Raw genomic sequence first — 266,113 nt, forward strand, 5'->3', positions numbered from 1 at the left:
CCCCAGACCCCAGCCTCAGGCAGGCAGCACCAAGGCTTTGGTGGCTACCTATTTTGCCGAGGACGTGGAGTCGCTGAACTGCGACCCATTGGCCTATTGGGCACCCCGCAGCCAGGGTTGCCCAGGAACACCTGTCCTGTCCACCAACCAGTAATCCAAGCAAGAGGGTGTTCAGCATTGCTGGGGATGTAGTGACACCCCACTGCACCTCCTTGGATCCTGGTTTGATGGAGCAGCTGGTGTTCCTGAAGGTGAACCTCCCACTGCTGTGGTTCCCTAAGATCCACCTGCAGATGGAGTAAGTGCCATCCTCCTCATTCTGTCTACACCTATTTCCTTTTTAAAAAAAAAAAATCCATTTAATGTCCACTCTCAGAGCTGAAGGCAGCACTCACTGCATCACCAGCCAGCAGGGAAAGAACATCTCCCTGCTGAGCTCCTGTGCCCAGACAAACTTGGAGGTATGGGCTGGGGTTATGGGGAAGGAGGGGACCCCAGGTCATGGGCATGACCTAAAACTGCACCCTGCTAGGGTTGGGAGGCTTGGTGGGACTGCTGGCGGTGCAGCAGCCCCTAGGAAATGCCAGGGCCGAAGACCCCCCCTGGTGAAAGCTGGGTAAGAGGCACCATAACCTCCAGCCACCATGTGCACACACAGTCTTGGTTGAGGAAAGCCTAGACCTGTAAGATCTTTGAGAGGCCTGAGGCTTGCTGGTTGCAGTGGAGTCATGAGGGTCCAGGTGAGCTTAGCTGCCTGGGATGCCATCTGCAAGTCATGGGCTTTTGGGTTTAAAAACCCTTTATAAAGCTGAGGAAGCATCTAGTTGGTGTGTGTCTGCTGTTTCTGGATGGAAGGAATAGTAAAGAAGCCAGAAGCTGGCATGCAATGCAGGCAAGAAAGCCAGGCAGTGAAAATGTAAATTGAGGTGTCAGGGGGTTGAGTGACAGGCTGTGGAAGTGGGGGTAGGGGGAGTGAAAGGGGGACGTAGCAAGTAAAAGTAGAGAGGTACCTGTTACTACTTGTGGAGTCAGGTGTCAGGCAGGTTGTAGTGTGTCATAAATCCAATGTCTATATTGAGTCTATGAGTTTCTGTATCTAGGAAGTTGATGAAGTGAAGTTTATAGGCCCATCTGTGAAAAGTGGTTTGTAAATTCAAACAAGGACCAAACCTCACTAACCTCATCACCAGAAAGCCAACTTCCTACAGCCCAAAACACACTGAATGGATCCAGACCAAGCCATGACAAGAAATGCAAAACCTGCCAACATACCTCCAGTACCCCCATAAACTGCGCACCAGAATCTATTACAAACAAAAATACCCAATTACCTGTGGGGGCACATTGCTCACAATAAAACCACTCTGTCTCCAGTCTCTCAGTCCTGATCTTCAAAGGGAATTTACAAAAGCTTGCAAAGAAGAATTTCTTAGACCAACTATTCAGTTGGTCTAATAAAAGATATCAGATTTACCCTAAGAACCTTGTCTGGGCTATGTCCTTAGACCAACACAACTACAACCTACACCCCTTAACACACACAAGTGACACGAGTTTTGCTTTCAGCAGTTTGAGGTGCAATTTCACAGAAACCCCTGCACCACTCTGCCTGAAACCTGGTAGGCCTTCCTCATACCCCCATGAGGGGCTATGTATGTGGCAGGACAGGCGTTAATGAGGGCAGCCATTTAATGCCCTGCTCTCAGAGGTAGAGACGGCAGTTTAGCTTCTCACCAGCCAGCAGGGGAAAAACATCTCCCTGCTGAGCTCCCGTGCCAGGAAGAACTTGGAGGTATAAGGGTTGGGGCTATATGGGGAGGAGGAGGCCCCACATCATCCTGGGCATGACTTACTGCACCCTGCCAGGGTAGGGAGGCCTGGATGGGAGTGCCAGTCGTGCGACAGCCCCAGGAAATGCCAGAACCACGAACCTCCCTGGTGAAAGGCAGGTAGGAGGCACCTGATAACCTCCAGCCACTGCAAAGTCCTGGCTGGGGAAAGCCCAGACCTGTAAGATCTTTGTGAGGCCTGAGGTTTACTGGTTGCAGTGGAGTTGTGAGGGTGAGAACAGGGGCTACCATCCCTGCAGTTTTCATCCTGCTGCGCCTTAACACATATACAGTCATACGTGACTCGAGTTTTGCTTGTCAGCATCTTGAGGTGTAGTTTCCCAGAAACCCCTGCACCTATCTTCTTGAAACATGGTAGGCCTCATGCCCTCAGAAGGGATGACCATCCCTATTGCTCTCATCCAAATCTGCCAAAAAATGACAAAGTTATATGTATTTCAGTGATTCCCCATTATAGTTTATGGCCAAATCACTAACTCTGAATCAGTGCTGAATCTTCCATAGATGATTTGGCCAAATTGATTCGGGACAGTGATCCGATGAGATCATTTTAATGGTGCATGCTATATTGATGCTGTTAGATATGTAAACACCTATACATGATTCACTAGATAACCCCAGAGATTTCAAATAGGAATCCACAGTGTCAAAACATTCTGACCTGTTGTGGGCTTTCTGAGTTCCTTACAACAGAAGAATTGCCCTAGTATTTTTATGTAGTTAGAGTAGCCCGGGTGGTACGCGGCTGGTACCTCCTCTTCAACTGGAGGGATGTTAGTGGGTGTGTGTGTGCTGTGGGAGCGTGACTTCCTAGCTTCAGGACAGCTTACCTCCCTTTCCTACAGAGCAGAGCAGAGACCAGGGACATTCAGTGATGCTTAACTATTTACAGATTTAATTTTACAATACAATATAGAAGTTATAAACATGTACATGAATACATATACATACATATAAATAATTATTTACAAATGTAGGTTTACAAAGACAATAACTCTTATTAACCCTAAACTCAGGCAATCTCAGCTGGATATGACAGACAAAGGCACTAAATTAGTACAGGCCTTGACCCTCTTTGGCCTTCCGGTTAGCGTGCAGCCCCGGCCCTCAGCAGGGCTCTCCAGGTGGCAGGCAAGGGAACACTCAACGATAAAACACAGATTAGTCAGTAAATCAACAAATGAAGACCTGGCAGCGATAGAACAATAAACTGAACATACATAAGTGAGATTATATCAAATAAGATACAATATATAAAGATAACCGACACAATGAATTCAGATATTGAGTTGGGGCTGTGCTAGCAGGCCCTAACAGGCTAATTATAGCAGCTCATAATCCTCTCATAATACAACAATAAGGACGCAAGTTTACTGCAAAAGTCCCATCAATACAAGGAACAAGAACACAACAATGGCACAGCAACTGTGCCCAAAGAAGAAATGATTCCAGGGGAAAGAACCGATTACCTTAAAGAAACACTATCACCCTCCCTTAAGTCACACAACTAGGATGGGCCCTGTAAGCATGAAGTGACCCTTAACAAACAGGGCCCTTAACTCCTCCCTTCACACAAAAAGGGTTCGTCCAGCTGCCTGTCATGGGGCTTCCCTTCAAGCACCCAAATGGGGAGGGCCTCTCCTTCCCTGTGGAAATCCTCTTCTTGTCCCCTCATTGGGACTGCAATCCTCTTCCCAGGTGACTCACAACTGCCAGCAGTTCTGGCGGGCTAAACTTGTCTCTCTCTGTGGGTTGGCTGCGGGGGCTTCCTCCCTCGCTAGGGTAGTCGACCCCCCACTGGTTGCCACTTGCTGCAGGAAGGCCCAAGCTGCCTCATGCAGCCACAGGGCCTGTCAGCCCTCTCCGGCCCTGTGCACTGATTTGTACACTGGAGGGGTGATTGTCTCATGCAGGGATGGGGACCCACACTGCCTCATGTAGCTGCGGTGCCCCATCAGCTCTACTCAGCTCTCTCAGCCCTATGCACTGCTCTGTGCACTGAGGGCTCCTGCTTTGTGCAGGGTTGGGGACCCACTCTGCCTCGTGCAGCCGCGGAGGTCCTGTCCATTCTTCAGATCCTCCGTGCACCGGCCTGTGCACTGATGCCGCAGCTCTTTTCCACAGCAGGGCTGAGACGCAGCTGCCTGCTGCTTCCCACTTGGTGGAAGCATCTTCAGGGCACTTCTGGGGCAACTGTTCTGCCCCACTGGTCAGCTCCACCAGCTCTTCTGCAGCCTGTCTTCATCATCCCTCACCAAAGCTGCCTGAGTGCTGGGTATACGGGTTTTATCTCTTTTGGTGGCTCCATCCCCCAGATTGGAAGCAGACCAATGGGAAACCCTGAGGGGTTAGTTCCCCCCCAGGTCCTCTTCTTCACCTCATCCCTAGGTCAGGGCAGGGCAAGCCTTCCTCCTGCCTTATCCTGATTGGTGGGGAAGGGAAATGCCCCCACCAATCAGCCTGAGTCATTCGGCTCAAGCCGTCAAGCCAGGCTGCCACTGGCAAGTCTGCCACATCAGAAAAGGAGTAAAAGCTAGGAGCTGGCATTTTCCAAGTGTCTTGAGTCTAAAAAAGTTGAGGACCACTAATCTAGACCTACATGTACAGAAACCTCTAGGAAAGTGGGAGGGCAATAACATTTTTGACCAGCAGGACAAACCCTTTCATATAGTAGATATGAACCTCTGGCTTGCATCAAGATCCTATCAGTATACTTTTGAGAAGTTAGGAGCCTCATTACCTGGCACTGGTATGAAGCCCTCCTTCCTCCTAGAGTACATGAGCCTGTCTCAACAATGCTCTGTGTCTATGTTACAGCTCCTGCCATTGCAGCAACCAGGGGAATTACTGGTGTTTGCAAAGCACCATGATTATCGACATTGGCTGTATATTCACTGGCAAGAATGTGCGTATTTGTGTCGGCGGGTCTTTTTTTCTTGTCCCACCACAAGACTACTAACTCACATGAAGTATTCTGCACTAAAATCCTACTGTAGACAAGATACTGAAGTTTCTACCTTACTAGTAAACCCAGCTGTAGATGGGAGATATGGTACTGACTTGTAATGACACATACCCAGTGAAAATTCTGGGCCTTGAATATGGTTGCTTAATGGGAAGAAGCATATTAATCAGACTTGTGCTTGTGATGATAACATATTTAACCAGCTCAGCTGGTATGATGATCAGGGAAGGCGTTGTGTCTCTCTACAAGTATATAAAGTTATTTGCATAGCTATGCCTGTCCTATAGATAACAGCACATTAATAAAGTACAGGAATTCCACATGTATGCATATAAATTCTTATGAATATTTTTACCTATGTTTTTCCACATGGGATCATCAAGTTCAGTCTACAATATTTTGGGGTTAAGTTACAACAATGTACAGCCACTTGACCCTGAATGTAAGCATCCACTCAATTTAAACCATATTGACACCTATATTCATTTGACATCACACCTTTAGTTTACTTGCCTTCATTTTCCTAGGTATATCTGTACAGAAGACCCTTGAATGTATCTTCTTCTCTGATTTTCATTTGCTTCTTGCAGTGTCCATAGACAACATGCATCCTTTCCTCCTCCAGAAACATGTGTAGATCCTACTGAAGTTGCCCTATAAAGATTCTAAGGCAAAATAGTAGCTGACACTACTATTTAATCAGAATGATGGGCTGACAGCCTACTGAGAGCTCAGTGCAGAATATTTTGCTCTCTCCAGCTAAAATCATGGGGAAATTGAAGACGGGACCAGTTAAACTTAGCAATGTGAATACCCCAGACTTAGGGAAAGAAAGATTTGGGTATCATCCATATTTCTGCAATGTACTCAGTATTCCTTCACACTCCCTAATATTGAAAAAAAAGATCTTGTTAAATATGAGAAGTAGTTATTATATGTTCATCTACAATGAACGAGATCTGGAAAATGTAAATAGTGAACCCAGGTGGTAGTATTTTTGTAAGGAAAATCAATGGCGATCAAAGAAATTGTACTTGTCAGCAGCCTGAAGAAATATTAACAAGAGGAAATACTTGTCATGCATCAGGCTGCTCTGGGCAAGTTCTGGGATGAGTTTTGTTCCCAGGGAATTGGAAATGGAATGCGTATTTCCTCATTTTAGAGTATTACTTGAGATATTTTGAAATAGTAGTAACTTCCAGACTTCAAAAGCTAGGTTTAAAAAGAAATTACAAGGCTTGGCGCTACAGTGAAGAAAATGCACCATTGTTAGGAAGAATAAAAACTACATTTAACCTACAATCTTATTGAAACTCACTTTACTGGTATTTCAGTTATTAAGTAAAATCCAATTCTAAACTACTTTTCTAAATACTTGAAACTCTGCAAGGACTTGTCCAACTCTCTCTCTCTCTCATTTCATAACAAGCTACTCCCTTCCCACTCCTTCTGATTTTGGCTTTTCTCTCTAAACATTGGAAATTGCTCCTTCACTTGTATTGTCCTATGTATCAGATCACAGTTTTTCTCTCCCTCTTTAAGATCCACCAAGTAATTTCTTCCATTTATATTTTTTCCTCCAAATCTCATTCTTTATAATCTGTAATCATATTGGAAATGAGCCTTATCTCTGGATTCAGAAAATAACAAATCTGAGTTGGAAGAAGACCTTAGAAAAATGGTCTGTGTATAAGTAGAGTGACAAGGTATACTACTAATTTAGTAATACCATAACACAAAGACCCCTGGGCTAGATCTTTGATGGGGTAAATGACAAAAAAGACAAAGTCATCCTTATCTGGATCTGTTTGAAACACTTTTTTATGCTGTTTGATTAAAAAGGCAGTGAACAGTTCTATTACTAGTAGGTAGTGTAAGAACTACCAAGATCTCTGGCTTTTATTTTCAGTACCTGTCCGTGACATTCCCAACAAGCTAGTTCTGATCTTGACGTGCCCATATTTACAAGATTCACTGGAGAGGAAAAAGGAGGAAATTCAAATGCAGTCATCTGCAAAATAAATTGTTAGGACTGGATCTTCCTCACTTTGCCAAATATTATTAGGCAGCAGCCCACTTAACATGTACCGCCCATGCAGCTTGGCTTCCAGAATAAAGCCTGGAAAATAAAAACAAGAAAGCTTATGTCAAATAATGATTATCTGAACCTCAGAATATGTGCCTATGCAGCCATTATATTTTACATGCCACATAGACTTCTAGTGACACCTAGTGCCCACAGTGTTATTGATACAGATCTTAAAGTTCCATTTCTCTTCAGAAGGCACTAGGGGCAATTCATTTTGAATGGATTGCTATAAAATAACTTCCATGAAAAGCTACATAAGATATCCTTTGAGACTGAGCAAGTCCTGTAGATACCAAAAATGCAAAACTAAGGAGAAAAATGTTTCTTTCTGAACTTTATGACCCCTGAGTATTGCAACACCTGTGATGGTCCAGGTCTTGTAGGATTTGTTAGAAGCATTAACTCTGACTGTCCTTGCCTTTCCAGATTACTTAGATACATCATTAAATCATGTGGATGGCATACCTGCCATGGTTACTTACTGCAGAACTTCAAGAAAATGAAATTGTCATGCAATAGGGGACCTGCTGAAAATGGAAGGGTGAGAGAAATCGTTGTTTGTTCAGTTCTTTTAAAGAAACAGAATCCATGCTGGAGGATATTTGTGAGAAAACTCAGCATGACTACATGGCATGACACAGTGCCATGCAGAGACAACCAGATGAACCTGTGAAAGCTCTAGCTTGTATTCCAAAGTCAGTGCCATGAAAGGCAGGGTCAGACAGATACCCAAAATAGCTCTGCACATACTAGTTGTGAAACCAGAAGCAGTAGTTTAATGTTGAGCCACGGTGAATAATTCCATTTTTCAGCAGAGCTATAATTGGCCCCAGTGCCGCACTTTGTTAATGTGCCATACTTACCATAACTAGTGTGTGAAAACACTGCATGGCACTATGCCATGTAGACATTCCCTGACTCCAGTATCCTTAGATCGTGTCTCTGCTTGATAGGTAATTCAGGTTAAGATAGGGTGCAAATTAAAAAAAATAATAGGGATTCCTAAATGCCTTTCAGTGTTTATAGGCTTTTATGTCTCAAGCAGTCTGTGTAGTCATATATAATGGAGTATCTTTCTATGAAGTTGGATATTGTTTCTAAAAGATCTTCCTAGAGCAGCATGGTTCCAAGGGGATCCATAAAGTATGGGAATATAATCCCTCTTTGCTGTAATTCCAAGTATGAGAAAAAAAAGAGAAGTTAAAAGGTGGAGCTTCAGTCTTCAATCTGTATTGTCTGACTTTCAGGTACTCAGTTTCCCAATCTTGCTATTGTACTGATGCTCCCTGTTTGTTTTTAGAAAAGGAAAGGAACAAGACTGGCTGCGCAGAAGATTTTTTTTTGATCTAGTGCTGTTTGAGTTTACATTTCTTACACGTGTGATTGTCCTTAACTAAAGTCTTGGAGCCTGGGTGTCCTTGATTGATGACTTGAAGAACTACCTACCTTACGCTCTAGATTACCTCAGAATTTTAACATCCACAAAATGGTAAAGGCAAAAAAAGAACCCAGCATTTAAACAATTTCACAGCATTGATCACACCTAACCTAGTCTGCTGGACAGTTATTTTTTTCACATTTCTCTTCATGTTATCTGAATGATTGAATGTAGTACCCAAATTACTTAAAATACTGTAGGTTAGGAGTTGCAAAGAAACACAACACTTCACTCTAGTTACTAGAGTCTAGTAAATAGCCCCATTGACTTCCATATGAGTACAGTTAAGCATATGTGCTAAGTGCTTGTAGGAAAGGGCTTCAGGTTTGACTAGTAACAGTTAGAGTGCTTTAAACTTCCATTTCAACCTCCATTTTAAATGTTTTAGGATGATAAATAAAAACTAAATCTTACAAGTAAATTCTACCATGTTTGTATGAAATCTCTTACTGTAAACGCTTAACTATAACACTCCTGAACCAGGTTTCTTCAAGCTTCCCCTGCATTTATGATTTACATAGCATGTACAAAACTATGCTCAACAAGTAAGTGGAAGGTCTGATTCAGATTTTGTGGAAATCAGTAGAAAGATTATTACTGAGTTCCATTGGCTTTCTAATAGGCATTTAGCTTGTCTTCCCCATATTCTACCAGTCATTATTGCATTATCTGTCCAAAAATATTTTAAATGTATGAGGAAAGAGTGTGCGTTTAAAGCATACAGTAAGTTTAATAGGTTGTTTCTGATATTGGGTCAAACTTTTACAGAACAAAAAAAAATGGCATGTGACAAAGCATGGAAAATTTCACTCTGGCTGAGAATTTTTTGAAAAAGAGATATCAGAATGGAACCTGAAATTCAGCCACCTAGAATGCACAACAGCCAAGCCAACTGGAATACTGGGACCCTTCCAGTTACAGAAATACATTCTAATCTATATGTAAAAATATAACTGCTTTCAGATCATGTTTCTGATGATTGAAAGCAATGTAACTGTATGTGTATGAATTCTTCTACACTTGAGGCTGCCAAGAATGCTTGCTAAGACATTCTTGACAAGTAAAATTTGCTTTCCTGCTTGCAACCAGTAGGATTTAGCCAAACTCCTCAGTGTCTATTTGTTTTTTGAGAAATGTGGGTGATCGTTGAAACTCAAAAACACATAATGATGAAGTCTAGCTTAATAATTGGGGAGAAAGTCTGATACACTAAGAGTTACCTATTTTTCAGCTAAGCTTTATTCACCTGTGTTTTTCATTTGCAGGTCTCTCTTAGACATAACTTAAGGACACTAATTATACAACTACTGTTGATTACAAAATTGATGGGTATAAGAAGCGAAAGAGAAAGAGAAATTTCCATTAAAGTCAGTCAGAGTTGTTTATACAAAACAGCTGTATAAATGAACTCCAGATGTTTCCAGCTGGTCCACAGATGTTTCCAAATGAAACATCAGAGAAAATCTGCACAGAATATTCTCGTTTTCCTCTTTCACTCATTTCTACTCTACTTTCTCAAGTACGTTCTCATTCTCTCTCTCTTCTCCACCCCCCCACCCCCCATGAGCACACTGACTTCTTGGGGTATCTACATCAATGGTTTCCAACCTTTTTAGGTTCAAGGCACCCCTTGTCAGACTCAAAACACCCCTTGTTAGAAAATGCCAGCTTTTACTTTCACTTGTTTTTGATTATAGAAAAAGAATAGAGCAATTCTTCTGCTGCAAAGAACTCAGAAAAACCACAGCAGGTCAGAATGTTTTTGGCATTGTGGATTCCTATTTGAAATGTTTGAAGTTATCTTGTGAATCACATGTAAGTGTTTGCACACTTACTGCTAATATTACCTTTTAAAGGATTTCATGGAACCCCAGGGTGCCACAGCTCCCTGGCTGAGAATCACTGATGTACATGGAATGAAGTATGAGGCTGGGATACCTGAAATAGCTCTAACCAAGCTGGCTGGAATAGCACAGTTGCATTAACTGGGTAAGAAGCCCATCAAGAGGCAAGATATAGTAGTCTGGGTGGAGCCTAAACTCAGAGGTGTGACAGCGCAGCTCTGTACCCAGGGTAGCCACAGGTGCACAGGTCAGTGTGAGCTGCTGCCATGCCAATTGTGATGGTGGCTATTTTTGCGCTCCACACAAAGACAGCACTCAAGGCTGCTGCCCCAGTAACCCCCTCCCCCCAGTTATGTTACTGTCTGACCTAATATGTCTACGCTACCTAAGTTAGCTCTTTCAGAGGTCTGCCTTTGGAATCTATCACAGAGGTCAGGACATCTGCACAGATTTTTACCACCTCTTGTCATGGAAACAATTTTGGGCATTTGTGGTGGAACAAGGGGAGTGGACGTCTATTTGCTTGGGCTCTGTGTCACATAGACATTGTTATGGTGGCACAAAGGTGACGTCTTTTTGCAGCCATACTCTGCATGTGCATCTCTGTCTCATAGTTTCATAGTGGTTTGGGGGCTGGAAGGGACCTTACAGATCATTGGGTCTAGCCCCCTGCACTTGAGCAGGAAAGACTGCTGTGATCAGATGACCCCAGCAAGATGGGCATCAAGATGCTTTTTGAAGATTGCCACAGGGTAGATCAGTGGCAACGCATAGTGCACCCCCTGAGAGCAGTGGTGAACACCCTGACAGCCAGTGTTCCCCGCTTGCAATGGGCAGGGGGGCAGGTGGGAGCACTGGTGCCCCCCCTGAGAGCACTGGCCGGAGAGTGGGGGCACCAGCAGAAGTAACCCTGGCACTTCCAGGCATGCTGCTGGCACTTCTGGGTTGGTGTGATTGGCCATGGGCCCCACCCCGGTCTCTGACTGGTCACTGGTGGGGCAAGTGCCCCCCCCCCCCCCCGACTTAGGAGGCACCAGTCACCCATGGGGTGGATGACTGTACCACCTCTGGGGGGAGCCTGTTCCAAACCCTCAGCACTCGACTTGTAAAGAAGTTTTTCCTTATGTCTAGCCTGAAGTGATCCTTAATTGGCTTGTGCCCATTATTTCTTGTCCTTCCCTGGGGGGCTTTGGTGAACAGATGCTCCCCCAGGCCCTGATGTATGCCCTTGATATACTTATAGGCTGCCACCAAGTCCACTCTGAGTCTTCTCTTCTCCAGGCTGAACAGTCCCAAGTCTTTCAGCTTCTTCTCGTATGACCTTGTCTCTAGGTCTCTAATTATGCACCTGGCTTTACTTTGGACTCTCTCGAACTTCTCCACCTGAAGTGCAGCACCCAGAACTGAATGCATTACTTCAGCTGCGGTCTCACCAAGGCTGAGTAGAGCAGGACATGAACAACGCATGCCCCCGGTGGCTGGGGGGGCACAGTGGCGCTGGCGGCAGCAGGAGCACGGCGGCGGTAAGCGGGGAGCTCCTGCAGATGCTGCCAGTGCTGTTGGCACCCCAGTGTTTCAAAAGGGGTGCAGAGGCCTTTTCATAGGGGGTGCACTGCTGTGTTCAGGGGGTGCATGTGCACCCACGTGCACCCCCTATGCATCACCAATGGAGGATGACATCCTTAGTTTTGCTTGAAATGCCTTGGTAGATACATGCCAGTGTTTGATTAGCTCTGCCAGCTATGGCATCACATTGGTGGCTTATGTTCTTTTTGTTGTCTATCATGACACCCAGGTCTCATTCAGATGTGGTGCTAGCAAGTGTAGCACTGCTGAGCCTGTAAGTGTGTTGTGGATCATTTCTCCCCAAATGGAGCACTTTACATTTCTCTGTATTAAACGATATCTGGTTGAGGTCTGTCCACCTCGCAAGCCTGTTCAGGTCGGCTTGTATTGCTTGCCTGTCTTCAAGCATGTCCCCTGAGGCCTTTTATTATTTTTATACAAATTCCAAGCATTAGTTTATGTTCAGCCACATCAGAACAAAGAAAGGCAAATAGCACTTCCCAAAACTGACTCATTCCAGTGGCAGCCCAAACTATCTTGGTATTAGTGGCTCTGAGAAACCACAGTAAGATACTTCAGAAAACATCACTGGCAAGTAAAGAGCAGAATACTGATTAGATGCTTTGATGTGATTAAATATCATTATAACATGTATTCTAATGTATGGCATGGAGGTATCCTGTTCCCCTTGTCTCCTTGGCAGTTCCAGGAATTCAGGGATTTCTGGAGCCACAGGAGAAAATGTCTCCAAGGGCTACTCCACCCATCCTTGTTTCTGATTTACTTTCAGGGGGCCACAGAGATATGAACAGTAGCAGGGGTTCAACTCCAATATTGATGCAAATATTGTTTATTCATAATATTATATTTATTTATTATTGTAATGTTTTGTTATGATGGGCTTGCTGTGTCTTTTTATTGAATTTTTACTCATGATGTCAAAGGAAAATGATTGCTTAAATATTTATACTTTAGTTAGTTATCGGATTATATGGAATATTGAAGGCAATTAAAAAAATCCTAAGAGATCCTTGCTTTCTGTCAACTTGTCAGGCCTCCTAGTGTCAAGGAAAATAATACCTCTTTAACTATATATGCTATTCCCAGGTGTGTTTATATCACTGGCATACAATCATACATTACATCATACCATCTAAGCAGTATTCTGCTGTCTGCTTGCCAGAATGCAGCTCTGCAATTTCAAATTTGCCTTAACATTCTATATTAGTTTCTTTTATACTACATTTTGAAAGACATCCACAAGCACTTGTTGTGATTCATGCTTTGGAAGGAACATTTGAAAAGAGTCTTTAACTGCAAACTATATGTACTAAAATTGAAGGCTGGCAATCTAGAAACCATTTGATCAAAACTGAAAACACCCAGCAAGATTGTCCTTAGCCCATTGACAGTGGTCAGCAACATTTTCTGATGCAGGGCTAGAATGACACAGCTCAGGTTTGATGAGGGTCAATGCTAGTTCCTGTCCACTGCTGCTACTGCTTCTCTCACCACTGGGCTATGGTAAAGCCCCCCACTTCCCAGCTGCAGTGTGGGTGGAGGCTCCCACTGTCAAATACTACTGAAACACCTGGCTCCATGATCAAGTCTGGTCTGTGGACTACAGGTTGCAGATCCCCGCCCAAGATGCCAGTCTGGCTCAAGGAAACAAAGTGCATAATTATTTATATTTTTGGAAAAGTGCTTGTTGTGTGAAAAAGCGGGAGCTTCTTCTCTAGTCAGGAACACAGAGAAGCCATGCTTAAAGAGTCTTTTATTTAAGATAGAAACTATGTCACAGAAACCTGCCTTGACTCAAGCATGATGCCACTGTTATATGACTAGAAAGAGGTTTTATGTACAAAAATTACAAGAGCCTATGGTATTACAACTCATACTAGCATAAGAAGTCATTTGAATATAAAAATATAGGACTAAAAAGGGATTAATTAGTTACTTGGTAGTATTTAAGCAACCTCTTACCAAATGCAGAATGACAAGGGACACCTGAACAAGTAAGAAGAAGGCACAATGACTTATCTTATGCCTAAATTTAAAGACTCTTTAAGAATTATTTAAATTTAAAAGCTTATTTTGGGAACTGAAAGATCTCTGCATAGGAAATAAGAAGGTTTGGACTAATTTAAACTCCAGTTAAACCCAGATGAACCTTAAGGGATGTCTCAGAAAATGGGCTGATTAAAGAAAGAGTTAAAATTCTACTGTATAAAAGTTACATACTATATTGACTAGAATCCAAGACAAGGTTTTATTTCCCCATTTAACATGGAGGGAAAAAAGTCCCTTCCTTTGGATTTGAATACAAGGTGGTGAGGGGGCAGGTGGCAGCCATGACTGACTGGCCCTGACCTGGGGTTGGGGTCAGAGCTGCAGCTGCTGCCCATGCCCCTCAGTCTGCCTGCCCCACCATAGCTTCTGTCCCCCCTCCTCTCTCCCCTCCCTGAAGCTTGCCCTCTGGCTAAAGCCCTGTTCCAGCTTGGGGCATGGAGATAGTAGTTGCTCTAGTCCCAAACTAACCTGGTGTTGGTGGCTGCAATGGTAGCAGTTCTGGCCCAGGCTCTGTCTCCAGAACCCAGTGGAAGCTGCCACCACTACAACAGCTGCTGCTTGGCCAGACTAGGGCTGGCACAACCATGTGCTCTGTGCCCCACATTGGAGCAGGGCTGGAGTCACAAGGTAAGTAGCAGCTAGGGGGACAAAAGCAGTGGAGGGTGGCAGGCATCGGTGGAAAGGTGCCAGGGAGCGTAGGCATGGTGGGGCACATAGCAAGTGGGGGGGCAAGTAGTAAGGGGTGGAGGTGGGGGAGGCAAGTAATGGGGTGGGCAGCAGTTATTGGAGTGCCCAGCAGGCACAGGGGAGGCATGTGTCACTGTTGCAGGCATTGGGGGGTGCAAGTAGCAGGTGGGGCAGATGCTGGTGTAGCAGGCAACACAGAGAGAGGTAAATTTGGGGCACACCAAGGGCAAGCAGGCAGAAGTGGGGGCAAGGGACAGGTGTTAGATTGCTTGACTCCCCCACTACCTGCTCCCTCTACCTACCCCTGCCCCTATCACTGCTTTCTCTCCTACAGTGGTGGGGGGGAAGATATTAAGACACCTTCCAATAGATAGATTCTATATCTGGTAAATTATAACAAATTTATAAATTTTCCATGTATATAATCTAATTAATAGGGGGGTCATCTTAAATGCAGAGTTGTCTTAGAGTCAGGTAAACATCGTACATGAACAAGGGTAGCAGGATCAGGCCCAGCTCTAGTAAGAGGTACGTTCCACGTAGAATGCAAGTAACAGTTAATAGCTGGCTAGTGTCTTTAAGACAGTGATAATCAAATTTAAATAAGGATAATCAAATGTCATGACTCAGGCATTAAGGTAGCTGCTTCTGGCATCAGAACAAAACATGGCTATGTGCTGCATTGTACAACTGTGTAGCTATATTATTAAAACTTTGAGGGACCAAAAATCTATTTCAAGTACAGTAAAACCTTTAAGATTGTCTGTCTATGGTATGTTACTACTGCTATGATACCCCACTGGAAAAAATACTGCTGTATGTGGGAGTTAGTGAGCTTTTTTACTGCAGGCGTAAATTTTATAATGTATGTTTTCCTTATTTTATGTCCCAAATGCTATACAGTGACAATGAAGGGAGGGAATGAACATTGTCTCTTTCTATTCTCTATGCATATTCTCTTTGGTAAGCCCCATAAATTGCCCTCTCTGTTAAGTGCTGTCTGATAGATAGAGGGATTCTTTCCCTTCTTTCATTGAATGAATTCCTTCATCTGTCAAACAGATAATAAGGGTGATAATAAGCTTTATTCTTCATATATGTCCCACATATTTCCATGTACTTTTTTGGATAACTATGGAGATAAAGGATTATTGAACTGATTGATATATCATAGCTTTTGTTATAAATCAATGTAATTTAATATTCAGTATTTTTGTAAGGCATTCACTTCTGAGGTATTAAACATCTTTCAGTACCTTTGATGGAATTCCAGCTTTCATATCCATTTGTTAAATAACACTTGAACATTTAGAGTTTGGTCTTTAAGCTGCAGATGTCTCAATGACCAAATTTTATTTAAACTGGTGAAAATAACTGCTGTCTTCCCATTTCAAAAGATTATTTTCTTTTGGATTTTCCAAAGGACTTGCATGCTACTGACAAAATAGGTACACTGGCTCCTCTTATTATTCTTCTGCCTATTACAGTAGTGCTTGAGTTGGGAGTTGCTAGGGTTCTCCTAATTGTTTGTTTTTCATATATGATTAACTCTGTCTTGTGATAGTAGACAGTTCTTTGGTCTCTGTTTTAATGTTGGCTCAGCTGTTTCTTGAAATGTTCTCTATTGTTTTATACTGTATACTTTTATTCACAAACCTTCCCTCTTCCATTTTATGAATTCTGGGTCCTGAGTTTTCCTTTATAACTTCACAAACACTGAACACAAAGGACACAAGAAAAACAGACAGACAAAATAATTACATCAATCGCATCCCATTACAATCTGATTGAAAGAGTTCAAAAACACTTAATTGCAATGTACCTCCAAATAAACAGTAATTTCCTGTAAACATATGTCCATGCACAAATGTTTAAAGAGACATCAGTCATTTAAACATTGCATTTCTGCTGGAGTATGCTTTTCCTATTCTTGCTGTAAGTAATATCTAAAATTACTATAAATAAGAGATTAGAGGAGGGAAAATACATTTCAGTGTATTTTACTTCACATTCAACAACACTTTCTGTATACACTTATCTCCACTGTTGCCCTTCTAGTTTCAACACTGGTTATGAACCATTGATGGCTGTCATTAGGGCTAACCCCCAGTATGGACAAGCCCTTAAGAAATTCAGCAAGTGTTATGCCCTTCAGCATCACTTGGTGAAAATATCAATGTGCATTCTAGCACAAATGTATGTATAAATACCCATCTTCATCACAAAGATCAGGGCTATCTCTGAAAATATAACCTTTACTAGAGTAGCATATAATGTTTTTCATCGCTAATATGATACCAAATAAAACCTGATGGCTGACTTGAATATTTCAGTTTCTCCACTGATGCATTTCCCTTTATTTGTCTTGAAATATTTCTTTTAATTTATCTGTTTGCTAGAACATTCACTTGCCAAAATAACTTGCATAAAGTTATTCTCTCAGAATATAAACTGTCTGTCTTGCAGCAAATCAACTATTCCATGTCACTGCTGGCCTTGTCTCTACTGGCAAAATGGATTTGGTTAATAGAATAGTGTTTGCACCTAAGCATCCATATTGCCAAATATACCTATGTTCCAGCCAGATTGTTCCATGGAAAACTGGAGCAGAGGTGGGAGTGTCACAGAGATTCCTAGACTTATACAGAAATCTCCATCTGTATTCTGTCACCTCTGGCTCAGAACCAGGTATCATATTTTCTCACATATAACCCATACTTTTCCCACAAAACCAGCTAGGGAAAATTGGGTGCACATTATATGCAAGGAAAAGGGATCACCATGGGGCCAGAAATTTGGTGGGCATGGGGCAGCATTAATTACTGTGGCTCTGGGAGTCCAGCAATTAATTCTGCTACTGTTCCTGCCCTCTGCCACCAAATTTCTGGACCTGTGAGGAGCTCCTCTCCCTAACTATGTGATTAGGTAAGCATGCAGGGTTGATATGTGGCCCTATTTGGCATGCCAGGTCCAACCCAACACACAACCTTGAATCTGGCATACCAGGTGTGACCTCACAGGAAGGCTCTGGAGCCATGTGCTGGGTTGGACCCAGTGCACTGAGTACAGGACCACATGCTGGATCTTAAGCCACACGCTGGCTCCAGAGTCATGTTCTGGGTCTGATCCTGTGTACTGGCTTTGGAGTTGCACACTAAGCCTGGGTCTAGAGCAGGGGTGGGCAAAATGCAGCCTGTGGGCCAGATGCAGCTCGCCAAGCCATTCTGTCCGGTCCATGGGGCCTCTAAAAATTTTAGAAAATTAATATTAATGTGCTCTGGGCTGCCTATCATGCAACTCTCGATGGCTTGCCAAAACTCAGTAAGCGGCCCTCCACCCAAAATAATTGCTCGCCCCTGCTCAAGAGCCACATGCTGGGATTGATCCAGACTCAGTGCATGGTCCCAGGCTTGGTGCATGGCCTTGGAGTCAGCACAAGGGGTCAGACTTGATGTGGCTCCAGAGCCACTGCACAGTCCCAGGCTCAGCACACATCCCTGGAGGCAGCACACAGGGTCCGACCTGGAACATGGCTTTGGAGTCAGTGTATGGCTACAGATCCAGCATGAGATCCTGGACTCAGTGCACTGGGTCCAACCTGGGATGCAGGTCCAGAACCAGCTTGCTGGGTTGGACTTGGTGCATAGGTGTGAACCTAGTGTGCTGGGTTGGTTTGTGGGCCCTACTGGTATGCAGGGCTTACAGCAGCCTTGGGAGCAAGCTTTGCTCCCTAGTTGCTGCCATTCATTCACCTCAATTTTTTTAGGCTTCCTTTCAAAATCATGGTGTGTCCTATATATAGGGGTGTGTTATATGCAAAAAGCATGGGCAAGTGTCCTGATGAGTGGAGAAAAACCTTCTGAACCAAGCCATTGATTTCTGATTGTGGGAAGACATTTCTGCAGCCCTCCCTGGTCTTATACTGCCAGACTCTTGCTTTCCTTCTCTGCCTCCCTCCTTCCTGTCTGACTCCTTTCCCTTCTCTTTATTACTTGCCCACCCATCACTCTAGGTAGGATAGAAAAGCATCACAGGGAAGACCTAAAGGGCCCAGCCTGTTAAAAGGGACTGTTCCGCTTTGATGTGATGGGTGCACATAGATGAACTAGGCAGAGCATCTCAGAAGCAGTACTATTTGCTCCAGCCTTTCCTCCTCCTCTTTCCACTTGACCCCTTTTGGTCCCAGGGTCATCCCAGGGGATGGGGCAGCACTTAGTGGGGAGGGAGGGCCCGTACCAAGGCCTCTGGGGCACATCTTGCCAGGCTAAAAACAGTTTAATGTAGTCCTGATTAAAGGGATATGACTTGCACCAAAATAGGTGCAGACCAGCACTTTACACTGCCCTTTAAATAGCAAGTAAGTTGCATTAGGAGGCAAAGTGTTAATTTGGATAATTCACAGGAACTTGATATGGGGAATCAAGCTTAGTTGTCTGTAAGGTTTGGATCTGATAAGGCCCAGAGTGCTCTGATGCCAATTAAACCTGTTGCCTATGGAAACAGACATTCCCCCATGTCTCATATGTGCCGCCATAATTTTTTTTATGAGGACGCAAATGCTGAGCAAATAGACAATGATGCATATCAAAGGAAAATCAGTGACACAACAAATGGTCATAGACTTTGCCACTCCATTGTGGGAGACTTCTTTACCTCTGTGGCACTTTCCCTGCTCAATCAGACCCCTGTCTCCTGCCAGGCTGAGGTCCTGGGACCTCCTGACCAACCTCCTCCTTGCCCTAGCCAGACTCGGGATATACCTGACCGGGAAGGAGGACTGCAGGGCCATTTTCCTGTCCCTGATCTGTTCACATCTCCAGACAGAGTTTCACTGTGCAGTGACCACTGGCTCCTTGGACACATTTGAGGACCAGCACACACTGTTGGATGTACTCTGCTCCATATCTCCCCTTGCTGCACTGGTTTTAAACCTGTGACCTCACTCATGTCCCTCTTTTCTCTTTAGTTGCCCCCCGAAAGCAGCCAATGTGTTCCCAGGGACCAGAGCTGACCCTAGGGGGATGCAGGGCCTGGGGCAAATCAGCCTGTGCGGGGCCCCCTTAACACTGCATGGGACTGTGGTACCCCCACAAAGGCGGGGTCTTCTTCTGCAGTGCAGGCTGAGCCACCAGCTCCAGGCGGGCCCTGCAGGAGAGGCAGAGGCAGTGGCTCCGAGGGGGCCCCCCGAAGTGTGGGGACCAGGCCGGTCACCCCTATTTGCCATACCCTGGAGACAGCTCTGCTAGTGGCCTCCCTACTAAAGGAGGCAGCGTTTTATCTTGATGGGCCCAAGCCCACAATCCATGGGGCACATGAAAAGGCTGAAGGGAAAAATGCTTCCCTGCAGGTCTGGCTGGGTGGGGAAAGCCCTGCTCTCCTTCTCCAGCCAGACTGTGCAGAGGTCTTTGCAGGCTGCCCAGGGGGGTCCCCTGCAGAGGCTGGCTACAGGGGATTGTCCCGCTTGCCCGGCAACCAGATTTCATAGATTTCATAGACATTAGGGCCGGAAGGGACCTCGGAAGATCATTGAGTCCAGCCCCCCGCCCAAAGGGCAGGACGTCAGCTGGGGTCATAGGATCCCAGTAGATAAGCATCCAGTTTCATCTTGAAGGTGTTCAATGAAGGTGCTTGAACAACCTCCGGTGGCAGGCTGTTCCAGACCTTGGGGGCTCGGACAGTAAAGAAATTCTTCCTTATGTCCAGCCTGAAACGATCTTGTAGTGGTTTATGACCATTCGTCCTCGTCATCCCTTGGGGCGCTCTGGTGAACAAACGTTCCCCCAGATACTGGTGGTCACCCCTGATAAACTTGTAGGTGGCCATCAGATCACCCCTGAGCCTGCGCTTTTCCAGGCTAAAGAGCCCCAGGGCTCTCAGCCTGTCATCGTAGGGTCTGCTTCCCTGACCTCTGATCATGCGCGTGGCTCTTCTCTGGACTCTCTCAAGCTTCTCCACATCCTTTTTGAATTGTGGAGCCCAAAACTGGACGCAGTACTCCAGCTGCGGCCTCACTAAGGCCGAGTACAGGGGGAGAATGACGTCCCGGGATTTGCTTGAGAAGCATCTATGGATGCAAGCCAGCGTTTTGGTCGCTTTACTAGCCACAGCATCGCATTGCAGGCTCATGTTCATCTTGTGGTCAATGATGACCCCCAAGTCTCTTTCTTGCATAGTGCTAACCAACATAGCACTGCCGAGCCTATAAGGATGCTGCGGGTTTTTTTTCCCAAGGTGGAGAACCTTGCATTTATCGGCGTTGAACACCATCAGATTCTCATCCGCCCACTTGCTGAGCCTGTCCAGGTCAGCCTGGATCATCCGCCTGTCTTCTGGTGCGGATGCTTTGCCCCAAAGTTTGGTGTCATCAGCAAACTTGGCCAGTCCGCTTCTGACTCCAGTGTCCACATCATTAATGAAGATGTTGAACAGTATGGGTCCAAGGACAGAGCCTTGGGGGACCCCACTGGTCACAGGACACCACGATGACTGACTTCCATCAATTACTACCCTCTGGGTCCGACCCCGGAGCCAATTTTCCAGCCAGTGGATCATGGGGGACCCAAGGCGACAATTGGCCAGTTTCTCCAAGAGACGATCGTGGGACACCAGATCGAAGGCTTTTTTGAAGTCAGGATATATGACATCAATCTCTTCTCCCTTGTCCAGGTGATAGGTCACCTGGTCGTAGAAGGAAATGAGATTGGTCAAGCAAGACCTACCCGCAACAAACCCGTGCTGGCTATCCTTTAAGATGTTGGCGTCGGCCAGTCCATTAAGGATGGCCTCCTTAATAAACTTTTCTAAGATCTTCCCCGGGATAGAAGTCAGGCTGATGGGTCTATAGTTAGCCGGATCCACTTTCCTCCCTTTCTTGAAGATAGGCACCACGTTGGCCTTCTTCCAGTCTTCGGGCACTACACCAGAGCGCCAAGAGTTTTCAAAGATCTGCGCTAGAGGCTGGGCTATGATGCTCGCCAGCTCCTTGAGTACCCTGGGGTGAAGATTGTCAGGGCCGGCTGACTTGAAGGTATCCAGCTTCTCAAGATGTTCCTTCACAAAGTCAGCATTAATGGAGGGCAGGGGATCACCCTCACCCGGACTTCCCTGTCCTGTAGCGGGCATGGGCGTCCCATGGGACTGATGAAAGACCGATGCAAAGTACCTATTTAATAGGTTGGCTTTTTCCTGGGCGTCAGTTGTCAGTTGCCCGAGGCCCAATGAGTGGCAACCAGATGCCCGAGGCCCAATGAGTGGTGCTGTGACGGCTGGCCATGCTTCATCCAAGCCAAGTTTCCTGCCACACGTCACATATATTGCGCCTCAGAAGGGTGAAGCGCGAGGGAATTACTACAGTGTAAAAAATAGACTCTCCCGGCTCAAAAAAAAGAGCCAAGGGGCTGCAGACTTAGGGCCTGAAAGCAGGGCTGGATTAACTCTTTAGTGGGCCCTAGGCAAACAAACTCGTGGGTCCCTACTTAGTAGTGCATATTTAGATATGTTTTCACTCAATAATTATAGTGTGTAAAATGAGCACTCTCGCGCCCCTTCTTCACTTGGTGCCCTGGGCACGTGCCTCGCTTGGCTGCGCCCCAACCCGGCCCTGCCTGAAAGCGGGAGACAGGCGGGGCCGGGGCCGGGAGGAGGGGCGGCGCAGTTGTACTTCCAGGCCATGCCGGCGCCCGTCGCCTACGGCCCCGGCAGCTCCGGCCGGCGCTGAACGGCATGGGGGTGCGGGCGCGGCTGCTGCGGGCTGTCATCATGGGCCCGCCGGGCTCCGGCAAGGGCACCGTGTCGTCCCGAATAGTCAAGCACTTCGCCCTCAAGCATCTCTCCAGCGGGGACCTGCTCCGCGACAACATGCAGCGCCGCACAGGTACGAGCCGGGCGGCCCTGCCAGAGCCGGGGTGCGCGGCTGCTCCGCCTTGCGTCGGCGCGCCGCGGCGCTGGGAGCGGCCCTGGCCCTGGCCCTCCCTGCCCGGCCCGTGACACCCGAGCTCGGGGCTGCTCCTGGCCGCTTGGCTGCAGCACAGCCCGCTGCGCCCTCTCTGGCGCCTCTCAGCTCGACCCTAGCCCTTGGCGGGGCTTTGGGGGCCTTTTACACGGCCTCGCAGTGCATCCACCCAGATGGGACCCCACACAGTGGATCCCCAGTGGGATTCCCCATAGAGGATCCTCCTGAATGGGACCCCCACAGTGGATCCCCAGGTTCACCAGGTTGGAATGTCCACAGTGGATCCCCCTGGATGGGGACCCCTGCAGCGGATCTCTTGGCTTCACCTGGATGGGGCCCACCACAGCAGATCTCCCCCGGTCCACCTGGATGGACCCCCCCTGGCAGATTCACCCAGATGTGCCCCAACAGAACCCCTGTGGCACATCCATCTTTCCAAGCTGGACCATGGATTTCTTAACAGGTGTTTTCTGGGAATGAGCCCTCCAGACAGAAAACAAATACAGTCCTGTCCAGTCTACAGGGTTTGTTTTGGGATTCCCTCAGCCACAACTTCCTCCTCCTGGTTGCCTGCAAGTTCTGGGCCTGTTTAGCAGCCCCTCATTCCAGCTGTTTGTCTCCATCAGAGCAGGCAGCTCTTACGTGGCCAAGGGTCTGAGATTTTGTTCATTTATATTTTTTATATTTTTTTAATTCACGCCAGTTTGGGATGTTCAGGTTGGGGCCTGTGTTGTGTGAAGCAGGGGGAGAGTTTGCTGGAGGTCCCAAGCACTGGTGTGTTTGACAGACTTCAATCCAGTACCAAGCGCTTCTAAAATTGAGGCCCAAGTGACTTGTGTTGAACGTACAAAACTGGGACATCCATAGTTGGTGTTTCTGAAGACCATGGAGTGCAGAGTGCTCTTGGTTGCTTTTATGGGAGCATAAAAGCAAAGGAATCGGGGAGAGAAACCCCCAAAGAAACAGCAGATCCTTTTCTTTCTCAGGAGCTCTGGAATGAGAGATGAGTTGGTTTAGGTGACAAACCGCACCTCCCGCAGGCGTGTCCTATTAAGTAATAGCCTTCAAAAGTGTTGAGGGCTTGAAAGACCCATCTGATGTGGACAAATATATTTAAGTGTGAAAACATAACACATGCCAACATTTTGTAGGCAAGGGAGAGGGTTTAGTGTCCTAAATAACTATTTGAAATAGTCTCAGTACTCAGTGTTTAAAAGTGGTGCTTCTTGGCAGCAATACTAGTGTCTTGGGGTTTTTGGAGAATTGGTTGTCAACTGATAGCTAGCAAGCACCATGTATAAATGGAAAGAGGAGCATGTAGATAAGGGGTGACCAGTCTGCAGTACATGTAGGACAGGCAGCATCTGTGCATGGCATATGACAGACTGGGGAGGGCACAGGCAGTGGCAGAGAAGGCAGGAAGCACATAAGCAGAACAGTCAGGGAGCAGAGCAGTAGATTGGGCAGGGAAAGGGGATCAGAGTGGCATTTAGGGATGATGCAAAGCTAATTTGTGGCACCTGCCAAAAAAGTTGGCCCCCACTGATGAAGATCATATCCCCTCCATTCCTGATCATGTAGCAGTGACTGTAGATGCCACAGGGATGCTTACATGGACAAGTAATGTTAGGGAACCACATTTAGCTTTATATTACCTGTAATCCCTTTTCTTGGCCACCAGTAGGGAGAACCAACAACATGTGTCAGATAAGGGTCACAGAGCACTTCTTCTCCCCACCCCTGCCCTTTCCCAAGGTCCCACAGGTTTAATAATTTCCTAGCTGTTTGCTAGGCTAAGTGAGATTGATAAAGCACAGTCCTGATATCGCAGATGAAGTGTTGGCAGCTTTAAAGCACACCAGGCTTCAATAGAAACCAGTAGCAAAGAGTTAATATTCATTGCACACACTTTTGAAATAGAAATGCTTATCAATGCTTTAATTCTCTTCTTTTTTTATTATTGTTTTCTAACTAAAAGAAGGCCTGAGTGTGGCTGGAGCATACATGAAGTATGGTTTAGTTAGAGCATTTCGGCTTTATTAGTCTGCAGAGGTCTTGTTTTATTCCCCCTTATGTGTTTGCTTTGGCAACTGGAATGGAGCTCATTTAACAATTAATTATCCCTGTGGAATATTTGTTTAAGAGGCTTTTAATGTCCTGCAAGTACTGGGATATAAAGCGGTGTTCAGCAAATTCAGGCTGGTAGTGAAGGGGTGATCAGCAGTAATTGTACTTGGTTCTTGTAGTTTTTACATTAAATGGTATTGTAAACTTGACCTTGGGTTTGTTATGTGTACATTGATTTGTGGAAAGGGCTCTGAAATTCTTCCAAACACACTGAGATTACATCTACATTGCATTCTCCTCAGTGGGCCCAGTCCAACACCACTTGAGTGCTGGGTGACTAATAGTGGGAGCTGGGTAAAGCCCTAATGTAAGAAAAAGTTTAAAGCAAGCTTCCATGGCTTGGAGCCCCACACACCCCAGTTGAGGGGCTCCCAGGTGTGGCAGTCCTTTGGTTCTAGGGGTTTTCGGCAGCCCTGGGGTGGAGGGGATCGCCCCTGCAGTGATCCTTTGGCCCTGGGGGTTTGCCAGGGGTCATACTACAGAGACCCAGTGTCTGCAGCTGTTGGGCTCTGGGTCCCAGAGTCCATAGCTGCAGGGGCTGAGCAAACCCTGCCTGGGCAAGGGGCACCCCAGTGGCTGGGAGACCTCCGCTAATGGGGCTCCCAGCCGCAGGGCAGAGCCTGCTACACGTGCAAAGTAAAGCTTGATAACAACCAGCTATAAAGTTAATACAGATTTTCAAGGTCTGACTTTATAGCTGGTTAGAGCTTTTTATTGTGTGATAGCTCTTTGCATGGTAGCTGGTCTCCAGGTGATTGCACAATTAACCAGTCAGTTGCTAGATACCTGTAATGTGTAGAGGAGACCTGAACTTAACCTTAATTCTAATTTTAAGTGTCTTTTCTTTTTCCACAAACCACTGGATTGTACCAGCTGTGACTGTTTTAAAGAATGCTCAGACTTGGGTGCAGTTTGTTACTTTAAAAATTTTTAAATGTACCCAGTTAGTTTCATAACTTAAAAATGATTTGTTTAGCTCAAAAAGATGAGCTAAACCAATCCTTAACTGCTGCTTTTTGTAGTATGGACATGGTTCCTTACATATCCTTAGATTTGCATATGAGCCACTTTTCATTGAAAGAGAGCCACTAATTTTTGCAAAACCATTTTGGGTAACGTGTGAACACGTGGTTATTGTTAATGTTCAACATGTTAGCTTTCAAGAGCTGTGTAAATAGTAACTACTATTGTACCACCTATGCTATACCAGTTCTTTAGAAGATAGCAACTCAAGATTTTTGGCTAGAATATTGGCTTTCTTCTAGCACGTTTCTGAAGAGATTTGTGCGTCTCTTTTCTGTAGATTAAAAATTAGTTTGGGGGAAGTTGAAAGATTCTGTCTTTTGAAATTGGTTGGTTGACTTTTTTTTTTCCCCCACATCTCTTTCCCCCATAAGTTTTATGTTTATGCTTCAGATGAGTCTTTCCTTTTGTTTTTGTGGGTTTTTTTTCCAAATAGTGGTATTTGGCCTGTTAGATTTACTTTACTGCATTGTTTAACTTTTAATTGGAGATGCATTGGCAGTGCAGTGGCACTTTTATTGTCACTGTCCACTTACTGTCATTGGTGCTCATTTGTAATTTATAAATGTGCATAAAAGCAATGTCCTTGTCTCTTATGATATAAATTAGACAAATTGAGGATCAAAAACACAAAAGGAGAGAAGCATTGTCAGTTCAATGCATTTTCTTATTTTGTGTGGTTGTTTTGCTACTTTCAATAGCAAAAGTTTTGGATGCAAGAGCAGGGTCAGAACCAAGTTTTCAAATGGATAAGACAGGACTGTATAGGAAGAAAGAAACTGTGAGTTAATGAATGCAAAGCTGATATAGAAATACCTTGTGGGGGAAACTTGAGGGAGGGAGGGATGTAGCACTGAAGTAGCTGAAGCTGTGGAAGAAGAAAATGACTCTTGCAGTAGTGTTCTTGACAAGCTGAATAGGTGAAAAGAGAGGCAAAGAATGAGAGGCAAAAGTTGAAATGAGATGGAATGAAGTCATGAAACCAGATATTTTTTGATGGCAAGATGAATAAAGGAGGCAATTGTTAAGGGAGACAATAGAAGAAGATTAGGTGTGTTGACAGCCAGGGACTTGAGGAAGAGAAATTAATGTAGAGGTTGAGAGTCAGAGACATATTAGTGGGGTAGCTGGATATTTAAAAAGACATGGAGAGGATGCTGGAAATAAAATTAGGAATTTAGTTTTCAGAAAGTTGCAGAATGTCAAGGATGAGATGCAAAATTAACAGAATGAGAAGGGTTATGGGCAAAGAGGTAGATATTTGAGGTGTTAAAGTGGTACTTGAGGATGTATGTCTAACTAGGCCAGGGGTAGGCAAAATACAGCCCGTGGGCTGGATCCAGTCCACGAGGCCATTCTATCCTGCCTGCGGGGCCCCTAAAAAATTTAGAAAATGAATATTGATCTGCCCTTGATTCCTTTTTAAAAAATGACAGAAACCAGGGGCAGTAGGACCCAGGGGAAGCCTGGCAGGCTCCTGCAACAGCAGGGCCCACCTGGCCCTGCCCCAACAGCCAGAAGCCCCAGTAGGGGCTTCTGGCCTGGGACCATGTGGCTGCCCCAGTGTGGGAAGCGCAGGTAAGGGCGGGGGAGGACTGCGGGCAGGGAAGGAGCCCGGGGAAAAGCGGCCCCTCACCCGCCCTGTGGCTGGCGCTCCCTGCTGCAGCCGCTTGCAGCCCATGCTGGGCTGTCCCGAGCAGGCACAGGCAGCCCCATGCAGGCTGAGAGCAGCTGCAGCACAGGGCACCGGCCACAGGGCGGGGAAGGGCCTCTTTTCCCATGCTCAGCATCAGGTTTTAACCTGCCCCTGCTGCCAGCCTGGGCCACGCTGGCTCCAGACTTGTCCGTTGGAGCACCTGCGGCCCCCCAACTTGCCATGCTGGGAAGCGTTTGCTGCTGCTGCTGCCCACCTAGAGCTTGTGCGCTGGGCAGCCCAGAGGCAGCAGTGGCAAACACTGCCTGGCGCGGCAAGTGGAGGGGCTGCTTTCCTCTGTGCTGAACAGCTGCTGCCGCTGCAGTGCAGCCCTGATGGGCGAGCCCGGAGCCGGTGCAGGGCCCAGGCTGGCAGCGGCTGCGGGTTACAAGCTGGTGCTGAGCATGGGAAAAGTGGCCCCTCACCCTCCCCGTGGCCGGTGCCCTGCACTGCAGCTGCTCGCAGCCTGCCTGGGGCTGCCTGTGCCTGCTCACGACAGCCCTGCATGGGTTGCGAGCAGCTGCAGCAGGGAACGTGGGCCACGGAGCAGGTGAGGGTCCGTTTTTCCCTACACTCAGCACCAGCTTCTTACCTGCCGGAGAGCAGGGAGTTGGGGCTGTACGCTGCCCCCTGCCTGTACTGCAGGGCTGGGGGGCACTGGGAGTGAGCGGGTGCACAGGGCTCATACCGGGCCCAGAGCAGGGCAGCAGGAGTGCAGGGTCCCAGCTGGCAGGGGCTCTATGGAGCCGGGCCAGCTCCCCCCTCTCCCTGCTGGTGCAGCTCAGCTCAGCTCCACAGACCCCTGCCAGCCTGTGCCCTGCTCTGGGCCCCACTGGTGCTGGCCCTGAGACATTGGTCCCAAGTGACCAGGGGGCGGGGCACCTGTCAAGGGTGGTGCTCAACAGCTTGCCAAAACTGGGTAAGCGGCCCTCTACCCAAAATATTTGCCTACCCCTGAACTAGACAAAGGACTTCAGTGTAGTATAGCAGCCTAAGTATTTAGAAGTACCAAAACTGCTCTAGGGCAGGCCTCTGCATGGGCTACCCACCTGCTTCTCAGGAAATCATGGAACCATGTGAATAGGTAACCACATCCAGGGGATGAGTGTAGAAAGGGAAAACAGGGGCAGAGCCCTAAGGAACATCAGCACAGAGAAATCGAGAGGAAAAGTTGCTAAAAGAATATTCTGAGGGAGTATTTCTTCAGGAATGAGGAGTACCGGGGGCTGGGACAATTATGGAAGTACTAGCAGAAAAAAAGATTCTTAAGGCAAAAACCAGTGGAGAAGGTATGGAGAAAGAGGAGAGTGAGCGCCTTGTAAGATCTCCTTAAAGGCATAACACTCCTATGTAAGAAAGTTGGGGTTACTTACTTTTTCACAAAGAAGCAAACCTCTTGGAGGTTTGATGCATGGAAAAGACACATTTCACCATTCTGTAGCAGGTATTATTGGGATAAACAAAATCATCAAGTTTTACAACTGTTGACAAAACTACATAAAATTGAGTAGAGTTAGACTTTGCCTTTTCAGCATTTGCTGCCTTGTTAAAATCTCTTCTGAGGGTTCAGTTATTGAAAAGAGTGCAACAAATGTTTTTGAGAGTCCTTAGCAGTCTGCATTTATTACTGGGTTCTCCTGCTTTGGAAAGAAGAGATCCTATGAAGTCTTTTCTCTGTTGCTAAGCAACTGTTTCCTAATGAGCATAGAGTTTGTTCACTCCAGTGTGAAACTTGCCACAACCCTGCTAACCCAGGGTTCAGCAACCTTTTTGGACAGAGTGCCAAACCCACCAGCAGCCTAGACTTGTAAGATGTTGGTGTGCCAAGGGTGAACAGTGAGGGGGAGCTGCGAGGGGCCTTGTTGTGGCAGTGTAGTCCTGGCCCCTTCCCCACCATCCACCGTGAGGCGCGTGTGCCCACCATTAAGCCCGAGCTGCTTGCAGCAGGCAGTGAGGAGGTTGCAAGGAACTGCACTAGGGTCCATGGAGCCCTGGCCTGTTTTGTTGCTAGCATCAGGTACACACGTGCTCCGGGCAGTTGGTGGGGGATGGGCCGGGGCTGCACTCTCATAACAAGGATCAGGCCCTTTGCGGTTCCCCTGCTGTCTTCCCTGAAGCGCAAGTACCAAGCAAAATACCTTTATGTGCCACACTCTGGCACACATGCCAGGGGTTGCCTACCCCTTCATTAACCTGTTGCATAAATTGTAAAGCGATCAATTTCATCATGCATTAGGCAGGAAAGTAAAATTACAATGCCCTTAGGTCCAGAGCTTGCTGTTTCAAGTTCTGCCTTCTTATCAGAAAGCCAGTTCTGTCTAGAGCTCAGACCCTGTGTACACATAATTTGTACCAATGTAACTCTGCAAGGAGACATGTGATTTTTTTTTTCTCTTTGTCCTCTGTATTGAGATAGTGGTATAACCTGTGGGGCGAATGCTTGTACCAGCATAATGCTTATACCAGAACAGCGTCTTCCTTTTCCCAATCCACACTTTTAAAATGCACTGTTCCAGTATAGTTAGAGATGTATAATTTGTGTTTTCTAGATAAAGCCGATCCTACTGGCCTGTGTGATAAATTCCATTGCTACGGTAGCTAAAGTTGCAGTAGGTGCTTGAACCTAGGTTTCAGTTTCAGCAGTTTGGGCCTATTTGTATCTGTGATCTCAGCAAAGAGAATTCCCCATGCCTCTTATTTTCAAGCACTCCAGCAATTATGTAGTAAGGCAACAGGTGGAACTGTTAATCATTACACACTTTAAAACTGCATTTTAAAAAGGGGTGAATGTCTCTCTTTAGCCATTTGGTACTGTGGTTCCCTTGTCCCTTTTACTACTCCCAGAACTAGTTTAAGATGGGATCCCTGCCAGGTGGAAATGACAGTAAGGAAGGGAAGCTCTCCATATCTTTACTGCAGCTGGATAAGCTAGGCAAACCCCTAAGAAGGGTGTGATGCCAGCATTGAGAGCTGGTTTCATGCTGATAATTACAGCCTTGATAAATTATTTGGGCTGGACATAAAGATGAGAGGAATAGAAAGATGAGTAAATAGAAACATATCTGGTTTTCTGAAATGTTTGAGAGCTTCCCAGGGGGCTAGATGCTCAAGACCAGCCTTGTCTTAGCTACCCTTACCTAGTAAAACACCCCTTTGAAGTGGCCATACAATGCATAGGGTGGTGTGAACAGCCACTATTAGTCCAGCAAACATCACAGTTATTGACAATGTAAAAATATGTTTATTAAAGTTTGGTAGGCTTTAATGCCTTTAGTCATAGACCCTCTGTTTCTAAACTGTGCCCTCTTCTTTGACCTTTCAGCTAAATTATCATTTAATGCCTGCTGTTACTTGAGATCCCTTGTGGGTGGGTGGAACAAATATCATTTCATAAACTGAAGGAACCCAAATGCTTATGCCTGAGGGATAATGTTGCCACTGACTGACCCCACCCTGCAGTTGCTTTGAGAAAGTTATACTGGTGAGCTAGTGTAGTTTTAATGCAACTTAAAACTTAAATTAGGTTCCCACAGCAATCTGTGAGACAGAAGACTGGGTAGCATGGGAACTCGAGTCAGATTGAAGATGACTGTACTGTAAATCAGCTGATCTACTCTTCTGTTCTCCCCTACCACCAGGCTTTTGGGCCTCCATCAGAGGGTAATCTCTGAAGTCCTAGCTGTCCTATTCAAGGTTGTGGAGGGAGACTTCCTTCCACCCGTTCATGATGAAAGGGTTCTTCAGACCCTGGTAACTTTATTTAGCTCACTAGGATGGCAGATTCCACGAAGGCTGGGTCTTCAAGTTTTCTTTCCCCTGTACAACATTTAGCAGTCTGCCAGTACTTAAAGTAGGATAACAAAATTAACAGATGAGGGAAATCCTTTTTCTAGTGTAATCAATGTGAGAGAAAAGCCCTGACTTTTGGAAAATAATGGACCAAACATACATCCTAGAAATAGGAGGGAACACAGGCATAAAGAAATGTCTGCGTCCAGGATGTTTTGATTTTTAAGCCACCTTGACTTTGAATCGGACTATTCCTAGATTGTGGGGATATTTAAAAACTGGACCTTATTTTGCTGCCAGTGCTCTATCCCAATATCTAAAATATTTTTTTTCAGTGTCTAGTTGTAAATGGAAACTCATAATCTTAATTTAAGGTAGACTTTAAATTCCTGCTCTTCTTTTTACTGCTGCTTTATAAATGTGAGAGCTATTTGTTCCAGTTCTTGAGCGTATTACTTTAATTTGAGGCATCTTAGATTTGCTAAGGAAGCAGGTAGTAATATTTGTTTTTTAAATGGGAAGCCTTCTGTTGTATTTATTCAGATTCACATATGTTCCCCCATTGTAGTATTTTGCCTCCTAGTAGCAGGTCATCAGCATTTGTTACTGAATTATTTAAAAAAGACAATAATTAGAAACTTGCAGGAAGGTTCCAAAAATCTTGACTTTTTGGCATTTGAAATGTTTAGCCCCCTTCACTCTCGTGTCTGGAGTCCTGGAACTAGATCGAGGTGAAGAAAGCATCTAAATTAGCAATAATATCCAATTCTGCAAACCTACCAGTTATAAAATCAATGCAAATTCCATCCAAAAACCTCTGGCCTGATGGCTTGTGCATCAAGCCCATAACTTCTGTTTAACGAACATACATTTGCATTGTGGTAGAATGGTGCAATTTTCTTAAAAAGGGAAATGGCGGGTATCTAAGCCAGTAGAAGGAAGTACTGAGTAACCTTCTAGTACCAGCAGTGTAGGGAAAACCAGTAGTGTCCACAAACTATTTATGAAAGTGTGCATCACTTATAAAAACCCTCTGTAGGGTTCTTTCTTAAATGCTGACAGAGTACTTGAAATGTTAATCTTATCTTTATGAAAAAAACAGCATCCCTCCAAGGGAAAGACTTTAACATCTGCTATATTTATGATTTAATGCTAAATTATGTTCAGCAAAATCAGACGTTAGAACCTAGTTTTCATGGCAGGTAGTCTGGGGAAGGATTTAGGCTATTTTTAGTTTTATTGGACTCGAAACATTTCTGTTCATGATCCGTTTCCTTTTTCTAAAGAGGCTTTAGTAGTAACGTTTCCTGTTTTTTAAGTCTGAGGGACTGATACTGCAAGCCTTTATGTACATGAATAAAGTTACTTGTGTACATAGCCACGCTATCGCCATTGGAACTGTAGACAGGTTACGGTCTCATCTGTATGCATGCCCTACCATGGTTGCATGTATGCACTAGAGTGCAGAGACTACTGCCTTAGTAGCACCCATGCAGGGTGGATGCGCCCTGCCTCTTGTGCCCTGTGCCAAGGGTAAAAAAGGGCAGTGTACACTTCCTATTCCTCAATTCCTTTCAAACATCTTGGTTTGAGACTAGGATTCCCAAGTCTGATCCAGACTGCATTTTTGGTCTGTTGCCTTTTCTTTTGTGTTTTTTTATTTTTTTATTTTTACTTTCTTTGGTTCAATTACACACTTCTTCCTGGTCTTTGTCAACTTTTTTTTAGACATCTGAGGCTTTTTGGCCTGTGCCATGTGGCTTTTCTATCAGAGTGATATTCTGTTTTTTCCTACCTGTCAGGCAGATTTCTCCCACAGCCACCAGTATGGCTTATTCAGGGTGCCTGGTTTCAAATCGTCCTCCTCCTGGTGATAGGATTATGCCTACCAAGGATGGAGGTGTTAAGTGTTTTTCCATTCAAGGAAATCCCATCTCTCTGAGAATCGTGCTACTTTATAAGTAGTTTATGACCAGGATCAGAAATGATTATGAAGCTAGACCCCAGTTTTACCTCTTGGGTTAATCCCTGGGGTCAGTCTCTGACCACGGAATGCAGGATTTAGCTGGCCATGGATTCTTTCTTGATAACGAATCTTATCAACCCCAAAGAATTCCTCCTCTTTTAAGTGTAGACATAGGCTTGGGTCCAGAAGGACATCCCTGTCCAAGACTCCCAGAATTTTATCTTGCTCGTTTGATCCACCTGATGAGGGTTCTTTCCAGCACCATGTTCTGCAAGGCCTGAGGTATCTCTTTCTATGCTGGATGCAGAAGGCCGACATAGGACTAAACCTTTCTGGAAATTCCTAATGGTGGTTTGCTGTTATAAAACAAATGTTAAGAGGCACAGCTCTTAAAGACTGTTTATGTGGACCAGGGGTTACATCAAGGTGTTAAAAAATGCTAAGATGTAATCGCCAGTTGTGCTTATAGCACATTTTCTCTCCCTTCACACAATGGCCCCCTCAGAACTGAAGTGATTCTGCTGGCCTCCCATTAAAATGTTTCTAGCCCAGGCGTATGCAAGGCAGACACCTGCAATTCCATGTGCATCTTCATCAAGCATAATGCCATTTGTGAAGGCTTCCAGAGTAGATGCTGCTTGTAGTAAAGAAGTCTTCTTAGGCACTATGTGCACAGAGACCTGTCTCCAGGTGGACTGCATCTGGACAATTTTGCTTGAAGGAGAAAAGAGTATCGCTTATTAGTAAATGGAGTTCTTCAAGATGTTTTGCACATGAGCGTTCTGTATCCTCCTCTTATTCAGTCCTTAGCATATTGGGATTATGTGGCTGAGAGGAAATTGTACACTGGGAACCACCCTTTTTGCCATTGGTGTAGAGCATGTGGAGAGGCAGGACATGTGCCTGCTACAAAAAGGGGCAAAAGTCTCTGAATCTAAGTGCTTGAGGTGTGCATAGCCTTACAATGAATGTGCACATGGATAATATAACTCAAAGAACTCCATTTAGTTACCAGTAACTCCTCCACATGTTTGCAGGATCAGGCCCTAATTGATCATCTGTGGGTGTAGTGATAAGGAGAAGTACTAAATTGTAAGGTGTGTCAGTGCCAACTTGCAGCTCTTATGAGTTTGGGTTGCTTTGGATCAAACCAAATTGTATATGGATTTCTGGGCTACTGTACAATATTGATACATTAATGTGAATTTATCTTTTTTTTTGTAGAGGTTGGTGTTATTGCCAAGACCTACATTGATCGAGGGCAGCTTATTCCAGATGACATCATGACACAGCTGGTGCTGAGAGAGCTGAAAACCTTGGAGCAGTACAGCTGGTTGCTGGATGGTAAGTTAGAGGGTAAACCTGTGCCAGAAATAGAATAACAGAATTATATAAAATTAGGGTTGGGAGGGACCTCAGAAGGTCATCTGGTCCAACTCCCTGCTCAAAGCAGGATCATCCACAACTAGATCATCCCAGCCAAGGCTTTATCTAGCTGGGTCTTAAAAACCTCCAAGGATGGAGATTTCACCACCTTTCTGGGTGACCTGTCCCAGTTCTTTACTACCCTCCTAGTAAGTGTGCGGGCCGGGTCAGGCCCCAGGCCCTTTTCGTTGCTCTGCACGCGGGCTGTGGCCGGCAGCCCGGGCAGGCCGGGTCGGAGAGGGTGGGCACCGAGCTAGAATTAGGCACAGACACGTAACGGTTGATTTTAAGATTGTTTACTTACACCGAGATGGTCACAGTGCAGGCTGAGAACTTGCTTGAGTTGCGGTTACAACAGAAAACACGAACACACGTGGAGTTTGCTAGGCTCCACGCAGACAGAACTCGAACAATCACGTGGAGTTTGCTAGGCTCCACGCAGACAGAAGTCCGGATGTCCAGGACAAGCGCGCATAAAACTCGTTGTTACGTCTTATAGAAGGTTCCATTCGAAGACGGGAAGAGGTGGGCGGTGGATCAGGCCGCCAAACCCCTCTGAACAACACGCAGGGTTTCTATTACCCTGCCGCACACACCCAGAGTCCCCACGAGATGGATGCGGAGTCCTCTTTGGCTTGGGCGGAAACTGCTCAAGCCTCTTATACGGCTAGCAGGCCAATCGCTAGCCGCCACATGGGAATAACTTAGCACTAGCCAATTGCGGGGCACAAATTTGCATGCGAAGAGCGGGAACTCCTTTGCACCGTGCATTTCTGTGTTGCAAAGGAAATGCACCCTGCAAAGACCGCTGCAAAGTGGCGGGAACACTCCTTTGCACGCGGGTTCTCTGCGCAGCAGAACTCCTCCGTGCAATGAAGCTGTAAATCCACGGGGATAATTCTTAGTGCTGAAGCATACACAAAAAATCAGACCTTTGGGTCATGACAGTAAGAAAGTTATTTCTAATATCTAACCTAAAGTTCCCTTGGTGCAACTTGAGACCATTGCTCCTTGTTCTGTCATCTGCCACTACTAAGAACAGTCTAACTCCATCCTCTTTCAAACCCCTCTTCAGGTAGTTAAAGCTTGCTATTAAATCCCCTCAGTCTTCTATTCTGTAGGCTAAATAACCCCCGTTTTCTCAGCCTCTCCTCATGAGTTGTATGCCCCAGCCCCACTTCCATTGCCCTCCACTGGACTTTGTCCAATTTGTCTACATCCTTTCTGTAGTGGGGGCCCCAAAATTGGACAAGTACTCCAGCTGTGGCCTCACCAGTGCTGAATAGAAGGGAAGAAAACAGGAAATACAGGAAATCTGCTTGAAAGGGATGAGGTTGTGAATTTTGTGACAATTAGTGGGCACTAAGTAATTACACTAGGGTTATAGGGGTCAGATGTTTGACAGAAAATGCTATATACAACTTCAACTCTTCCCACTGTGCATATGCATTACAATATTTTATAATCATGTGATCACATATTGCTATGTATTTTTGCTTTTCCTGCTGGATCCCTCCCTTGATCAATGCATGGGTTTATCCTTATGAAATGGGATAAGGAAACTGAATTGATTAGATGAACTCTGCATCTAATTTCTGGACACATTCTGTGCATGATTGCAACTGCACGTATCGAAGCATGCAGTGAAATAGCTGAAAACATGCTGGGCTCTCACTGGACAGAAGGATGGTATGCAATGAATGAGGCAGTGGATCTATATTTTTGCTTCAAGCTGTCCCCCACCCTCTACCTAGATAAATAAGATCTTTGGGGCAGGGCTTTTAGGCTGGTCACCCCGGCTGAGTTCAGTAGGGATTCACTAAGCATGTAAGTGCTGAACATGCTTATCATACTCTATAAATAATCGTCTGAGAAACCCCAATTCTGTAACTGTAGTTCATCATGCTGATGGAGCAAAGTATAACTTTCCACTGGCTGAAAATAGTTTACTGGCCTTACTGAACCACTACAGCTCTAGCTTCCATAGTGGAGGGGGAGAGAAATGATCTTGGAGCACAATTTCTTTTTGCACAGGTGTGGTACTCTGATTAAAAAAACCCAGTATATGCTGAGGTAAAGAAACATGTGCAGACTCTGGAAGTGAATGGAAAAGTACTGCATACAACAGCAGATAAACTATTTTCAATAATACGTTGTTGCATACTTTCCACTTATATCAAAGTTCTTTAGTAGTGATGTTCAAATAGCACCTCATTTTTCCAGTTAAATATATGGAAACACAAGTTGGCTGCATATTCGACCCAAAGACACGAAGTGAGTCAATAGCAGAGCTGAGAGCCCTGGTTCTTGCTCCATTTAGACAACTTCTTTGGGATTTGTCATTCCCTTTCTGGCAGTAAACAACTGTTATTTAAACCAGCCTCTAGGATTGTAACATATACATTGTGCATGCGTGCTGACACTCTTAAGTGAATCAACTTTTCCCTTTGTGGACATGTGATTAAAATAACATAATAGATGTAAGGCCTCCCCAAGTCTTTTTTACCAGTGTGCTTTGCTGTAAGGGTCATTTGGCTAATGAATTCCCCTTATTCTGGTGGTAGGGTGGTCATTGATCATTACCACTTCAGAAGGTAAGCAAAAAAGAGCTTTCTTTAGTTTTTGCCCACAGGACCTGTCTTTACAGGGAGATTTGCTGGCATAGCTATAGTGGAATAACAGATTATTCCAAACTAATTGTCTGTTTGTGAGCAGAAATTATTCTAACATATCTGTTGAGGGAAGAGTTCAATAGCTGTTCTGATTTGGTTTTCCCATGTAGCTAAACTCTTAGAAGCAGATGCTGAACTTGCTGTGAGAATAGCTTGGCTCATTTGCTCTCTTTTTCCTTTCAAAGTGCACCAGACTTACTCAGTTACTTAGAACTGGTTTATTAGTTTAGAAATAAAAGTTATCTGCCTAGGTTCACAAATATGGTTGAGAGCATAAAAATCAGCATGTTTTTAGTTTGATGTTTTGGGTGTGACAACACGGGCCTTATACAGGCTAAGTGTTTTTATTGACATTGTCAAATCAAATTTGAGATGCAGGACATTTTTAAGGTAATGCCTATAATTTTCTTTAAGGTGAATTCATTCTTTGAATATCTTCAGTAACTTTTGAGATGCCCAAGAGTGAATATACCCATTATGGCTTCTGAGTTACCTACTTGCACTATCTTGCTTTTGCAGTACCCTGGCAGTAAATCAGTTTTATAACAAATGTTTTTAGGCACAAGCTGGTAAGATATATATCCTTTTCATATATATGAAAAAGGAAATGATGGCATTTCAGGACCTTCACTCTGCTTTGGGAATAATTAACAAGTGAGACCAGGAAAATGGAAGGGAGGGGAATGGCACTGGCTAGGGGAAAACCTGAAGTCTTCTGTCCCACATAGCATATTATACCTATCATTTATGTGGTTTACGTTTTAGATTGGCTGGCATTTTCTCTTGAATCCAGTCTACTCACATTTTGTAATTTAAGTCTGCCTTTGGATTTTTACTGGCTTGCTTTATTTATTTATTTATTTATTTATTTATTTAATCAGGCTTTCCTAGAACGGTCCCACAGGCAGCAGCTCTGGATAAGACATGTCAGATAGACACTGTGATTGATCTAGATGTTCCATTTGAGACTATTAAACAACGACTCACTGCACGATGGATCCATCCTACTAGCGGTAGAGTCTACAACCTCGAATTCAATCCTCCTAAAATCCATGTAAGTGATGCAGTTCTTTTTTGTTGCAGTAGATAAACTGCACTGTGTTTCTGCTTGGGATAAGTAAGTCATCTTCTTTTGCAAGACCACAGAACCTTTCTGCTAACAGTTCCTCTCCACTAGGATAACATATCTGTGTTGGGAATGACTTGAGTACTTTCACTACCTCTCTGTGATTAGAACCAGCAATGTTCTGCAGAAGATATCCCCCTCATCTGTGAGGGAGAGGGAGGGAGGAAACTGCACCAATCTCTCATAGATCCTAGCAGCTATTTAATAAAATATTGCTATCAGACTTTGGAAGATTTCAGCATCCTAGAATTGACCTGATACATGACAACGTAACTAATCTGTTCTACAAATGGCAGCTCCTACACTTTGTAAAATCTAAAAAGGAAATTGCAGAAAATGGAAGTGTTGTTAAAAACAAAAATAACTACCATAATCTTGGACCTTCCTATCTTGGCTGGTCCCATAGTTTCTCTCTGAAGTCTATTCTGCCCACACTATGAAACCTTTCTTTTCCAAGGGACCCTTCTTATTTAGGTGAATCAGTGAGTTAATAGATGCAGGGAGTTGGAGCAGCACACTTAGCCCTTTTTCTGAAATATTAACACTTAAAAGGGTGTGGGTGTTTAAAACACATACTAATATTCTGCAGCAAACTGTTTCTGTAATTAGATGTTATTTTCTCTCACATTGGCATAATTAACATCTCAGGTTCACAGTTGTGCTGTGGGGATTAAAAAGGTAGATCTGAACTAATGAAGCACTCTGCAAGCTGTACATTTTCCTTTCCCAGCTATTTGTTGAGAACTTTAATGAATTTGCACAAGTAAAAGCAACAAAGCCTGGGCTGTGTTTCATCCTCATTCCTCTCCTAACTTTATCTTGAGTTATTTTTTACGGGGAGAAGTGTAGTTCTAGGAGAATCAGAAGCAGGCTTTTTTCACTTACTGATGCTGTTGGGGGGGGGGGGGAGGGTTTGTTTGCTTGAAAGGGTTTCACTCTCAATAAACTTTAGGATTTCAGTCTTTCAGAGGAAAAGACCTAGTTGAGAGAACCAAACCCCTCCCTTCTCACATTAGTATACTGAAATTGAATGAAAACATTGGTAGTGTGAAGAAACTCTGCCTCTATGTGGTTAAACATTTGGTACTTCACTCATGACTACTTGCAGGGAGTCTGGCTGATCTTGGAACACAACAGAGCACTGACTTTGATCTGTCAAACTCATTTTGGAACCCATTCTTTTGCATAATTAAGTAGAAATTCACCATACCTGAAACTAATTTGCCCTGATTTGCAAGTTTTGAACACTTGTATAAGACTCTTGTGGATTTATGTGATGCAACAGTTTTGGCTCTGTAGGTTTTACAAATAAGTTTTAAACTGCTTACCTTCAAGCAAAATTATAGAGCCATGTCAGTTGACCTGAAAATGAGTGATTGAATACATAATGCATATTACAAAATCCAAGCTTTGCAGTAATGCCAATAACAGAGAAGCTATGTTTAGATATCACTGCATTACCTTAAAGATTCTTATACCCAAAATTAATTTCAGCTCACATTGCTTAATGCCTTTTTTTAAAATGAAGTTTATGTCAAATGGAATTTTTTCACTTCTTCATAAATATGGAAACATATGGAATCCTTTCCACAAGGGCACTTCTGTCCTTTAATTTGTACACAGATGACTTCAATAAATTGTGTGCGTGTAAGCAAGGACAAAATTTGGCCCTGCAAACATAGCTGGATTAAGTTGTAATGATTCCCACTTTGGCTAGCAGAAACTCTTTCCTTAGGCCCTTGTTTCAAATACCTGGCACTCTATATTAAAGCTTGAAGTGCCTCTGATAAATCAAAAATGTAGTTTAAGAGAAAACATTGCTGTAGTTGCCATGTGAAGGCTCAAGCTTTGTTTGCTCTTTTTAGATGCTGATCTGTGGCTTTCATGCTGTCTGCTGTACAGTAATTGTAAGTTCTCTTCCACAGCAACAAAATGACTATTCAGCTCATCACCTTAATTTTTCTAGAGGCCATAGATCATATCAGCCTTTTCTGAGTTGCATGTGGCCTTGTTGAAACATTCCAGACATCCACTCTCCATACATGGAGTTTCACAATGAATAAAATCCAAGGAGTAATAGTTATAACTTCATTGGGCATGTCCCTGTGAGCAGGAACTTTAATTTCCCTGGGGATAAACAGCAGTGGCATGATATGTGCTATTTGTCCCCTGAGAACATCCATGAATGCACGCTCTGCTGTGTGGCACGTTGCCCCAGATGGGGTAGGGGAGACTGGGGCCCAGGGCTGGTATCTGGAGTGTGGCTCCAGAAGCCTTACTGGGGGCCTTTGCGGGCTGCAGTGAGCCTGGCTGACACCTGGAGTATGGCTCCAGCCAGGCTCTGGTTTCATAACTCAGTGGACATGCCCACTGAGTTATGCTCCATGCACTTAATGTCTGAGACTGTGAAGAGGTATGCTTTTAAATTGCTGAACTGTACTGCTTGAAAGTACATTTCATTGCTACTGATAAGATATGGTTGGTGATCTCACTAAGTTGAAAACTAATTTTTGTTGGACTAAAAACAAAATTATACAAAGGCTACTTAAATAGAGTTATATACTGGTGTTTGTTTTAACCCACAATTAGGGCATTGATGATATTACTGGAGAGCCACTTGTACAGCGCGATGATGATAAGCCAGAGACCATTACCAAAAGACTGCAGTCTTACGAGGCACAAACAAAGCCGGTTCTGGATTATTATCGGTAAGGAATAAATAATTGAAACATTTATTTCCACATTAAAATGGCAAGGAATAACTTGTGTTTCTCTCAGATTGCAGAGATCCCACTGTGAGGAATATAGTATGGGTACCTCAGTAGCAAATGGAGTCTTTCATCTACCTGCCAAACTAAATATTAGTTAAATCTGTAATGGTATATGCTGTCATTATGGGTGCATCCCTACTACTAGATGAACAAGAAGTATGTTTCTTTTGTGTAGCATTCTTTACTGCAGTCAAGAGGAAGTTTTATCACTTTAGAATCAGAATACTCAACATATTAAAGCAATGGCAGTTCCCACAGCTATGGAGATCTTTCATTAGTCATTTCTTCCAGAAACTTTAATTGTATCAACTGTCTTCCACGGGATCTGGTAGCAGAAAGTTCTGTCAGAGGATTAGAGGCCAGTGTCTAGAAGTGATGTAAGAGCAAGCAGAACAATTCTGTAACGAACACCAGGATTTGATATTTGGAGGAAAACAGCACTGTAATGTGTTCGTATAGCTGGTACTTTTTAAGAAAATAGTCTGCTATACTGTAGAGGGCATAATGGAGAGAGTAGTAATCAAGGCTTGGAAAAGCTATTCTTCGATTCCAAGTCTGTTCCCTTAGGCTGAGGTGGTCTGGCAGGTAGACAAGCTTCTATATAATGTTAGCGTGCTGATGGATTACCAGGTCAGTTTAGGGACATTTACCCATTACTAAATTGATATTTTGTCACATTAGAACTACGGCCAGAAACATTCCCAGTTTACAGATGTAGGACATCATACAGAAATACTGTTGCAGTCCTTCCCTGCATGCTTTGTATAAGGGGGAGAGAGTCTTCCAAGGTGAGTGGGGTTGAAGAGAAGGCGATTTGTGTCAGCAGTGGCTTTTACTAACTTCAGTAAATCACTCTGTAGGCCCAGCCCATCTGTCTCTTCAGATCTCATTGCAGAATGTGTAGCTATATTGTCATGATGAAATATACTCTAGATAAAAATGTGGCTATCAAACTTTTGACAGCTCATCTACTTCAAGTTGGTGCTTTTTCACTTGTGCATGCAAATGTGTATCTGATCCTTCTTGCGTAATAACTTGTACTGTTTGACTATATGTAATAATAAAGGAGGATTTTAGATTAATGTTGCGCTCATGGAACAATGGTCTTAATATATTACCTGCCTTCTTTAGAGTCATCTCTTCCTTCATTCCTTTCTTTAATCTATATCCTTCCTGGTCCAATAATACCTTCCCTCAGTGTTTTTTGACCTGTAGAGAAGACTGGACCAAAATGGCTAATATGATCATTCTCTTTGTACCACTCAGACAAAACATACTTAATTCCTGTAGCTGTAAGGTTTTAAAAAGGTCTTCTTGCAGCCAAACCCTTCTGCATACTGAGAAGACATTGGTACTACTACACCTCTACCAGGGCAACCTTTGAAGTTATCTTTGTACTCTGAGGTAGCAATGTTAAACATCATGGACAGATGATAGACTTATTTCTTTTTCTCTGTAGGAAAAAAGGTGTGTTGGAATCTTTCTCTGGAACAGAAACCAACAAAATCTGGCCACATGTCCATGCTTTTCTCCAAACCAAGTTGCCAGATGTGAGCCAGAATGAAGCTGCCTCGCAGAGATGAAGTTGGTCTAATCTTTTGATGATGAGAAGATAGCTGCTGTCGCACACATTTCAGGAGTGATTCCCTCTACAGTAATAAAAGTTTACAAAGATGATGTTTTCTCATTTCTGCTAAGTGATGTTCCAAATTGATCAATAAGTAAGATCTAATCTATCATTCTCTTTTGTGTAATAATACTTTTTTGCACTTACCTTTGTATTCTCATTTTAATGATGTACTTTTATATCAAATGTACCTAATTTTTGTAAAACAATAATCATAATTTAAAGAAAAACAACGGAATTCTCATGTCTTTGTATAAAATATAGTTATTAAGAGTAGATATGTTCAAGTGACCCTTGCTGTCATAGGAATCAACCATTGCGGTCTACCAAGAAACTTTCAGCAAATATAAGAGAACAGTTTTATATACTGTAGTTGTTGGCTTCTATTCAAGAAGTGGCTGAGATTATCAAATAATTGAATGCCCCTCCTCTGAACTGGATCAATACAGGATGCAAGTCACTTATTGACATCTCCAAATATTAGAAGGTGCTGCTACTGATACAGTATTGCACTCTTCTGCCTCCTTAGCCTAACTTTTGTAGTTAATGGGAGGAAATAAGAAGTTTATGATAACGGGTAAGGAATCTATACCTCAGTTGCCTGTACAGCCACAGTATTCATAACCACTCTGGCCTATATTGCCAACAGTCCATTTAGAAAGCAACACAACTCATTTTCTCTTAGCATCTTACAATTAAGAGGGGAAAAAACCTTGATAGCTGTATTACTTAAAGATGGGGTTTAGGAACTACATTGGACAGCAAGTCAGACAATTTTATTAGTCATGAATTTGTAAATCAAGGAAGCAGAAGACTGAGACCAATGGAACCTTGGCTTCATTCACAGCTTACAGTAATTAGAGAGTTCCCCCGGAAGGCTTTAGCTCCCTCCTTGTCAAATGGACAAGTGCAAGAGAGTTCCTACAAGAGTGAATTGCAAGGACAGACAAGTTCAATACTATAGCTATAAACTGTTAAAGTAGTTGAGGGTTAGGGTGCGGGGATGAGGAATACAAATGCAGAATTAGTTTCTTGGAGGGGAGGATTTGAACTTGTACAACTATAAGCAAAGGGATCTAATTGACAATATGCATCTTGAGAAGTACGACTAAAATCTGAGCCTCCTCTTCCATAAAATAGCTTCCTATGCCACATAATAAAGTCCTGCTGGTCAGGACAGTAATTAAGCATAGCACTAAGAATTCGACAAGAAAAAGGACTCATCTTCCGTCTTTTTCTTAAATTCATAAAAAGCAAATTTGGGGAAAACCCCCCCACAAATCTTGACACTGATGCTAGGTACAGACATTCAAAAAGCTTGAGGTGGAATCAGTCTAAGTTATATGGTTTACTGTAAGCAGCATCAATACTGAACAGAACACTTATTCACTGTGGTGGGGGGCAAATCAGACCTGGTTCTGCCATTTTAAACTGGTCCATGTTACGCCAAACTTCTGTTCTGTTACAGGTATACACTGGTTTCCAATCACTTATACTGGTAAAAGTGTGATGTCTGTATTTGGCCTAAGCATCCAAGCAGTAAGTTTGAAGATGTTAAAATTGTCACACAATAAAACTGTTTTGTTACAGCAAATGATATCCTGTGTCAGAGTTGTGAGGGAATGGAAAAGTCTTGACAAATGCATTTTCTAAACTGGCCTAGTTAAAGTAGCTGTTTTTAATGTAAAGTATTTTGGGTAAAATTTTATTTATGCATGTTTGACATTACAAAACTGCCCTTTCTAACATCAGTTTCATTCTACTAGGTTATAACATTATCAGAATGCCAAGGACCTAAAACAAGAGCCACAGCAAGCAAGCTACACAGTTGGTGCAGAAGAATGTAACTTTAATCCCCACCATTACTACTGAGTTTACAGATCAGTCATACCCAAGAATAGTTGGCAGAGAAATGTGCATTATACAATTTGCCATTTTTGTTAACCAGAATCAGTCTTATTCTCATATCAGACTAGACTGATAGAAATGGTCAACAGCTCAAATTCCAGAGCGATCCAGATATTCTAACCACTGCTACTCTGCTCAAAGAACATACCTGACCATGTTTTCAGCATCACAAGATCCTGAATTCATCTCTCTCCCTCACTCTTTGAAGTAGTCAGTAAAAGCTGGCACAGGCATCAATTCAACAGTCAATCCAGATGGTTCAGATCTACGGATGGAGTAGTTGGCTGGAGACCATTCTGTGACTGAGGTCTTTGCTCTTCTCTCTTGCAGCAACTACAAGCAAGTCGTTCCTGCTCCTGCATCCCCAGGAGCTGTAGTTGCATATATCACATAGCAGGATTTGCTTTCACCACCTTTCAGTCCTGGCACATATTCTAAATTGTCCACTGTAGAATTTGGAAAGCTTTCCACTTCTTGTCAAGGTAAGGCTACTGAGAGTAGCTACTGTTTAAAACAGGTGGCCCATGAGGGGTTAATGTGGCCCACAGTTTCCTACCCAACTACTGTTTCCCCCAACACACTGTACCAGTGACTGTGATCTCTAGTTTCCCCCCCCCCCACTCCCTTCCCAGCTTCTGCTTCCTTCCTCTGCACCTGGGTAATGCAGCAGGAGATTGCAGTTAGAGCAACATAAAGCTCTCAGCAGGGGACAGGGCCAGGCTGCTCATACGAGGCATGCAGCAGTAGAGGGATCTGGACTGACCTCCCACAATGTAGCAGGGGGATAGCGGCTCACAGGGTGAGCAGCCTACACAAAGCATAGTCCCCACAGTCTGTGGCCTATGTGACCCTGGGCTGCCAAGACATTGTACAGCTGTGGTCTAAATTAAGTTTCTAAAAAAGGACCTTGACAAAAAACAGTGTGTAGACTTGCATCCAAGCATGCACCATATGGAATCTAGAGTTGGACTGTTTAAATAGAGATCAGCTTCCTTCATGCAGTTGTTGGAACATTCCTACATAAAACCTTGATTTGTCCAGTGCTTCACTTTGACCTCAGCATTTCTGGCAGTTGTCAGGAAGGTTTATAGATCTCACACAGCTTTTACTGCCAGAAGCTGTAGTTGACCACCAACTGCTAGTGCTTTCAACTAATCCTTGACTTCTTTCCACAAAGGCAGTGATTCTCAACCTTTTTGGATTCAAGGCACCCCTTCCTAATTTTTGTGAATTGAATGGCACCCAATTTAAAAAAAACTAGTGTATATATTAGTGCTTACTCCCTTGCAGAGAGACTAGGCAGTAGGGATGGAGAATTGTCCAGGCAGGTGCAAGCCTGAGCCTGTGCTTATCTTATCACAACACCTTTCAAAGGATCTGATGGCACTGTGTTTGAGAATCACTATGCTAAAGTGATCACAGGTGTTCTAAACTGGTGTCCTGGAAACTTGAAACCAAGCTGTGAAGTTACATTTTGTATCTTGGCAATATCACTGCTGAACATCAAAGAATGGCTTGTAGCAGTAGTGCGCTCCATCTAGGGCAACTAGATTGGAGGATTGTGGACTTAACTGCATGACAGGTGGGAAAGAAGCTGGCTGTGGGGTAGGACCCAGAGAGTTCTAATGAATGGATCGGTGTTGTCCTGGCGAGAAGTGGTCAGGGATCAGTGCTTGGACCAGTTCTTTTTAATATCTTTATCAATGATGGACTTAGACAGGCTAGCAAGTTGGGCGGATCAGAACCAGATGAAGTTCAATGTTGAGAAACGTTAAGCGCTTCACCTGGGGACGAACAATCCCCAACACACCTACAGGCTTGGCAGTGCCAAACTGACTAGCACCATGACTGAATGGGACCTAGGGGTAATAATAGACCACAGTATGAATATGAGCCGTCAGTGCAACGCTGTAGCCAGCAGGGCAAATAATACTCTGGCATGCATCAATCGGTGCATTTCAAGCAAAACCAAGGAAGTGATTCTTCCACTTTACTCAGAATTGGTGAGACCACAGCTAGAGTACTGCATCTGGTTCTGGGTGCCGCACTTCAACAAGGACGTGGTAAAATTTGAGAAAAATCCAGAAAAGAAGCACCTGTATAATCAGAGACTTACATGGCCAGCCATACGAGGAAAGGCTGAGGGACCTGGGACGTTTCAGCCTAAAAAAGAGGCTGAGAAGGGACTTGGTAGCACCTTACCACTACATCAGGGGAATACATCAGGGGCTCAACTAACAACTGTTAACCATGGCACCCTTGTGGAAAACTAGGGGTAATGACCACAGAGACTCTTGGAAGACCGTTTCAGGCTTAACATTAGGAAAAACTTCTTCACAGCTAGGGTGTCCAGACTGTGGAATAGCCTCCCTCCAGAGGTGGTGCAATCACCTACCCTAGAAATCTTCAAGAGGAGACTGGCCAGTCACCTTGCTGGGGTCACTTGACCCCAGTTGTCTTTCCTGTCTAGTGCAGGGGGGCTGGACCTGATGATCTTGCAAGGTCCCTTCCAGCCCTTAACAATCTATGAACAGGAGGGCTACTTTGTCCTCTGGCATGTCACAATGCTCTAGTCCCTGCACCCCCCATAAGGAAGGGCAAGAGTAGGGCAGACAGCCAGTGAATGCTCTCCTGTGCATTAGGATGTCCTCAGTAGACCCCTTAGCCCAAGGGGCATGCAAGCAAGCCTTCTCTCCAGTCAGGGGCCTGGAGAGGATTCCTTGTATGGCTCTAGGAGGCTAGTGAAGACTGCCAAGTGCATAAGAGTACTCAATGGCTGCCTGCCCTGCTCTCCCCATCCAGATTTGGAGGTGGGGAGGGGTTGCCAGAGAATCTAGCACCCCCCACCCCTGCTTTAGGGGGCATGCCAATGTTTCAGGGAGCACTTCAAAAGGAAAAAGCTCATTTTATGAGTAAAATTCATTTTCTGAATTGCTTCTTCAGCCATGCATATCAGTTTGCTTAGTGTTCCAAGCATTTCACATCTGTCCTGTCCAGGGCCTAACCTGTAATTTCCCTACCATAATGCTGCTTTAGTATTGAAAGAAAAACTCATTCTCTTTCATGATCAAATAAGGTTACCCCTACCAGAATGCACCAGATGTGAAGGGGAGAAGGGCTAAAACTCCCTGATTCTTGGGCCAGTTTTGAACCAGTACTGGCAGCTATGTATTTTACAGACCGGGAATAACTCTAAAGAACTTTACTGCATGTACTTGCTGAACAAGACTGGCTACAGAAATTCTTCTAACTTGTTCCCTGCACCAGTGGCTACATGGCAATTATACAGGAATGCGTTTTGCCTGCTCCACACTATTTAGGATATTCCTCAGGCTGATTTCCAAATTCTTTGTACCACCTGAGAATGAAGGGGTTAAGAAAGCAGTACCTGTTGAAGTGTGTACATAAATTAGCCATTTCACTGTAAAACGGTGATGCAACAGGCGCTAGGTGACTCCCTGTTACTATGAGAAATCAGGGAGAGCTAAACCACACTGGAACAGCCCAGATGTAAAAGATAACATTTTCAATACAGCTGCTTCTACCTGTAAAGGTAAGTTGGAAAAGCTTAATAACAGCACTAGGTTGCAAAGACAAAGGCATCGTTAGGAATATAGTTCTGGAAACAGTAAAAGTTTGACCTGTGCAGAACCCTAAAAGGGATCTGGAAATTTCCCTCTCACCGTTCTTAGACCTCTTCAGTTGACCACTAGAAATTCCACTAAATTAAAACTCACTTCCCCCCCCCCCCCCGAGTTTAGTAAAGTAATACACCCATAAGCTGCCAAAATCAACCGTCTTCAGTCAGTGTTTGGCACCTGAGTTTCTTCATTCCTGGGAGAAAGCTAGGAGTTAGGCGCTGGTGGATCTCACCAATGTTCCCCCTAAGGAGCAGCGGTCCGTGAGCATGCCACCTCGGTCCGGTGTGGGACACTTTCCGAAGGGGGCTGGAGGCCAGAGGCTGGGGCTCCGGAACCCGGGAGGCCAGGGGCTGAGGCTGGGGGTCGGACGCGGGCTTCCTGGCTCCGGTGAAGTGCTCCACTCCCTCACATCAGGGCTGGGGAGTGGAGCGCTTCCCTGGAGCTGGAGGAGCCCATGCCAGCCGCCTGCCCCAGCCTCCATCCTTGCCTTGCCTCACCTTGGGGAGGAGCCGCTGCCTGCCCCAGTGAGGCTCTGCCAGCTCCAGGATACTGCTCTGCTCCCCGGCCCTGATGCCATGTGCCTCCTCGCTCCCCGAAGCCATGCGGGGGAACTGTGCAGTGTCCTGGAGCCGGCAGAGCCTCACTGGGGCAGGCAGCAGCTCCTCCCCAAGGTGAGGCAAGGCAGGGACAGAGGCTGGGGCAGGGGACTGGCGTGGGTTCCACCAGTTCCGGGGAATGGAGCACTTGCTCAGAGCCAGTGGAGCCCATGCCAGGCTCCTGCCCCAGCCTCTCCTGGTGTGCGGCCTTGAAAAGGCTGTGCGCAGCCACACTTTTAGTTGTGCGCGGTCGCGCGTGCACGCACCTTAGAGGGAACCTTGGATCTCACCCTAATCAAAATACCTTAAGTTTCTCTCTATTCACTCTGTCATTAAAAACCTCAATTTTTTAAAAAAATTGACAGCACATGCAAGAAAGCGTCCGCTTCTCAGTAATTCTACCACTGGAAATGCCAGTCCAGGCTCAATTCTAAGCAGTGAATTAGATTTGTGTCAGGCTACTTATGCTTTAGAGACAATCAGAAATAAGTTATTTTGACTGAAAGCAAGAGGTAAAATGTTATTCACTGTAGAAATAAAAAGTCAATATTTTAATCTCAGCCACCCAGATCTGTGCTGTGGATACCAGATATTGATTTATTGCTATTAATATAATAAAACCAGGTTTGAGCTTACTATGTCAGCAGTATAGCACAAGTACAACTGTGATCTCTAGTATTCATAGAGTGAGACATGGCCCTGTCTATAATAAAAGACTATAGCAGATTCCACCAAGAATCAACCACTTCTTGTAAACATTGGATTTGTGCAGATTTGTTTGTCATACTTTGATTCCTAAAATTAAGGATAAAGGCAAGTTTAGTAGCACAAAAAACATCCAGTTTCACATTCGGCAATATACAAGGAACCCTTCTTTTTAAAAGACAACCGAAAACCTAGCAGCACGTTTTCAAACAAAATTACTTGTGTTTCTAGATTACCTTCCCTCCAAAAAACAAATGCCAAAAGTAAAGTGCAGTACCCATAAAAATAAGTATCAAGAAAATAGCCATGTTCTTTCTTTTATAATAAAAAGAGTACTTGGCCTCAGTCTTAACAATACTATACTGTGTCCATCATTTTGGATTCTTCATCATCTTTCTGTACCACTGAGTTTAAACTGCAGAGACCTGTGTTTATGCAGCCTTGTAGAGTGCCTGCATTCTGCAACAGATAAAGAAAATAAACATTGAGAAAATATTTCTAAACAAGTATACATTTTGAGATCCTAATTCTGCACCTTTGACAACTGTTTAATTCCTTTTCATTGTTTGCATTTTTGCAATTAAGAGACAAAGTTTTAATGATGATACAAAAATGTGTGCATAACTAGTACAAACGGTAAGAAAACAGCTTAAAATGCACCACCCAGTTTTTAAATTCAGGAAGTCACATAACTTTTATATAAAGCTTGTATTTAGTTACGGAGGCTAGGAACTGCAATAAAAATATCTGTGTACTAAGTTACCTTGCACTCAGAAAGCAAATATAGTAAATTAAGTACCTTGATCAAAATTATTTCAAACCCAAGATTTAATTTGACCTGTTCCTCTGACACAACTTAAAAAAGTAACCATTTCCCACCCTCCCATTTAAACCATACTTTGTAAGCCTGAGACAGAGGTTGTCTGTACTGAAGTCCCTGTATTTCATTAGGGCAGCAGTCAGCAAGTTTAAGGGTGTGACCTAGACAGAATGTGCTCAGGTCAAAGGAGAACAGATAGCATGGGGAGAAGTGACTCCTGCTGGAGATCCCTGCTGCTGAAGCCCCACATCCACAGGCTGGATCAAATAGCTCTGTGGGCCAGATTGCTGACCCCTGCATTAGGATACTGTGCTGTCCTTTTACTAGACTCAACTATCTTTGAGTGTAGGCTTCTACTGATGAAGCCATAGACTTTTTTTTTAAAACACCTGGGAGCTCATTTCACCTCTCCTAATGCAGAATTCCAAAATTATGTATTTACACACAACAACAAAAAGAACCATGTGAGAGGGTAGTATGATTAGTTACATAATGCAACTTTTCCAGCTATTTGAAGTGGAAAATTACTCATAAAGTAGGTTGAAGATACAGATTTAATTGGATAGGATTGAATTACTAGGTAGTGAATTAATTTGACCTTGTGCTTTGTTGCTATTTGAAGTTTACAAGATGGAGTGTTTTTGAGCAACAGCTTGCCTTAAATATAAATAAGAGCGCGCATGCTTTGTTATTCCCAGCAAATGGTGCCTTATTTTATTTCTTTATTTTATTCCCCCTATAAAAGGCTGGGATAGTTTACAATAAGAAAACCCAAGATAAATTATAAAAACATAAAATATTAAAATAAATATGTAATAAATAAACTCCCCAGATAGTGCCCCAAAATTAACAACTGCTAAAAGCCTGTTCCAAGCAAAGGCCTTACAATGCTTTCTTTACTTCATGCAGTCCTTTTTAAAATCAAAGGTACTACTTCACATAAAAGGAGGCAGAATCTCGTCACAGCAAAATTTATTTAATAAAAACCTACCTGTGGCAAAGACTCTAACCCTCCCACAGAACCAAGACCAGCATAGAAACTGGGATTCTGTACCGACATAGCTTGAAAACTGTGCGACTGGGAACAGATTCTTACTCTTGATTTGAACGCTTCGAGTTCATTTTTAAAAGCTTCGATATAGCCTTCTTCTCCTGCCTGGAAAAGAAAAGGTTGTATATTATTAAATATTCCCTCAGTTTCATAGCCAACATTTTACTTGAGCCAAAAATTTTACTAGGCATGCATTGTAAAAGAAAAATGTTATGTAACAAAGGACAGATGAGTAAAGCATTTCATGTAACATCCTCTTTAGATGAAAATGTTTGGGACAAAACTAATATCACCTTTGTCATACATTAGCTACAAAGAATTCAGATGGATTTATATATTCATAACAGTTTAAATATTTTGGTCTGAGACAGGAAGACTGTTTGTTACAGGGAGCTATATGACAACCTGATTTTGTTACCCTTCTCTCCCCTACCCTATCCCAACTGCCCTGCATCACTGAAAGTGATACTGACCACACGGTACATGCAGTTCTCTCAGAATAGTATTTCCCTGACCATAGGCTAACCACTATGGGAAGATCCAGTTATCTTCACTCTTCATCCAGGGCTTCCCTGCTACTTGCGAATACAGCTATCCAGGCCGATAATGCTGCACCTGGTTGACTTCAAAGGATTACTGAGGAGAGATAAACAGTGTGCTTTCCTCAAGATGTTGAGCAGCCTTTCTGGCACATCAAGAGCCCAGTAGCTTGAGACATTAGTCGTTAAATTATCTCCTTCCCTTCGTAGACAGTACAATAGGAAGATTGCCTGTCAAATCTCTCTCTCCTCCATATAATTCCTTTTTTTTCCAGTAGAAAGTATTGATTCTACAGGAACTCTTTTCTTTCAGTAAGTAGAAGTGGGAGATAACTTTAATTCTTTTATATATAAATAATATAGGATGAAAATTAATTATAGGATTATATAACAGTAAATATACATTTGCTATATATTCTGTTCCCTCTGCTGGACAGTCCAAAGTGCATAAGAAAATCCATTGGGCCTCAGTTCCCAAGTCTAGAATTACACAGACTACTGTCAACAACCCACCTTTGCCCTTAGCCTGCAGTCAATAACCTAGTCACATATTTAGCTTCTGGCTGTTAAGGAAAAAATCTCAGCTATTTTTGAATCCCACGTGGAAAATCCTAGGGAGCCTCCTAGCCTTGAAGAGAAAATACAACTTACTTTGGCTCTCTGGAAAAACAGACGAAAACAGCCTCTGGGATCCACATTACAACTTTTGGCCATTTCTATGATGAACTGCATCACAACTGCCTGGTGTGCTACTTGTTCCATCAGAGCTCCTTTCTGGAAACAAGGAAGTTACATAGTTGAAAAAGACTTTCAGCAAGTGTGCAGCTACAATTTTAGGAGTACTTTCCATCTGAACCATGAAGAGATGAGAATTGGCACTTGGAAAAGTAGAAGAATTGATAATAAGTTGTAATGAAGAAAGAGATTTTGACCAACAAGGTAACTAGAAATGTGGGGCAGTAATAGGTCACATTAAATGGCTTATCAACTTGAATCACCTTGCTGTAGGAAAAATTGCACTTTCATACAGACTCAAGCAATTTAAGATTTGTCCAATACCTGTTCAGCTTCTAGATGAAAACACCATAAAATGAGATATCTAGCTGTTTCTTCACATACAAGGTATGGGTGATCTGATAAAAATCTCTGACTATCATCCCATCTGCTCAGCATGCCTAATGAAAAAAGAATCAGAAAAATCAAGTGTCATATACCCGAAAGCTTGGCAAGAAGAAGTTTTCCAACTATTTGAGTCGGTCTAATAAAAGATATCAGATTTACCCAAAGAACCTTGTCTGCCATTTGTATAAGAACAATTTATTCTTCAGAGCTGAGAGATATTTTAATGTAGCAGAGACCATAACTACCTTCCGACTGGTATATATTAGCACAAAAACTTCTAGACACTTCACTGCAATCTCAGAGGTAGCGTTCAAATTAAATTAAATTTAGCCTTTTCCAACTCTTACGTGAGCAAACAACCAGAACATTACAGATCGTACGATCAGACAAACACTACAAGTAATTGAGACCACTTATTAACGAAAAGCCTTTCAGAGCTAGCAGGTAAGGCATGAAACAAAACGGACAAACAATGACGTATGTGGCTTGTTGAGGATTTTTTTTTTTGTTATATAAAAAGTTAATCTTTGCAAGGGAATATTAGTCCAAGGGAAAAAGTCAAATGAGAAAGAGAAGGCATTGTTGGGAAAGATAAGGCGGGGAAAGGAATACAACTTTGCATGCATCCTCTACAGTATGTGCAAGTGTGCAGGCATTTACTCAAAATTCAGGTCATGAGACTAGGGTTTGTTTTTTTTTAAATACACAAACTGGTTTTAATTATGAGATTTGAATAGTATTGAGGTCCATTTAAGCTGTGGGTCCAGTAAGGAGATGCAGTGCTTCGTCATTCTGTATCATATTTGTGAATACAGCAAATTGGTAAATTACTGAATAGTCAGACATAACTGCTTCAAATTTGTTCCTAATGAACATATGGCCAAAAATAGCAAACCACGTACAATTTTTTGCACTTTTCAGCAGAAAGGTCACAGACAAAAAGTACATTTAAGACGCATATCTCTTCTTGCTTGTCAGGCCATATAGATTGAAGTCTCCACTGTCTCTTTTGTGTCTGTTCAGTAGCTAGAATAGTTCTGTTGCTCCACTGCCAACGTAATAGATTAATTTAAACTGAGAGAACACTAAAAACTGTCTTCTGATGGGGTAATATTTTAATATTTTTAGTTATATGTACAAAGACAGCAGGAGGAAGCTGCATCTTGCAACTGATTTGGATACATAAGTTTATAACCATAAACTCAGCTGAACAAGAAGCCAAGAGATTTACACAGCCAGTATTCAAAGAGGTAAAATAAAGACTCAGTAGACACACTGCTGCAACAAGACTGTTCCTGTATCATCATCTCGTGCAAAAGATCTCAAAGGCAGACCCTGAACCACTGGACACCTGTGGAACACTTCTTTGCAGGCTGCAGAAAAGCTAGCTAGCCATATCATGCTGACTCTCTATGTTCTCAGCTATTATATTTTACTGAAAGACAGTGAAATCTGAATTGTTAAATACTTTTGTACATAAGCTGTTGCTTTCCTGGTTGCAGGGAGGTTATGCAACCAGGAGTGGAAAGAGGTGACCTACCCATTACTAAAATACCATACTATGAAAAAAGCAAAAAGAACTCTGAAATTCCAGAATATTTTCCATAGTACAGCTTTCAGTTTCACACAGAAATGAACAATTAACTTTAGCTTTAAATATTTCTCATTTTTACCAAGGTCATTATATTAGGTTTTAAGTTTTCTGAACACAAGAGCAATAATAAAGACCCATTCAATTTACAGAATTTTCTGTTGAAGGTGACTGAGTTTCAATACTATAAGACAGTACACAATGGGCAATCCTATCATAACTATAAAAGACCAATTCACATGTGGAAAAAAGGAGCACAGACAGATTTAAAAATCAAGTTTCAGCTGTAGAATTAGTGACATCTAGTGGATAGTTTGCCGTATTTGGATACACAGTAATGGTGTTCCATGGCATGTGGATCCATGTCATCTGGCCTACTGGGTTCTGCCTAGGTCCAGAAGTTTGGTGGCAGCAGAGCCGTGGTGATTATTGCTACCATATTTCCAAAGTCCAAAGCTAGATGACATGGTTATGTGTGCTGGATCAAGCTGGGGTGAGAGGCATAATCTGGGTATGCAGGTCTGGAGCTCTCCTGCTCGGATTGCATCCTCATGCCAACCCCATACTGGATCAGGCTCAGGGAACAATCCCGTGCACTGGATCTGGCTTGTGTACCAGCTCTGAAAGGTTGGGCACTGCTGGGACAGACCATTCTATAACTCACTTACTATGAATAGCTGTTAGCTTGATTTAAAAGCTTTTTCTTTTAGTAAAACCATTGTGTCTATTAAAGTTCTGTCTTTGCCATGTAAGCCATAAAGGCAACACAGAGAAAGACAAAGACGCGCGCGCGCGCACACAGTACACAAGGCAACACAGAGAAAGACAAAGACGCGCGCGCGCACACACAGTACACAAGGCAACACAGAGGAAGACAAAGACGCGTGCGTGCGTGCGTGCGTGCGCACACACACACACACACACACACACACACACACACACACACAATACCAAGCACTTTTATAGACAGGATTTGACAAATACATCTGTTAGTACCCAATAAAACACAGTATTCCCCCATGACATTTGGAAAGGAGGGTGCTGATCAAGATGGGAAAGGAATCATTAATCAGTTTCTAAAGCATTCAATGCCAATGCAGTGCCTAGAGGCCAATACCTAACTATCATTTTTCCCAAGCAACACTGTGAAACAAACAAGAACTGTTCACTCTGCAACAAGTTTTATGAAAACCTAGAGTAAGAGCATAAGCAGGTAAGAAAGAAAGACTCCCCCCGCCCCCACCCCGCCAAAAATCCCACAGTCGCAACATTCTCTGGAAGCAATAGTGATTTTCTCCTAGTCTCTCCTTGCTTTTCTCCCCAAAGGTGAAACTCTCAGCCTTGAAGGTGCTTTGTGCTCAATGCAGCAGAACAAGTTTACAAGAGTTTTTAATATCTGAACTGTTAGAAATTTAGTCACTCAGCTGTCATTCCCATGGACAGATACACTTTCGATAAACAAAGGAGCCAATGTTTACCCTTCAAAAAACCAACCCATCAAAACTTAGCTTGTCATTGGTCTAATATCAATTTCCACAGAACTGCAGGTTAAATCGCTAGATCCCTTCTTTGCAGAATAACAGATCTGCCAAGCACTGAATTTTATTAAAAACACTTAGTCATGGTGGAATCCAGACTTCTAAGGATGTAGTTTCCTCTCCTTTAAAATGACTATTTTTTCTTTTGAGCATCAAAAATAAAATCCCAGCACCCTGATAGGCGAGAAACTAGATGCTGGTCTCTGCTAATCATTGGTGCTGCCCATTTTGTAAGAAAAATAGAAAGAGTCTAGCTACACCCAAAGAAGGAATAAAAACTGCAAAAAATTGGGAAAAAAGTATTCTTACCAAAGTATCTGATCCTTTGTTCATGTTTCTGCATGAATGATTTAGATGCATCTTCATCTTCTACCTCTTTTCCTGTATTTTGATTAATAAAACTCTAAGGGGAGGTGGGAAGAATATGTACGTTAGTTTCAATTACACAAAAGCCTTCACTCTGTTTTCAACTACGTCAGGCTAGAAATATCATTTTGATAGAATCATGGAGATGGAAGGGACCCCAAAGGATCATCGTGTCCAGCCCCCTGCATGAGCAGGAAAGACATCTGGGGTCAGATGACCCCAGCCAGGTGACTGTCCAGTCTTCTTCTGAAGACCTCTAGGGTAGATGATTGCACTACCTCTGGGGGGAGCTTGTTCCATAGTCTGGACACCCTAGTTGATGCATTCTATTTAGTTACTTTAGCACACATAAAAACATGATGGGAGACGTAAGATTTTAAACAGCTGAAAATGGAATTACACCTCTCAATGTCTGATCCTGTATTGGTTTTTGAAATAGCAATATTGTGCTTCAAAATGTTTCCAACACTGACAGATAGAAAGTTATGCATTTCTAAAACAAAGAATTGGTTGTTTCCTTTTATATTATTTAGTATTTGAAAGCTTGATACTGTAGACAATTGAGAGATGAACAGGAACAAGGTAATACTGGAACCAAATGCTATCATTTGAACCAATTGTTTTGGACTGATGAAACGTCTGACCCCGACTAGCCAGCGTAAACCATCTTCCATGTTTGCTATATCAGCAAAGCATACACTACTTGGTAGTTATTAGAATAAGTAAGAAGCACACCCAACTAAAGTCTTGCAATATTGACAATTTCAGGATTTAAAGCATGCTCAATAAATTGTAGTGAGAGGTGCAACACAAATGCCCAGATTCCGCTACCGGTGCCACGCCTCCTATTTTTACCTAGATTTATGGAAGTTGGTTTGTACCTTATTAAATACTTCCTTGCTAACAGAATCAGTGCAAGAGAGATTCTGTTTCTCTCTCTGTATTAGCGCTGCTTCTTTTTGTCTCCATTCTTCCTCCCGCTGCCTCAGCTCTGAAGCTTCAGTCTGTGCTTTGGCATTTTCCTGATCCAAGGACTCTGAGTTGTGCAGCGCCAAACTCCCGAGCTTCTGCTGGGCTTCCGCAAGGTTCCACTTGCACTCCACGGAGCTCTTCACACACTCCTTCTGCTTTTGGCAAGCTAGTTCAATCCCATGGCTATATATCTGTATGAAAACACACACACAGTTACATAGGGAAGTGGAGAGAACTGAGGTACTGTACACAGAGGGATACAGTTAGCTCCACAACTGAATCCTGACATAGCAAAGCTTTTATATTCTGAACAATGACTAAGCATGGCATTACAGCAGGAGAACGTTTATCTCAGAGTTTTACCCCTCATATTTGATCAATATACAAAGAAAAATATTTGCAGCAACTCCCAGCCTTGTGAAATGACAGACCGTGCATCAATCGCTGGTGGTGAGCCTTTTCCAAGGTGTAGCGATTGTTATGATACACAAAGCCAGGATAAATCTGCTGGCTCGCTCTCCCCATTTATTCTGCGGTGCTGGCCAAAACCAGAGTATCTGTTATGGTCATGTATGCTGCAGATGGCCCTAACGCCACATTAATGAATACTGTTTACGCCCCAGAGGTCAAGTATCATATTTTTTTAACATGCCGTGTGGCGAGAAAACACATAAAAGCGTGACCTCGGGGAATCTTCCGGGAACCAGAAAACAGGAGAGACGCTTTGCAGCTCAAGGCCACATTGGCGCTCCGAGTCACACCGGGGGCGACGAGAGCTGCAGTGATCCTCAGCTGCTTTCGCTCTGGGCTCTGCACCGGGCCAGTCTCCCTGTACCCCGACCAGCTGCTCGTTCAACCTCACCCAGAAGCCAGATATGAAGAGGGAGCTGAGAGCCCAGCCCCCGCTCGAGCAGGGAGTGAGCGGCACCCCCAGCCCAGGCGCCGCCCGGGGTGGGAGGGGGGGGGCGCTGCCTGCCCCGACACCGCACTGCCCTGGGGGAGGGGCGGAGCGGGGCGGGCGGTACCTGCGGGTGGGCGGCAGCGGGATGCGCCCCGCGCTCCTCGTCCCCGCCCCGGCTGCTGCGGCCCCGGGCGCGCGGCGGCCACAGCGCCATCCCCGCCCCTCTCCCCACAACAGATCCGGCAACCGGCGCCACCCGGGCCCGCGAGGAGCCCCGGCCGGAAATGAGGCAGTAGATACTTCCGGCAACAGACTTGACCTCACCGCGCACTGGCCCCGCCTCCTCGCCCGAGTCATGTGGGCCGCGCGTGCTTTCCTGCGCATGCGCGCGCAAGTGAGTGGCCCGGGAGCCGCTGTCTGAGGGCGCGCGCATGCGTAGTCCGTTAGTCTCTGGCGCAGGGAGTCATTGGTTGGCGCAGTCGGGGCGGCACAAAGCTCGAGATGGAGAGGGCTCCGAGCTGCTGGGCTCCCATTACCACCGTATATGACGTTTGCGTGACGTCATACTGCCTGCCATGTACGTCATAGTTTATAGTAACATTCGCTGAAGATATTACGGCTGCAGTGCAGCTTATTTTCAAGATGGGACCACCCTGGCCACGCGGGGACAAAATTCCCGTGGCATATCTACGTGCATGGGCGTTGCTCTGCTGCGCCGCCTTCCTGCCCGCAGAGGGGGCGAGGGCCCCTCGCAGCCGTCTCTGGCTGCGGGGAAGTCGCCTAGAGCCTGGCCACCTATATTGACACCCTTTTTAAACACCCGAGGGTGGGGGTATCTACTGCAAACATAACCTTAGGCTGCAACCCATAGCTGAGAGCTGCCTTGGCTTTTTTTGTATGTATACCAGGCTCATTGTGTAATGCACGCACACAACTATCAGTTGTAAAGCTGCAATACTTCGGAGTTTCCGAAATGAGAGCAGCGAGTCTCCACCAGGTGCAGCAGCACCCCAGGCTGCCTGGAGATCCTTTCAACTGCCACAGGGTGCCACACAATGGCAGCACTGTTAGGTGTCCAAATCCGAGTCACAAGAGAAACCCAGGGGTTTCAAATAGAAATCCACAGCTGTAGCCTTTTGGGGTTTTTTTCACAACAGAAAAAAAAGATGTCATTTTTTTCTGTAGTGAAAAAAAAGGGCGGGGGCTGGGGACGAAAGAGCTGCCAGAATCTGTGGGGTGCCTTGAATCTATCCAGGAGTGCCCCAAGTCTATCCATAAATGCTTCCTGTCTATCCAGGGGTGCCCCAGGTCTATCCAGGAGTGCATCCAGTCTATCCAGGGGTGCCTTGAGTCTAAAAAGGTTGTGAACCACTAAACTAGAGGTTACTAGGCTGATTAGGTGCAGACTTCCTAGTGTGTGGCAGGGAGAAACAACCAAAAAAGCAAACTAAAACAACAAACTACCTTGTTTGCCTAGAGACCACAGAGAAAAATATCCTTTGCGAATGAACATGTTGGGGGAACATGAACATTTCCCCCCTCCTGAAGGTTGGGACTGAGGGGCTGGGAATATGGAGCAAGTCCTAAAGAAACCTAAACCATCACATGCCCAGGGTGACACAAACGCTGCCCCCAACAGCACAGCTTGCACCCAGGCCTCACCCAAAGCCAACACAGAGGCAAGTACAGGCCTGGCAAGTGGGACTTTGCCTGGTGCCACCATCTTAGGCATGGCCTGCTACGTGCATGCCCACTGCCACACCTTGCAGCTTCTGTGGTAGGCAGCGGGGTGCAGATCTTCAAGAACCATGTTACACATACTCCCCTCCCCCCCCACACACACTTGTGTGCACGCACATGGCATGCAGATGTCACCTGTGCAGGCAGCCTTGCACACGCACGCCCTGACCCCCCACTCCCAGACCGCATGGAGCAAGGATGGGGAGATTTCTTTCCCTGCCCGCACCCCTCTCCCCCAGCCCGCCGGCCGTGTCCGGGCAGGCGCAGAGCTGGGTGCCACTCGCCCGCAGGGGGCGCCCAGCTTCTGAAGACCGAACGTTGCAACATTTGCGTTTCCATGGCAACGGGACGCTTCCCCTCCCCCCTACTATCCAGGGAAGAGCAGCCCAGGGGCCGCCGGCGCTGGGCCGGGGAAATCCCCCTCTCTGCCCCCCCTGCGGAGGCTCCGGGGTCCTCCCACCCCCGGCGCCCGACCCCGGGGCGAGATGCCTCTGAAGGTGGTGGTGGAGCTGCAGATCCACGCGGTGAGGGGCAGGGCAGAGGGTGGGGAGTGATGCTGCTGGAGGTTTGAGCTTTCCTAGCAGAGCCCGCTGACCTGCGTTGCTCTGCCGCTCTGAAATCCCCACGGCTGGAGCAGTTTTCCGCGTTACTGCCACCTGGGTGTTATTGCTTCCCTGCTCTGCAAAGGGAGCAGGAGGCCGCTGTAAGTGTCCCCCAGCTGCCCTCACAGTAAGGCTGGGATGAAATTACCCTACACAGGGTGCAGCCATATGCCACTGCCTTGCTTTTTTTCCATGGGTTTAGCTCATCAGCCACAAGACTGCAGAGGTCTGTTTTGGTCACAGGGATACACAATGTGTTTTATAGTTTCATAGTTGTTTGAGGGCTGGAAGGGACCTTACAGATCATCGGGTCCAGCCCCCCTGCACTTGGGCTGGAAAGACTGCTGGGATCTGATGACGCCAGGAAGATGAGTGTCAAGATGCTTTTTGAAGATCGGCAGGGTGTCTCAGGGGGCAAGTGTGGAAAGCCAAGTGTATGGCAGCTAAGGACGTCTGTGTGAGAATGGAAGAATTGCTGATTTAACCTGTCAGGATCAAACATTGCATTAGTTCAGCGATCCTCAACCAGGGTGATGTGAGCTGTTAAGGTGGTGGCAGGGTGCTTTGCAATATTAGCACTGGGAGGTATGCAAGCATCTATATGTGATTCACAAAATAAACCCTGAGATTTCAAACTGGAATCATGCTGACCTGTTGTGGGCTTTCTGGGTTCTTTGCAACAGAAGAATTTCTCTGCTACTTTTCTGAAGGCAAAAAAAATGATTGGAATGGAAAAGCTGGACTTTTCCAAGAGGTGCCTTGAGGTGAATAAGGTTGAGAATCACTGGTTAAACAAATGTCAGGACTCCTCTAATTGTGCATTTGTCTTTTGGAGGATTATTGTGGCTGTTCAGAGTCTACTCAGAAGAGATTATAGTAATCTGTAGCACTTTGATAGGTTTTGCCAGTAGATGGAGAAATAGCTCTTTTAAAAAAAGTTTCTTTTAGCTGCTAGCCTTCCAGTCATCTCCTTCAGATATAATATTTCAGTGTCTATTAAGTAAAAGGCTAATATCCAAGAAATCTGTCTGGTTGCATGAATACAATTGTTGGGGAACAGAGATTGCCACATGGATAAACATATGGAATAGACCTCTCATTCAAAATTTCTGAAGTAAAGGAACAAACCCAAAGAAAACATGTTGAGGCCTCATCCTGCAATACTTCCTTGATTTTCAAAGCAATTTTGCGGGAGTCAGGGATTCGATGGTTGGAGCTTATCTATGTATTGTATCTGTTTATCAGCAGTATAATGTATTAGTGATGGAATACATTAGTTGACAGAGGAAAACAATACCAAGAATCAAACAAATGAATTAGTATTTGGTTGAGGGACTCTGAAAACAGTGCAAGAACTACATGGCAGTTGTTGCAACTGTGTATATTTTAAATCACACTGCCTTTATCTCTGGAGCATATTTTAAGGACAAATTCCAAAGGTGTAGAGTAGTCATGCCATGCCATGCCATGCCATGCCATAATATGCAGTTATAACAGGTATTTTGTTTTTGAGTTTATGAATCCAGACTCATGGATAAAGATCCATTCTCAAGGGTTTTCAACTTCATAGTCTTTCTGGTACAACACTGCTGCTGAAAAAAATCAGGCAGGCAACCCTGGGCACTCTACACAAGACATTTATTGCAGAGGTGCTTAAAGTAATTAGTTCTGCAGTAAAGTCTCTTTATCTACATGTCCAGCCCTATTAGGCTGGGGTAAACTAACTCTGCCATAGATTTCTTTAGTTTGCAGCAACACATGTGTAGATGCTGATGGGACTGGCTGGGGCACAAGAGTGCTTCAGTGCGGGGGCTGCCTGCTGACTAGCCCTGCGTGGAAGCACCCTTGTGCCCCAGCCAGCCCCTCCACAGCATGTTGAGCTGGGTTGGACCAGCCCTTGGCTCACAAGCTGACCCCCCAGGGTCTTTGCCAGCTGGGTCTGCTCCGACCCTGCTCAATGTGCTGTGGTCCTGGGCACACGTGTAAATGTGTTGCCCAGGAGCAATAAACTCTGGCATGATAAGTGTTGAAGTTAATTGTGTTGTATTAATTGCATGTATAGACATGCCCCCTGACTATTAAAATGATGCAACATGCTAAGAATGAAAAAATGATGCAGAAGTGTTCCGGTTAGAATACATGCCAAAGATGGGGGATTCAGAAGTGTCATGGTAACTTATGGGCACAAGTTGCATTTAAAGTCTTGTGGTAACTTCTGATTGTAAATTAACAGAGGGACTTTGGCATATCCCATTCCAGAAGCCCAGATCTGCCTTTCCGTACACAACTGTAATTTCTATTAATGTAACTGAAGGCGGAACTGGGTTCTAAGGACACATCTACACTGCCTCTGGACTGTGCTGGGGAGTGTTGGGGATGCCTTCTCTGCACATGCTGGACTCCAAAAGAGATGCTCTAGGCATGCATGCCAGTACACTTGATGTTTTAGGTGTGCTTACTCCTGTCATAAGGCAGCTGTATTACATCCATTTTGGGGTGTAGTATGCTCAGAGTGAGGATGCTGCGCTCGCTGTCACACTTCCCAGGGACTGTGATAGAGAAACTCCTGTTGACTGCTTCCATAGGAAAATCAATGGCATAGACACTGAGCTACCCTCTCAGCTGTAGCAGCGATTCTTGCAGATTGTGCTTGATGCATATTGATGACAGTGTGGGGAGGTATGACCAGGAAAATTCAGATAACCATGGTTGTTTTCTTTCTTTCATAAGGTCACGTGCCCTGGTGTGTTCTTGCCAGAGAAACATGGCGTTTACCTCAGTGTCTGCGTCCTGGGTCAATACAAGGAGACAGACTGCCTTCCTCCAATTTTTCCCCTCTTGTTTCATGAGAAGATGTGGTTTGAAAAGGTGATTTTCACTTGTTATATGATTTAGGCTTGAGTCTCTACACTACGACATTCACTTATTTGATTTCAAGAAGTATTTTTGTTCTAATTTACATGTGTTTGTGTAGCGTACACAGAGGTGATTGCACAATAGCTTAAAATGAAGTCTTACTCTTGTATATAGGGTATCCATAAAATCCTTGTGCACGTCTACATTTTAATAACTTAGGTTGTACGTATGACAGAAACAATCTGTAAACAGCATTTAAAAGCAAATTTATTAAATTTTTAGGACAACTAGAGTACACAGTGCTAGACTTCATAAGTAATAACGAATTTATTCTTAAATAAGATGGAGCTCTGTGCCACTATGCTCTGAATGTACGACAGTTTCTAAATGATGTTTTTCCAGAGAAGTGGCTAGGCAGAGGTAGACTAATTGATTGGCCACCTCGTTCACCTGACCTACCGCTGTTGGACTTCTTTTTATGGGGACATGTTAAAAGTGTAGTTTACTTGTCAAAACCATGTTCTTTGGTAGAACTTAGGGCTAGGATCGCCAATGCAATTAGTGCAATAACTCAAGAGCAACTGGGAAACATTTTCAAGGAGTTGGAAGATCGGATTGAGCATGGTATCATGATGGATGGTGGTTATGTTGAAGTCTAGCATTGTGTACTCTAGTTTTCCTGAAACTTTAATAAACTTTTTTAAATGCCATTTTCAGATTGTTTCTATCATATCTACAACCCAAGCTATTAAAGTTTAAAAGTGCACAAGGACTTTATGAAGACCCTGTATTGTGGGGGAGGATGGTGGGGGACATGGAAGGGTGGGTCTAAGTTTATGGGGGGCTGTAGGTGTGTGGATAAGTGGGGTGTGGGTGGGTATGGGGTTTGTGCGGGAAATGTGTGGGGGGGAGGGTGGCTGGGGTATGTGAGGAGGTGTGGGTGTGGGGGCCTGTGTGTATGGCAGTGCATGTGTGTGGTGGGGTGTGCATGTGGGACTCACCCTATGAACACACACACATACTCTCTCTCTCTCTCTCTGCCTCCCTCACTGCACACACACAGACTGTCCCTCATTGCACACAGGCGCGTGCACACACACACACACACACACACACACACACACACACACACACACACACACACACAGTCTCTCCCTCCCTCATTGCTCTCTTTTTCTCTCTTCCCCCATCCCTCATTGCAGAGATGTGAGCGCACACATGTGCACACACTCTCTCACTCCTGGCCCCAGGGTACCAGCACGGGCCTTATGCTCCTGCAGTCCGGCAGGAGTGTGGGGCATGTGGTGCTGGAGCAGCTGGTGGGCATGCAGGGAAGCAGTGAAAGCTGCGGCAGGCAGAGGCTTCTGGGTAGGGGGGCAGGGGTGAGAGGGGGTTGGGGATGGGGCGGGCCTGGGCTGGCCTTGCTACTGAGTCCTGCCAGCTCCCCCTGGGTCCTACTGCCCTTGTCTCCTGTCAACTTTGACAGGCAGCCAGGAGCAGATAAATACAATTTTTAAAAATGTTTAGGGGCCCCGCAGGCCAGATAGAATGGCTTGGTGGGCCGGATGTGGCCTGTGGGCCATATTTTGCCCACCCCTGCTCTACAGTTTGAACCCTGTATGGTCATTAATACCTGTACAAACTGGGTGTAAAACTTTACAGCTAGAGAAGTCTGTTCTGATGTCATTTTAAATTCACTTTCTGCACAAAGGAACAGGTTTTGTATTTCTACAACCCTTTGCTATCTGAATTTCTTTTGACAGTAGTGACATTTGATGGATATGGACGAATGATTAAATTGCAGTGGTGTTAGGTAATCTTATATAATCTCAGAACAACAGTGGCATATTAGGATACTTGCTCTGAAATAATTTTGTTGAAAACTTTTTTTCTGTGGAAACAAAACAATATCTCCTTTTTTGGATGACTATCTTTGTTCATGATTTTCATGATACCAGCAGACAGATAACTAAAAATAAAGACCTAAAGAAGTGACAGATAAATTCCTTTACTAATATTTCATGTGCCATTTTAAAATCTGCAATAAGTGAGAATACAAGACTTCATCTTTAATTTTCTTGGGAGCAAATAAGGCTTGGATAATTGTAAAATGTCTTGAAAAGGTTTTGGAAATACTTTGCTCTGTGTCTATGCTGCAAATAAATTTCTTGAACATATATTCTTTTAAAACAGATGTAATAACACTTGTGTCTCTCCCTAGCGGTCTGTTGAATACCTTGAAATCACTATAAGAGTAATTAGGTCTTAAGTGTTGTTCCTAGTCCCCCTTGTTCTTTCTGTAGTTGTTCTTGTTCTGCTCTTTTAGAAGAACCCAAGCTCTGCTTTAATTAACTACTCTTTTGCCATTTCTAGTAAAATTCCTTCCTCTAAAGGACATGGTGGTATTTCCCTCTCTCCCTAGGCTGTGGGGAGCATTGAAGATGAGCAGAGAATGAATCAATAGACACAGGGGCCTTAGTGGACCCTTTTAATGTTTTCCAATAGAGAAAAGTGCTTTCTTACCTTGTGTTATTTAACTTAGGGTAACTAACACAAGGAGGAATCCTAGTGAAGACAAAAACAATTATAGTTTTAACGTGTGTCCACATGTCAAGATAAATCCTAGCCTACCTTTTAATCTAGGGCCCAAGGGCCTCATGTGGCCTGCAAAGAGTTAATTTGTGGCCCCTTGGCTCCTACCCAGCCACTGCTACCCCCATCACTGCAGCTGTAGTTGCAGCTGGAGTCACTGGCCTTTCCCCCTCCTTCTTCCAGCTTCCATTTCCTGCCCCTGCCCCAAGGGGCATTGCTGTGTGATAGCACAGCCCAGAGGGTGCCAGGGGAGCCTGTAGCCTGGTATACTGGAGCAGCATGATGCAGCACTAAAGTCCATGGTCAAGAAACTGAGGGCGAGGCTGGGGTGCCTGTACATGTGGGGCAGTGATGGGGGTGGGGGGTGGGAGAAGGGGGACGTCTGTGCAGTGTGCAGCCCGAGGGGCCTGTAGCTTGCCTTTGCTGGGGTGGAGCATAGGGGTCACAGCCCCGTTACAAATTGGTCAGATCAGCCTTAATCCTTACTTAAACTTCGTACTAACATGAAAACTACAGACTGGCTTATCTTTACTGTGATTTTATCTTGTGCTAGTTACCATGTGTTAGCTAAAGATTTTTTCTTAGTGAAGATGCACTTTGCTTTGGTCTCTTCCAGAAAGACTGTCACTAGTGTACTGTCCTGCAAGCTTCAGCAATACCATATTTTCTTGCATATTACATATTCTGGAATATAATATGCATCTTATTTTTGAAAGGCAGAATGAAGAAAAAAGATTTTTCCAGAGTTACAGCTTCATAGTGCAGGGACAGAACCTATTCTTCAGCTGATTTACCTTCCCTTTCCTGTTTGACTAAAGCTGCAACCCTAGTTGCTGCTGAAGACTAGTCTCTATGGGTGGATCTGTGATTCTGAAAAGATCTAATAAGTTTCCAGAGCTATGAAATTGGAGGCAAGAGAGACCAGGAGCAGCGAGTGGACAAGAAAATTGCCACAAAAAAGCTTAGCTTGATTGGTGGAACACTAAGACCATTACAAAGGAGAGAAGATCATTAACACCTGTGGAATCAAAAACAATGATCCATTAAGTCAACTGATTCTCTTAGCTGCATGAATAATAATGTCACAGTTGCTGCAGTGTTAGCAAGAATCAAAGCAGGGTGCTTCTATCCTGGGCAAAAAATCAGCTTCCCTGCTTAATACATGCACTCCAATTTGATTTGAGGAGGGGAGTGGGGTGTGTAGGGAAAGAGGGGAAGGGGCAGTTGTGTGTGATTTTCAGGGGAAAGTTCATGTTATATATAAGATAATCTGGTATTAACTGAAGCAAGAGGTGAACACATTGGATGGGAAGCAGAGAAAAATTATATAGGACTTATCCAAAAGATAAAAATGAGCTCCAACTAACCCCAGCTGCTTTAAACAGGTGCAATGCCAAGGGTAGAACCAAGGTCCCATGAAAGTCACTGGAAAATCTCACATTGACTTCAAGGGGGCAGGATTTCACCCCAAAGAGGGAGAGTTGTCTCTTTTAGGGTGGCCCCTGAAACTTGTGATTAGGAGTAGTGGGCTGAAATTAAGCACAGCACAAACATTTTTATTTATTTTATTTTATTGAAATAGTCTGGTTTTATGTATGGTATTTACAAATTATTAATTGTCTCGGACGGCCAGAGCCGACTCGAGGTGATCTAATAATTACTCGTTCGTTGGGTGGGCTGGTGAATAGAGAGGCCAACAAAGCTTAGTTGTTGTAAAACTTTACTTACGCCGCTTGTGGTTACGACGAAAACGGTCCGGTCGTCTGAACAACTATGTTAGTTGTTCCAGCTGATAAGGCTCAGGCTACCTCATCTGTCCACAAATCAAGCCGGCGGGGATAGGGTACGTCTGGGATTGCGCTCGGTGACGGGGAGAAGAATCGATAGGTGATCAGTCTATCGATCAGCTCAGCTGCAAGTCAGATCTCTTTTAGAAGCACTCTGCAGCGTGCTCAAAGTTCTCCGACTTGGGTGGAAGTCGCGCGAAATTTTAAACAGCTAGCAAGCCAATCACTAGCCGCCACATAGGAATAATTTAGAACTGGCCAATAGCGGGACACAAATTTGCATTCGAATGGAGGGAACTCTCTTGCATCGGGGTTTTTCTGCTGCAACAGAAAACCTTTTCTTTGCAAGAGGCTCTCATGTGGCAGGAAAATTACATCGTGCCGAGGCACCAAAATCACTGGGTTGTGACATGCCCCCTTGCCAACGGCACAACTGGAATTTTAGACACATGGGCGCATCATACGGCATCTTTGTTTCGGGATTTACTGACCTGGCAAAGCTTTAACAACCAATAATATATATATATATACAAACAAACAATTTGATAGACTGGTCTTTTCAATAACTTTGAACATATAACAACAACTGTTGATCATCGTCTGATTGGAGAACATCTGCTTGGGGCTTCCTTCATCTAGTAGTCGGTCCGTCTTCTCCTATTAACAGACAACGTCAATAAAATACTTAATAAAATGAGAGAAAATAGTGTTATAGCTAGTCCTGAGTGAATGAACGTTCGCTGTCTCAGTGTCTCCTTCACAACCATCACTCTATTGACTCGAATGAACGGTAGTTTGGTACTCGATGAATCTCACAATCGGGCGGTTGTGGGTTACTGCTTTGCTGGAACTAAACCTGTGAAGAAAGAGAACAACAACACAAAACAAAAGAGACTTATGATTGAATTCACTGTAAGGATACTGGGTGAACGTCGGAAGGGCGAGTCATCCAGTTGTGATGAACAACAATAGGAGGACAATCGGGCTTTTCTTCTAATTGAACAGAATAGGTATTAGGATATTGTCCCGACTGTTGAACGGTTCCTTTGTGAACTTGTGGATGAGACTGATGGGGGTGTGGTATTGAGATCCACACTAACTCATCTGGCTGGAACTTGGGTTCCCAAGGTGGGGGTTTCTGGACATTAGTTTCATCCCATAACGGTTTAGCGGTGTTCAGTGAGATGAGAACATCATGATTGAATTTAGTCCAGTTTTTAAATGTCCCTCCTTCTCTGAGGCGAAGTTGTTCCTTGTACAGACCTATGTGTCTTTCCACAACGCCGTTGGACTGTGGGTGGTACAGCAGATGGAGATGCCAGGCTACATTGTGAAGACGAGCAAATTTGTAAATATTTCCCTATTGTTACAAGCTTCGCAATAATACCCATAGCCTCTGCCATGTCGGGAGGTTCCATCTGAGGCCATCCACACCGGGGCAGAAGTTCCATACAATGTAGGGACCTTCTCCTCATCTTCTGGGCTTGGATCAGGTGCCGTGTCTTCCAACCTCCAACAATGCCAGTTGTAATGGTGGGTAAGCACTAGCGTATTCCAGGTCTTAGACTCCCCCTGAAAATGTGGGTCGACTCTTTCCGCATCCAGCAAGGGTAACAATGTGGCACCGGGAGCGCGTAATGTCCCATGCCCCCTTGCTAAAGGCTCCACCAGTTGTTCAGCTAGGAGGATTTTTCCTACAGCTCCATATCGATGTTGTGCCACTTGAAGCGTCTTATGGGCTGTATATACTAGCTCATTGTGAGGGTTATGTGCGACAGTCCACACGTGGTTTGTGGTGAACCCAAGGGTTACGGTTAGTGACTCACCCAGATCGATGGCATGGAGTGATGTATCTTTAACTGTGGCTAGCAAGCAAAGCAGGTTCTGCTGGTCTCCTTTCGTCCAGGGCGTGGACTTTCGAGATTTGTTACGGATCTGTCGCTGCAATTTGGTGAGGAGTACCAAATCACTAGGTCCAACATAATGCCAATACCAATTCAAATGACCCAAAAGCTGTTGGAAGTGCCTCTTAGTAGTAGGGAAGAATGTTTTTAATGGATCGATGTTAGGACCCTCATGCGAAATTCCGTGGCGGATGGAACCGATGTATCGAGTACCAAGGAACGTAATGTCATCTACAGGATGTAGGCTTGACTTTTCCTCGTTGATCGTCCATCCCTCACTCTGAAGGTGAGCGACTAGTTGATTGACTATACTAGTAACTACGGAACTATCGCGACCCATGATGGCAAGATCATCGACATAACTCCAAATTTTCAATTCCTTCTCTGGGGGAAGAGAGCATGAAGCTTGAAAATTCTTTAGGGTATTATTCATGGCTTCAGTGGCTAGTGATGGAGCGTTGCGATATCCTTGTGGACAGACCGTCCACCTGTACATAATGCCATCAATACACATATTTAGTATTCCTTCTGGGTCAGTTATCGGGATGGAAAAGAACATATTTTTTAGATCCAATGTGACTCCGACCCACTTACTTTGTTGGAACTGTGCCATCTCAAACATACATTGTGGCAGAGTAGAAAGATTAGGTTTTTGAAGTACTTGACACCTTTTGTTGACTTCTTTATAGTCCACAACCAACCGGGCTTCATTAGGCTTTCCAGGTTTCGCAACTCCCCATCCTGATGACAGGTAGGTGCTGGCAGTTACGGTCTTAATACAGCCTCGTCGCTCGAGTCGCCGCAGGAGGTCAGTAAGGGACTGTTTTAGAGGACCCTTAGTTGGGATCGGTCGATATCGCCAGGTGGAGGTGTTACGAAGCATTGGTCGATACCAATCCTGTTCTGGGATAATAATGGGTAATGCCTGTAGCACTTGTTCTTTAAGGTCAAGTGCTCTTATCTCCGGGATCCCTAAAATGTTAATGCCCCCTAGGACAGCCTCTAGAGGGTATCGGTGGCCTTGGACCCAAAATTTGACCTTCGTTGTGACAGCGATAGCATTAAGCCCTTGCACCTTGATCGTTTTGGTGGTCTTTTGATGAGGTATCATTGAGGTAATCACATTGGTTTGAGCTCCAGTATTGAGAAGGAAGAATGCTTGTTGTTGGTCCTCCGGATCGGTAGGGTTGTAAACAGTGAGTTCGGCGTATGGTCGAGAATCAGTGGGGTCAGGTTTGAGCTGGAGAAGGCCGCCGGCGGAGCCGCCGGCCATTACTCGTTTTTTGATGGGTCCTCGAATTTGAATCCTAATGCTTTGGCCAGACGAGACTGGCCCCTTTCTCCCAAAATTCGTAACTGAGTCTTTGTAAGTCCAGAGTAGGCGAGGAGAAAACCAAACATGTTCCTTTCCTTTGTCGTTCTTTCCTTTGGGGTTCTTGGAGGTGACCACCATGGCTCTCGCCGGGGGGTATACTCTTGATGTCTAGGTCTCAGTGTTTCGGCTGGGTATGCTGAAGGTCGGTCCCTTATATTATCAGAAGCTTCTTCACCTTGCTTCATAAGTGCTTGTAGTTGTGGGAGATGGCCTAAAAGATTTTCCACTGGTTGACCTGCCATTGGGTTCAAAAAGAGTCGGAGTGTAACGGCATTTGCTCCTCCGTACACCTCCACGCAGGCATCTATAGCTTCCAGGGGTGTTGGAATTGCCCCAGGGTCCGATAGGTGGCGGTGAGCCTATCTCTCTTTGCATTGTACGGCTGTTAGTCCCATTGGATTTGTTCTCGGGCTCCACGAGAGATATGACACCCCAACTATAGCCAGGAGGAGTTGCTCTGCAGTAGCCTTCTGTGGACGACCTTCGTGCCAGGTGTGAAATTTGTGGGTTACCTGTCCCACTACGAGCACCGGGAGCGGGATGGGCCAGTGGGCACTGTCTGTGACCACATTCAAGTCAGTAGCTCGCCCTCCGCTCCATGCCGCTTGTTGGGTCAGGGCACTTGCTTCTTCCTTGTCTAAGGTGTCAGATCCAAATTCCACTATTAATCGTCCTAACTACATGGCCAAGGTTTCTTCTGGTTTTATTTTAGATTCTCTACAAAGTTCCTGAATTTCTGGTCGGGTGCGTGTGCGAGAGATAACAGTGGTACGCGTAGTACCTTCTTCATCCGCAATATGCTTCATCACAGCTATCGGGTGAGCTGCGGTAGAGAAAGAGTTAAATTCTTCATCTGGGAGCGTTGGGTACATCCCTCCTCCCATTGCCCCCTCCCTGTGGCAAGGAGGTGGGGCCGTTGGGAACGACATCGCCTCAGGGGGCGGAGTCGCTAGGCGGATCCCCGCCGGGTCTTCTGAAACTCTGCCCCTCTTTTCTGGGTTCCCCGGATGGCTTGCACTTCTTCCGGCGCCATTTTCTGCTAGCGGCATCATGCGGCTGGTGCTTTTGATAAGCGCCGCTCCGGAGCTCTTTGCTGTCCGCTCCAGCGACTCCTTACCCGCCGTATGCATCTGTGCTTCTAAATTTGCGTATTCCCTTAGTAGACTCGCTACTGTACGGAACAGCACATTCATCATTTTTCCCTTCTTCCATTTAGTTAGACCCCATCTCGGCACATGACGGCCCTTAGTTTCCAAGTCCTCCCGGAGCTGAACGAGGAGCTCATGGCCCCGCGACTCAGGCACCAAATCCGGACAGTTGAACCAGTCCGTGGGGGTGGGTTCCCCTCCTTCCCTTAAGTATCGAATGCATTGAGCGAACTCCTGAGCGGGGGTCAGCTTTTCTACCTTCTGTGCTTTCACCCCGGCTAAGAATATGGTTGAGGTTTCCTCCGGGGGTCGATAATAGACCCAGTCGCTCCCCATTATGCATCCGAACTCCCCAAGGGATAGCTTAGTTCTCCATTCCTTCACTACGGCCTCTTCTCTCTTTACGGAGAAGTAACCATCAATATTTCTTTCATCCCCTTCTACCGCCTGGTGGTAAGCGATATGCGCCCATAGATCATTGGCATTCTCTACGTGGCGTGTCCCGGTGCGCCAGGGGCAGCACCCGATTAGGTTCTTCTTTATCACCATGCCCTTAGATCCCATCCTTGTCGCCATGTCTCGGGCGGCCAGAGCCGACTCGAGGTGATCTAATAATTACTCGTTCGTTGGGCGGGCTGGTGAATAGAGAGGCCGACAAAGCTTAGTGGTTGTAAAACTTTACTTACGCCGCTTGTGGTTGTGACGAAAACGGTCCGGTCGTCTGAACGACTGTGTGAGTTGTTCCAGCTGATAAGGCTCAGGCTAGCTCATCCGTCCACAAATCAAGCCGGCGGGGATAGGGTACGTCTGGGATTGCGCTCGGTGACGGGGAGAAGAATCGATAGGTGATCAGTCTATCGATCAGCTCAGCTGCAAGTCAGATCTCTTTTAGAAGCACTCTGCAGCGTGCTCAAAGTTCTCCGACTTGGGCGGAAGTCGCGCGAAATTTTAAACAGCTAGCAAGCCAATCACTAGCCGCCACATAGGAATAATTTAGAACTGGCCAATAGCGGGACACAAATTTGCATTCGAATGGCGGGAACTCTCTTGCATCAGGGTTTTTCTGCTGCAACAGAAAACCTTTTCTTTGCAGGAGGCTCTCATGTGGTGGGAAAATTCCACCGTGCCGAGGCACCAAAATCACTGGGTTGTGACAGTAAAAACCAATAGAATCACCACCTCAGACCTTCTAACTCCTTTTTAGGGGATTGTCCTGTATTTGGAATGACTGCAACCAGTGAACTGATCCTTTTCTTCTGGGACATGGCCTGCTGGATAGAACAAGACCCAAAGTGTTTTCAAGACACATGTACCCCGCTTCCACTTGCTCCTTCTAGTAGAATTTTACTAATATTAGTGCAGAAGTGGAAAATTTCCTGATAAATGTTTGCCTTGTAAGGCTTAGATTCCCTTCTGAGTTCAAGACTTAGATTCCCTTCTGAGTTCAAGTAGGAGGCTACACTGTATGTTATTTAGGTTTAAACAACTATGATTTTTATGATTTTATGTAACTCTCTTTTTCTCTTTTTCCTTCCCTCCCTCCTCCCCCCCCGAAATTATTATAATACTTTCTTGCTGACATAAATAGGTTTGTAATATGCTAACATAGGCATTACAGTATATCATCAGCTATCTGTGTCCCTTTGGAAGGCACTTGTTCAAAAGCAATTCAGATAGTTGAAGTCAAATAGGTAAGACTAACTGTGACAGGTTCTGTGAGAAGTACAGCCATTTCTTTTTATTTACCTTTATCTCTGCAACATCTGCTGACTTATGCCATAGTGTTCACTTATCAAGCTAGTTCAGGTCCCAGCCTTCAACAGGTCAATAGCTTTTAGGTTTTTTTTCTTCTGTTATACTTTTCTCTTGAGCTTTCTTGCCAGTTGGCCTACAGCAGTTAGTTACATGCATACAAGTGCCAGATCAACATGACAATTGCTAGATTACTGTTTAGATAACTGAGGATGTATTGTATCATGATTTGATTGTACTTAGTTATGACATAATGAAGTAAAAGATATATATTGAATATATTTTAAAATGTTTCTATGTACTGATATTATTAAAATGCTCTGCTCTTTGTATTGATACAAATTAATATATTTTGTATTACTTTCCTGTAGGTTTTCGAAAGTGCCACAGATCCTGCTGCTGTAATGGAGATGCTGGAAAGTAAGTATAATTAAAAAATATATGTATTCAGTTTGCATGTGTGATGAGAGACAATGTAACTGCTCCAGATGGTCACAGATCAAATCAATCTGTCCATCTGTCTGTCTCTACCTCCATTCATCCAGCCTAGTTGCAAGGCTAGCTGCACATTTTTCCCATTCTGGACCTTTCAGGGTTCACCTCTGTGTAAGCAAGACCTCAGGCCTTTACCTCCTCTGGCGATTGCTTCTTGTGTGATTTTTCCCTTTCTTTGACTGGGACGTGGGCTGCAGAACCTCATGTACTAACCACATTTACCCAGCAGGTCTAACTGGTTTCAGTACCTGTAGTTCTTCCTTTAAGAGTTTGTGAATGGTGGTGCATGTATAGAACCAATGTTTTGGGGATCAGAGAATTTAGGAAAAAAGATTTTAAAATAACAGTCTATATGCATGGCTGTCTTATATGTCTGCCATCCCCTGGACTTGCCTAGATGGGCTTAAGTTCTTCAGACAGGTGACTGTCTCCCGCAGGTAACTATCTTAGTTTCAACAGCTTTCCAACAACTACCTACCCTCTTGTAACAGCCAGTGTCCCTTTGTTTTTATCCTGTCAAGGCTTTTGTCCCTGTGAACCAAACCAGAGCTCTGCAAGATGTCGAGTCAATGGCTGTCCTGTCTTCCTATAACAATCCTTAGGTGCTAAACATGGAAAGCTTTATCATGAGCCATTGTTTCTTCCCCACTACTTTCCTTGCAACCTTCTGTTAAATTAAACCAATATATCCATGTAGTAAATATCATCATAGCCGGTCAAGAAACAACATTTGTAAACAGTCAGTCTTCGTGTTGTTACACAAAACCTTTGTTGTTGTTGTTGTGCTTTGGGAATATTGTGAATGCATTCAATCTTTTGAGCTCCCTTGACATTTATTTATTTTCTTCTAGGCAATGTGGCGAAATTTGGATTAACTCAACTAGTACCTCCAGGTAATGTGGAAGGAAATAAGTATTTTTTCAGAACAGTGGGTAATTAGTTGAAAGTAGGAATGCAGTGGATTTAACTTTGAACACCACCTGCCATGTACCCCTGCCTAAGTTTTGTTTTTCTGGCATGCCAGCACTCTGGCACCTTACAAGGTAGACATTGTGGTTTTTTTCAGCACTCTGGCCAAAAAATGTTGCCTACCCCTGACTCAGACCCATCCCCAGCCCACCAAACCCACATCCTGCAAGTTGCTGTGGGTTCTGGTTTTATTAGTGTTTGCTGATGCTGGGAAGTAAGGAAGTAAGTTGTGGTGGGGGAGCGGTGGGCAGGATGGGGTGTAGGTTCGACTGGGGGGTTGTTTGTCTGGAGGTGGGGAGGGTTAGGGGGAGAGAGTGCTCCATTCCCCCAAGTCCCCCTGTAGACCCCACCTGATCCCCCCAAACCCTTCCGGACCCTAGCAATCCCTGCCCCACGTGGACCCAATCCCTGCCTATGAACTGCCCCTTCAATCTCCCTGTGGACCTCCTGATCCCCCCATAGCCTGCTTGCCCCCCTGATTCCCCCAACTGCCCCCTGCTAGCCCTCCCCATCTCAACTTATCTTAGATCAGGTATCTATTTTTAATGCAATCTAACCTACCTCTAACTTTCCCCAAAGTCTCTGTGGAATACTTTGGGGTAACTGCATTTTGTCCATTTATGATCCTGGTGTAAATGCCATTGTTATACATAAGCAGGTATAAATTCCCTGGACATGTTCTGAGAAGTGTGTGCGTGCAGGGGCATGTGTTTCCCATGGGACAAATAGCAGTGGCACATATTTCTGCCACTGCTATTTGTCCCCAGGCACACCCGTGCATGTGCATTCTGGTGTGCAGCAAATTGACCCAGGTGGCATAGGGGAGGCTGGGGGCAGCACCACCTGGGGTTTTGGGGGCCTCCCAGGGCATCAGTGGAGTTGAGACGGTTGCTTAGAGCCTGGCTGGCAGCCAGACTATGGCTCTGGCTGGCTAGGCTCCATTTCTGGCAGTGAATGCTGCTGCCGTGTGCGCCACACTGCTTTTTTTAGCAGCAGTTTTTTTTGACACTGGGATCTCCCATTGTCGAACAAAACAACCATGCTGCAAAGTAGCAATGCAGCGAATGGGTGCACATGTGCTGCATATGGTTTGCAGCACCTCAAACAGATGCTGCAAGCTGCACATACACACTTATCAGGATGTGCCCCCTGTGTTCATTTCAGATTTTAAACTTGAATTCTTCTGTTGTTATTGCTGTAGCTCTGCAAAAAAAAAAAAAAAAAAAGCAATTAGAGTGTTTCTTACCATGAAAAAATGAAAAATTTAAAACTCTTCCTTCATTGACAAGATGACTGGAAGGAGTTCTGCTCATTTTTTTGACAAATCCCATTGTAACCCTTATTAGTGAAACTGAGAGTGCTAACTCCAATTTGTCTTTTTTACAGTTGAACCTGGGCCAGCACCAGTTCAGTTAAACTGGTTATAGAAATGGTTCTGTTTTATAGCATAGAGAAGGCCCGGGTAGGGGATCTGTCAGTGCCAGGTTGTGGCCACTCAGGTCCCAAACTGAGACCAGAGAAAGCTACTAAAATGAACCCAGCTATGAAAGATCAATGTAAAAAGGATTAAAGATCTTGTTATCTTTAGCACCCTTTATAGAAGTTTTCTTTCTTCAGATTATTGCTTTTAAGAGGAGAATCTGCAGATTACAGGCACTGATGGTCAATCCACAATAAACATCATATTTCATAACGACAAACTAAATTGTGAATTCACCCAGAGTTTTTAAACAAAAAACAATTTAGGATTTTCAGTGCATGGTATGTGTCTTCCTACTTGCATTTTCCCTCAAACTTCACAGCTTTCCACAGAAAGTCAGATGGCTCATCATAGATGGTGAGACCTGTCAGAGGCTCAGTAGGCAGAATTAGACACTTGATTTTCATAACTACTTAGCACCCTTTAGTTCCCAAGGTGGTCATTCTAAATGAAATGCTGGCTACTTCATTTACATGCCTACTCAAGTGCTAAAGTTTTTTTGGGGTTTTTTTTTTTTTAAATCTGTTCCTAATCCTTTTAATAAATCCAGCAGTTTAGATTTCTCTACAAAGGCCACGTGTAAAGTTCAGATTATTTTAGTTCATTGTGAGTGGGTTACAGTCTTTATAACTGAAAGTTGCAGATCCTGTCCAACCAGAGGAGTAGCTAGTTTTATGGTTTGTATTCAGAAAATGCTGTTAGGAGTAATTTATAGAGCCACAATCTGGAATTCATAGTTTTGTGAACAGATATTTTCTTGATACTTCAGCAAATTTAGATGCTGGTTTCAGGAAGGCAGTACCTCTACTATATTTTTAAGAAGTGTTGCTTTCCAGACCACCTTCTAGTTTGGTCATTCCAGCGTGAAAGAACACAATGAAATGAAGCCGCAAAAGGAGTTACTCACCACAGTAACTTTTGTCTCTGAATATATTGCCTACCTAGAGCAATACTGACCTTCCTTTTTCTCCTCTGCTTCAGAGCTCAATGTCGTGGGCTTCTGACGGCAGAAAGAATTATAGCAGCACTACAGATGTAGGTATTTATACTCCCAGTCAGTAAAATGTTGGACTCAGCAGTGCTTGGAGGGGCTCCATGGTTGTGTGGCCAAGTATGCAACTCCCACAGTGTGTCTCTATGGATGGAATACATTCAGACAATAAAAGTTACTTAGGGAAGTAGCCCCTTTTACTTCTCCTGACACTTTCTGGTGCCAGCTGTACTAAACAACCATAAGAATGTCAGTGTCACTTTTATAATCCTATTACAAACTTTTCTGTTTTTTTCATATATATAGACAATTAGGTTAGTAGAGTGTAGGGGTGCACTGATAGAGATTTTTGGGGCCAGTATCGATAGCCAATTTTTAAGGAGGTATATTGGCTGATACTGATCCAATTTCCAATACACAGCCTGGTAGCTTGAAGAGCAGTGTCTGGAAGGGGAGCAGGAAAGGAAGGGGTGTGGGGGATGCAGATCGAGGCCCCCATGGTGAGGGAGGGAGTGGGGCTGGGGCAGGGGCTGGGGCAGGCACTGCCCAGCTGGGGGGGAGAGGAGGGTATGCACCCCAGGAGGGCATGGGGGTGCATGTCCCCGGATCTACATGGGGTGGGGCAGGCTGCCACTGTGGGCTGAGGCTGGGGCTGCACGGGGCTTTTCCCAGTGGGGGCTGGGCTGGCACTGGGAGGAGGGCTATGGGGGGGCTGGAGCCACCCAAAAATTCACCATAGCCCCCCTAAACCCCTTTCCAGTGCTGCCTGCTCTGAGCGCAGCCCAGCCCAGCCCCTGCTGGGAAGAGCTCTGGCCCCAGCCCCCAGCGGCACCCTGCCCTGCCCCATGCAGATCCAGGGGGTACACTCCCCCATGCCCTCCCAGGGTGTGCGCAGCAGTGGGAGCCACCCCTATCTTCCTGCACTGCCCGGATGAGCCGCAGCTTCATCCTGCATCCCACCCTGCTCTGGCTGAACAGCACCTGCCTCAGCCGCAGCCCCAGCCCCACTCCCTCCCTCACCATGGGGGCCTTGATCTGCCCTTCGCCATGCCCCTTTTCTTCCCCATCCCCCTCCCCTTCTACCATGACAGACTTACCAGCTGCATGCAGCTCTCCATGCTTTTGGGCTGTGCTCCTCACCACCTACATGCTGCGCTGTGGCTGCGCACATGCACGGGGCATTTATCAGCCACATCAGACTGATTTTCAATAGTCAATTTTCTTTATATCTGTGCCGATACAATATTGGACCGATGTATTGGTGCACCTCCAGTAGAGTGATTTTCAACCAGGGTGCCATGAGATTCTTTTAAGTATGCCATGCAATGTTAGCACTTTTTGGTGTACAAACACCTAAACATTATTCACAAGACAAACTCAGAGATCTCAAATCCATAACATCAAAAACATTCTGACCTGTTGTGATCTTTCTGAGTTTTTTGCAAGAGAAGTATTGCTCTATTATTTATTCATAGTAAAAAAACGAGTAAAAGCTAAGAGCTGGCATTTTTCAGGATGTTTCTTGAGTCTAACGAGGGGTGTGTTCAGTCTAATGAGGGGTGCCTTGGGACTAAAAAGGTTGAGAACCACTAGATTAGTTGTTAGTACAGTAATTTGAAAAAGTGCATTTATAATATGAATTCTGGTCTCTCTTAGGTCATTGACAGGATTCCTGTTTTAAGTCAATAGAATTGGGATTTGGTCCTGTATGCTGAGACACAGATATTGTACATATTATATAAAGGTCATACTCTGTGAAGGCCCATTTTGAATGTTGGGAGGTGCTGCATGCATTTGTTCTCTTGATAGCGTCCATAATAGATGACACTCACCTCCAGCATGATTAGGTCCTAATATAGGAAGAGCAGGGATAGATTTTAGTTGCACAGCTTTGGAAATTCTCTGCAGTACAGTGTGATAATGTGCATTGTTGCAGTCATTTCCATCCCAAAATAGTTTGGGGCACTCGTGACAAACTGAGTGTTAAAGATGGCATCAAGCGCCAATGTTGCTATGCTAAGCCAAGTCATTCATTACAAATGAAAGCATAAATGGACTTGCTGCCTTCTGCCTCCTTCATTTCACTTTCAAGATAGAAACATTAATCAGGAGTGGAATAGTCAGAGCAATAGAAATAAGGCTAACAAGTCATTTGATTTAAAAGCAGTGATTTTCTAAGTCCCTGATAGTGAAGTATGACCTTACTGGATGGAGCCTTTCTTACAAATTAAAAAACTGAGCACACAACAAAACATGAGTATTCACTGTTGATCAGTGTCTCTGTTGTTGCAGTTTTCTTTGTAGTGGCTATAAGGCATGTAAATAGAGAGTTTCCTATTTACATTTTGGTTCAGGGTCATATACAAAAAAAGGATGAAATGCCAGAGAATCCTGAAGCAGATCTGTAGGGGTATCGCTTCCTTTGACACTGCTGCTGGGACTGCTCTGTGTACTGCTGACAGTCTTCCCTAATGTAGAAGAGGGGCAGCATTTCTCAGATCTCAGAGGGTCCCCTGATCAGTGCTGATGGGCTTACAGAGGCCTTGTCACAGACTAAATAGAAGGAAAATCAATCCTGGAAACCGTTTTTGCTTTTCCCCACTTTTTCCAGTAGGGGACGATCTTGCTTTTTATGAAGAGAGTACTCGAGATTTTCTTTTCCCTGAGCCCAAGCTGATGCCTGCGTATCCTGGTGTGGACAGAGAGGTATTGATGAAAACGGCTCCTGGTTTTCCAGTAAGTTGCCTCCAAATGGCATTTGCCATGTGTAGCTGAAAAGGAGAAAGAAGGAGAGATGTGGTCCATTGGGCAGGTGGTAGCTTTGTGAGGATTTCAGTCTGAGACATGAATTTGAACCACTCTTGAACACAGATATGCTCAAGTGATTGCATGGTCATTACAGGGTCTTGGAAAAAAGTTTTAAATATCTATCAGTTGGAGACCAATTAGAGCGGGGACTGGGAGTCCAGAAGCAAAGCCCAAGATTTCCTTTCTTGTCAGCTGCTGTGAAGGGGCAGAATGCTGGTTAGCACCCAGTGCAACCCATTGACTGTAATTGGGGACACCTGCTTTATTATCCATTTCCTTCCCTCAGGCATGCCCTTAGTTTACACATCATCCTTTTTGGGAGGGTCTTTTCTCCTGGTAAATTTCTTGGCATCTGTCTCTTCTGCTGCTCTTCAGCACCAACGGCAGAAAACAACCGACAACATTCTCATCAGTTTTGCTAACTGCATTATGCAATGGAAGCAATAAAACTGATCAGAGTTTTTATTAATTTAATAATTTCATTCTGGTACTGCTTGGCATAGCTCTGAGCACCAGCAGACTTGCTGAAACAGCCTCGCTGTGGACTCAAGACTTCATTGGTTCATGTTCAGAAAGTTATCTTCATTCCCATAAGGTGCAGAACAGTAGTTGGTTTTAAATGAAAATTTAAATGCTACATAAATTGATGGCTTGAGCTTACACCAGGCTAGACTTTTTATTCCTATTGGGAAGTTCTACGTAACATAGAGATACTTTCATGGCTCCATGTACAACTCAGCCATGAGCCCAACTAACTATCTGTGTATAATATATGTTCTGATAAACTAAAGGTTATACTTATGTTTTATTTTAACTCAGTCCTTAACTTACAGTTGAATTACTTTAAAAATACCTCACCCATTCACAGTTAATTCAGTGTTCTTTTATGAAAGATATTCTGAAACAGGATGCAAATGCCAGTCACAACTGTAGTCTTTTATTTAGTGTATTAGGTAGGTCAAGAGGAGATAAGTCTGGATTTCATCATGTGAAGTAGTTTGATGTACTGCAGAAAATTGAAATGCTTTTACTATTTTTTTCCACAGTAGTAGGAAAGGAATAATTTTGTACTATTAAAATGGTAAATGAGTTCTGTTAAGTCTTTGAATGGTTTTATTAACCTTAGTTTCCTGATGTTTCCTAGAATTATGATTAAAGACCATGAATTAACATTGCACTGATTGAGAGCTAGAATTCCTGTTCATACTTCCTTCATGATATTCTGTTCTCTCTCTCTCTCATCATAATTGTTGGTGGAGAGAGACCAAAATGACTTCAACTTCACCAGTGAAATTCAGCAAAACAAGGGCTAATTTTTCTTGCTTATTTCTGATTAAGTTGCTTGGTCACACACATCCTAAAATTTTTCACAGGGGAGAAGTGGTCAGATGATGGGATTGCCCTGAAATCCTGATAATTTAACTAATTCTTCCTTTAGAAAATTAACAGTAGCCACTGTCACAGAAGTTTCTTTTTTCCTGAGTATCTTCATTTTCTCAGTTACCAAGTTTACTGCTACTGATGTTGTTCCTTTACTTTTAAAGTATTTCCAGCTCACTTGCAGGACAAATGCTGGCACTTCATTTCCAAAGGGACATTTGAATCGCAAAGATTTGAGTGTTTAAAAATAGCATGTTGCCTTTCCTCATGCTGATATTTCAGTTTGGTCAACTACCAGTATTAGAATGCAGCATTAGATTTAGTTACCTGAAGTGAGGTTCCAGTAGCACTGGCAAAGGTTATTGCCGAAAAATAGCCACATTTGGATTGAAGCTTCTTAATTCTGATAATTTTTATAATACTGTACTTTATTTTTGGTACCACATTGGTCTCTTTTATTGTCATTCTTAGTTTTATTCATTATTACAATCTCGGTGACATTTTAGGTTTACTTGACTGTTTTATTTGGTGTGTGTTGTGTCTGATTGCTTCTGCTAATTCAGTGTAATGGTTTTACAGTTTAGTTATCTTGTTTTTCCAGGCTTGCTCTCGAGCTCTTTATAATTCTCTGCAGAGTACATTGCATTCATTCTGTAATTTGACATTATTTACTGCAGTTGTCTAGATTCTCACTGTTGTGTATATGACATACTACTAACACAACACTCAGCTTCAGTGGCCTTCTCTTACTCTCATTTATATTTTAGACAAGATGGTTTGTTCAGTTACAAAATTGGATGAGTAAATCATTTGTGTCCTGGGAAAGCAGAAGTCAAATGTACTGTGGTCGATCCCACCAATGATCTTCAAAATTTGGGTCAAATTGCTAATCCATGTAGTGTTCCTGGCTGGTCCTGGATTTCATTGGAAAGTCTTGATACATAATGTGGCTGTATTTTTATACAACACTATGACTTGATTTTTCTCATTTCATAGAGAAGTAAGACTGGGAAGGACCTCAGGAGATCATCTTGTTCACTAGTTATAACATATAGCATCTAGTGACTCAACCTGTATTGCAGGGCCTGGGTCCATAGTCTATCCTTGCCTATCATTACTGCATTTCATGCATTGTCTCTTTTCAAGGCTTTGTATGAATAGATCGAATTGTTAATGTCTCTGAACAGAATATTTAGTCCTGGAGTAATACTGATCTTACATGTTTTTACACTGGTGTAAATCTATTGATTTCAGTACATTTAGATGAATGCAGAATCATGTCCACTGACCCATTTATAAGGTTTGGGGTTACTGATAAATCAGTACATGGGCAAACAAATGAATTACTTTTACTTATCAAGGCTCAGGAATTTATTGCACATCAGCTGCTCCACAGTAACTGTTTGTGTGCCTGCTCTTACCCTACTGTAAGAGGAAACTCTATTGCAGTGACATATCCCTGAATGAAAAAGTGGAAATTCACTGCAGTTGAATTTCCACTTATGATGGGGTAAGAACAGGCACAAACATTTCCTGTAGAGCAGCTGATGTGTAGTACATTCTTGAGCCTTTTTAACTTAATGTAGTTCATTTGCTTGTCCATTTCCTCAGATGACAAGAAAATGTGATCATATTATTAAGCTTAGATGTTCTTAAGGTTGCTGTTGAAGGAGTTCTCTGTCCTAGGCTCTGGCTTTCTAAGCACAGTCTCTATCACTGCTTTCATAACCAGGCTAGAGTTATTGAGCCACATCTGCCACAATGTGTCATCAGGAATCAAACAGCCACATCCTGTGGATTCCATCAGGATGAATCAACAGAAGAAACCTGCCACTTGGTTACAGTTTGATTTTTTTAGCTGTTGTTTCTAACAAGGCAAGCTGTTGTCTAATGTATAGTGAAGCCCACTGACTTTTTTGCAGTGTGTCTACAGTCAAACTAATGCATGCTTAATACAGATTAAAGGCACTCAAGCTATGTAAGGGCAATGTCGAAGTTGCCTGTTTAATGCACTCAGATATGGAAGTGTATGAGTTCATGCAACCTTAACATACTACTTGGAAAAATGACTGCAGTGTTGGTTTTATGGAGTTTCAGTTTATTGTCTCAAAATGAATTGTGGCCTCTATGTGCCTTTAAAAAAAATTACAAAGATTTTTTTTGTGACTGTCAGTCCTGAAAACTTGTGTAGGGCAAAGGCATTCTAGTCACTCGTCACAAGGGAATTCTAGTCATGTCCCCTGGCTATGAAGCATTTTAACATGGCATTTCAATCTAAAAATAATTGCTCAAGTTGTTGGTTTGATTCTCTCAGGTAAATTAAAATGAAACACTGTGGCTGCTGTCCTTATTCCTCGGGCAATTCCTCCGTGTCTGCCTCCTCTGCTGCTCTTCAGCACCAGCAGTAGAATACAACCTTACTGCCTGAGGAATTTCTTTGCATTCTGCTTTCTTTGTTTTAGATCAGTGTGAGAGGGTCTTTCATTTCTATTCTGTTTTCAGTGTGTCTGACTGTCCCTTGGCTTTTTGTCTTTTATCCTGCCTTTGATTTTCATTTAAATTTGAAAGCAACTCCCACCACCAGTCTTGAAACTGTGAATCGGATCTGTGAATGTGTAATAATGCTTTCCAAAACCAAGAAACAATCCAAATACTCCATGATACTAACGTGCAATAATATTATGGAAAATGTTTAAGTGAGCATCTAGCAATCCAGATCTGATCTTAAAGCCTGACATAAAGCCCACTGAAGTAAATGGAAAGTAAACTCGATTTCAGAGGCTTTGAAACAGGCCCATTCAGAACAGGACAAATTGACTGCTACATTGATGCTGCCTGCTATCACTGTGGTTGTATTTGTGAATGTGTTCTTCCCAATTCCCATTCTAGTCACTACAGAATACCTGTTAGGGCTGGAAGGCTGCTGCATTTGAACCATTGACTTATTCTACATGAATTCTTGGAGTGTGCTTTCCTGCCTGTTTGTCTGTGGGCTTGTTCAATTAGGTTTAATTCATGTGACAAACCACATAATGGTCTTGAGTAATAACTATTTCCATCAAGAGCAATATGTCCTGAAAAGCGGGTGGTCTGGTAGCTAGAAGCTTTGTTAAATGTGCTTGTACTCTGTCATTTGTTGTGGATTTCACTGGTATTTAAGTGTAATTTTAGAGGTAACCACTAACATAGGCCTTTCCTTTTCCTTCTCACTCAGTACCTGGGTTAAGTGCTTTAATGGCTGCAAGTTGTACATTGCTATAATGGTCTGATTCTATTTTTATCATTAAGCTGCTGTGTAGAGAAAAAAGCACTGAAACCAGATGAAAGGTGATTGCTGTAGCCTAGTGAATCTGGTGTCTAAATGCTCAGCTTTAAGCAGGAAGCCAACAAAGTCTGAAGGGTGTTTGCTCCTTCAGTTTTGACACTGGGAAGGCATGCCTAAGAATCTTCAGCAGGCAATCCACAATATGAATATAAGAGGTCAGTGTGACGCTGTAGCCAGTAGGGCAAATAATGCTCTGGCATGCATCAATCGATGCATCTCCAGCAAAGCCAAGGAGGTGATTCTTCCGCTTTACTAAGCACTGGTGAGACCGCAGCTGGAGTACTGCGTCCAGTTCTGGACACCACACTTTAACAAGGATGTGGTAAAACTTGCGAGAGTCCAGAGAAGAGTCACCTGTATAATCAGAGACTTGAACAGCAAGTCACATGAGGAAAGGCTGAGGGACCTGGGACTTTTCAGCCTAAAAAAGAGAAGACAGAGGGGGGACTTGCTAGCAGCTTACCGCTACATCAGGGGAGTATATCAAGGGCTTGGTGAACAACTGTTCACCAGGGCACCCTTGGGGAAAACCAGGAATAATGGCCACAAGCTCCTGGCAAGCTGTTTCAGGTTCAACATTAAGAAAAACTTCATGGTCAGGATGTCCAGACTGAGGAATAAGCTCCCTCCAGAGGTGGTGCAGTTACCTACCCTGGAAATCTTCAAGAAGAGACTGGACAGTCACCTTGCTGGGGTCACCTGACCCCAGTTGTCTTTCCTGCCTAGTGCAGGAGGTTAGACCTGATGATCTTCTGAGGTCCCTTCCAGCAGTATAATCTATGAATCTGTAACAGGACAGCATAGAACAGAGGCTGAGGCTCAGAGTAAAATGTATATGAATGTGCCTTCTACACAAGGAGCGCTCAAACTGTGCTATCATAATTATGTTGTTAATTTATTTGCTTGTTTTTGTTCTAGATCCAGATAAAGGCTTAGTAATTAAGGTAAAGGCCATGACTGGCTGAATGGATTTTGGAAGACAAAGCATAACTCAGTCTTGAAACTGTCTTGATCTCAAGTTGAATGTCTCTATATATACCAATCAGTTGTTTAGAACTAAATTATCCTGTTGGGAAGACCAAATGTAATGAGAGAGAGGAGGAAACTCATTGTTCTTAGACTATTAAGCAGATGTAGCAAGCAGAAGGACTTGCTGATGCACATTTAGAAAGGTATAACCAGGTCGTTGTACAGAGCTTTCCTGCTCACACTTGCCTGTGCACAGACTAGGACAGTTTGTTCCTGGCCAGATGTATGTTTCTTGGAGCTATAAGTCTACCTGTATTGCTTATAGGTCCCTGCCTTTCACTTCCTACTCATTTCAGGTACCACTTCTGTGCCTTCTCTTTCCCCATTTAATTGCCCAAGAGTAGAAGCAGGTATAATTTATTCTTAATGTTTATGCAGTTACTGTCATGTGACTGTACAATTAGTGTTTTGAAGAAATAGGAATGACAATGACTAGAGATTTTGAAATTGAGTGCAAGTGAACAGATTGTATTTATTAATTACAGATGGTAATTGTCTTTCACAGTATTCATCATTGTTTCACCTGCCTCAAAAAGAAAACTGGCATTCTGCTGTCATGGTAGTTTGGAGGTATAGTTGGATCACCGTGGGCCCATTAGGAAAACTGGTGTTTAGTAAATACAGCCGTTAAACAGGAAAGAACTTAACTCTCCAACAAAGAAGTAAAGATAATTCTATTGAGGTTTCCTCTCTGCTCTTGAGAAGTAATTTGGCAAACAGGATACCTCTCTGAAATTATGCTGGTATCTCAGGTGTTTTTCCACACAGTTGGCCTTGTGCATCATGTGAAGATTAGGCCCATAAAGAAGGACCATTATTTCCCTGCTCAGTATCATGTTACTAGCATATGCTGCATATTGGTGAATTTGGTTGCCACATTACCTTGCGAACTTGTACTTAATTTACTAGCTACCATTAACCTTCTGTCTCTTTTGCTTTTAGTGTTTCCTTTAGGCACTTTTGATTTCATTGCACTTTTGATTCTCAAGTAACCATGAAGAACCTTGATGAAGTGCCAGTGAATTAGAACCGCTGTTGCTCATTACGCTGCTTGATGAATGTCTGTAATGTGTCCACAGTGACACTATTTTTAGTGACTTCATCTCTCTTGTTTCTAAGGGAATTGCACCAAAAATAGAGTTTTCTACAAGAACAACCATCACAGAGCTTCCACGTCAGTACAGGAAGCCAATTCGTGTAAGTATTTTAATATAAAGGACACAAACATGGCTCTGGCCCAGTGCTCCTGTTGCCATTTAATTTAGGTGTGTTATGAAGCAATAAAAATGGTTCTTGGTCCACAAATTACTCTGCTTACAAAGTCAAATCTTTTAATTCCTCCCTCAGTTAATCCACTGTCACAAGTTGTCTCATTTACTCAGGGTGATTGCCCAGGAGTATATTGTTGATCTTTCTGGAGATCTGCCATTGCAAAGAAATGGATCTTGCATTGTCTTCTAAAAGAGGCAAGACTTGGACTAATTGTGATCTCTGGCTTGGAGAAGTTTCATGGCCCATAGGTGTTCTCCGAGTCTTCCTGTGAGTGCTTTACCTTGCCTGCCATTGGTCGCACACTATTTCCTTGCTTCCTGCAGCCTAGCAGTGCAGCCTCAGTTTTATTTGAATTGAGCTTTAATACGTTCTCTCTTATCCAAGAGACCATCTCTCATGACATGTCATATTCACCTGTGTGGTTAGGCATAATGAAGACATCATCTTTTGGGATTCAGATTCTGCAGTCCTTCCTGTGTAAATATTCACTCTAGTCAGAGGGATTTTTGTTTAAGTTAGAAAGCAGCCTTTGACATACACAGAGTTGTGTTTCCTTAGGACTATGTCCTAAACTATATTACAGTTTTCCTCAAGCAAAGTCCTAGTCAGTCCAGGACCTTAGGATCTCAGCTATACTCCTCAGTCCTCCTGAATGCTGTTTTTAGAGATGTATATGCTCTTACCTACTGTTAAAATTCAGAAGCAGCTAAGGAAGATGAGCACCCTTCAGCATCTTGCAGGAGTGAGCCCTGAATGAGAGCCTATGGATCAAAGGTAAAACTGATATAAAAAGAAATGCATAAATTCCTACTCACTTCTTTCTGTTACTGGCTTATGGTCACTGTTAGAGAACCTGTGCCTAGTGTTAATTTGCAGCTAAATAGATCCAAATTCTATCTTCAGTGGCATCTATGTGGCTTCTGTTGACCTGCACTTCTATTCAGCCTACTGTCTTCTGGTTTGCAACCTGCTTCTTTTCTGATAATTTTGTAACACTTAATTTATCTAATAGGGCAGAAACAGAACAAGGATACAAAGATCTGCATCTGTGTCACCCACACGGAGGAGTATTTCATCTACACGATGTAAGACAACTAAGAAAAAAGATAAGATCTGTAAAAGACTGACACGATCATTAAGGTCTCACTCCCCTTCTCCAAATGCTACAAAGCTCTGCAGAGAAAAGCAGCTGCAGCTATCTAGGCTAAGCCTGGGGTCTGCTGGATACAAGGCAGGAGCTGAAGTCAGGCCACCATTTGTAGTTAGACATGTAAGTCTTAACATTTCCATACCAAGCTAATATTTTTTTTGAGTGTGCTGATGGCAATATGAGTTACTTTCATTACCCTTTCTTATAATACTAAGATAAGAGAAGACCCAAACAAATTAAGCAATGGCAAATTTTGAAAGGTAAACAGGCTAATACCTCATACAAAAACTCATCGCCCTCAACAGGTCTTGTAGCCAGCCAGGCTGCAGGATTCATAAAGAGATTAGACATTGATATTAATAAGAATAATTTCAAATTCCATTAAGATAGGATAAAAAATAGAAGAGATCACTTGTGGGTATAAGCTATCCACAGCCTGACTGGGGTTAGGAAGAAATTGTCCTCAGGAGTAGGTTACTCTACCATTTTTCATTATATAGGTTTTGTACCTTCCTCTGAAGCCTCTCTGATTGGTTATGCCCAGACAAGATACTGGACTAATGGGCTGATGATGTGACAACAGTTAGCCATCCCTGTATTTCCCCTTTATGGCTTGTAAAACCTAATCCAATGGCGACTGAATCCAGTGAAAGGGCTTCCAAGAGATTTCCAAGAACTTTTCATGTGAAGTTCTCAAAGCATATCATAAGAATGTATCTAATTAGTTAAGTTACTAGTTACTACTAACTCGGTAATTAAATGGTTAGTACCATAGGGCACCTGTAGATGTGTGGGGACACTGCTCTGATGTGCTGTAATTACAGTGCATCGGAGCAGACTCGATTAATTGAGTCTCCTGGAACATGCTAATTGGCATGGTCCAGTAGCCTCCACATCTCATGTATTCAGCATCCCCTCACTTCAAAATGGTGGCAGGGGTACTTTGACTAAAGCTCGTTTGATGAGCTTTAGTTAAATCACCCCTGCCATCATTTTGAAGAATGGGATGCTGAATACACAAGATGCTGTGGGTGGTTTAGAGTGGCTCTCAGAGCTGCTTTAATTAAAGCGGCTCCCAACCTCTGGAGCACGTGTAAGGACGCCCATATTGTCCTCTGAGGGCTCTGTGTGTATAATACACACACATGCACACCCACATATGTATATGTATATCATACAGAAAAGAAGAAATGTTAAGGTTACTTATCAATAGTCATAAGATGATAAACACTGTAGAGAAGCCTGAATTAGAACTCAGTATTTCCTTCCCAGTTTTAATCCACTGATTTATCTATGTATAGTTTTCATCAGTTACTAGTCCTTATTTATTTTAAAACATTGTTATAAATCTTTAAACCTTGTTGCATTACATGAAAAGGGTTATATTTTATTGATCTCACTGCATGAAGATATAAGCAAAATCTTTGGAAATTTTTGGAACTGTTTTAAATTCATTTTAAGGAAAACTGAAATGTCAAGTCTGACACCTAGTATCTCCTTTATGGCAGTATGGTCTACATGTCAGAATCATTGTCCTCAGTGACACATCTACCATATCTTTCGGCAACAATACAAATCCTATTGAAGATTTACTATCAAATGATATGACACCTCATTGCTAGACATGTTAAAGAAGGAGGTGAACAAGCAGATGAGATATAGTTAGAGACAGATAATGCCCACACCTGGTGTTAAACTTCAATATAGTCAAGGAAAAACTAACAGAAAATATTGCTTGAGGTAGCTATCTAATCATCAGAGGGAAAATGGATGGAGACTTGGTCTTCATTGGCTACAGGAACAATCAGTTAGTTACGATGCTAATTTTTCGGGTTATCACTTATTGCTACTCATCAAACAACCATTGTTCCTTAAACAGTAATTGGGAATCAAGGGGCTAATCTATTCATGAGGCTCTAAAATTCTTATCTGCTGTGAGAATTTATTAGTTAATCTCCAGTTCTTGTTCCTTTTAATAATGACTACTGATTAGGTGGTTAATATAATAACACAAAGTTTCTTTAGAATGAAGTTGCAATGATGTTAGATTAACTACAAGAATATCTTTAAGGGAAATAGTTATTGTGACACAGAGAAGCATTACATGAGCAGGGATATATTTTATTGATTTCATTGCTCCCTTCATGAAACAATGTTTTAATTACAAAGCTCAAAGGGCTAGGCTGTGAGTAGTTTGGACACTGATTGAAGACAGGCACTTCTCTTCTCACCTTTAAGGCTGGATCTGTGCGAGATGAGTCTTTTCAGCGTTTTCTCAAAAGCTTTGTCAGACATGAGTGCTTTCTCTGCATCTTTAGAATTTCTTCTTAGGATGAAGAATTGCCTGAAAGCACTAAAGGTATTATTACATGTTACTATTTAGAATGTAGAAAGCTTTAATACTTGCTAAGATCATAGTACTATACTGGAGCCTCAAACTGGCTAATTTTCAGTCTTAGCTGCAGAATTGCACTTGAGCCAGTTCAAGACTCTTGTGTGGTATAGGGACTGGCAGCCAGTTCCACAGGAGCCTTACTCTACAGGAGCCTTTTAAAGGTTTGCATTCAGTAAGGAGGCTGGGAGCCTGACAGACAGCTTTTTGGGCTCCCCCCACTGCACCATAGTTTTACTGGTTAAAGGCTCTGGTGTGGTACAAAGTCTGGGAGCTTGACAAATAGTTTTGTTGGGCTCTCCCCCAGACACCGCAGTTCCCTGATAGTAGTATCTCTGGGCAGTAGTCCAACATTAGCTCAACATGTGTTAGATAATAGATTCTAGAGATACCTTCCACTAGAAAAAAACTAACTTTACTATGCTATGATGGCACTTAGCACACACTTCATTGCTTGAATGCTTGGATGCTAGCATTGTAAGTGCAGTTAGCACATGCCGAATGTAATGTGTGACAGTAGCTTTTGGTAGCATTCAGCCCATTACCTGAACTAGTGACCTAAGATTCATATTCCCCTTAAAACTCTTGAACTCACATTTTCTTATCCTGTCAGGCACAGGCATCTCTCATGACAGGATCTGGATTTCCTGGAATTTAACTGCTGTGTGATGACTTCTCACAGTATTTTTAACAGCAATTGTATTGCCTTTGGAATTAATGGGATCAATAGTGCTATGCAACAGGCATTAACACAAATGTCCCAGGATAGCTTCTCACTTAAAACCCTTATAAAGTCTTCACTTTTAGTATTCAAGATGCACAAGGTGACCCTTATAGTTTCATAGTTTCATTGTAGCTAGGGTCAGGAGGGACCTGAACAGATCATCTAGCCTGACCCCCTGCCACAGGCAGGAATGAATGCTGGGTTCACAAGACCCCAGACAGGTGATCATCCAACCTCCTCTTGAATTTGCCCAAGGTAGGGGTGAGGACCACTTCCCTGGGAAGTTGCTTCCAGATTTTGGCCACCCTAACTGTAAAATATTGCCTTCTGATCTCCAACCTAAACCTATTCTCCATCAGCTTATGACCATTGTTCCTTGTCACCCCAGGTGGTGCTGGGAAGAAAAGAGCTCTGCCTATTTGCTGTTGATCCCCCTTGGTGAGCTTGTAGGCAGCCACCAGGTCCCCCCTCAGCCTCCTCTTGCTGAGGCTGAACAGGTTCAGGTCCTTCAGTCTCTCCTCGTAGGGCCTGTCCTGCTGCCCTCTCACCAAGCTGGTGGCCCTCCTCTGAACCCTCTCCAGGCTGGCCACATCCCTTTTGAAGTGCAGCATCCAGTACTGGACGCAGTAGTCCAACTGTGGCCTGACCAAAGTCGCACAGAGGGGGAGTATCACCTCTCTGGACCGGCTTGAGATGCACCTTTGGATGCATGACAAGGTATGGCTGGCCTTGCTGGCTGCGGCCTGGCATTGGCGGCTCGTGTTCATCTTGGAGTCAATAATGACTCCGAGATCCCTTTCCGCCTCTGTGCTTTCAAGAAGGGAACTCCCCAGCCTGTATGTACGCTGTGGATTCCTTCTCCCAAGGTGCAGCACCCTGCATTTGTCTACGTTGAACCCCATCCTATTCTCATCTGCCCACTTTGGTAGTCTTGATCAGTGCTATCAAGATTCTGGATTTGAGTCTGCTCTACTGGTCTCTGTGTACCCAGAGCATAATCCATTCAAGCTTTCAGGAACAAAGCATAAAGCGTTTTTACTTTTCAGACAGGCAATGGAAAGACAATCATCATCCTTGCCTGGAGAAAGTAGTTTTTGGAACGTGGAATGTTTGTGTCCCTTATGTCTGCTTCTAGTACTGCATTAAGCAAGAGATCAAATAGTCCCTGTAGCAAGTTGGTAGGGTCTTCATTTGTGCACCTACACCATGCTAAGAACTCCAGGCTCCCTTTGTCTTTTGCCTCACAGCTTGGATAAATGTGGATTTTGTTTTCTGGGTGGAGAGCCTTCTCTGTCTCAACCTGATGATACCAAACAGTCATGTTGTTTCTTTTTCTTCCTTTTCTTCCATATTTATGCAGTAAATTGATTTATAAAGACAGAAAGTAATGAGTCATTTCAGCAGTCCTCTAGTTTTTCATTAACATTTCTCTGAGCAACAGTTACAAACATGACTACTATTTTTTTAACATATGCAGCTGTAGCTAGAAGGAAAAGGTCTGATTTTAGAATTATTATTGCTGGAAACATTTGAATGTTAGTGCATAAGACTGAAAATAAAAACCCAGACCCAAACGTGAAGTACTAGACTATATTCCTAGACCTCATATTAAATTTTTGCTGCCACTTTTATCCAAAAGTTTTTCATGATTTAGAATGCCCTTGGTTTTTAATTAGATAGAAGAGACAAAGTGAAAAATATTTTAGATTATTTTTTAAAAGGTCTGTATTGTACAGTGTTTATTACTTTCCCTCTTTTATATATTTTGTTTTTGTGGGAGAGAGAGAGGCAGACTGATGGACAGAAAGAAAAAGAATAAAAGAAAGAGGGTTTATTTTCTTTTCTTTGGAGATTGCCAATATCATGTTCATGGTCAGACCTAGTTTTCATAGAATAAGAAATTCATTTTCATATTATTTTTTTCATTTCCAGGTAGACAGTAATAACCCATTTGGTGAAAAAAGTTCTCCAGAGTTACCTCATCGAAATGTGAAACAAAATATGAGACCATCAAGGGATTCTCTTGAATTTCAGTTGAAACAAGGTATTTAAAATTTGTTGTTAAGAATAAGGTAATGCTAACAACAGGAATAATAACACAAATTATCCCAAGCAGTTCTACAGTTTTTACAAACCAGTCCAGCATCTGCCATTTCCATTTCAGAGGGACTGTGCACAGAGTAAAGCACTAGTCAGCATGAATGATGGTGGCAGAATCTGGGCCAATATATAGAAACTGTTTGCTCACTATTGAATGGTGAGTATCTCTAGGTAGAAGAACGTGGCAACTCTTGTAGCACATATCAAAACTACACAATTGTTTAGCGGAGGAAGCGATTGCTTTTGTATTGTACAATACAATAATTCAAAGAAAAGTGGGTCTTTCAGGTGTTTCCTTTGTTGTTCACTGCACAGTATAATTTCCATTATTATGTGCTACTACTATCAAGAAATGTCTTCCCTGACAGCTTCTTCTGAATTTCTGTTGCCTTCAGTGGGGTTTGGATAGGCCCTGTGTTACCATGATGGTAGAATCAGTTTTCATACTCCATTTGTTCTTATCCTTGTCCTGTGATTAATATAATCATATATAATGATAATGATAATAATAATAATAATAATAATATAGAATTAATATTATGATAAGCATGTTGAAATGTAATGAAGCCATACAATGAAAGGGAAAACTTTCCCAAAGAGTCAATGATAATAGTGCCGTTCTGTTCTCAAGTGCCACCTTTTTATTCAGACAAGGTTCCTTGGGTGAATCTGATATCTTTTATTAGACCAACCCAAATAGTTGGAAAATAATTATTAAGCAAGCTTTCAGGTTCAAAAACCCTTCGTCAGGCTAAGGAAGTTTCAGCAGTTGGTGTGTGCTCTTCCTAGATGGAATGAAAAATAAAGAAGCCAGAGGCTGGGCTGGTATGCATACAAGACAGGTAGTCAGTGAAAATGTAGATTGAGTCATCAATGGGTGAGAGACAGGCTGGGGGGGGGAGAGAGAAGGAGGATGAATAGTGGAGAAGTACCTGGGGAGTCAGATGTCAGGCAGGTTATAATGTGTCATAAATCCAATGTCTATATTTAGTCCATGATTTTTAGTATCCAGGAGGTTTATGAAGTGGAGTTCATAGGTTCGTCTCTGGGAAGTGTTCTGTAAGTTTCCTTCGAGGATCAGGACTGAGAGATTGGAGAGAGAGTGGTTTTCTTGTGAGAAATGTGCCCTCACAGGTAATTGGATATTCCTGTCTTCGATGTATTTCCGGTGTGCATTCATTCTGGTGTGCAGTTGTTGTTTGGTTTCTCCTACGTATTTTCCATCAGGGCATTTGGTGCATTGGATGAGGTATATTACATTTCTGGAGGTGCAGCTGTAAGATCCAGGGATGCTGATGGCTCTGTTGTGGGGTGTAGTAATTGTGGGGGTGGTGGAGATGTGTTGGCAGGTTTTGCATTTCTTGTCATGGCACCATCTGGATCCTTTTGGTGTGTTCTGGACTTGAGGAAGTTTGCTTCTGGTGATGAGGTTGGAGAGGTTTGGTGCTTATACACTTCATCCTCACACACAACAATTTTACTTTTAATAATCAACACTTCCTTCAGATGATGGGAACAGCTATGGGCACTAAAATGGCCCCACAGTATACCAACCTTTTTATGAGCCACCTGGAAGAAGACTTCCTCAAGAACTGCACCATCAAACCCTTGCTATACTTAAGATATAAGGCCCAAAGAGAATACAGTCTGAATCATAATCCTAACTCTCTCATCTTGCCAGTACCCTGCCCCCTTCTTTATGCCAACTACATATTGGTTAAGGAGTAAACCTGGGCCACAGTGGGCACGTCTACATGTGCATTAATGCACCTTTTCTTATGTGCATTAATTTAGTATCTTACACTGGAAGTACTAAATTTAATGTGGGAAAACTGCAGGAAAACTGCAAGAAAAGCACAGAGAAGCATATTCCATTGTACATAGCTTTTATAGATTTAACAAAAGCCTTTGACACAGTTAGTCTGTCAGGGCTTTACACTGTTCTGAAGAACCTTGGTTGCCCACCTATTTTGCTGAAGCTTGTGAAATCCTTTCACGATGGCATGAAGGCACCTGTAATGTATGAAAAGCAAGAGTTTGACTCATTCAACATCAACAATGCAGTGAAGCAGGGCTGTCTACTGGCTCCCACATTGTTTAACATTTACTTCTCTTTCCTCCTTCAACACACATTCCATGATGTTCGAGAGGTTGTCTATCTTAGTACTTGACACGACGGAGGACTCTTTAATACTGCAAGGTTCAGAACTAAGACGAAGGTAAAGGAGATCATCGTAAGGGACCTGTTGTTTGCAGGTAATGCATCCCTTGTGGCTCACGGTGTTGATGCCCTACAACATTTCATTACTAAGTTCTGTGACTCATGAAAAATCTTTGGGCTAGCAATAAGCTTGAAGAAGACTGTTATCATGCACCAAGGCTCATCAGATCCAGTTCCAGATATTACAGATGAACTTGTCCTGATGTTGTTGACCAATTTTTCTACCTTGGCTCTACTGTTACCAGCAATGTAGATCTTGATGCTGAGCTCACTAGTAGAATCAGCAAAGCAGCCAGGAACTTTGGTCTTTTGCAAGACAGAGCCTGGAACAATAACAAGCTGTCAACTAAAGTGAAAATCCATATTTATGAGACGTGTTTTCTCCACTCTTCTGTATGACTCAGAAACATGGATGACCTACACCAAACATATCAAAAGACTAAACAGTTTTCATATCAGATGCCTGTGTAGAATGCATCAAATAAGATGGCAAGACAAGGGTGACAAATGTGGAAGTGTTAAATCGTGTTGGTGTCTTAGAATGAACTACTGGGTTCAGAAGATTCCCCATGCTTGAACAAAGGACGTACTCACGGTTGTTCTCACTCTCGCAAAGCTTTATTTAAGGATACTCGCAGAGGCAGGCAATAAGACAGAGCAGAGAGGATGATCACTTCACATCGGCTCTAGGCAGCAGCCGCTACCCCGCATAGTTCCCCTGGCCCCAGGGTGTCTCGATCCCGGGGATGCGATAGCCTGTGCCGGGCTCTGTGCAAGTCTGGATTCTCGTCGGAATGTGAGGAACTCCCGTAACTTAAGAATGTACAGTTTATATAGTCTGGAGTAAATAATGCTTTCTCGAACTAGGGATTTGGTTATCTCAAGCTAAGAATTTGGGGATGAGTCGTGATCCAACACACCTGGTGTTTACCACATTCCGCTTTATTACAACATTCTACTATCTAGGTTCATGGTTCGGTCACGCTCACAGAGCAAAAAGCTATGCGCTATAATACCGGCCTACTATGGAGTCAGCATACAAAACTCTTGCTATGAGCATTAAGCAAAGTCCTTACTATTACAGTTGGTATGTCATTCATGGGAACATTGATTAGTAAGTAAAGACTCAGGTGGCTTGGCCATGTCAAGTGAATACTGGATCACAGGATCCCGAAGAATGTGCTGTACTCTGAAGCTCAGGAAGAGTCTAGAAAGAGAGGCAGACCGCTGCATAGATTTTGGAATGCTTGCACAGATGACTTAGCATCCATTGGAATCTCTGTGGATGATTTGGGAAAGGAGTGCAGAATGCTGCTTTGGTTGGTGGAGTCAGCTTACAGATGGAGTGAAGCTCTGTGGGGCAGACTGGGTCAAGTTTTATGATGACCAGCATCAGAGGAGGAAAGAATCTGCTGCTCAGATTCAGAACATTGCTAATGTGTGGGTGGGACTATCACTTGCGCATTGGACTCAGCAGCCATCAAAGAACTCATCAGCACATACACCACGCTCTGTAAAGAGCAATGGTGCCAATTGAGTCTGCGTTTGCATGCTTTTTTAGTGACGCCTAATGCACAGTAGACTATTTTACTGCACAGCAGCATAATGTCACGTTTTTATATGACACTTTAATGCACAGTAAAATAATTAATCTACTATGCATTAAAGTGCATGGGTAGATGTGCCCAGTATTTAGCACTTTGTTTGTCATCTGCAATAACCTCAAAGTATTCATTGTGTATTAGTTCTGCCATGGGAGGTATAGAGAAACTAGGCCAGCTGTTACAATTCTTTTGGCTGTTGTATAAGACCATAGAAACTGTAAGTGGCAAAGATGATACCCTACAAGAACCGTGTTGGTGCGATTCCTTTCATAGTTAAATGTTAATACACATATTACAGTAAAAGTAGCTATGACAAGATGAACTGTTAATAATCACTCATTGAAATGTCTTTTTTTTCTTTTAGCATTATCTTTTGATAACTGTGAAGCATCAAATACCTCAGTTAAGGTAATTTAAAAAATAACAAGTGTAAAATGAGCTCTCTTAATAGTTTAATCTACATATTTCAATAGGAGAATTCAAGTGAGGGGAGTAATGGCTAAAGCTGATTTTTTGTTATGGAAAATTAGGAGAAAAGTCATGCTCTGGTTATGGGAAAATGAAAATAGTTCATAAATATATAGAAGAAATCTCAAAAGTTAATGGCTCACATTTCCTGGAAAATCCCTTATTTTCCAGTACAAATGGTTAAAATTAATTTAAGAGGAAATCCCTGGCCTGGACCTCTACTGGGCCAACATTGGTAAATACATTGGTAAAATCCAGCTGACAAGAAGACTGAACCAAGTGGCAAAGACCCACATCCACACTGCAGTTAGATGTTGCAATAGCACACATAGACCTAGGTGAGTCAGCTTTAAATCTTATTCTTATTCTGTTGAAGCCAAGATACCAAGTACTTCTGTGTGGACTAGCTGCCCAAGTGCAAACCCATGGTCCTGAGCACACTTACCTCTGTAGCCTTACCTCTGTAGCCTTACCTCTGTACCACTTACCTCTGTGCTGATGCACCTACACTGTAGCTAGTCCCCAAAAAATCTGCATTAAAAGTAGTTCAGGTATATCTACATGTGCTACAGTCAGACATCTGTTAGGGCCATAAAAAACCTCATATAGAAGTCATAGCCAAAATAAACATACAGTTTTAGTGATGGAATATAGGGCCATTTTTATCCATAAAGGGTATGTCTATACTGCTTCTGTTGCTCTCTGAAGGCACTGCTATGAAGCACAACTGATATGCACCCTGGGCACTAAAGGATCACCAAAGTATAATCAACCCAGTGTTTAACATGGAATTTGCCTCACACAGTTCAAATTAACTAAAATCTAACTTTTATTGATATATTAAATGTTATTTTAATAACTTCTACATAGAAAGATAGAAAAATACTTAGTCCAATGGTCTCACCCACTCCCAGATATTGCTCTACTTGACAGAAAAGGTGGCCAATCAGTTTCTGAAAGTAGAAGATGGTCATCTGTTGGTACTGGCTGTTTTTCAGTCCAGATGTTGTTGGATGCCATTATACACTCAGCTTCCTTGTTGCCTCCATTTTATGCTTTTTCTTTAACTTTACTCCTCTGGTTACTCTTAATTTCTGGGTACCATTAATTGGTTCCCCTGTGATCATCATACTGTTCATGTTTTTATCCTGTCAGCATATTCCTTTGTTCCAGCAAACCCATCACATGCACACATCTTAATTTGGTCTTTTATTAGTGTCTTAATTTGGGCATGCCCCAGACTTCTAATTTGGTCTGACCAACAACTCCAGAAATTCCAAGGGCTCTGCAATTGGGCACTGTCCAATTGGTCTCCACTTATCACCTTTCATTAACATATCCAATCATGTCATCCCTCTGATTTAGTCGGTTTGTGCCAAGTTCAGTTAATTTGAGCTAGTAACAGGGCCTACATTTCACACGCCTGTGTTGATAGTGCTGGAACATAAGCTGCCTGTGAAAACAAACTCAAGGCTAGCTGATAATGCAGACACAAGCAAAATGAAACTGTTTGGAGACAAAAATCTTAATAATGGCAGTGTGGAGTGCCCTCCAGATGACTTCATTGCCTCATTTATGGGCATGATGTGTACCAAGGAGTGGATTGTTGGGGTCTGCTTCTTGGTGTGGAAAACATATACATACCCACACTAAGTGATCAATATGAATCTCAGATGAACAGAAAGTCACTAGTAATTAACAGGTTGGAAAGTACCCTTTTAAAAGTAGTTAGTTATCCTAGTCTGGACATTGGGGTTATCCTCCTCAGCAGTTTTAGCAGGTCAAAGGTTGGACTGAACCTAGGTGGCTCACTGGGTTAGCATGGTTGAGGTATGCTGTTGACCTCAAATGTCAAACAAAAGATGCTAGTCATTTAGCTAGCATCACATCCAGTTATCTTTGATGCCCCTTCCTGAATTACCAGGTATACCCACTTACAGCTAGGTCAATGAGAGCAGCCTTCAGCATGAGTTTAGAGAAAGTTCCTCAACAACCTGGGGTGTTAGCTGGGACCTTAGCAGGATACCTTAACTGCTCAGTCACCAGGCATCAGCTGTATCAGAAAGATCAAAAATAAATAAACATAGAGACTGAACTTCTCACATGTAGGCAGTTTTTACGGAGTTGGGGTGAGGCACCTGATGAGATAATGTGGGCTTGCATTCCAGTTTCGCAACACTCAAAGGCCATTTCCAGTGCCTTCTGTCTACTGCCTTTCAAAAGTGCTAAATTGACTTTAAAATATTTAAATAGCATTTAGTGCTGACGAAAGGCACAAGCTGAGAAAAGACTTCAGGTTCTTTCATTATGTCCAGAGGCATCCACAGGTAAAGCAAAGAATTGCAAGGTTCTCCTGTGTGAAGTACTGTCCTACAAATAAGTCAAAATCCAAGGCCACCTGAAAAGGGGAAAAAGTTTATTATTTTTCAGGCTTATTCACTAAATGTAAAACCACCACAATCATGATACTTTCCCCTTATAATTTCATCACTGGTTCACTAAATATTGGGCTGAGACCACCACATCATATTGCACAAAGCATCAAGCTGCCATCAGATAGTGGCCAGTCATCACAAAGCAGGCCAGAGCACCCTCGAAGTGAAAAGTCCTATATCTTGTTACTAGTTTTCAGGGTCATCCAGGTCCTTGCAGTGTTTACTCTTCATTCTTCAGTAAATAAGAGGGTCCTGAAAAAAATGTATGTTGGTATAAAGTAAAGTTGCAGATTTGACAAAATATCCATGGAATTAAGACAATTGTAGCATATTTTTCAAGCCCCGTCACACTACTATTGTTAACTAATGCAGCTGTTTCCTCCTAAAATAACAGTCCCATTTTTCATGATGTCTAACTGATATCAAAACAAAGCATCCTTCCTCATCCCCTCACCCTCCATTGGTTTCAAGTGACTTTGTCAAAGAGAGACTGTGTTTTTTGTTGAATGTTTTATCTTTGGGATTCCCCAAAATTCCTATCCCAGAGCCAGTTCTGTCCTGGATAAGATGATTTGTAGATAATATTAAAGGAATTGAACATCATCAAAGGATAATGACATGCTGCTGTTAGATGAATATGAAGGCATGGGTAAATTGTTCATTTCCAGAGCAGGAGACAATGATTTTGTGACATCATTCTGTGACAATGACTTTATTTCTGTTATACCTAGTGACATGTGTACATTTGTGTTATTTTAGCTGTTAGATATTCATGTATCAGAACATTCTAATTCACTCGATATGTTCTGTCTGGCTTAGAGAACTAGTCCATTAGGCTAAGAGGGTAGTTGTTTCAGTAGATCAGGAGGTGCCTTACCATCTTTTGAGAATGGGAGAGTTCTAAATCCTACTTTAGATTACTAGTAGAAATGAGTTTGTTGTTCTCATTTGCCCATAGAACATAGAAATACACACAGGTGGGTATTTTGGATCAGAATTAAAATAATCTGCAGAAGGTTCCAGTGCCCTGACTTGTATCAGTCAACACAGCTGTCATATTAGTCCCTTGCACTGTAGTCCATCCACAGATTTATAAAAAAAGACTGCTTTAAAGCATTGGGGGCAACCTTTCTGGCAGAGCCCCACACACTCCCTGGGCATGTCTACACATGCATATTAATATGCTTGCACAAACTCCAGAGCTTATTGCCCCAGAGTTTATTGCTCCTGGGTGCACGTCTTCACATGCGCCCAGAACCCAGAATCGCAGCGCGTCGAGCTGTGGTGGAGTAGCCCTGGCTGGCAGGAGGTCCAGAGGGTCAACCTGCCAGCTGGGGGCTGCTCCTGCCCAGCTCAGCTCAGTGTGCTGGAAAGGGCTGGCTGGGGATGACAGTGTTTCACTGTGGGGCTAGCCAGCAGGCAGCCCCTGCACTGAAGCACCCTCATGCCCCAGCTAGCTGGGGCAGTGTCTACATGTGTACTGATACAGAGTAAATACTCCACAGCAGGATAGTACTTGTAAATGTACTAGTAATTAGTAAATTACTGTGGAGTAAATTAGTTTACTTCAGCCTAATGGGGCACACGTGGAGACACATGACATTTACTGCACAGCTAAGTAGTCTACTGTGCAGTAAACATCTTGTGTAGACACGCCCCTTGAGTGCAACTGATACCTTTCCCTTGCCTGATCTGTTACCCTGCTTTCCGCTCACTGGCCTAGCTGTCCCTGTGTCCCTTGCTGCCTCCCGAGTCTGCTGTGTACTACAGACAGATTGACCACCCATGCTTTAAAGAATTAGAAACTAATTTATCCAACAGAGTCTGTGACCAGGTGTCAGTATATAGGACCATTTAGGAGAGCAATGCTATTGAACTGACTCACATGGATAAGCCAGACTCAGTAGGTACTTTCAGTAGTTGCCCTGGAGTGTATAAGACTGAGGGCCAGCTCCTATTCCATATATTAGACTTAGTTACCTAATTACAATCGTATTCTACTCTGCTTGAGTTCCTGAACAACTGTTAGTGCAAGAGGTGGGTGGGTCCTCCTCCTCACTGATTTTTTTTTTTGTGCATCTTAGTCTTAAGGTTAAATTGACTTCATGTTCCAAAAGTAGATGCATTATTCTAAAACAGGCCAAGACGTATTTAGAACACTACTATAGAACCATCCTGCTTTTCCCTCCCACAGGATACTACGTTTTTACTAGTAAGATTGTTTCTGAGTAATAGAAAGAAGGAAAATAATTAATTTTACTAACATTTGTCAGTGAATAATGGTGGAATAATGGAATAATTCAGCAGCATGATGGAATCTGCTTGCTGCTATTAATTATGGATTACTGTTGCTAAGAGCTTCTTTGGTCCAAACTTCCAGTGAGGCTCCATTTGCTTGCATAAGTCTGTAGTTTGACTGTAGGTCTTTTCTACATTGGCCATTCTGAGCTTTTGACCTGAGCCTGATATCGCATCCTCTTCACTTTCTCCTTCTTTCTTCTCTGCCGTGGTCCCCCTCCCTGCTGCAGCTTGAATGCTAACTGAAGAGTGATGTTTCCTTGTTCCACAGGTTATCAGGGAGCCAGATGAACAGAACACATCTGAACATGATTCATCATCTCTTGACACCGATGAACTTGTAAATTATTCACATTCTCCCACTCAAAGAGATTCAGCTTTTCAATGCACAGCTTCATTTGCCACCTCTCAACATCACAGGTCACCAAGTCCTGCTCAGAGTCACTCTCCTCCCCAACACAGGTTATTCATTTTAAATAAAAATCTGTTACTTCAGTGACATTGTGTTGTCACGGGGAGTAGGGAAATGCTGAATGACCAGAAATATTAGCTTTCAAGCTGCTTCCTTGGGAAAGCTGAATTTATGACCCCCAGATAAATTTATATGGAGCATTTGTGATGGTACTCAGGGGGTATTACTCTGAGTCATAGGGCTATGGCAACACATATAGGTACATAGGAGTAACAATATAGAAAGAAATTAATGGTCCAGTATCACCTGTCTTTGACACTAACTAGTACCAGGTACTTCAGAATAAGGTCCACAAAACCACATAGTGTACAGTTAGAGAAAACTGCCCAAAAAGGAAGCTGCTTTCTAACCTCCATTGATTACTGGTTGTGAAATGTGAAGGTTATATCCTTCACTGATTTTTTTTTTTTTTTTTTAGTACTGACTAATATAACTACAGGTGGTCTCATTATCCATAAACATAGCTTATTATTTTTATATTTTACCAAGCCTTATATCTCAATAATATCTAATGACAGTGAGTTCCATGAGCAAATTCAGCATTGTGTAAAAAACAATGAACAACAAATGTGTTTCCTTTCATTAACTTTACATTTGTTGCCTGTTGGTTTCATTGCATGCCCCGTTTTTCTTGTGTAACCGCCGGGCCTCAAACATCTTACCTCGGGCTTCCTTGCTCCAAGGGTTTGCTGATATGTGGCTTGCTGTCGCCGGTAGCCTTCGGGGAGATCTTTCTGCGCGCTGCAGCCCGCCCCTTTCTCGCCTGCCACGACTTTGATCTCTCAGTGGGTGGGGCTTCATGTAGTGCGATTACCCTCTTCAGCTACCTGCATCGTAGGTGTCTTCTGCGAGGCTCCTCCTCCCCTACACCTTGCCCTTACCCCGCCTGGCAGATCTTGGGTATTTCTGTTGGTGCTTGCATACTCCCTCAGGCACGCCACTAACGAGCTCACCCTTCGCTCAATCTCCCTATTGATACACCTCAGCCCCTTCTGACCTGGGGTAACACAAAAGAAACAAAACTCTTTCAAACTTAACTACGGCTTACTGCGCCTAATGTGAGGCATGACCCTGCCCCTGTTAAACCCCCTGGTGGGGGTCCCGTCGCCCCTCCGCGTATCAACCGGGTCACCACTCGTGACTTGGTACACTAGCCCTCTCTTTCCGTGCCAGCTGCTCGCCACTCTTTGTCCAGTATCTCCCGGAGCAACCCTCTCTCCGGGTTTTCCCTGGCTTGTAGTCCTCTCTCTGGGTCTATCCTGGCTTGCAGCCCTCTCTCCGGGTCCTCCCTGGACCACAGCCTTCCTTCCGGGTCTTCCCCGGACCGCAGCCCTCTCTCTGGGTCTTCCTCGGGCCGCTGACCCCTCCACGTTGCCGAGGCTCTTACCCCGCTCTTTCCCGGCTCACCCGCCGCAGCTGTGTTGTCCTCCGGCGTTGGTTCATCCCCGGGCTCTTTTACTCCTCCGCTGTACACGCCGGCAGTCGGCTCCAGCGTTCTGCGCCTCCAGCCGACTCCACCGGCCCAGCTTTCTCCTGGCAGCCACGTGCGCCCCCCGCTCCTCGCTGTGGTCGGCTCTTTTATCGCTGCCGGCCGGTGATTAGTGATGGCGTCACCCGCCGTCCGCAGGTGACTTGAGGCATTGTCCCGGCCGTGAGCGGGCTTCTTCGGCCGTCCCTGCTCCTCCTCGCATCCTGCGGTGAGTAATTTATTTTTTCCCTTTTCTTTTCCCTCCGCTCTGCCCTCTGTCTCTGGCTCTGGGGTTCCCTCCATGAGCTCAGGAGTTTCCTCAGTCTTTCTCTGCCTGTGACATCTTGCATAATGAGAAAGGGCAGATAGGCTTTGCCTTCTCTCTACCATTCACTTGTCCTTATTTCTTTCTCATATTCCCCAGTTATTTCACTTATAAAACTGAACAATCTTCTCGTGTAAAACTGAACAATCTTTTGAAATCTTCCCTTTATACAGAGCTTTCTTTCAGTCTAATTCATATGTTAACATATAGTAATTTGTTATTAAGACTATCATTGTTGTGTTCAATTCACCCATTGCCCTGGGCAAAACAGCAAGATTTCAAAATATGTTTTCAAAGAATGGGGAAAATGACTGATGGTGCCACTCCTATCTGGGCACGTCTACATGAGATGCTAACATTGCAGTTGAGTAGTTCTACTGCACATTAGCATAGCTAGCAAAAACCATACTAATGCACAGTAGAATTACTCTAGTTCGCATTAGCATTACATAAAAACCATTTGTCAGCACTGATGTACAGTAGCGCCGATTACGGTGCATTGAGTTTAGTACCTGGAATTACAGGTACTAAACTCAATGCACCATAATTATGGTGTATTAATGAATGTGTAGACATGCCCACTGTGAACCAGTTTAATCTTCAGTCAGTGTAGGGTATGTATTGTAGCTCTTTTGTTCATGAACATAAGAGTAGATGAGACCTGAAGAAGATTGAACTGCATTCAATAGCTTGTCTATATGTATCCAGGGAAGTGGTCCTCGCCCCTACCTTGGGCAAATTCAAGAGGAGGTTGGATGATCACCTTTCTGGGGTCTTGTGAACCCAGCATTCATTCCTGCCTGTGGCAGGGGGTCAGGCTAGATGATCTGTTCAGGTCCCTCCTGACCCTAGCTACTATGAAACTATCTTAACCATGTGATTGATCCAATAAAAGATATCACCCACAAAAATCCTTGCTTCTTGCACATTGGGTAAGGACATTTTCATGGGAGGAGGGCATGAAGTCAGGTTGTTCTCCTGGTGAGTGAGTTTCCACACTAGTGGAATGGTCAGAATTCTTCAGTGATGTGAGGATTCCTTTGCCCCAGGACAGAATCTGCTGTTTCTGCAATGCTGCCAGCTTTGACTCCAACCATGACTCAGGAGCACAATTTACAATCCCAAATTCAGTCTCCATCTTTGGGGTTGTTATTCTTGAGGAGATGAGGGAACAAACCTGATGAGTCTCTGCAGCTTTATCCTGTCTTTTGTAAATCAGCAACCATCTGCCTCAAGACAATGTATCTGATATAAAATTATTGATTAGCAGAGATTAGGAAAATAATTTTTCAGCCTTTCCAATTTCTAGGCAAGCCCCATAAAAAACACCCCAAAATTATTCTGACCTTTGGTTTACATAATGAAGAAGCCCTGAGAAAATTACACACATCTAAATCTTTTTCTTTGTCACTTGTTTGCAAAAAGAGAGAGATTTGCTGTATCACCAGCATGTTGTCAAAAGTTGATCGCCTTAGTTAAATGGGGAAATTGCTTGCCTGGGAGTGCAAGAAGAATAATTTCTCTGGTGTTAAACAGAACAGGCAGTTCAGAGCTTAGAACAGTTGTCGACAGCCACGTCTTTATATCAGAGGAGGCTGCAGCTAGTTAACTCTGTTCTTACTCGTGTTTTACAGAGAAAAATGGAGAAAGCTCAACGCTCTAAAGAGCACATGGAAGACATAACGAGAAGGAAATTAGTTTATCTTTTCTTAGTGAAATTGAGCAAAATGTACTGTTAATGCTATTTGCATTGCATCAGGATCTGTTGTGTCAAGCACTATACAAGCATGGGAAAAAAAGACAATCTTTATCCAAATAATTCACAGTTTAAGGAACAGCTGTGTTTCTGCTCAGCTTACTGACAATACAGGGCAGTGCCTGCATTTCGTACAAACATACATTCAAATGTGCACACATCAGGACAGAGTATTTTGGATATCCACCTAAATAATTATTAAGTCCCTTTTCCTTTGGGGCTTAGGTTAAGCAGGGTGTTGTCTACATGTGTGGTGGATTGCACAGTTGTCACTGCATAGTCATTTAGTACTTGCTTAACCAAGTACTAAATGACTGCACAGTAACCGACATTACTGTGCAGTCCTGTCTCCGCACGGTTATTTTTAGACACTACTGCACAGTAGTGTTGCCATCATGGTTTGTGTCCGGCAATGCTGTGGCACTGTAGGAACGAGCTGCGGTGCAGCTACAGTTGTTACTGCACTGTAGCGTCTCAAGTAGATGCTTCTGCAGGCACTTAAGCATGCAAATAGCCTCAATTTCATTCCAATGAATTTACTTTCTATTTATAGGAAGTTTTACTTCCTATTTATAGAACTATTAAATGGATACAGGAATAGGTCCTTTTGGGAAAAGTGAACATTGCCTGGCTTCAGATTTAGGATAAATTAATTTGACCAAACTACCCTCTATTACATATCATGTGAAGATAAAGCACCAGTGAATCTTCTGGATGCCATTAACATCTAATAATCTCAGGGTTCTAAAGGTTCCTCTAATATGGTTGCCTTTGTAGATGGGACAAACTCTACTATAAAGATTTGTAATTAGGTGTTGAAACACCTTTTAGTTATACTGCAAGTGTGCTATTAGGGTTCAGTTTTTCATAACCAGATGGCTAAATTTAAAAAACATAACTATCCTAATCCTGTATGAATGCAGGTCAACAAGTACTAAAGTAGCTGTGATTATTTCTAATTATTAAATCATCCTTTTACATGCTATTTCTTTAAATTTAGCTTCCCTTTCCTCATACTTCTCCAATGGTTTTCTAGCCTGCCCCAGTCCATATGTTGGTCTCTCTCTTGGCTGACCACTCTCTAAATATTGAATTAAGATTGGTGACACCAACAAGGCACCCAGCTTAATTAATGAATTAGGAAAACAATAATCCCTTATTTCACAGATACAACAGCACAATTTGTCTACAGAGGTGGACGTTTTTTACTAACCCAACAAAGTGCAATTCTTGGATGAAACATTGAATTTATGGCCTTAAACCATATTTATATGATTTTGTGCCTGTTTTGCAAACACAGATCATGGACAGATGAAACATTTACAGTAATGTTACTGACATTACACCGGGGTGAAAAAGTAATGCATAGATGACACAGACCTTTAAGCTTGGGTAACTTCCCCCAATTCAGCGGAGAATAACTCCTGAGAGAATGAAGGGTAGAACTCTACAGGTATTAGGTAAAGTAGAGTAGAGGGATAAAGGAAGAATGGCTTATGAGAAACCAGCTGCAGGTAAAGCCCCTCTCTTTGGAAAAAAAAAAAGATTCTGAGGGAGACCAAAGGAAAGTAGGATAAGACAAGGTTTCTAAAGATAAGGAAGGACAAAGCATGATAGATGAGAAAGAGAATAAATGATAGGGAAGGAAATGTCTGTAAAGCCCCAGTTCAGCAATTGTCTTAAACAGATACCAGATTTTAAGCATGTTAAGTCAATGAAGGAATCACACGATGAAATACCTTACTGAATTAGGGTCCTTGCTAAATTATATCTATTAAGGTGCTTTATTTGGTTACTTATATATTTCCTTTCTTTGTCCTTTTCATGAAAACATTCACTTAAGAAAAACACTGCCAAAACATTTCTGAGTCTTATTTCAGTTCTCTCCTCTGAAGAGTCTTAGGCATTACTTTTCCCCAGTAGAAACCATGAACATGCAGGCATTCACGTATTTTCTTCCAGGACAAAAATGGTGGTTCTAGGAGAAAAATAACCTATTTCTGATCCCATACAGGTCAATCCTGGGAGAATTTCTCCTGGAAGAACAAAAGCCTAAACACATTCTCACTACTTGACTCCTCTGGGAGGGCCAGGGGGAGTTGAGTGGTGGAGAAATGCTTCCTGTATCTTCCCGAGACTGGGGTCACCCTGGTCTTTGGAGGGCATGGGGAAAAACTGCTGCTTGCCCCCTCCCAGTCCAGGGATTGAGTGGTGAGGAAAGGCTCTCTTGCCATTCCCTAGAATGGGATCGCTCCAGTCCGGAGAAGGCACAGGGGACAGCTGTTCTCTCACCGCCCATAGACTAGAAGGGGAGAGGAGGAAGAGTTGCTCCTTGTTCCCTACTCACTCCCCAGACTAGAGTCCCCAGTCTTAGGAACAGGCAGGAGGGGTTTACCGGCTGCTACTCTGTCATCAAGATCATTGGAAGTCAAGCAGAGGAGCAGTTGTCCCTTGCCCCCTGCCCACTTGTCAGGCCAGGGTCCGCAGTATGAGGAGTGGGAGGGGAAGTTTTCCTGGGCTGAATGTACAGATGAAATGGACCTTGATAAGGTAATCTATTCCTTCTCATGGCACTGAGGCAGGTTAAGTTTAGAACAGTATTTTTCTGACCTATTCATAAAAACCACATGGGAAGATTCCATAATATCCCTAGGTTGCCTGTTCCAGCGTTTAATCACACTCCCAATTAGAAAGTCTATCTTAATATTTAATCTCGATCTTTTTCATGAAAATTAAGCTGGTTGCTTCTTGTCTTATTCCTCCCTAGGACATTGAGGATATTGATCAACATCTTTATAACAACTTTGTAATGCATAGGGGACTGTCTCCCCTCAGTCTTCTCTTTTCTAGACTATGGAAACCAAATTCCTTCAACTTCTTTTCAAAGTTCATTTTTTCTGAACCTGTTAATACTTTTGTCACCCTCATCTGTATTTTCTCCAGTGCGTTTGTTGAAAAATGATGCACAAAATTGGGCCCACTACTCCCATCTGAGACCTCACCAGTGCTGAGTCAAATGGAATACCAGTAATTACCATCCTATACCTTAGATGACACTACTAATATATTCCAGATGAGATTTTTTTTTCTTTTTGCAACTGCATCAGTCTGTTGACTCGTATTTCAGTCTGTGGTCCACTGTACTCCTCAGATCCTTTTATGTTGTGCAGTTGTCTAGCCACTTATTTCCCATCTTGTATTTATACATTTGATTTCTCCTTCCTATGTGTAGTGTTTTGTATTTATTACCATTCAGTTTTATCACATTGATTTCAGACCATTTCTCCAATGTTTTAAGATTATTTTGAATCCTTAACCTGTCTTCTAGAGTGCTGTCAACCCCTCCCAGCTTGCTATCGCCTGTAAGTTTTATAAATACACCCCCTTTTCCATTGTGCAGTTGTTAATGAAAAGATTGAGCAGAATCAGGCCCAGGACAGACCCCTTTTCTCTCAGTGTGATGGCACACAGTTGATAGCTACATTTTTTTTCAATCAGTTGTTTCTTCAACTGGTTTCATCTAGATATTATTTTTCCAAGTTGCCTATGGGAATATCATGGTGACTGTGTGAAAAGTCTTACTAATGTCAAGACATACCACATCTACTGCTGCCACCATCTTCACTAGGCCAGCTGTCCTGTCAAAGAAGAAAATTAGGTTGATTTGACATAATCTGTCCATGACTGATCCCTGTTGACTGTTTTCAGTCACCACTATGTGCTTCATAGATTTCATAGACATTAGGGGGGAAGGGACCTTGTGAGATCATCGAGTCCCGCCCCCCTGCTAGAGGCAGGAAGTCTGCAGGGATCAAATGATCCCATCAAGATAAACATCCAAACAGTTTTTGAATGAGTTCAGAGTAGGTGCTGGCACCACCTTTGGGGGAGTCTGTTCCAGACCTTGGGCACTTGGACTATAAAGAAATTTTTCCTTATATCAAGTCTGAATAGGCCTTCTAGAAGTTTGTGGTGGTTAGATATAGTTATCCCTTGGGGAGCCTTGGTGAACAAGTATTCTCCCAGATCCTGATGTGACCCCCTTATATACTTATAAGCAGCCACCAAGTCCCCCCTGAGCCTTCTCTTTGCCAGGCTGAAGAGTTCCTTGTCCCTCAGCCTCTCCTCATAAATCTTGCTCTTTTGGCTTTTGATCATACGGGTGGCTCTCCTCTGGACTCTCTTGAACTTATCCACATCCCTCCAGAAGTGGGGGCCCAAAACTGGACACAGTACTCTAGCTGCGGCCTCACGAAGGCCGAGTAAAGCAGGAGGATGATGTCCCTGGTTTTGCTTGAGATGCATCAGTGGATGCATGCCAGAGTTTGGTTTGCTCTGCCAGCCACAGCATTGCACTGGTGGCTTATGTTTATCTTGTGGACAATCAAGACCCCCAAGTCTCTTTTGGTTGCAGTGCTAGTGAGTGTAGCACTGTCGAGCCTATAAATATGATGCTGTTTTTTTTTTCCCAAGGTGCAGTACCCTGCATTTCTCTATGTTGGATGCCATCAGGTTTTGGTCCTCCCACTTTGCAAGCATATCCAGTTCAGCCTGTATCCCCAGCCTGTCCTCCAGCGTGACTGCCTTCCCTCATACTTTAGTGTTGTCTGTGAACTTTGCCAGTCCTCATCTGATGCCCAAATACAGATCATTAATGAAGATATTGAAGAGTACTGGCCTGAGCACTGAGCCCTGGGGGACTCCACTGGTAATCTTGTGCCACGTTGATTTGTTCCTGTCAACTAGCACACTTTGGGTCCTACCCCGGAGCCAGTTCCCTAGCCGTTGGATCATGAGATGGTTGTGGCCACAGTTCCCCAGCTTGGTCATGAGGAAATCATGGGAGACCAAGTGAAAGGCCTTCTTGGAATCCAGATAAATAACATCAAACTTGTCTCCTTTGTCCAGACAGTGCATCACCTGGTTATAGAAGATGAGGTTGGTCAGGCAAGACCTTCCAGTAATAAAACCATGTTGGCTGGCATTCAGTAGGTTGCCTTCTGTTAGCCTGTTGCAGACGGATCCCTTGATAATTTTCTCCAAGATCTTTTCAGGGATGGACATCAGACTGATTGGTCTGTAATTTCCTGGATCTTCCTTCCTCCCTTTCTTGGAGATCAGGACCACACTGGCTCTTTTCCAGTCTTCCGGTACATCACCAAAGTGCCACGAGCTTTCAAATATCTTGGCCGTAGGGTATGCTATGATGTTCACCAATTATTTTAAGACTCTTGGGTGCAATCTGTCTGGGCCCGCAGACTTATGGATGTCAAGCCTCTTGAGGTGTTCTCTCACTTGATCTACGTCAATTGTGGACCCATCTCCCAAGCCCTGGATGCTTTGCATCCAGTCTGACAGCATGACCCCCTTGGGCAGGTGGAAAACTGATGCAAAGTAATCATTTAGGAGATTGGCCTTTCCTTGCGTGTCAGATGTCAGCTGCCCCATTTGATCAGATTATGGTTGCTGTCACCAAGCTTGCCCTCGACCCTCAGATCATTCACCAGATCATCCCCTTTGGCCAGAGCCAAATCCAGCAGTGCCTCTCCCGTAGTTGGCCTATAGACCTCTTGCATCAGGTACAGGTCATCAATGCAGGTGAGAAAGTTCGCGACTGGTCAGACTTGGCTGTGTGCTCTTCCCACAAGATTCTGGGAGGTTGAAGCCTCCCATGATGATCATACATCAGGAACGTGCAGCCTCGGCCAGTTCCCTATTGAATTTGAGATCCAGTTCTTCCTCTTAGTTAGGAGGTCTTTAATAGACTCCTATGAGTATATTCCCTTCCCCGTGCTCCCCCCATATTTTAATGCAGAGGGTCTCAAGTTGCCTTCCATGGTTAATGAACTCAGTTTGAAGGGAAGTGTACTGCTCCTTGACATAGAGAGCTACACCTCCACCCCCGTTCCCAACACACTCTCTCCTGTAAAGGGTATAGCCTTCTATACCTACTGACCAGTTGTAGGAGGAGTCCCACCAGGTCTCCATTATCCCTACGAGGTCATAATCTTTAGCGGTCAGGAGAAGGGTCAGCTCCTCTTGCTTGTTACCCAAGCTCCTGGCATTTGTGTACAGGCAGTTGAGTCTGCCATGAGAAGCCCTAGGTTTACTTATGTGATGGGACATGACCTTTCCTTGGGCTCTCATCAGAGTGGGTTCTCTTGGGCTACCTACTGTGATTGGCATGGCCTGGGCTAGAACTGTTGATTGACCGCCCGTCCCACAGCGATCTTAGTTTAAAGCCCTGTCGAGTAGGTCAGCCATTCTGGCCGAGAAGAGCTTCTTCCCTTTCCAGGTGTGGTGGAGGCCATCTCTTCCCAACAGTCCACTACCTCTCTCACTGAAGTGGGGAGTATGGTCAAAGAAGCCAAACCCCTTGTGATGGCACCATTGCTGGAGTCTTCTGATGCACCTATCCCTCTGGGGTCCATGACCCATAACTGGGAGGATTGAGGAACAAACTATCTGAGCCACCAGATCCTTGAGCCCAGCCCCACACAGGACCTGGCTGGGATTGCTCCGAGCCGTGTCATTTGTGCACACATGCTTATAAATTGATTGTTTCATAAATTGTTCTAGTGTCTTTCTGGCTCTACTGAAGTTAAGCTTCACCTAGTTCTTTATGTACTGTAGAGTAGGCCTGTGCAAATAGGGAAGTATTCGATTCGGATTTGGCTGATTCAGAGGATGGTGATTTGATTTGGAGATTTGGATTACTGTCCTGAATCGATTTGTCTGAATCAGCTTTGGAAGATTTGACCTTGATTTGGAGAGATTTGGTGATTCAGATTGGCCAGGGAGAGGCAGGCACAGCTGGGTGGCTGCAGGTTCTCCCGTGGCTATTCCAGCTGTGCTTGCCTCTCCGCGGGTGGGGGGAGCCACAAAAGAAGCCCCCATGGTTGTCCTTCCCGGCCCCAGCCGAGTCCCAGCACTTTAAAAAGAAAAATAAAATGCTCTGTACTCACTGGCTTCAGGAGCAGCAATTTGGGCCTTTGGCACAGCCCCACCATTCAACGCAGGGCAATGGGAGGCAAAGGGGATGGCCCCATGCTTGGCACCTGTATGGCGCTGCCCCATGGCGCAGGTGCAGTGTGGCTTGGTAGGGCGCTGTGTGCTGCCTGGGAGATGGGGCTGCTAGGGCTGAGCGCTGCCGGGCTCCGGCCAACAAGTGGAGTCGCCCCAGCTCCCAGACAGTGCACACTTGCATGATGCAACAGCTGCCATGCCAGTGCCAGGTTGGGGGGGGTGATCCCTGCTGCCCCCCACTACCTGCCAGTGCCCCCCACTGCATGGGGAGCCTCTGCCACAAGCTCCCAGAGGTCCCAGTCACTGCTTCCAGAGCCAGTGAGTATGGGGATTATTATTTTTTTTTTTTAAGTGCAGGGTGGCTGGGGCCGGGCAGGGGATGGGGCCAGGCAGGGCAGCCATGGGGGCTTCTCCTGCAGCTCCTCCAGCTGTGCCTGCCTCTGCCTCGGTGGGGTGAACCGCAGGGGCTATGCCCTGCTGCCGCTTGCCAAGCCGGTGTGGGGGGTGAGGGGGCTGGGCATAATGCAGGCACAGCTCGCTCCAGGTGGCAGCAGGGCATAGCCTCTGCTCCCAGTGCTGCTGAGCCTGTATCAGTGCTGGGAATGGGGGCTCTGCCCTGCTGCCACCTGCCCCCTTCTGCCTGGAGCGAGCCATGCCCACATCCTGTCCCCCCCACCCCAGCCCTGGCTGGGCAAGTGGCAGCAGGGCAGAGCCCCTGCTCCCAGGGCTGCTGCACCTGCATCCCATGCCCCCACCATGCCTCTCCTCAAGTAACATGCCCCTCCGCCCTGGCTGGGCAGGTTGTCCCAGCTCCAGCCCCAATCCCTCCCTGCTTCCCTCATGCCCCTTCCTTCCCCCTTCTCCAACACCAACAGATTTACCAGCTGGAGGCAGCTGTCAGCTGCCTGTTTAGTCTATGGCCGAATCTCCAAATTTGCCGAATCTTTTTCAAAGATTTTCTGAATCAATTTGGATGCTTTAAATTGATTTGGAGCTTTTACTTGGTCTCCCCATTCGATTTGGATTCAGGGGTTTGGTCCCCGAATTGGGCTGAATCTCCTCCGAATCAAATAGTTTCATGGTAGCTAGGGTCAGGAGGGACCTGAACAGATCATCTAGCCTGACCCCGTGCCACAGGCAGGAATGAATGCTGGGTTCACAAGACCCCAGACAGGGGATCGTCCAACCTCCTCTTGAATTTGCCCAAAGTAGGGGCGAGGACCACTTCCCTGGGAAGTTGCTTCCAAATTTTCGCCACCCTAACTGTAAAATATTGGCTTCTGATCTCTAACCTAAACCTATTCTCCATCAGCTTATTACCATTGTTCCTTGTCACCTCAGGTGGTGCTGGGGAGAAAAGGGCTCTGCCTATTTGCTGTTGATCTCCCTTGATGAGCTTGTAGGCAGCTACCGAAACTTGATTGTATCTAATTTATCTACATACATTTTAACTTGTTCTCACCTGTGATCCTATAACTGTGTTAAAACTAATTTAATGATACATTTGGTCACAATTCACTTTTTTTTTGCGAAGACTGAAGAAAAAACTGAATATTTCAGCCTTGTTTGCATCAGTCATTATCTGCTCTCCTTCCATGTTAAGTAATGAACCTATACTTTCCTTTATCTTTCCCTTACACAGAACCTTTTTTGTCTTTTGCTATTTGTAATTTTGGGTGTGCATAGTGTAGTGCAGTGTAAAGATATCTAAATTAACTACCTGAGGTAGCAGAAACAGTGTATTATAAGCCTGGAGCTCAGTGGAGGCTAATTTCCCCTCCCTGCTCAGAATACTGCATTAATGTAGCTAGATTCCTGGTACATCAGCTGGTTTGTTTAGAACTACCCTGGGTGTCTGCAACATTACACTGTGCAGTAATGGACACAACCTCATTTTGTGCCTTGGCCTTTTGGCATTTGTTCCTGCCTGCTTGTTTTATCCCTTTATATTCATCTTCAGTCACGCGTACTTGTTACCACAGTTACTCTGATTCTTTTTTGATGTCCAGGTCCTCAAAGAGCTCTGGATATAGTCCTATTGGTCTCTAACTTGCATCTTTAACATTGTTTTATTTCAGAAATGCCAGCTTTTCCCTTCACCCATTTATTCTTAGTCTATGCTCCCAGGAGATCCTGTGTAACAGTTCCCATTGCCTTCTTTTTGTACTGCATCTTCTTTCTTTATAACATGAACTTCATCATTTTGAGCATCACTTTGTACCTAGATTATCTTCCACCCATTCCTTCCTATTAAAATCTAAAAAGGCCATTTTTCTAGTAACTTCCTCCATCTTTTGAAATAAAGGAGCTTGCTGGATTCTCTCTGTCCTGCTATGCTGCTTTTCCAACATATATCTGAGTAAAGTCTCCACTAAGGCCAGGTCCTGCTCTTCAGATGCCTCTGTTATTTGTGCAGCTAAAACCTCATCTTTCTCATTAAGCAGTGTATATAGGACATTGCCTCTATATTTTTCCCTTTTCTCTTCACTCAGAGACATTCACCAAATCTGCCTCTCAGTTCTTCCTGAAGTTGGGAGCAAGTATATACATTCTTGGGAGGGTGCAAGCCCACCCCGCCGCCTGAATCTCAAAAAAACTGTACCCTTTCATACCAATATTTTTGATCTGTGATTTATCCCACCAAGTCTCTGTAATGCTGATTAAGGTCTAATTTTGGTTGTGCACTAAGACTTCAAGCTCTTCCTGTTATTCCCCCACAGTCCTGCCTTTGATGTGTAGATGTCTGACATCTTTGAAAGTTTTCCTCATTTTTCTCCTTATTTCTCCTGTGACCCTATTGCAATGTCCCATTTTCTCCTCAGATTTTAGCCCTTTGACCAGGTCACTAACTTTTCACTCACTTGCTGGCTTTTGTGATCATCTCCCTTTTCTGAGTGAGAGTATAAAAAGGCATTGTGAGAACATAAAACATCTTCATAACTGAGGTGAATATAGATGTGACAGGTTTGATACATTTTTTTCAGCTTGCATTCCAATTCTCATTTCAGTTGGGAAAGGATCCATGAGAGAGTACGGAGCCTTCTCACCTCAAACCAGGCCAGGCAGAGGCTTTCATTTGTGAGTATTAATAATACAGCTCAATAGTTGTGGATGCTGATATGATAATGTCACCAGTTATTTGCCCTAGCTAGGTTATTGGGTGCTGTGCCCACTCATCTGACTCCTGCACCCCTGGCCCTGGTCATCCTTAAAGATTCCAATTTAGTTTTCAGGGCCAAAGTTTTCCCCTGCAAAAATGTATGTGTATAGGCATGGACTAGGAGTTGCTTCATTGCTATCCGCCCCTACTTTTGCACTGTAAAGGGGAAATAAAGTTGGTCTTTTACCAAGCACAGGAGGAATGTAGCAGTGGTATATGTGGTTATTATAACAGAGAAGGGACTGAGAACCTAAGAGCAATTTGGGATTAAGAACAGGTAATATAATTTTGGGACCTGCACACTCTCATGAATGGAGAAGAGAATTAAAAGGGAATGGCTTCTGAAGTGAGGAAGTATAGTGACAGAAGCAGGAAGCCTTCCACAGGTAGTTGATATGGATAGCCATCAGGACTAACCTGGAAGTGAGCCACCACACAAGCCTGGATACTGTTATGTACAGACATCTCTTTGATAATGTAGTGTTTCTGCATCTTGCCTAGTGCCCCTTGCAGCTTTACATGAATCTAAAGGAGTGATCAGCAATTCACAAGACAATTTTACTAGGGTTGCCTTGTACACATATCCAATGTAATCAGAGATACTCATGGCATTTCCAAACTCTTCAACTTATTTTTAATTTTTAATAACACTTTCATGATACTTAAAGGGAAGGGATATCAATCTGAATCATTTTGCCTTCTCTATAGGTGAAACTCTGAAACCTTTATTGATATGAATAGTTTCACTGAAGTTGCACAAGATATAAAATTACATCTCTTACTGTCACTTTTCCCCTCTGGAAAATTGGCTAATGATGATGATAATAATTTCATGACAGGATGATGGAAGTCAGCAGGCAAGGGATGCAGGATTAGGTTCTTCATTTCACTGGGATATTTAAGAACTCTACATCTTAAAATTCAAGAAATTGTTGTTATCATCTGTCACGTGACTGCCAGCCAGTGTAATTGTCTTCAGCTTTACTTCTCATGAACTCAAAGCAAGAGAGTTTTCTTGATAACAGTTACACTTTTCAGTGAACAAGTCCTCATTGAGCCAGATTAATGCCTACTGCAGCTCCAACCCCATTACTGGAGTTACACTTGGGATGGATTAAGACTCAGGGTTGGCCACAAAGCAAATCAGTGATGGATCTGGAAACAAAATGTAGATCTTCTTTCTTGGACCTCTGTTCCACAGTGTTTCCATGGGACTCTAAATGCCAATTATTCATGAACCTACAGCACTTTTCTGGTCATAAAAAATGTTATAGTCATTTGGTCCGTACTTTTTTTCTTATTTTTATCTTATGACTTGTATTAGTCAGAGACTCTTTTTGTTACAACTCTTAGGTGCAGAGAAAGGTAGCTAGCTGTGTTAGTCTGAAGTCAGGCAGAAGGTAGGACAGGGTGGCACTTTAAAGACTAGTTTAGAAAGGCAAAAGTGGGCTGTCACCCACAAAAGCTTATACATTTCTGAACAGGTCTCCAACCTTTAGATGTGCAGACAGTTCCACTGAACACACAGTAGGTGGTGTTACTTATTTCTGTGTCTTTAAAATGAAGCTTAACAATTAGGCTTTCCAATCACCCAACAAAGCTATCAAGGATGGAGGACACAATGCTAAAGCTGTTGTCCTTAAAAAAAAATTACTGAAGTTTTAAGTCAGGAGTGTCCAGGATCCATCCCACAGGCTGGATCTGGCCTCTAGAGCCCCATCATCCATCCCCTGGTGCTGCCCCTGGGTCTTGAGTTGACATAAACGTTTTACACTGTGTGTGCCAGACCGGCTCCACACACAGGACCTGGGATGTGAGCTGCATGTGGAGCCTGCCTTGGCTTGTCCAGGATATGTGGTACATGCAGTGTCTGCTCTGGGACCTGCTTTGCATACAACACCTGTGTTGGGCCAGTCTGGGACCCTGCATCCTGGATCCAGCACCTGCTCCAGCTGGTCTGGCCCACTCTGGCTGGTGCACACTCTGGCTCCAGGACTGTGCTGCATATGGTGCCTGCTTCAGCCACTCCAGGGTGGATGCTTTCACAGGTACAAGCTTGGCTGAAGCAGACACTGCATGCAGAACAGTCCTGGACTGGCTAGATGGAGTGCCATGGGTGCTGGATCTGGCATGCAGGTGGAAGGCCCATGGGCCTGATCTGGCCTGTGGGGCCAGCCCTGTGCCATTTGTCTTGCCCTTGGACCAATACCATCCCACTTATCCAGTCTGTGGGGCTAAGTGATTTTGACACCCATGGTTTAAGTCTTCTGGAAACAGCTGATAGGTTTGCTTCTGACTTGTTGCTTTAACAGAGATACGAGGCTAAATAATGAAGTTAACTGGATAGGTTTTTTGCAGGGAGCCACTGAATCTGAGGTTGATGAGGTCCTTGAAAGAAGGTGCATCTCTTTGAGGAGTTCCCCACAGAATGACCTGCTGGAGCAAAGATATTGCTAAGAAGTTGTCTTCAGAAAGGTAAAGAACTTAATTTTTTCTTTTTACCTTTAGATATTCTGGCCTTATTTCAGATCCAGAAAAGTCACAGGTAAGCTAATGTCCTCACAGGAAAAACTGTAGTAAGAGTATTCTGAGTAGCACTGTCCCCTGACTGTAGAACCGCAGCTGTGATAGTAACTATCACAGCTAGATATAACTTTATGTTCTTAACTATCCAGTCATTTAATGATGCTCAGAAAAGAAATGGCATCGTATGTGTCTTTGTTGTCCTTTGTTTACATGGGAAACACTTTTTTAAATCAGCTATCTGTCAACCCTGCAAAAGTCATTATAAGATCTGAAAATCAGGCTGCGTTCTTTCTGGTTTGTGCATTATCACTGGCAGCAAAGATTCTGCAGCTGGAACTTTAAATACTTAACAATTCTACATTGAGTTTGGAAAGGGATCAGGGGATGTTAAAAGTGCCCAACTTTTGGTGGGTACCTAACACTCCTCAGCTCTTTAGAAAACCCTAGCCACTTTTTACTGCCATGTAAAAGAACAGAATTGAGTGCAGCCTCCCTTAGATGGTTTGATTCTACAGTACTAACAGGAGTACTGCTAGTAAATTGAATCTGGTAAAAATTATTGCGCGTAGAGTATGGGAATAAAAATACATGTATATCAAACTTGTTGAGCAATCTGATGCCAGTTGTATAGAATCACTTTTCGGACCATAATCACCGTTTGAAATAATTCAGTTTCTCAAGTATTTTTCTTTGCTTTGTACCCAATTTTTCATAACTTGGCTCTGTTTGAAACAGCTGCCTGAAGCTTTATTACTCAGGCCAGACAGTGGCAGATCCAGGAATGGGGCAAGGGAGGGGGTGCACCCCCCACATATGCTTTAGCTGTGTCATGCAATGCACAGCAATCCCTAGGCTCACCAATTGATCAGGGTGAGGTCTGGCTGGAGCTCCTACTTTTTCATGGCTCCGGAGTCCAGGGGGTGAGTGTTGCTGTTTTTCACTTTCCCTCACCCCACTGAATTAAATAGCAAGGGAAAGGAGCGGGGAAGTAGCAGGGGCAAAATTCACCCCAACCTTTCCAGGGGCTTCAAACAGACCCCCCAGCCAGACCTCACATGAAGCGCAGCCAAAAGGGGGTGCAACTCCCTCTGGACCCACACCAAGGCCAAATTTTGGGGTCTTTTAACGGAGTGAAACTCTTGTTGAGAACTTTAGAATTCAGAGTTCCTTTAAGGACTTCAGAACCTGGCCACAGTGATTTACTTCATTTGTATTTTAAAGAAGAAATCTCCTGAATAAATCTACCTGTCCCAAAGTGTCAGCAGATCCTTAATAAGTAGTTAAATATTTTCTTCTTCTCTCGTACTATTGCTATTTATAACCTCTGAGTCCCTCATTTTGGTAAAATATGAATGAAAAACTAAGCAAATTCTGCTGTCAGCTCCTTATGTACAGTGCTTTTAACTTCAGTTGAGTGGTATACACTTATTTTAAAGAGCATATTTGGCCTATAGCTTTTAAGAATTAATGCCATTATAAATAAAGCCAGAGGGGGGAAATGTCCCTTATTAAAAATGTGTAGGGATTTTCAGCATTACATTAGGTAATTAGATGCCTAAGTTCTGTTGAATTCCATTTTTTTCACTTTGAAAATCTTAGCCAGAAATCTCACCATTCCCCAAAACTATTGGCTATTTTTTTTTTATAAATAGGTATATGGAATGCTTTACGTTCATAATGCTATTCCAACGACTGTTAAACAAGTATTACGGTAGCCTAGAAAGTAGGGGTGCACCAATAAAGATTTTCTTGGCCGATACCAATAGCCGCTTATTAACCAGACATATCAGTTGGTACCAATCCGATAACTGATTTGGTTACATGTGATGCAGAGGCTGCTGAAGTATGCCAAAAAAGAAAAGGTTATTTATGTCAGTACTTTAAAATGTACTGACATAAATAATCCAGTTTTTTGGCACACTTCAGCAGCCTCCGTGTCACATGTATCAGTGTCCAGCGCTTAAAAATGGGGGCAGGGGCACTTGAACTGAAGCTTGTTGAATGAGCTTTAATTCAAGTGCCACTGCCACCATCTTTAAGTACGGGGATACTTTTAGGCGGGGAAGAGCCAAGCAGGATGAGGTCAGATGAGGGTTGCCCGCTGCAGGCTCAGGGCTCTCCGTCCTGCTGACTTTGCCCCAGGAGCCTGCGCGTCCCCTGCCCGCCTGGCAGCACAAGGCACAACTCACCGCCCCCACTGCTGCTGGGTGGGCAGGAGGTGCACGGCTTTCACAGGGCTACGGAGGAAAGGGCAGCAGAGTGGAGAGCCCTGTGCCCACAGTGAGCAGCTGGTATCTGCCTTGTGCACAAATCTGAGGGTGCACATGTCCCTTCCCATGCCTCTGCTGGGGGGTGCATACAGTGGTGGGAAGATGCCCACCTCACACCCCCTGGACGAGCTTCCCATGACTGTCTTGCTTCCTGCCCCAGCCCCTGGTCCTGTGCACCCCCTGGCTGGGCAGCATCCCCAGCCCCAGCCTCTGCCCCTCCCCCACTTCCTCCTTCACCATGGGGAGCCCCTTTGCCTCCATGGACTTACCTGCTGGGAGCTGCTCTTCACGCTGCCCAGCTATACTCCTGGCCATGTGCATGCATGCAGTTGCACACATGCAGGTGGTGTTCCCTGCATTTTGCTCCTGGCAGACCCAAGCAGGACCCCTTGCTGCCTGTCTGCAAGAGGAAACTTGCCATTTCCAAAGGGAACCCAGGTATCCAGGGCCCTGGCCCTGTGGGCAAGAGGGAACCCAGGTGTCCAGGGGCCCCAGCCAGAAGGCATAATTAATTATATTTATCAAAGAACATTGTTGGCTACAACAGCCAAAAAACCGATAGCCGATAATGTACATTTCCCTTTTATCAGTGCCGATCTGATATGCAACCCAAATATCAGTGCATGTCTACTAGAAAGTTGTTTACATCTGAGAGCAGTTTATAAGTACTGTGGATCTAAACCTCTTTTCTCAACATGCACTCTGTGTATTGGAGCGCTTGAAGAGGCACTGGGCCCTCAAGAGACTGGACCCCAGATGCAGTGGATAATAGTTTTCCTGGCTGGAGGCTAAGGACCAACTATTAGGAAGGCCAAGGCAGAGATGGAACTCAGGCTGGCGTCCAGGATTAAGGACTACAAAAAGTCCTTTTTCAAGTACATTGGGAGCAAGAAGAGGGCACCAGGAAATGTAGGGTCCCTGCAAGACACAAACAGTAATCTGGTGGGCACACCAGACAAGAAAGCTGATACTTTTAACAGTTTCTTTGCCTCTGTTTTCCTGAACAGAGATCGGGATATCCCACCTACCAGAGGTAGGGACAATTTTGGGGATAGCTCTATCAAGCCTTCAGTCAGTGCAGATGTAGTTGGGGATCTTCTGGAAGGGCTAGACATTTTTAAATCTGCAGGTCCAGATGCCCTCCACCCTAGGGTGTTGAGGGAGCTGGCAGGGGTCATCACGGAGCCTTTGGCCTGGCTGTATGAGCATTCGTGGTCATCTGGCCAGGTGCCGGGGGATTGGAAACTGGCTAATGTGGTCCCTATTTTTAAGAAGGGGAGGAAGGAGGACCCAAGTAATTATAGGCCTGTAAGCCTCACCTTGGTGCTCGGGAAGCTCTTGGAGAGGATTATCAAGGAGCATATCTGTGGAGGGCCTGCAGGGGAGATCATGCTCAAGGGCAATCAGCATGGGTTCACCAAAGGCAGGTCCTGCCAGACCAACCTGATTGCCTTTTATGACCAAATAACTAAATCCTTGGATGATGGTGTCACTGTGGACATAGTCTTTCTAGACTTTAAGAAGGCCTTTGACACTGTCTCTCATCCCATCCTCATCAATAAATTAAGTAACTGCGGCATTGATGTCTGCACAGTTGGATGGGTAAAAAATTGGCTGATGGGGCGCACCCAGAGAGTTGTGGTGGATGGGTTGTACTCAACCTGGTGAGATGTGAGCAGTGGGGTACCCCAGGGCTTGGTCCTCAGGCCCGCACTGCTTAACATCTTCATCAGCGACTTGGATAAGGGGGTGGAAAGCACGCTGTCCAAGTTTGCTGATGATACTAAGATGTGGGGTGAGGTGGACACACTTGAAGGGAGAGAGAGGCTGCAACTAGATTTAGACAGACTACAAAAGTGGGCAGACGAGAATAGGATGGGGTTCAACGTAGACAAATGCAAGGTGCTGCACCATGGGAGAAGGAATCCACAGCATACATACAGGCTGGGGAGTTCCTTTCTTGAAAGCACAGAGGCGGAAAGGGATCTCGGAGTCATTATTGACTCCAAGATGAACATGAGCCACCAATGCCAGACTGAAGCCAGCAAGGCCACCCACACCTTGTCACGCATCCAAAGGTGCATCTCAAGCTGGTCCAGAGAGGTGATACTCCCCCTCTATGCGACTTGGTCAGAGCGCAGTTGGAGTACTGCGTCCAGTACTGGGCACCGCACTTCAAAAGGGATGTGGTCAGCCTGGAGAGGGTTCAGAGGAGGGCTACCTGCTTGGTGAGAGGGCAGCAGGACAGGCCCTACGAGGAGAGACTGAAGGACCTGAACCTGTTCAGCCTCAGCAAGAGGAGGCTGAGGGGGGACCTGGTGGCTGCCTACAAGCTCACCAAGGGGGATCAACAGCAAATAGGCAGAGCTCTTTTCTTCCCAGCACCACCTGGGGTGACAAGGAACAATGGTCATAAGCTGATGGAGAATAGGTTTAGGTTGGAGATCAGAAGGCAATATTTTACAGTTAGGGTGGCCAAAATCTGGAAGCAACTTCCCAGGGAAGTGGTCCTCACCCCTACCTTGGGCAAATTCAAGAGGAGGTTGGACGATCACCTGTCTGGGGTCTTGTGAACCCAGCATTTATTCCTGCCTGTGGCAGGGGGTCAGGCTAGATGATCTGTTCAGGTCCCTCCTGACCCTAGCTACTATGAAACTATGAAACTGGAACTGATAACCTGCCAATGAGGGCGCAGTCATTAGGGGCATTTATACACATACTTTTTTCCAGTGATGTGCCAGAGATCTGCCGTTTCAGAGCAGACTTGATTAATCTGCTCCGCACCCAAACTGAGGCGAGCTGCACTGTGCTGTGTGCAGTGTATAAGCAGTGAAATGCATGTCAATGTGCAGAACATGGTGGTGGTGCGCTTTTGAACTAAAACACCTTGTAACAGGGGCACCTCTTTGGGGTCCGTCTACTGGAGGCCCCGGCCACCTGTTATGGGCCAACTGCCCAGCTTCTCGCCTGCCATGCCTTGTTGTTAATTGATTTATAGATTTAATTAAGCGGGAAGCTGCCCATTTCCTGCCCCGATGACAGGGGCCGCTATCTGCGGCTCTGTTCCTCCCCTACACCGCAGCCCAAGCCTCGCAGATGGTATTTGTAAATTCCTCTTTATGTTGGGGTCTAGGCCACTGTGGGCTTACCCCTTTTCTCTCTAGCTAGGCCTGTCAGTCAAAAAAAACCAACCCACTAATCAGGGTTTGACTCCCAGGCTCTAGCTCTCAAAAAAACCCCACCCTCACTTGGGCTTATGCCCCTCTGTGGCACTGGGGTCTACTCACCCCTGAATATTGCGCCCTCTCTAGCGCCGGAGTCCGTGCACCCCCAAATGCCATGCCCTCCCTGGCGCTGGGGTCCTCACACTGCCGTGGGTCCCCTATGAGGCCTCCTCCATTCCCTAATAGCCTCACCCAAACCACCAGTTAACATTAAGCAAGGGAGGCAACATGCCTGCTTACTAGAGATGATTGTGAGGATGGCTCCGGGCATGGTGTATTCTTCTGACCAACACTGCAGGCGCAGCACCGTAGTCATTGGGAGTCTGCCTCTCTGCTGCCCCTCTGTCCTTCTCCACTCACCATTTGTAAGGTCCTGGCCTTCCTCTTCCTGTCACCTGACCGGCTGGCAGGGCTTGAGCCTTAACCCCTACTTGACTGGCTGGCCGTGACTGGAAGGTTCTGGACTTAAAGGGGCTACCCTGTCTCTTAGTAACAGGGTTAGGGTTCCCTTTTACAACCCCATCTCTCTTCTCTCTTGTCCGGGGTCCTTCAGTTTCTCCTAGCCCCACTTTTCCCTCGTATTGTCTCAAGAAGAAATTGGCACTTACATTCTGGGTTCCAAGGCGATGCTTTACCTCAAAACACTATGGTTGCAGACTAAGGGCCCATCTCATCAGTCTAGCATTGTCCGTCTTCATGCTCTGCAACCAGCATAGGGGCGCGTGATCAGTGATTAGCGTGAACCGCTACTCTAACGGATAATAATCGGAGTGTTTCAACAGCCCACTTAATTGCCAAATACTCTCTATTGTGGTGTAATTCCATTTCAGTGGGTGTAATTTCCTACTTATGTAGGCTATAGGGCACTCTTCTTCTTCTCTCTGAACTAGCACCGCTTCAATAGCCACATTTGATGTATTGGTCTGCACCAGGAAAGGTTTATTAAAATCCGGTGTATATAGTAAGGGTTGCAAGCATAGTGCGTCCTTCATCTCTCGGAATGCCTTTTCCGCATCCGGCGTCCATCTCACCTTGGTTGGAGGCCCCACCTTTATCTTCTCCGTCAAAGGCACTACTAAGTCTGCAAAGTGAGTGACAAACCTTCTATAATAACTAGCTAGCCCCAAAAAAGCCCTCAACTGTTTCTTGGTATGAGGAGCTTGATACTTTCACAATGCCTCCACCTTGCTTAACAATGGTCTCACCTTCCCACTTCCTACTAGGAACCCAAGGTATTGTGTTTCTTCTTTCCCTATTGTACATGTCTACGGATTGGCTGTCAGCCCAGCCCTTCTCAAGTCTTGCATTACTGCTCTTAGTGCGGTGAGGTGTTCAGCCCAGTCTTCAGTGTATATAATAATATCGTCTATGTAAGCTGCAGTGTAACCCCCATGGGGAGCCAAAACTTTGTCCATTAGACATTGAAATGTAGCTGCGGCTCCATGTAATCCGAACGGCATGCACCGGAACTGGAAGAGACCCCAAGGGGTGGCGAATGCTGTCTCTTCTTGATTTTTGGGTGCTACGGGGACCTGCCAGTAACCTTTTGTCTGGTCTAAAGTGGAAATGTATCGAGCTTGCCCAATGTTTTCCACCAGTTCGTCTACTCTCAGCATCTGATCGGCATCAAACTTAGCTACTGCGTTTACCTTCAAGAAATTGATACAGAGACTAATTTTTCCATTGGGCTTAGGTACTTCTACGATGGGGCTCCTCCAGTCACTGTGGGACTCGCATATGATGCCTTTCTCCAGCATCATTTCAATCTCCGTTTTTATCTGGCTCTGCAGTCGCTGTGGAATCCATCTCCAGTTCTCATGGATCACCTGCCTGGAGGAGTTTTTATCCAGTGTACCACACCCCGAGCTTCCCCAGGAGTTTCCTGGAACACATCTCCGTACTCCCTGACTAGCTTGGCAGCCTGTCTTCTCTGCTCTTCAGATAGTCACGGGGCCAGTTCTATGTCACCCGGTCCACTTCCCTCTGTCAAAGAGGGTCTCAATTCTAATTCCTCGGGATGAAGGGCTAGCTACATACACTCCCGGTCTTCCCACTTCTTCAACATATTGACATGGTACACTTGCTTCTTTTTTTGTTTATCTGTCTGATACACCTCATAGTCTATGGGCCCCACTTGGTGTATAATTTCATAGGGTCCCTGCCACTAGGTGAGTAACTTTCTCTCATGGTCAGGCAATAGAACCAACATGCAGTCCCCCAAGTCAAACTTCCTTTCCTGTGTGCCTTGGTTATAATGCCTCACTTGTTGTTGCTGGGCCTCTCTGAGATTTCCTAAAACCTCGCTCCAAGATGCTTCAAGGCATTCCCGCAGTTGTATCATGTATTGGATCAAGTTCTGATCTTTACTGTGCTGTTCTTCCCAACTCTCTTTAATCAGATCCAGGATTCCCCTTGGTTGCCGACTGTACAATAGTTCAAAGGGTAAAAACCCGGTTGAGGCCTGGGGTGGCTCTCTTACAGCAAACAACAAAGGTGGTATCATTTTATCCCAATTCTGAGGACTCTTAACCACAAATTTCCTTAACATCTGCTTCAATGTCCAGTTAAAACGCTCCATGATCCCGTCTGTTTGGGGATCTTACACTGCCCCAATCCCCTTTGGTGTTTAATCCCCAAAGCTTTACTCACTCTTTCAAACATGTGTGATGTAAAATTCGTTCCCTGGTCTGTCAGCAGTTCTCTAAGGGAGTCATACTCATGAGAATTTCTTCAATAGCTCGTTCGCCACCTTTGGAGTGGACACTGTCTGCATTGGCACAGCTTCTGGGTACCTTGTTGCATAACCCAGTAAAACTGAAATATACTGGTTTCCAGTGCTACTTCTGGGAAGTGGCCTCATGATGTCCACCACCATCTGCTCAAAGGGAACCTCTACCAAGGGCATCGGAAATAAAGAAGCTTTTGGAGGGTGCCTTGGGTTCACTTTTTGGCACACGGGACATGAAGCTCAATACCTTGCCACTTCCCACAACAGTCCTAGCCAAAAAAATCTTGCCCGAATATGGGCTTCTGTTTTGTCCCTGCCCAAATGTTCACCCATGGGGAGCTCATAAGCCATCTTCAATAAAGCCCGTTGATATCGCCGAGGTACCAGCAACTGTACGACCTCCCCTCCTTCAGGCTTTCCTTGCTCAATTCAGTGGAGGAGGTAATTTCTTACCTCGAACCTCAGTGTTCTCTTCATCATCTCTGGTCGTAATACCTCACCGTTTCATTGAGCCAGGTGTTCCTGCAAAGCATACTGAAAATCTGCCTCCCGACTCTGCTCCAACTGGAAATGTTCATCCTCCCACAAATGTGCGACATCCACCTCTTGTTTGGCCTCTTCTTCAGGAGGAGTTTGTTGGGTTTCACCTGCGAATCCCTCAGCCCTTGGGTCACCTTCCCATCCAGCCTTGGTCTTCCTAGTCTCCCAGGGCCTCCAACAGCAACTTTCTCTCATCTCAGTCTCCTCCTTTTGCCTCACGCTGGCTATCTCTTTCAGCAACTCTGGCCAGTCACAGCCTGGTACTACTGGGTGGGGTAAGCGCTCAGCGACCCCAACTAGCATCTGGTGGGTCCTATTGCCTACTTGTAGGATGATCCCCACTCTGACAATTTTGATGGAATCTCTGCACCAGCATTGCACAATTACGCGGTCTGCTATTTCCCTCTCTCTTGGTGGTAATACGTTGCTCTGCACCATGGTCTGCAATGAGCTTGAGTCCAGCATAGCCCATACCGTTTTTTCCCTCCATTGTCACTTCCACCATCAATGCAGGTGGCTCGTGTCCCACCTCAGAGTCAATTCTGGCTCCGTAGCCACACATCCCTACCTGGGTTGTTGATCGTGGGTGGATGCTCCTGGTCATCTTGGCTAACAGTGCCTGTTGTCTTGCGGCTTGATCCTGTAGGCCTTGTATTGTTGGACGTAGCTGATCCAAGACTTGCTGCTGTGACTCTGGATCCGGGGTTAGCATCTGCTCTCATTTCTCTCTCTCCATGGACGCAAGGGTTCTTTCCCTCACACGGGCGAACCAGTGTCCTATGATGCATACTGCCGTATGAAAAGTTCCCGGCCAGTGCACCATTATAACAGGGGTGCCTCTTTGGGGTCTGTCTACTGGTGGCCCCCCCACCTGTTGTGGGCCAACTGCCCGCCTCGCCTGCCTTGTTGTTAATTGATTAATAGATGTAATTAAGTGGGAGGCTGCCCATTTCCTGCCCTGATTTCAGGGGGCACTATCTGCGGCGCCATTCCTCCCCTACACCACAGCCCAAGCCTCACAGATGGTATTTGTAAATTCCTCTTTATGTCGGGGTCTAGGCCACTGTAGGCCTACCCCTTTTCTCTCTAGCTAGGCCTGTCAGTCAAAAAAAAGCAACCCACTAATCAGGGTTTGACTCCCAGGCTCTAGCTCTCAAAAAAACCCATCCTCACTCAGGCTTATGCCCCTCTGTGGCGCTGGGGTCTACTCACCCCTAAATATTGCGCTCTCTCTGGTGCTGGGGTCCGCTCACCCCAAAGTGCTGCACCCTGTCTGGTGCCGGGGTATGTGTGCCCCAAAATGTTGTGCCCTTTCTGGCACCGGGGTCCGTGCGCCCCCAAATGCCGTGCCCTCCCTGGCACTGGGGTCCTCACGCTGCTGTGGGTCCCCTATGAGGCCTCCTCCAACCCCTAATAGGCTCACCCAAACAACTGGTTAACATTAAGCAAGGGAGGCAACATGCCTGCTTACTAGAGATGATTGTGAGGATGGCTCCGGGCATGGTGTATTCTTCTGACCAACACTGCAGGCGCAGCACCGTAGTCATTGGGAGTCTGCCTCTCTGCTGCCCCTCTGTCCTTCTCCACTCACCATTTGTAAGGTCCTGGCCTTCCTCTTCCTGTCACCTGACCGGCTGGCAGGGCTTGAGCCTTAACCCCTACTTGACTGGCTGGCCGTGACTGGAAGGTTCTGGACTTAAAGGGGCCACCCTGTCTCTTAGTAACAGGGTTAGGGTTCCCTGTTACACACCTCTAAGGTGTTTTAGTTCAAAACCACACCGCTGCCATTTTGTCAGTGCTGACATGCATTTTGTCACTTATACAGCTGCATGCGGTGCAGTGCCAGGCACTTTTCAAAGCGCCCAGTGCTGCAATTCATACATGTGCAAAAATTCCCTAGGAAGCTTAAGAATGCCAGGAGGGAGTGTTAGGGAGAAATACAGAGCTACAAAGGTCTCTCTCTCTCTCACTGTCTGAAGAAGGATGGAAGGTTTGGCTTGTCTGCTTGTGTGCTTTATTTATTGTGCTTTGGTTGATTTGTTTATTATGGTTGTGAAGCCTTTCTGAGAGGAATAAAAAAATGTTGAAAGGCTAAAACTAGAGCCAACTTGCCTAGCTAAGGAAGCTGGGTAAGTGACCTGCTTACAGAGTATGATAGCTTGCTGCATTTTGAGTAACATCAAAAGATTGTTTTAATAGGCTGTCACAGGAAAATTCAGATTGAGACCAGATGGTAATTGGCTGTTCCAAAAAAAGTCTGGAGAGGCAAGGATTTTTTTAAATGTTATCTTTTATTGGACCAAAGGTATGGTTGAAAGAGATGTTAGACTTGCATTTATGCACAAAGGGCCCTTCTTCAGGTCAGGGCTATATCCCTTGAAACTACAAAAATAGTCTGTGTATTGCCTTTCATCCTCTCCTACTTTAAAAATGTGGAGATGTGTGTTTGTAGCTCCCATTGAATTTAAGAACAGTTGAGGGTAGACTGTTCTTCAACATATGAGCACAGAATTATTAAGGCCATGAGCCCAATGAAATAGACCCACTTCTTGGGTGGCTGTTTAACACTGTCTAGTAATACTGTTGCATAACTTAGGAGGAAAAGCAAGGAACACTACTATGCTGAGTGGAAGTTTCGGGGGGAATTTAAGAAAGCAAAGTGGTAGTACAACAGAAAATAGCAGAGCCTTTGACTAATTGGGGGTTGGGTTGAACAGCTGAATTTGGCAGAGAAATTGGCATAAGATGGCCAGCTTGTCCAAAGCTGAGTGGCTGGAGAAAAGATGGGAGAGAGAAGCTATGCTATTTTATAAATGCTTTTGCATGGGAAGTGTTAGTACATAGACTAGAGAGAGAAATCTCTGCTTACATCATGGACGCATCTTCAGCCTGCTGGCATGGGCATACCACAGGCTCAGGGAGCGTTTTACTCAATCTTAGTCTGCAGCTGACCATGTAATAAACCTGGATTGATAGATTTGTTCTTTGAATACTTGAGTGTTTTACTATTTTTGATAGCTCCAATTAACTGTAATTCAAAAGGGATTTGACATCATGTCACATCCTTCTAGAAGGAGCCAAGTGGCTTTTGATGGCCACAAGGGGGCAGAACCCTTGTTTCATATTTTCTCTGAAAGCTGTACTCTTATGGAGCACAGAATCCACAGCATGGCATTAGGATATAAGTTTTGTACTGACTCAACAGGAAGTGTGCCACTTGTCCTGTCTTCTTTCTGCAGCAGCAAGAACAATTTGTGAGGGGTGGGGGAGTTAATATGGGAAAAGTTTGCCTTGTTTATGAATACATCTGAGGTGATGCAAGTGCAAATGATAGCACTTCTTATTGTTTCTCATTCTTTCATGAATACCATCCACGTGAACAGCAATCCCTATTGATAAAAGTTGGGTGAACACAAGTAATGGCAAACAATATTAAGCTTTCCTTCTTTTTAAATTGCATTAACATGTTCTGACCTATCTGGTTACAACAGAATGTAGGTTCTAGCCATGTATCTGTTCCCCAGCCTTGCACTGCCGGCTTCTCAGGGCATGTGGCCACTTTTAAAATATTTTTGTAGATTCTCCTTTATTCAGCTAAGGTCAGAACGGATGTCACTTTTGGAAAAGATTGTTGTTGTCCTTTGCTATCTCTGAAATGCCAAGCATAATTAAAAAAATAATTTCCATAGATGATTATAACTGGCTTTCTTACAGTCTCAGCAGAGAGGCCAAAGACTAAATGGACCTGAAAATTGAACAGCTCTGTACAAACCTACAAGTGATCCCTCAAGGTCCAAGTTCAGTCACAACATGGGCACTGCCTTGCCATTACTTCTTCTGTACCTGTTCTGTAGGTCCAATTTGGATGGCACTGGGGGCTGCGCATTATGAGGGTGGTTTTCTCCCAACCAGATCCCTCCCTGCTGCATAAGATGTGAATCAGCATACTTCACTGTGCCCATCCAATCCAGGGGCACACGGCCCTCTCATGTTCACCACCACCCGAACTAACTTGTAGCTTACTGTGGCGGAGCACCTTTGGGGTGCTCACCACATGGCAGGGGCTGCAGTAGGCTGGGGCAGAGCCCAGCAGGGAAGGCAGCCAAGCAAAGCTCCAGATCTCATTCTAAGGTGGGGGAGGTGTGTGGAAGAGCACCTTTGGGGGTGCTCACCACTTAAGGGCTCTCACAGGCTCCGAGAAGAGCCTGTTTTGGGGGAGCAGCAAGGGAAACCTCCCCCAAGTATCATTTTAAGGGGGAAGGTATGTGGCAGGACACTGTTGGTGCCTGCCACTTTAAGACTGGGGGCCAAGCAGCCAGCAGGTGCTTAATTGTGGCAGCCATTTTAGATAAACAGGGCAGTTCACTGCTGGCAGCCTAGGCAGCAACATCGCCTGGCTGTGAGGCTCCAGAACAACCTAGAGGTAAGGGAGGAGCTGTAGGGGATGGTTAGGAGGCTCCTAGTCCTGGGTGCGACCTAAAACTGCACCCTGCCAAGAGTGGGTGGCCTGGTGGGGCTCTCAGTGGCACGGGAGTCCCCAGGAAATGCCAGGCCAGTTATCACCCTGGTGAAAGGCGGGTAAGAGTGCCTTAACCCAGCCCTCACCTTTGAGTGGGTTTGCGTAACACCAGAGGTAGTTGGGGGCCAGGCATGGCTGCTGCCACCTGAGCCCTGTGGGGTGCAAGACCCTGAGAGACCCTGAGAAGGCAGAGTTGGGGGCCAGGCATGGCTGCGGCCACCTGAGCCCTATGTGAGGTATAAGACTCTGAGGAAAAGTAGTGGGGGCCAGGTACAGCTATGGCCAGCTGAGCCCACCAGGGAGTGAAGCCCCGTGGCCCCAAGTGAGGGGGGCAGTGTGGAGCCCCAAGTGAGGGGACAGAGATGAGGAACCCCAGTGAAGGGGGAGGAAAACCAGAGGGCTGAGAGCCCAATATGTTTATATAGTGAGAGCACAATGACATGCTGCTCCAGGGGGGAGTGAAAGTCCCTGTGTGACCCTGGAACACCAGTCGTGGTGTGAGTCACCCCAGCTTCTACAACCAGGTGGGTTACCCGCTATTAGGGCCAGAAGACGGACCCCGGGAGCAAGAGTGGGGCTGGAGTGGCAGAGACCTGACTTAGAGTACCCTCAACTGGTCAATGCTGGGGCCAGGACCAGAACGGTTAAAAGGGCCAGGGGCCCAATGTGAGGGACGCCCAGAGCTGAGGGCCTGGGGTTCCAACTGGCCTTGGAGGTGAGGCCAGGGTCTGTGTGGCCAAAGGTCCCAGGGGGACCATGCCCGAGAGAGGAAATGGTTTCAGGGAGCTAGACAGCCCGAATGAAGGCGGGGTAGGCCGCTTGAATGGCGGGATCTTAGAGGGGTCCAGATTGGAGGATTCTGGAGCCGAGGGGGGTGGGGGGTGGGGGCTGGGGAGATTAACAGCTGGATGCCATCTGCGAGGCATGGGCTGTAGTGTAGGGGAGGTCCAGAGCTGCAGATAGTGCCCCCCCTGGCATCAGGGCATGAATGGGCAGCCTCCCACCTTAATTAACATCTTAATTAATTAAGAACAAGGCATGGCAGGTGAGTCAGGTGGGTGGTGTGCCCAAAGGCAAGTGAGGAACCTAGCACTGTGGCTAGGTGGGGAGCCCCACTTTGCCACACTTACTTATTCATTTCCTTTGCAATGCAAGTCAATCTCTGAGATTGTATGTGGTTAGAGGGTGATTCTCTCAGCAAGAAGTTTCACAGAACTGATAATGCTTCCTTTTCTGAACTGAAAGTTTCTCTAAAGAAGGTTTTTTGGCTGGTAGAATTACATGCTGTGACAGTAACATATACTTGGAAGTGCCAATGGATCTTTGAGATGCTTATAATATTAACAGATTGCAATACATCTCCTAAATGCCCAGTTAAAAACTGGAGTGTTTTAATGGATTGTTTTAGGGTTGTTGGTTGTAGCCGTGTTGGTCTAAGGACATAGGCAGACAAGATTCTTTGGGTAAATGTGATATCTTTTATTAGACCAACCAAATAGTAGGAAAAATTGTTCTTTGTATCGTTTGTTGTTTTATAGGCTGCCTTTACTTACGTACTAGTGATAGTGATACTGCATGGTAAATTTCATGTACTTTAACTGCAGTGTAATAACACCTTGCAACAAAAAAATCACCCTGACTGGTCTGATGATAATTAGTTCGGGCCAGACTAATCCCTTCTGTGGAAAAACCCACAGAAGTCAGGGTTCCCCCCAGATAATTTTTAGGGGAAGATTGGATGGGCTTCATGGAGTTTGCCCATCTGTGTCTTATGCAGTCTGCGGCCTTTCAGACTGCAGGACTCCTGTAAGCAGACAAACTATTATCCACTGACCACCTGCAGTTGGGTTTTAGTCTCTTGAGGGCCCAGTACCTCTTTGTACACTACAATACAGAGTGTACATTGAGAAACAAGGTTCAGATCCACAGTAGTTATAAAATTACAGGAGACTGTGGCTTCCCTTTTATAGCAGCTGGGCCTTCACACAGGCGTTGGGGCTGAATGTATCCTGCTATGCAATCTGGCAATTCACCTTTTAAAGTAAAAATTCTAATAAGATTTTTCACAGGCCCTCTCCCTTGCACTTATCTTTAAAGGTGGCACAAAAGAGACCTGCAGAAAATCTAGTAAAGCCTTGGGCTTTTTAATGGACTATTCATTCAGCTGCTAAGTGGACAGTAAGCATACTTATCCCATCTGCCCACCTCCACACGTGGCTTACTGCAGAAATAGAGTGCAGCCTATGCCTCAGAATGAACATCCCCCCTCACAACCCCAAAATGAACAAGTTAAGGTCTGCAAAAAGTAGGTGACCCAAGCTAACTTCCCATATAGAAAGAACAACAATAATCATTGTGGACCTAATCCTTGAGACTTCATTTTTGTGAAACACCTGAGTAAGGAGTACAGGACAAAGCTCCCTTCTGTTATGTGTATGAAACTAGCTTTTTAAATTGGAAATTAATTTCCAAGTGCACCAAGAGGACTTAAATTCCACCCCCCATCCCGTAACTTTAAAATATTCTTTAAAAACCCCGTATTTTTCCAAGAGTAATTTTACATAAACCTGAAAGACCTATTTGCCTGGAAAACATTCTTAAGAAATATACATATGTCCTATTTTTTTTAACAAAACCACTTTCAGACATTTTGTTTTGTCCACAGTCATACTTGTCTAATTCTCTTAGGAGGGACATCTCAACAACTTCTGGAAACCGATTTGAAGAACCAGTTCTGACTGACACCTCCATTTCAGAGTTGGGGAGTGGTTTGTTTTCCATGTGGTGTTTAGTCTAATCTGTCTTGAAGTGAAGCCATGCATTGTACTGTGCTTGCTAAGAGTAGCTGATTTAAATGATTGTGCCATATGGCTCAGGTATAATTTTCTCAGAAGTGTAAATTTGTTCATTAATTGAGAACTGAAAAAATTGCAATAATGATGCAGATCTCTGGGCACTGGTTGCTGGCAATATTTTCTGTAAGTATCACATTTGTAATTATCACAAAGATTTACAGAATCAGAATGGGTTGTCTGGAATGAATTTCTTTCTGTAAAAATCAGTTTCTCTTTCAAGATGGGCACAGAATTCTCATTAGTGCTCTTGTACAGAGAAGAGAGGGGACCCTTTCGATGCTTCATTACTACCTGACGTTCACTTTTGCAGAAAACCAGTTAAAATTAATCTTTACCAAATCTTCTTGGAACATTAATTTTAATAAAACATTTCAAATAATTGACCTACCTAAATTATTATTATTATTAAAAGAATTAACTTCTAATAAAAAAATATGAAGATATGATCTAGTAGGTTTTTTGTGTGATTAAATGTAGATTTCTCTGATGCTATGTAAAATGACTTTTCATATTAATAGCAGAGAGTTATACTGGGCACACCTACTACACATGTGCTTTACTGTGGAGTAGACTAATTTGCTGCATAGTAAAGCATCACTGTCTACACGTGTGGCAATTAGGTCAGTGTAGACTAATTTACTGAGCTGTCAGGTAGTCCTGTCAGACACAAGTGCTATCTGACAGTGAAGTAAATTACTGCGCTTAAATGCATGTGTAGAGGATAACTTTCAGATTAGCTTACTCCAGCTCAAATTACACCAGATTTTATTCAGTTGCATTCATTGCATTTGTAGACATGTCCAGTGAGTGCCAAATGCAAACAGCAGCCCAAAGAAACCTAATGTCATAAATGCAAACATTGGAAAGGAATTGTTAAGAGACATTTGGAGGGGAAAGCTAAAGATTCTACCTTATCCTCACTGAAATGCAATGGAGAGAGTCACAATGAAACCATTGGAGTTTCTCCTTCCACTGTCTCGATCTCAACAAGAGTTATTCATCATATTAGCTTTATGTGGTAAATGGGATTACTCAAAGCAAGTAATATTAAGCACATACTCAAGCCTTTGAGGGATCAGTGCCTACCTAAAGGCTCTTTGTCCAGTCATGGTAATCTTGATATCAACTTTCCTTACCCATCCAGGTAGTCTTCTGGATTTCAGTGAGCTTGGTTACACTACAGTGCTGCACCAGATCCATGGCTCAGCATAGCTTAGGCAGGGGAGAAGAGACTGAAACCAGTTAGGATTATATTGTAAAATCATTATTATTTAATACCATATTTATTTGCAAACCACATGTGGTGGGCCAGTAGGGGGTGCTCCTGTGCTGAGCCACCCACCTCGCTGTGTCCAACCACCTTCCAGGCTCCAAGTGCCTCCCTGGGGGTGCCGCACGTCTGGCCAACCCCCTTCCTGGAGCACACGTGCTAGCCTGGGGATAACGCCGCCACCACCTAGGGTCTGGCCTGATCCTGGCTCTATGTCCCCTGTAGGCCTAGTAGTCCTTAAGGGTACTCAACCCACTCCAAGAACTTGGGGTGCTTCCCTCAGACTGAAGCACAAATAGTGGTCTCCCTTAGCCAGCCAAACCAAGGGGACCCCAAGGTATAATCTAGCCCCTCTCCCAAAAAGTCTCCCATACTAGATACAAAGGAGAACTTTATTGGCTACAAGGAGTAGGTTTGGAATAGGGTACAGGGTAGAGCAGGGGTGGGCAAAATGCTGCCCGGGGGCTGGATGTGGCCTGGCAGGCCGTTCTATTTGGCGTGCAGGACCCCTAAAAATTTAGAAAAGCAATATTTATCTGCCCTGGGCTGCCTGTCATGCAGCCCTTGATAGCTTGCCAAAACTCAGTAAGTGGTCCTCTGCCCAAAATAATTGCCCACCCCTGGGGTAGAGCAATATCAAAGAAATCCCATATAGCAAACAGGGTGTCTGGGTAGCCTTTGATCACACATCTAAGTTACTGCAAGCTATATATCTAGTTAGATCTCAGGTAGCTTACTCATGAGTATCCTCCAGAGGCAGGTGGAGATTCCCTCTGGAGGCAGGCAGTTCATTGATCATGAGTTTCAAGACAGAAAGTTTCAGATGGTCCAGCTCTTCTCTTTCTGAGTTTTCATCATGGCTACTGCCCCTCTTCTTGGGCAGTCCTTAACTTATATAGCCCTTATGACCTCATTTATCTGGTCCAATGGAGGCCAGCACCTGTTGGCTGCCAGCCAACCAAGTTGAAATGCATCACTGGTTGCCAGGTAGACTGGTAGGGTCTCTAGCCCCCTCCCAGTCAGGTTGGCATTGCCAGATATGTGATGCCAGTCATGTAGGCAGAGGGAGAAGGTTTTGCCCCTCCCTCAGGAATGTATCCAACTCAGGTTACCTAAAGAGATGGGATGTCTGCCCTCTGCAGGGCCCATGTTAACCAAATTGTCACAGAACAGAGTTTTTGGGCAGAAAAAGAGGTGGCATTCTGCCACATCACATGCCCCCAGATAAGACATCCACATTGTTTTAGGAAGTTAGAATTAATTTAAAAAAAGATTTTCCTTGGGAAGGGGGGAAGATGGGGAAGCAGGCACAATTTTACTTGCTGCTGTGGGTCTGGCAGTGTAGAGTGGGGGAGGGGGGTGGGACCCTCTCATGAGTCTCAATTCCTCTCCCCCATGCATGGATGCTACTGCAAAAGCTATAGCATTAACTTTTTTTACTGCTGCAACCTAATTGTATGCAGACTAAAACTACTAAGACTTAATTCAGTAGCAGTTGAGAGAGTTAAATCAGTAACTGTTGGGCCTGCAGCAGGGGAAGGTTGAGGAGAGAAATCCTGCCCCAGCTCTATACAGAGCATGCCCATCCATTTCAGACCCTGTGGAAATCATTTTCCTAAATTAAGACACATCTCCAAATTTTCCATCACTAAATTTGAAGGAGGTGGGGGGAAGCTGAATATGGTATATGAATAAATATGGTGTTCTATTCTGAAAAAATACATGGTTAATTAGCTCCTTTATGTTGGTGAAGGTTATAAACCACAGAACAACCTGTTTTCTCTACCAGGAGGAAGTAAAAGGAAACCAGCACAACTGATGAGAAGAAATTTAAAATGCTTCCCCCTGCCTCCACACACCGTACTATATTGCTCCAACCTAGGATTGCTCATGTAAGAAAGGGTTTGCAGGATCAGTCTCACAGTCATGGTCATCTAATTCTCAGATGTGCAATGTTAATACTAAAGGAACAAAAATAAGAATAGAGTTTATCTATTTACCTGTCCAATCTGCTGCTCTGCTTTCTGTTTTCTGTTCTCTGCTCCCTGCCTCATCTGCTGCTCTGATTTCTACTCCCTGCCCTGTCTGCCACTGTGCTGTTTGTCCCCTCCCTGATCTGCTGCGTGCCAAACCCAGAAGCTGCCCATGCCACTTGTGGCAGTCATGCTGCAGGTTGGTCGCCTCTGTCCTAGATGATATGAAACTGGATAATGCTGAATTGGAAGATCATCCCTTTGCAGGAAATCCAGGCAGAAGTCAGGAGGTTGCATGTCATCACAAAAGGTCTATCACCCCTTTTCAGACTCAAAAGTTGATGAATAATACTTGACCAGTCAATCTAGTAAAAGAATTAGAGCAAAGGAAAATAAAGTCTGTGGCACAAGTACTTTGCAATAAAAATTATTTCTTTTGATGCAATGAATGTAATATTGGCTAATAGATGTAACAGTGTGTTTCAGTGTGTGCAGCTAAGAAGTTTTCAACCCAATCTGAAAGGAATGAGCGTGAGTGGCAGATGAAAGGACACTTTGATTTTTTTACTCAATGAAGGGCATTGTAGCCAAAATGTATGCCTCAACTGAAGTCTGCAGCAAGAAAATCTCAAAAGCTACATATGTTAGACATGGAGAGAAATCTAGGTCCAACGTTCTCAAAAGAGGGGATCAAAATAATGGGCAGATACCCATATTCTGCTGCTTCCTCTCTGGCAACAAGTGATTCTGGTCAGATTACTGCACCCAACATACCTTACTCCATCTAGATCCAACAAAATGTCCAGATCCTACTTCAAGCAATCTTGGAAGGGATATATGCAAAAAAGTACCTTCCTACGTATGTGGTGCAACTCCCTTCAGTACAGAGTTCGTGGTTATCTGTATGATAAAAAACACATTTGCATAATAACTGGTTTGTGGCTCCCCCTTTTACCCAAATTTTCCTTCTCAGGACATTTCCAAGCTTCCAACTGTGGGTTACTACAGATCTCTATACATCCACTCCATCTCAGCTGCTATCAGTGTGATAACCAATATATGGAAATGGGCAACCCTGACAAATGTGGGAGAATGGGCAGACTATGCTGTGTATTCGCCATGGAAAACTTGTGTCACTGAAAGAGAAGTGGATAAAGAAGATTTTTATAACACCTGGTTGCCAGGCAAAAACTATCTAACGTAAGAGGACCACAGAAGAAAAGCATGATACATCTCCAATGTGGAGGTACAAGACTACTCAAACATGAAAAGACATCAGGGGATACAGGCCTATGCTCCTTTTGAGCAAAACCTAATGGCTAATGTCTTTGAGGGAAGTCACTTAAAGTTATATATAGATGATTACAGCTTGAACCCCAATGTGTATTTTTAATGTATTGGTCTTTATATATATGTTTTTTATATGGTTATTTGGTTGGTTCTGTTAGTAATAATGAAAATACTACATTTTTAAAGCATTGTGGAACCAAGTGGCACAAAGAATAACTTCCCCTCCCCAAAAAGAAGTAAGTTGCCCCTTCCGTGGCTGTAACCTGCATTGCCTTGCCATGAGTTAGGAGAATGGCTTTGAGTGTCTTACTTCACCTTCTTTATTAGGATATCAGCCCCCACCATCTCACTTTTTTTTCTCAGAGATTTTGTGATGGGGTGTTTGTTTCTTTTGCATTATTGAAGCAGCCTGTCCCCTTTAGGGCACTTGTACACATGATGAAATTGCCCTTTATAGTGGTTTAATTACCCTTTTATAGCGATTTAATTGTGTCACACGTTACACATGCGGCGGCATATTGCACTTTAATTTTGTCACACTACACGTGCGATGGCATATTGCGATGTAAATGACTTTGTTATGTAGCAAACTAAAACACATCCTGATGTATTTTAGGTGGCTAAATCAATTGCAGTGATGCATCCGTTCCTGAGCCTGTCTGGGTTTCCAGTGCCCCGTGCACTGTCCCTGCTGCCTTCTCTGGCTGCCAGCACACGCAGCTTGACCATGGGGCAGCACGGGGAGGCAGCAGGAGGGTGGTTGGTTGTGCTGGTGGCCAGAGAAGGTGGCAGGAAGGTGCACAGAGCACTGGAAACCCAGGTGGGCTCGGGAAAGCTTGGGCTTGGTGGGCTTCCAGCGCCCCGTGCACCATCCCCACCTTCTCTAGCCGCCAGCACACCCAGCCACCCTCCTACCACCTTCCTGCACTGCCCCAGGGGCAAGCCAGCCCATTCCCAGGTGGTCCCAGGTGGCAGGAAGCAGTGGGGACACTACACGGGGTGCTAGAAGCCCTGGGGGGCAGGGTATGGAGGGGGAAGTAGCAAGGGGCCTGATCCTTTTTTTTTATTTTCCTCCAGTGGAGCCTGCCTGTAGCCAGGGGGTGAGCTGCTGGTGGGCCAAGTGGCCCCTGAGCTACGAGGGGCCCTGGTCCTTCCCTCAACAGTGGTGGTGTCCCCCACAAGCAGGCTGCTAGTGGGCTGGGTGCTGCCCCAGCTTGGAGCCAGCACCCAGCCCTTTAGCAGCCTACCCAGGTGGCCCCAGGGGGTGCTGCTGCTGTAGAGGGAAGGACCGGGGCCCCCGCAGCTCAGGGGCTGCTGGCAGCTTGCCCCTTGGCTACAGGCAGGCTCCACTGAAGAAAAGAAAAAGGATCAAGCCCCTTGCCATAACAGTGACAGAAGCCCCTAAATTGAACTAGTGGGTTTTTAATCATCACTATTAAAACCTTGCCAATTAAAAAAACACCAATTCAATTTAGGGGACCTAAACCCCTGTAACGTGTACAAGCTTCTTCTGTCTTCTCTGATCATGGTGGGAAATGCAGGGAAAACTGACATCACCTGCTGCCATAATAAATCAAGGGAAAGAAAGACAATATGAAACAGCATGGCAGATCCAGGATTTTGGAAAGCAGGTATGGGAGTAGCAACCTGTGCTACACGGGTGTCTGCAACCCAGCTCTCAGCCTCCCTGGCCCCAACACAGCAGGTCAGGCAGACCCCTCTACAGAAGCAGCACTGGGAGACTTTTGTAAAGTCCTTCAAGCAAGTAAGAATCTTTCCCCCCCTCCCTTCCCCTGTGTGCTCAGTGGCATGTCCCTCCCCCTGCCCTTTTCTCTCCCCATCTGCTGCTGTCACTGTGGCTGTCCCAAGCTGACCTGGGGGCAGGGAGCTCCAGAGCTGCTTCTATCCTGCTGCAACCAGGCTGCACAGGGAGCCAGACTTGGCTAGAGACAGCCACAGGGGCAGTGGGCAGATTTCCTTTCCCTGCGCCTGCTCCTGAGCTGGCAGGGAACACAGAGACCCATCCAGTGCTGCTGCTGTCCCTTGATGAGCCTAGTCCCTGCCAAGCCTGGCTGGAGTGGGCAGGAACAGGTCTGAATCTTCCCCCCTGAGCCCCTGCTTCCTGGGTCAGCCAAAGATAGCAGCAAAGGTGAGGAGAGGAAGGAAGGGGAGAGGAACATGAAAAGGAAGATGGGGGCATCTATTTTTGCAGTGGAAGCATGTGGAGGATCCTTCTTAGTGACAGAATCTGAATTCCAGGGATCTCTGATCATTTCTGCTTGCAGAGAGAGGAGGATGTTGCTCTTCAGTCCCCAATCTGATTTGCAAATAAGAATCTTACTTGTTTTGGGGACTTAAAAAAAAGAGTCCCTGGCTGCTGCTCCCCTAGTATGGTCAATTGAAAAGGAGGGTGCATCTGTGCCATTGGATTCACCCATCAGAAGGTTTCCTGGGCATCTCAGAGAGAATCTGCAATACTAGATTTCTGCAACTCTGATGAGCTGCGTGAGTTACCAATCAAGGAAGAGGAAGAGCACCTGTATTGAGGTTTTCTCACATGGTCCCAAAATGGCTTCTCAGACCAGTGAACAGTTTCTGCTGGCTGATCCTGGATGTGGAGGAGAGCTCAAACACTTTCTGAGAGTTTCTTGAGGTAAGCAGGTGCCCAGGTGTAATCAAAGAAGTGAAATTGGCTGAGTTTTGGCTTGGAGCACTTTGGTGGGTTTAGTTTGAGCACCTTTTGCTGTAGATAGTTTCATAGTAGGACATCTAGGTATACTCCTTATGCTAGGGAACAGTCGGGCCCTGAAGATTGCTCTCTGATTGGTTCCTGTGAACATCATGTTTCATTTTATTGCATGAGTGTCAGTCTCTGGTTTAACTCCTATAGCAGCGGTTTTCAGCCTGTGGTGTGTGGACCCTTGGGGGTCTTGCAGACTGTTTAAGATGTCCATGAAAGGTGACTATGATCAATCAACAGTATGTGAATACCCACACTTACACTTCAAAGAGGTTCACACCTCCATTTGAAATTTCTAAAGGGGTCTGCACCTCCATTCAAAATATTTTAAGGGTCTGCAATTGAAATCCACTGTACTATAGACATTGTGCCTCAGGAGAAGAAAAGGAGGCTCTGAGGGAGCTGGGAAGAGAGAACAAGCAAGAAGGGGAGATCGCAAGGGAATTGCTGAATTGTTATTAGGGTGCACAGAGACTCCTGGTGGGAACTGTAGTATTATGATCAAAACTCTTTGGTTGAAGCAGAGGTGTCTGCTGTGCTGTTTGGGACATTGGCATTCCTACCCCTCCCCTTGAAGAAGAGCCAGGGTCCTCTGGAAGCCATATCAGGGCTGGCTGAACAGCTGATGCTACAGGAGAGCAACCAGACAAAGCTTTTGGGGGGATCTGAAACCGGGCAATTTGTAACACCACGTCTCATTCCTTGTGTAATGCAGTGGGGGTACATTGCTCTACAACTTGCACCTTTCTTCTCAGTTTCCTTTAATGGGCTTCAAGGGGAAGAATTTTATTTCCTCAGAATGCCTTTTTGAGCCTTACCTCTAGTAACTTATTCCTTCTTTGGGTTTTGTTCTCTTCTGTGGAGATGGCTTGCTTTCTTTGGACTGCCTCTGTAACCCCTTGTTGTGAAGATCTCCTGTAGCTCCACAGCAGGATATGACTGCTTAATTTTGGCAAGGTATGCCATAGATTCCAAGACTTAAGAGCTGCACCCTAGCTCATCTGGTGTAAGCATATTTCTAGGTTGTTCTAAAAAACCTTGATCCACAGTCTAGTAGTGGAGGCTTTATGTTTATAAAATTGTGTAGGTAAAATTGACATGCCAAGCTATGCTCCAGGCTAGTTTTAAATTTTGTTGCACATTAGTTGAATTCTTGAATACAGTATATTAGAGGATCTTAGCCTGGATATGAACCTAAGAGGTGTTTCTGCATGTGCAACAGTCATTGCTAGAGAAACATGAACATTTAAATAAAGCTACTGGAATCCATTATTTAAATGCTGTTTCTCCAGTTCTAATTCTTATCATACAAAGAGAGGGTATTTGCATAATACTCTTATTAGGGTAATTCTTTCTGCTAACTAGAGGAAGACTCCACAGCAAATATTTCCTTCTGTTGCACTTGAATGTAGAGGGGCAGATTGACATGTAGACCAGACCCATTGGGCAGGGATGGTTTGGGAAGACTGGGTAATACTAAAACAACAGTGTAGAAGACATGCAGAAATCATGGATTGCTGCCTGCCTATTTGCACAGTTTTTATCCATATCTCTGCTAAAGGAACATGGCCAGTCACATTTCTTAAGAAAAAAACAAATCCATGCAGGATGCATATTGTATATAGAGAGATACGCTTTAAGAGTTTTCAGTTGATGGTTGGGACCTTGGCATTGAGGTGGGTTGCTAAAGACTCAGAACAATTCCTTTTTCAATATTACTTGTTGATCTCACTTTGACTGCTGTAATTCAGGAGTGTAAGGGTTCAGTGCTGGAGTAGTCAAGGCCTCTCATGGTGGCTTCACAAGCATAAGTTCAAGATTTGCTTTGGACTCGTGCCAAGGACTGCTTCACTCAATGCAGCCATAAATGGTTGTGGAATCAAAGAAGGCTGGTTGGCAAATCAAAGGAGGCTGGATGTAATGGTAATCACATCACTCCCTTAGGTGCCACTGGCTACAGAAATGGGCGTGCCTTAACCCTACTCGCCAAGCTGGCTGTTAGGCTCAGGAGGACCTTGGATTTGACTTAGAATTCAGAAGTAATGATCCTACATCCATAATGGAGAGAAGAACTATGTTGTTGTTTTCTGCACAGAAAAAGTGTGAGGTAGTGTGTAGGATACATTCTTTATGACAGCCAGGTGGTGTGAGCTAAAAAAGGATGGCAATTTGCTTTTAAGAGATTATTTAATTAAAGAGTATAGTTGGAATTATGTTACTGAAAGGACACTGTAGAGGGACTAATCAAAAGTTTGCACTGCTTGAGAAACAGTAATTTTTCATTATCTAATGTTTGATACGTCAGTCAGAACATCCCTGCAGTCACCCATCACATCTTAAAAAGATCAAGCCACCTTGATTCTTCCTTTTTCAGAGGGATCTAGACTCCTATTTCATCATTAATTCCTTGTTAATATATTATTTCCTTATTTTTTGTGAAACTGAACTCCTAGAATAATTCTCTGTATAATGAGAAGCAGAAAGTTTGGATTTTTTTTCTTCCCTCCTGGGAATTTTTAAATCTCTCCTCTCAAAGCAGACATACTTCAAAGGCCACCCACTCCCATTTAATCATTTTCTGTACCTCTGAACCCAAACCCCTTAATTCTAAGCTGTAGTTTTCTTTCATTATTTATCACAGATCAGTTTTATTTATCTCTTTGCATTACAAAATTGCTCATTCTCATCTTAGTTTAAAGAGGACTAACGGGCTAAAAGTAAAGCGTGATCCTAACTTGTTTGATTCACAGTGGTGACTTTTATCACAAAGGAAGATTCCTACTTCTGCATTTCTCTTGGATAGAAAATGGCACTTCTACTGTTGGAAAAGCTGGTTTACAAACCCAAAGTACGGGGGAAGTGGGTAAGGATGTAAAGTAGAAGGTAGGATATTAAAGTAGAAGACAGCTTATTAAAGCCATAACATTCAAAGTAGAGAGGGAGTTTACTGGTATCTATGGAAGATGATCAGTTGAAGAATTCCTGTTTATTTTCCCTGGGCACATCTACACAAGACACTTAATGTGCAGTAGCGTAATAACACTACACAGTAGTGTGCCAGGCAAAAACCATGCTAATAGGCTACAGCAGTAATATTAGGCTACTGCTCAGTAAGCATCACTAAAAAAACTATGCTCAGAGGGCATGGCAGATCCAGGGACCCATCCAGTGCTGCTGTTACTACACAGTTAGTAGTTAGCACCATAGTTACTGTGCATTTAGTTAGTAGCTCATTAAGCAAGTACTAAACTAAATGCGCCTCTTAGACCTAATTTAGGACCTGTTAAAGTTGATCAATATTCTTCAACCCCATTGATTTTTAGAGCTCTCTTCTTATCACCGGATACCCTTCTCTAACTTTCAGCCTATTTTTTCATGGCCAGTTTACATTCATTTGTTCTTGTGCCAATGTTGTCTTTTAGCTCTCTGATGTTTCACCTGCTGAAATATTTACATTCAGCAATCATCCTCCCCATCCCCTTCGTTTTGCCAGGCTAAACAAGTTAAGCTGTTTTAGATTATGTCTATTCTGATAGTTAAGGTCAACCTTAATGTCCATGCTTGACCCTTGGCAATAGTCTAGCCTGACCGTGGAAGCTTTGCTGAACTTCTGGATATAAAGTCAATCTCATTCCCATTTGCCTTTTACTTTGCCTCTTTCTGTAGTGAATTTAGAACTTCCCCACACGCTACACCAATCCCACAAATCCTTTTTCCTGTTGTCTGGCCTTTCTGCCCTCTACTTCCTTTCTCTATTGCCTGTAAGTGGAGACAAGTCCACAAGGAGAGACAAGTGATCTACAGCTTGATTTCAGTCTGCTTTGCTTCACATGTCATAAAGGAACCTGTGATATATTTCAGGGATACATTTGAGAACTAAGAAGTACAATGTGGGCAGCTACATGATGGGGGCTGCAAGGTTGCATGTAGATAGGGAAAGGGCAGTTTGTGTCTTGGGCTGGATTGGCATGACTTCAAGGTTGACCTAAATATCTGTGTAGACATACCCATGGTCTTCTCATACCATAAACTTTTAATTCCTTTGCTCATCCTACAAGGCATTCTCTGCACCTATTCTAGTTTGCATCCATATTTTTAAACATGAGTGGCCAGATTTGTATACACAGTATCTTAAAGGAGGTCTCACCAGTGCTTTGTATAATGCCATTACTACTTGTTTCTACTGGAAATGCTGTACCTGCTATATCCTAGGATCGTATGTGCATTTTTCATGGCTGCATCGTAGTGTAGTAGAAAGCCCCCTTTTCCTCTTGCCTGCATTTGCTCTCCCCTCTTTGGATATGTTTCTCTTCTACCTTTTCTTCCTTCCTCTTTCTTTCACTTTAAGATAAGGAATTCTGTCTTAAAATTTGTGTGTGCGCATTTTGTATCTCCCCTTGTATTTTGGTATTTTTATCTATTTATGTGCCATGGCATTTGTAGCTTATATTTTATACTCCTCACCTTTCAACTTTCAACTAAATGTGTTTCGTTTCATAAGTAAGTTATACATTGTAACAATGTTAACAAGGGCAGGAATCAAACTGCCCTTCCCTGTATCAGCCTGGACCCTGAAAGAGCAAGTGAATCAGTGATTGAATGTGTAACACAGTAGCAGGCAGCAATTAATACCTAAGGAAACTGCAGATCAACCAATGGAAGAACTCAATAGAAGACAATGAAGCAACCAGGACATCTCTAAAGGTCACTGATCAAAGGCTAGAAGCCCTGGCCTGAGTTAATCAACGCCAGGGACCAACTTTTGGTCTGAATATCTCTAAATCGACCGCTCCCTGAGCCCTATTCAAAATTCATCAACAGACTCCCAAACCTTCACATACATGCGGATGACCCCTGGGGCTGACAGATGCCATCCAGTAGCCACTGGGGGGGGAAGTCCCACGAGGGTCAACAACCCCTGGATTGGGCGAACCTGAAAACTTGGGAGTCACCAAAGTCTGCCAAGGACAGATAAAAAGCAGTGAAAAGTGACCCTCAGGGGCTCCCTCTTGATCTCCAACTCGACCAGACCTGTCCGGCCAGAAGGACCAGCTGGCGACCCCTTTCTGAAGGATAACACCACGCTGAAAGAAGCCTTGACTGGCCATCGACGGCAGACTCCAGCGCTTGTAGGATAGGTATACTGGACTCTTGTAGCTTGCGACTGTGTGTGTGTGTGTGTGTGTGTGTGTGTGGGGACCAGGCCCAAGGTTTATGAGTTAACTTCATTACAGTGTTTCAATCTGCCTAATAAACCAGAATTTTAAGGATCCCGAGTTGGACATTTGTAGTCAACAATAGTGGTGGCTCATAGCCATTTTGTGATCAATTAATACACTAAGGGTGTGTCTACACATGCTTTTACATTTGTCTAAAAATTTGGATAATACGCATTAAGGCAATTTAGGCACATGTCTACATATGAACGCACTAACGTGCATTAGTGTGGTGTGCAGACCGACTTGGGACAAAAGTTAGCATTAATGTGCCTTAGTGTGTGCACGTGTAATGTGCCTAGGTACACTTCTATTAATCTATTCCTCAAAATTATCCACTTTCTTCCTGGATGATGTTTAGACCCTCTTTGTTATTGACAGTACTTTCAGCTTTCAGTCATCAGCAAATTTCAGGAGTGCACTTGTATTATCTGTCCCAAGTTTATTCATGCAAAGATTAAATGAGAGCACACCCAAAGTCAATCCATGAAATACATTAATAACCATATTTTGGCCTAATAGTTTAGGCTGAAAGGGAAACTATTACTATTTGCTCTTTTTAGCAAATTCTTTGTCCATTTTACAATTCTTCTGCTAATCCTCCTAATCCTCCTCTTTTCCAGTCTACCTAAAAATTTTTATGTCTCATCAGATTGAACATTTAGCTGAAATCCAGCTGGATTAGATCTAACACATTCCTTTTGTCTAGAAATCAATTCCCTCATCAGCAAAGATATTAGGTTAGTCTGGCATGATCTATCTTTGGCAAACCCATGTGGTATTCCATTTTCTCTTTACTCCAATTTATTGAAATATTATTTTCTTTAAAATTTATTCCAAAGCCTTTTGTACTGTCAGACTACTGGACCCATAGTTCATTGCTTTCTCCCCTTTCTTTTATTTTTCAGGGTTACTACGTTTGGCACCTGCAATTTGATTTATTAAAATCCCTTCCTTTTTAGATCTGTGCTTTCACGTGCCAGCTCTTTCTGAATTCTGTGATGAAGATTATCATCCTTGACTTGGGCTCATTGAGCTCTTCCACTATAGGTGTAACTTTTTTTTCTTGTTTTTCTGACCTTAACCATCACCTCTCTGGAATGAGGCCTGGCTTTGCATGAATCTCTCTTCAATAGCTTGGTGGAAAATGGAGAGTGCAGCAGTACAGTTGTGCCCCCCCTCCCCCCATTCTTGCTCCACCCAAACTTTAAAACCAACTGCCTAGGAGGGACAGCAGCATTTCTATTCAGGCAGTACTGAGAGAGTCAATTGATTTCATGATTCATTATCATGCCCCTGGTTCCTGCTAATCTTTACACTTAGGAGGTGTTAATGGCCTTCTGTCTTTTTAATGGTCTTGATGTTCCACTACTCAAACTATCTTTCTTCTACACTTTTGTTGTCTCTTAGCCATTCTTTTATTTCATAGCTCTGCAGACAAGGTTTTTAGCTGGAGCTAAAAATAAACGCAGGTGTGATAATATTACCTTGGGTGTAGAAATGACTGACAATGAAGTATTGGAGGTACTGTCAGGATGCTCAGGAAGGGTAGATTTTATTTTATGAATAAGAGACATACATTTCATCACATGGCTACAGGTCTAGTGACACAATATCTTTTGACTATTTTGACTGGGTTTTTTTGCCTAGTTTGTTGCATTTCTTAAACATATATAGTCAACCAAATTAGTGCACTTTCCAATAGTTATTTTTGTTTTTGCTTTGATTTTCAACTGAATAATATAATGCTAGCTATCTAGCATATTAGTTAAGCAACTCATTTCTCTTTAACTAGAGAAGAATATGTTATGTTATATGTGATGATATACCACACCATCTGTACCCCCTTTTCAAAATCCTAGATCCACCTATAGGCTATAATCCTTATCAAATCCATGATAATAGCGTTTAGATGCAATACCATCCTTTTGTTTTTCACTGTTCTCTCTCTTTCCAGTGAAAAACACTGAAACTTTTTCAAGCAAGTAACCTAGGGTGGATGTATGAAGTAGTAAACATACACTCTGCTCATCTCATAGATTCTTAGGCCTAAAACTAACTTCCCTTTAGGGGAGTAATGTCACTTACACAGTGAACGTCAGTTGTCTCAGTGGCTTTGGGGGCATAAATCATTCCTATTCCCCTATTTAAAAAAAAAAAAAAAAAAAAAAAAAAGCATGCAACTGTGTGTATATCCCTCCCCCTTCCTGCCAAGGGAGGCCCCTCCCAGCTGTAGCCTAATTGACTACTGGTTAGGCACTATTGATTACTGATTAGGGAGTTTGAGAGAGTCATTTTTAATGACAGAGATGAGGTTATCTTTGGCTTTGACTTTTTGGTGCCTTGACAAAAGCACCTTGGAATATCCTAATGTTTTCTTTCCAAAGAATCATTAAGTAAAAGTTACGTTTGAACTGTTGGAAGAAGATCAAAGTAATCTTCTTTAAAAAATTGCTGCTTTAAATGATTGTCCACTCTCAGCACCTTGTTGGAAGAGATTTATAGAAATGAAAAGCAATGGTAGAACTCTTTATTTCCACTTCGATACTCCACAGTGCACAGCCACTGGGCTGTATTCTTCAATTCATTTCAATCAATAGCATTATTTAACCTTGGAAGGAGTGAAATGCCACATTGCAGGACAGTGAAGCAGCTTTTTATCTCCACTCCCAGATTTCTTGCATAAATTCACAAAAATATTCAAAATATTTTTCCACCTGTCAAGTTTGAAATTTCCACTTCCATTTTGGTGTAACATCTGGAACAGGAAAGCAGCAATACAGATTACAAAGTGAAGTGATTCAAATTGCTGTAAGGCATTCTCTTTTACCCATGTAAAGACTTTAGAAAAGGACAGTGCCCCTCTGTCTAAAATTACAGCAGGTCTAAAAGGTTGTAATAGACAATTTTGGCCTTGGTTTTTTGGGTTTTTTTGATAAGACCATGGATTGTTTGCACAAACTGCTCACATGGACATCTGTCTAAGTCCTACCTTTTTATTAAAATTGTATTGTGTACGTATCTTGCACATGAAACTGTAATTTTGTTTTACATTTGTTGAGTCTCATTGATGAATTAAAGCAGCAACACTAATTACATTTGGAGAGCAATGATTTGCTCCACTCTCCGCAAGAAAAAGTAAATCTTTACTTTTAATGTAACATTTACTAATGGCAGGGATTTACTGTTTTATTGCTGCCTCATTTTTTTTCTTCCACTTTGTAATTAACAGAGAAAATGAACTCTTAGCTGTTTCCTTCATATAAAACGACTGTTTTCAAATTAAGAACAGAGACAAGTAGCATATGATAGTCAGTTTAATGTATTATAGTGAGGAAATTCACTGTAATATTATTTATGTAGAAGCATGTGCAATTTTCTGCCCTTTGTCACTCCCCTGCCTGCCCAATAACCACACAGATGCATGTATTCTTGAGAAATAGTAATAAAAAACCCCAAGCAAATGCCACTTTTAGTGCTGCACTGCTCTTTTCAAGAAAACAAGTGACATTTTCTGGTATATCTTAAAGGTCATATTTTTGGCTATGCCAGTTTGCACTGGCTTTAACATCTGCCCCTGAGTTTTCAAACATTTTGATTTGTAATTTTAACAGGGAAATGGAAGTTGCAGGTTATCTGATGCAAACTGCCAGGTGCATCAGAGTACAGTATTTTATAGATGAGGCACTAAGAAAGGCCTGAGTTCTGTTTTTTTGGTTCCTACAGCTAGTTGGCAATGTTGATCCATTGAACCTTGCCACAAGGACTCTATTCATTTCTCAAGATGAACATCTGCCATGATATGTTTGAGTCAGGGGCATAAAATGTATATTGTGCCCTGAGCCAGATCTAGACGGTGGGCCTAGGGACAGACATTACACATAAACCAGTTTAAGTGATCAGAAACTGGTTTAAACTTGTAACAGAATAGACATTCAGTGCACATAAACTAGTTTCAAAATGTCTGAAACCGGTTTGAGATAAACCTGGTTGAATGTAGTATCAGAGTTAACTGATTTGGGTCAAACCTGTTCATGCAAGGTCTGTCCCAGACCCTTTGCTGGTTTGAGTTAAACCAGATACCCCCAGCATCCCAGGATGCTCTCTGGGCTGGGCACGCTGCTCCAGCCCAGCCAGGCTGGCCCTGTCCCTCTGCTCCCCAGCCCAGGCAGGGACAGGCAGGGGCGGGGTTCTGGCCAGAGAGGGGTTTAATCCCCCCTCCCTGTGCCACCGGCATGGACCCGAGCTGGGTCTGCTGGGCACTCCCGCCTCACTGCTGCAGCAGCAGGCCACCATGGCCACTGAGGCAGAGGAGGGCAGGGAGGAGAATCTCCCCTCTACCCCCACTGGTAGCTGGGTCTGGCTGCACTTGCTCCCTGCCCTGGAATAGGCCCCTGTCCCCTCTGCCAGAGGCTGGAGGAAGGAGGAATAATGCCCCATCCCTGCCCCCCCCACAGGGGCCCTGACTGATCATGCCCCTTCCCCACTGCTGCAGCTGGAGGGGGCAGGACCTTTGTTGGGGGCAGCAACCCTGTTATAATATGAGGGAGCATGAGCCCCTTCCCCATGAGGGGCTGTGCTGCAGGGCTGGCAGAGCTGCGGTGGGCTGTGTGTAGCAGTACAGGGGTCCAGAGTGGGCCAGAGCCCTGCAAGCCTCCTGCAGTGCTGCCACGCTCCACAATTGCTCTGCTGGTCCCACAGCGTGGCCCCTTGCCAGGAAGGGTCTCATGCTCTGAGAAGTTGTGACAGGCTGCTGTCCGTCATGGATGAACACAGTGTGCCCCCAGAGTTTGGGGGTGGGGTGGGGCACGGCAAGCTCCTGCAGGTGACAGTGGCACTGTCGGTGGTGGGAGTGTGGCAGTGGCAAACGAGAATGTTTGTCTCGTTACAAACTGGTTCAGCCTAAGCAGGTTAGACTAACCTGCAAAGGTTGAATCAATTCAGGCTCTTGCTTTTTTAATGTCTGTCTCTAGTCTGGGATTTCTTGCAGGCCAGATCCAGCTTGGGGCATGAATTGATATCGGCAGCTCTGACTCCCACTGTATACTCCATACCAGAGCTGAAGCTGCCACTGTGTCCCCTGTGATACAGTGGCAGCTCTACTTCTGGCAAGGTGCATGGGGGACTCAGTGATGATGGCAACAGCTCCAGCATGGGGTGGAAATGGAGTTATTGACTGAGGATTTGGGGCTGTGGTGGTGGTGATAGGCAAAGGAGCTGAAAGGCAACCAAGGCTGTTTTCAACCCTTGTTCATGCTCCTGCAACCAATCTCCATGTCCACCAGCAGCCAAGGCTTCAGATTCTAAAGCAGGCCATGTCCCCTGAGCCATGCCCCACAACTTCTGGTGGCCTACTGGTAACAGAGCAGGCTGGATTGAGTGGCTCCTTAGGCTGTATGTTTGACACCCCTGTTTTAGGTTATAAGAGAATTAGTGGTTAAGTAGAAGGGCTAAAACAGCTGATTAGCAGAGAACACTGCCCGTTCTTCTAAGCCAGGGGTGTCAAACTCATCTGGCCCTGTAGCCTGGATGAGTGAAATGGAGCCAGGCTGGATGGGATCCAAAGACCAGCCTGATATTGCAGTGCATGTCTTGGAGCGGCCATAGTGGGCACCATGTGTGGCCTGGTTCTGTTCCAGTCTCTCCAGGGCTATGCTGCGTGGCCCCAGAGCAGTATGCAGCTGATCTGGGGCTGTACTGCCTGCAGCATCTACTCCTACTCAGGGATATAGCTGGAGCAAGTGCTGTGTGCAGTGTGTGTTCCAGTTCACCCTGAATGTTGCCTGAGACCCAAGGCAGCATCAGGGGCTGGATGATGTGGCTCTATGGCCTGGATCTGACCTGCAGGCCTTTGTCCTGTGGGTATGTTTTGGATACGCTTCTCTAAGTGTATAAGGGTTATAAGTGCAAGCCAGTCTCTGATACTGAACAGTTTGCTAGCAGCAAGAAACACTGAATGGTTGGTCATTGGAATGTGAGCATGCTGTTTTGAGTTTCAGTGAGGTAGCAGTATGTAAAGGGGAAGGACAACAAAGGACTTGAAACCCTGGGTATTGCTAAAAAATAAGAAGTATTTCAAGGAGGAAATACTCTGGGCATGGGATGGAAAGATGTAGCCACCAACAGAGAGAACTGAGAAATCCAACCAATCAATAGCTTGTCTTCACCAGACACAAAAAGAAGTTCTGGATATATTTGGGGCCGGTACTGTAGATGCTGCATGAAGACTCTCACATGGAGCTTTCAATGGAAATCAACTGCTATGTAGAAAAGGGTAATGAAAATAAACCTTAAGAAGAACACTTAGTAGTGAGGATATAGCAGCCATTATTACCACCATGGAGCAGATGGAAACTGCAGCAAGTGACTGAGAGGAATGGAAGGGACTAGTTTTTACCAACTATGTCAGGATTAGCAGGGAAAGGCTGGAATTCACGGAACAGTTTACAGGGCACAAATCCAGATGAAAGAATGGAAGCAGCCCTCAGAAAATATGTAATGTTTCATAGATTCATAGATGTTAGGGTCGGAAGGGACCTCAATAGATCATCGAGTCCGACCCCCTGCATAGGCAGGAAAGAGTGCTGGGTCTAGATGACCCCAACTAGATGCCTATCTAACCTCCTCTTGAAGACCCCAAGGGTAGGGGAGAGCACCACCTCCCTTGGGAACCCATTCCAGACCTTGGCCACTCTAACTGTGAAGAAGTTCTTCCTAATGTCTAGTCTAAATCTGTTCTCTGCTAGCTTGTGGCCATTATTTCTTGTAACCCCCGGGGGCGCCTTGGTGAATAAAACCTCACCCATTCCCTTCTGTGCCCCCATGATGAACTTATAGGCAGCCACAAGGTCACCTCTCAACCTTCTCTTGCGGAGGCTGAAGAGGTCCAGGTGCCCTAGTCTCTCCTCATAGGGCTTGGCCTGCAAGCCCTTAACCATACGAGTGGCCCTTCTCTGGACCCTCTCCAGATTATCCACATCCCTCTTGAAGTGCGGCTCCCAGAATTGAACGCAGTATTCCAACTGTGGTCTGACCAGTGCCCGATACAGGGGAAGTATCACCTCCTTGGATCTGTTCATCATGCATCTGCTGATGCATGATAAAGTGCCATTAGCTTTTCTGATGGCTTCATCACACTGCTGACTCATCTTCATCTTGGAGTCCACTAGGACTCCAAGATCCCTTCCCGCTTCCATGCCACCAAGCAGGTCATTTCCTAGGCAGTAGGTATGCTGGACATTTTTCCTCCCTAGGTGCAGTACTTTGCATTTCTCCATGTTGAATTGCATTCTGTTGTTTTCTGCCCATATGTCCATCCTGTCCAGGTCTGCTTGTACTTGTTCCTTGCCCTCTGGTGTGTCTACATCTCCCCACAGTTTTGTGTCATCCGCAAACTTGGACAGAGTACACTTCACTCCCTTGTCCAAGTCGCTGATGAAGACATTGAAGAGTATCGGTCCTAGGACCGAGCCCTGCGGGACCCCACTGCCCCACTGCCCTTCCAGGTCAATACCGACCCATCCACTACGACTCTCTGGGTGTGACCCTCTAGCCAATTCGCCACCCACCGGACTGTGTAGTCATCCAAGTCACAGCCTCTTAACTTGTTCACCAGTATAGGGTGGGATACCGTATCGAAGGCCTTCCTGAAGTCTAAGTATATGACATCAACCCCTACTCCTGCGTCCAGGTGTTTTGTAACCTGGTCATAAAAAGTGACTAGATTAGTCAGGCATGATCTACCTGCTACGAACCCGTGCTGGTTTCCCCTCAGCATAATTTTTCCTGCCAGGCTCTCGCAAATGTGAGCCTTGATAATTTTATCAAAGACTTTGCCAAGGATGGAGGTGAGACTGACTGGCCTATAGTTGCCCAGGTCCTCCTTCCTCCCCTTCTTGAAAATGGGGACCACGTTGGCCCTTTTCCAGTCCTCCGGGACCTGGCCCGTGCGCCACGAGTGTTTGAATATTCCCGCCAGTGGCTGTGCAATGACGTCAGCCAGTGCCTTCAGTACCCTCGGATGGAGCTCATCCGGGCCTGCCGACTTAAAGGCATCCAGTTCTTCCAAGTGCCTCTGCACCATCTCAGGGTCTACGCTTGGTAGTCTGGTGCCCTACTGCTGCCTCTCTACAATCCCAGTGAGAGACTTGTCTTGCCCCTCGTTTAGGAACACTGAGGCAAATAACTCATTGAGGAGTTCAGCCTTGTTCCCCCTGTCTGTCACCAATTGCTTCTGCCCATTTAGTAGGGGTCCTATTCCACCCTGGGCCTTCCTTTTACTCCCTATATATCTAAAAAACAATTTTTTGTTATCCTTAACTTGGGATGCCATCCTCAGCTCCATGGTAGCTTTGGCCTGTCTAACTGCCTCCCTACAAGCGCAAGCAGAAGAGGTATACTCCTCTTTAGTAATCTCTCCCTGTTTCCACTTTTTATATGCTCCCCTTTTAGCCCATAGGCTGCTCTGGACTTCTCTGGTCAGCCAAGGAAGCTTTCTGGCCCCTTTCCCTCTTTTTCCCCACATCGGGATCGTCTCCCTCTGTGCCCGAAGGATCATTTCCTTAAGGTACAGCTACCCTTCCTGGGCTCCCATCTCTTCAAAACTCCTACTCTGCAGTGCGTCCTTGACTAATTGCCTGAGTTCATTGAAATTAGCTTTCCTAAAGTCTAGCACTTTCACCCTACTAGTTACCTTACCCACTTGACGTCTTATGATTAATTCTATTATTTGGTGGTCACTGTCCCCCAGGTGACCACCGATCTGTAGGTCCCCTACCATGTCATCCCCCGTTGCCAATACCAGGTCCAGTAAGGACCTGGTATTGGCAACGGGGTTCAACTTGTATATTTTTGAGTTCAACTTGTATATTTCTGAGTAGTCTGATTCTAGATAGTAGTAGTTGTATATTTCTGAGTAGTCTGATTCTAGAATAGGCTGGTGTGAGACACATGAGACTACATAGATATTGGCAAATTTAGAAGGTTTGTTGTTGGTACAGGGAATATATATGCTAATGAGAAAAAATGCATCCTGGATGACAGCATAATTAGGCCAGATATTTATTTAGGATCTGGTCCTGCTCTTGTTGAACTCTGTGGAAAGACTCTGTGATTTCAGTGGGAGTAGGCTTGGGTCTTAAATATGAAATAGTAGAGTTAATTCAGGTTGTGAAATCAAATATTCACAAGTTATAAAATACCAAAAGTTAATGTTGCCGTGGCAAAGCTGTCACAGTCATGTTATACACCAGTATGTGCTGGGTTTTTTTGGGAGTGTGTGTAACTGAGAGAGACCCATGCACATGCATAAAGATTCTGATGCTATCATAAATTATTTAAGCAACACAGTAGTCCATCAAGGTGTAACAGGATTCCGTTAACTGTATAATGCGATATAACAGTGCTTTTGTATTACACTCATTCTCTTGGCATAGACAACATTTGTCATTATAAACAAGTTTCTTCATCCATTCACACACAAAAATAAAACAATCTGTAAGGAGACCAAAAGCTTGTGGTTTTCAAATTTGTGAAATGATTAAAATGCAAAGCATGTTGTCTAATTATTTCTTATTTAAAAATAAATCAGCAAGGTACAGTGACCATGGAAACTTCTGGTGCTATATTGCATTTAGTGTTAATAGTTCTGATGACAATAGTAGGGAGCGAGTTTTTTCTAATTTGAATTGTTTTATTGTCTATTCTTATATATTTGTCTTTGAATATTGTGGTAGGTGACTTTATGGTTTCACGGTTTATTGATCACAAATAGTAATGCCAAGGGATAAATAGAAGACATTTATCACATGTCTGTTTTTATTACTTGGAATAACCTGTGACAGTGTTTCTGGGACATTCTGTTACAGTTGAAGCTGGTAGTCCTCAAAAAGATGCTGTTATTGCCTTTGAGGAAAAGGTGTTGCTTACATTTTTGGTGTAAATGAAGGTCAATGCTCATTTTCCTATGGTGGGCATGAACTCTGTAGTATTTAACTCAAATTCACTGGGTGCATCTACAAATGCAAATAATCATGGAGCAGTTTACTCTAAAGTATTCTAGAGTAAACTCTCCTGGGTATGCATCTACATGTGCAGGGATGTGGGAGATTTGGTGGTCCTAGCAGCAGGCTGTTCCCACTCCTTGTGACCCTGCAGTGGGCCCCTGCAGCCCAAGGGCTAGCAGGGAACATGGGGTTAGGAGACAACTGTCTCCTGGCAGGGGCTGGGAGATTGTCCTTGACCAGGCTTCAGTGGCAGAGCCTGCCCTGACAGCTCCTGGGGGCAGGGAGCAATGTCCTCCTTCCCTGGCAATGGGGAGCTCCCAGTCTCTGCTCTGCAGTCACAGGGCCAGGGCTTATCTCCCAGCCTGAGACACACAGTCACAGGGCCTGGGTTAAGAGATTCTTCTTTTCCAGTGCTAGCTCCATGGTCACAAGACCAGCTCTGGGAGATCCTTACTTCCCAGTGCCAGCTCTGTGGTCGTGGGGCTGGCACTGAGTCTTCTCTCCCAACGCTGGCCCTGTGACCATGGAGCTGGCGGTGGGAGAGGAGAATCTCTTAGCACCAGACCTACAACTGCAGAGCTGGTGCTGAGAGAGAAGAAGCTCCATGGTCACAGAGGAGGCACTGGGAGATAAGGATCTCTTGGCCCTGTAAATCAAGAGTTAATTTGCTACTTGCTATTAGAACCAATTACTGCGCAGTAAGCATCTCTACATGTAGACGGTGACACTTACTGTGCAGTAATTGGCTTTAATCTTGAGAAAAGCATCTTGTGTTGATCCACCCAATGAGTGGGGAAAAATGTGAGGCTTTTGTGTTATGCTGTAGAGCACTAGGCCACAAAATCTGAAATGTCTGCAACAGAGAAAAATAATTACCTTGCCTACCTGCACAGCTGTAACAGGAGGCTCATCGATATAGGGAAGGAGAAGATGGTCTGCCTCAAAAACTTCAAACAAAAGTTTTTCCTGCTATTCACAACTGTCTCATGCACTTGGGGGTCCTGAGTTTTTCCTTGACTTAATTAAGAGAAAGTTGTGATAGACCAAGCTGCTATTTGCTGCAGTAACTAGCTTCCTTTGTTATCACAGGGACAGAATTTAGGATCTAGAGATACTTGACTGTCAGTAATTTCCCTTTAATAAATTCCTGAAGGAATCTGAAGGCTGTGAAAACAGCAGGGTAATAGCATTGGCTAGAGCTATGCAGGATCCAAACCTTCAGTCCACAGCTCTGCCAGTGACTGCACCCTCCGATACTCAGTCCTGAGACCCAGTCCATAGCTTTGTTGATTCACCATGCTTGTCCTCTGTGGCATTTGCTCCCTGCTTAGTTTGGGCTTTTTCCTCAACAGAAGCTGCTTGTTGTGCAAATTGCATGGTCATTTTATGTCATGGACAGCTAGGCCTAGGTGTTGTATGTGAACTAATGTCATTAGTGACCTAGGGCAAATTGTAGCCCCAGATCTCCAGAGCTAAAAGGCCAGAGAGGGCATTCACTTGCTGTTCCTAGCAGTGGGTTAAAGCTGTCTGTCCCCCTGCTCCCAAAGCACAGGCTTGGCTGCTTTGGCTGGATCAGGACCTCTGTTCTGCGTGCACTTCCCGAGTCATTCCAAGTGGAGTCTGCTCTGGAGGACCTGCTTTGTTTGTATGAGAACTTTTTACCACTGGTTTCCAGGCAGGAGAGAGTAATTTACTGGTAGAGAAGCTGACCCCTCTTGTGCTCTGTCTCACTTTGTCAGATTCCAGTTTTTGAGTGCTGGACACTAGACTGGCTTGCACACCAGCAGAGTCTCTGCTTCCTGTAGAGGGTCTGCGCAAAGTACCTCCCTTTCAGGCATAGGTCATCCCCAAGAGTGGTTGGGCTCTGTGGGCAGAGGTTCCAGGAGCAAGACTCCAGGACTGAGAAAGGCAGACACAAGCAGTTCTTGAACTTGCAGGCCAGCCTTGGCTTGGGACAGCATGTTGAGACTATCCTGGTTTGAGACCATCCCTCTTCCTTGACTTATCCCCTTATCAAAGGAGATAAGTGCTCCTGCTCTTACTGAACAGAGTTAAGGGTGAATTGGGCTCCCCATACAGAGTTCTGTGAAAAGGTAATGTCGGGGTTCTTTGGGTTCAGTCATGTTGATTAATGCTTGGATGGGACTGAGGCAGCTAATAGGCTAATGCAAGCCCCTTTAGGCTGGGGGGAGTGGGGCCGCCTTACTAGCTCAGGGGACTGGGAATCTACCAGCTGCAATGATTAGTGCTGTCCCCACTGCCAAATTTCTTGACCTGTGGGGAGCCCTGTGGGCCAGATCACATGGCCCCATGTGCTAGATCATGCCAGTGAATGGAATTGCTTGAATAGATCCACTGTGTGGGGCCAGACTGGTGCCTGGGGTTCCTCGCAACTGGATCTAGTGCATTGATTCCATGCTGGATCCAGCCCCTGGACCATCCCTACCCATGGGATCTAACCCCTGGACTGACCCCATGCCACTCATCTGGCTTGCAGGGCTGGAAGGTTGAGCAGTGCTGCTGTAACCTATGAATGAGCTTTTTCAGGAGACAGGAATATTTGTTTTAAACCAGGAAAACTTTTGGGGGTCTATTAAACCAGTGGGGGCCAAGCTTTTTTGGCAGGTACGCAACAAATTGGCCTCGCACCTTCCCCAAGAGCGATTCTAATCTCCTTCTGCTGCTCAATCTGCTGCTGTGCTTTCTGCTCCCAGTTTTGTGCTCTCTACCCAATCTGCTGCTCTGTCTTTTGCTTCCTATCCTGTGCTCCTTGCCCAACTTGCTGCTTAGTTTTCTGCTTCATGCCCTATCTCATTCTGTACTGCCAGTCCCCTCCCTGCTTTGCTGCATGCCACACACACAGATGCTGTCTGTGCTTCTTGTGGTGCCCGTGCCCCAGGTTGACCACACGTGTGTTAAACCAATCATAATACAGAAAAAATAAACATCATGCCTAATGCACATGCTCATCTTTTTTCTAAGCTGAAGCAAGGTTCTCAGAGATCTGAAAACAAGACAGATATGATAAGTTGTCTGCAAACTGTGGGAGAGCCAAACATTATCACGTCCTGAATTTTTAAAGCCCATCTTAATAAGAATCATCTTTTTCAAGCATTGGCCTCTGTCATGGGAAAAGGCAACCTTGCTGCAAAGTATTTTATGGTTAAAGTGGATGGAAGAGCTTTTTCCTACAGTTATTGTCAATTATAGCTTAGGGATAGACCAGACACAGCATGGTGCTTTCTCCCCTTTACACCTGCCAGAGCACAAGTCTGAACTGCAGAATGGTGCCGATTCCTTTAGATTTATCTGAACCTCTAGTTTCAGAATAACTCAAGGAACAAAGGTCTAGGAAAAGAGTTTGTCCATATTGATGGATGTGAAAGGACCAAGGTCTGGGTTCCTGATGGGCAGGTAGCACAGAACAGCAAATATCAGCAACAGCAATTTCTGGAAAGGTTCTTGGCCATAATTCACTTTGAACAGAAGAAACACTTGTCCTGGAGGGCAGCCCAGGACTCATCCTGCCAGAGATGATCTTGTAATGACTGGAGGCCCCGCTGGGGAGATCCAGTGCCAAGGTCCAGTTGGGGGTAATCAGGCTGAGTCATCCTCAGAAAGAGGGCTCCATCCATACTGGCCTATATAACTATCGGGGCCTCTTATCAAGCAGGCTTAGCAGGGCCAAGCACCTGAGCTACCACACCTGCCCCTCATCCCTGGCTAATGCAACTTTCCCAGTTCTATGCAGCCAGATTGGCTGCCAAAAGTGCCACTCACCCCTTATAAGCATACTTGCAGCCTCAGGCTCCAGGCACACCTTGACACAGCCTCAGTCTGTTCTGGCAAGCCTTGCGTTCACAGCTCTCCCTTGTTCTTCTTTTTGCTGACCCTGGCTTTGGCCTTCCTGGCCCTGATCTTGGATCTCCCCTGAAATTTGTTACTGGCTCTGTTCTCTCTGGTTTCCCGGCACCCTGACTTGGCTTCGCTTCAGATCTTAAGATTCTCCCTGGTACTTGGCACTGGCTCTCTGACCCTTGCCTCACAATCTCAGCTTACATCTTGGGCTACGTCTCTTGGATCTCCCTTCTCGGCTCCCTGGAATTGGGTCCCATGCTTCCTACTCCACCAACCCAGGCCCCAACCTGACTACCCGGTAATCTGCGCCCCTCTCCTGCTGTCCCCCTAGTTGTCCCTCAGGGCCTAGCCACAGGCCCAGCTACCTATGTCCTAGCCAAACCTTTGCAGCAACCTAGGAGTAGATAGCAGCCAGGTGCTTGCAACACCCAAGCCTGAATACACCCTTGAATACACAGGGACCAGGCAGTGAGATGGTACAAGGTGGCTGACCCCTTTGGCATGGTAGCACTTGGCTAATCCACATCATTTTTGAGAACCTGGGGAATGCTTATGCTGATTCCTTGGGGGAAAGGAGGTGAGGCTCTTATCTGCTAGAAAGCTGCTTGACTGCCCACCCTCAGCTCCACAGTGTAGGGGTTTGGGAGCAGCAGGGTGCAGACAGGGCCCTGTTGCCTTTGTGCCCTGTTTCTGTCTTGCACCTTCCACCCTGGTGGCTGCAGCTGAGCATGGCAGAGTCACTGAAGAGGCACAGCACTTCAAAGGAATGGCTCAGCTGGGCAAAGTGGCCAGCAGGCTCTTGGCTAGGCCTGCCTGAGGGGCTTTTCTGGGTCGGGGCCCCTCTGGCTATCTGGCAGCATGAAGGAGAATCACTGGGGGTGTGGGACAGTGACAGAGATGTACACACACCATTAGGAGTACAGTGCTTACAGAACAATGCTCCCCCTCTGACCTCACTATTTTAGTGCTGAAGGGAAATCTACCTAATGCCTTTAACAGGAAAACTTGGGAATAAAAAATTCATAAGAACCAAGGACTAAATAAGGATTAATATCAGGTTAATGGGACATTATATTTTATCTAATTCTTTCCATACAAGGAAGTTGAGAATGACCCCTTTCCATTTTGATTAGGCCTTAATCTCCTAGTAACTGGTTTCTTTTCTCCTGCTAATTTCTTTTCTCCCTGAGAATGTATCTCAGCCTCTCCTCCGTTTCACCATGCTGTGACTTGCTTCCTGTAACCAGATACCTGATAAAATGCCTTGCATTTGAAAGCTTGTCTAACTTGATCTCAACTACATAAATGGTCCAGTAAAAGATCTCACTGTAAGGCCTTGTTACACCTTACACCGGGGGTAGGCAACGTTTTTTGGCCAGAGTGCCGGCGTGGCAGAAAAACAAAATGAGGGCAAGGGGTACATGGCAGGATGCCCTGCTTGTGCCCCTTGCCCCCCACCCAAAGCCCCTGCCCCCCAGCCCGGGCTCTCTGGCTGCCAGCAGCTACCTTGGCTCTGGGTAGCTGCTGGAGCCCAGGCTGCTCCCAGCAGGGCTTGCAGCATCCCAGCTGCCTGCTGGGAGCAGCCCGGGATCCTGGCTGGCAGCAGCTCCCCAGAGCTGGGGCCAGCTGCAGCCGGGAGGCTCCAGCATCAGCTCTGCGCTGGTGCGTGCACACGCACCTTGGAGTGGGCAGTGGGAGAGGGGCCTGAGGCAGCGCAGTCCTGGTCTCTCCCCTGCTCCCAGCACGGAGGTGATGAGCCTGGCACAGCTGTTTGCACCCTGCCCACTGCTTGTTGCAGCTGCTCAGAGCCTGGGCTGGCTCCAAACAGCTGCACCAGGCTCATCACCTCCGTGCGGAGAGCAGGAGAGAGACCAGGGCTGCACTGCCTCAGGCCCTTCCCCCACCGCCTGCTCCGAGATGCACCTGCATGCGTCAGTGCAGAGCTGATGCTGGAGCCCGGCACAGCTGTTTGGACCCTCCTGGCTGCAGCCGGCCCCGGCTCTGGGGAGCTGCTGCCAGCCGGGATCCTGGTCTGCTCCCAGCGGGCAGCTGGGACACTGTAAGCCCTGTTGGGAGCAGCCTGGGCTCCGTTGCTGGCAGCAGCTACCCGGAGCCATGGCTGGCCATGGTGTGTCAAGCAAAATGGCCTCGTGTGCTACGCTTGGCACACGTGCCAGGGGTTGCCAACCCCTGCCTTACACTGTAAGCCATACAAATGTTAATGAGCTTGTTGTTGTTCAGCTTAGCAAAGCAGTCACACCTTAAGGCGAAAAACCATCTCAGACTGTCCTTCACCTGCACAGCTGTGATTTGTCACTAGAGGCTCGGTGAGCAGGGGCAGAATTAGGAGCTTACATAAAATGTTTTGTGCAAATGAAATCAGTGCTGTCAGCCACAATGTCTTCACGTTTTGTGCATTTCTTTTTTTGTCAGTTATGGAAGAGGAGGAAGCAGAATTGAGGCAGTCAGAGAATGAAGAAGTTTGCTCTAAGTTATAATGGTCTCGCACTCTGAATGTATTGGTGTCTGAATTATTTCCTTGATTGCAATAATTAGCCAATGCAAATGAATACACTAGGGGCAGGACCAGCATGTTGTTTCAGTTGGGCAGAGCAAGTGCTGCAGCTCCAGAGCACCTGGTGACCACGCTGCCTCCTGCCACAGCCTGGACTGGCTTGCTGCTTGAGTTCTGTGGGGCCTGATCCTTTTTTTTCTCCAGAGCCAACTCCGCTACACTGCTGGCCGGCTGGGTGCTGCCTGAACTCCAAGAGGCCCAATCTTTTTTTTTCTAGAGTTTGCTCCCACCACATTGCCACCAGTGGGAGCAGCAAGTTGGTCTGGGCAGCAGTAGAAAGCACTGCAGCTGCTGGGCACTCTGGGGCTATAGCCTTGCTCTGCTTGATATTCCTAGGGGGCAAGGCGTCGTGCCAGGCCCCATTGTACCCTGATGTCCCTTCTTGCCCTGACTCTGGAGGGGCCACTGCATCCTGGGATGCTGGAGGACTTTAACTTGGGTGGAATAGTTATAAGGAGTGGCCATACCTTAATGGAAAAGGAGCAAAATTAGGTGGATTAGAAATAATCCTGCCCTGGAGTGGCATAGTTTTATGCCAAATAAAGAGTCCTTATGCCACTTAAAGGTGTTAGTGTGCAGTGAATCCAGGGGTTAAGAGCTCCAGAAGCCACTGAAAATTAGTGTGTAACAAGCCCCAAAGTAATTCTTGCCTCTTGCATTTTAAATCCAGTCACTCTGTTTCAGAATAGACTACTGGTATTGGAGCCTGTTTCAAATCACAGCACAAATCAATCCAGTGCCTTTTTGGCTGCATCTACCCAAATTCATGAAAATCCATTTTGTCTTCCATGTTTCTTTATTAAAACCTTACCTAGACAACCTGTTCTCAGGTGCTCCATTCCCTCACCTCCACGTTCTAGTCCAAGGGCAAGAGGAATAACTTTTAAAGAAGTCCTTGACAGTAAAAAAAAATAAAAAAATAAAAAAAAATTACAAGGTAAGCTTCTCTGTTTTAGTGATTGGGAAGGCTATGGACTGGCAGACAGTTCATGGGAACCAGTTGAGAATGTGCATGCCCCCAAACTGGCTCAAACCAGAGAGTGCCCTAGGAAGAAGGCAACATGTTGAGCCAGGTCGGAGCTGGCAGGCTGATCCCCGGGCCCACTGCCAGCTGGGGCTGCTCCAATCTGGCTCATCGTGCTGCGGTCCCAGGTGCGGGTTCCAACTTGGCGCCTGGGAGCAACAAACTTCACTGAGATATTGCACCAGAGGTTAATGCTGTTCATTAATGATGCATGTAGATGCTCCCACTGGGTGGTACTTTATTCCGCAAATTGCACTGCTCCGTTCAAACTGCTCATGATATGAAATCCTGTTTAGTGTGATACCCTTCCTTGTGCTGAAAAGTGCTGTAGCATGATTAATCATTAAAGTGGATGGCATAGCAGTTATTAAACCTAAGAATACCAGGTTTTGATTTTTAAATTCTCTCTTTTCTTTTGTTCTAAGTAAAGGTTAAAGGAAGCAGTGTGTGTGTGTGAGGGAGGGGAATACATTGCTCACCCCCAAGGCCAAGTTTTCTAATTTTCCATGTGGCATTATTAGGAGTAGGAATTGAGTGCTTGGGTCACAATGAGGTCTTTTAAAAGAAACAACAGTGGAGAATTCATCCTCTGATTTTTTTCATTTGATCTCTGCTAAAAATAAATACAGAAGCAACAAATCAACCCCTCATCTTTGATATCCTACTTGGAAAGAAGGAGGGAAGTCAGCAAATCATAAAACATTGCAATGCATATATATTTTTAAACTGGCAACAAATAAAATGCTTGAGACAGGTAGAGCCATTCTTTAGTATTTTGAGAGACACTTGCCAACTAGGTGTTATACCAAACCCCTGTGTTTCCATTTTGCCATACTTCTTTCTCCTCTATCATACTTTCTATGAATACTTTGTGTTGGTATTCTCAGCAAGAAGCATATGGTGAATGTATACAGTTTGTTTTTGGGAGTTCCTCAATTCGTGGTTGACCTCTACCACGGCTTATGGTCTTGAGGTGACTTAAGAATCCAATCCTTGGAGCAAATATCTGCCTGAAGAAGTAACAGGTCTTTCCACATGGGAGAGTAGGACATGGGCCAGGATTTTCTCCTTTTCCTTCCTTTGCTCTCTCTTTTCTGCTTTGAAGGCAAGATGCTTTACCTTGAAGTGGGCTGTCACTTGGTTGAGGTTGTGGTGCCATTGGAGTTGGTTAGGAGCCAGCTTCTCCCAGGTCTTGATATCAGCATCTGTTTTCTTGCAGTATACCTTCAAAGTGTCCTTGTAGCATTTCCTCTGGCCACTGAAATCTCAGGCCACTACTAAGCTGGGAGTAGAGTGCTTGTTTTGGGAGTCGAGAGTTGGGCATCTGCACACAATGTTGAGTCTAGTGAAGCAGGTGCTTGAGGATTACTGAATCAATGTTGAAAACCTTGGCTTCAACAAGGATGTTGACATTTGTGTAGCAATCTTCCCATTTCATGTGGGATATCTTCTGGAGGCATCGTTGGTGATACCTCTCCAGGCTTGTGAGAGGACAATGGTAGGTCACCTATGTTTCACATACATAGGGGATGTTGGGGATGATGACTGCATTGTAGACCTAGATCATGGTGTTTTTATGGAGATTGCAATCAATAAAAGCATACTGAAGCAATTTCCCAAAGGAAGTGCTTGTGCACCAGATCCTGTGTTGGATCTCCTCATTAATGTTTGTCTCAGACAGGTAGCTACCAAGGTAAGGGAAGTCATCAGCTACCTCCCAAGGTCTTTCTCTCAATGGTAATTTGAGGAGGGGTGGGGGAAGAGTGTCACATTTGTGGCCTGGAGAAGGCTGATAGAGTACTTTAGTCTTCTCAATGTTGAGAGAGAAGCCTGCATTTCAAAAGGACTGTTCAAAGATGTCCAGAGCAATCTGGAGGTTTTCCTCAGTGTGTACAAGGATGGTGCAGTCATCAGTGTACTGAAGGACAAGGATTGTTGTTTTGAATACTTTAGTCTTTGAGCAAAAATGTCCCAGAGTGAAGAACCCTCTATCCCTTTGGCATTTAATATCCATTCTGGAAGAGACTTTGTCCTTAATGAGAACCAGGATGATGGTCAAAAAAATGGAGAACAGAACTGGGGCCATGATACATCCTTGCTTGACCCCAGTTCAGATGACAAATGGATCTGTTTCTGATCCACTACAAAGAATAGTTGCTGTCATCTGGTCATGGAGAAAACACAGGACCTTGATGTCTTTTTCAGAGCATCCAAATCTGGTCATTACTGTCTACAAGACTTTGTGACTGATGGAAACAAAGTCCGTAGTGAGGTAAAGGAAGGTCATATATAGGTCCTGATGTTGTTTACAAAATGTTTTTTTGGACCTGGCAGGCAAGAAAGATCATGTCAATTGCCCCACAGGATGGTCTGAAACCACATCCAGAGTCCAGCAGGACTTCCTTAGCAAGAGGTAGTTGGTTCAGGAGGATGTGGGTGAGGATTTGTCGTGCTGTGGAAAGGGGGGTGATACCCCGATAGTTTTTTTTCACATAGACTTTTCTTTTTTCTTGATGACAGTCACAGTGCTGGTATTCCTCAAGTCCCTGGGGATCTGCTCATTGTTTCAAATTTGAATAAATTTGTGGAGTCTCAGTACCAGTTCTTCATTTTAGAAGAGATTTCACCAGGTATGCCATCTGGTCCAATAGCCTTATTGTTCTTGGTTTCTTTGATGACGCACCAGACTTCATCTAGGAAGGGTGGCAAGGGATCCCCTATTGAGGTATGCGGTGATGGACTTGATGGTGGCATCTGTCACCATCAATTTATGGCTCAGGAGCTCCTTGAAGTGCCCTTTTCATCTAGCATGGATAGATTTGTTATCTTTGAGGAGTACAGAACAACTGACTTTATCTTGCCGCCACTGGCTTTTGATTTCCCAGATCCTCCTCTGAGTTTCAGCTTTGAGGAACTGATACATCTCCTTTTGCAGAGATGAGGTGACATCTTTCCAAGCAGAATGAGCCCTTCTCTTCTGGGTGAGGGAGGGCTTGAATCTTGATGTTTCTCTCATCAAACCAGTCTTGGTGTCAGCACAGACCTTGTGGATAGCAGTTTTAAACCCTTTACAGAGCTCCTCAATGCTGCCTTCAATTTTGGGAAGGGCAGAGAGCTTTTTATGAAGACACTATTGGTTATCCTTACAGACTTTCAGATCTTGAAGAGATTTGATGTTGGCAAACCTTTGCATTGCAGTTAGCTGTTTTCAGTGTTTTATAGCAAGCTAGATGTTCATGATGGACTTGACAAGATGATGAATAGAGGAAGGGGGGCACTGGAGTGATGGCACAGGGCTGTGCTTGGTGTGGGGACACTCAGGGCCATTAGCTCCAGTTGTGTAGACTGGAGGCACGTATCCCTTTGTTAGCTTCATTATACTTTGTTATGCTGTGTGGCCAGCAGCTACTCTATTAACCTTCTCCAAACTGCCGATGAATTAAGATTTACAGGCACGTTCCACATACAGATCGGTGGAGCTGTGAGAGGGTTAACCATGTCGCTGTAGCAGTGGTGGTGTTTCCCACAGGGGACGGGTGTGAGGCTGAGGTGGAGACTACCCCTGCTCCCTGCACTGAGAGCTTTCAGCCTGAATGAGCCTGGGCCATGGCAGGTGAGACTACCTGTACTCCCCACCCCTCTTCTCCTGTGCTCAGCATGCCTACACCCATGCTCTGCATGTGTCTTTGTGTATGCCCGGGACCACAGCGTGTTGAGCTGCAGCGGGGGAGCCCTGGCTGGCAGGGATCCTGGAGGTTCAGCATGCCAACTCAGGCTGCTTCCCTTGGCTCAACGTGGTGCAGAGGGGCTGGCTGGGGCACAAGGGTGCTTCAGTGAGGGACTAGCTGACAGGCCCTCACAGGGCCCCTGCACTGAAGCACCCTCATGCCCCAGCCAGCTGAGGCAGCATCTACACACATGCTGTTGCTGAAGTTTTAACTCTGCAGCAGGATAGTACTTGTATTTACACATACTATCCTGCTGTGGAGTAAATTAGTTTACTCCAACCTAACAGAAGTATACATGTAGATGCCGAAATGTTTACTGTGTGGCTAATTAGTCAACTGCGCAGTAAACGTCTTGTGTCGACATTCCCAGTAGGTTGGTTTCAGTGAAGACTGTGCATTTTGTTTTATAACTAACTCCAGCAGAACCAAGATTTGGTTGTGTGAAAATCCATAATGGCAACCAGTCTTCATTATTTATTTATTTTTAAGATATTTGTTTACCTTTTTATTAAAACACGCTTTGACAGCATATGGATGTTGCAGAAATAGGTGAAAATGAAGGGGAGTCTGTTATATATGTTTTCAAAGTGGTGTGCTTTTTAGACTATACTCTCTAATCTATCGCTGCACTTACATAGCAAGTTGTGGTTGGCTATCCCCAGGTGCACGTGCGGTGGGTAGTGTAAGGAGCAGTTTTCCTTCAGTCAAGCCACAATTCCTTTACATGCCTGCTCAGGTACCAGCCACAATGTAGGAGGGACCTGGAGGCACTGGTCCAAAAACATGGCTGCTTGCCCCTCTCTGCAATGGCCTGCAGAACTGCTTAACTGTATGCATGCAGGTAAGTGCATACAAGCACACATTGATCTAAAGTTAGTGTGTCCAAGCACATTCTGGTGGTCAAATGGTATCTGGCCCTCTGTTATCTATGGGAGAGACAAGGTCATTAGCTTGGGGGATTTTAGCTTCAATGAGGAGCAGGTGCTCTTCTTTTCAAGGAATATACAAGTACAGGCCAGCAGCATTTCTTATCCTTAAATGGATGCATGTTTTTATCTTCCAACATTTATATAAAATTAATGTATATCATGGTTAGCTATGAGTCCTCTTCCTGGAGACCTGCCAGTGAGGCCTTCAGTGTCACAAGATTTGGACACTATGGCCTGAAATGTTCTAAGGCTTGTGTGAGATGTTGACAAAGTGACACCCATTCACACTGGTAGGTAAAACCACACATACCACTTGAAAAATGTGGGACCCAACCCTGAGGCTACTTCCTCAGTCCTATAAGGGTCTAAGACAGCAGAAGCAACAGGTTTTCATTTTGTGCATTGCCAAAATCTACGAAGAAGCTCTGGAGAGTCTATACTCCCTGCCTGCAGTGGAAAAAATGTTCATTGTGGGATGTCTGCATGAGGTTAAAGTAAGTGCTTGGTCCACACTTGATGGTACCTACTGAGAATCATTGGCTGCTTGAAGATGTTAACAAAATCCCCCAAATCCATGCTTTCCCAGAAGCAGCACATTACTTTGATCTGGCTCCGCACCGTCTGTACAGATTGGGAGCTTCAGCAAGGCTTTTTGATGCTTTAATCTAATAGCTTCAATCAGCTATTAGATAAAAGTACCAACAAAACCCCCACTAAAATGCCCAATTTATACAGAAATTGGGCGAGCTGGGTCCAACTAACATGTTGCTGCTTTTGGGCATGCACTGTGCTCAGCATGGGAGCACACAGAGTTTAAAGTAAAGCACTGTTTTTTGTTTTTAATGTCTGCAAGCTGCCATTGTGACCAAACCAACATGTTAGGAAGGCCATCCCTTGGAGTTAGCAGTAACATCATTAGCACATGCAGGTGCTGTGACTTATCTCTAGTAGTATCAGCCACAAGTCGGGTGCCCGGGATCTCTAGCACTAAGTAATAATAATATAATATCATGATCCACCATGTGTTTGATTGGAAAATCCATTTTCCCAGACTCTCCATATTTAAGGGTTTTGCCTGCAATCTCAGGCTTGAGCTCACCCTGAGAAAACATCCTGTTTATTGTATTGAGAAGACAGATTCATATTTCTTACAGCTACAAGTGAGTCAATAGTGAAAATGATGTAATGTATTACCAGTTTATCTCTTGCTTCTTGTCATAATTGGAGAAATAAATCATTCCACATAGAGATGGAGAGAGAGAGAGTGGTGAGGTGAAGAAAGAATAAAAGAAAGAAGTATTTATTTAGGTCACAATAAGAACACTACCCACAGTACATTATAAGAGGGTGGTTACAAAAAAAAAATAGACTGCAAAGAAAAAGCAAAGCACAGTTTATAGACAGCTCTGGAACTGGCAAGTTTTTTTCCCCCTTCTTTTAGTAAAGCTGTACAAAGGAAGCTTTTAATACTAGTTCTGCACAAGGTAAAAGACTGATTTCCCCCCCCCCCCCTCAGTTTGTGCATTTCTTTATTTTGTATAAACATACCAATAGTTTTACTTTAGATTGACACTGCATTATAGTTTACAATGTTTAATTTAAGTACATACAGTATTACATCTCATTGACGTATTAATTTTAAGGTGCAATTTATCAAAATCTACAGCAAGGATTATATTTTTCTTTTCTTCTTAGTTTTCTTTGGCACGTTTCCTCATTTGCTTCAATACAAAAGTGTAAGATTGATTTTACTCTGTAACACTGCAGGAATTCAAACATTTTTTGATAAGATGTAAGTGCAATTTTATGTATACCCAAGCTATTTACAAAAAAGTCTCATGTATGAATTTCCAGTTTTTTACAGTCAGATGGCTGATGAGTAGATATTGATGTGCAAGGCAAAAAAGTTTGTTCTGTACAGTGACTGAATGATGTCGCACTATATCATATGCAGCATTGTTTAAAATGCTTGACTCTATGGAATTTGATCATGAAGAAGCTTAGAATGGGATTACTGTTTATGGTAAATCACCAGAACATAGGACTTCCTTAGTCCATGAATATTTAATAAAATGGTATGATATAGCAAGTAGTTTGGCACTGATATTCTGGTCTACATGGTGAGTCACAGGGCTAGGATTCAGAGTGACCTAGACAAATTGGGGGATTGGGCCAAAAGAAATCTCATGAGGTTCAACAAGGACAAGTGCAAAGTTCTCCACTTAGGACGGAACAATCCCACGCACCGCTACAGGCAGGGGGCTGACTGGCTGGGCAGCAGCTCTGCAGGAAAGGACCTGGGGGTTACAGTGGACAATAAGCTGAATATGAGCCAACAGTGTGCCCTTGTTGCTACCGGCATACTGGGCTGCATTGGTAGCTGTGTTGCCATTAGGTCAAGGGAGGTGATTATTCCCCTCTATTCTGCACTAGTGAGGCCACATCTGGAGTACTGTGTTCAGTTTTGGGCCCTCCACTGCAGAAAGGATGTGGACAAATTGGAGAGAATCCAGTAGAGGGCAACAAAAATGGTCTGGGGGCTGGGGCACCTGACTTATGAGGAGAGGCTGAAGGAACAGGGCTTGTTTTGTCTAGAGAAGAGAAGACCGAGGGGGGATTTAATAGCCTTCAACTACCTGAAGGGGGGTTACAAAGGATGGGGCCAGACTGTTCTCAGTGGTGGCCATGAACGTCTCATGATACTGGCGGCTGGAGGGCCATGGTGGTGCAGGCAGCGGGAGTGTGGCGGTGGTAAGCATGGAGCTTCCGCAGGTATCCGCAGTGCTGTTGGCGGCGGGGGGCGGGGAGGGGCAGGCGGTGACTGCCCACAGGCACTGCCAGCAGTGTCGGCAGCGCCTTTTCGTAGGGGGTGAACCGCCATGTTTGGGGGTGCATGTGCACCTATGTGCACCCCCTACATGTCGCCAATGGTGGTGGCAGATGATAGACCAAGGAGCAATGGTCTCAAGTTGCAGTAAGGGAAGCTTAGGTTAGATACTAGGAAGAATTTTCTCACCAGGAGGGTAGTAAAAGACTGGAACAGGTTACTCAGAGAGGCGGTGGAATCTCCATCCTTGGAGGTTTTCAAGACCCCACTAGACAAAACTTTGGCTGAGAGGATCTAGTTGGGGCTGGTTCTGCTTGGAGCAGGGGGTTGGATTAGATGACCTCCTGAGGTCCCTTCCAACCCTAATTTTCTATGACACACTGAAACCAACTAGTTTGTGTAAAAAGCTTAACTAGCCAGTGACCTCTTTCTAGAAGAAAGGTGTGCTTCATATATACTGGATACTATTTATTCTTCTCAGCAGAAAATATCTGGAAGTCACTACAGATAGCTGTGCAGTCTATTTTTATCTTCATGACTTTTGCCTGCCCTGGGGCTGATAAATATTAGGCTAGAATAAGAGAAATACAATACTGAAGCTGATTAATTTCTGCCTCTAGTGGAAATGCACTAATAAGCCATCAAAGTGGACTTAAGTTGGCAGACAGTTTCACTTTGCAATAATTCTTCAAGTTAAAAAAATGTAGCAATTTGTTTCATATTTTAAGTTCAGTTTTGTTCACTGGCAATTCATGTGGAAAAAACTTAAATATGTAATGTTGTCATTTCTTCCTTGACTATTAACTTCCAATGCCCATAATGCTTAAAGAAAAATAAAATCCCATAAATATTAGCACACTTATTGCAGGAACGTTCTGGTCAGTTTCCATACTGAAACAGTCTGCCCCTGTGGTATTCAAATGGGCTTCAGAAATGAACTATTTGGCACATTATCAAGTTACAGTAGGCATTTGGAGTACCATGTCATTTTTTAAACTGTGAAAGGCAAAAGTACTAAAAGGACTTTCCATGCAGTGTGTGGTGGAATGGAAAAGAGATGCGAGACACTGCACTATGCCTGAGAAAAGCGCATTTCCTCCACTTCACTGTCCTGGTTCTAACATCCATCTTATGAGCATGCTGATTCCCAAGAGGAATTTCAATACCTCCACAATATTACACAATTAAAAAAAATTACATATTTTACAGCTTGCCATCTTATCAACCTGCCCACAAGTACCAGCTGTTGTGAATCCGAATAGTGGGGAAAAATCAGAAGTCTGTGTATCAAATCAAAGACACTCAAGTTTGTCATTAATATTTTCTTAATTATTCTTTAGCTTCCTAAGAGATTTCACATATGCTGATGTCCTTCAGTGTTCCTGTGTCTTCTGAAAGACACAGGCTTTAGAACTGCGATGTCTGGGTAAATGATATGGTGTCAGATTTATCTACAGCAAAACCTCCATTGATATAGGATTTCTTAGTCTCTGTGTCATCATTATCAAGTATTGTTGTTTCCAAAGCAAAAGGATTGACTATGTTGACTTCAGAAGTAACATCCATCTGCTCCAGCTCTCTTTTGGAGAGCTTCTCCACAATCCCTGCACCAAAGGCATCTCCAAGGACATTCACCATTGTTCTGAATCGGTCTCTATGGCATAAAAATACAGTCAGACAGGTTAACATTTCTGGGATAGGCCTTGCTAGAAACTTGCTTCCTGTTTAAATTTTAAAAATCATGTTTATTGGGTTTAAAATTAAATCACTACAGTAGACACTTAACTAATTGGTGTTACTGTTGATTTTTTATTGGGGTAGTAATGAACAGCAGACTTTTCATTGTCTTTTCTATAGGCCATGTTGTTTGACGGAGCATGGAATAATAACATTATAAAGGGCCTATTTAGAAAGTTTAGATCACATTGCAGTTTTGTTGTTACAGAAGTCACAAGGTGGCACTATGACACACAGATTTACACATTCTTGTCATACAGAAAGCAGGCCAGGGTGGCACCTTAGGGTGTTTTTACATGTGCTCTGGGCGTGGTGGGGGAGATGCTTTAATTAGAGCAGCTCTGTTCTAGTTAAAGTGCCCAAAGCATCTCGTATATCTCTGTCCCCACGTTTCAAAATGTCGGTGGGGGCACTTTATCTAAAACTCATCAAATGAGCTTTGACGTGCTTCCACCGCCATTTTGAAGCATAGGGATGCTGATGCATTAGATGTAGAGGCTGGCCGGAGCGCTAATTAGCATGCTCCAGCAGACTTGATTAATTGAGTCAGGTCTACTGCGCTGTAATTGCATTGGGTCAGAGCAGCCTTTCGGCACATGTAGGCACCCTAGACCAATTCTTTTATAACTCTAAGGTGTTACCCTGCCCTGCCTTCTGTCTGACTTCAGAGAAACATGACTAACTGTATCTCCAAATACTTTCCATGGGAGCACTGCTCTGATTTTGTAGATATGTTGTATTGCTGATGGTTTTGTTTCTTTTTGGAGGGACCTGTAGTGAACAGGAGGAGAGTTTGCTCATTCAATTCTTGGGGAGAGTTGCTCCCCGGGAAATGGGCACTGGTAATTTTGCTGAGATTCCTGATAGAAGGAAATGTATGTGCTGTTTAACTACCTCTGTTTAAGGCCCAGTGTGTACTTTGTAGGTAAAACTACACTGGGGGCATGTACACAAGATGCTTCCTGTGCAGTACAGCAAATTACTGCTTAGTAAGCATCACTGTCTACATAGACAGGCTTTTACTGCACAGTAATTTGCTCTACTTGGCAGTTAATTTGCTACCTGCAAATGCAAGTAGCAAATTAACTGCCGAGTAATTACTGTACAGTAAGGCATGTGTAGATGGCTGACAGGGACCTTTCCCACCCCCGGAGCTCTTTCCAAGCTCCCTGCCCCCAGTTGGGGAGCTGGGGCTAGGAGCTCCCTGCTGTCAGGGCAGGGGGGCATTATCCCCTGCCACCAGAGCCTGCCCTGGCAGCAGGCAGCTCCTGGGGGCAGGGAGCAAGCTCTGTCTGTAATTACAGCACTGTCTGTAATTACATGCACTGGAGCAGACTCTTTCTGGTCTCATGCTCCCTGCCAACCTCAGGGTTAGCACTTGGGGGGGGGGGGGGGGGAGAGCCTAGAGCTACCCCCCAGCTACTGCAGGGGGACAGAAAAGGGTGGTGAACAAATCTGCTCCCAAATGTGTGTACATGTACACTCCTGCCCAGGGTGTCTTTACTGCAGAGTCATTTACGCTGGAATAAACACACCCAGCAACATTTGCACATGCAGATGCACCCACTGAGAAATACTTAGTTTCTGTGCCACTGAGTGTTTTTATTCAAATTGGAAGCTGACTTGCCGGTTCCCAAATCTTCTACCTCTTGGCAGAGGTATGACAAAAGTTTGTCATTTAGCAGTGCTTGAACCATAGGACTGGGGCAGGGAATGGAGCAGGAACAGGGAAAATGTAAAGTTGTCATTCCATTGTACCATTTTCCGCTCCAGAACCCTGGGGAATTTCAGGTCTTTCTGTAACAACGTACAGGATTGTTAGTGAGTAACTATGTCAGGGTGTAAAATGATACATTTTAGGCAATAAGTATGTAAGTAAAAGTGTTAATAAACTACATGGCTTCCTAGTGTATGTTCCATCTGCTGAGGTGCTAAATGTTCTGACAGTGATTCCTGCTGTATAAAATTAACCTTTAATTTGCTTTACACACCAAAAAATCCTTTATTTGAAAAGTATCTTTAGGTCAGAATTTGAAATGAGACTGCCTGAATACTCAGGCTTTTTAAGGGGTGTGACTTAAGGTGTGAATAGATTGCTTCTATATATTACTTATAACCATAACCATGGCCACGTATCACACAGAAAATTAATGGCTCCTTGGATCCATTTAATGGATTATTGATTTCCTGGAGCATGATGAGTATCTAGCTGGGGTCATCTAGACCCAGCACTCTTTCCTGCTTATGCAGGGGGTCGGACTCGATCTGCTGAGGTCCCTTCCGACCCTAACATCTATGAATCTTTCTCAGATAGGGCCCTTTTTAAGCATTCCCGGACAGGATTCTGCTCAGGGGTCTGTTACGGTGTAGATGTATCCATAGTTATGTGGTATGCTGGCCAGTTTCCGTTTCCTCATTTAACTAGCTCTTAGTAACAACTCAGTGATTTTCTTTTAAACTATTTGTTTTGTAGTGCTCTGCTAAAACGTTCTATAGAGAGTCTAAATACTGAAATGGCACTCTTGTCCCATATGAGGTATAAGGAACAGGCTGCTATCTCTGAAGTGACCTACGCAGCTCTCAGCAAGAGCTTAACTAAATTCCAGCCTTAATATATTGTAGCCTTCAAACTTTCACAGTTGTCCTTATGGAGAAGATCAGTCATGGAAAGGAGCAGTTGTTACTAAGAGATGGGGGAGCTAGAGAACGATTGAGGCCTAAACCGCAAGGGGCGAGGTATTTTCTTTGGATTTCCTTTGTTGAATGCAGTAGGCAGAGTGGCCTGAATATTTTGTGTTGAAGACCTGTTGTTTTGAACCCTGGAAGAGGTGTGGCTGTGACTCAAGGGTATAACAAGCTCTTTCTATGCCCGAGGTAGAGGCAGTGGGGAATTATGTCAACCAGTAGAAATAAGGGGTGGGTGTGGGAGAAGAGGAGGGAGTCTTACCTGTCTGACTCTTCTCATTCTGGCAGTAATTCCTGAAGCAATATGGGCTTGGGCTGCTGCTGCTGGTAGACAGGCAGCACTGTGGGCTTTCTGGGGGCCCCTCTTAGTACCCCGTTTGATTTCCCCCAGGCAGAAGGGGTCATTCTGCCTCCCTTCCCCAGACAGGCACAGCCCCATGCCCTGTAGTGTGTCTGGCTCCTACGGCTGTGCAGCGCAGGGCTGCTCCTGCCGCAGTAAAGACTTCTGGGGAAAGGGGTCATACTGGCACATCTAAGTCAGCATTTGAGGCTGGTGCTCCACTCATACCTCCCTCCCTCCCTCCCCTGGCTATGTTACTGCTTTGACTTTTAATAATCCAGATTGCAGAAGGCATGACCAGCTCACATGTGCTGGAGATTGTGGGCAGGAGATGGCACAGCTACCTGGAAACAGAGATTGCTTGCCTGGAACAGCAGCCTCAGTGCTTCCTGGCTCAGCAGTGAGATTTTCAAGATCAGCAGCAATTCTGTCTGTACTTCTGGACTGAGAAGAGCAAGGTGGGTACAGGGTTGTGCCTACAAGAGATGGTGGAGTCCTCAATAAAATGGGGCCTGCAGATGACCAAGAAGCATTTTAAGAAACTTCTGGGAGGCTAGTTGAGGTCTATAATTGGCCACATGCCAATTATAGATAGGGCTGGCTCCCTAGCTCACTGCTAATTAAGAGGCATTTACCAAGCCTTAGGTGTGTGTGGGGCCAATGACTATATATTCTTCTGTTTGCCATTTGAGACTGGCTAGGCTTAAGTGAAGAGGCCTACTGCTGATAGCAGAAAATCTCTGGCCCTGAATCTTGTCACAGGACAGTAGCCCAGTGACTCTGAGATGCCTACTACTCTCAGTGGTTAAAACCAGAGGTCTGATCTCTCAGGAAATACTTGGAATATTATCCTCGGAGCAGCTTTGCTGGATCCTACTATAAGAACCCTGGGAACAGGTATGCCACTATTGGGTGGCTGCCTTAAAGAAGGCAATACGAAAATTAAATGAAAATTAACGGGGACTGTGAAACACTAGGCAACTCGAGACCCCAGTGTTGGACTGGGATAAGTATGGGGCCAGGTTGGAGTGTTTCCTCCTTCTGGGGGTTGGGAAGTAGGGACAGAGGCCCCCACCCCCAAGGGAGGAGATGCTGACAGAGAAGCAGTACCTAATTCGTTTCACCTGTGGGGTGGGTAGGCAATGTGATTTTCCTTCTGCTGTGCCTCGGATAGGAGGAAAATGTGTAGATCTACACGGGTATGTACAGTATGTAATGTGGAGTAGCAGAGGGAATCCCAGTTCTGGGGTTGGTAGAGTCAGGGTCTGGTCAGACTCTTGTAAGAGAACAGCTTATTGAACTTGAGCCTCTATAAGGCCAGGCAGTGTATGTGGGTTGCATACATGTGGATGGTCAGCCTTACTCGGTGACTAGGGTCATTCTGACTGTTAGGGGAAAGACAGAAGAGTTAGAAGCTACAGTCTCTTAGTGTCACACTCTGGTGGTCTTGGGCTGGGACTGGGGCCCTTTCTGCCTCCTCTTGAAGCATGATGGGAGAAGGGCGTAGGATGACCTACAGGACCCTCTGAGAGGAAAGGCTGGAGAAAATCTCCCCTTTTTGGGATCCTGAATTATTTGGGGATGGGTTGGAGTTGCACTGAGGTCATCATCATGTCATGAGGAAGATGCAAGAGGCTCAAGGAAAATTTGGCACAAAGGTCAGGAAAAGGCACCAGGGTCCAAAGTGACATGGAACTACCCTAATGGCTGGAGGACCTCTCTTTACCCGTAAAAGCAGATCTGGAGTCTCAAAATATTTTGTCCAGGGTTCAAAGAGGACCCTGTGTTTAGCCCACTGTATGAGCAAGTGGAGTAATAACAGACTGGGTACAGAATTCCCAGTTCCTCCATTTGGAGCTAGATGATCTTCTCAGAAGGGTCACTACGGACCAGGTGAAAGGAGCCTGTCAGACTTAGCTCTTTGTTCCAAAGGGGTAGTGGAATCTGATTTAAAACTGGCCCGTGATATACCAGGATCAAGGCACCTGAGGAGAGAGAAAACTCAGACGTGGATACTAGCCTGATTCTTTTGGTTGGGATTTAAAGGGTCATCAAAGACTATTGAACCTCCTGCTCTGAGTGCGAGCCAGTGAGTCCAAAGCCTCTTAGTCCCCCTCCTACTCGCATAGACTTCTACCACAAAGATTTTGGTGAATAAGGGCCTGTTGTAGAACTTCAGAGTTTGTATAACTCCTTTTTACCTGAATCTGGATACAAAGGCATCCTCTGTGACCTGCCATCCTTTAGAAGTCTTTGGAATCCTCCAGGAGGTAGGATGCAGGAGTGACTAGGAGTCATCAGGTAAGAGGAAAAAAGAAGCCACAGCTTCCCTCATCTGTTCTTTATTTTCCACTTCTGATTCAGTGGGTGCATCTGCACACACACATGCTTTACTGCAGTTGACTAATTAGCTCGATAGTAAAGTGTCACTGTCTACATGTGCATCTATATTAGGGTGCAGTAAATTAATTAATTCTACTGTAGGATAGTACTGTCCAGGACAAGTACTATCCTATGGCTGAGCAATTTATTTTATATTCACTAATCCCAAATGCTCTGATTTAAAAAAAAACAACCCTAAAATCCATTTTTTCTTTGATTTAAAACAAAACACCACTAATGTATATATAATAAATCCCCATTTGAGGCCAGCTCCTCATAATATATATATTTTAATCATGGAAAAATTTGGAGTTTGTGTTATTTTTTTAAATCAGAAAATTTGAGATTTATTTTTATAGCGAAAACTAGGATCCCTGATGATAAGCAGGCCTCAAATGGGGATTCATAGAACTAGCCACAGTCAGATTTCTTGTTCTACTCTGAAGTGTTCACTGCTCCCAGAAAACAAGGCGGCACAGGCCATGATGACACAGGTAGCATTCATAAACTTTCCACGTCTGGACAGCGTCTTAGTGAGAGTGTTCCACTGCTCTCCATTTATTAACCCACTTTGTGGATGTTGATGCAGAACTTCAGAAGAGCATATGGCCATGTTAGGGCAGTTGACATCCAGCAGGACTCTGGAGACATTCTATCTGTGTTGTCTATCCTGTTGTAAATCTGACAGCCATCAGATGAGAAACTCTGACACACAGGAAGAGCAAGTGTGTGCACAAAATGAGGTGGCTCAGATCAAAGTTTTTCCTACTGCCCATTTCTGTTTTCTTTTTGAGAACTGTAATTCTCAGAAGATTTCACCTGCATGTCTTTAAAACCTTTTATACAGGTAGGCAACGCTACTCTTCTCGCATCAGAAATGGAGACCCTGGAGTACAGAAAAAATGATCTGCTCCACCTAACACTGCAGGTCCACACCAAACTGAGGGTTTTCTTGCCTGCACTGCAGTCCCTTACCTCCCACATCTCAGAGCTTCCCTGGTGCCATGGTTGTTTATTCTCTACTTCCTTGTTCTGCTTAGCACCTGAAGCAATAAGGGGAGCCCAAAACATGTCTAAGTAAGCGAAGCTAAAGCTTTTGAGGCACTTTTGCTGGAGTAAGCCGACTCTTAAAGATGATGTCCCAGACACCCAGAGATCATTGCGTCGGCCCTGAAAGAACGCATAACAGGACTGGAAAGTTATGGAGGAGCTGGAAGGGGAAATCGGGGAAAAATGGCATATTTGTTGTGGCATATGCTGGATGATATGTTTGGTGGGGTCCCTGTGTGGCTCTTGTAAATTGGGGAACAGGTCAGGAGTGCAGCTGTGATGGCAGAGCCCTTTGTGATTGTGCTTTGAGTATCTGCCCAGAGCTGTCTCTGCTTAGAACTTACTGAGCCCATCTCAGTGATTTTCTTTTAAACTATTTGTTTTGTAGTGCTCTGCTAAAACGTTCTATTTGTGGCTTGCATTTCCTTATTGCGAGCAAGCTGCCTAATGATCCTAAGGTGGAATAATTTATGGGGTGAGCTTAAACCTCTCTGAGGTACTATTTTTCTAGTACTTTAACACTTGTGTTTTAAAAATGACTTGGTCAGTGCTGATAGGTCACTATCACCTGTGAATCTAAGGCTACTCACTCTCTTCCTGCATGGTGACTGTCTATACACATGCTCCGGCGCATTCCAAGTAGAATGCTCTAGCATCCCCGCAGCATCATGTGTTTTAAGCTCCTCTGTATTTCAAAATGGCCACGGGGGCACTTTTTTAACTAAAGCTCATTCAACAAGTTTTAGTTAGTGTCCAGCAGCCATTTTTAACTGCATGGGGGCTTAATACATATGACACTGCAGTATTTTAATTGGAGTGCCTCTCTGGGAACCACTCTAATTAAAAAGATCCCCCACCCCTGAGCATGTGTATAGGCAGCCAATGTGATTCCTCTGGCTTCATCCCTCAAGGCTCAGCTAGTATTTCTTTCAATAATAAACTGAACCAGTCTGGTGCTATGGTCATCCATGCCTGCCTCTGACAGTCCTCCCAAGCCACTGCATCAACTTCTTATCCTATCTCCTGGTCACAGACATTCATTCACCATTTAGAAAATACGTTATTACAGTACATTACTTAAATACTCAAGTTACTAAACTTACAGAAGCCAGTCAACTGCTATGATCAAGGTAACATCTTCAGCTGGCAGCCCGACTGCACTCAGTACAATCACCATGGTGACGAGTCCAGCTTGGGGGACACCTGCTGCTCCGATGCTGGCTGCTGTCGCCGTGACACTGAATCCAAAAAACGTAAGTAGAAAGGTAGTTAGGGAATCTGTTGTCCTCCTGAAGCACAATCCGCACAGGACTCTGGGGCAGGCTATTAGAGCAGCTTATGCTATTGAGGAGCTGATCGTGTCTCCTTCCTGGGCAGACAAACAAGGCTAGCAGCCCAAGCAACTGAGATGCATCTGTTGTATGAGGGAGCAGGTACATATCTCTTTACTATGCTTTAGAGCCTTTAAACCAGGGGTTGGCAACCTATGGCTCGTGGGCTAGATCCGGACTGCAGAACTATTGGAGCCAATCTGTGGAGCTGAGACTTTGGCAGGATTTGGTGGCAGGGGCTTTGCTGGTATGACATTGCATTATGCTACAGCTGGACAAGCAGGCAGTGGAGAGCTATGCTGCAGCTGGGTGTGGGGTATAAGTGGTGGCAGCAACAGTTAGGTCCTGGCACCACCTCACTTCAGATGTGAGCTGGGCCATTTTGGCCCACTGCTGGAAAATATTGCTGATCACTGCTCTACACTAACACAGAGGGGAGACTTAGGAGGAATGAGAACATGAGCAATGGGACTGAAAAGTATATGCTGGACAAAATGTGGAATTTGGGCTGTGCTGCAAGCTTCTACTGCTGCTGAACCTAGTAGTCACAATTCCAGATGCAACATGGCCACACACCGTTCCATGCCTTGGCCCCTCATCCCCTACCTTCTGTCCCTATATAGGTCCCGTGGGCAAGACCTGTTTGTTAACCTTTGCACAAGAGATGAGAGGTTACCCTTTGCCGCACACGGCTGACAACTGTGAAATCAGCAGGATTCCCCAAGGGTGCCTGAAGTGAATCCACAACTCATTAACAAAAAAGAGACAAAACTTGAGCTCTGATGATCCTCACCTAATAGTAACTATTTGGCCAACATCCAATTCCAAGTCATTGAGCTGCGCAATAAACACTGCGGCCACTGCTTCATAAAGTGCTGTTCCATCCATGTTGATTGTTGCTCCAACTGGTAAAACAAATCTGGTAATCCTTTTGTCGACATAGTTCTTGTCTTCTGCACAGCGGAAGGTGACAGGCAAAGTTGCTGAGCTGGGTGGTAGATAAACAAATATGCATGCAAGTAGAATACCTGTTCTTTTTATCAGTCTAGTCTACTTTTATTTTGAGTGTCTAAGTGTAGGGTTGAAAACTGTTCTTAAATGATCAGGAGTGTTGTGCACAGGTTATAGAAGCACAGAGTTAGGCCCTTACAGTGAAATGGTCTTTCCTATCCCTTCTGATTTTTGGAAAAAATGACTTAGCTTTAATTATCCTTAAATAAACCCTTCACAGTTGGTATAGTCATAGAAACAGTGAAAACATTTAGCTTCAGAGGGTCTGTTAGCAGTGAGCTAACTGACAAAACTAATCATATTTGGAGTCAGGAAGGAATTTTACCCCATTGTCAATGGGCACCCCTCTCCCTGGCACTCCTTTCTTGTCCTTTGGGCGGGGGGCTGTACCCAATGATCTTGTGAGGTCCCTTCCAGCCCTAATGTTTATGAAATCTAAGAAATCCTTAGGCAGTACCCAGAGGATGTGTCCTGCTTGTCCACCCCAAGTTACACTACTAGGAGAAACACTCGTATCAGCAGCACTGATGTAAATCCTCAGCAGTCAGCATTATAAAGATGATACTTACAAATGCAATATTTCTCTTGGACTTGCACCCAATGGATTTAATATTTCAGGATGTGGAATATAAACAGCAGTAAAATCATTGCAACAGATATTAATGCCAGAGGAAAACAATATTTATTCTGATTACCTGGAGGAGATCATGAGGGCTGTCAGAAGTGCCTGAGCCATCCCAATGGCAAATCGAAAAGGGTTTTTCCTTACTGTTATTAAGTAGATCAGTGGCAGAATTACAACAGAATGGATTGCAAGTCTGAAAAAGAAAACAGACTCTTTTAAGTCATTAGATTTATTTTGTCTCCTGATCCAAATGAGTTGTTGTTAACTAATGTCCAGTTCTGTCCTCAAATACATGTGTACAACAAGCATTCACTGCAGTGACAATTGTATTCCAAGGGAACATATGCTCATCATATGTTAGGGAAAGATTATCTTCTTCTTTAAGGCAGACAAGGTTCCTTGGGTGAATTTGATATCTTTTATTAGACCAACCCAAATGGTTGGAGAATAGTTATTAAGCAAGCTTTCGGGTTCAAAAACCCTTCGTCAGGCTAAGGAAGCTTCAGCAGTTGCTGTGTGCTCTTCTTCTCTAAGGCTTTTTTGTCACTATCTGTTTCCAAATAGGAACATAAAATGAGATAAGCTAATTAATATTAGAAGCAAAGTCCACTTGAATAAGTCAAGAAAAAATACATGAATAATATTTTTAGGGAGTAGCAGAATTAGGAATAAATTTTAAGATCCAAAATATTCTAAGCCACATCCCCAAAAGTAAATGAACATTAAAAAATGTATGAACCTTTATTTTATCACCTTTAGTACTGTCACCTGATTGGGGATACAAAGAGATGTGGCCCATTATTGGAACCGATGGAATTTAGAGGCTTTCATAATAGGTTTGATTGCATCCACCTCTGAACTGCATTTCTGTGTTGTGGGAAATCATTTACATTAATTCAAATGTAATGACCCAAATTCCACTCTGTTACATTATTAACCAAACTAATCACATTAAAGTCAGCTAAGTTATTCTTGTTTAAACTGATGTGAATGAGAAAAATGTTGTTGTACAATATTGGACATTGTTAGATGCTGGGTTGTTGTTCAGTGCTGTTGCTTAGCGTACGTTGTTTGCATTGGTAAGATTCTAAAAGCCAAATTCTCTCCTCAGGAAGTGAACAGCTCCTGCTGAAATTAATTAGCATTGTGGGCATGTCCCTAAAGGAAGAATTTGGCCTTAAGCATTAATTACTGTCCTTGCTAGCATACGTGCATTCATGTGAGCATAGGGATTGTAAATATGTGTGCTGCAGCTGCTTTGCGAGCACTGAGGCCGGTGACGCATTGCTTATTGTAAATATATTTGAAGTGAAATGTTCATGAGAGGACTGTGAAATATGCCCTGGATTTGAAAGTCGCAGGATATTGCAGAAGCAGCAGCTCCTCACAAATAAGAATCACTGAAGCCTGGCAGGGGTTTGGGTGATATGCAGCTCCAAAATGTGGCACGTGCAACCTTGGAACTTTTGTTCTGCCCTCACAGGATGTTCTTGGGAACATGAGTGAGTTGTAACAGTGTTTTATAATCCCAGAGCAGTAGATAAAAATATTGGTGAAGTCTGGAACCATGTGTTCTGCCAAAAATCAGGCATGTAACATAGCAGGATGCAAAATAGTCTAGTTTTCTGTCTCCTGAGACGGAAATATTTTTTAAACCCGTGACATCTAAGTTTTTACTGTGTTATGTGATAGTTTGCTTTAGTTAGCAGACTGGAAGTGTCAGGAAATTCTGAGGGCTAAAACCATGGGTGGCAGGAAATCTTAGTTTGTAATACGGGGAGGGACTTGAATTATAATCGGGGAAAAAATTGATAACAGTTCAAATAACGGCAGACCCTGATACAGTACAAATTTGAAAAATAAAACTAATGTAGCTTTGCCTCTTTCAGTCAAACTTGATAGAACAGTTGCGTTTACAAAAGCTGATGAACCAGGCAGTTATCTGGTTTGAAATCGGGGTCTTTGCAATCATATGCAGAGAGATATTAGACTCCCCAAAATTCTCCCAAGCAAATAAAGGGAAAATGGAGAGAGTGTAATGGTCTGGTGTCAGGTCTTTTAACAAAAAGCAGCTGAAGATAAAATTTCAGAAATGCGTACATGACTTACAAAACTAGTGATTCTCAAGTGACTACTAATTGAAGTGTTTTGTCTCTCTTTACTGTTGTGGAAATACATTTATCTATATGTATAAAGTATTAGTTGGTGATGGGAATAGTATAGGCTCTACAATTCCTTTCAGCAAGTGACAGGCAAAAGAATGAGGCGTTCTCATTGCCTGGGTTTGAGCATTACTAGAAAATGCAGAAAGTGGGGAGGGTACTCTGCAAACACCGGATTAAGCCCAAAGAGATCAATAGGGTAGAAAACATCAGTCATAGAAAATTCAGAGGAATGAAAAGTTCCTGGAAAAGAGCCGGCAAGTGACAAAGACAGAAAAGAAGGTAGGAACGGGAAAGTTGAATAATAAAACCCGGCTGGGTCAGGGGAAAATGCTGTAATGAAGATGGGCAAGAGTGTGTGATACCAACACAGGGCCTGGGAAGGATACATGGCTGCCAAAGGGTGCAAGAAGACACCTCCCTCAGCCCCAGTTACTGTAGTCTTTAGCTTTCACTGCCACCATCACTTACATGTACTTTATCATAATATTCTCTCCCTGCTCTTCAGCCATGCAGAGGATGTGCTTGCTACCCTTTACCTTTCTCCATGGTAGCTAGAGCATGGCTCTCTGTACAACTTCCTGTGAGCTGCTACAGGGACAAGAAGGTGCTGCTGTACTCTAGCAGCTGTCGGCAGAAAAGCACAGAGCATGTTGGAGTCCTGGGGAGTAAACACCTATTCAGCAAGAGGCTGAAGAGCTGGGAGCTCTTAATTTAGCTTCCTTTCTCTTTCCTTTTCCTTGTGTTCATATAACACACTATTACTCATCTTCATTACAGCATTTTACCCTGATCCAGATGGGTTTATTATTAAATGTTCACATTCCTACCTTCTTTCTTGCTTTTCTTTCTATCACTTGGTCTTCAAAGTAGTACCTTGGGACCTTCTATGCTCTTTGGGTACGTTGCTACTCTCTAAATAGGAGGATGGAGGCTGCAAAGAAATTTCACTATACAGTGTAAAGACTCCAGGGTGAGGACTGTACTTTTTAATGTGTACAGCAGCCAGGCAGACGTGGTCCTGACACATTACAAATAAATAACTATTACTATGTAAATAATTATAATATTTACTGCCAGAGATGAAACTGAAATCAAAGGGCAGTGGTAATATTCATCTCATGAATTCTTCCTCTGAGCTAACTACTGTTAGCAACATAAAAATGTGGCACTTAAACACTGTGTCTTTCTTTATGTGATTACCTACATTCTGCATGTGGTTTGGTTTATAATTAAGATTAGGAGGATTAGATTTTAATGGACTTGAGTACTGGTGGTCGCCAACTGTAGAGCTGTAAGAGAGATGTGTTTGAAAGATTACATATTACACTAGTACAAAAGTGGTAGATTTCCTCAGGGTAATATTTGAACTATTACCATGATCAAATATTTTATTTCTGAATCTGTAATAAAGCTTTAACTTTCACAGTCATTACATTTTGAACAACAACCATTAATGTGAATGTTTTTGTATTATTGCTTTCTAGTCCAGACATATTAATATACACAATATTGAAAAATACTTTGAAATAATGACCATTATATATTTTTTTATATTTTTTCTGAATATTTAAATAATATATTTCCCTGCCCAGTTTGGGAAGGTCTGTGTTAAGAAAACAAGTGTGACCCCTTCCTCTGTTCATTTGTCAGGAAACTTGTGAGCTGCTTTTGAAGAACAGCATACATATGTAAAAAAGGGGGTGGGGTGGGGGGGAGAAGCTCTCAAGTGCTTTGGATCTGGCTTTTAAACAAACCATGTATAAATCCTCAGCATGCTCAAGGAATTTTAAGAGCAGAGGCTTAAGGCAGTGAACCCAGACAGTCTCGGTGTTATGCTTCACTGCACTGAAAGCAGAAAATTAAATGCATTTAATTTAATGGTGCTGTACATATGTATTTATCTTTCTAAAAGGTTTCTTTGTGGGATATTCTTCACAGCTGTATATTATCTATTACAAGGTATAATTGTTTACAGCAATTAAACTGTCCTTGCTAGAGCCCCGGACCTGCAAAAGGGTTAAGATAGGCCCAAGAGTCTACCCACAAAGATCCTTTTGCAGAGTCACGGGGCCTAGAATAGACTTCTCTATTCTTTTTAAGAACTGCCCCAGATTAAAGCCTTTGTGACTTTGTCAGCTCTTCTTGTCTTGAAGAGCCAGTGACCCAAATCATAGCCCCAAATCCATTTGCACAGAATGCAAATCACCTGTTTGGTGTGGATGTGGGGCTAAGCTGCTGCTTGTGTATCACTTACTACTCCCCCTCTGGATAAACTACTAGAGATTTCATCTAGTATAGAGGTGCAGATCCCCGTGACCTCTCACAGGTTGCCAAAGATCTTCCAGAATTGGGGAGAGTGCTACAACCTTTTCCATGGGCTGGTAAACTCCAATCACCACAGCAGCTTGTTGGGGGTGGCTCCCCATAGCACAACCCTTCTCTCCCAGGACTCCAATCTTTGCTGTATTTAGTGGAGGTAAATACTGTCTTTTCTCACATACAGCATGTCTTTTCCCTCAAAAAACAAGCTGCTGGAAATTGGAGTGTTCATTATATGCAAGAAATACAGTAAGAGCAGGTCTGGCCTCTCACCAGATGAAACAGAAAATCTACAGCACTTCAGAGGGAGAAAACAATGAGTAGGCTTGGCTTCCAGTTGCTGCAACTCAGTTACTTACTACAAAGAAAATCTCTTGTTTTCTTGATTCTTGCCTTTCAAAAGCAAGGTGTGTATTATATTCTGGGGCATGTTGTATGTGAAAAATATGTTATTATCTGCTGAGAGTCCAGCTAAAACAGAGGTGAAGTACTGAGTACCAGAAACCCATTTTTTTTGTTTAGGCTGCGAGGGGAATGACTTTTTGCAGCAAAAAGTACTTTTCTAATATAAACTACCCTAAAATGAGAATTATAGATAGGGATCTCCCCTCAAAGATCATTTTCTAGCATTTTATATCTAGGCATAGAAAAGGCTGGTTTGTAGTAGATAATTAAAATGTAATTGCATTGCATCTGATCCTAAATGTAGTTGACGTATTGCCTAAATTTTACATTTTACCTTCAAGGAATGACATACCCGCTTAGTACTGTAGCCATATAAAGACCCAGTTTGCGAAAGATTTCCCAGTCCTCAACTTCTATGATCTTCCCAGCAATCAAAAAGAGAATGCCAAATGGCATATACCTAGAAGGCAAAAAACAATTCAGTTATAAAACCAATCCTCTTGTAGTGCTGAAATGTTGCACAGATTTTGCTAAGAAATAATTTCTTGCATAACAAAATTATTATTTTTTCTATAATTTCGAAAACCTATTTTCATCACTTTAGAAAAATAATTTGGGATAATAATTCTTAACAGAATAGTCAATTTAGGAAAGGCTATGCTAGAAGTTATTTGAATAATCTTTCAGGTTTTTGTATACTTAAGTGTTGGAATAAAATTAGCAGAAACATAGAACAACTATATTAACAGAGCTTGGAGAGGTGAGAAAGGGTGTGCACACACTGTTCCAGTCTTGCTAATGATTCTGCATGTGCATAACTTTGTTTGCATATGTAAGTATTTGCAAAAGTAGGATTCGTCCTTTTCCCACAGGGAGATGTGGATGGGAGAGCAGAACTGTAAGCTTTGCTGGGATCACTTTAGGCATTTTCAAATAGCAGGACAATGCACTAATTTTTGCATTGTAGAACAGAGTATAGAACTTGGTATAGTATACAAAGCTGGATGCAGGGTAGGGCCCAGAGATTCCTAATGAACATTGTCCTGGCAAGAAGTGGCCAGTGGTGTCCCGCGGGGGTCAGTGCTTGGTCCAGTACTTTTCAGCATCTTTATCAATGATTTGGCCAGGGAACTCTTCACCCCCACATCCAAGTTCATGGATGACACCAAATTATGGGGAAGCATGGTCACACTTGAAGATAGGCTACAGATGCAGGCAGATCGAGACAGGCTGGCAAACTGAGCGAGTCGGAACCAGATGAAGTTCAACACTGAGAAATGTAAAGTGCTCCACCTGGCTTGGGTGACTGGTGCCACCAGTACCAGTCAGCAACCGGGCGGGGTGGGGCTCCCCCCATGGCCAATCTCACCAATGGGATGGGGGGATCCCCCTTGGGCTGACTGCTCCCACTCCTTGGCCGGTGCTCACAGGTGGAGCACCTGTGCTCCCACTGGCCCCCCTCACCCATCGCCTGAGCGGCAAGCGCAGCCAGTCGGGGGTGCACCGGCGCCTAGATCTCTTCAGCCTTCGCAAGAGAAGGCTGAGAGGTGATTTTGTGGCTGCCTATAAATTCATCAGAGGAGGGCAGCAAGGAATAGGAGATGCTCTATTTTCTAGGGCACCTCCTGGAGTAACTAGGAACAATGGCCACAGATTGACAGAGAGCAGATGTAGGTTGGACATTAGAAAGAACTTCTTCACAGTAAGGGTTGCCAGAATCTGGAATGGGCTTCCAAGGGAGGTGGTGCTCTCCCCTACCCTGGGGGTCTTCAAGAGGGGACTGGACAATCACCTAGCTGGGGTCATCTGACCCCAGCACTCTTTCCTGCCCAGGGCAGGGGTTCAGACTCAATGGCCTACTGAGGTCCTTTCCAACCCTAACATCTATGAAACTGTTCACCAGGGCACCCTTGGAGAAAACTAGGAGTAATGGGCACAAACTCCTGGAAGACTGTTTCAGGCTCAACATTAAGAAGAAATTCTTCACAGTTAGTGTCCAGTTTGTGGAATAAGCTCCCTCCAGAGGTGGTGCAATCGCCTGCCCTTGAAATCTTCAAGAGGAGACTGGACAGTCACCTTGCTGGGGTCACCTGACCCCAGCTGTCTTTCCTGCCTGATGCAGGGTGCTGGACCTGATGATCTTCCAATGTCCCTTCCAGCCTTACAGTCTATGAACTCCCCTTAAATTAAGACAAATGCTTTGGAGCCATACTGTTTCAGAGTATGCTCTATTGAGATCTTGCAATCAGAGTCTAATCCTACAAACACTTAGGTAGGTGTGGTGCATGTTGCTGTGAGAGAGCCTATTCAACTAACAGCAGTAAACAACATGCTGGGGTTTTACCTACACACATGCTTTGCTGCAGTTGACTAATTAGCTTTGCAGTAAAGTGTGACAGTCTACATGTGCACTGGTATTAGGGTGCAGTAAATTAACTCCACCATAGGATAGTACTTGTCCTATGGCGGAGTAATTTATGCCACCACAGCACGCGTGTAGATGGTGACTGGGGCTCTCTGAGGCATGAGGGTGCTATAGTGGGGGATGCCTTCTGGCTAGTAGGCTGAGGCAAATCGGGAAGTATTTGATTTGGATTTGGCTGATTTGGAGGACAGTGATTTGGTCAAATCAGCTTCGGAAGATTAGGTGCTGATTCAGAGAGGTTCAGCGATTCAGATCGGCCAGGGACAGGCAGGTGCACAGCTGAGCAGCTGTAGGTTTTTCCATGGCTCCTCTGGGTGTGCCTGCCTCTCTCTGGGCAGGGGGATCCATGGGAGAAGGCCCCATGGCTGACCTGCCTTTCCCCATCTGCTGCCTGGCCCAGCCTCCTGGCCCTGCTGAGCTGTGCTGCACCAGTAGGATGCAACAGGTGTGGCACGGGTGCCAAGCGGCAGTGGCAGTCCCCGCTGCTTCCCACTGCCCTGCGGAGGGGCTCTGCCACAAGTGCCCAGAGGCCTCAATCATCACTCCTACAGCTGGTGAGTATGAGGCTTTTTTTTTTTTTTTTAAGTGCCAGAAGCCTGGGCCTGAGCCAGAACAGCCATGGGGACTTCTCCTGTGACTCCTCTGGCTGTGCCTGCCTCTACCCCGGTGGGAGGATCTGCGGGGACTATGCCTTGCTGCCACTTGTCCAGTCCGTGCAGGGAGGGACGCAATGCAGGTGTGGCTTACTCCGCAGCAGGGCAGAGTCCCCGCTCCCAGTGCTGCCGCACCTGCATCAGTGCTGGGAGTGCGGGCTTTGCCCTGCTGCCACTTGCTCCCTTTCACCTGGGGCGAGCCACGCCCATATCCTGCCCCCACCCTTGTATGACCTGGTCTCAAGGCTTCTAACCATGCACGTTGCCCTCCTTTGGACTCTCTCGAGCTTCTCCACATCCTTCCTGAAGTGCGGCACCCAGAACTGGATATAGAACTCCAGCTGCGGTATCACCAAGGCTGAGTAGAGCAGGAGGATGACATCCTTAGCTGTGCTTGATATGCCTCGGTAGATGCATGCCAGGGTTTGATTAGCTCTGCCAGCTACGGCATCACATTGGTGACTCATATTCATTTTGTTGTCTATCATGGCACCCAAGTCTCGTTCAGATGTAGTGCTAACAAGCGTAGCACTGCTGAGACTGTAAGTGTGTTGTGGATTATTTCTCCCCGGATGGAGCACTTTACATTTCTCTGTATTAAACGACATCAGGTTGAGGTCTGCCCACCTCACGAGTCTGTCCAGGTCAGCCTGTATTGCCAGCCTGTCTTTGAGTGTGACTATGCTCCCCCGTAGTTTGGTGTCATTAGTGAACTTTGCTAGTTCACTTTTAATACCTGAATCCAAATAGTTGATGAACATGTTGAAAAGCACTGGTCCAGGTACTGAACCCTGAGGGATGCCACTGGTCACCCTCCACCATGGCCCAGTTACATTAATTAATACTCTCTGTGTCCTACCACAGAGCCAGTTACCTACCGCCAGACCGTAAAGTAGTCAAGGTTGCATTTTCCCAATTTTTTTCATGAGGACTTTGTGGGAGACCAGGTCAAAGGCTTTTTTGAAGTCCAGGTATATGACATCAACCTAATTTCTCCCATCCAGGTGGCGAGTAACCTGATCATAGAAGGAAATGAGGTTGGTTTGGCATGACCTGCCCATAATGAAGCTATGTTGGCTATCCTTCAGAATGCTGCCTTCTGCTAGCCTGTCTGTAATGGATTCTTTTATAATCTTCTCCAGGATTTTACCAGGGATTGAGGTCAAACTGATTTTACCTCGGTCTTCACAGGCAAGGTCAGCTCCTAGACTACTGCACTGGGCAGCACACTTTGGGGAGACAATGAGCAGCCATCAGTGGTGAAAGAGCAGATGCAAGGCATCTGAGGGTGCTGAGGAAGTTGGTTGATGTGACTGTAGAGCTGCCACAAGTTTTTAGAGATAATGGCTAGCAATCGGGGGAGGTCCTGGATGACTGGAAAAGGGCAAATACAGTGTCCATCTTTAAGAAAAGGAAGAAGAAGGATCCAGGGAACTACAGATCAGTCAGCCTCACCTCAATCCCTGGAAAAATCATGGAACAGGTCCTCAAGGAATCCATTTCTAGGCACTTGAAGAAGAAAGTGATCAGGAACAGTTGGCATGGGTTTACCAAGGGCAAGTCATGCCTGACCGACCTGATTGCCTTCTATGATGAGACAATTTGCTCTCGCTGACTCCCCACACAGTGGATGCGGGGTAAGCAGTGGACGTGACATACTTTGACTTTAGCAAGGCTTTTGATATGCTCTCCCACAGCATTCTTGCAAGCAAGTTAAGGAAGTGCAGGTTGGGTGAATGGACTGTAAGGTGGACAGAAAGCTAGCTCGATCATCGGGCTCAACAGGTAGTGATCAATGGCTTGATGTATAGTTGGCAGCCAGTATCAAGTGGAGTGCCCCAGTGGTCGGTCCTGGGGCCAGTTTTGTTCAATATCTTCATTAATGATCTGGAAGATGGGATGGAGTGTACCCTCAGCCAGGTTCTGGATGACACCAAGCTGTGGGGAGTAGATACGCTGGAGGGTAGGGCTAGATCCAGAGTAACCTAGACAAATTGAAGGATTGGGCCAAAAGAAATCTCATGAGGTTTAATAAGGACAGAAGAATCACATGTGCTGTTGCAGATTTGAGACCAACTGGCTAAGCAGCAGTTCTGCAGAAAAGGACCCGGGGGTTACTGTGGACAATAAGCTGAACATGAGTTAACAGTGTGCCCTTGTTACCAAGTAGGCTAACAGCATACTGGGCTGCATTAGTAGGAGTGTTGCCAGTAGATCGAGGGAAGTGATTCTTCCCCGCTATACAGCACTGGTGAGGCCACATCTGGATACTGTGTTCAGTTTTGGGCCCCTGCTACAGAAAGGATGTAGACTAGTTGGAGACAGTCCAGCAGAGGGCAACAAAAATGGTTTGAGGGCTGGGGCACATGATTTACGAGGAGAGGCTGAGGGCACTCGGCTTATTTAGTTTCCAGAAAAGAAGACTGAGGGGGGATTTAATAGCAGCTTTGAACTACCTGAAGGGTGATTCCAAAGAGGATGGAGCTTGACTGTTCTTAATGGTGGCAGATGCCAGAATAAGGATCAGTGGTCTCAAGTTGCAGCAGGGGAAGATACTAGGTTAGAGATTAGGAAAAACTTTCTCACTAGGAGAGTGGTGAAGCACTGGAACGGGTTACCCCAAAAGGTGATAGAATCTCCATCCTTGGAGGTTTTTAAGGCTCAGCTTGACAAAGTCCTGGCTAGGATGATCTATTTTGAGCAGGGATTGGACTAGACCAGTGCTTCTCAAAGTGGTGGTCCGTAGACTGGTGCCAGTCCGTGAGCCACCAGTTGCCGGTCCGCAGCAAGTTGCCAGGAAAGAAAGAAATATATTTTCAGAAGCATAACATTGACAAGCAAGCATGTCATAACGCTACAGTTTGTACATTCCAACACTTCAGGTGATGTCACGTTGTGCGAGGTGAGGAAAGAGAAAGAAACAGCTGGTCACGCATTTGTGTAGTGCTGTTACACGCAGTTGCTGCCACCGGCTGAACTGGGCACTGGTCCCTGGCCCACTGGAAAAAAAATTGCCGGTCCGCCACATCAGATAGTTTGAGAAGCACTGGACTAGATGACCTCCTGTGGTCCCTTCCAACCCTTTAAATGACTGGAATGAGACCCTCAAATTCCAAAATCCCCAGGAGAGTCTAATTTTGTAGGGAGGACTTTTCTACCAGCTTTAGAAGAGAAGTAGTTTGTTGTAAGGAACAATATAAAAGAAAATGCACAGTGTGAGCATGTTCCTTCTGAAGTCAGTGGCAAAACTTGCTGAAAGTGGGAAGAAGGAAATACCAGACTATCCTTGTACTCACCACATGATTATCTGGACTATTCTCATTGTAGCTTCATTGAGTGCATTGAAAAAGTCCACCAGAATTTGTCCCTTTTCTCCCATTTTCCCAATAACAATTCCAAAGACGAGACAGAAGACAATCAAGCCCAGGACATTGATGCCATCGGAATACATGCCCACTATTTTGAATTCTTTGGTTTTGTTCTGTAGATTCTGTAGATTCAGAAAAACATGTTACTAAACAGGGACAGGGTAATTAGTTTGCCAGTCCTAAAATGAAAACACGTTTAGCTTTTTTAGTAACAAGAGTCACTTTCTCAGCCATTCGGTTCTCATATTTGCAGCTGGAACTGGAAGGTTTAATGTCACTTTAAAATGCCTTTATGAGCCTTGTTTTTTAAAGCTCTTAGGACCTCTTACACCTTGCTCTAGGTGGCAGTGGTCTCAAGGCTGTTTTAATTCATGATCTGCTTCTTAGGTCTCCTTTACCTGTGCAGGTAAAGGTATAATGATATCTAATGTGTAATTTATACAATCATGTTTCCTGCCATACATACATACATGCATGGCAGGAGGCGCGACTGTGGGATCATGCATTAAATCTCATCCCAATCCTGGGCTCATCATGTACCAACAAGAAGCAAGCTCCTGTGCCTGGGAATGCCAGGCACGCCACTTGAGGGGCTCCCAGCTGCAGTGCATGAAACCCCTGGGACAGGAGGATTGCCACTGGTGATTTCTCCACTCTGGGGGTTTCACACACCCATGGGACTGGGAGATCGCTGCCACAGCAATCCTTCTGCCCCAGGGGTTTGCCAGGTGGCACGCTGTGGGGACCCACCATCTGCAGCTGTGGGAATCCGGGGCTGATAGTCTCCAGCAGTTGTGGGGGACAGCCTACTACATGTGCAAATTAAAGCTTGATAACAAGAAACCATACAGTTAGTACATATTTTTTAGGTCTAACTTTACAGCTGGTGGAGCTTTCTATTGTGTGATACACTTTATGTGCATATCTGGTCTTAAGATAAATGTGGAATTAACCAGTTAATTGTGCGATACCTATTACATGTATAAGGGGTTTTAGTGCCTTATGAATCACAGAATATAGCTTATTAACTCTAGTTACACCTTCAACATGCCTGTGATGCACAATGGGGAATAAGAGCAAGGGCAAAATCCTTAAACCAGCTCAATGCCAGCCATGAAGGTCCTTTGTTAAGATTATTGTATCTAGATTGCCATAAAGAGACCTAGTATAGCAGGTAATCAGGTTCAGGACATTCAATTTTGCTCTCAGTTACATGTACATAATTCAACTGAAGTCAGTAGAGCTACATACTTGATGGCAGAATCTGATACACAGTTTTTCAGTGAAAGACTTAAACTGCTTTGGTTCAACTTTCTGTAGATGTCAGGTGCAGTATAAATGTATGAGAGAAAAATTAAATTATAATATTTACGGGGCATTGGAGATTCTCTACTACCTTCAGTTTCAAGTTTAAGTTAATGTCCTTTCATTTAGGCTAATGTCCCCTTGCTCTTATATTATGAGGCAATATTAAAAACAAGTGTAAAATCAATATTCATTATACTGCATTGCTCATAATTTGTGTCCATCTATTAAATCCCTTCTTACTCTTCTCCACTCTAAGCTAATCTCAGTCTGCAAGCTGTCATCCAATGTAAGTCTTTGCATAATTCTAATCAGATTGGTTAAAAGTCTATTTTGCTTTTTCAGTCTTTATTTTATTTATCTTGAGGAGCAGCAGTCAACATTTAACACATGCTATCAGCTAATATGCTGTCAAATTTTCATATAATTTTCTACTCCTTTATTTTTGTAATACCTACTAGTATTTTAATTGTTTTTTAACCTCTTCTGCACATGAGATATGCATATTCAGACAAACTTCCTATAACAACTCTATTTCCTTAAGCCATTCAGCACGTTTACAGTTCACTAGCACATATGGAACTTTGGGTTATTTGCATGTTATTTTTTATTTGTCCTGTTATTTTCCCACAAAATCCTCCAGGTTTCTTATATTTAGCTAGTGTTTCTAGCAGTCCTTCATTTTTTCTAACTTAAATAGTTTTGTAACTTGGATTAAAATTTATCAATTTGCTTCCTCTATTAGCCATTTGTTATCAGTTTAATCATTTACTGATATTTTGAACACGCTTTTGTTTACAGTTTCTCTCCGGTTCTAATATCTGTATTTTTAAAAATAAAATAAACAATAAAAACCATACCTTGGAAACCTCTGTTGTCATGACAACTGTAAAAGGTTCTTCTGTAACCATGGAGCCATTTTTTTCCAATTCGTTTGTAAGTTTTACTTCTTCACGTTTGGTTTTATACTAAAATATTAGGGAGAAGGGGTAGGAAATGATGCATTTTATTTGGAAATAATAAGCAAGTGAGAAATGAAAAATGGCAGATCTACCAAGTAAAACAGGAAAAGATGCACAGTTCAGACATTTTGTAAGATTTTTAGCCAGAAATAATGTACATATGTAGATTTTTCAAATGAATTTGAGTCACTGGTTTTTCTTTACGTCAAGCACTCATGTCCATGTAGGAAGGTGGAAAGTCTGCTCTGAAAGTTTCTGGTTACTGCATGCAATGTCTAGTTCCATGGGGGATGGAGCCGAATGGGTGCAACTAGCAGAGGGGACTTCCAAATTCAGCAGGATCCAAAGCAAAATTTCTGAGAGTCATTGTTTGAGAGGTTGGTAGAAATAAAGGGGCCACTGTCATTATGAAGTTTCACTGTCTGTTCCTCCTTTTATTGCTGGAGAGGACTCATGCATGTGGGTGAGGCAGCATTTTTTGGGCTGTAATATAAACTCCACAGCTACTGCTGCCACATAGGTGATGATAAGATCAGGTTCCGAATTATGGGGGAGCTCAGGGGGCTGAGCCCCTACATAAGAGACGAGGGTCTCTTATCATAACGGGGGGGCAGGGGTCACTTAGGTGGATTTGTTAATCAATGAACTGGTTAACCGCCAAGGCCCTGCCAAGAGTCAAAGTGTAATTCAAACCCTGGACAAGATGGCCATAGCCTGTGTAACTGCAGAGAAGCCACATACTGGACTGTGTACTTAGTGCAAAGTACAGGTTTATAGATGTTGGTAAACTACACATACTACATATGCACTGAATTTTGGCCAAAAAAACAGTTACCATCTTTTTTTGGGAATGGGTTAGCTCTATTGCATAGGAACTTCAGAGCCATACAATAACTCTGGGAAGGAAATAAAAGGGAAGCAGACAACATCATAAGGTATAAGAAATATATCTCTGCATTTTTCACAACTTTAAATGTGAAAGAATCAAGAGTAAGACTGGTGGGTGGGTGGTAGGTTCTTCTTCCAGTCTTTGAAGACCCAATAAACCTTAACTCCTACATTTCTTGTTTTTTCTCAAGAGCTTTTTCTACTAAAATCTCTTGTTTATCTTAAGAAGAATACAACCAGATGCCAATCAGTTTCAACAATGTGCAGCAGAATTGAAGGACATAATGATGAGGGAAGGTAGGTACAGATTTAATTAGACAAAGGGAAGATTTGAAGATTTTTCTCAGAAAAATCTTAAGAACAGGAAAATACCTTTTCTCCAAACATTCTACAAACTTTCTGGTGAAGCTCTGGTCTCTTTGCTGTGCAAGAGCCACCTGGATTTTTCATAACTAATTCTTACCACAGTTTGTCTTATGGGAAACCTCACAGTTTGAAGAATGGAGTAGGTGGCAATAAAAGCTACAACAACAAAAATGAATGTTTGTTCCTACCTGTTGAAAACAGGCCTGGACAAGATTTTCTGGGAACATATTCCTGTTAAAGTAATTAAAGACATTGTAATATTATGAGCTACTGAGGACAATCCATTTTACAAATTAAAATAAAGTAACTAATTACTCTATACACAGAATGGGGTAATGATGTGTTCTTGTCTACAAATCCTCTATCCACACACAAGAGTAGCAAATTTATCACTGTCAGGTTTGAACTGAGGCAGAGAAAAAAGTTCAAGCCTTCTAAATGCGAAGATGACTATTTTTCTACTGTGGAATTCTCATACTCATTTTTCAGGATTTGTCATTTAAATTATTCAGCTAGCAAGTCCGGAATATTTCCACTATGGTATGCTGTGTCCATTAAGTGTATGAGGAACATTTTAAACTCATTTTTATATGGTTCATTATGCATCAGGTAAAAGTGTACCAGAAGAGGAATGTTTTTTATTCACATTGTGTTGTGTGTGGGTTTGTGTGTGCATTCAGAAATTAATCTTGGCTGATGGAAAATTACTGCATATTGCTGCACAAGAGCCTTTTTCATAGAGTGAAAAAAGAAAAAAAATCGCCTTGTTGGCTCTAGTGGTTGGTATAGATTAGTTGCCTCTCTGCGAGTGACCAGCACTATATGCTTCAAATGAGACTGAGAAAACTTGTAGTCTGTGATTATGGAATAATCAGCACAACGGGAAGGTGTATACTACTCCTGTTATTCAGAAGTTGGTTTTGCCCTGAAGTCTGAAAGTTTATAACACTTTCAAATCTTTATTAAAATCCTTTCTTTAGTTTTCAAGTTCTTAGTCCTTACTTGGGCAAAATTCCTTTGAAGTAAAGAAGAGTCTGTATGAATGGAGTAAAAACTGAACTTGTGCAAAGACGTCAGAATTTAAGCCTCAACACTGGATGAGGTGAACCTGTACAAAAGTAAATACAATTTCTTGCAAAAGAATTTAAGGCTACCATTGTAACTTTTAGGTCACAACTGTAAGCTGGTTGGCAAGAAAGGCACCCAGAAGACTGTGATTAACAGGGAAAAATTCTATAAAATAAATATAATTTAATTACTGCTTTTCTATCTCCAAATCCTCCTTTTGTGCTTGAGCTACAAATCAGCACTGTACATACTGTGTGTCTGGAGAAATGGTCAACAACAGGCTGAATTAAGTACTCTGCTGCTGCTGACTGCACAGAGCCCAGCCAATTACTTCTGCTGCAAGTATATTGCTATAGTACGCCATCTGCTGCTCCTGGCTGGTTTGCCTAGTAAGAAGGCCACAGAGACTGGGAATGCCAACCTATGGGGTGGGAAACACTTATCTATAATGCTGTAACAGTAGGTTCTGGGACCAGGGACTTCCAGCATGCCTTGCCCATTGAATCTGCAGGTGTGCTCTGAATCTGGAAGTCTGCAGGTGAAGCAACTCTAAGCTTATCTCTCTGCACCCATGCTCAAGTCCTTGATCTATGGTGGGACTCAGATGGCCATGGTATGCACAGGCCTCATGGTGCTGGGACCTGGTGCAGCAGAGATATAGACAAGCTCAGACAATCAGTATAGACTGGTCAGTTTCAGGATGTGGCAAAAGGTTTTATTTTGAGCTGTGGGACTTGGGAACAGATATACTGTGAATACAATACCTATAAGTATTTGCTTAAAAAACACAATTTTTGGGGGGTGACTTCTTCTCACCAACTGTAAGAACACTGCATAAATCGAATTTGCATAAAGCAAACCTACTTTATAATTTAAGAAATAGGGATAGGTTCCCCTGTTGGCTGCTCCCAGGGCCAGCTGGGTTGAGTGCGGACAAGCAGAGCCCCAGGTGGTGCAGGGCACAGCCCTCACCCCAGCCCCGGCTGCAGCGGCCCCAAGAGCTGCAGGAACCAGCTGCCAGCAGCCACTGGGCTGCACTGTGCCGCAAACCCTCCAGGGCTCTGCCTGTCCCCACTTACCTCAGCTCCTGATGCAGCTGTCCCGGGAGCAGCTGATGTCAACTCCCTGTAGCTGCTGGGCTGCACTGTGCCCTGTGCAGGCAGCTCCCAGGGCTGCTGCAGGTGGGGCTGGGGCACAGACAGGCAGAGCGCCAGAAACAGCCTGGAGCCCCTGAGCCTGCAGCGGCCGCTGGCCCCACCCTGCTCTTGTCTGGCTGCAGGTGGCTGCCCGTCCCTGCTGCAGCCCTGGGAGAGAGGTAGGTGACACCTCCTTGCAGCCACTGGGCTGTGCCATGCCCCAACCCCCCCAGGGCTCTGTTTCCCCTGAGGCACTGTGCTCCGAACCCCACAGTGCAGCGGAGCCCAGCAGCTGCAAGCAGTCAGTGTCTGCTGCTCCCAGGGCTGCAGCAGGTGTGGGCAGCTGCCTGCAGCTGGACGAGAGCAGGCTGGGGCCGGCTGCTGCTGCAGGCTCGGGGGCTCCAGGCTGTTCCTGGTGCTCTGCCTGTCTCCACCCCAGCATCAGGTGCAGCGGTCCTGGGAGCTGCTAGTGCCAGTTGCCTGCACGAGGGCACGGTGCAGTCCAGCAGCTACAGGGAGCTGGCATTGGCCACTCCCGAGACACCCTAGCTCCTGCTGCAGCTAAGTGGGAACAGGCAGAGCTCCAGGGGGTTCGGGGCATGGTGCAGCCAGTGGCTGCTGTCAGCTGGTGCCAGCAGCTCCCGGGGCCGCTGCAGCCAGGGCTGGGGTGAGTGCCACACTGCCTGGAGCTCCACTTGTCCGTAGCCAACAACGAAATCTATCCCTGTTTCTTACATTACTGTATAAAGTAGATTTGTTTTATGCAAATTTGATTTATGCAGCTTTCTCCAGATCTATGCTGATTGCATATATGCGAATTTACCTCGCATATAACGAATTTCGGGTACAAAAGGGTCATCACATAAGAGCGAATTCGCATAAATCGAACCCACATAAATCAAGGGAAACCTATATAGAAATTATATAAAAAAAAAAAAAACAAACAAAAAAAACCCAAACACATACAGATCAAAGTGATGGCAGACAGAGACAAACTATAATTGGAAGGAAAAATCCATAGACACCTTTTTTTGTAACTACTAAGCCATTACTGGAAATGAAATCCATTTGTCAGAAGTTTGCACTTCTCCTAACAAGTTAAATTTTATTTAGCTGATGCCGGCTGTGATTTACTGGGGACCCAGTTGCTCAGGTTTTGTACATATTTCATCAGGCCAATTTTTTTCTAACCACTTCATTTATCTATCCTATTACAAGACCATCATCAGGAAGAGAAGGTAACAAACCCACCTGGAAAACTGACAGCACAGTGAATCTGTAGAGTAGGCAAGCCAAGGAAATTTACATGGAGTGCATTTCTTGCCTGCCTTTCTTTACTGAGAAGAGATTCCCAAGCAGAGAGTATCAAGAGATTCTTCTCTTGAGAAAAGAGGCACTTAGCCACTGAGAAGAAGCATCATAACATCACTGCAACCTTCTGTAATTTTCTATACCCTAAGAAACAACAGTGCTGAGTTACCTTCCTGAAACCAGCCCACTAATCTCTTTTCTCTGGATATTTTTCTTATGCTAAGGCAGTAAGTGTAAAGTTCTGTTTCTGTTAGGGGCAGCAGAAATAAACTGGGACAGGAAATGTTGACCTTAGATCCGTAGGTAAGTTACTATGTGAAATGCATGAGCAACCCAGGCTGGCATCTACTGTATAGAGAAGGGCATTTTACACGCTATTTTGTATGGATCCATCTAAAGCTATGTGCTGTTTTGTCTACCCTATGAAAAGTTCTGTTTACTCCACAGCCTTACTCTTCCAAATTATCTTCATTTGTGCATACAGTTCAGTAACTGTGGTTGCAACAGAATGGAAATGGAAAAGCTCACCTAATCAGATCTAGCATGGCATCCACTGTTGTGACCTCAGGAGTGCTACCCATCCTGTCAATATCATCCGCTTTCTGAGACACCCCAGGTTTGATGGTCACAACTAGCACAATCCCTGTAATCAAGAGAGAACCAAAGTATAATCAGGGACAACCTTTCCATATCCATTTTACCTGAATTCTTATCACCAAATGCAGTCTGTAGTTGTACTGTAATATTAACAGGAATAAGTGACCCATAACTGGAATCCTTAATTAGTAAGGCTCTTTTAATATGATAGGGACCTGTGATGGTTCTCTAATGCTTTTGATGGGGTCAGATATTTGACATTATTCTTTTTGGTTATATTACATATTCTCAATCATTCTCTATAAATCTCAAAGAACAATTACCTCAGTGGGATTGCAAATGGTTGCTTTCCTCTGTTGTGATGTTTTGAAGAGCTGCTCTATTTTTCCTACACATCTAGTTCTACATTACTAGTGTTCACATGGGAATTGGTTGCTTTGTTTTGTGACTCCACAAAGCAGAATCTGTTTTTGTAAAGATAGCCTACAGCACTCAGTTCACACAAGACTACACTTCAGAAACAGAATCAACTAAAAATAGCTTTGCTTTAGGACCACTCTTGCTCACACTGAAGTCAATGGCACAATTTATATTAATTTTGAAGGAATCAGTATCAATCTTTCCTGCAATTATAGAATAAAATCTAAGCTGCTGCAATTGCATTAAGTTTTTATTCAAAACAAACAAACATAAATTCATTGTAGAGAGGATGAAACATCAGCATAATCCCTCAAACCCCTCCCCCCCCAGCAATGTTTTCTAGTTATATTTATTGATACAGGCAGAGCTGACCTGGTATAAACTCCCTCAACCATAGAAATTATCAAGAAGAAGCTGACAACTGACAATTTATTCTTTATTTAATCTTTCTGTAAACTTAGTCACTGAAAGTTCTCATATTTATATGTAAACTATACACTTTCCTAAGCCAGGACTGTCCAACTTCAATGTGTGGGGATGCAGACTCTGTGGGCCCCACACGCTGGGGGCAGTCCCTTGGGATCTACCCTCACCATGAGGGCAGTACTAGAGGTGCACAGCCCCCTCTCTCAGGTGTTCTCCCCTGCCAAAGGGCAGTGGAAGAGGCGGCCTCTTCCGTAGGCCTCATGTTAAACACTCTTGCAGGCTGTATGTTGGACGGCCCTGTCCTCAGCTATGGAAATGATTGGTAAAATGCCTCCACAGTGCTTGGTATCAGTGAAATTACAGCAGAGGTAAATGTAGCCCCATGTGTATATACTCCTTCAGGTTTTCAGCTCTTAAATAACTCTAACTTCTGCAGAAAAAAATCCTCCTTTAAATCTATATTTAATATTCTCAGCAGTGGGCACAAAATTTAGTCTTGTGATAGGCAGAATGACCACTCAGAAAAGCTGTTAACAGAGGAAGTTAATCCAATGCTTTGGGTTAGCAGAGGGGCCACAGATGATTATTCTGTGTACATAGGCAAACAAGGTTCTTTGGGTAAATGTGGTATCTTTTATTAGACCAACTAAATAGTTGGAATATTGTTCTCTGCAAGCTTTCAGGCACAAGCGCCTTTCTTCAAGCATAGGGAGAGTCTGCTGGTGTTTTGTGTGCTCTACTGGGTGGACTAGAAGCCACTACAAAACACCAGTAGACTCCCCTTATGCCTGAAGAAGGGTGTTTGTGCCCAAAAGCTTGCAAAAAATAATTTTTCCAACTATTTAGTTGGTCTAATAAAAGATACTATGTTTACCCAAAGAACCTTGTCTGCCTATGTCCTTAGACCAGCATGGATATAACCAACACCCCCATATTCTGTGTACAGGCATTTGTATGGTGGCTCAGTTGGCCGTGTGGAATTAATTTCCTGCAGTAGAGAAAAAGAGAGAGAGCTGCAGGAAGTTAGGAGTGAAACCGGAGAGTGAAAAAAGAACGAACGAGAGGAATTCCTTCTCTCAAGAGGTGTGTCACACTATATATTCTTGCATTGGGGAATGTTGGCTGAAATGAGCCTTACTTTTATAATTATGCTTTTGGGACTGGAGCTGAGGAATTTCTATTTGTTTTACTTCTGGCCTTTAAAAGGACAGGATGTTATTCAATCAATTATACCCCACTAATAATTAATTATAATACAACTGTTCCTAGGCAAATAGTTTTTAATTTTGCCCAGCTGGAATCCTGTGGCAAATTTCCTACTGACTTCACAAATGCAGAATCAGGCCCTAAGACTCTTTCTTAGATTCCCCACAACACTAATTGGTTTGTCAGGAACCCCTGAAAAGGATCTTAGGGTGAACATTATACTTATACCATGCTAAGGACACTTAAAATGTGAGCACCTGCACAGTAAAGTTCATTAACTTCTGTTAGATGCTTTCTGAGCATCTGTTATACCACTTCTGGTGAAGGATAACTTGAAGCTACCTAGCTCATGTTAGGGTAATTTCAGTCTGCTCCATGGAGATAAAACAAGCAATCTGCAGTCCTCCAGACTCCCAGGGTGTACTGCTACCAGCCCCCTCCCCCTCCCCCCGCCCCTGCTATCCAGAACATGGATTGGGCCCAGTATCCTGGCTCCTAGCCACAAACCTGCTCACGCAGCAAGTCAGAGCTGTGTATACAAAAAATAGTATTAACCCTTAATGTGAGATAGCTCACTTGGTTTCAGGCTGGATGTAAGGAAGAACTTCTTTACTGTCTGAGACCCCACGGTCTGGAATAGACTGCTGCTGGAGGTGGTTCAAGCACCAACACTGAACACCTTCAAGAGAAATTTGGATGTTTATCTTGCTGGGATCCTATGACCCCTGCTGACTTCCTGCCCCTGGGGCAGGGGGCTGGACTTGATGATCTTCTGAGGTCCTTTCCAGCCCTAATGTCTATGAATCTATGAATCACTTACTCAACTTTAGAATCTCAGGACACAAAACATTAATTGAAGTGCTTATTTGAATGTCAAGTATTTGTATTAACACTGAAAACCTGATATGGTGTTGATATTGTGAACTCATAATTAAACAGTATTAAAGATTGTGAAGACTTCAGTATTGTATATTACCTAGAATTACAGCTATGACGGTAGTGCAGAAATAATACACGACTGCACGCAGACCTATCTTCCCAGAAACGCTGGAGTCTAAAGCAGCAACACCTAGAGAAAAAAAAATGAACAGATTTTAGAGAATACACACATCATGAATATAGAGTGATTTATTTATATGTGGGAAATATTTAATCATTCTTTAATTTTTCCTACACATCTAATGCTCAACGGTAGTAATATCCAGGAAAACTTTCTGCAATAGGCTGAGGTGTTTGCTTGAGGTACTTTATCATCCAGGTAACAAGTGCTTTGCTGCCTCAGTCAGGTAAGGCATTATCTCATCTGGATTGACTGGAGTTTTTTTTTTCTTTTGGCACTCTATTCTATTAGCAAGTGTTTATTTTTCTAGGAAAAAGCTGAGGGCGCTTTGTTGATTCACTTAGTCAGGCGATGCATTATTCCTCTTAATATATATTTTTAAAAGCCATCATTTGGCTTCAAAATTTAAACCCCAATGAGAAGAATGAAGGTAATTCACAACATTCAGTGGCACTGTCCTAGTCTGCTTGGTTGTACACTTGGACAACAAACGCATTGATTCATCCATGGATAACTTTTTGGTTGCAAAGAAGAAGTTTATTTTCTTTTTTCTTTAAAAAAAATTAGAACTTAAGAGTACACATTTTGCCCCCAGTGGGTGGGCAACTCCTCCTGTGTTTAGATCTGCAAGCAAGAGTTGCTTTTTTCTGTTGTATGCATCCCAAGAGCATTCTCAAACTACAATTATATTTGAAGGCAGCTAAACTTTTAACACTGATAGTACATCAACCAGATTTTTGGGAGAGATTTTCTTATGTAAAATATCTGCACTGAAAATTTAATGGTTTCCAAGATTTATAGGTCTGGCTACATGTAACAAATTTAATACCCGGGGCAACAGTTAAAAAAAAACAACACTAAAATAATTTGAAAACTTGACACATGTTTTTTATATATTTGTGATCCTTTTATATATTAAATCAGACTCTCAGAAGCTTGTCATTTTCTTTTAGATATGGAAATAAAGAGTTATGAGGATGTTTAACTTCTGAAGAGTAAGTAGATTTAAGCCCAAATATTTTTAAAGACAAATTTATCTGACACATCTCAAATATGGATTTCTGACTATTACAGGGATCTTGGCAAATGCCCTGTATAAAATTATAAGTCCTTCTAAAAGATAAGCTAATAATAATAACTAGTACAGGGTTATTGCCAGCTGTAGTCCAAATTGTGCATACACAACCATTAAAAAAGGAGATTAATTACCATTTTCCCATCTATTTGATTACTTGTAGGACCTCACAGAAAATACAGAAGAATAAGGTTATTTACATACAGGAAACTATAGAGACGATGAAATAAAACACTTGTATCTCAAGGAAAAAAATATCTGTATTATCAATTTCCATGTACAGGAAAAAACAAAACAAATCAGTATCACTTTTAGCCCTGTGTATCCTTGTGATATCAATATCATCTGAGAAGCAAATGACAGAATGGGCATTGAGATGGGACTATCATTAGATAACATATGCACAGCAGACGGAAGGAAGCTTGCATTGCTACTGTCTGTTTTTTGCATATTACATCACTATCGGATATGTACTTGAAATATAGATGATAATGAGTATTAAACTGTTTTGCGAGTAATTATCTGGTCATCAAATTCCCGCTTCCTACAAGTAGTAAATTCACTTACAAGATTCTAAATTGTGATTTAAAAAGAAAAATGGGTAGATTCCACTAAAGCCTACACCAGTGACTCCCTACCAGGGTGCTGGGGCATGCTGGGGTGTTGCCAGATGCCTTGTAGGGTGCCACGAGGTGCAAGGAGATAAGCAGATATGGTAAGTGAATAAGCCAGGCTTAGGCCTGTCCCTGCCTGGATGATCCCCTACCCCTACTGCCCATCCCGTGTAAAGAGGTAAGCACTGGAACACAATTAGTTTTTGAAATTCACAAAAGTTATGGAGGGGTGCCTTGAGTCCAGTGAGGAATGCCTTGAGACCAAGAACTTTGAGCCTACACAGTCATTAGAGGAAATATTTGTAAAGTTTAGAAAACAAGGTAGTTAATATTAAACCTTGTTGCACATGCTATTAATAACCAAAGTGTAACAACCAGGTTCTGTGCCCTGATCAGTGTCAGTGGGCAAGCTGGCAGTGATGGCCTGGGGCTGGTGCCCTGGTCACTCATCCCTACTTACACTACTGATTAGTAATGTTCACCTACGGAGCATTATTAATCTTACCAACAGTCCTAAAGTGGGCGGTGGGGGTAGAGATTCTTAACAACACAGCTTTGCTTTTGAGTTTGCTTTCTGTCTGCTCAACACATGGCAAGCTGTATCCAGGCAAAATATGTAAAACCCTCTGTCTTCACTGGGCAGAGGGAGCAGGGGATTCTTTGGGCAGATTGGTGGGGAGAAAGACTAAAGTGTGGCCCTCCCTGATTGGACCAGGCTTGGGTGATGTCACACCAGGTATATAGGAACCACTCACTAAGGTTGTGGGTCCCTTTCTCCGGTGGCTGCTGAGAGCTGCGTTGGGAGCCAGAAAACCTGCTCCCCGTAGAGGGGTCTGGGGATCTCCCCCCCCTCTTTGCTGGAGAGATACACAAACATTATTTGAAGGGAAAGTCTCAGATAGAGGGTGAGAAAGTCTGTTTTGCAGTTTAAGACTCCTATTTCCTCTTTTTTTTTTCTTAAGTAGGTTAACACCATAGGGGTGTTAATCTCTGAAGCAAACTGCCCAGTTACTGGCTACAGGGGCCTGGCCCCCTCTGTTTTGTAATTGTATTGTCTCAGTGTAGGTTATAGCTGAGACCAGATGTCATAGCCACAGGCAGAGGCCTGGGCCTTTGCTTGCTGTTTCTGTTTCAGTCTAACTGCATGGCTGAACCCCAGCTATCTGTTCAGGCCTTAGTAGGGCGGCCATCATAGAGGATAGTCTGGTTGTCCTCTGTCCTCTATTGATACGAAACCCGACACCTTTATGTCCTCTATTTTTCTCTTCTTCAAGAGAAGAATATAAAGGTGTTGGGTTTCATATCAACAGAGGACAGAGTAGCAGAAAACTGAAATGTCCTCTATGATGGCCACCCAGTGGGGTAGGCCTGACCTCTCCTTCGAAGTCGTCTTCTGGCAGTTTCTGCCCAGCAGAGCTAGGATTGGGACTAGGAATGTAGGGGTGTGGCATGCTGTCTGGAGCCACAGTTAACCCCTCAAGGCCACCACATGGAAGTGGGGATCGCCCTACAGGGGCCCTTTGCAACAAAGGAGGACCCATTCACTTTAGCAGCTTCCTGTGGCCCAGCAAACCCAAGGAGCAATTCAAAGGACTCTCCAGTGAAGCCTCTCCCTCCAGCCCATTGCTAAAGGTCAGGTATAAGGGTGCAAGCCCCTGGAACTGCCTTTTGGGTGAGCCCCAAGTCCCAGACTGCCTGGGCATGGGTGAAGCCTCCCGAAGAGGGTGCAATCTATGAGCTATGCCTTGTAGTTGGTAGTGTTTTAAATTGCATTATTTTCTTTGTTCTCTTTGCCTTTGTTTTCTGTAATAAATTTGTTCTCTGTGTTTACACTGCTTGCGATGAGGGGTTTTTGTTTAACTAGGGCACCCTAGTAATTTATTTAGTGTTTCCCAGGTGGTCTGAGTGGGGGCTTGAGCCAAGGTTAAATTTATTTAGACCCCAGAATGGAACCTGGCCCTTGTTCCTGCCATCCAGTGCCTGGCAGAAATGTTACAGTATGACATAAATTCCTAATTCTGTTAGCTCCAAATCAAGTTCCCCCTTACAGCAATTCAATTTAGGGCCAATAAGGCCCTGCATTTTTAACTTGGCTGCCTACTATGTTGGTGAGCAAGTGATGCTGGAAGCCATCTCACTCTCACATGCCAATTGCTGATGTGTAGTACTGCCATATATTCTTGTGTACAATGCAGCCTGGAATAAGAGAGACATGTCTTTTCTTTGTTATGCTTAAAAAAAAAAAAAAAAAATTTGCTCTTGTAGCAAGTAACTAAGTAGCAGCAGCTAGGGAGCTAAGTGTCCCTTTTTCTGCTCCTTGTGGATCTCCCACACAGACATTACTTTCAGTTTCACTCAGTAAGTGGCAGAAGCTCCTCTTACCATATTTTCTCTCGTATAATACACACCCCAATTTCCATAACCTTTTTTTGGTAAAAAGTTGAGTAAGGTATGCAAGAAAATATAACAGCAGTAAAAGATAGCCCAAACATATCTACTACTACCATCCCAGGTCCTAAAAACTATGAAACAGATGTGACTAAATACATAAGGGAGCTACTCTGCGTAAGAAGGATGCATTTTTTACACTGTTATTTTTCAGAAAAGAATGTCATACTTAAAAAGCACTTCAATAAAAGGATCTTCCTCAGGTTTTATGATTCTACCTGTGGAGCAAAGCAGTCAAGTAGTATTTCATGACAACTCCCACACACACAGATGATGTATACCAGCTACTTCATTCTTTTTTCTTTTTATTTCATTTTCCCTTTGTTACTATTAGTTTCACTTGGGGAAGCATGGCATGCATTTTAACTTTAAGAAGTATGAGGGGAAAAAAACACTCTCACATGATAATAGTCCCTGTTAGCAAGTAGGCAGGAATGAACAATTAGCATCCTAGAATAGGACAATGTTATTGTGCTTCTCCCCCTTCTCAAGTATAAAACAAGTCTTTGTCTAATCTCAAAAACCTCAGTGAAACTAACCAAAAGGATTCATGAAGATTTTATAAAATGAAACCTTGAATGTACCCTACACGATCCAATTCATAAGCATATTCATTCATTCCCTGAATGCAAAATAGAATATATATGCTCCACAACAGAAAGCTTGCAATTCTGTTGGTAAAAGATAAAAACCCAATAATAGTCTTAGCAAGCTTCTGTACTGGATACAAATATAGTTTTGCCTATGTACTATTTGCTTTTTCAGCAGCTAGCTCGTTATTAGGTTTTGATGAAGCTACCACATGTGCAGGAGCAGACGGTAAATGCACAGTACAGAGTGAATCATTGAGGTGGATTGTCCATCACTGGGAATCTTTAAACCAAGATTACAGTCTTTTTAAAAAACTTCATTCTAGCAAAGGCTACTGAATCTGAAACAGAAATTAATACTTGGAATCCTATAGCTTGTGTTATGCAGGAGGCCAGACAAGATGATCACAAGGGTCCTTTTTGGCTTTAAAATGCATGGATAAAAATGTGCTGGAGTAGACTGAAGGTTTTATAATGTAATGATGTTCTGAAAGCAGCTGTCCTCTCTCCTGTGAGGTAATTTCCACAGGTTTTCACCATTTTGATGTAACTGATTAAACACAATGTTCTTTGCAAATTGTTCTCCCTCCCAGTGCAAGATGCTTTTCTGTGCCTTCTCTAACATAAATACAGCACAATATATATTCATAGATTGTAAAGTCAGAAGGGACCACAATGGATCATTGTGTCCGACCCCCTGCCCCTGGCAGGAAAGAGGACCGAGGTCAGATGACCCCAGCCAGGTGACTATCGAGCCTCCTCTTGAAGACCTCCATGATTGGTGATAGCACCACCTCTCTTGGAAGCCCATTCCAGATCCTGGCCACCCTTACTGTGAAAAATTTCTCCTACTATCTAACCTAAATCCACTCTCAACAAGTTTACACCCGTTATTCCTAGTCACTCCCCGTTGACCTCCCCTAATAGATTTATAGGCAGCCAAGATCTCCCCTCAGCCGTCTCTTGTGAAGGCTGAAGAGATTCAGCGCTCTCAACCTCCCCCCATAGGGTCTGTTATGAAGGGCACTAATCATGCGAGTGGCCCTCCTCTGGACCCTCTCCAGATTCCCCGTGTCCCTCTTGAAGTGCAGTGCCCAAAACTGGACACAGTACTCCAACTGCAGCCTGACCAGTGCTGCATGGAGGGGGAGCATCACCTCCTTTGTTCTATTAGTCATGCACCTGCTAATGCACAACAAGGTGCGATTGGCCTTGTTGATGGCCTCGTTACACTGCCGGCTCATGTTCATCTTGGAGTCAATTATGACTCCAAGATCCCTCTCTGCCTCTGAGCTGCTGAGAAGGACACTCCCTAACCTATAGGTGTTCCTCCTTCCCAGGTGGAGTACCTTACATTTATCTTTATTAAATTGCATCCTATTTCTCTCTGCCCATTGATCCAACCTGTCCAGGTCAGCCTGAATCTGCTCCCTGCCAGCCGGTGTACTAACTTTGCCCCATAACTTGGTATCACCAGCAAACTTGGAGAGGGTGCTCTCCACGCCCTCGTCCAAATCGCTGATGAAGATATTGAATAATATCGGTCCGAGGACCAAACCCTGCAGGACCCCGCTGCCCACCTCCCTCTAGGCCGAGAAGGAACCATCCACCACCACTCTCTGGGTGCGGTCCCTAAGCCAGTTGGCCACCCACCTGACCGTGTAGGTGTCCACTCCACAGTCTGCTAGCTTCCCAATGAGGATAGGGTGCGAAACTGTGTCGAAGGCCTTCCTAAAGTCCAGGAAGATGACATCAGCCTCGGCTCCCGCATCCAGGCAGTGCGTGACCTGGTCATAGAAGGCTACAAGGTTTGTCAGGCAGGATCTACCTGTGACAAACCTGTGCTGGTTTCCCCTCAGCATCGTTTTCCCTGTTGGGCCTGCACAAATGTGTTCCTTGATTATTTTCTCTAGCATTTTCCCAGGAATAGAGGTAAGACTGACTGGTCTAAAGTTACCCGGCTCATCCTTTCTCCCTTTCTTGAAAATGAGCAGCACATTGGCCCTTCTCCGGTCCTCAGGGACCTGGCCAGAGCACCACGAGTGCTCGAACAGCTGTGCCAGCGGCTCAGCTATGACACTGGCCAATTCTTTCAGCAGCCATGGATGGAGGTCATCCGGGCCTGCTGACTTGTATCCATCCAGCTCCTCCAGGAGCTCCTTAACTATTTCAGAACTAACTATAGGCGGACTGGTGCCATGTGGACATCCATCAATGATCGAGGTGGGGGAACTGGTCTGGTCGATACATAGAAATACTGAAGCAAAGAACTCATTGTAGAGCTCTGCTTTTTTCCCCACATCAACCACCAACATTCCTGATTTGTCCTGCAGGGGCCCTATGTTGCTCTGAGCTTTCCTTTTGCCCCCTATATACCTGAAGGACTTTTTATTGTCCTTGATTGTTGAAGCCAGCCTGAGCTCAAGCCCTGCCTTGGCCTGTTTAACTGATTCTTTGCAATAGCATGCCAGGGAGAGATATTCCTCCTTGGTGGCTGCTCCCCGCTTCCATTGCCTATACATCTCTTTCTTTGCCCCCAGACTCTCCTGGAGTTCCCTGTTCAGCCAAGGGGGCTTTTTTGCCCCCTTACCTCCCTTCCTACATAATGGGATAGACTCCTTTTGAGCCCCAAGGATCACTCCCTTGAGGTACCTCCAACCCTCCTGGACCCCCATATGTTCTGTGTTCTTGAGTTGTATCCCCTCACTAACTAGCCTTCTAAGCTTGCTAAAGTTGGCCCTTCTGAAGTCCAACACCTTAGCCCCACTAGTTACTTTACCCACTGTAAATTTTATTTCAGTGAATATACTTTATATATTCACTGAAAAAAAATTGGGCCAACTGCATAGTTGGGATAGAGTTAGACAAGCTTTTGAAGGCAAGACATTCTTCCTCAGATATCGCTCAGTTGGCCCAATGCAAGTTATCACTCTAGCAGATCCTTGCTTTGCGCGTAAATTGCTGGACCATCATAGCTACAACATCAATTTAACAATACCACTAAAAAAACTGCAAACAAATGCACAAAAAAAGAATGTTCATCAAACTCTATGAAAACAAGACACTCTACTGCATAAGTTTCTCCCCCTGGACAAAGATTGGTCGTCTGTTATCCTAAGAGAGCTGCTAGTCACATTACTTAATACACTTGAGGAAGTTGAGCAGGGAATAAGAACCTACACAGAATAGAACAAGAAAATACATTTGATTAGAAGTGTGGAACTTTAAATGCTAGAAGGACAGAATTCTAGATTTTGATTCTGTAAACTAAGCATTCAAAAAAATCAAGAGATTTACAAAAATTGGGGGGGGTTGTTTTTGTTTTTTGAGGTTTTGGGGACTTTCAGACAGTTATTTTTTCCAGCTACTTAAAAATTTCAGTTTATATTTAATCACATGACTTCAGGAGGTTGGGCTTTAACAAAAGAGCAAATACTGCAAGGCTTCTAATAAAATCATGAGAGTTGGAAACAGTGAATTAGATTAACACAATTGTCATGTGGCTTCCTGTTCTGCGTCCAGCCTCTGGCCTTTATATTTGGGCTCACCCCTGTTAATTGTGTAACAGAAAAAATTCATAGCTTTTCTGAGTCACTTGTTAATTTAGTTTTTTTGCAGTTAAACATTAAACCAGAATCCCACTGAGACAGGACAATAATGTCAATCACCTGTAATATTTGAACCCTTTCAAAACTTCTTTTGATTTTATTTGTATAAATGTAGTGTTGTTTTCTGGAAGCCCTTCTTGTATATCATGATCCCCAGATTTGGAGTCAAATCTTCTTGCTACCTAATGGCAAATTAGGTTCCCTATCCCTCCTGCTTGCGAGGAGGCAGTTTTGTTTATGTGGGACACCCATTTAAGCAAATGTGAAACAGTATTCCCAAGAATTCCACCAGGAGTCATTAAGAAGCTCCTTTTCTCTCCTTTTTAATGGTCTTGATGTTCCAGTAATCAAGCTTTCTTAGGGTAATTGTGCTGTCTGCTAGCTCCTCCTGGTCTCTCTCTTCCTATCACAACTCTAGAAACTCTTTAGCTCTTTTCAGAATCACAGATATGGCCCATGGAGATCAGTCTTCAGTAGTAGCTAGGGTTTCAGCTGTAGTTAACAGTTAAGAGAGGCTGAGTCAGCTGAAGAGTAGGCTCTTTCCTTCCTTTATGCATGGACAACTCTGGAAAAATCTTTTTTTTCTTCATCCTGCCTTTCAAAAACAAGGTGTGTATTTTATTCTGGGAGAAAATGTGGTACTAGCCACCCTTTTGGTCATATGCTTGAACTTTATTTTTAAAGCAATGTCTAATCTCTGCCCCCCTTCAGTGTATGCCTCTCCCTATCTAGCCATCTCTAGCAGTAATTTATTTTTTGTTATTTTCACGGTTCTATGTAGTGTCGATAGTCTGCCTCTTCCCTCCCCGCCAGTCACAACAGTGGAATTTTCTCTTAACATGCAATCTTGGTACAGTGATAGACTTAAGGCCTAAAATTCCATGATCCATCAGCTTCTGTTTCTAGCTTTATACGACATTTTGAATGAAAGATACAATAACTTTGGGGCTTGGTACTTGCTTTAGTACTGGAAGTTCCTAAGATATAATGTCTTGACATTGTAACCTTATAATTTATGCAATATACATTTTTCTCTTCATTTGAGACAACTGTCTTATTTATACTAGGACACCTAAAGAGGTGCAGGTAAAATAGTGCCAACACAATTTAGAAAAAGAATCCAAATCTCTAAATCAATTCTAATAGCTCTCTGCAAAATATGGTATTGCACTGTACTGTACAGTAATATGAATCATATGATGCTTATTGGTATTCACTTTGGATTGATGGCATAATGTTACCATTCCAAATTCATATAATGCCCTGCTTTATTAGGACAATGCTGTGTGAATTCAGAACTCCCATATGATCTTGACATAGAGAGGATAGAGCTAAGGAGTGGGAATATTCCAGGCTTACCATCTTGCCAGTTCTACAGGGGCAAGGTGACTGCATCTTTGCATGTTACACCTGTGATATGAGAAGTCTTGTCTAAGAGCAAGGGTCTAAATTGCCAGGGCTTCTTGTTCCATTGTCCTTTCAGATCATGTCTATATTAACACTAGTGCTGCTATGGTGGTATCAGTGAAGAACAAGTCTTGCACTTGGATACTTCAGCAGTTTTTTTAGTGCTCTACAGATTATGAAAGTCATCACCAAGTGCATATCTGCAGCATTTCTCCTCAGTTCTCCAAGCTTCTAGCAAGGCTGAAAGGAGGCAATTCAAGATCTGTGGAAACTGACAGAATCCATTTCTTCTACCATCCCACTTATCCTGCACAATAAATTGATCATTAAGTAGAATCAGCAAAGGGATGGATGGTTTAGCAGTCTTTGCCAACAGTGCTACATTTGATGATCAAGACATAAATTCTCTCCTTATGGAGATTGATTTCACAGTGTTCACCTGGCTGGTTCCCAGCATGGACAGCAGATTGTTGTGCTTGCATGTGATGCTGATTGCTAAGAAAAAAAAATCTAAGCAAAGGACCATTTCATTAATGAAAAGATTTTGGAGATTTACTTGGCCAAACAACTGCCAGCCATTTAGCAAACTTCTATCCGGTATTTGTATCTTCTTTAGAAATAGACCAAATTGTGGTGCTGTGAGGAAATAACTGATATTTGGGGGGACAAACAATGGGGCACCATGGGAGGCAGCTTCCCTCAAGCTCTCCCTCCCTCCCTGATGGTTTTAGTATTTAATTTGCCATTGTAACAGAAAGATTAAATCAGGATCATGGCTATAAAGTGACAGAATGGAAATATGGAAATATTTGAAATATGTACAGCTATTATACATATTGGAATGGTAATTAAGGTGTTAACCTGTGGGGAAAAATATAGTTTAAAGTTACACCAAACTGCACTAATTTTACTGCATTGTTTTGTATATCATTTTTCTCTCTCTCTCTCTCTCTATCTGCTACCTGTTGCCATTTCAGCTGTCACTTCCAAATGCAAAGCCATGGACACCTCAAGTAAACAGAACCATTTAAAAATGCTTTTTAGGTTGTTGCAATGGGTGTATGAAAAAGAAAAGAAGAAGGTATTTCAGGATGTATTTAATGCATTTCAACAGGTAATTGAAGTGCTCTATACAAAAATTCTATAGTTGTTTCCTTGCTACATGATACGGTTTGTGTGAATCACAGTTGGTAAAACATGTTTAGTTTTAGGAAAAGAAAGGAAGGAAGGAAAAATGTCTTAAGACTGTGCATTATATATGATTTGGATATAAGCTCAAAATGTATGAAGTTACTTGGTACTAGGAGACTTACAGAAAAGCTGTAATCTCACACGCACAAAGAAAAGGCAGAATCAAAGTTGCAGACATCCTGGATGCCTCTACACATGCTATTAATGCAACTGAATAAGCTCTGGCACAGTTCACACTGGAATTTATTGCTCCTGGGTGCAGTGTTTACACTGCATCCGGGACTGTAACATGCTGAGCCAGGTGGGAGCAGCTCTGGCTTGCAGGGGGCTGGGAGGTCAGCCTGTCAGCCAAGGGCTGCTCCAGCTTGGCTCAACATGCTACGGAGGACCTGGCTGGGGCAAAAGCTCCTGCACTGAAGTATCCTTGTGTCCCAACCAGGTACCCCATCGGCGTCTACACGTGTGTTGCGGCATGCTAAATAACACTGCGCAAGACAGTACTTGTGTTTACAAGTACTAACCTATGGCAGTGGTTATTAGTTTACTGTGGCCTAACAGGGCCACATGTGTAGACTCTGAGACTTTATTGCAGAACTAATTAGGCAACCGCAGTAAACGTCTCGTGTAGACTTGCCCACTTAATCATAAGATTCAATGTTTCAGTTCCGATTTCCATCATCTTTGGCAAACAATTCTGATTTTAGTTTTAATTTGCTTTTCTGAAATTACTTTACTTTCTGCTGACAGTTCTGCTTGACTCCAGCAATTCTAATTTATTTCAATAGCTTATGGTCAAATCACTACAACAGTCCTCTTTTAAAGCCTCTTGTATTAGACAGGTAAAGTTGCATCAATATTTTCTTTACTTGCAATAGGAAATACTGTAAATACTAAGGTATTATTTTCAATTGTGATTAATGATTTTTGATCAGGAGTTGGATGTCCAGATATATTCTCATCATTGACCTGTGTTGGAAGCTTATACATTTTATTCAATACAAACTTATTTCAATACAAACTCATTTATTCAATGAAACACTCCTTATACTTCAAGCCAGTGGTTCTCACCCTTTTCAGACTTAGACAATTCCCAGCCTCTGCTGCACAACTGCAGGGCAGAGGCTGGGGAGCCTGTTCCCTATGGTCACAAAATGGGGTGAGGATCAGGCTCTCTAGCCTGTTCCCTGCTCAGCTCTGTAAGCAGGGAGCTGGGTGGGGAACAGGGTCTCCAACCCTCACCAGCAGGGAGCTCCCAGTGCCAGCTCTGCAACCATAGGGCCAGCACTGGGAGATCCTAGTACGGCTGCTGGAAGGTTTACTGCACAGTAATGTCTACTGCACAGTAAGTATGTGCACATTTAGACCCAGTGGGTGTGTCTTCATGAAACACTAACTGCACAGTAGCCTAATAACACTGCACAGTAGTGTGCTGGGACAAATCTGTGCTAATATGCTACTGTGCATGCGCAGTAGTATTAGGCTACTGTGCAGTTAGCGTCTGTAAAAAGCCATGTGCCCGCACTACTATGAAGTAGCTCCAATTACTGTGCGTTTAGTACTTAGTTATGCAAGTACTAAACTTAATGCCCCATAACGATGGTGCATTAATGAACACATAGATGCACACACTGTGTTTTGAGTATGGATCAGCCTTGCTTTCCTTAATTTTACATTTCCTACAAACATTATCTTATTAATGTAAACCAGATTTTAGAAGATGCTGAAAATTTCCAAGTTGCATGACATACAAAAAGGCATGACATTTCAAGACCATCTGGAAAGATAGAACAATTTACAAATGAGAGGTTTAGGTTGTAGCCGTGTTGGTCTAAGGATATAGGCAGACAAGGTTCCTTGGGTGAATTTGATATCTTTTATTAGACCAACCCAAATGGTTGGAGAATAGTTATTAAGCAAGCTTTCGGGTTCAAAAACCCTTCGTCAGGCTAAGGACGCTGCAGCAGTTGCTGCGTGCTCTTCCTGGATGGAATGAAAAGTAAACAAGCCAGGGGCTGGGCTGGGCTGGGGAACTGACTCCCCAGCCCAGCCCAGCCCCTGGCTTGTTTACTTTTCATTCCATCCAGGAAGAGCACGCAGCAACTGCTGCAGCGTCCTTAGCCTGACGAAGGGTTTTTGAACCCGAAAGCTTGCTTAATAACTATTCTCCAACCATTTGGGTTGGTCTAATAAAAGATATCAAATTCACCCAAGGAACCTTGTCTGTTTACAAATAAGATGCACTTTAGTAGGTGAAAATATTCTATGACGTTCTGTGCTATAGATGAAGTGTCCTGGAATCAGCAAACGTTCCATCCCAGTCCAGGTCTCTCTTAACCAATGGTCTTGGTTCTGGCTGGGATTTTCATTTACTTTTCAAAGATGCTGGTGGAAAATCTTCCTCCATCCTATAAGGTCCCAGTAAGTGAAACGTGAGACCTACGAACTAAAGGAAAGACAATAGTGGCTTGGGCTATTCTTTCCTCTCTTTTAGGAGCAGGTATTTACCTCCAACAGAAGACAAAGAAGTTTTTTTCTCCCCCGTGATGGTCAGGAGTTGGAGAAGTGCTCGGGAGGAGCTGGTTATGGAAATTTGGCCTGGTAATACCAGTAGAAGATGAGGTGGGTGAAAAGCTATTAGGGTTATTTTGCAAAGTTAGCATATGTTCACCCATTCCTATGAGTGTATGCCACAGCATTTGACTTGGCATAGATAATTGGTCTTTGTTTCTAAAGTAGGTTTGAGTTAATGATGCTCTTTCTAGTCATAAAAAACACTGTGGGCACATCTACATGTGTGCTGGACTGCGCAGTTGTTACTGCACAGTCATTTAGTACTTGCTTAAGCGAGTACTAAATGATTGCGCAGTAACTGGTGTTACCACGCAGTCCCAATGCCACACAGGATTTTTCCTAAGCTACTGTGCAGTACCTCATTGCTACTGTGCAGTAGCATCGGCATTACAGTTCGTGCCCATCAGTACTATGGCGACGCAGTGTCTTGTATAGATGTGCCCTGTATTAATGATGACATCCAGTATGGCAGCAAGTGTCTCTGCAGAAATGAGTATGAGACCATAGACTTTTCAAATAGTTGCCTAATTGTGTAAAGGGACCCTCCTCTATGTAAAAGGCTATTTGCATCCATGCCCTGACTTCTGATACAATAGTATGAGTTACAAGAAAACAGTGTACAAATACTGTATAACCAAATATTAAATTTGCTGAATTCCCTTTCCTTTTTGAAAGTTGCTATGGCTGCTGTACTTTGTGCTGAATTCAGTCTTGGTGTCTTTTAGGTGTGATTTGAGGATGCCTACTAATTTGGGTCCCTTTGGGGACTTAGCGGAGTTTAGGTACTGCCCCACTTCCATTCTAGGTCAAAGTCCGCTGCTTGGCTGACCACGGTGCATAAAAGTTTTTTTTACATACGAAGATATCTTTGTAGTTCCAAGTTAAGTGTTTAAGGAGTTGTGTGGTATCCAGCAGTGCTTGGTGTAAATTAATTAACTAAATTCTGTCTGAGCCTTATTTAGGTACCAAAGTCTTATCGCAAATATACTGTGCCAAGGGATGGCATGCTCAAACATGCTATGCCACTTCATGCGTACTATCTTCTGAACTAGAATTGGTGTAATTTGCCTGCAAAGTAAGGGAGCGGTAGAGTGGCTGTGTGTGCTACTGCCTGACTTGGTAAATTTTGGATGTAGACATGCCCTTAATGTACCAATCCTAATCTGGCCCCAAGACTAATTGCTTTCCAATACTAGAGGTCCTTTCCCAGCCATAAGAATTATGAAAGATCATTTGAACACTCTCCTTCTGACTCTAGAAGAGTTATCATACCAATCACATTAAGCACTTGCTCTAATTATCACTGTTCTTTAGTTTAAGAGCTTGTGTAGCACAATTAAATGTGAATCCTTTTAGTGCTGCATCATTTTATGAATGGTAATACAACATATTGAATACATTTTTTAAAGGGTTAAAAAAAACCAAAAACTACTATCACATACAGAATATGTAAATTAAGCGATCTACTTTCATCCTTCATGTGGATGGATATGGAGTCATTTCCTTTGAATACTAAAACATTTGCTGCAATATTCCAGCAAGTTTGCCATTTCAACAATGAAAGAGATGATGCAAGCATTATATGAGATGCAATATAAGAAGGAAAAAGAAAAATGAAGATATTTGCAAACAGCTAGCTAGGAATTCTCCAACATATTTTTGTTAGAAAATATCAATTCAACAAAGCCAGACTTTCTATGGGAATATTTGTATCAGTAAAAATAAAAATGACATTTCTGGTCAAAAGGACCAGAGAGACAGACCATTGCCCATGGCAGAGTATCCCATGGCATGGTAGCTACAGGTTTCCATAGGGTCAAGGTCAGACCCCTGATTTGAACCTGGCAGTGACTTAAATCAGGCAACTGTGGAGTGAATGAGTATTTTTCTCTTCCTCCTCTTCCTCTGCCTGAAATATTTCTAAAGGTGTTGGTTTGCTCCTGATGCCTGAGCAAAAAATGTTTTTGAAAACTTACATTTCCATGGAACAAGGAAAAACCATACTTCAATCAGCTTAAAAGACAGGTTAATGGCTAATCGTAACTTTTTCAAGGCATACAATTATTAGGGCTTATATTCAGGTGACATTTGACCCCTGCTGTGCTTCACAGCAAGATACGATTTATTTTCTTTTTTACTACCCACCAGATATATTCCCAAATATTTGATATCTGGTGACAGAGGTGGATCTAGGGGTTGGGGGTGCACTCGTGCAGTAGCATCCCCTTTTGATTCCTGCTCCGCTCAAACTTCGAAACCAACTGTTTGGGAAGGGTAGCAGTGATTCTATTCAGGCAGTAGTGAGGGAATCAATTGACTTCATGGTTCATTACAATCTACCTGATTTCTTCATTCCACAGATGTTAACAAGCCTCTCTCCTTTTTAATGGTCTCAATGTTCTGCTATTCAAACTATCCTTTCTTTTGCAATTTTGCTATGTGTTAGCCATTGCTGGAAATATCTCCTGTTTCATAGCCCTGAAGACTGTTTTTAGCTCGAGCTAAAAAACTGATTTCAGGTGTGGTAATATTAACTCAGGTGAACATTAACTCAGGTGTGGAAATGACTGACAGTGAAGTGTTGGATGCACTGTTAAAGTGTTCAATGAGGCTAGATTTTGTCTTAAGTTATAAATATGAATAATAAATTCACATTTAGTATAATTACAGGAGTAAAATAACGATTTATTTTGGCTAGTTTGTTGTGTTTTTTAAAACTTTATATTTAATCTAGCAAATTAGTATGAGTCTGTTTATAGTTACGTTACATTTGTTTTTGCTTTGATCTTAAACTGAATAATATAGTGCTAGGCCCCTACCATATTAGTGAAGCTTCAGTTTTATCTTTAACTGGAGAAAAATGTGTTGTGTTATATGTGATAATGTATCACATCATCTGCACTCCCCTTTTCAAAAGCCTAGATCCACCCAGGTCTGGTGCTGCTATTACCTGTACTATTAATTCCCATATTGTATTTAGCCCCAGATCTATTTTAACATTATATTGACAAGAGGCACAAAACTTCCTTGTGTTATAGTATGTCTGCTATATTACATGACACAAACATAAGGAAGGCATTAAGAAAAATCAGATTTTTTGTTGATATTGAATCAATGGGTTGAATGTAAAATGTTGCTTGACTGGGATATGTCCAAAGTATAAATTAGAGGGATGGTAACACATCATTCTGCCAAACAGACATGCTAAGTGAATCCAAAGGGCCAATTAGAGTTAGTTAATGGGTACATTAGACAGCTAGCCTCCTTATTACTGCAGATGAAACATGCAGTGAATACAGACAACTGTGTGACTATTGAAAGTACTTTTGTTAGACAGGAATTACTGGTAGTCAAAGAAACAGGTGGACACTTACTAGCTTAGAGACTCCTACAAAGAAAACACTATGAAGACATTACATACATTAATTGCTCAGGGAATTAATGGTATTACAGATAAGGGAATATGGAGAAAAGAATTCAGCTTATTTTATATGCAGAAGGTCAGTGCAATGAATCAGAACACTCACAAATTTTCACCTGACCAGAGTGCCCCAATCAATGAATGCCTGGTGATACGGTACAGGCAGTGACTAGAGGCACCAGTGCCGCAGAACTCAGCAGTACATTTTCTCCAGACTCTTTGCCCTTGAGAGTTTGTGATGATCATGCTCTGTGAACCAGAAGTGCACTTCAAAGTTTTATTATTATAATTTAAACCCTTAAATAATGTAGGCCTGTCTCTGCTGGCAACCAGTATTGATGGGGTCTGGCTGATGATCTTAGGCTTAAGAGGATGGGAGCAAAGCTGCCTGTTAATTGCCCATGACTCTGCAGTTCTTCCTGCTTCAGTGACACCACGCACCAGGATGTGTATACCTCTGACATCCTTCAGAGCACAACTTAGAGGCGAATTTCCATGGAAATGTGCTGTGTCTTGCAGTTTATATAATATACATGATACAAAGGAATTACCCAGGCACAGTCATGGCCAAATAACTGTTTATTAACTAACTACACTATGCAAAGCATCTTCAGGGTGTTTGTGGCTTCTGAAACACAGAAGATTGTGAGGGTCGCTAGAGGGCACAAAAGTTATTTGAACTGATGGGATGTAATTACAAGATATTACCAAAACCAGAAATTGGCTCACCCCCCATTTTTTGGCTCCTTTTTGATGTATAAAGAAGGTTTGTATAATGTTATATATCTTTTAAGAGTTTTTTCTAAGTTTTTAAGAAACTTAGATGACCTTTGGCCTATATTCTGAGACTGTAAAATTACAACTGCACCATGGCAAATGCAGCTGGACCATGGGAAACCCGAGTGACTTTGTGACTTGATGACATTTCATCAGCTACCTGTAATTAACTATAATATAATTTGTGCAATGACTTCCATCTAAAGATCACAAACTGTGAAGCAACCTTAATTAACTAAGCTTTACAACAGTTCCATGAAGTACATATTATACTAATTTTACAAATGAGTAAACTGAGAATCTTGGTAAGTAACCTGGCCTAAAACATACTGTCTGTCTCAACTCCCACTTTTTCTTTTTAAACATCTGTACGTTTGCCCTACCATTGGAAGGTCCAGTTGTACCTCTTTTGCTGAACATGTGTTAGCTCGTGACACTTTGTATCACTCACTTCCTGCAGTGACTCTAATCATGAGCAGGGAAAAGTCAAAGCAAGCAAACTGAATAAGAACTCAATGAATGCAAACTATACAATACCAGTGAAAAACTTAGTCTGTGCTGACATAGTTCATCCTACCTATGTGGGGGGGAGGGGAGGGGCTGTCAAAAATACAAAAAAAAATAAAAAATCCTTGCAGTGCAGAAGTACTTTCATTTTGCAAGTCACAGGGAAAAGTCAGAGCTGCCTCCTTAACTGCCTGTTCATAGTTAAATGTGGGATGAATTATTTCTTTCTGGGTTACATTTTCCCCTCAATCTGGAAAAGTGTATCCCCCTCTGCACTGAAAAAATAATACAAATGAATGGAAACAACCAGTAGAAAAAACTGCAAGAATTGTATAATATAAAATACAACATCTGTAGCAGATAATTAATTTCATAGGCCTCTTTATTCCTTAAATGGAAAGAGCCCCATCCATTGTTCAGTTTTTAAAAAAATCTATGGGTAAAATATAAGGACACAATAAATAAATTCCTAGTTTTCTAACTGGCTAAGCCTTACAACCGATTGTATCTAAATTTAGACGACAGGAATTGCAGTGTTGTAACAGTGATGGTCCAGGAAATATGCAAGAAAAAAGGTAGGTTTGTTAGTATTTTTTATTGGAGTAACTATATGTTCAACAAGGTTCTCAGAACAAAATGCCCTTGGAAGGGTAAAGTGCCCAAAAGGTCCAATAAAAGATATTATCACACACACCTTGCTTTTTGAGTGAAAAAGATCTTTTGCTGTCTGTTAGCGTTCTAAGAAGCAAGCTAATGAACAAAGATTGGACAAAACTATTAAAATGGGACAAATACTTGCTTTGTGGAGGCTGAACTGCAAGTATTTTAAAAAGCAATATATTAAACTTCCATTTATTTTTCAGCAATTCAGCATCATTTTGATATAATGAACTGTGATAACTTCTTTCACAAACAAAAATTTGAGGCAGAAATATGGATTTTCAGTTTCCACTGCTGGAAAAGAAGGAATAATCTAGGCAAGATTCTCTTCCATTGCAAATGTCTCAGCTTTGTTCTAGGCAAGAGCCCTGTTCTAGGCTCAACTTCTAACCTTTGTATTTGGGATTAGCCATGTTATCCAGGTAGTTCTCTGATCCATGGTTCCCTCCCTTGGTGGCTAGTTAGATCCATCCAGACAGATTTGCTTTATACAAATGTCATTGCACTTGGAAGGAAACACAGAGGTTACCAGATGGAAGTGTGGGACAGAAGTTACACATAAACCGGTTTAAGTGATCAGAAACTGATTTAAACCTGTAACGGAACAGAAGTTCAGTACATGTAAACCAGTTTCAAAACGACTGAAACTGATTTAAGATAAACCTTGTTGAATGTAGTGTCGGACTTAACTGATTTGGGTCAAACCGGTTTATGAAACTTCTGTTCCAGACCCCTTCCTGGTTCAAATTAAATCATAGTCCCCCAGCATCTTACAGCCCTGGGCTGGGCTGTGCTGTCTGCTCCAGAGAGCAGGGCTGCCCCCACCTTTCTGCTCCCTAGCAGGAGCAGTGAGGGCTGGTTGACAAGGGGATTGGGGGGGGGGGGGGGGGGAGGTGGTAAGCCTAGCTGAGGATGCAGCTCAGTCTGCAAGGGGGGGACTCCCCCCTCCTGCATTACAAACCCTGTCTGGGGTCTGGGACCAGAAAGGGAGATTAAACACCCCTTCTCCTGCTCAAACTTGCTGCTGGCTGCAACTGTGAACTACAAATCCAAGAGGCACCTGGAAGCAGGAAGAGGAAGTAATGAGCAACACTGCAGTCTTCAGGGGCAGCAGGAAGAGGAAGTAAACACACAGCCAGAGAGCCATGCTCTGGCATTCCCCAACCCCCCAGGCTTCTGGCCTGAGCCACTGCAGGCATGTGACTGCATTTCCTGAATCAAAGGTAAATGTCTGTTCACTTCTGTTTCAATTTAATCTGTGCAGTTTAGATTAACCTGCAAAGACTGAATCAATTCAGCCTCAGGCTTTTTAACTCTCTGTACCTAGCCTAGGAAGCCAACTTCTGTATGTATGGCAAGACAGCTAGCTGCACTTGCAGCATGACTAACAAGTTTTCTAAATAAAGAGATAGTTTACTTTCAGAAATATGGAGTGTGCATGTTAATGTGTGACACGTGGTACATCCAACAAGCTAGCAGAAGTCAATCTAGCAAGATCCATAGCAAGGAAGAAAGTGCAAATAGGCAAATAAAAAAGAATGCAGAAAAAGAGCATGTAGGCTGCACAGAAGTAATCAGACCACTGAGAGTGCTGGATTTTTGGATAAAAAGCCTTGCAAAAGCACAAAAGCTATGGAACCCAAGAACTGAGTCTGTGTTCAGAGCTGACTATGGGGACTAAAATGCAGGTAAAAGTTTCCTTACTTTTTCACTGGGGAAAAGATCAAGCTGTTAGTGAGCCACTGTTGCCGAAGATTATGCCTGAAACACTGGAATGGCTGATGAAGGTGTAGAATGAATACTGCAACTCCAGACAGAATGAGATATGACTGGCGAGAGAGACTTTTAAAAAAATCTTAACACTAAGAAGCAGAAGAGAAACTAGGCACGCACTACAGAGCTGAGAACTGGCAATTACATCAAACTATAAAAATTCCCCTAATTAGAGACAGGATCTTAATGGGATTAGTGATTCTAATTTACAAGAGAGATTGTTGAGAGGAAAAAACCTAGCTCTAGAGAAATACCAAGGGCAGCTGAATTGTCTAGTTGAAGAGTTAAAACAGTGAAAGTCAACATTTAAAGGAGATAGAGACCTACATGGATTGCTGCATTTATAATAGGCCCCCGTATACAGACTGTGAGAGTACTATAATACAGTGTGCTATTAGACATGGTGGAACCATTAAATGAAGAACTGGATCATCAGCTTAACAGTAGTGAGAAAAACCTTCAAGTAAAATAAGTATCTGTTACTGGTAGAAAACCACTTTACATTATTGACAAGGAATCACAACCTACTACCAATTATCGAGGATGTGTTACTCAGCTTATCAAGGGGCAAACATTGTTTGTGACAGCAAGAATGATTTCTGGCATATTGGGTTAGATGAACCACTTGGCTTCCTGAGAAACTTTGCTATGCCTTTGGCAGTTCCTAGTGGGTGCAAAACAGAGTTTTGTCCCCAGCTACAGAGATGTCACACTATAAACTGAACCTGATGCTGAAGGAATTTTTAATCAAGGTTGTAGCTGATGACACTCTTATTAGAAGGATATGTCATGAAAGCAATCATCCAGGACCATGTTGCCAAGCTATCACAATGGCTAAACACATGGCAGGAGTGGGATATTAGCAGTAGTGTAACTTTGGGGAGGGGGATGCCAAAATGGTACCCCCCTGGGGCCTGTGCTGCTGCTGCAGCCCATGTTGGTGGTGGGAGGTTTGCACCAAGGCAGCAGTAGCTTGTGCTGCTGCCACCTCCACAGCTTGGGTAGGGAGGTAAACTTGCCCTCATCCGTCCCCCCATAGCACCCTAGGCACCAAAAGTTATGCCTCTGAGTATTAGGTTAACAGCAGAGAAGCTGAAGCTGAAAAGAACTGAGGCCCTTCCCTTACATCTGACATCAACTTGTGAAAACTCCAGCTCAAGCATGAGAAACTGAGAATCAATTAAGGAAATGTCCAGACAAAAGTTAACAACCTGTGATTTATAGAAAAGGCCAATAATTTTTCTAGATCCTGTGAATATCTATCAGTAACCTTTGCCAGCTTGAGATATTCACACACAAACCTGCAGCATGGGGATGGTAAGAGACCCAAAAACAGACATTTGAAGGTGTAAGGGACATTCAAAGTGAAGCATAGTCCTGAAGTATTATCATCCTGCAGATCAGTTAGAATTACAGTAAGATACCTTGGAAAAAGGCCTATGAGGAGCCCTGATATAAAATAGCAGTCTGGAGTATTTCCCAGAACGGTCCTAACAAGCACAGAAAGGCAAAATGCTCAGAAAGAAAAGGAGCTGCTGGCTAAGCTGTTTAGAACAGAACAATTCCATCTTGCAAGTACAAAAGAGACATTCAGGCTGATCAAAAGCCATTAGGAAGCATCATACAGACGTCATTGCTGAATATACCTGACTGATTACAAGTTGTTTTTGAGACAGTAGCACTACAAGGTGAGAATAAGGTACTGCTATGAGAGTCAGAACATTCCTTCCAGAATACAAAACAGATTTATCTGTGGAAAAGAAAATACAGTCTATTAACATGCCATATAACTTTCACTGATGGAAAGCTTCAGGCAACCCAACTGAACATGAAACAGGATGAGAAGCAAAAAGATTCATGCTTTAGGTTTAGTCAGACTGCTGGGAACAAATGCAGCAGGAGGTTACTCTCTGCTACCTGGTGAGGGATGACTATGGGTGCAAAATAGGATTTTGCTTCAAAAGGTTTGGGCAGTAATCCTGGAAGATATAAGAGGTGACCTAATGATATATATATATACACACTTCACACCTAGAGATGCAGGCATACTTAAAGTGAACCAAGGTGATAATTACCAGCCAGGAATACATGCCCAATGGGAGTAAGCTTGCAACCATGTGAGAGTTGTCTACACAAGGTATTGTGATATCCCAGCCCAACAGTGAACAGACCTAAACACTTTCTGCAACAGGAACTACTCTGTCCGCTATAGTGGATTACTACTCCCATTTCTTGGAAGTAGAATAAATGATCAGGCAAGGTCTGGAAGACACTCAGATGAGAACTGTGAATCAGAAACAGACCATGTGTTTTGTAAGGTCTGGAACACCGGACACACTTATGTTTTGACAACCGGTGACAGTACACTGCAGCAGACTTCACGGTTAGGTACAGACATTCAAAAAGCCTGAGCCTGAATTGATTCAATCTTTGTAGGTTAGTCTAACCTGGCTAAGCTGAACCAGTTTGTAACCGTACAGACATCTCCTCTGGACTGAAGAAATGCAGACACATGCCTGCAGTGGCTCAGGCTAGAAGCTGGGGGGCTCTAGAGCAGCCCTTCCTTCCCTTCCAAAGTGCTGAGCTGAGGTGGGGCATGGCTAGGCCCTGATAGGATGCTCTGATTACGGAGGGGTTCCCCCCCCGCCGCTGCTCCTGACCAGTGAGGGAGCCAGCATGGAGCAGGCTTGATACTGAATGACAGCCAGCATGACTTCATCATGGGCAGGTCTCAACTGACTAACCTAAATTCTTTCTATGATTAGGTGATTTATTACCTGGATGAGAGAAAAGCGGTTGACATCATATACCTCGACTTCCAGAAAGCCTCTGACCTGGCATCCCATGAGGTACTGATCAGAAAACTAGAAGATATCGGGCTCAACTGCAGGATCATCAAGTGGGTGCAAAATTGTTTGTGTGGTAGGACACAAAGCATCCAAATAAATGGATCAGTGTTGTCCTGGTGAGGTGTGGACAGCGGTGTACCTCAGGGGTTGGCACTTGGCCCAGTGCTGTTCAACATCTTCATCAACGACCTGGATGAGGGGGTGAAAAGCCCATTGGCCAAGTTTGCGGACAACACCAAGATATGGGGTTGTGCAGACACACCCGCAGATAGGCTGCAGATACAAGCAGACCTAGACAGGCTAGCATGTTGGGCAGAATGGAACCAGATGAGGTTCAATGTAGAGAAATGCAAAGTGCTGCATCTGGGAAGGAAGAACCCCCAGCACACCTACAGGCTGGGCATTGCTAACCTAACCAGCACTACAAATGAAAGGGATCTGGGGGTAACAATAGACCCCAGCATGAATATGAGCTGGCAATGCGATGTAGTGGCCGCTAGGGCCAATAAAACTCTGGCATGCATCAATCGATGCATCTCCAGTAAACCCAAATAAGCAATTCTCCTGCTTTACTCAACATTGGTGCGGCCGCAGTTGGAGCATTGCATCCAGTTCTGGGTGCCGCACTTCAATAAGGACGTGATAAGCTTGAGAGGGTCCAGAGAAGGGCCACTTGTATGATCAGGGACTTGCATGGCAAGCCATACAAGGAGGGCTGAGGGATCTCAGACTCTTTAGCCTAAAGAAAAGAAGGCTGAGAGGGGACCTGATGGCAGTTTACCGCTATATCAGAGGCGTATGTCAGGGACTCGGTGAACAACAGGTCACCAGGGCACCCTGGGGGAAAGCTAGAAACAACGGCCACAAACTCCTGGAAGATAGTTTCAGGCTGAACATTAGGAAAAACTTCTTCACAACCAGGGTGTCCAGACTATGGAACGAGCTCCCCACAGAGGTGGTGCAATCATCTACCCTAGAGGTCTTCAGACAGTCACCTGGCTGGGGTCACCTGACCCCAGATGTCTTCCCAGCTTGTAACAGGGCAAAGACAGCCCTGTTCCTTTGATGTTACTAAGTTGCAAATGGGGGGGGGGGTGGTCAGGTCAGGGACAGGGCAAAGTTAATTACTTAGTAAACACAGTCAGGAAGGGGATTGCACCCGGGGTGAATATTAACTGATTAGGAGCCAGCAGCTACTTAAGTCCACAGCAAGGGGTTTTCCTTTGTCCCTTGAGGCACAGCATGGAGAGATTGAGCAGGGATGCCAGGAGCGGCAGCCCCAGTGCTGGAGCAGCTTACTGATAAGATGGGCCGACTGGGTGTAGGTAACCATGGCGACCGGTGAAGTAAGGAAGTGAGGAAGAGAGGAGAAACTTACTGGCTGAGAAAAGGTCTCACGGAGAAAGGATCTGCTGTTACCGCAGGAAAGAGAAAAGAGAGTGGGACTGGAGTGGAGCTGACTGACTTGGGGGAGTGGGTTGCACAGGGGTGGAGAAAAGGGAGACCACGAGCCGCGAGAACAGCCAGGGTGCTCCACAACCTGCAGGGAAGTTACTAATAAACCAATTTTCTTTTATCCTGCTTCTGCGGTGATTTACTACACCCTCTATCTTTGAGGAATTAACTTCTTATTCTTCCATCATTCTAAAGTGTGGCAGGAAAGTCCCAGGGAGAGAGATTTCGTTATTTGCCCCCACCTGGCCACACTGCTCATGCAGGTGGCTGGACCTGATGATCCTTCAGGGTCCCTTCCAGCCCTATGATTCTATGAGTTGCACAGCAGGGAGTTACGCAGGGAATTGATAGCATTTATCAGTCCGTCAGAAAACAAAAGACCCTCTCATTAGTTCAAGCTCTGCTTAAACAGCTTTTTCCAAGGAAGGAACAGAGGGACATTACCAGCTACCTGTTGATTAGCTCTAAAAGCCCTAAGTGGACACTGTCCTGTCTGCTTTTGTCCTGTCTGCCTTACACAGACATCTGTCAGCATTACCTAGCATACCACATCCTGGCTACGCTCTGTGCCATAGGAGAGGGGAGGAGAGAATCCCTGCTTGAGCAGGAAGCGGTGAGGAGCTGGGTGGGTCCTGGGGAAGCCAGGCAGATGCTGCTGTGCCTGCCGTCTCTGCTAGAGCTGCAGCCAGGGAGCAGAGGGGAGGGGCCAGCCCAGCCCTCTGGAGCAGGGAGTCCTGCAAAGCATCTGGGATGCTGGGGGACTCTGGTTTAAGTTAAATCGGAAAGAGGTACTGGACAGACATTACATAAACTGGTTTGACCCAAGTCAGTTAAGTCTGATACTACATTCAACCAGGTTTATCTCAAACTGGTTTCAGCCATTTTCAAACTGGTTTATGTGTACTGAACGTCTGTTCTGTTACAGGTTTAAACCAGTTTCTGATCACTTAACTGGTTTATGTGTAGTGTCTGCCCCTGGCCCAAGTTTTTCATGCCATTTGAGAAACTGAACAAAAAGGCATCTTCCTTGAACAACCCTAAGCAGAAAAACAACAGGAAGGCATCACAATAAGGACAAAGAGAAAACAGGCAGGAAACATTGGACCTTCAAAATATATCCACCTGGTTATGATTATTGCCCAGCACAGGTTTGATGCTGTGGAAAATCAAGATGGCCTCTGAAGACTGATGCAGCCCAGCAGAGGAATAAAACACAGAAGCAATTAGGAGCACACCAATATAATAGGGCAGCCCACTACAAGAAAGGAGCCACAGGTGTGGGGTCTGGGGCCAGTAAATTCAGTACAGCATCCCTTCTTTTCCAAGCATCAAATAGCCACACAAAGCAGTAGCAAAAGCAACAGTTCAAACTTTTATATGGTAGGATAGTGGTAGAAATGAAGCCATAGATAATGACAACTACACTGCAGTGACAGATAGACAACTCTTTCAAAACAATGACACCAAGACCTTGGAGGAGGAGGACTTAGAGTCTAAGGCCTTGGAAAAGAGGCTCTTAGAAAAAGCCTCAGCCTGATGTAGGAGAGTCAGAAGAAACATTGTATATGTGCTACACAGAAGAACAAGAGGATGTCCCACAAAAAAATGAATTTAGCAACAAAGTGAAAGCAGGTTTCCCACAAACAGGCTAGGGACAGAAATTACACATAAACTGGTGTGACAGAGAAGCTTTGGTAATCTGTCACTTTAAGGGCTGGAGCAGGCAGGTGCCAGGTGGTTGATTGTGGTGGCCATTTTCAAACTTAAGCCAGAAAGGCAGAAGTCTGAGTTGAGCAGCTAAGGAGGTAACATCAGGATGAGTTACTCCTGGAACACTCGGGGGCAAAGAGTGAGGCTATGGGGAAGGAGGAGGCATCACTGGTCCTGGGCATGACTTGAAACTGTGCTCTGTGGGGGTTGGGTGGCCTGGTGGGGCTGTTCGTGGCGGGACAGCCCCCAAGAAATGCCAGGCCAGTTACCTCCCTGGTGAAAGGCAAGGAGGGGCGCCTCAAAACCCTAGCCCCCACATCCCTGGTGGGTTCAATCTACACAGGGGGAGCCCAGACTCATGAGAGTCCTGAGGCAGGGCCCAGGTTGGTGAAGGGATGGGGAGCAGCACCCAGGCTCCCTCTGAAACCTGAGGTTGCAGAGGCCCTGAGAGGGGACCAGGCACAGCTGCGGCCACCTAAGCCTCAGAGTGGAGGACCCCAGAGGAGACCCAGTGAGGGGGCAGTGTGGAGCCTCAGTGAGAGCTGACAGCCCAGTATGTGGGGCCCAGTGTGTGTTTGCGTATGTTTGTCTGTCTAAAGGAAGAACCCAGTGCAAACCACTGGAGGAAACATCTGTGTGGCATGGGACACGTAAGGGGTGGCTGGAATGTGTAAACACTGCCCATTACAACTGGGGCATTTGAAGGCCTATTTAACATCCCAATCATTTATCAACAAGGCATGGCAGGCGAACAAGACTGGCGGTTTGCCCAGAGGCAGGTACAGGCCCCTACTAGCACCAGACCTGGAAGGCGTCACAACTGGTAATCATAAACTGGTTCAAATCTGTAACACAACAGAAGTTCCGTGCACATAATCCACTTTCAAAATGGCCAAAACCAGTTCAATATAAACCTAGATGGATGTAGTATCAGACTTAGCTGATTTAGGTTAAATCTGTTTATTAAACTTTTGTCCCAGATTCCCTCCAGATTCAAGCTCAGTCCCCCAGCATCCCAGGATGCTTTAAACCTCCCCCACAAACCCTCCATTCACAGAGTGGATGTGTTAGCCTTAGCCCAAGCTGCAGCCGAGCAGGGAGGCATGTTCTAGTGCCCCCTAGCTTCTGGCCTGGGCCACTGCAGGCATGTGGCTGCATTTCTGGAATTAAAAGTGAACATCTGTTCACTTTCTTATTGGTTCAATCTATGTATTTTAGATTAACCTGTGAGGACTGAATCGATTCAGCCCCATGGTATTTGACTGTCTATACTTAGCCAAAGTGACAACACAAACAAGAAGTTGGACTCAGCATATTGAATGAATTTGAATCTTCAAAAGGTCTTCAAGGGCTAATAATAAAGGTAGGCTATGCATTAATAACTGCTAGTCTCAGATTACTACAAACTCTTGCACAAAAGACATGTTGAAAGGACAGATGTAGTAATTTGTATGGCACATGTAAGGAGAGCACAGGTGGCAGAAGGGAAGAAGTTACAGCTTGAAGGAGATACAAGAAGGCAAGTCTGTGTGCATTGGCTGGAACCTAAGCTGCAGTCATTCACTACGGTTAAACTGAGAAACAGCCACTTACTGATTTGATTCTGTGAAGAATAAAGGAGACGAGCTTTCTATAGAAACATGTTACTAGATGCCCTGCACAGCCTCTGGAAATTTCATTCAGAGATTGAAATTAAAATTTAAGAGTTTCTGAGTATTGAAAGAACTTTCAAATATATTTTACAATCATGCAAATATCTCAGTCTCAAAATTTCCAGAGCATGTATCAGAAACCCATGAATCAGTGTCCAACTCTATGGAAAATAATTCTGAATTTTGCACAACCCTGAAAGTCTATTTTGTCATCTTTGCAGTATTTTTTGTATTGGAACGGTCCTTCAAAGGAATGTAGGATGTATATCTGAGCTAGGGGCAACTATTGTAAGTGACCCCTGAGTTGCATGTTTAGGTTTTACAAGTCACTGGAACAGGGAGTTGAGACTAAAGAATTATTACATGTGGATGATCTATAACCAGATTTTATAATTAGCCAAATCTAAGTAAAATATCCCTGTTTTCCTGTAGCTGATTAAGACATTTATGTCTCTCCCTAGGCGAAGTCCAAAATGTTGCCAATCCTAGATGATGTTGAACTTTGAGGGATGGAACTTTCTGGGAGCAGTAAGGAAATTAGATATTTTGGGCCAAACTGTCAGCAGTGGGCTCATGTATGAAGTTAAATTAGACTTACATCTGCCAGCTAATAAAATATGTATTGGAGAGACGAGAACAATTATGACTTGGTCTCTGAGGTAAGCTAAAAATAATTAAAAAGAACTCTGTACTATTCAACATCTCCTGCATTCCCAGGACAATACCACTGAACTGCCCAATAACCACACTTCTCATATTTTAATAAAATTTTTGAGAGCTTCATCAAGGGAACTGGAAAGAACTGAAAAAATTTCAATATTGTAATAATATCCAGTGCTTACATTCGCCAGTTACTAGGGCCCAGTCATGGTCTTAATAAGGACTTCAGTGGGAGTTTAAGATTTAATCCCCATGACACCTCAATCATGTAGGTATGTAAGTATTTTCATCTGTCTTCTACAGGCTGGGAAATAGGGCTAATGGAGGAAAATTGTGTGTCAAACCTTCCATCTTGCACAAAAAAGGGAAGATTTTGCTTCACACGGTTGAAAATACATTGGATAAATTCCTGGCATCATTGGAGAAGCCAGTGAGAGCTCTGCCGTTGCCTCTAGCAGAGCCAGGATTTCCCCAACTAGATTAATTTTATCTTAAATTCTTGTGCTTATATCTAAGGCAAAACTAGAGGTTGCAAAGGTAAGTTTTCGTGGAAGAAGGATAGCTAAACCAAGTTTCCCTGAAATGGCAACTATTTTGAGTGCTTTTCTTTTATAATTGAAGTTCTAATTGAGATCTTGACCCAACTCCCATTGATGGTAACAAGAAATAGGTCTCGTTCTGGGACAGGGTTGTGTGTGGATCTTGGGCTCAAAAACAAGCTAGTAAATTGGTGTTTTTTTACCAAGTGAAGTAATGTCATTGCTGCATTTGTATTTTAAAAATAAGACTATTGGTAACATTTCTAAGAGTGGGTGGGTGTTTAATGTCCATGTGCCCCATTTTCAAGTTTTTACAAATTTTTGTCCTGACAAAACTGAGCATTTTAGTACCTAACTCATGTTTAAACTCCACTGGAATTCGCAAAAGATGCACTGCCTATCTCAATTGTGAGGCCTGATCTGGCAGTTCTGCTCATAGCATGTCTATAACTCTCCTACAAAAGACAGCAAGAGTTGAAGATAATTGTGCCACCCAAGTATGTTCAATTATCTCCTCTGTCCAAAGGCATTTTAACTGACATCTCTCACCTCCCATGTAAATATGCTAATAACCAAACTGTAGGGTATTCAGGTGAGGGGAGGGGGGAAAACTCAATCTCTTTTATTAAAATTATATTAATTTATTTTAAATGCTTAAATAATCTTTGGAACAGGAACTGGAACACAGGTCTCCGTTCTCCAAGATAAGTGCCTGGGACTTCGGGGCAAGAAGGGGGCACCATTGCCTGCCACTTCTTTCTATTTCCTAAAAAGAAGGACAGACCCTTCTTCAGGATTTGATAGAAAGTGCTTAGGTGACTGATTCCAGAAGAGTCCAGAGCTGTCAAGCCTGAGAAGAGATAGTTGCCTCCCTATATCCCCAGTCAGGTGCCATCTCCCTGAAAGAACAGAGCATAGGTCACACCTCTCCCCTTTGCGTTCTAAATGGTTCTCTGAAATTTGGGCTGGTTTCTTTGAATCCTATTCTAAGGCTCCTGAATTTCCCTGTACTTTGTATTTCCATGTTTCGTGCTAACAAACTGATACATCTGTATGAAATATATGCTCTTGTATTCAGTATAAAGCAAATTTACCAAGGCCAGCTGCAAAACAACTCACACAGATCTGTTTATATGAATTTAGCATTTGCAGTTTAAAAATTCCAAATTCTGAGGTTACAGTGGTATAGTACAAATACTAAACTACACTGCCTAGACTGAGTTTACAGTAGTAGTTTCAAGTATAGTGGACTGATATTTACTGGGTGAATCTACATGAGATGCTTAATGCCCACTGGACTATTTCTACTTCGCATTAGCGCGGCTGGCCAAAAACCGTGCTAATGCCCTAATGTGCAGTAGATTAGTCCAATGCACATTAAGCATCACCTAAAAAGTGCTAATGCACAGTAGCACTGTGATAATGCATAGTAGCACTAATTACAGCGCATTTAGTACCTGTTATTAGAGGTACTAAACTTAATGCATCGTAGTTCCAGTGCATTAATGAATGTGCAGATGTGCCCTGTGGGACCACTGAGAAGTGAGCACAATATGCTTCTAAAAGGATTGTACTCTTCTCTCCCCCTTTCCCCAACCTGCAAAGTGTTGGGCACAGTTTGTTTGGATCCTTGGAAGCCAGTGAACCTAATTACTTCTGGAGACATACCAGTCAATATAACTCTTGGATGACATTTATTCAGCTTACATACAGAATCACTGAAGGGCAGAACCTTGGAAGGTGGCAGCTGACAGGACAAATGGCTTAGGAACAGAACACTGTGGGAATCTTTAGGTGAAGATATCTGTGCAAATCCTTACTTCATAAAATGGCATGCTGGGATTCTAGGGTGCCCATACACGTGGGGTAAGGGGGGCATTTTAATTAGAACAGTTCTAGGGGGCTGTTGCAATTAAAACACTGCAGTGCCTCATGTATTCTGCATCTCACATTTCAAAATGGTGGCGGAGGCACTTTAATAACAGCTCATTGAATGCTCCGATTTTGAAATGCAGTATGCTGAATACACAAAACGGTGCGGCACTTTAGAGTGTTCTCATTAGAACGCTCCAGCAGACTCAAACGAGACTGCTCTGACATGTTTTAATCCAAATGCTTTGGAGCATGTGTAAAGGCACCCCTAGTGTCTACATGGAGCAGAGTCAAAGTATGTTTGAAAAGCAGTATTGGTTTACTTTCTCTTGACAGTTTTTCATTGGTCTCTTGTCACTTAAATTAAATATGATGAGGAATATAGCTCATGTTTCCTTCCTTTTCCAGCACCTGCTCTATAAAAAATCCTTCCCATCACTTAAAATTCTGGGTCATTGTTACTCCTCTGCCTTCATTCTATGCCGCATCTCAGGTACTGACAAATTTTCATCTCTTCTTTCAGACCCTCAATTAAAATCCATTTCTCTGTTTGTAGCTTCCTTCTCCCTGCTCTCTCTCTCTCGTGCTCTCTCTTTTCTGTGACTTAGTGTATCAGTGCAGTAGGGAACCCAGGCAGCTGTCACACACAGAGGCAGAGGTGATTTCTGTTGCCACTGAGATCGCAGACCTGCAGCAAGAGCCATTTTCTTTGCTCCCCTCCCCACTTTTCCATCAGTGCTCAGTGCAGTTGCCTTTGTTGCCCTGCTCTAATTATGTTATTACCTCCACATCTCAGATTTTCTCACCTGGCTTCCTCTTTTCACCCAGATCTCCATTACTGTCTTGCTGTAAAGAGATACTTGGCCATTTGGGATGGGGACGTGATTGGATTCCTCTTGTGCATTGTTTACTATAGATACTGATGTGCCTTACCTACACTAGCCCTACGAATTGCTGGGCTTGGGAAGACCTTTGACCTCAGCTGGTACACTGACCATCTGCTTATTCCACCTTTTAGGGTTTCATAGATTTAATAGGTTTCATAGACATTAGGGCTGGAAGGGACCTCGGAAGATCATCGAGTCCAGCCCCCTGCCCAAAGGGCAGGAAGTCAGCTGGGGACATAGGATCCCAGCAAGATAAGCATCCAGTTTGCTCTTGAAGGTGTTCAATGTAGGCGCTTGAACCACCTCCGGTGGCAGGCTGTTCCAGACCTTGGGGGCTCGGACAGTAAAGAAATTCTTCCTTATGTCCAGCCTGAAACGGTCTTGTAGTAGTTTATGACTATTCGACCTAGTCGTCATCCCTTGGGGCGCTCTGGTGAACAAACATTCCCCCAGATACTGGTGGTCACCCCTGATAAACTTATAGGTGGCCATCAGATCACCCCTGAGCCTGCGCTTTTCCAGGCTAAAGAGCCCCAGGGCTCTCAGCCTGTCATTGTAGGGTCTGCTTCCCTGACCTCTGATCATGCGCATGACTCTTCTCTGGACTCTCTCAAGCTTCTCCACATCCTTTTTGAATTGTGGAGCCCAAAACTGGATGCAGTACTCCAGCTGCGGCCTCACTAAGGCCGAGTACAAGGGGAGAATGATGTCCCAGGATTTGCTTGAGAAGCATCTATGGATGCAAGCCAGCATTTTGGTTGCTTTACTAGCCACAGCATCGCACTGCAGGCTCATGTTCATCTTGTGGTCAATGATGACCCCCAAGTCTCTTTCTTGCATAGTGCTAGCCAACATAGCACTGCCGAGCCTATAAGGATGCTACGGGTTTTTCTTCCCAAGGTGGAGAACCTTGCATTTATCGGCGTTGAACACCATCAGATTCTCATCCGCCCACTTGCTGAGCCTGTCCAGGTCAGCCTGGATCATCCGCCTGTCTTCTGGTGTGGATGCTTTGCCCCAAAGTTTGGTGTCATTGGCAAACTTGGCCAGTCCGCTTCTGACTCCAGTGTCCACATCATTAATGAAGATGTTGAACAGTATGGGTCTAAGGACAGAGCCTTGGGGGACCCCACTGGTCACAGGACACCACGATGAGTGACTTCCATCAATTACTACCCTCTGGGTCCGACCCCGGAGCCAATTTTCCAGCCAGTGGATCGTGGAGGACCCAAGGCGACAATTGGCCAGTTTCTCCAAGAGGCGATCATGGGAAACCAGATCGAAGGCTTTTTTGAAGTCAAGATATATGACATCAATCTCTTCTCCCTTGTCCAGGTGATAGGTCACCTGGTCGTAGAAGGAAATGAGATTGGTCAAGCAAGACCTACCCGCAACAAACCCGTGCTGGCTATCCCTTAAGATGTTGGCGTCGGCTAGTCCATTAAGGATGGCCTCTTTAATAAACTTTGCTAAGATCTTCCCCGGGATAGAAGTCAGGCTAATGGGCCTATAGTTAGCCGGATCCGGTTTGATCCTGTTTGACTGCATTGGCTGTGATTTCCCAACTCCAGGGGCACATTGTGCTCCCCAGTGGCTGGGAGATCCCAGCAGCTGTGGTCTCCCAGCTGCAGACTGCTTACATGTGCACATTAAATCTGAATAGAAACCAGCTATAAAGTTATTACATATTTTCAAGCAATAACTATATAGCTGGTTGGATCTTTTGAAGGCATGATAGTTAATTTGCACGTGCAGCCAGTCTAAATATATTGCACAATTAACAAGGTAATTGTGCAACAACAATAATGTATAGAGGGGGCCTCAGGTTAGTAAACTCTATGACCAGTAACAAGTACTTGCAGCTCTGTGCCCATAATTTTAAAAACTCTTATTTCCCTCACTGTGTATAAGGAGAGAAATGACATTTCAAATGATCATGGGAAGCTTTTCTCTTATGGTTTCTGGAAGAGTTATCTTTCACATTATAGCTTAACTTCCAGGTGAGTATATTAACCCTTCCAATTCCATTTACATTCTATATAGAAATATTTCACTTGAATAGAATTTGTATAGAGTGTGATAGAAGAGTTTAATAAAATTTTCTTTCCATTTATTTTCATTAAAAAAGTTAAGAAAGCCAAATCACACTTGAAGGCATAAATGAAATGGCAAATTTTTGTTCTTACCTGTAATCATGCTTGATATAATTAAGGGTAGAATAATGAGTTTGAGCATCCGCATCAGCACCTCTCCAGGAAATGAGAAGTAGAACTTGTCCAGGCTGGAAAGTTTGCCATATTCTCGTACAAGAAGTCCTACTCCAATACCTAAAGGACACAATAAAAATTGAACATGTGTTCAGGGTTAAGCAGTAACTTGTAATAAATGCATTAGAAATGGGGAAGAAAACACTAGTATAAAAATGAAAGAAATGGATAAAACAAAAACAGCTATATTTAAATTTTTCTAAATAATATGATATTTAGCAGAGACACATATATCTAATCTTTTATTTTGGTCTATTAATGTTAGGAAACAAAACTTAAAAATGCTGTACAAAAAATAAATACAGTACTTGAGTCAAGAGAACAACTTATTTAATATAGACATGGCCTAAGGGTGCATCCAGATGAATGCACACCTGCGTTTCCCTGGGGACAAATAGCAGCAGGACAACTGCAGCTGCACATAGTTGTGCCACTGCCACTTGTCCCCAGGGAATGTCTCTGCACGTGTGCTCTGGCGTGCAGCAAGTTGCCGCTGGTGGGGTAGTGGAAGCTGGGGCCAGCACCTGGGCTGACCCCATCGGCCTTACTTGGAGTCCTGGGGGCCTCCCAGGGCTGCAGTGGTGGTGATCTGGGCATACGGAGCTTGACCAGCAGCTGGAGTGTGGCTCTGGCTGGCCAGGCTTTAGTTTCAGGTAATGCATGCTACAGCCACATGCACCATCCCACTCTTTTTTGCCCTGTTATTTTTTTTATACCGGGAGTTCCTGGTATCTAATTTTGCCTCCACACTGCAAAGATGCAGCACAGAGAACTTATTCATGTGTGCCGCGTGCATTTTGCAGTGCCTCAAAAGCCTTTGAGGTGCCATACAGTACATGTGAGCCCTCATCTGGACATGCTCTTAGGTTCTAATCTAAAACCAAGAGAAATATGTTTGATACTTTCAACATAGGATCCTTATTTTAGTTTGGACCTAACCAAACTAAAATACCATAATATCAGTCTACCATAATATCAGTAAGCATGTCATGATTAAATCATTCACAGCAATTTTCTGAGAGTTCTTGCACAATTTTTCCGAAGGTTTGTTTGGAAACTTATCAAGTGTCCTTGGAAGCAAAATGGCAGGTATGAGGAAGAGCAGATATCAGTGATTGATAAGGAAAAAGAAATAAGGGAGAAAAAAATCCAGCAATCTAGATTAAGATACAAAGGGTTTAGTACAAAAAATGTTGTTGTTTATGGGTTGCCTTTGTTTGGGATATTCTGTACTTTGCACTGTGCCACTCTGTAGTTATGTGTTTGAAAATCATAGGAATGTTTATCAACCTAAATGCCAGATATGAAACACACTGGCTGAGGTTTGGGCTCTATTTCCAGAAGATATTGCACAGAAAGGTGCAGCTAGAAGGAAGAGGACAAAAGGTACCTTTAAACCACATTTGTGTCCTCCCTGTTCTGGGCTGCTCCAGAAGCCAGCATATCCCAAAGAGTTGCTCTGCTTCATGTCAGCATACCCTCAATTAGACCTATGGGCTATTTTGGAACAGCAGAGAATGCCCATAGAAATGTGCACTGTGGGGCCTCCTGGTCCTTTATTGTCCAAAGACCATTTCCCAGCATATCCTCTGTCCTTATCTACTTGGTTCCTGTACCAGAAGACTGTTTCCATGACTTACCTAGCATCCTTTATGGCACTATAAACCACAGACCCACATTCATATAATCTTGACTCAGCCCTTCATCCTTCTGCTGAAAACTACTTGTGTACCAGAGACTTTGTTGCAGAGACTCTGTCTTTTACGTGAGACCTTAAAACCCTAAGTCTTGGGTGCTCCATGTAGACACTAGGGATACCCATACCCTTGTTCTGAAGCATTTGGAATATAACATGTCAGAGCAGTCTCGTTTGAGTCTGCTGGAGCGTTCTAACAAGAACGCTCTAGTGTGCTGCAGCGTCTTATGTATTCAGCATCCCACATTTCAAAATGGGAGCAAGGGCACTTTAACTAAAGCTCATTCAATGAGCTTTAGTTAAAGTGCCTCTGTCACCATTTTGAAACGTGGGATGCTGAATACGTGAGACACTGGTGTTTTAATTACAGCAGCTCCCTAGAGCTGTCGTAATTAAAATGCCGTCCTCACCCCAGAGTACATGTATAGGCACCCTAGAATCCCAGCATGCCATTTTCTAAAGTAAGGATTTGCACAGATATCTTCACCTAAAGATTCCCACAGTGTTCTGTTCCTAAGCCATTTGTCCTGTCAGCTGCCACCTTCCAAGGTTCTGCCCTTCAGTGATTCTGTATGTAAGCTGAATAAATGTAATCCAAGAGTTATATTAAAAGAATGTGATTTTCTCAGATCTGATGGCACAGAGTGGTAATAAGCCATCTTTTTCTTTGCTCCATTTCCAAAGATGGCAATGAGGTAAAGGAACTTGGAAGTGTGCTATCATTTCTTACCCTAGTCATAGTTTCATAGTTTCATAGTAGCTAGGGTCAGGAGGGACCTGAACAGATCATCTAGCCTGACCCCCTGCCACAGACAGGAATGAATGCTGGGTTTGCAAGACCCCAGACAGGTGATCATCCAACCTCCTCTTGAATATGCCCAAGGTAGGGGCGAGGACCACTTCCCTAGGAAGTTGGTTCCAGATTTTGGCCACCCTAACTGTAAAATATTGCCTTATAGTCTTGTTTTTTTCAGCAGAAGGGGAACGTACAAGCTAACCTTTCAGCCAACCAGGCCACTCTAAGCGGCTGAAATGACATTTCTGATTTATTTTGTCCTTTGTGCCAGTAAGCATGGACAGTTTAACTGTTTTTCAGTACCTTGAATCTTAATAGCCCTCAAGAAATTTACCATGTTATGTAAGTAGCCTTCATCAGTGGAAGAAGATGCACAAAAACCTCTGCTGCTACTCTAAATGACTAAGTCACATGTAGGAAAAGACAGTTTGGGTGTTATAATTCTAAAGAAGATGCTGAAAAGCCCATTTGTGAAATAATTATGGTATTTGCACTTATCTAGGCAAGTCAGAAAAGTTCTGATCCTGCACATACCTGTTCACATGTTTATCTTTAAGCATATATGTAGACCCAGGGGTGTCAGAGAGATTACTCACATACTTAAAATTAATAAGCACATGTAAAAGTGCCTGCAGGACTCAAGCTTGCATGTAAATAGAATGGTGCTACACATTTAACTATGGCTCCATCAGAAACACTGGTTAGTTTAGGATGGAAGAGGCAGATAGTAGGCCAATTCCTTATCTTTTAAAAACAATTCAAATCTTTAGGAAAAATTGTTCCTGTTTAATAGTTCTGCTTCTGACTTACTTTTCTCTAGGCAGGCATTTTGCAAGGGGATAAATGCAGCTAAACTTTCCAAAATGCCTTGCAGAAAGCAGGTGGGGAAAAGAACCACTAACTACTGTTCCCCTAATATGAGAATAAAGTGTCTGTTTGTGAGTGGGGAAAACTATCAAAATAAGCCATAAAAGGAAGAAGTGCCCTGGCTCTACCCACCTCCCTGAAATGGAAATGTTCAATTTTGCTATTACTTTATATTGCTATTAGGTAAGAGAGCAAATGAAACACTCAAAATGGGAAGTGGCTGGCTGTACTAGATTGAAGGCAAGGGCTATTTTAGAGCCAGCATCACTTTGAAATCTAGCCAGTTTCAAAATAAGAGTGGGTCTTAAGAGTGGGTCAGGGTGTTAGACTGTCCCTAAATATCTCGGAAACATATGTGATTCCAGAACTACAGCACCCTGTTATCTGAATGGCTTCCCTCCTATGGAGCTCCATGAAAGGTTCATGCAAATAGGGAAACAGATATATGCCTTGGTCCGGCAAGCAGAATGGTGGATTGCTGCACCACCTAGAGCCCCGTTGATTTCATTCGAGTTCTGCAAAGGGGAATTGGGCAGGATTAGGTCTACTTGGCTGGATAGAGGAAACAGGAAAATGAACTATTCACAAATCTTGTCGGCTGAAATGCTGTCCCTGCAAACAGACTGAAAGGCCCAGGAAGTATTTTGTTTCTCCTGATGTCTTTCAGTTATGGTCAGCTTGGGTGTTATTTCTAACAATGGAAACTAGAAGATTTTTAAATAATGTCCCTTTAAATTCCACAGTGACTCACTCATGAACTGTTTATACAGCTGAGTAGTATTCTTCTCTTGATTGCCAGGTATTTAATAGGATTACTAGAAGGTAGAATGATTCATTCTTCTAAGTTGTTTTCATCCTTTTACTATTATCCTCTGCATACCTTTAGACTTCTAAATGTGTTGGGTACAAAGTCTTAAGGAAGGCACTTTCTCAGACCCTGTTCCCCGTGTCATTTGTTTATTTATGGAAGGGATGTTCTTTCTCTCTTCCCTCTCTCCTCTCTCTGTTTTGTTATTTCAGATAAGACCATAGAGGAGGTTTAACCATCTCAACCTTATTTTGAATCAGGACGCATTCACCTACACCCTTATCAGCAAGCAGATATTAATTGCTTATTAACTTGTGTCTCAAACCACTTTGAGTTAAATCTGACTGTCTTTAAAGATGGAGCTAGCAATGCTATACTGGAATTTAGAACTGGGATATGAGAAGAATGCTTTATCTAATTAAACTATTAGGGAAGTAGTAGTAGACTGCATGTATTTGCCTATATACTACACTATGCTAAGTACATGAGTTATTTCTTTTTTAAATTTAGTTTAATTAGTCATCATGATGCCACTACCTCCTTTCTCACTATGAAATTTTATTTCTTCGAAACAGTGCAGTGTTATGTAGCCTCTTGGGGCCACTAGTGTTTTCAAAACTATATCAATTAGGTTGGTCCCAATCAAACTTAGAGAACAGTGTTAAAAAGTTAAGGGTCTGATCTGTACAAAAGTTGCTGCTATGGTGGAATTGACCCAGTTTTAGCAGTAGCAGGAACTTCCTAGAGTAGACAGGACTTTTACTACTACTTTTTTACCTCCTTTTTTCTTATTACTCCATTTTCTCAAATCTCTCCTTTCATTAGATAATTAGATTTTTAAAAAGGCAAAAAAACATTCCCTTTTCTGTTTGTCCTCTTCTACCTTTCACCTTGTTTCCTGCTATTTATCTGCATCTCCCCTTATCCTTTTCTTTTTTCTCTTTTCCTTCTTCCTTTACTCCTCCTCTTGCTTTTCCTTTCTGCCTAAATGACTACGTTTGGTTTCCCATGAGGTGTAGATGCTTTTAATAATTAGGAAAATTGCTCTTGTTATGTCCTACAATAATTACTGGGTAGTATTTCCCAACAGACAATTTCAAAGACATTGGGCAAAGGAAAACAGTGGGGGCGCAGAAAGTATAGTGAACCTTAGTCCTTAATTTTCTAAGGCACACGTGCTCTTACAATTGTGTATAATTCAGCAAGTGGCTCATTAAAAGGAGCCCTCTTCCAGTTTGTCTCACAGCAGTTCTTAATCCAGAGAGCCAAAGGTGCAGTTCACTTGAACAGGGCTCTCAACTCAGGAAAGCAGTTCAGAAACTACATCTCTCCAGTGATCTTAGAAACTCAGCTGAGGTGCTAGAACATACATACTCCTAACTTCATGAAGTTACCAATAGATGCTCTAACCCAAGTAGCTTTGTAGCCTTTTTTGAGTTGGTAACAGAGCAGGAACTGGGGAAGAAGGGGCAGAGAGAAAGAGGATGAAGAGACCCTACACATGCAGTGAAAGAAGATGAAGACAAAAAAGAATGAGAGGGAGAAAAAGAGTGGTAACTGGGCCTGAGACTATTGAGAGACCTCTAGGAGTAGGAGATCCATCCACCAAGTCAATGCAAAAGGTACTTTACTACAGAAACGTGTAAGGAGGGTAGTGTGCTGCTCCTTTAAGAGGGAACACACTGATTTTTCCTGTAGCTCTGCCCAAGGGAGAAGGAGCAGGAAATGCTGTGAAATGTTGGTATCCAGAGCTGGCTGCCTTGCAGAAGAGAATGGTGTTCTGAAGTCTGCTTCCCAGAATTCATAAGTAAGAGTTCATTGAGAAGGAGACAAGAGCTGCTTACCTTGTGTAAGTGTTGTGCCTGAGCCTCAGAGACCAGGTAAGCTAAGTCCTAGGAACCTGCAAACCAGTACCCTGGGTTGTCTTATTTATGCTGAGACCAGGAACACTCACTTCTTGTTCCCAATCTGACACCCTTCAAAGTATGTCTTTTTTTTAATTTTCCTATATATGGTTATTTTTTCTGAAATGTTCTCTAGGAAAGACTCAAACCACCCACAGGGAGATAAGCACGGTATCAATGCCTCTTTCCTTCTACTAATGTATGATCTGACAGTACGTAGTTTTCCTAGTACAGCCAGTCCTGCTGGGTTATGGAAGGAGATTCGTCCATGAGTCTCGGGGTTTATGGACACTACTGTACAAGACTAGAGAATGAAGAAGGCTCCTTGAAGTCTGTCCTGTACATCCATGAATATCTCAGCCCTAATCTGACCTAGATTTAGGAAGACTGAATCCCCTAGAATGCTTACAATGCACGGGTGATATGGCAGAAAAGATTGAAGTAATTTCCTCTGTATTGTTACCTTGTGGTAAATACTAGTCTAGCAATACCCTCATTGCTTTCTGTCAGAAGTAAAATGGATTGACACTTAAAACAATTGAAAGGTTGACTTTCATTATTTCTTACTAATGGAAAACATGACACAGGAGAAAAAAGAACTGGTTACTTGAAGGAAAAATGATATATGGAGGGTAGGACTTTTCATTATGTATATTCATTCACAGTAGAAGATATGGAAATCAGGTTTTACTTTGCACACTGCAGAGGAGGGCTCACTCCATGACAGCATAATGCTGGCAAAACTGCAAAGACTCCTATTATTGAACACTGGTACATCCTCTTGACATCATATCTTTAACGGTGCACCATGGGGAATGTGGCATGAGAGACTGTTTGAATATTCCTAAAGGACAAACAGTAAGTTCTGAGAAGGAAATTACACTCCTGTTTGGTTCATGCTTCTTTCTGGAAACCCCCATGATATTTTTTTGCTCTGCTTTACAGAATACCAAAATGTAAGAGGCTGATGTCTATCAGCATAGGGTTGGTACTACTGGCTGATATCATTATAAACTGGGAAAAGCCTGGGAATTCTACTTTGAAATGAAACTGTAAACAGTGAAGTGAGAGTGTATCTGATGGTTTCCAGGCCTTATTCATTATTTCATAATATAGTAGTATGACTATAGTAACAAATAGCTTTGACACCTTTGTGTATATTCATCCTACATAAAATTCAAGTAACTGCAGAAGTTTCATTTGTTTAGTTTATCATGTCAGTGGATCATGAAATCTTTATGATGGGTCATCCATGGGACTACAGTGATTGAGAAATGCTGTGAACTGATTTCTTTTGAAATACAGTTCAAAACCAATTGATCTTTAACATATTTAGACTGCTGCATGGACAGGCAATTTTCCCAGGTTTTCCCTTTACTAATATTTCCTAGAATTTGTTTAGTTTCTGGCCTTTCTAGTGGGTCTATAATATTTGACTATCTCGTAATGTACAAGAATTATTGCAATGCAACGGGTATGCTAAAAGGCATAAGGTATGTAACAAGGTATTAGAGTAAGCTTTTTAATTCAGGTCTGTTTGGATTTTTCTCCCTCTTAATACTATTATGCATGTTACTTCTATGCATGTTACTTGACAGCCAAGACTATATATGATAACCACATACTTTATATGATAACTGCTCTGAGGGACAGTGGGAGTATCTTCTTAGCCAAATAAAAACTCCAGCCAAACCACGCTAGCCCTCCACAAATTTCCTACATGGAGGCTAGAGGGGACTGCCCCCTCCGCCCCCCCCCCCTAGCAGCTGGATTTTGATCATTGAGATGCTGGTAGAGGAAGAGAGAGAACGGGAGTCGGATCGTTACTGTGTTTTTATAAAAAAAATTGGTGGGGATATTGCTGGGAAATGAGCAAGGATGAGTTCTTCAGCCCTGGTGAGTCCCATTTGTGTCTTCTGATAGGTCAGCCATAAGTACAGGTCATTTTCAGGGCTGTTCCTGTAAATTATTTGGTACAAATTTAATTGCAGATAGCTAGGAACAAACCAGGTGCCCTGATTTTTGGAAGACTTTAGATGCATAGTGCTTCCCTGAATATCATCCCATAAGTGCAGGTGGGGTGGAGATTGAACACAGGTGAAGTGTTCTGGCCAAGGGAAAAAGTTGCTAACTACTGACACATCTTTTACTCATAGGAGAACTGGAGATACTGCAGGCAGGGCACCTACCCAAGCCATATAGCTCCAGCTATATCAGAGATCTGACAAAGAATGTCTTGCATTTGAAAGCTTGTCTGACTTTATCCCAAATACATAGTTGGTCCAGTAAAAGATATCCTAAGAAATCGTTGACTCTCCTATTGCAGAGCAGTAGGGCAGAATGTGGCTTGGAACATCACTGTTTTCACAGAGAACTTTTTTTATGCTGCATGTGAAATTTTAATAGCCAACCCCCATTAGCTTCTCATCTACCTTTAACTATACCCAGGTTAATAGTTTTAGGAGGGTATTTTATTTGTCCACAAGGGGAAAATTAAAAGACAGTCCCCTTTAGGATTAGGGGTGAATAAAGCTGCTGCTGTTACCAGAAAGCTTATGTACAAATTACATTGTTTGAGACTTTCTGAAAGTCTTCTTTTGGTTATAATGTTACTTTCCTTCCTTCTGGATGTGCCATAGGCAGATTCCTTATGTGCATAGGCTTCAAATACTTTTAAATATACAAATTAAATATCTAACTCAGAATCCTGAGACAAAACCGTGCAGCTGTGAAGTCAGGGTGAAAGGAAGAATGGAGTGGTGTTTTGTATCTGGGGGCAAACCAAGTACTGTATAAGTGTACCTGTGCATTCCCTAGCATGAGAGACTCGTTTTTTAGTTCTAATTTGCATATGAGTCAGTTTAGCCACATAAAGAATAGCTATTTGGGGCCAAAGTCATTCATGATGTAGCTAAATTGAATTTAATGAGAGACAACAAACATTTTGGCTTTTTCTATGGATTAAAAACAGCTTGAAGATGAGACAAAAACAAGTGTCACTACATATGGCCAATTAAGTAAATGATCTGTAACCATAAAATCATAAATATTTAATGTTCAAACTTAATGTGTAATGTAAAAAATATTCCTGAAAAGAAGCAGCTTGTTTCCTAACAGTATAACACAACATTCTCCAGAGAGTTCATTTGAATGGCTGGTTCAGGGTAAGTTCTCTAGTGACTTGCTGGTTTCAGTACTTCTACTTATGTTCTAAAAATGTGATGCCTTGTATCCATCCTTATTTGTCCACTAATTAATAGGTCTGTAAAAATATCAAACAGTAGATCTGGCTCTGTACCTTTCTTCCCTTCTCCCTAAATATGTTTTCTCTTTAGAATCTCTTCCATTCACATAGCTTCATCTACTATCAACATATTGCTGACTGCCCATTTCTGACTTCTCTCCAGTCCTTTAACCCTAAGAATCATCTAGTCTTTCTGACATCATCTTTTGGATTTAAGAAAGGGAAAAGAAGTGATCCAGGAAAATATAGACCTCAATGATCAGCCAGGCTTTAGGACACATTTTGAAAGAGGGAGGAAACAATGACATGGAGAGAACTGGAAAATGGGATAAAAGACCACATGGTATACCAAAGGTAAAACAAGCCAGACCGCTTGATATCATAAAAATAAGTAGTCTTTTCAAAGAAAGATAACAGAAATGCATTGGACTTAATCCCTCTGAACTTTAGGAAAGCATTTGATACAGTGCTGCACAAGAAACTGTGAAGCTGGAGAGCAATTAGTACAAGAATTTAAACTGGGGAAGGAACTGGCGAAGGGAAAGACAGCAACACTGAGCATAAAGAGGAATGGTTTGTATTATACAGGAAAATTCTACAAGGAACAACAGTGTTGGGACCGATCTTAAGATTTGTATTATTGGCCTTTGGATGAGATTGAGTATGCTAATGGAATCTGCTGATGATAGCAAGTTGGGAGGTGTTGTCAACACCAAGGGAAATCATAGCATCATAAAAAAAGAACAAGATTAATCTGAACTCTGAATACAAATGGTTAAAAATTGGGAAAAAGTGAAAGGACTCATAACAAGAGCTCCCATAAATTGGGGGCTTAACAATAGGAAATGACAGAGGAGGGAAAAAGATCTGGCTGTACTATTTGAAGATATGATGTCCATGAGCCCTCAAGGTGATACAGCCAAAGAAATAGGCGAACACAATCCTAACATGATATACTTCACTATCTTAACTGGAAATAGTAATGCCATTTTACAAGGCACTGGTGAAACCTCATCTGGAATACCAGATACAGTTGTGGTCACCCATATTCAAGAAAGCTGAATTCAGACTAGAACATGTGCAGAAAAGGCCTATAAGAGAATGGAACCTATTGAGGGAAGGGAGAATCTATTTTATGAATGGAGAGTAGAAGAGCTTGGCTAGGTTAGCTTTAGCAAAACAAGAACGACAGCTTTCTAGAAACACACAAAGAGGATAAATGCCAGACAGAAAAAAATAACTATTTAAGCTTAAGGACATGACTGGCATAAAAACAAATTGGTATAAACTGGACATAAACAAAGGCTGGAAATTAAGAGAAGGTTCCTGTCTTCTGAGAATTGCAAGGTTCTGGAATAGCTTTCCAACTGTAGTTGTGGGAACAAGAGACCTAAATAGTTTTGATAATTTTTTAGAAGTATTGTATGATGTGGTTGCCTGCAGAAGCAAGGGACTGGGCTCTAGCAAGTCCCTTCCAGCTCCATGTTCCTGTGTTTCACCAGCAGCTTAAATTTAACAAAGTGAGCTCCTCAGCTTCCTACATAAATGTTCTTCGCTACCACTTTATCTGTTGCTACCAGCAGTAGTCACACTCACCCATAACTTGGGAATTACCTGTTCCAGATACTGCCACTTCCTTTCTTGATCTAAGGTTCATCCTTCTCCTTTAACTGCTGGTGCTAAAGTTCTCATTTGTACTCTGGTTGTCTCCCATCTTAGTTATTGTCCCCTTCCACTCCTGGTGTCTCTGATACCCACTGGCCATTAATAGAACCAAAATAATTTTCCTTGCTTGTCACCAGTCATGTGTCCTTTGCAATCTGCTCCCCCTTTATCCTCATACTGTGTTTGTACTTCCTATTTATTTAGTGACATCTCTTTCCATGTTGCCTTGATCTTCTCTGTTGCACAGGTGACAACAATCTCTAAATAACATTTGCCAGCTTCTCCCCCAGACAAGGGAGTGCCTTTTTGCTAAAGCTCTTGTCCAAGGAAGAGCATTTCTGAAATTCTTTATGAGGCTACAGCACCATCTACATTCAGTACTGCAGATTCATTTCTATAATGACATAAGTAATTATCTGGTTGGCAATATCAAGGATGGGGAAGAAGGAGATTAGTAACTGGGAATAATCTGTGAACCAGATTCTCACTCTTGCTACAGCTCCTACTCTTATCTGGAACAATATGAAAGGACAGTAAACACAAAAGAATGTCCTTATATTTCTTCCCCCTCCTTTTATCTAGTGCAGAGGCAGTACAGGGAGGTAGGTGTGAGTATAATAAATTGAGATAAGGGTTGGAGGGCAGATTAGTGAAAAACTGAAGGGAATTTATGAAGGAAGAAAAATTGTAATGTATGAAGGAACTAATTAACACATTAAAATGTTGAGAAATCAGAGAGATGACCCAGAAAATTAGTTCAGGTTAAGCATGGTGACATGGTTGAGAAGTCCTGAAGATGAGAAGGTAAGGGAAATGCTTGTTTTGCAATATATTGTAAAAGAGTTTGGGCTGGGTTTTGAGAAGCCAACTGGTACTTCCGGAGCTTGCAACACTTAGTGTGCAGGGTGTCTTTTGTTCCTTACTCTGAGTCCAATTCACTTTTTCAGCAATACATTCCTGGGATTCTTCAGCATTAGAAAACACTTTATAGAACTGGAGGCATTCAGATATATGTTCTAATCAGATGAGATATTGCTGCAAGGTTCAGGTGTAAGTTATCTTGCTTAGATGCTACAGTGTTTTCCAAAAATGAGGTCACTTAGCAATGCAAATATTATCTGTGATTAACCTCAATTGAAACATTATCTCTATTGGAGAAATATGGGGAGGGTTTCTTTATGATTTTTCTGGGATGTGAAAATAGCACAAGGGTTCCTATAAATTTTCTTTCAGACAGCGATTGGAAATAGCCAGGGATAAACATTTTGCAAGTGGTTTCCTTTTTTTTTGGTTTTAGCACAAGAATGCTCCACTGATTTCAGTGGCTTTAAACTTGGACTTTATGGAGTGGACATGGATTTCAGGGTTGTTACTTCCAAAGCATCCTCTGTTAAAAAACAATCTTGTCAAATTCTGTAATGCACTTTCAGTTTCTCTGCTCAAACACCATTGACATTAGTGTGAGTTGTGTAGGTATATCTGGGCCCAAAGTTACACATTAAAAATATATATATACAAATGAGGCAGGGGAACATTTTATCTGTCAAAGGAATGAATGGATATTGCTTTGTTTGGAAAAGAGCTTCTGGATGAAAGAAATGGAATTGCATTTAACTTCAATTATCCTTTGCTTTGTTGCATAGGGAAGGTTCTAGTCTCAGAGTGTTTGTTGTCCCTCAACACTAACATGAAATGTTTCATATAAAACCATCAAATATTCATTGTATTTTGTGTCTTACAGTAAATCTAGAGACGTTTTTAGAGAAGCCGTTTCTTACAACTTGGTGCAGAGTCTGCCCTTCTGCGTTATTACGTATAAATGGACTAGATTGAATTGTACTGACTGATAGGGAAGGAAAAGGAGATAAGCATCACAACTGTTTAAAAATATAACATGGTATGTGGTGACATACGGTTTCATTCATGCTGCTCATGATCACAGCAGGAAGAAACTGAAGCCTTTTATTAAATTTCCAGACTATCATACTTGACTTAGAACGTCAGGTCTGCCTTCATTATAAATTCCAAATTAATGAAAGATATATGTGCAGATTTAGAGAAAGGAAGCTAATAAAATCAGGTGTCTGCTGCAGACGCAACGGTGTTGCACACAGACAAGAATTCACCTTTAGTCAAATCTTGTTTTTCCCTTCTGATAAAAATAGCTCTGCTTTCAAAATGTATGTCCAAAAATGATTCATCTTTTTATTGTTTATAAGATTTAAAGGTGTTGTGTAAGCACACAGAAGTAGTCTGAGAAGAGAGAGCCCCAGTTTGGGTAACAGAGCACTCAGTGAATTATGAAACAAGGAAACGGAAATTGCAAGGAAAGAAACCTTATTATGGTTTCCAAACAGGGTATTTGCTTTTTGCATTACTTAAATCTACCTGGAATAGAATGGCTTATCAGTCTAAACCAACAAATTCTAAGCTTCTGTTGGAGATTCCAGGCCAAATTTGCATATGAACCTGCCTGCCCAAAGAACCTAGTGGTACTTTCTGCGAGCTACAATCCTGAAGGCTGTATTCCAGTTAATTGGGAAATACCAGGTGTCTGTCAGACAGGGTGGCCTTAAACTTTCTGCTGCTTTTTCCTCCCTACATGTCAATCCTTGTCGTGGGAACTGCATCAGTGAGCTCTCTGAGAGATCCCAGTATCTCCAGTTATCCTATGCATGGATTCTGTTTCAGCATGGATGAATTTTAAAGCATGGCTGTTCTTTTAAGAGAACAAGCTATAAAATGTCACCTTATTTTTCAGCTCATGTGCTCCCACACTTAGTGTGTATATTCAGTCATCTCTTCTTACTATAGTGGTAGAAATAAAAATTGTACTTTTTTAAAACTCCTATTAGCTCTGCTAACTCCATGCAACTAAAAGTGAGATGGCTTTGTTTCAGTTTCAGTTTGATGCAGTAGTGTAACTGGGAGGTGTAAGAAGGGCGTCGGCCTCAGGCACCACTTAAAGGGGACACCAGAATGATGCCTACCTCCACCAAAGTCTTTGCTGCATCTGGCACAGCCCTGTCCCTCTGGTCATAGGGGATGAGCTGAAGACCCCCTACCATCCAGCTGTAGGAGCTGTACATGGTAGGAGCAGCTCTACACCAACCAGCCTTAGAAGCTGAGCTAGAGCAGCCCTGCACTGTTTGGCCATAGGTGTCAGGTGCAGGGACTTGGCAGGAGCAGCAGTGGTCTTTGAGTCCCTGGAGCAGTCTTCTATGGTTGGGCAGCATGGGGCTGCTCCAGCTCACCTTCTAGGGCCAGTGTCCCAGTACCCAATTCCTATAGCCAGGTGGCACAGGATCATGAACGATGTGTGCCCCTGAAGGCTGGGGGGGCATAGCAACTACCCGCAGGTGGCGGGGTGTGGTGGCAGTGAGCGGAAAGGTCCCGCAGGTGGCTGCAGCAGTGTCAGCGCCAGGGAGGAAGGGGTGGCGAGTGCTGACCAGTGGTTGGCAACTGCCCACAGACATCATCAGCGGTTGTGGGGGGTGGTGGCGAGCAGCAACCGCCTGCAGATGCCACTGGCAGCGTCGGCAGTGCTTCTTTCAGGGCATGTACCACCAACCTCAGGGGGTGCACATGCACCCCCTATGCATTGCCAATGCACAGGACTTCTCCAGCTGGGCTCATGTGGCTAGGAGGCACAGGACTGTTTCAGTAGCCTTCAAGTTGCTACTGCAGGGGCAAATCTCAGTGAAGAAAATGTAGCTGTCCAGGTGTAGGTAGGGTCTGATTTTTGGGCTGTAGATTTTTTACTACTAGTGATGACACAAGCTAAGAAGAGCTCAGCTTCATTTGCAGATCCTAGATTTTGTTTTTACTCTTGTGAGCAAATAACATATGATTTGGGAGTCTGAGAGACACAAGTAGGGTGGGATTTTTCAAAACATTCATTGGCCTACCCCTGCTCCTGCTGAAATAAATAGGAGTTTTACCATTTGCTTCAAAGGGAATAGAGTTAGGCTAAGTGTTCAGCATTATGGAAAATCCCACATGAAATGTGGATCCCTCTAATGCCATAACCATATTTTAGAATATGACTAAACTTTAGAGTGTCTTTAGAGACTAAACCAAATCTATGAAAAGATTCCAGGCTAACAGTTCTGCTTCTGTTGCTGGGGGAAAAGGTAAAAGCCCCAGCAATCTAGAGTCTCACCCACTTTAAAATATAAAATATTACTGTCTGGGAGTGTGTGGTGAGTAGAAAAGAAATTATTTTAATAATAGAAGCAACCATCCCATGAAACAGCAGTGACTGGCACAAATCCACCACACCCGCATACAAAAACACTTTATAAATTTTGTTTAAATAAAGCTTGGAAAACTTGCCTAACTTCATCCCAACTACATAGTTGGTCCAACAAAAGATATCATCCTAAGAAATCATTCCCCTTCTATAATTTCTAGACCATCATGGCCACAACTTGACTCTTATATTACCATTTAAATAAAACACAATTGATCATTTGGCTGAGATCTACATATGGCATCACATGCTCCAACATGGCATACAGAGATTTCCCTCAAGGGGTAAGATGCATTCATGACAAAATGTTGCTTTCCTTAGATACAGCTTTGTGCTCCAAGTACAAAGATATTTCTCCATGATAGATTAAGCCATCCCTTATTCAGGGTGACCTGTCTTTGTATTTCCTTGTCTAGTTAGGGCTTGAATATTTCCCAAGGCCATGGGTATAATTTGCTGTCAAAGGCCATTCAATAATTAAATACAGAGCATGTCTGCCTGCTTTATGTTGTTTCCTACACGTATAGGTCAGGCCCTTGAGGCAATAGCCTAGCTCTCCAGATTTGCCTTGTATTTTTTACCTTAGGAAGGAAACTGCTCTTTCTCTGTAAATGTCACGGTAGTGTAAGAGTGAGGTGGTAGCTGTGATGGTTCAGACATTATGCAAAAGGTAAGGATTTCTTAGGCTGATACCTTTATTGGACCAACTGTATAGTTGGGATAGAGTTAGACAAGCTTTTGAATGCAAGATATTCTTTTTCAAGACATCAACACTTCTGTAAAACATCCTTTGAAAACTTTTCCAACTCTATCCCAACTAAACAGTTGGTCCAATAAAAGTTATCACTCTAAGAAATCCCTGCCTCATTGTGCATATTGGAATTTCTTAATGGGATGGCGTCTAACTCCATAGCTCAGTAAGGAAGGCACGGTGGGGAGGGGAGGGAGTGCTGGGTTCTGGCCAACTCCTGCTCCTGAGGCTGTTTGTAGATTTTGCTTTACATTCTAATTAGTAAAATACACATATAGCCTTGGGAGCTGAGCCCAGGGCTCAGGACAGCCGAAGTGCAGCACCGGGAGTTGCATGCAAGACCTTCAAGCTGTTGATGCTCTCTGATTGCTGGGCTCAGGCAAATGTGGAACAGGAATGTGTATGGAGGGCTTGTTTCTTAGTGGTAGAGAGAGAGGTAGTATATAGACTTGGCCTCAGAGACAGAACAGGATCTGGAACTCTGAATATTAGACCACAGGAATGGAAAGAATAGAAGCACTTCATTCAGGCTTACTGTTGCTTCTAAAGCAAAGGATAGGAATAATAATGAAAGAAGAATTCTTTAAAAATATCAGGCCCTAAATTCCTTAAGCATGGATCCCAAAATTAGTGGATGCATTTCAGCTTAATCTTTCTGTCCCTTAGTTACTCACCTGCAAACAGGAATGATAAACATCAATTTATTTTCATCAATTTAATTTTAGGTATTGTGAAGCATTCAGGTTTTCTGGCTGGCACCATAGAAATGCCAACCAAAAAATTAATAGTTCTGTCACTAAAGAAGGGTTAAGCACCTCCCAGAGGATACATTTTTCTTAAAATAGATATTATACTGTATATAAATTATGTATGGCAATATAACATTTGAGCCCAATCCAAAGTTCCTTTTAATTTTCAATTGTCTTGAATAGGTTTTGGGTCAGGTTCCATATTATTTTGTATCAGATTGTCAACTGGTTTGAGTCAGAGTAGTTTTAATGACTTCAATGGAGTTATGTCGGTTTGTACCCACAGAATATTTTACCATAATATTTACAGCTCTCTAAATTTTCTTCAAAACATTTTGTAAACATAATCAATGAGGTCTCATCACAAGTTTGTCTAGCACATACAATAAAGAATATAACAAATATACTCTCTCTAATTTGTGTAACATTAATTCAGGCAGTTCCTAACTTCTGTGTGCTTGGCTTTGCACAATTAAGGTTCTTTTGATGTAGTTTTTCTGTGAGTAATACCTAATATAGACAACTGTTATCATTAGGAAATATTAATTAATCCTATTTTGAGGGCAATGGGGAATTTTTGGTGTATACAAGTGACATCACAACACACAAAAGTAATGTCCCAGAGACCTGTGTAATCATTAACATCTTGAAAAGGAATTATAGCTATGTAATTCAAAGTTAGTCTTTCCTGTATTTTCTCCAATGTCCCTTTTCTTAGTGCAGACTATGTATATTTATTTTATCCTAGATATAAAGGAAAGAAAAAGAATAGGACATTAGTGACATAAAGCTTCCCATAAGGGGACTAGACAAGCTAAGGGTTTGATCCTGCACTTACTGCAGTCACTGGCAAAACTTCTCATGGTGGATGACTCGTACCATCTTCCCTTCTCTCCTTGTCACTGACATTCTGTCTCATTGCTCTACATTCTCCTTCTCTACATCCTCAATTCTCCTTTCTTCCCTTGTTTTCTGTCTTTTCTCTTTTCCACTTCTGCTTTTTTTTCTAGCTACCTTGGATAGCTCCCTCTTCTTCCCCAAATCCTACCTCCATCCCCATTCCAAATACTTCTTTTAACTCCTGCCACATAAGTTTTGTTGTCTTCAAACATCATGGTTTCTCTCACATAATGACTGGTGTTCTGTGTAGTATTTGGAAAGTCCTGAAGGTGCGTAATTGAATAGGTGGATGTAGTATAGAAGTATGTTGGTGCAAACAGTTCAATGACTACACAGAAACATTGTTCCCCACTTCCAAAAAATATAGCTTTTACTCTCATTTGGTAGATGGGATTTAAAATTGGCTGTGGAAGTTGGAACTTGCTATCCAGTCTCTTCTGAAGTGCTGCCCTTCATGAATATCTAGGTATTATATTTCTTGTGTCCTTTTTATGAATATTTGGGTAACTACATTTACTTGCACAGATATTTGTTAAAGGGAAATTTCAGAATTATAAGCGTATTCATAGAAGCCAAATTCTTAATTCATACTAGAAGTGTTTTCATGCTCACCCAATCAGGGAATAGAAAATCACATTACATATCTGACCAGTTATAATTACTTAGCACAAAAACTTTAGCATATGCATGAAGCCTCCATAAAGTAATAAGCTCTAAAATGATATATGCCAAGTAAATTTGAAAAAATAAATAAATACGTTCTAATGAAACTGCAGTCTATTTACAGATATTCTGTAAGTCAATAGAAAGGCTAAGTAGATTTGATAAATTAACTATGAACTTTTTAACACTGTTCTGGTTTCTAATATGACTTAATGGCTTGGCCTGGGATATGGTGTATTAGTTACCGTAAAAGATTTGTTCTATAAAAGATGGACGGTTCTTTTGCACAAGTTCCCAAAGCTAAATGGTACTGGCCCATGATCTATGGATTTCTGAATAAATATTTATTTATTCTGAAATAATCATTGTAGATTTATCATTGATCATATGACTTTACTGCAGTGATCCTTTGATAAAGGAAATATAAAAATAGCAGCCTTCTCAAACTTCCATGACAATTTCAATTCAACTTTCTCTTTGCAACTGTCATCCATGCCATATAGGCAGGACATTTTTACTTCATGGTAAATTAATTTGCATCACATTTGAGATTATTATGAAACCCATAAGTAATATGACTTTTTAAAAAGAAGTCCATATAAATGAAATTTTAAGTTGCATTTATTAGATAAGATAACTGGTTCTTCAGCTGTCCTGGGACGTAAGAATGTAGAGATCCTTTACTCTGCAGTGCAAGCTACCTGCTACTGTTTCCTGGCATAGACAGAAATGAAGTGATTAAATCAGAGAAGTATTCATGAACTTTTGTGAGCCCAAACTCATTTTATTAGATCTCTGATTTTGTCTGACTTCAGACTAACACAGCTAACTGCCTCTCTCAGCTTAGAACGGAGGGGCCAGTAAACAGTATTTTGGCTAAGTAGGCTCATCCCTTCAGAAGGGGAAGGAACCTATGCCAGCCAGAGAGCTGCTGAGCTTTCTCATTTTGTCTTCAGTGCTGCCGAGAAAACATCAAATTGCTTAGGGACACATCCTTTTAGCTTTGCTGATATTGGGCAGGTCCACTGATATCAGTGAGATAATTTACATCTTCACTGACTGCCTATCTTGTATGCATACCAGCCCAGCTGCTGGCTTCTTTACTTTTCATTCCATCCAACTGCTGTAACTTCCTTAGCCCGATGAAGGGTTTTTGAACCCGAAAGCTTGCTTAAATTTTTTTCCCCCCAACTACTTAAGTTGGTCTAATAAAAGATATCAGATTCACCCAAAGAACCTCGTCTGCCTTGTGTAATAAGGGACTAGTTGGCATAAAGCATTTTGCATATCTCCTATATTATGGGGTTTTAGTTTATCATTGGAACTCATAACTGATACTACAATACAAACCATAAATGTAATAACAGAACCTGGTTTTTAGTTTCTAGAGCCCTTTAAACTTGCAATCGAATCTCTATTACAGCAGGAAGAATAACTGAGTTTCCCAGTCCCAAGCACTATATCTTATTCTTACCCTTCCGAAACCGCAGATGCATGCATTCACATCGAAATAGCGTAAGATTGCTTAAAAATGCTTTCTGTGTAGATCTTCAAGTTATAGATCTTTTCCAGGATGTTAAACAAATTCCAAACTGTACAAGGTAAATTCTTTAAAAAGTAATTCATGTGAAATGATAAATAGTGCAAGTGGGTAAGTAAATGCCTCCTATATGATAGAGAAAGTAATTACAAGTGAAGGGGGAAAAGTTTAAGATTTTTGGTGAGTTTTAGTCTGTTATCATAGAGATGGGTGGGTATTTTTTCCAGCTTACCTATCTTCCTTAGTATATTGAAAATATCACTAAAAAGGATAACATTATCAAATAATAATAATTTTTGAGCATCGGAACTTTCTAGTATATAGAGTTTAACAGTTTTAATGGTATTTTGAGTAACTAGCAGCATTTGTTATCTGCCCTTCACCGTGTATACTTTTCTAAAACAGGCAAAATATTTTTTCTATCATCAAAATATTCTCTGAATGAAGTTTTCCTATTTATTAAATGTTATATTACACCTTCAAACTAACTGTATAAAGAAAAAGGTTATTTCCTAATTTTACATTGTGTTTTAGTATGCAGAAAACCAATATATATGCAATTTTAATGTTGAAAGGCTTGCAGTTCTGAAACCTGTGGTGTTCTGGTATATTGCAAACATTCCTCAGGCTGTAATAAGGAGATGACATTTTATTATGACATGTAATGCAATTAAACTCTTACAGAGGTTCTTTGTTGTCCTGGTATATGATAAATTATCATCTCCAAGAAACATTAAAAACATAGCAGGGATTATGAGGCTTGCTTTAATAAGAAACTTGGTTCTAAAAGGTTAAGATAGTTTGAAATAAAACTCATTTACTCTGTTAATATAATGCCATTTTTAACTGCTCAAAATGTTCTTAGGTTCTAGGCTGCTGTTAATTATAATACATAGGTGGAAGTTTCAAAAGTATAAAGGGCACCTAGGTATGCAGTTCCCTTTTAAAGTGGATGAGAGCTGACTATTTACTTTCTGGATTAACCTTAGAAAAATATGCTCTAAAATTCCTACCTTACCAAACCCCTATGAGATGCCTATGAACTGCACTGCAAACCTTGCTTTGGAGTGAACAGCTATTTTTTGTTTCACGGAGATGAAACCATAAACGTTATTTCTAAACATATTTTTGAAGCTAGTATGTGAAAAGGAATATTGTTTGGTACTCTTTCTATAACTAGGAAATAATAACTATTACAGCCTATAAAAATGTACCTGACAACTGTGTATAAGTAAATCACAGTAATAGTACACTAAGAGTACATACACATATCGCCCTCACCAGCCAGATTATTTCAAAAGCACTCAACATCCAGCTTGTTGAACTCTTTAAAAAATCTGGCTGCTTATTTTGGTGCCAAACTGAGTGTTGCACTCGTATCAATCCAGCCCTTGAAGGACAATACACGCACAGACACACTGAGACATGAACTAACTTTTGCCTGCAGACTAGTTCATAAAAAGCAATAGGGGAATTGCAAACTACTAAAAATTCCCTTTAGCAAACACCTGTAATCAAACTAGTCATTAATCTCACCACACCGAAAAGTTAGGCAACAAAATAGTAAAGCGAGTCTCTGTAGCAACAACAAAATAAAGGATGCTCTCCTCATCCAGTGAGTCATAAAATAGTCATTCAGAAGAAAATAGGTGGGAGATGTGACAAAAACCACATCCCATGTAATAATATCTTTACATGTGTCATGCAGAACTTCAACACCTCCCTTATGATCACATACTTCGGATATTCATGCCATTCATTCTTTTTCCTCAAGAATTTGTGAGGGGACAAACTAAAGGGATGATCCTGTTTCTACAACTGGAATCCATTTAAAACCTCTTTACATGGGAACTGAAGGGCACAGGGGACTGATGAAAGAACAGAATTTTTCTGTTGGTCAAGCCATCAAAAATGATCTCAAACTATTAACCTAAAGCTAGTTGGTGGCCTGTGTTCTCCGTGCACAGATGTCCAGATCCAAAATAACACCCCTACAGTTTGCTGACAGCCTCAGCCTACAACCCAAAGACCAAATAAGCCATTCAGAATAAAGACCTTGCTGTCTCCTAGAGAAGATCTCTCTTGTCAGCAAGGAGATGCTCTGACAGGTTAGCATGCAAATGAGAAAGCTTGTAACTGCTGCCAGAGAAACATTATCTTTGTTTTTTTTTCATTGCTGGCATCTATCAATCTGGTACCTTTGCAGATTTTTTCATATGAGAAAAAAAAATAGGGGGCCTACAATTGCTTTGTTACATGGTTATGGGTAGAGGTTTGTGGCACAGATCCTTGAAACTGCAACGGAGACATCTTTTAAAGGCAGAAACGTGGAGCAGATAAAGCCGGCATGAAATCTGAGGGGTGTCCTTGGCTTGATCCCCCCCAACACTCCGATTGTGAGGCAGAAAGCGGGACGCGCTGCTCGATTTGTATGCGTTGTGTCTGTCTGCATGCTGTATCTCTCTGCACCTATGATTTAAGGAGCCCGACAAAAACGCTGAAGCCGTGACTTCCCTGTAAGCCGGCTGGGAGCCGGAGAAGGTGGGCTGCCCCATGCCAAAGCCCTTGTGCCTGACAAAGCCCCAACCCTCCTTAGGTGAAGCCGGACATTTCCAGCGCCCGAGGATTTCCCGGGAGAGCGGGCGGGGGCGGCTCGGGGATGCCTGGGCCGCAGGAGGGCGAGGAGCGGAGGGGCTGACGGAAAGGGAAGGGGGAGGCGGTGCTGCCCCTGAGGGAGCGGCACCTCCGCGGAGCGGGGATGCAGCCCTGCTCGGGAGGCGGCGGCAGCCAAGGGTGCAGCCCGGGCAGGGAGGGGAATGGGACCCCTCGGCTCTTCCCCGCGCACACGAAAGGCGTCCCCAGCCCCTCCGCCGCGGACTCACCCAGCACCACGGCCAGGATGGTGCTGAGCAGCAGCCAGTTGTTGCGGAGGAAGCGTCTGCAGTCGCAGCCCTTCCTGCCCTGCTTCCCCATGGCCGCGGGAGGCGGCGGCTGCTGCTGCTGCTGTGCGCGCCGGGGTGTGCTGGCCCCGCGCTCGCTCGCTCGCTCGGCTCGGCTCCGCCCGCCGCCGCCGCGTGTCTGCCCGCTCGGGGCGGGGCGGGGCCACCTCCTCCCCGCGGGCGAGAGGCATCCCTGCGGGGGGCGGTAAACCCTCACCCCGCCCCACCGCCCCTGTTCTTTGGCCGTGCTGCAGTCCCAGCGGCGCTGAGGCCGGCAGCCTCCCCAGCCGAGGGGCAGGCTTTCAAGGGAGCCGCGACCCCCTTTTGCTGAGGCGCCCCTGGGAAAGAGCAGCGGGCGCAGGCCCTGGCCGCCTTCCCTGCTCCCTCCTCACCGGGCCAAGGGGGCTCGTGGCAGGGGACGGAGCGGGGACGTGGGAACCTGGAGGGTATCAAGCTCCCCCACGGCAGAGGGGTGGGGGACGGGAAATCCTGGGGGCAGATTGAGGTAGGGTATGTAGGTAAGGCCAGTCATCGTAGTCTGGTAAATTAAGTGCTGCATCTGTGCTTGCAGGGGCGTAGGTTGTAGCCGTGCTGGTGTAAAGGACACAGGCAGGCAAGGTTCTTCCGGTGAATCCGAGATCTTTTATTAGACCAACTTCCAATGTTTTTTCTTAGCAAGCTTTCGGGTTTAAAAACCCTTCGTGGGGCTGAGGAAGCATCTGCAGTGGGTGTGTGCTCTTCCTGGATGGAAGAGCATCTACGCTTATGCCTCTCTGAACTGGCCCATCTACAACAGCAGTTCCCCAATGCTGACAGGTTGCACACCACCAATTGAAAATAATACATCCTTAAGGACCACCAGCATGTTTTTGTCATATAAAGTAATTATAATGAATCTGTTAACACATACCACTGACAGGCTGTCTGCGTGACAGTGATGGTGCCCAGAGCACAGATTGGGAACCGCTGGGCTACAAGATGCCACCCTGCCCTGCCTTAGATAAATGCAGCTAACTACCTCTCTCTGCCAGGATTGTTGTTACCTCTGTGTATTCTCGGCTGCACTTGCTAATGGATAATGTTCCAATAAGCTGGTGTAGAGGTTGAAGGAACTGGCTTTGGATTTTCTTGTACTTCTCCAGATAAAATAAAAGCCCCTCGCCCCACTTCCCACCCAGACATCCTGGATGTAACACATATAACACAGCACACATTTTTCTTCAGGTAAAAAGAAACTAGAAGCTTCAATAACACGCCGGGGCCTAGGCCTACCGTATTCAGTCTATGATAGAAGCAAAACCAAAGGTAACTTTATTGAGATGAGATAAACATGGGGCTGCAGAGCTGTAAAATAGGAGCTGCGTTGCCAGGAGTGGTGCATGGGCAGCTTGGCTGGTGTAACATCAAGACGATTAAAAAGGAAAGAGGGTTGTTATCACTTGAGGAATGAAGAGTGTAGAAGGAATCAGATTTTTAAGGAGCTGTAAAGTCGATTGACATGCTCGCTGCTGCCTGACTAGAAATGTCACTGCCACTGCCAGGCTGTTAGTTTTAAACTTTGGGTAGAGCAGGAATCAAAACTTGGGGGACGAGGGGAGGGGGCGCAGTTGCAAGTGCACCCCCTCCTGGATCCACCCATGCCTAGGTGTCCAGGTGCCCTGCAGAGGAGAACACATCTCATGAACCCCATGTCATGGTATGAGCCGGATCTGCCATCCCCATGTAACCCTTACAGCTTCCAGAGGTGCCAGCTGCTGAAACATGAGCCCTGAATGCAACAGAGTTGAAGTAACAAGGCTTTTGTCAACCCCCTACCCGCAACTGTAGGGCAGTGATTCTCAGAGTGCTGCAAGCACTTTGTGGAGCCTTTATATCCTTTTTGGGGTGCTGCAGGGCACCACAGGGTGCCCCAGCAACTTCAAGATCCTTTCCAGGG

General features: G+C 43.8%; 4 protein-coding genes across 8 annotated transcripts; 2 read left to right on the forward strand and 2 right to left on the reverse strand.

The window, feature by feature from the left end:
• The first annotated feature begins 22,164 nt into the window (after positions 1 to 22,164).
• AK3 (adenylate kinase 3) lies at positions 22,165 to 44,276 on the forward strand. Of its 2 annotated transcripts, XM_019478165.2 has the most exons (6): positions 22,165 to 22,382; positions 34,283 to 34,402; positions 38,037 to 38,209; positions 40,147 to 40,188; positions 40,871 to 40,989; positions 42,512 to 44,276. In XM_019478165.2, exons 1-6 carry the CDS (start codon positions 22,232 to 22,234, stop codon positions 42,633 to 42,635), a joined length of 729 nt encoding a protein of 242 aa, XP_019333710.1. In that variant the 5' UTR covers positions 22,165 to 22,231; the 3' UTR covers positions 42,636 to 44,276. The 2 variants fall into 2 exon arrangements, with proteins under 2 accessions (XP_019333710.1, XP_006276098.1); XM_006276036.3 differs by lacking the exon at positions 40,147 to 40,188 and having other exon boundaries at positions 22,171 to 22,382.
• A 5,120-nt stretch (positions 44,277 to 49,396) lies between these two features.
• CDC37L1 (cell division cycle 37 like 1, HSP90 cochaperone) lies at positions 49,397 to 58,828 on the reverse strand. Of its 2 annotated transcripts, none has more exons than XM_019478213.2 (7): positions 58,754 to 58,828; positions 57,438 to 57,719; positions 56,500 to 56,593; positions 52,999 to 53,114; positions 52,591 to 52,713; positions 51,341 to 51,505; positions 49,397 to 49,988 (listed from the first exon to the last, which is right to left on the reverse strand). In XM_019478213.2, exons 1-7 carry the CDS (start codon positions 58,811 to 58,813, stop codon positions 49,887 to 49,889), a joined length of 942 nt encoding a protein of 313 aa, XP_019333758.1. In that variant the 5' UTR covers positions 58,814 to 58,828; the 3' UTR covers positions 49,397 to 49,886. The 2 variants fall into 2 exon arrangements, with proteins under 2 accessions (XP_019333758.1, XP_006276099.1); XM_006276037.4 differs by lacking the exon at positions 58,754 to 58,828 and adding an exon at positions 58,554 to 58,676.
• Positions 58,829 to 60,537: 1,709 nt separating this feature from the next.
• On the forward strand, positions 60,538 to 136,635 carry SPATA6L (spermatogenesis associated 6 like). 3 transcript variants are annotated; one of them, XM_014608650.3, is made up of 13 exons: positions 60,538 to 60,693; positions 63,502 to 63,639; positions 74,557 to 74,605; positions 75,532 to 75,573; positions 80,732 to 80,856; positions 87,782 to 87,859; positions 88,947 to 89,204; positions 94,133 to 94,244; positions 98,490 to 98,533; positions 103,598 to 103,788; positions 117,382 to 117,451; positions 119,892 to 120,008; positions 136,006 to 136,635. In XM_014608650.3, the coding sequence occupies exons 1-12, from the start codon at positions 60,655 to 60,657 to the stop codon at positions 119,988 to 119,990; spliced, it is 1,245 nt and encodes a 414-aa protein (XP_014464136.2). In that variant the 5' UTR covers positions 60,538 to 60,654; the 3' UTR covers positions 119,991 to 120,008; positions 136,006 to 136,635. The 3 variants fall into 3 exon arrangements, with proteins under 3 accessions (XP_014464136.2, XP_019333529.1, XP_019333530.1); XM_019477984.2 differs by having other exon boundaries at positions 136,029 to 136,635; XM_019477985.2 differs by having other exon boundaries at positions 80,735 to 80,856; positions 136,029 to 136,635.
• Positions 136,636 to 172,086: 35,451 nt separating this feature from the next.
• On the reverse strand, positions 172,087 to 264,285 carry SLC1A1 (solute carrier family 1 member 1). The gene is made up of 12 exons (XM_019478189.2): positions 264,121 to 264,285; positions 241,323 to 241,463; positions 206,787 to 206,879; positions 203,690 to 203,804; positions 199,835 to 199,877; positions 198,291 to 198,398; positions 196,054 to 196,247; positions 190,032 to 190,139; positions 184,861 to 184,983; positions 183,948 to 184,142; positions 182,927 to 183,061; positions 172,087 to 175,283 (listed from the first exon to the last, which is right to left on the reverse strand). Exons 1-12 carry the CDS (start codon positions 264,209 to 264,211, stop codon positions 175,037 to 175,039), a joined length of 1,593 nt encoding a protein of 530 aa, XP_019333734.1. The 5' UTR covers positions 264,212 to 264,285; the 3' UTR covers positions 172,087 to 175,036.
• Between the last annotated feature and the right edge of the window lie 1,828 nt (positions 264,286 to 266,113).

This window comes from Alligator mississippiensis, chromosome 3, assembly GCF_030867095.1.
Source record: "Alligator mississippiensis isolate rAllMis1 chromosome 3, rAllMis1, whole genome shotgun sequence".
Taxonomy (NCBI): Eukaryota; Metazoa; Chordata; order Crocodylia; family Alligatoridae; genus Alligator; species Alligator mississippiensis.

What these genes read in the sequence shown, in the direction of transcription:
- AK3 (XM_019478165.2), top strand. Translation starts at nt 22,232, where the DNA reads ATGGGGGTGCGGGCGCGGCTGCTGCGGGCTGTCATCATGGGCCCGCCG. An exon ending in TCAATCCTCCTAAAATCCAT is followed by an intron (nt 38,210 to 40,146) that starts GTAAGTGATGCA and finishes TGCTCTTTTTAG; the next exon opens with ATGCTGATCTGTGGCTTTCA. An exon ending in CCGGTTCTGGATTATTATCG is followed by an intron (nt 40,990 to 42,511) that starts GTAAGGAATAAA and finishes TTTTCTCTGTAG; the next exon opens with GAAAAAAGGTGTGTTGGAAT.
- CDC37L1 (XM_006276037.4), bottom strand. Translation starts at nt 58,643, where the DNA reads ATGGCGCTGTGGCCGCCGCGCGCCCGGGGCCGCAGCAGCCGGGGCGGG. An exon ending in GCAAGGAAGTATTTAATAAG is followed by an intron (nt 56,594 to 57,437) that starts GTACAAACCAAC and finishes ACCTCCCCTTAG; the next exon opens with AGTTTTATTAATCAAAATAC. An exon ending in ACAAAGGATCAGATACTTTG is followed by an intron (nt 53,115 to 56,499) that starts GTAAGAATACTT and finishes TTTTTTCATTAG; the next exon opens with GCATGCTGAGCAGATGGGAT.
- SPATA6L (XM_014608650.3), top strand. Translation starts at nt 60,655, where the DNA reads ATGCCTCTGAAGGTGGTGGTGGAGCTGCAGATCCACGCG. An exon ending in TGGAGCTGCAGATCCACGCG is followed by an intron (nt 60,694 to 63,501) that starts GTGAGGGGCAGG and finishes TTCTTTCATAAG; the next exon opens with GTCACGTGCCCTGGTGTGTT. An exon ending in CACTCTCCTCCCCAACACAG is followed by an intron (nt 103,789 to 117,381) that starts GTTATTCATTTT and finishes TTCTCATTTCAG; the next exon opens with TTGGGAAAGGATCCATGAGA.
- SLC1A1 (XM_019478189.2), bottom strand. Translation starts at nt 264,211, where the DNA reads ATGGGGAAGCAGGGCAGGAAGGGCTGCGACTGCAGACGCTTCCTCCGC. An exon ending in CGTCATAGCTGTAATTCTAG is followed by an intron (nt 203,805 to 206,786) that starts GTAATATACAAT and finishes TCTTGATTACAG; the next exon opens with GGATTGTGCTAGTTGTGACC. An exon ending in TGACAACAGAGGTTTCCAAG is followed by an intron (nt 196,248 to 198,290) that starts GTATGGTTTTTA and finishes CTGAATCTACAG; the next exon opens with AATCTACAGAACAAAACCAA.